The sequence below is a fragment of the Bactrocera neohumeralis genome, chromosome 3 (assembly GCF_024586455.1).
Source record: "Bactrocera neohumeralis isolate Rockhampton chromosome 3, APGP_CSIRO_Bneo_wtdbg2-racon-allhic-juicebox.fasta_v2, whole genome shotgun sequence".
In the NCBI taxonomy this organism is placed as follows: domain Eukaryota; kingdom Metazoa; phylum Arthropoda; class Insecta; order Diptera; family Tephritidae; genus Bactrocera; species Bactrocera neohumeralis.
In genome coordinates, this window is record NC_065920.1 from 6,852,562 (window position 1) to 7,122,094 (window position 269,533).

At 35.6% G+C, this 269,533-nt stretch overlaps 18 protein-coding genes across 34 annotated transcripts; 11 read left to right on the forward strand and 7 right to left on the reverse strand.

Moving 5' to 3' along the window:
* Positions 1 to 3,912: 3,912 nt before the first annotated feature.
* On the forward strand, positions 3,913 to 141,119 carry LOC126754154 (cGMP-dependent protein kinase, isozyme 2 forms cD4/T1/T3A/T3B). 6 transcript variants are annotated; one of them, XM_050466099.1, is made up of 10 exons: positions 3,913 to 4,618; positions 8,611 to 9,235; positions 65,415 to 67,278; positions 100,330 to 100,496; positions 129,696 to 129,915; positions 136,910 to 137,146; positions 137,222 to 137,371; positions 137,491 to 138,110; positions 138,176 to 138,365; positions 139,745 to 141,119. In XM_050466099.1, exons 3-10 carry the CDS (start codon positions 65,474 to 65,476, stop codon positions 139,908 to 139,910), a joined length of 3,555 nt encoding a protein of 1,184 aa, XP_050322056.1. In that variant the 5' UTR covers positions 3,913 to 4,618; positions 8,611 to 9,235; positions 65,415 to 65,473; the 3' UTR covers positions 139,911 to 141,119. The 6 variants fall into 6 exon arrangements, with proteins under 6 accessions (XP_050322056.1, XP_050322057.1, XP_050322058.1 ...); XM_050466100.1 differs by having other exon boundaries at positions 3,913 to 4,457; XM_050466101.1 differs by having other exon boundaries at positions 3,913 to 4,048.
* On the forward strand, positions 11,195 to 11,766 carry LOC126754155 (vitelline membrane protein Vm26Aa-like). The gene has a single exon (XM_050466105.1). The coding sequence runs from the start codon at positions 11,258 to 11,260 to the stop codon at positions 11,618 to 11,620; it is 363 nt and encodes a 120-aa protein (XP_050322062.1). The 5' UTR covers positions 11,195 to 11,257; the 3' UTR covers positions 11,621 to 11,766.
* Positions 141,120 to 142,371: 1,252 nt separating the features above from the next.
* Positions 142,372 to 144,777, forward strand: LOC126752117 (uncharacterized). Of its 2 annotated transcripts, XM_050462687.1 has the most exons (3): positions 142,372 to 142,778; positions 142,836 to 143,286; positions 144,516 to 144,777. In XM_050462687.1, exons 2-3 carry the CDS (start codon positions 143,166 to 143,168, stop codon positions 144,701 to 144,703), a joined length of 309 nt encoding a protein of 102 aa, XP_050318644.1. In that variant the 5' UTR covers positions 142,372 to 142,778; positions 142,836 to 143,165; the 3' UTR covers positions 144,704 to 144,777. The 2 variants fall into 2 exon arrangements, with proteins under 2 accessions (XP_050318644.1, XP_050318643.1); XM_050462686.1 differs by having other exon boundaries at positions 142,372 to 143,286.
* Positions 144,778 to 153,873: 9,096 nt separating this feature from the next.
* Positions 153,874 to 154,511, forward strand: LOC126753144 (protease inhibitor-like). Its single transcript, XM_050464347.1, has 2 exons — positions 153,874 to 154,046; positions 154,168 to 154,511. The coding sequence occupies exons 1-2, from the start codon at positions 153,971 to 153,973 to the stop codon at positions 154,326 to 154,328; spliced, it is 237 nt and encodes a 78-aa protein (XP_050320304.1). The 5' UTR covers positions 153,874 to 153,970; the 3' UTR covers positions 154,329 to 154,511.
* Positions 154,512 to 157,269: 2,758 nt separating this feature from the next.
* On the forward strand, positions 157,270 to 161,771 carry LOC126753176 (uncharacterized protein DDB_G0283357-like). Of its 2 annotated transcripts, XM_050464406.1 has the most exons (3): positions 157,270 to 157,422; positions 157,556 to 158,548; positions 160,884 to 161,771. In XM_050464406.1, the coding sequence occupies exons 2-3, from the start codon at positions 158,398 to 158,400 to the stop codon at positions 161,510 to 161,512; spliced, it is 780 nt and encodes a 259-aa protein (XP_050320363.1). In that variant the 5' UTR covers positions 157,270 to 157,422; positions 157,556 to 158,397; the 3' UTR covers positions 161,513 to 161,771. The 2 variants fall into 2 exon arrangements, with proteins under 2 accessions (XP_050320363.1, XP_050320364.1); XM_050464407.1 differs by lacking the exon at positions 157,270 to 157,422 and having other exon boundaries at positions 157,519 to 158,548.
* A 2,848-nt stretch (positions 161,772 to 164,619) lies between these two features.
* On the reverse strand, positions 164,620 to 167,102 carry LOC126753798 (UDP-glucosyltransferase 2-like). The gene is made up of 4 exons (XM_050465497.1): positions 166,294 to 167,102; positions 165,474 to 165,907; positions 165,169 to 165,385; positions 164,620 to 165,094 (listed from the first exon to the last, which is right to left on the reverse strand). The coding sequence occupies exons 1-4, from the start codon at positions 166,950 to 166,952 to the stop codon at positions 164,800 to 164,802; spliced, it is 1,605 nt and encodes a 534-aa protein (XP_050321454.1). The 5' UTR covers positions 166,953 to 167,102; the 3' UTR covers positions 164,620 to 164,799.
* A 1,803-nt stretch (positions 167,103 to 168,905) lies between these two features.
* LOC126753799 (UDP-glucosyltransferase 2-like) lies at positions 168,906 to 173,426 on the reverse strand. Its single transcript, XM_050465498.1, has 4 exons — positions 172,432 to 173,426; positions 169,797 to 170,230; positions 169,492 to 169,708; positions 168,906 to 169,419 (listed from the first exon to the last, which is right to left on the reverse strand). The coding sequence occupies exons 1-4, from the start codon at positions 173,076 to 173,078 to the stop codon at positions 169,125 to 169,127; spliced, it is 1,593 nt and encodes a 530-aa protein (XP_050321455.1). The 5' UTR covers positions 173,079 to 173,426; the 3' UTR covers positions 168,906 to 169,124.
* An 833-nt stretch (positions 173,427 to 174,259) lies between these two features.
* LOC126753808 (AN1-type zinc finger protein 2A) lies at positions 174,260 to 175,680 on the reverse strand. The gene is made up of 3 exons (XM_050465507.1): positions 175,090 to 175,680; positions 174,920 to 175,031; positions 174,260 to 174,843 (listed from the first exon to the last, which is right to left on the reverse strand). The coding sequence occupies exons 1-3, from the start codon at positions 175,521 to 175,523 to the stop codon at positions 174,661 to 174,663; spliced, it is 729 nt and encodes a 242-aa protein (XP_050321464.1). The 5' UTR covers positions 175,524 to 175,680; the 3' UTR covers positions 174,260 to 174,660.
* Positions 175,681 to 175,818: 138 nt separating this feature from the next.
* LOC126753802 (putative nuclease HARBI1) lies at positions 175,819 to 177,367 on the forward strand. 2 transcript variants are annotated; one of them, XM_050465500.1, is made up of 3 exons: positions 175,819 to 175,944; positions 176,001 to 176,235; positions 176,314 to 177,367. In XM_050465500.1, exons 1-3 carry the CDS (start codon positions 175,918 to 175,920, stop codon positions 177,231 to 177,233), a joined length of 1,182 nt encoding a protein of 393 aa, XP_050321457.1. In that variant the 5' UTR covers positions 175,819 to 175,917; the 3' UTR covers positions 177,234 to 177,367. The 2 variants fall into 2 exon arrangements, with proteins under 2 accessions (XP_050321457.1, XP_050321458.1); XM_050465501.1 differs by having other exon boundaries at positions 175,839 to 175,944; positions 176,021 to 176,235.
* On the reverse strand, positions 177,361 to 178,707 carry LOC126753807 (uncharacterized). The gene is made up of 3 exons (XM_050465506.1): positions 178,321 to 178,707; positions 178,121 to 178,262; positions 177,361 to 178,068 (listed from the first exon to the last, which is right to left on the reverse strand). The coding sequence occupies exons 1-3, from the start codon at positions 178,338 to 178,340 to the stop codon at positions 177,451 to 177,453; spliced, it is 780 nt and encodes a 259-aa protein (XP_050321463.1). The 5' UTR covers positions 178,341 to 178,707; the 3' UTR covers positions 177,361 to 177,450.
* An 85-nt stretch (positions 178,708 to 178,792) lies between these two features.
* On the forward strand, positions 178,793 to 179,966 carry LOC126753809 (uncharacterized). Of its 3 annotated transcripts, none has more exons than XM_050465510.1 (3): positions 178,793 to 179,026; positions 179,540 to 179,690; positions 179,868 to 179,966. In XM_050465510.1, the coding sequence occupies exons 1-2, from the start codon at positions 178,897 to 178,899 to the stop codon at positions 179,674 to 179,676; spliced, it is 267 nt and encodes an 88-aa protein (XP_050321467.1). In that variant the 5' UTR covers positions 178,793 to 178,896; the 3' UTR covers positions 179,677 to 179,690; positions 179,868 to 179,966. The 3 variants fall into 3 exon arrangements, with proteins under 3 accessions (XP_050321467.1, XP_050321466.1, XP_050321465.1); XM_050465509.1 differs by having other exon boundaries at positions 179,859 to 179,958; XM_050465508.1 differs by lacking the exon at positions 179,868 to 179,966 and having other exon boundaries at positions 179,540 to 179,729.
* LOC126753810 (uncharacterized) lies at positions 179,816 to 180,250 on the forward strand. The gene has a single exon (XM_050465511.1). It carries the CDS (start codon positions 179,819 to 179,821, stop codon positions 180,053 to 180,055), a length of 237 nt encoding a protein of 78 aa, XP_050321468.1. The 5' UTR covers positions 179,816 to 179,818; the 3' UTR covers positions 180,056 to 180,250.
* LOC126753805 (tubulin-specific chaperone C) lies at positions 180,109 to 181,626 on the forward strand. Its single transcript, XM_050465504.1, has one exon. It carries the CDS (start codon positions 180,109 to 180,111, stop codon positions 181,207 to 181,209), a length of 1,101 nt encoding a protein of 366 aa, XP_050321461.1. The 3' UTR covers positions 181,210 to 181,626.
* A 361-nt stretch (positions 181,627 to 181,987) lies between these two features.
* LOC126753803 (kelch domain-containing protein 3) lies at positions 181,988 to 184,739 on the reverse strand. The gene is made up of 7 exons (XM_050465502.1): positions 184,318 to 184,739; positions 184,129 to 184,186; positions 183,762 to 184,061; positions 183,202 to 183,701; positions 182,950 to 183,145; positions 182,725 to 182,862; positions 181,988 to 182,662 (listed from the first exon to the last, which is right to left on the reverse strand). Exons 3-7 carry the CDS (start codon positions 183,992 to 183,994, stop codon positions 182,599 to 182,601), a joined length of 1,131 nt encoding a protein of 376 aa, XP_050321459.1. The 5' UTR covers positions 183,995 to 184,061; positions 184,129 to 184,186; positions 184,318 to 184,739; the 3' UTR covers positions 181,988 to 182,598.
* Positions 184,740 to 184,999: 260 nt separating this feature from the next.
* Positions 185,000 to 186,415, forward strand: LOC126753806 (transforming growth factor beta regulator 1). The gene is made up of 2 exons (XM_050465505.1): positions 185,000 to 185,251; positions 185,306 to 186,415. The coding sequence occupies exons 1-2, from the start codon at positions 185,135 to 185,137 to the stop codon at positions 186,191 to 186,193; spliced, it is 1,005 nt and encodes a 334-aa protein (XP_050321462.1). The 5' UTR covers positions 185,000 to 185,134; the 3' UTR covers positions 186,194 to 186,415.
* LOC126753800 (etoposide-induced protein 2.4 homolog) lies at positions 186,209 to 188,554 on the reverse strand. Its single transcript, XM_050465499.1, has 4 exons — positions 188,305 to 188,554; positions 187,947 to 188,239; positions 187,208 to 187,882; positions 186,209 to 187,138 (listed from the first exon to the last, which is right to left on the reverse strand). Exons 1-4 carry the CDS (start codon positions 188,317 to 188,319, stop codon positions 186,661 to 186,663), a joined length of 1,461 nt encoding a protein of 486 aa, XP_050321456.1. The 5' UTR covers positions 188,320 to 188,554; the 3' UTR covers positions 186,209 to 186,660.
* Positions 188,555 to 189,066: 512 nt separating this feature from the next.
* Positions 189,067 to 200,761, forward strand: LOC126754176 (major facilitator superfamily domain-containing protein 1-like). Of its 3 annotated transcripts, XM_050466131.1 has the most exons (9): positions 189,067 to 189,209; positions 195,022 to 195,382; positions 195,596 to 196,218; positions 197,839 to 198,366; positions 198,459 to 198,624; positions 198,685 to 198,996; positions 199,061 to 199,179; positions 199,245 to 199,344; positions 199,460 to 200,761. In XM_050466131.1, the coding sequence occupies exons 3-9, from the start codon at positions 196,014 to 196,016 to the stop codon at positions 199,521 to 199,523; spliced, it is 1,494 nt and encodes a 497-aa protein (XP_050322088.1). In that variant the 5' UTR covers positions 189,067 to 189,209; positions 195,022 to 195,382; positions 195,596 to 196,013; the 3' UTR covers positions 199,524 to 200,761. The 3 variants fall into 3 exon arrangements, with proteins under 3 accessions (XP_050322088.1, XP_050322089.1, XP_050322087.1); XM_050466132.1 differs by having other exon boundaries at positions 195,022 to 196,218; positions 199,245 to 199,386; XM_050466130.1 differs by having other exon boundaries at positions 195,022 to 196,218.
* A 5,053-nt stretch (positions 200,762 to 205,814) lies between these two features.
* On the reverse strand, positions 205,815 to 250,911 carry LOC126754252 (serine-rich adhesin for platelets-like). 5 transcript variants are annotated; one of them, XM_050466259.1, is made up of 9 exons: positions 250,883 to 250,911; positions 227,829 to 227,853; positions 216,802 to 217,568; positions 215,508 to 216,619; positions 214,577 to 215,393; positions 213,681 to 214,447; positions 211,972 to 213,556; positions 208,785 to 209,678; positions 205,815 to 208,679 (listed from the first exon to the last, which is right to left on the reverse strand). In XM_050466259.1, the coding sequence occupies exons 3-9, from the start codon at positions 217,507 to 217,509 to the stop codon at positions 206,847 to 206,849; spliced, it is 7,716 nt and encodes a 2,571-aa protein (XP_050322216.1). In that variant the 5' UTR covers positions 217,510 to 217,568; positions 227,829 to 227,853; positions 250,883 to 250,911; the 3' UTR covers positions 205,815 to 206,846. The 5 variants fall into 5 exon arrangements, with proteins under 5 accessions (XP_050322216.1, XP_050322214.1, XP_050322215.1 ...); XM_050466257.1 differs by having other exon boundaries at positions 205,816 to 208,679; positions 213,681 to 214,459; XM_050466260.1 differs by having other exon boundaries at positions 205,817 to 208,679; positions 212,635 to 213,556; positions 213,681 to 214,459.
* Positions 250,912 to 269,533: the final 18,622 nt, after the last annotated feature.

The following is a 269,533-nucleotide window of genomic DNA, read 5'->3' on the forward strand; positions in this document are numbered from 1 at the left end:
TCATTGCTTTCGAGCTTAACATAAATTGACTTGCCATACATTTGACAAAAAGCTCGTTGAAACGGTCATAAAGGACTCCACAAAATATTTTGTGAAGACTTATGTAGTTTACTCTGCTGAGTTGAGATACCATCCTAATGGCATTTTGCCTTCTTTTTGACATTTTTAACACGCATATTCAAGAATTTCAGTATTACGTTGTTCAAAAACCCTCAAGATCTTCTGCAAGTATCAACAATCAGAATTTGAATTGACTCTCGCATTACCATTGGAGAACATAACCTACAATACCACCATACAGCCTATTTAAATTTAACTCAAATGCGAGAATTTTAATTTGTAACATTTCTCTCCCCCACACAGAAGCCATAAAATTCCTTTTCCGCTTTTAATTCAATTTCGCTAATTTATAAACAATTTCATTTGCCAACTTTGAGTTCTGGCAGCAAATTGCTTGTGACACTAAAGCCCAACAACAGCAAATACCGCAAAAGATAACTGTAAAGAAGAGAGTTCAGTTGGAATAATATAATAAAGAGTAAGAAAAAATACGAAAACAAAAAAAAAATAAAAATACGAAAAGCCGAAATTAAAAACGACAAAAACAAATCAAAAGCCAAAAACAAGTCTTTTACAAAAAGTAAACTAACTGAGCAACCAACAGGAAAGCAGGAGCAAACGAACAAAAAGACATCTTATATGCAAGCACCGACATGCACACATTTATTTACAACGTGCACGAAGAAGTGTTGGTATGAGACGCGACGAGCTGAGACGGCAGTACTGCTGCTGCTGCTGCTGCTGCTGCGTCGACTGCAGTTGGAGAAATGCTGATGCGAAGATTTAATAAATGAAATTGGTGTGTGATTAAAAACACAAAAACCAAACGAAATCCATCTAATCAACTTTGCTCGCCCCCACCCCCGCCAGCGTCACACAGTCGACTGTGCGCTCAGTTGTCCCTCACACACACACGCGCACGACTGCCGTAACAATTACAAGTAAGCGCAAAAACAAACACCCACTCAGCCATGTAGCAAGTGTATTTGTAGAAAAATAACAACAATAACAAGAGGAATTCAGCCATTTTGCAATGAATAAGCATGGCTCGCACGGCGCACAAAGCGACTGGGTGCTAACGCCGTCTTGCCGTCGGTAGACAGCAGCGAACAGCCATCTTCAGCACCATTCGCAAATATATAAGTGTGTGTGTATGTGTTCAGGCTGCTGCTGCCTGTATAACCCGAATTACACTGAATAAGAAGATAAAGCAGCTGAAAAGGAAGAAGTACAAAATCAATTCACAAAGCTACAAAAATACATATGTGTGTGTGGGTACTCATACACTTACAATTGGGGAATGTTCATTATGGGCGGAGCTACATAGAGCGCCTGTAGGGATGGCGAGTAAATATTGGGTTATTCTAAAGAGTTTTAATTCTTAAGAAACTGAGATATAGATGGCGCTCTAATATAGCAGAATGGTTTGTGTCAAGGTTTAATTGGAAATTGTGTAAACCTTCATTTCTATATGCCATTAATGGATTTGATGATTGAACCAGAAAATATACAAGATTTTTTATTGAATTGCTTGAAAGAAACATATATTTTAGAATTTTGGCTGAAATTTATATACAGTGAAATTCCCTATTACGGGCAGTACTTATGATGGGATACGTCCCTAACCAGACAAATTTTATGAACATAACCAATTTTGCACACAAAACCAACTGCTATAACCGGATATTAATAAGACCGGACACGGACACGGACACTATTTTGGTAATATTCCGTTGAAATTATTTAAACGGAGAAGATTTTATAAAATTTGTCAAGAAAATTATATACAATATATTTAAAAAAGTAAATTGGTATTAATGTACAATACGTAAAATGATCACAGCAAACAAATAGCCTTGCGCTGGTGTAGTCTGCATCGCGGTGGCGCAACGAAAGCTAATTAGATAATTGTCCTTCATTTACTCCTGGCTGACATTGGCTAGCATTTATTAGTTCATTAGAAATATATGTACATAGTTCTGAGTTGCAGTTTCTTACTCTATGAATACATTTTAAACACACGTTTTTACCACGCCCCCAGCTTTCTTAGCCGGACAAAGGCACTGCGAATATTGTTTTATTTCGAAGTATAATCACCAAATATCTTAAGAAATATCTCTGAGCATTAATTTCAATGGTTAAAAGTTTTTTCCCAGCACTTTTCAAAAAACAAAAACAAATATTTCAGCTGGAGCTCTTGTGCTCAACATTCGCCAATAATCAAAGTTTCATTGTCAGCTGATTACAAAATAAAATATCAGCAATATTCCGATTTATTTCCCCCAAAATATCACTTAAGTAACAAATTTCATCGAAATATCAGTCAGATACCAAATAACACCATCCTAAAGGCCTTTTTTTCGTATTGCTTGAAATAAAGGTAACTTTTAAGAAATATTGATGAAAATTCAAAAAAAATATGTAAATTTGAACAATCATTGTATTTAATACTTTAATGCATGCACACTTACCAATTGCGTATATTTTGATACATAACTATCCAAGTTTTGGTATTATTAGCAACGAAATATATATTGAATACGCTCCAAAATGTGTATATTTATTGATTGAGTAATGCTTAGAAATATTTCATCACACATTCTTTAACTCTTTCATTTTTATTTTTATGAATATATTCTATTAAACTAATTTGCTATGAATACCAAATATTTTACAGACATCAATATTCAGAACTTTTTTTATTTCTGAATAATATTAATTATGAAATCGAAATCACTTGCAAGCACTTTTCACACTATATAATAAATATAAACGCTAAAAAGACACACACAAGCACTTATAACACATTTTTCGTAGCACAACTGTAGCGGAGGAGACGCACCAACTTCAACAGCGGAAAAAACGCATTAAAATGAAACATTTCACGCCAAAAACACACACATTTTCGTTACCGACAATTATATTTAACTTTTTTATAATTTATTAAGCATTTAACAACATAATTATAACAATTTATTGAAATTAAAATGCAGCACAACGAATTGAAGACGCGATTGAATTTATTAACTGGCACGAACTGTCAAATTTACCGGTAGAAGAATAAAAGGAGGAAGAAGAAAAGCGCAACAAGTAAACTGGGTTGCATCCGCTCAGTTTAGTTTCACGTCAATTTTCTAACGGAAATGGAAGACATGATGTTGCCATATTAAATGTGGATAGTTTTAAATATTGTTGAAATTTTAGTCAAAATAATCAAAAGTATTAGTTATTGCAATAAATTTGATTTAAGCTAAGGTTTTAAAAATTATTAAGAGCTTTTTAAGAGACGCTTTTATCATTTTTAAACTAAATAAAAAATAGTCCATTGAACATACTATCGCTTATAAAGTACAAATCCAGTTAGATTCTCTTTTCCAACCGAATATCTCCATTTCAGGCTTGCCATTGCTTTATAGGGAAAGCATGTGGAGACCAACTGCCACGTTATAAAATTTATGTATAACCAAAAAAAAAATTGTTTTTGACATTTTTACATTATTGATATATCAAACAGTTTTTTATTTATTTTAATTCCATTCCTCAAATAAATATTCTTGATATATTTTATAAAAAATAACAGTTTTTAAAACTCAACAGGTAAATAATTTTGTTGAGAAACAATGCAACCCTGTTTGCCACTTGCGCTGATCTTTTCACACCAAAACGCGCATGTTTTTCTGCTATTTACGCCATTCCACGCTCATTCTGCTCACCTTTCTTCAGAGTATTTCTAATTAGATGTGCGCTCAGCTTATCTACTACAGGCAATTAGCTCTCGTGGGTAGCAGGTCGCACAAATGAAGTGCTGCTACTAGCTTCAAACGGGTAGTCAACAGATTTTAGTACGTTGCGATTTGATGTGAGGAACATTTGTATTTAGTTCGTACGCTCTCTCGTGCACTGCGCTAACATTTGTTGTTACTAGTGTTTTGTGTTTTTTTTTTATTTTTTTTTGCTTTCATACTCGCTGCGCTGTATTTGTACAAACGTACGTATGCGTATGTGTGTTTATGCACATGTGTGACGTGCTGCTGTTGTTTTTACGAATTCCCTTCGCCTGCGCCTTCGGTCAAACGCCATTTCTAGTTTTTTGTCGTGCGGTGAAGAAGGAAAATTCGTGTCTGATATTTCATATGTAGAATTCTACAAAATTATAATTTATTCTGCAAGTGAATTCGATCGAGAAAAGTGCTGTGATTAATGTTGTGAAGTGAAATACCTACAAACGTGCATAAGAAATACATATGTACATAATTATGTATATTTGATAGCGTGTAATTCATTCGTGCAAAGTCACATTACATATGTATGTATGTAGGTATTGAATTGCATTTTAATGTGAAATGTGAATAAAGTGAGCAAACAGTGAAATACGAAACAAATCGCCAGTTATTTTGGTGTGTGATCGAAAAGCAACACATCTATAACAAAAAAAGAAAAATTAAACCAGAAAAACGACGATAACCTAACCCCACTAACTAACAAATATTATTACGTGCATAGAAACTATAATTCGCTGGAAATTTTGTAAAAGTTATTAGTGTGTACACGTGTGTATGTAAGTATGTTTGGCCATGTCGCTTCTGCGTTTGCCCACCAACAACTGTGCAGTGGAAAAAACTTCTAACCACAATCTCGCTGCTGCTACGCCACACTACATATTTTATCGCCACATATAACTATTATTAAACGGTTTTATTATTTATGAGGTTATTTGTCGACAATTGCCTTCGAGTTTCGTGTTTTATTGTTGCTTGCGAAAAAAAAACAACAAAATAAAACAAATAGCAGTTAGTAATTCGTAAAAGTGCAAATAAGCGCTTGAGTTGCCATAAAGTCATCTTATTTTTTCTTGTTATTGTTGCAACAGCTGTGAGTGCCAAAGACGCGTTAAATTCTTTTTCTAGGCGACTAGTGCTTAATATACTATACATGTGTTCCAATTAGAAGCGCAACAAATGGCCCATATCGACAAACTTAGCTGAGGCTTGTCCAACCATCAGCTGTTGTTGTACCTGTGTGCATAAATGTGTTCATTGCCATATGTTGTTGTTGGAGGTGAACGGCTGACGTTGCTAACAGCTTTTGACAGTTTAACGATTACGTAGTTACCCTCTCACACCTGGTCATACATATGTATATATGTATGTCTGTAGCTTTAAAAATTCTAACTTTTTAATGAATTATTTTATAGCCACTCAAAATGTAGCATGCTTTGATTTTTGATTATGTCTGCGGTTTTTTTGTAAACAAATGACAAATTGACCAGCAGTTTGACGCACAGCCGGCGTGCTATGTGACGTGTCAAGCAGTGGTGCTGAAAACAAAAATAAATTTGATTTTGAACAGTGAGCGTATAAAATAATATTCATACATATACATGTACATATGTAAATGTATAAAAGTCATGTTTATGTGTCACAAATGTAAACACAAAAGTTTTTATCGAATTAAATTCCATTTGTCACCCTTTAGCCGCTTAATGGGTTAGCAAGCATACTCAGAATATGTAGGTGTTTTAACTAGAAATACTAGAGCGTATTCTGAATAAATTAGATCTTTTAAATTTATATTGTTTACATACATATGTATGTATGTATGTGTATGTAACTAGGTACGTATCTCTTAGCGTTGTTTATATTTTTACTTTAATATGCTTTGTGTGCATGTATGTATGTATATTTTCAAATATGAAATGTTTATGTATTTAAATTTAATTTATTTATTTTGTTCTAATTCTTAATAGTTATTTTAATGGATCATTTTATTTATGTAGTGTTCCCATTAGAAAATTGGGTATTTTGTTTTACTAAAAATATTTATGTATTTATATTTTATAATATAGTATAACTAATTTTTTGTGTCGTTATATTAATTTTTTTGTATTTTTTGATTATACTTATACAAATACATATGTATGTACTATTAAATTTCCTTCAACTAGGTTTTTATTTTTTAGTTTCTTTATTTGTTTTATTGTTTTTGAGATATCAGACCACTATAAAGAATACCTGCCCGAGGAACTGATCGATAAAAAGTCAAAGTTGTATGGAGGAGGGTGGTTGAGAACATAGCGCTTTGTCGATTTGTAAGGGTTTTATGATCCATTATATATGTACATACTTATGTATGTAGGTATTCACAAAATTTGGACATATTATTTTCCTAGACATCATTACAATCTTCGAGCATATTGTTCAGATCGAATCTCTGTATCATATATGTAAATTATGTACTTATGTATTTTTTTTTAACTGTTCAATGTTGTTCTAGCATTTTATATAAATAATTTATCTTATTTCAAAAATGTTTCCACATTAAATTTTTTTTTATTTCCTCTTAATTTCAGTAGTATTATTATATTTTTTAATTTTTTCTTTTTTCAATTTTTTTTTATTTTAATTTTTTTTTAGTTTTAAATGTTTTTAATTTTCATATAATTTTTTTAATTCTTTTTTTTTGCTATTTTTTATTATTTTTTTCCAAAAAATAAGATTCATTTTTTAAAGTAATATAATTGAAACTAATTCTTTTATGTAATAATTTCGTTTAAATTAAATTAAACACATATTTTTGAATTTCTACAAATTTCAATTATATTTGGAAATATAATAAATACATAAGTCATTCCTTTTGTGGAACAAGCATACATTTTTTTATTAATTATTATTTTTTTGTTTTAATTTTTTTTTTTTTTTAATTTAAAATTTTTTTTCATTTTCATTTATGTTTTTTTTGTAATTTTTTGTTTTAGTTTTAGTTATTTTATTTTTATTTATTTCATTTTATTAATTTTTATTTTTTCCTTAATTTTATTTACATTATTAAATTTAATTTACGAATGGGAGCCAAGTTCTCATCTTTAGCTTGTACATAGGACTATTTTATTTTTTAATTTCACGTTGCATTAAGTAATTACGCTTAATACATTTTCATTTCTACAATGTAATTTAATTAAATATTTTATTAATTATGCTTGTCTGTCTGTTCATATACGACTTTAACAACTGCCATTGTCTTTTACGGTTTCTCATTGCATGTACATATGTAAATTCAGTGGCCGCAAAACTATTGCGCACACGCTTGAGAATTCCTTTGTGAATAAGTACATTCGTTTGTAGTGTGTGTGTGTGTGTGACTGACGTCTGCGGCTGTGAATTAGATTATCAAATCAAAATACAAAGCTTAAGCTCCAGCAACATACACATCCACATACATACATACATACATACATAACTATGCAAACATATGTTTGCTGAGCAAACAACATCAGCACCATCTTCAACTAAAATAGCAACAACATTAACAAGAAAAATAAATTTTAAGCTAGACTTGTACAAATAAAAATCCATGCAATAAAAAGCTAAAAATAGCCAAATAGCAAACAAGCCAAGCGTTGGCGGGCGACAACGTAAATGAAATGTACTTTTGTGCTACCACACACTCCACCTCCTCCCTGGCAGTAGTGACGGCAACGTAAGCGCCGCAGCCGATCTTGTTATTCATTGAGTGGCGTGAGCGCGAACGCCGTTGAACAGCGAAAAGCAGCGACAAAGCAAAATATAAATAAATGCAAATAAAATAATAAAAATAACATAAAATAATAAAAAGAAAAGAAAATAATAAAAAACAAGAAAATAAAATAATAAAACGAAAATAAAATAAAATAATAAATGCGAAAGAATAAATGAAGTGTAAAGCAAATCATTAAAAAGTCGGCGTAGCTTAATGAGGCGCGGCTCAGCAGTGTTATTTCCAAGCGCAAGCAAATCAACATCCAAATATGCCCATATACCCACACATATACACGTGCACTCATACACACTCACACATGCGTGCGTGTGTGTGCGAAGGCGCAGACTTCGTAAAAAACGACCGCGCTGAAAGACAAGTGCATAAAGCAACAACAACTTAAGTGCATAAAAAATATTTTTATTTACAAAAATACAACAACAAAAACGAATAGCAAATTAACAATAACTCGAAAGTATAAATAACAAAATAATAAAATATAAAACAATTCTGCTGCATTCTTCTAATTTTGCATTTCCTGTTACTGCAGCACCGGCTGCGACGACTTGTGACTTTTGTTTTTGTAGCCGAGCGAGCATATGCGAATTGGTAACTGTTTTGCCGCAAAAGCGCACCCTCCTCACAAACACACACACCTTCATACATGCACTGAAAGTGTTGCGGCTGCTGCGGTGCATTCACCCACGCTGTGGCAGCGTCAGCGCCTTAACCACCCGACCGCCCAACTGCCTGAACGACCAGCCGACGTTGACAGCTCACTCGCCGGTCGTTGTTCGTCTCCACTCAATTGTGCATGTCAAGTGCAACAATGTAATCGCGGGTGTGTGTGTGTGTGTGCACTTCGTTGTTGTTGCTTCAGCCACAACAAGCACTCGGCAGCGTTCACCGGCTGACACAATCATATGTTTTCTCTCCACTTCTTGCACAGCAGCATTCTTTTGACTTAGTTTCTCTTATTTTTGACTTTTGCTTTTGTTGTTGTTATTTTTAATTCACCGACTTTTTATCTTTTGGCAGAACGTCCACATCATGCTTGATAAAAACTGAAAAAATTGCTTTTTTTCTTGTTTTGTGTTCGGTGAAGTGACCTCCCGCACATGTGTGACACCACGCCCCTGCAGCTTGGTTCGTCTCGCGCGCTAAAATCTATGCACGCTTTCACTTTCGGCAGCGCGCTGTCGCAACTGTGAGAAATTACCATAAAAAGAAAGGCGAAAATAGCTAGTGAACAACTTTGGCTGAAAAAATACTAAATCTACATATAGAGAAGTGTACAAAAACAGCAACAACAACCAAAAATTTACTGAATTTAAATTCAAATCAAAGTGTACATACATACATACGCATCTATTTTCGTGTGTTGTTGCAAGTTGTAGTGATCTCGCAGCGATCTCGTGCTAAATAAAAAGTGATTCATTCCGGTAACTTGCGGTTCTACCTTACTCACTTAACAATAATCGCTTTGTGTCTACGAAAAGTGCTTCGAAAAAAAATCGTGATTTAGTGTGTGTGCTCTTTGAATTACCCGCAACGCATTCACTTTCAACTCGGTGACTGTCTGTTTACTCACCACTCACCACTCAACACCTCTGGCTTTTCATTCTCCTGCTGTGACCTGTGGAATTTCAATTGTGTGCAAAATGTGAGTAGTAATCTCTAATGATTGACGTAATTTATATAAATTTATTTTATATTTTCGTGTGTACTGCTATTTTTATAACGGTATGTTTAGTTGTATGGTGGAAAAATTTTGTTGCAAAAATTCGGAGGTTAGAGTTGGTTTTTTCTTGCATAAATTAGACGAAATTGTTTTTACTTGGTCGTAACTATACTTATGTAATCAAATCTTCGTCACCAATATGTTTTGAATGAGAATTTTTGAAAATGCCAATTCTATTTCTCTTTCGTTCATATTAATAAACCGTCCGTTTCGAAGTTCCTTACTTAAAAAAAAAAAAAAAAAACAAAGAAATTTTAAATTAAATGGGAAGGAACATTCTTTGGCATTTGTTTTTGAAAATTATCTCTTTCATATTTTGCGTCCACGTTTCAGATGGTACATCCGTTGAGTCCAATTTTCGATGACTCGTTCGAGCATTCAGACTGTTAACTGGCGAATGACGCGCGTGTTGTTTTGTTTCAAAGCCTGAACCGAAGGGAGATTGTCCGCACAGACTTTAGACTTTATATATCCCCACAGGAAAAAGTACAACGGTGACCAATGGACTGGTCCAAAACGTGAAATTATCTACTCACCGAAGTATTATCTAAAAAAATCTATTGATTGATGTAATGTGTGTGAAGTGGGGACGTCTTGTTGAAGTCAAATGTCCCCGAGATCACGAGCTTCTATTTCAGGCATCAAATAGTCGGTTATCATGGCGCGATAACGGTCGCCATTGACGGTTACCTTCTCATCGGCATCATTTTTGAAGAAATATAGATCGATGATTCCACCGGCCCCAATACCTCACCAAACCGTTGTTTTTTCTGTATGAAATGGTAGCTCTTGAATCTCTTTAGGTTGCTCTCCGTCCCAAATGCGGCACTTTTGCTTGTTTACGAGCCAGAAATGCGCCTCATCGCTGAACAAAATTTGGCTTGAAAACGTGGGATCTTCTCATAACTGGAAAGCGTCTACAGGAGCAAGAGAATTCAAAAGTTTTCAAAGGCGAATATATTAAAGATTCCGAAAAACTTGTAGGTCTTCAGATTTGAATAGTTTTTTTAGAAGGGTCTGACTTTGTAGCTTTAGCGACTTATATCATCAATTTTAATATCGACACGAGGTCGTCGTCTCGCTATTGAACACTCCCTCAAAGTTTGGCTCGTCAAACTCACTTGGTTTGATTTCTATATATTCAATATATCTATAAAGCTTAGTGCTAAACCCTTCTATATCTTATTCTTTTATATCTTCTAACCTTCCAAATTCATTAAAACCTCACTAGATAAGCTCAAAATCACCTAACGTCACCTGAGAGAACAAATCCTTAAAGTTCACGCTCGCTAAATTAGATCTAATAACCTATTTTGAACCCCCAAGTTTTGCCAGAGGCATGAATCAAAATGTACTCCAGTCCTCTTGTGCAATAAAAATATTTCTCATATCGGCAACGCTTTACCGCCATTGTTCTACAATATTGTCGAAAAAACCGCAAATTCATTCATTCATTAATGTGAACGGTATAAAAAAAATTGCTCATTTCGCTAGCCAAAAATAATTATGCCAAAATAAATGTCAAGGCATTGACACCATAATAATGTTACCTAGAATAAAAGAAAAAGACTCTTCCGAATGTGAATGCACTCAGTGCATAAAAAATTGCGGAATCAGTTTTTTATGTGAACCGGATGAACCTTCGCTACGAACTCATATTCACGTCGCAGTTAACAACGCGGCAAAATGTATTGGAAGCAACAATTTTTAGCACAAGAAGTTATGCAAACTTCTTGGGTTTTCGCTAACACTAGCGAAAATAAGTAGAACTCAGCCGCAAACAAAATGAACGAGTTCCAGAACACCGAAAGCAGAGCCAATATAACCAATTGCATTTTTTGGGTATATAAGACCCATTGCTTGCTAACTGCAATCATCAGTTCACTTCGGTAGCTTCACAGTTCAAGTTATTACAAGAACCCAAAACAACTCAAATCATTCACAATGAAATCCTTCGTTTGCATTGCTCTCTTCGCCGCCATCTTCAGCGTTGCATTGGCTGGTACAGCCGTATCCGGTGTTCAGGAGGCCGAAGCCGAACAAGGTGTACAAGGTGCCTACGAATTGAGCCGTTTCCGTAAGTCGGCTTATGGTGGTGGCGCCGCCGCTAGCATTCCAGCACCTCCTTGCCCAAAGAACTACCTCTTCAGCTGTCAACCTAACTTGGCGCCAGTCGCTTGTGCTGCTCCAGCTGCTCCATCATACGGCTCAGCCGGTGCTTACTCAGCGCCCATCCCAACTTATGTGGCTCCTATTCCATCTGGCTACGCTGGTGTGGGCTACAACCCACAATTCTATCAATATTGAGGAAACGATGTGAATCTTGAATTGGCCATGGACTTGCGATAACTTGCGAATTGGAGGGAGTACAAGTGGAATTAGTCATTTAGTTGTATTTATAAATCATTTTAGGCGAAAAAATAATAAAAAAATTAAGATTTTTTAACGAAAAATTTCAGTTTTATCATTGTACATCTTTGGCTAAAGGTTCTAGTGTTCTAGAGTTAAGTTGGTGTTCTATTTGTCCTCTTAGCACAAGAAAGGTTTCATCTTCTTAATTTTGGATATAAGAAAGTCCTTGTACTGACTATAAAGCTATCGATCTTAAGAGAAACACTAGTTGCCAGGTACATTGATTTTAATAAGTGGACTAACCATTTTGCAAGTTTTGGATTTGAACCTTCGATTGCTAGCTGCCTTGAAAACCTTTGTAGCTTCTAACTGTTGAAAATATCGATTGAGGATCGTTCAAACAAAACGAATGCGAAACAGTGTAATGAATAAGATTAGTTGTGTTATAGACTATATAAAGGGTGATCCATTTCGAGGTCCCTTACTTTTTTAAAGAAAAAGTACAGAAACTGCGAATTTAATGAGGAATGTTTATTATCATTCGAAAGGACCTTCTTCGGCATTTGTTTTTTGAAGATCATCTCTTTCAAATGTTGGCCGTGGCTACGTCGCAGATGGTCCATCCGTCCGAGCATTTCGATTGGTAGCAGGCGAGTCACAGGCGTAATGTTTCGCTCCAAGGCCTGAATCAAAGCGGGATTATTCGCATAGACTTTAGACTTTGCATATCCCCACAGGCAAAAAGATCTAACGGTGTGATATCACGATTTTGATGCCCATTTTACCGGCCCAAAAAGTACAATTATCTGCTCCCCGAAGTGCTTTCTCAATAAATCATTTACTGATGTGTTGTGTGGGAAGTGGCGCCGTCTTGTTGGAACGAAATGTCGCCGAGATCACGAGCTTCAATTTCAGGCAATAAATAGTTGGTTATCATGGGGCGATAACGGGCGCCATTGATGGTTACGTTCTCACCGGCACAATTTTTATGTTATATTTTCTTCACTTTCAAAAAGAAAACTATTTAAAATTTTGCCGAAAATTCTCTTCTGTTTGGAAGACACATATCTTTAACAGAGGTTCCTACGAATTTTCGAGATTAAGAGAATTTGTCAAAAAGCCAGATTGTTGAAAACGAAGTGATTCAAATGGGTTAAAAAAAGGTTATACCATAAACATGCTCTCTGGCCCCAAAAATCAGAAATAATGCTGACTGATGTAGGGAAGTCTATATAGATTAGTAGATAAGAATGAAAAAAAAAAAATTCCGAAACGGTTTCAAATTAAAACAAACTTTTTCGAATCTAACCTAAAAATGTCACTTTTCCCGATTTCGAATATATCAGTCCATACAAATGACAGTGATCTCATAACAATCACTATCTGCCCAATAATTTATTAATTATTTTGTTTTTGCTCCACCTAAAGCATAACCGTTACCTTTTATCAATAAAACCAATAACCTTTATGGCAACAACAATTCAACCTTTATATAATAAAAAGCTTATTTACTTTAAATTTATAACTTCTGCTGACAGCAATAAAATTGAAATGACTTGAGCAAGTACTATTTAAAAATGAAAATTGCTAACGATAAGTATGTAGCGGTACGCGCTGTATATGAGTAACTGTAAATGTTTAATTTGTCATGAAAAATATATGTATGTACTATATGCCACAACAAAAAGTGACAGCTAAGTAGCGTTAAGAATTATGAAAAAAGTAAATAATTGCTTACTTGACAATTTAATACGGTGCTAGATCAAAACGTTTCAAAATCAGTGAACTGAAAAAAGAAGCGTGAAAGCACGAGGGAAATGAGTAAAATATACAAAAAAAACATAAGTATATGAAAGATGCAGCAATAAATATTATTTGGCATAACATGTGAACGGATGTCTGAATGAAAGTCTGAAGTTTATTTTGAGATATAAGATTTGTATGTTTGGCTTCATGAAGGCAATTGTTGAGTTTTATCATTTTTTATTTTTGGAACTTTTATTGGCAAAACCATTGTTATAAGTAAAAAGTCAATATGGTTAAAATAATTGTCATTTGGATCAATTTGTTAAAATTACAAATTAATTTAATTATAATATCAACTTAATGACAAAGGCTGATGACAAAAATGTCACTTTTTGTTAATCTCTCAACTTCGATTATTTATCGAAAATTTTGTGAGTTTTAATTTGATTATTTAAATATTAGACTTGCAAGTTCCCTATGCCTAAGCCCTATGGTTTTCTTAAAGTAACTTGAAACATTAAACCCACACCGATTTTAATGTAAAGCACTTATCATCAACCAATTTGGTATCGTCTGTTATCTCTTCTCTACTCACTGGTTAGCCTTAGGTTTCGTTAGGCATCTATTCCCTCGGCATAGCGAGAAAATCACACTTACCGTGCGATTCTGTAACTTGAGACAGTCTCAAGTCTCTAAATTTGAGATTTTAAGTTAGAGACAATTTTTGAGACTTGAGATGATATTGCTATTCTGTAAGTGACAGTCACAAAATCTATTACATTTCATTATTCAGAGATGTTTTTACACTTGAATGAAAATAAATATGTCGATAACAAATATTAAATTTTCTATAACATAGTCAAAAAACATAATTATCAATGAAAATAAAAATATATGTTGACTTTGTTTCATAATATTTACGAAATTTATGTAAGATTGATTTATTTTTAACCTTTTCGTGTTTGAGTTGCTTACAAAATATAAAGAAACGACAATCGATTAATATCTATGATGATCTCTATTCAGTATATTCAAAATGGCAGACAAGAGTTCTTTTTAGTTTTGTGACCTGCTAACTACCAGGTCTCAATATTTTGAGACTAACGCTAGAGACTGTTTAGTGAATAGTAACTAGTCTCAAATTGAGACTTTGCCTCAAAATGTCTCAAATAGAGACTAGAGACTGGTTACAGAATCCCGCTATTAGACTGTTATGTTCAGTCCTTTGTGAAGCCAAACGAAAAACTTCTGTAGTTCGATATTAGCTATCAGCAAGAGCCCTGAACCTATCACAAATCTGCTAAGATGTTTTATTCATTTCGGCTATTTCTGCTGAATGTCGTAAGGGTAGAAGATTCCATTGCCTTAATATGGCAAAAGTGAGACATTCGAAGAGGAAAATTTGAGATATGTTCTATTTCCTTCTCATTTTCTTCTAAACAGCTGACGCAGCTGGCATCCTATAAGTTGTTCAATCTTACTGCATGAATTCCTATGGGACAGTGTCCAGTTAGAACTCCTGCAACCTTTATAAGGTGAACTTTCTGAGAGTGATAGACATCTTCCGGCTTACCCATAGTCAAAAGGATCTCGCGACAGTCCAGTAGTGAACCACAGGAGCTACTACCCGTTCGCATTCCGCAGTTAGTGACACTGAAGTACCTGTCCTAGCAAGCTCATCAGCCTCACAATTTCCTGAAATAACTATGTGGCCAGGCTCCCAAACTAGTCTAATCGTAAAGTAATTCAATGCTAGAGATAAGAAGTCTAGGCATCCTTTCATTATTATTGAGCGCAGAGTCAGCGAACTCAAAGCAATTAGCGCTGCCCCACTATCGGCGTGTTACCAATCTCCAGGAGACTGCGGTCTGGAGCAGAAGATCTAATGCCACCTTTATGACAACTTCCGCCGCTTAGAAGACGCTGCAGTAGTCAGAATGTCTAAAACTGTAGTTGATGAAAAGTTCTCGACAGTGTACTTCTCCACCAATCCTCTCCGAATTTGTTCCATCCGTAAAAAAGGCTCACTGACCCCATATTCCCGCAAGTATTTTCCTCCCATGCCTCCCTGGAAGGTATAGGAGCAGGAAAACGACAGACAGGTCTAGGTTCAGCGACCTGGTAATCCATGTATTATGAAATGACATCAAAGTGATGAAGGATTTCAGAGTGCCTAGGCTCTAAGTGCTCTAAGTAATCAGACTCTCTGAGGCTGAGGGCATTTTTGGGGGACATACACGTTGCGGATTTGGCCATCGGTGCTCTATGCAGTAAGACAGATAACAGTTGGTGTGTCCACAAATACTGAGGATCCCATTAAACACTCGCCAATTCCAGCGCCTTCTATCATAGTTATGGGCTCTACTATTGTTTCATAGAGCCAAATAACCACTTTTGGTGACATACTGCATCTTTTACCAATGGCTCCCCTGCAGTAGTACAGGGCAACCGATGCCTGCCTTGCTTTCTTCTATGTGCCTAAGGTACTTAACACTGACAGCAGACCGAAGGCGCGTTCCCCTCTTTAGTGGTAGAGGAGCCCCCGAAGTTTGTACTACCCAGTGAATAGAACCAATACGGTCTTCGTTAACCTTAGACTAAGAACACACTGCAATCGAAGAAGCGATTCATGTAACCTTAAAAAGCATATACAAAGCAAAACGTACTAAAACATATAGCAGTAATTTGAAACGCTCTTCTCCGAACACATAAAGCTTTAAATGATTTCAGACTTATTATTAATTAGTATTCTCAGCACAGTATTAGGATGAGCTCATACTCAAGGATGATCAACGAGAGTGTATCTGTTTTGGCAATATATTACAGTCATAGCTAATTTTACTCTGATGGCTGAGAAATGTTTTTCGTTCCCCATTCTAAAGCTTTCCAATCTGAAAGTAATGGGTTACGAGGTGTATTTAATTTAAAAATCTGAATACTTATAATTTAATTTAAAAAACGTATATAAAGAAATTCTACCTCAGAAGTTGCCTTAAACAGAGTTGCCACCTATTTTAGATAAAATTTGTTAAAAAAAATTGTTCAAATTTAAAATTTTGAAAAACAGAGTTACGTGGAGATGTTTTCGACCGGTTTATTTTAAGTTTAAGCGTAGCAGGGTTGCCATATCAATTCAGTTTCAAAACATTAATTTGCAAAAACTAAAGTATATCGTATGGCTCATGCTCATATTATTTTTATTTATTTTTAATAAATTATATTGGCCTCGGCAAGAATGAGGTCTGAGATCAGTCTTGGACTTACATATGTATATGGCAATAGTCTTTAGACATTTGGAGCCAACTTTACAACTTGTATATCCCTAAATTTGTCGAATGATATTAAGGTAAGATATGTCCGATTACATATGTATCTATATATAAGTATGTATATTATATAATATATGTATGTATAATAAGTAGATACACATACAATTATTCATGGAGCCTGTAAAAGCATAAATGGACTCCATAAAAAATGTTCCACTTTTCTAACTAAGCTATAAATTAATTATAATGAATATTGTAGAATATTTGTCGATTACTTCTTTAATTCCAACACAATACCTTTATAGAAACCACAAAAAAGCACTTATATAATGCATAACTTGGTATCTACAGGGGATACAAACTTATCAAGTCTGCAGTGACCCGCATTAAGTGAAATTCTAATTGAATTCCTGCTAGTTTGTGTCATTAAACTACTGAAAGCTAAATTTAAACACGCTTCACATTCTTCTCATTCATTTTAATGCAATCTAAACCATACTTCCTCTAGTCTATATAGTCTATAGTATAGACTCTATAATTGTATATTTATGTATACCCTTATGTGTAGGTACTATTTATCTCGTGCTCTTTGTATGCTTTGCTAGCTCCTACCGACTCCTCATCTACCAACTCCTCTCAATTAGCATATTTGTAGGGTATTGCGCCGATCGTCGTCGCCAAGCGACGAGTGCTGGCGCGCATTCCGTATACATGGGCTTCCATTTATTCTTAACAATCAACCACTTGCTGCTAGGCTATTTTTGGAACTTGAACTGCTTGCATTTACTTCATACCGACGCCCACCTAGCTCCGCGCTGGAGCAGCAATGAAGTTCGTTTACGATAAAGTGTGCTATTTTAGCTGTCGTGCGATCGTATCGTTCAACGTACGAGTGTGTGTCTATATGTATATTGTTTGCTCTTGTATTTCTACCTAACTACATATATGCCATACATATCTGTATAGTATATTTATGAATGTAGGTAGGTGGGTATAATAGGTAGATATATCAAAGTTATTTTTTCCTCTATGTTACCTTATATACTTGTAGTTATATTTATCTTCGTAGAGATTGCAAGTATATAATGCGTTATTATTGTTGTTGCCTACATGTCGCATTGCATTCTACCAGTAGAATCGAGTTGTACAGACGCGAAACGAATCTGAAAAGTACTGTGGGTTGAGGTTTTGCGAAGTCGGACTTTATATTTTGCGGTATTTGGTAGCGCAGTGATTGAAAGGTCCATTTTGAATTGTGTCAATCCTTTAGGAAAAGTAATAAATTGCAGTCTCCGCAGCTTAGTTTTTCGCGAATGCGTATTCTGTGGCTGCATATTGCCTCTGTGATCGTGAATCCTGTAGTTTTAAGCCTCTCCTGCATAGTTCATAGCTCTTTGTGGTGAGCGCTTTCGTCTCAATCAAACCAGTTATGGTCCAAAGTCAAAAATAACTAATTGATTCTGAAAATTCGTACAAAGAGGCAACCCTAATGCAAGAAAGAAATGAAAATAACGGTAAATTTAATATTTTTCCAAATAAAAGTTGCCAAAACATTAGCAAATTGCATAATAAAATGTCATGGGATCTCCAAATAAATAAAAGTAAATAACCACTTTCACAGGCAGCAAGTTGTTTTTAAACTTTAACAAAAACTCGCTGACGTTATCTTTGAAGGTCGCTCTATAAACTATTTTTTAAGAGTTAAAAATACCTAACCTAACTTTTTTCTTCAAATTTTGGTGCGACCCATAGGGCACTATTTACCATGATAATATCTTAGAAATAGAAAATTAGAAAAGAAACTTTAAACGCTGCTTAGAATAGACCACTTTTTTGGCTAACGTCGACACACTGTTCGTTACGGAATGAAATATATTTTTTACAGCAAATTCTTTCTGTGAATAATCAATGCGAAACGAGAACGGAATGTAAAAAATGGCGAAAAACTGAAGCTCTTGTCAAGTTGTAGAAAGAAGTTTGCTCTCAAGCGCATTCTCAAAAGTCGCAGAGAACTTCGCAAAGTCGGAGAGCAACATGACAAACAAGTTGTTATAACAACTGAGATGTACAGCAGCTTTTAAGCAGAATATCAGGGCGGTTCATAAACAACTTTCGAGTCAGTGTTGCCAGGCTGCTTTGGCAACTAAACATGAGCCTGCAGACCATGAGTGAAAGACTTGCAATTTTTTTAAGACTTGTTAAGTCAAGCAACAAGAAACCATAATTGCACTGTTTCAGAAGATAAGTCAGCATGAACTAAAAAGAGTGAATAAAGTAGGGGGATCATCTGCCAAAAACAAAGGATCTTGTTGAGCTCAGTAGCGGTAGCTTAATTAGTACTAGAGGTTGACTTGGCTTTGTAAACAGTACTAAGCATTGTTCAAATGTCCACTGATTCTCTCAAAAAGTTAATTTTCTCGCGGCCTCTAAAATCGTATAGAATAAATTGATAGAAATCATTTCTTTAGTTTCCTAATTCTTTGGACATATGTACATACATATACTGTAGAACTAAATTCTGTTCAGAAGACAAGTCAGCATGAGCTTAAAAGAGTGAAGTAGGGGGATCGTCTGTCAAATACAGAGGATTTTATTGAAATCAGGATCGGTAGCTCAATTAGTACTTAAGTCTGCCTTGGCTTTGAAGACAGTACTAAGCACCTCAAATATCTACTGACTTCCACTCAACGTTCCTTTTCTCGCGGCCTCCCTACTCAGAATAATATAGACTAAAATTGATCAAAACCATTTCTATGGGTTCCTGATTCTTTGGACATTCACTGTACAATGCTGCCATTTCTTCATTGCACAATTGTTTGTTTGCACATTGCGATGTTTTCTTTTTCTTTGCATCTTCTGTGCGATTTATTGCCCGGTGTTTTGCGCTCTTCGCTTACTCAAGCCGGCAACGGGCAAGTTCGCAAATATTTTCGCGTGCACACAGACACAAACGTACATATGTACACAAATGTGCATGTCATCCTTGCAGTGTGGGTATTTTTAGCATCAATGAGTTGACTAAAAAATTTAGACCTTTTTTACAAACAAACAAACGCACAAGCGAAGGCACATGCATACATACATACGTGCTCTTAGTCAAACATTTTATTGCAGTTGCTAGTCGGAGAGTTGCAATTTTTGTGAAATTGCCTTCGCATGACAGACAATTAAGGATTCATTAGTGGTTCGGTGGGGAGCAGGAGGGGTGGCAATGCGTTGCATATGTGTATGTGTGTGTGCGTGTATATTAAGCGCTCATGTCGTCATTGCCCTATTTGTTTGCTCATATCATTTTGATAATCGTGTTAATAAATTGGCGATATGCCATCGCGTACATTGCGTATTCACCTAACCGTGGTGCTAACGAGGTAATTTACGCGCTCAAGTTGTTGCTTGTCAGAGTGACATGATTCACGAGACCCTCTCAAACATTGCAATACACATTAATAAAAACTGACAGTCACAATTGCTGGCTAATAATAGAAGTAGGCGTGCCATTGGTTGAAAAAAATTTATATTTTGGTGCCCTTTTCACAGAGAATGGCCGAAGGTTCCATCACTGTTTTGCGATTCTTCGTCTTTGAAAAGGTTTACAGTTCGAAGTCGTCATTGAAATTTGATTGACAACGATCATGCCAGCTTTGCATCACCAATTTATCCATCTTTCTGTGGTTTGGTCCCTGAAATTACAACTTTTAAGATACCTTGTCCAATCTAGAAACTTATTGGCCAATCTATGTCATTTGGCCGATCGACTTCCGAATAAATAAATTTTTGTATTCTCGAAGTTTGTAGTTCTTCTTATTTAATTCGTTGTCGTTGGCAAATGTGAAAGTTTAATCCCGACGGAAAAATACAGGCACTCGAATACAATGATCCTCTTTAGTTCGTTCTGTAATGCTTCTTCTTCTTTATTGGCGTCCACACCGCTTACGCGATACTTACCGAGTTTAGAGCAGCGCGCCAGTCGTTCTTCCTGTTCGCTCTTTGGCACCGAGTGGAGATTCCAAATGCAGTCAGGTCCTTCTCCACCTGGTCTTTCCAACGGAGTGCAGGACAGAATTTAGTCTTTGTTCGTCGAAGTAATGCCCCTACTTCTCAATTCCCTACTCGGTCCGAAGTCGCGCCTGTTGGCAAGAGTTATTCTGCGTTGGATTTCGAGGTTGACTTTGCTATTGTTATTACTGGTTTCAAGATAGACGAAATTATCTACGATTAATATTAATAAATTTAGACCGATAATTGAACAGATATTTACCGGAATGGTAAACGTGCTCTCTTAACAGTAGCTTTTCGGATTCGAAATTTACGGCTATTAAATGATTAATCGGAATCTTTGTTATTTTCTGAGCTAGAAATCTCGAAACGACCATACATTGGATAAATTTAGTCAGTATATATCAGTTTCCAGATCTTGTCCCAAACTTCGCAGTTTGTCATATTATTCTGAAAGTATTTCAAGATTTTGGAGTTTGATATTCATTCGAAAGGACTCCTACACTAGTTTTAGTTTCCAAAGACCTTGTCTAATTTCCATCAATAAGCAAAACATGATATCAATTTACGTTAGACTGGTAATGATAGACTGATTAGTGCAATCCAACCATTTGCTGTACTTTCTCTGTTAGTTTATTTGATATCTACCAGTTGCTTGTTCGATTCGCCACTCTCGAAGGTAGTGAAGGTATCGAATTGAATACAAGTAAACCAATCTGGTTCACTGGTTTCCCTATGTAGAGATATGTACGTACTCTTATGTACTCTGAACTACATCTTTACCCAGAAGACATTACTTTTATTTACATTTTGCCAACAATTTGTGTGTTGTGAATTGCTCGTACTTTTTCTAATAATGGCTAATGTCTCCTGACATGTGCTAATGGCCATTATAAATATTTACTAAATATTCTTAGTGAAATTCTCAAAGTTGTCAAATGTAAAGAACATAACATACTCAAATTTACAAGAGCATTAGTTTGAAAATTGATGTGAATTTCGTTAATACGAGTACAAATAATGCGAACTATTTTAACTTAAGGCGCACGAAGCTCTTAGTCTCCTCTTACGAATTTTCAAAAATATTATTGTAAATATATATATGTATGTATGTACATACATATATATGTATTTATGGGATCTAATATACTTTGAGGTAGTCTTAAGCGGCGCCTTCATGGCAGTGGCATTTGAAAAAAGCAATTTAATACTCAACGCATCAACACTTTTAGTGATCACACTGTGCAACAGGTGTGACGCGACCAAGTTTCCAATTTAATTTTATCAAGAATTTGAGAAGCTCCATAGTAGTTCTTGAAGTTTCCTTGTTTTCATTACTGCAGAGAAGTTCTGTAGTAGGTTAGGACATATTCTATGCTAAGTTCTTAAATTTAAAGGCCAGGGAGCAGTCTTTCCACATTTCTGTGAGTTATGAAGAATTTTTATTTCTGGAGTCCTTGGAGTTCACTTAAGGTATACTTGGAAAGTAGTAACGACTGTGATGACATATAACGCATTATGATTCGATTCTGCCTTTTGGAAAGCGAATCGCGCAGTCAAATCAAAGATCCTCTGGATGAGGTCTTCGTCTTCAGTGGCGAGCGCCGAAAAGTAGTTTAACGAGTTTCAAAGTAATCTCACGCCGGTCTTTGATGAACTGCGCACCGATGCCCAGATACAGCTACCACGGAGGACAACTTGACAAAATTCGTTCTCGTATTGGTACCCTCGGATTGAAGATGCGCCAGTGAGTTTAGATAGTACTTTCTTTATCATTTCGTGGTTGTCGACGAAACAGGAATCTATTTCTACACAACAAAGATCAAAACTCAGTCGAAACAGTCGATTTTATCTCGTGAACCTGCTAAAAGAAGGCGGGATTGCTCTGAAATTTGATTGGAATAATGAGGTTATAGAAAGAGCCTCGGAGACCTTCTTGTAAACCACTACACCACTTCTCGTATGGACTTCAAGTACCTCTTTCACTGCGAGGAGTCAATGTGAATGGCGTTCAGTGTCTATCAGAAGTTGGCCACGTTCGAAACTTGGTCGATATATGGTTCTATCGGCGTGTTGGAGGAATGTTCTCCTCATGCTCCTAGGAGGCACCTGAAGCAGGAAGCTGCAGGGGTGGTTTCGACGAAAACATCCGAGGAGAAACTGCTTGGAGAGAAGTGTGTTATGCTACTTTACAGTTAGCAGGCCTCACTATATACATGCTCAATGGGAAACATCAGGAGACATCCTGTTAAAGTCCAAAGTGTGCTGTTCTGCTTATCCATCTGCGTCCTGCTGCATCCAGGCGACCATATCAGGGTTACCAACAACATCTCTTTGTCTTTGCGCCAAGTACTGTCGGCAAGTGACTTGATGATTTTGTTCCGGCTCTGTATTTTTGTAACCATCGCGGTTGTGCGAGAAAGATGGAGTGCAGACTATGGAATGTGAATTTTAGGGTTATTTATCGTTGGAATTTTAAGGTCATCGACGGAAGTATTGTACTTCTTTATTTCTTGGTTTTGACAGGTTAGATTTTTGGATTATCATAGTAGTCGTTCCATGTGCGCACATAGTCTAAGAAAAGTGAATGCTATGCTCGATTTTCATCTACATATTTGCCTCACACCTGGGAATCAGATCTCAACGCCAGCGCCATCGCTTCTACGCTGTCGCACAGTGTCACTTTTCGCTACCGCATTGGCATTTACAACGCAATTTGTCCAATTACACACAAACACACGCACACTGGCGCACACGCCCTGACAAATGGCCACAAAACCATCGATCGCGTACGTGATTTTCTAACTGCAATGCCCGTATCTACATATGTGTATGCGTGTGTGTGTGTACATATGTAAATATAGTTTGTAAACAGAATTTCTGATTAAAATACTGTAATGCCGCCATAAAAGCGGCAATTTACAGCAATTGCGTTTGCAGCGCCCGCCTTAAATACAGTGCAAATAAAATTATATGAAAACAGTTGATATGAGAATTTATATAAAACATCAAATACAGTTGTAAATATTTACAGCTAGCACATCTTATCGCCGAACAAAGTAAATCTTTATTGAAAATATGTACATATGTATGTATGTATGTGCATTACAATGTTTACGTTTGCATCAATGCGCCTTACGTGATTACGTGAGCGACCCATAAATTTGCGAATGTTTGCTTACGCCAAATGGCCAGCGGCAGCACCAACGGACTAATAACAGTGCGGCATTTGTATAGTATTTGCACTGACGCCACTGTGGCATTTGGGAAGCGCTGACACATTTATAGACCTATTTCAAATGCATCTACATACATACATATATGCTATTGCTAATATCGTATGATATTATGGCTCCACACGTACAAACATATGTGCATTTCTAGAAAATCATTCAAATATTGCTTAAAGCATTTTAAGCTCTTTATTAGTGGCCTTAACGCCTTTGTTTCAATATCTACATACATATGTATGTGTGTATGTGTGTGCTGAAGTCAATAATTGCATTTCTTTTATTAGCAGCACGAACAGCTGTAAACTTAACCTTGTAATAAAAGTTTGCGAAAAAAGCTGATGTCAGCTGTTGTCAGATGATCGCATGCTGAGCTGTTTTTTTATTGCATTTATTCTCATTAAAATCGACTTGCGTTCTTTACATACTAATTCCAACAAGGAAATTTGTAAAAATATTTGTTATTTCGATATTTTGTCATTGCATTAGAGATATTGACCGGCCGTGGGTTAGATCACATATTGCTGTTTCTGCATATGTTAGCTATAACGGGTTATTAGTTAGCGTACGAGCGAGTGGCAAGCGAACGCTCCGCTTTGCTTAAAACCCTACATATATGTACATATGTATGTATATCAAATCCGACAACTTCTTTTAATGGAAAAATATAGAAACTTCAAATTGAATGAGGAGTATGTATTATAATTCGAAAGTGCATTCTTTGGCATTTATTTTTTAAAGATTATCTCTTTCATATGTTGGCCGCGGCTACGTCTCAGATGGTCCATCCGTTGAGTCCAATTTCCAATGACTCGTTCTAGCATTTCGACTAGTAACTGGCAAATGTCACGCGTGATGTTTTGCTCCAAGGTCCTTCCAAGGGATTGTCCGCATAGTCTTTAGACTTAACATATACCCACAAGAAAAAGTCTAACGGTGTGATAACACAGGATCTTGGTGACCAATCGACCGGCCCAAAACGTGAAATTATCTGCTCATCGAAATGTTCCCTAAACAAATGCATTGATTGATGCGGTTACGTTCTCACCGGTATCATTTTTGAATAAATATGGACCGATAATTCCACCACCCCACAAACCACATCAAAACGTTCTTTTTATCTGGATGTAAGGGCAGCTCTTGAATCTCTTCAGGTTGCTCTTCGTTCGAAATGAGGCAATTGTGCTTGTTTACATACCCATTTGAACCAGAAATGGATCTCCTCGCTGAACAAAATTTGGCTCGAAAACGTCAGCTCTTCTTGGAACTTTTCAAGAGCCCATAGCGATGTCGTTTGGAAAGGTCAAGCGGCTTCAATTCTTGCACAAACTGTATTTTGTACAGTTTCCATTTAAGATCTCGACGTAAAAATCGCCAAGTTGGTCCATACGTCAGTCGGAGTTGCTGCGAACGGCGCCGAATCGACTCTACGACCTACGTGTACACTCTCAGCTACGGCTTCACTGCTTGCTGGGTCGAATATTATCCAATAATGAATGCTGGGTCTTCAGATGGGTGATGGTGTTGCGCATAGTATGCTCAGTAGGCCGATTATGTTTATCATATGTTGGCAAAGCGTGAACGTGATTCAATTTGCTGTCCTCCAATGATATGCTTTTTGTAGATAGATACTCAAGGCTAAGTACCTGATGTACCTCAAGAGCTCTACGTAGGAGCTGTGATAAAGCTAGGCACTCGCAGAGCATGTATAGAACCGTTTCCTCACTCACATCGAGTTTGCAACTGCGATTATTGTTCTGGAGCATTCCCATTTTATACTCGTATTCTTCTAATCGCCAATGCCCGTTAAGGTATGTATGTACATACATTTCCCGAACCTATTCAACAAGTTCTTTATTCTTGTCCTGTCATATTTTGGACCTATCTGTTTCGCATTTTGTTAAAGATTTCCATCTGTGTTGAGTTATTTGTTCAAATTGCCCGTTTGCTTTTTCGTTTTCCCCTGGCCGAGAACCCCAAGTTAAGTATAACCATTAGCTTTCCTACTGGTTAGACTTTTTTGTGATTTTGCAGAGAGTCAAAAGTAATAAGCAACTGTTTATATATGCCTTTAAATGATCGCTTTATCTATAAAATTCATGAGAAGATTTGGCATGTGTTGCCCTTAAATATCTATGTAGGACAGATTGTTATAAATTTTCTAACAATTTTTTCCGACAAAGCTAATTTCGCCGTATATTTTACGAATTGCATGTTTTCGTGACACATCAATTGGAACACTTACAAATCAAATAAAAAGACAGATTCGCGGAACTAATTTAGTGACACACGCCATGCAATTTGCTGAAGGTGATTTCATGTAGCCACTAATTACTTAAATATACGAACTCAATAATAAAAATTTCTTTGAATATTTTGCTTTTGTAACGAAATTATTTCAAATGTTGCATGAGTTTCATAGGAAATCACTGGCATAAATTTGAATCTGTTTGATCATCTCCGATAATTTAATTCTCCGAAATGTGCACTTTCGTTGAAAGAAGAGTTCTGCCGTCAGAAACTATTTGTCGATCACATAATCTAAGTTCTATTAAGATGGACAGATTAATGATGCGTTTTTTACGAATTCCTTCGGGGCTTTAGTTTCTTTAGTATTAGTAATTCATTAGAATGATGCTCTTAAAAATTGGTAGCTAAACTAATCGAGAGGACAGTATTTTATAGCCTTGTTTACACGATACGACACGAAAAGGCCTTCGGTGATAATTGTTTGTCGCGAGCAAGTGTTTTCGATTGGTACAAATTATTCAAAATCAACTAATGATCAACATGTCAGTAAAATAAAGGAATTGGTGCTTGAGAAGCGACGTTCAACAGTCAGCGATCTTTCTAGCATCGTTGGAATATAGGAAGATCTGTGAAATACAGCCTTCCGAATACCAGGATGTCATGAAACGTATTCTTACTGGCGATGAGTCTTGGATCTTTGCTTACGATCTGTAAACAACCAACCAATCGGCCAAATATAGTGGAAAAGGTGAGAAGAAGCCGAAAACCACGTCAAAGTAGGTGAAAAATCAAAGTTATGTTGACAGTTTTCTTCAATCAAGTGTGGTGTACTTCGAATTCCTTCCGACCAACCAAACCATATATGTATATGTATTCTTGGGAACCCGTGGTCTACACCTATAAGGAAAAAAAATTAATCAAAAATAGGTATTCACAAATTCTTACTTTTATCGTTTGTATATACATATCTACATATGTAAGTATAAATATATATATTGATAGCCACATCTCGAGATAAAATATGTTCTCCAGACGCCTATATACGAATATAAATAAGTATGTATGTTGATATATACATAAATGTGAAGCATAAAGTACCCTCATCATAAAAATATCTATATGTTTGTATGTGTATATCAACAAAACTTATCATTATGCCGCACAGTCAGACAGTCAGTGACCTGACTGAAGGCATACTTAAATTTAACTCCAATGCAACCTTGGGAGAGCATTCCTCAGCGACCATAAGTCAACTACTAATGACTGAGATAAATTTGCATTGTTTTTCTAGCGGTTAGCTTGTAAACAGAACACTACAAAAACACACTCACATACACATATACATACATATAAAATATTTGCATACATACATATGTATGTACATACATCAATTTAAGCACAACTGTTTGTTTGTGTGCTTGTGCTCACATTTAATTAGTCGGCGAATTAATTTTTGGGCATCAAAAGATTTGATATACTTACATATGTTATGTGCTTACATACAGTCATACTAGCATATAACATTAAGTGTAGCGAAAACATATTTATCGTGAATAAACAACTGTATATGTATGTAAGTTTCATAGTCAATGTTTTACAAAATTTTCCGCTCTTCAATATATATTTTTGTTTTTATTAAATAACAATAATAACAATGGCACTATGCCATATAACTTAATCCATATTGAGATAGATACGCCATGGCGTAGCGTGCTCATAACTTTTAGCCGGTAAGCGACAACGGTGTGGCTATATACATACATACATACATACCACAGTACTTTGCAAAATTAATGGTACTCAATTTAAGGAAATTATAATTTTATTAGAAAAAATATGTGAAGTTGAGATATTTATATATTATAATACATACAGTACATTAAAATATTGGAAACCATACCTTTTAAACAGATTATGTTAAATTAGGTCCTAGGATTAATCCGAAAATCTTTGGATCTCACTTGGACAAATATTTGTCCTCTGTGTTCCCCAAAAACTCTTTTAAGTACATCAACTGTTAGATCGGCAAAGCGTTTTGAGCTCACCATAACTTTATTCAGACAGTAAATGTCAAGCTTAGCCACTTCGCTGGGTTCTCCAAAGGTTTGTCTATCTAGATATTTCAATCTTAGTATGGCAAAAGCCGGGCAATTGAAGATAAAGTTATAAGCTGATTCCACATTTTCTTCCTCTTACTTTAATTTTGACTGGGTAGTTGAAAAAGTCTTTTGTATTTTGTCAACAGATGCCGTTGCAGTCTTATATCTCCAGTGCTACCAATCACATTGTGTCATACCTGTTCAAAAATGAGTGAAAATAATGAAGAAATTCGCTATATTTTGAATTTTTTTTTTATAAATAAGGTAAGAATGCCACGCAAGGAACCAATGAAACGTGTGAAGTTTACGGAAGCGATGCTGTATTAGTTCATGTAGCACAACAATGGTTTACTCGCTTCCGTTCTGGAAATTTCATTATTCTGGTTGATTTATCGTTGAAAAAGCCCTCACATAAGCAGGCCTGATATCGTTAAGGAACTTAACATACAACAATAAGCTCAATATTTGGGTACCACATGAATTGTCTGTGAATAATTTAATGGACCGCATTAACATCTGTGATTCTTTGCTGGAATGAAATGAAATCGAACCATTTCTGAAACGAATGGCAACAGGAGACGAAAAGTGTATCAAAAACGACAATAATGTGCAAAAAAGATCATGGTCCAAGCGTGGTGAAGCTTAACAAATGGTCGCAAAGCCACGATTGACGACACGAAAGGTTATGCTGAGTGTTTGGTGGGATTGGAAAGGAATCATCCTCTATTAGCTGCTCCAGCCTGGTCGAACGATTGATTCTACATTTTACTGTCAGCAACTGATGAGATTGAAGCAACCAATCGAAAAAACCGGCCAGAACTGATCAACAGAAAGCGCTTCGTCTTCCATCAGGACAACGCTAGACCACACACATCTTTGATGGTTCGGCAAAAACTGGGAGAGCTTGGCTGGGAAGTTTTAATGCATCCACCATATAACACTGACCTCGGACCACCGTCGGACTACCATATGATTCGGTCAATGCAGAACTCCCTTAATGGAGTAAAGGTGGCTTCAAAAATTAATTTTCGCCGAGAAACCAGAAAAGTTTTGCGCTGATGGAATAATGTCTCTAGCGGAAAAATTGCAAAAAGTGGTCGACCAAAATAGTACATATTTGGTTCATTAAAGTTCAGTATAAATACAAAAAAACTAAGTTGAAGTTTGATTAGAAATACGAAAAGACTTTTTCGACTACCCAATATTTAGTTTACGGGTAAAAGCTAAATTTTATAAAAGTGAATTTTGTAAATTGGTCTACTTTTAATACTTATTTCTCTAAGAATTTTCTTCATGCTCGATACCTGGGGTTTAGCTTCAAATATGTTCCGCCAGCGATCGTTTTCAATGCTTTTCAATATCAAAAAAATTTTGTCGAACAATTATTGAAAATTTGTATATACATTAAGGTAGACCGAAATAAGTTTTTCATTACCAAAAAAGTTGACCAACGTTTCTCGAAAATTTTCATATATGTATGTACATTTGGGTGGACCAAAAAAAAAGCAAATATTGAATTTATGGGTTAAGATGAAATTATACACCGTGAAAAATATTCCTTCAGGGAAAAATATTTACTTCAATTTTAGAAGTTGTCACTTAGCATTCAAAATTTCCCAAAAAAAGCACCAAAAAATAAGTTTTACCAAAAATAAAATAGCTTTTGAAGCGTTTAAGCTAAAATTTCTCAAATCTCGGATTCTTGTAGATTATATAAAAATTTAAAAATTTCTTAAAAAACTACTAAAAAATCCATAAAAATAAATAAAAATATTTATTACAAAAAATAAATTAATTACTGCTGTACAATTACTTTTATGATCAACTGTTTTCGCTATAGTCCACTTATAAATACATACATACATATGTACCTACTGCTAAAGACTTGATTTGTGTATGTATTTGCATGTTTATTGCCTCACGAATGATTAGTAAAAGCCATGAAAATATTACTCAATAACAGCCGAGCGCGTTATCAGACACCAACGCGCCAACAACAACAGCAAAAATAATATTTTTTTGAAAATATAAATTTTTTTTGCTTCTTTTTTCCATCATTGCATTAATAAAGTGCACATTTGTTGTTGTTTTGATGCGACTGCATAACAGATTGTCACATAAAACAAATCAATAAAACAAAAGACACGGAAAATTTTCATTTAATTTGCATGCAACAATGAAAAAATGCCGCAACGATAAGAAAAAAGGTGAGAAATATGCGATAAGGGGAGCGACAAGCGAGAGCGGTGAGTGTGGCTGTGAGCGGCGCGGCAAGATTTTATAGAAATGCAAATGAGAATTGCACGAGGCCTCATCGGGCGATTGCATTCGGGTGGGGTGGCAGGCGCTGCCAACAGCCAAGCGGTTGAATTAATAACAAAGCAATGCGATCGGCGATCAAAAAAGCCGGTCGCCGGCGGTAGTCGCTCCGCCAGCAGCCAGTATGGTTAGTGGCCACACACATGTCAAGTGTTGTGATATGCCTGACAGATGAGTGACTGTGTGAGTGACGAACTGTTGGTTACTATGTGTGTAGGTGTGTGTTTATGACCGCGCGGAAGCTGTCACCTCGCTAGTGACAGCATTTGCAAAATCCAATAGCATTTCTATGCGCACACACTCTTGTCATACATGCACACATTCCAATTTAATAACATTTCAAATGCACAATTGAAAAAATTATTGAGTGATTTGGCCACATATTACACGGCTGCTTGACTGCCTGATTGACGGTCTGTCCGAATGACTGAATAGTTGGTGTTTTGAATGCTGCTCGCAATTACTCGGTGATCTTGGCCATTAATTGGCAAGCAAGCGTGCGACTAAAATGCTTGGCACAGCACTGGCATGGGTGCTTATGATTTTAAGTGCAGTGGCGTGCATAGAAATAGTAGTAATCGTAGTAGATATGTATTTTTTAAAGAAAATTTGAGTTTATGTAAATATATACAGAGGCGTGCATAAAAATAACAGCATTGAGGAAAAATAAATATTTTTTGAAGCAAAATTATCGCTGTAGAGTCTGTTATGTGTGTCGGTTATGCAGAGAGTTGTGGGTTCGAGTATCCATCACAGCAGAAACCAAAATTGCAGAGAGACTACTGTTTTGTTCTCCAAAAATTAGTATTTTATTTTATTGTTCGATTATTAATCGATTGTTTTAGTTAATATTTCGAATTATAATCTATCGATAAGTAATCTATCAATTATGGTATTTTCCTTTTTTTTCAGCTGACCAATCGCAAACTTGTCGTCAGATGTTTTATTTTATATTTCGCTATTTCGATTATTTAACGATTGTTTTAGTTAATATTTCGATTAATAATCTATCGATTATTTCGATAAGTAATCTATCAATTATGGTATTTTCCTTTTTTTGAGCTGACCAATCCCAAACTTGTCATAAGATGTTTTATTGTTCGCTATTTCGATTATTTATCGATTGTTTCAATTAATATTTCGATTAATAATTTATCTATTTCAATAAAGAATCTTAAGATATTTTATTTTTTTTTAGTTTTTCGATTAATAATCGGTTATTTTAATTAGTAGTCAATTATTTCAGTTTATATTTCGATTAATAATCGATAATAACAATTAATAATATTTCGATTAATAATTCTCGCTTGCGTTGTAAATCTCCTTAAAAGTATATTAGTTAAATATTCTGTGATTATTTATCGATTGTTTCAATTAAAATTTTGATTAATAGTCTATCGATTATGGTATACTCCTTATTTTCAGATGACCAATCTCAAATCTGTTGTCATCAGTTGATTTATTTTATTGTTCGCTATTTCGATTAATAATCGATTGTTTCAATTAATATTTCGATTAATAATTTATCGGATATTTCAATAAAGAATCTTCAGATATTTTATTTTTTTTTAGTTTTTCGATTAATAAGCGGTTATTTTAATTAATAGTCGATTAATTCGGGTTATATTTCCATAAATATTTCGATTAATAGTTGACGCATGTGTTGTAAAACTCCTTAAAAATATATTATTTAAATATTCTGTGATATGTCGTCATACAAAGGACTCAACTTCGAAAAAACCGACATGTTTCGTTAAATAATACTGTCAATCAGAATATCTATAGGCTAACCCACTAAAGGTTCATTGAGTACAAGATTACGCTACTCGCGATGTTGGGACGTTTGTAGACATATTGAGCTATTATCAGAATTTGCGAAAGTAGAAATATCAGAAATTTTGGGTAGTTTTTGTTGTTTGAATGATGGGACCTCTCTTCTATAGACGTCGACATAAAAAACGGAGTCTAAAACTACACTTAAGTAGATTATTAGTACTATAGACCTTCATTCTCAAGTTGTCTTATAGGGTTGAACGATTTTTATAGTTCGAAAACAACTAATGATGATCATGAAGAGGCTCTCGAAAATAGGTAATAACGTTTCTTGGTAAGATTGGTGAACTATCGCATGCCTGCTGAAACATTTTTCAACCTTTTCATAGTCATCAGTATCTGTAGAACTCTTTCCGACAGTCAAATGCATACTGACTCACTAACACACCGACAAAAAATAAGATTAGCCGGCATTATAAAATAAATGTGATGTTGATTTATTCATAACACGTTTCCCTAATATTTATACAAATCTAATTAACACACTAACTAATCTTAATTGGTCAAACGACTTTGCCATTTTATTGCACACAAGTGTACACCTGTGCAAAGTACACACACATACAGCCATACGTAGATTTCCAACTTGATTCCGTATTGTCTACACGTTATCGTGCGCCAAAACAACAACAACTACAACGAGGCCTATTTATTTCTAGCGTTTATCTCTCCTGTCTTCTCTTCGAATAATTGATATTGTTTTTGTTTTCTTTCAAATATTTACCAAAAAACAGCTGTGTGTAAATGTTGTTTCTATTTTTGGAGCTTATCACCTCAAATGTTCCAGCGACTGCCGATAAAGCAGGAAGATGATAAGAGAAAACATGTTTTGAGTAAAAAGTGAATGCTTGGCACAACAACCTGAAATGGCGAAATTAAAAGTGTAAACAGTTGTTCGCTGAGCGCTCGGCAAAATTCAAAGGCAAACAAACTAAATTATTGAGGTTTGCTTAAATAAAATTAATCAAATTACTAGTTGAATGTAAGGTGCAAAATTTTTAAAGTATTATGTGCACACAAATGACTTGGCAAATTTGTTGGGTCTATTGGTTGGGAGCTCACTTTTAAGCAAATAACTAGTTTATCAGGTGTTAAAGAAAGAATCATATAAATATTTTGTTGAGAAGAAAATTGTATATTTATGATCTAACAAAACACCCTGTATATTTCTTAGACATGCTATTGAAAGATGTCATTATGAATAGGCGATAACTTCATTATTAATAAACTTCCTTCCTATTGATACCGTCACCAAGTAAATACGCGTTTTACTCTGCCCACTCTAACAGGTTATGGGCCCAGCACGGTTCCACTGGATATTTTTTTGCTTGAAGGATACTAACCGATATGTCTAAATTGTGCTCTTGATGCTATAACTGAGTGCTTTTCGTGACATTATCTAAGCAACAACTCTTAGCTTAAGAATGGTACTTTTTTAGTATCATCATTGTAAACAGATTTCTAGAAATGTCTTTTGAGATTCTAGCTTACAACCGCAGAAAATAATATTCTAATAGAAAGCCCACCAATGAAAAACCTGCTCTCAGAACAAAATTTGTTGTAAATGGAGATTTGAGCATTGCCTTGGCGCGCAAACGATGGCTTTTAACCCTGAAAAATATTCTTTAAAGTTTATAAAGAGCCCATTATCATTGCCTCAAATATGTCCAACCACGTGTTTTGTTAGTTAAAGTTCAAGTTTGAGTTCTATGTATTAATTAAACCAGCACAAAACGCATCCTTATATTTTTTAATACCTTCATCAGTGGACTATTATATACAAAGGGTTTCCATCAGCAGAAATTTCCTGCTCATATTTAGCTTGTAATATTCAACACTGGCTATGTTTAATCTACGGCTGGCTTTTACTGCTTCCTCCTGCTTTCTTTGAGAAAGCTGTCATTCTTTCATGGTTGACAAGTTTATTCCACCTTCCGTTGATTAATGTTTGTTCCTTAATAATAAAAATGTATGATTGTAGCATACCTTCAGGCGGTAGATCGTCGTTTTGATAACAACTGGTGTACAATTGAATCGAAGTTCAAAATTCAAGTAGTTTTCCAAGCTATCTAAGTGGTTTTTAACTCATTTAATGCTTTTTCTAAGAACGTTTCAAAGATGGGCCGAAATTCTTCTGACGAGCCATAGAGTTATACCTAATAATCTCCGCCAGATGTTATGCCAACGATTTTTCCAGTCCTCGAAACACTTTTCAGAAGCACTTTTTTGAATGGCCTTCAGCTCCTTCAGTGAATTTTGTTTTATCTCTTCGATTGACTGAAAATTTGTTCCATTCCGATGATTGTTGACTTGTTTACATGTCAAACTCATAGACCCATGTGTCATTAGCAGTTATATTGCTATCTATGACTGTGGGATCAGAATTTGAAAAAGATTCAGATTTTTCGGGACGAGTCAAGCAGAAACGGGTTTCATACCCAAAATATCCACCAAAATCGTTCTAACGGACTTGCTAGAGATATCGAATTCTCTTGACATCTTTCTAACTCTTGCCTGACGATTTATAAGACCATATCCTTCACATTTTTATCATTTTCATCAGTGGTAGAGGTAGTAGTCTAGAACCAGGCATGTCTTCAACGATCTCTCGACCAATTTTGAAAACTTTATATCACTCGCAGACTTATATTTTTGATAAAACTGAATCCGTAAGCCTTTTCCAACATTTGCAATGATTCCGCACACGAAATTTGGTTAGAAATACAAAATTTGAGGCAAATTATTTTTTTGAATGCTCGTTTTCTGTAATATTTTAACATTGAAGTTATTATAATTATAATTGTTATACTATTTCTATTACATTTTTTCTACATTTTATTTATTGAAACCTTCAAGTAAATTTTATAAATAAATTCTTTTTTATATACAAATTCAAATTCCCACTTTGCTGCACAGTGCGATCAAAAAGCTTACGTACACATAGTATCTACAAATAGCTGAATAAAGAGAGCGCTTTACTGAATCAAATATATAAACACATTAAAACTTTAAGATCAACGAAAAGTGCTAAAGCTCTCGTTTTGGCAGCTTTCGCTGAATAAGCTTTTTGCCGAGCTTTTCATATTTGCTAGCTTTCTGTTTGTTGTTACGTTTGCTTGCTTGCATTTAACGCTTGGTATCGCTAGGTATTTGGCGTGGAAATACATATGCATATGTATTTATATATGAAAGCATAGCTTTAGAAGCATTGTATGTATGTGTGCATATCAGAAAAATGCATTTCGCGAATGCTCTTCAAATAATGCAGTAGAAAATGCAAAATTTTTTTTTTAATGCAACCGCCCATAAGGAGAGCAGTATGGAGAGTTGCCAGATATGGACTTTTCGCTGTCAGAATTTTATGTTTTTTTGTGAGATCGGCAGAAGGTTGTTTGCCGAAAAATAATCGACCGAGAAATAGACTTTAGCTTTGTTAAAAAAAGAATAAATAGTAGGGGTATACCATTTCCACACAGATTGGTATTATGAATTCTGTAGAGCTTATTGAGGAGAACTTATCATTCAGCCTCATTAGATATGATGTATTCCGTAATAATTTGTTGTTCAATTTCATTCATATTCGAAGCATGAAACAAAGTATAATGAAATCGGGCAAGTAGATCCCTAACTTAGACTTAGTTCGGCTTTCTTTAGGATTATTGGAATACAGTCAGTCAGTCAATCAACTTTAAAATATATTTTTGAATTGATGAAAGTGTTAAAAAGACCTTGAAAGCGCTTTGAAAAATCTATGCGGTGCTGTTTTAAAGCTTACCGCCAAATGGCGTACCACATAAACTACTGTGAAGTGCTCTAGTAAGACCAAAAAGCGCCGTCAAACTATCACTGTTAATTTCAAAAAATGCTTCATTAGAAAAAGCTACCGATTTACTTTCTTTTATTAGTTTTTGGATGAACTTATAAAATAAATAAACGGAATTGCTTACACCTACAAGTTCAAATAAATGCGATCTCTAATGAGATCTTTCTCCCTCTCTCTTTCTCTCTCTTTTCTCTTTTTTCACTCTCTCGTTTACAAGTTCAGCTGGATGCTAGTTGTAACTACATGTACCTCTCTCTCTCTCTCTCTCTTTTTCTATTACGTCAATATTGTAATGCCTCTCTCTCTCTTTTACGATTCCGTCATTATTGCAATTTAAAGACTCCTTCGAGAACTTTTTTGAATAGATGAGACTTGAAGATCAATAAAATAAAGCCAAAAAAAAAAAATATAGCCAAAAAAACTATATTAAATTTGTCTGTATTTTCCGATATTGTCAATTTTTAAACCAAGAAATTTCGAATGGCGACACTTCATTGAATTCAACTGTGGAGAGAAACGATGATGGAAAAGACAAGACATGCTACTTTCCTTTTACCATATGTTACCTCTTCACCATATATTTTACCACTTTCGCTTATTTTTAGCCAAGACATATCTAGTTAATCTATAAATATTCCATCCAACGAAGTTTAAGTTTAAAAACGTAACTGAAAATCACATTCATATTATAGAATACTCTCCTTCCTGGTATAAATATTTCCAATGCACACATTCAATAATTGGCGAAATCTTATCTAGAAGACACTTGCAAAAATACCGAATAAACAAGAATTCTCCTTCAGATAAGAACCGTCAAAGTACAAATACAATGTTTTGTGACGATAGTACCGCTATCACCGAGTGCCTAAGGTAATTACCAATGTCTTACATGTAAAACATCAACTAATCTGCAAGTACTTTGATTAAAAATCGATAATTTAGAAGCAAACGCATAAATCAGAGAGAGAGAAAAAAATACAGCAGAAAAAATTTCCACATGACAATAAAACACATAATGCAACTCTGTTCCCGGCTGCTTTCATATTAATATTTGAAATTATAACTAGCAAAGTAAAACAAACGGAAGGAAACAGAAAGCAGTGAGTGAGCTAGCGAGAAAGTGCGGCACCAGCTACAAACAGAGCTTTGCAAGCAGTGCCCGAGCTTAAGCTGGACTCTTTTGGAAAGAGCCACTGCTTATTGAGCATAAATGGCCGAGCGAAGAGCGCACCTTGCGAAATTGAGCAAGCGCGATGGAGTAATTGAAGCGGCTAATGGCTCCCGCCGTTCATGAACACGCGAATTCGCTCCCTGCTTTCGTTAACTTTCACAGCGCCACGAACAAATAGCTGTGCATGTGTGTGTTGTTGTGAGGCGCGCTGGCAATGTTCTTGCGCCTAGCTATGGGCTCTCCGTCCCCATCTCCAGCGCTGGCGCGAACAGTTCGCTTCCAGCACTCTTCAAGCGCGTATCGGTTTTTAAATATTTCACTCGAGCCATATACCATATTCATATTGATTTTCATAACGCGCCGTCGCAACGTTTACGGTCACGAGCGCAAAACAAAAATACTTATTACATATTTGTTTAAGTTGTTGAAGAGACAACAATCGATTTACTTAATTATTTGCTTACGTACTTATGTAATTAGTTGTGACTTACGTGCACCTAATGTACATAATGAGCAGGCATGCTTCTTGTGCTTTACTTATTTGCTTACAAGTGATTTGTTGATTTGGAAAATAAGAAGAAGCAGAAAATTTTCAAAGTGTCTGTTAAGTTTTTGCAAAAAAGTAAAATTTCATACTTTTAATGGAAACTCTATTAATATTAACTTAAAGCCGCATTGCCAATAGTTTTGCTTAACAAAGTTTACTTTAGGAAGTGCTAAACGCTCGTGGTAACACGCCTAAACCGTTAATTGTTGGCAACAGAACAAGTGTAAATGCAAATAAATAGAAAAATCTAAAAGCAAAAAGAAATAGAAAAAACTTAAAATTATTTACAAACCTACTAAATAGTTGAAGTGTTTCCTAGTTTGCCCATGCAAGGCGCGTAAACGCAGCAGTAGCGGGCACAGAGCGTTTAAATACAACAAAAAACAACAAACAAAAGCGTAAACAAACCAACTAAACAATCGGGCGTGACAAAAAGGGGCTCCACAACGCAAAGGTAATCACGTTTTGCTGCTAAAAATTAAAGAAACAAATATTTAAAAAGATTTGTATATTTTAAAATTTTAAATTAACAAACTAAAATTGAAAATTCATAAAAAATACATTTTCAGAATTTATATCCAAAAAATAAAAAATATATAATGAAATAATAAAAAAAAGCTCAAAATTTAAAAATTTATAAAATAATAAATTTCTAAAAATTTATATCAACAATAAAGTAAAAAATAATAATAAAGTATTAAAAAAATGAAAACTTTATAAAAAAATACATTTTTAAAAATTTTCTTCCAATAAAAAAAAGTAAGAAATTAATAATAAAATATTAAAAAAAAATTAAAAATGTATATCAGCAAAAAATTAATAATAAAATAATAAAAAAAAGTAAAAATTTAATATTAAAATATTTAAAAAAAACAAAAATTTAAAATTTACAAAAAAATACATTTTCAAAATTTTATATCAACCACCAACAATTAAAAATTAATAACAAAATATTTTAAAATTTTATATAATAAAATTAAATTTTTTTTACAAAACAAAAAAATTAAAGTATGACTATTTAAGTTAAATGTACAGTGACTACAAATATTAATCGCTCAAGTTGTTTTTGTATATAAAAAACTGCATTATTTTGGTGAAATTGTGAAAAAATCAGTTTTTCTATAAAATACGTTAATGCCGTATAAAAAAAATAGGATAATAAAAATAACATGCTTACTTGTCAAACCTGTCAAATCAGTCTAAAGATAATAATATTATGGAGAACAAATATGATAACCAGTTATATATATTTTTAATTCATATTGATCAAAAAAAAAATAAACAAATAAATCAGTTAAAAAATTGAAATAAATAAAAAAATAACAAAAAATAAATAAAAAAAAAAAAATAAATGAAAAAATAACAAAAAAATAAATAATATAACCATCAAATAAAAGTTGAACAACTGCTTTGAAAAATCCATAAAGTCTGTTAGGTTGAGAAGCACGACAATAAAATAATATTCCCGTGCTTGAAAATGAAGCTGTTCTCACTGGTTGTAAACTAAAAATTACAATTTTTTCCTTGCAATTTTCGCGCTTATTTGATACCATCACTTATATTCTTCTTCTTTATTTGTGTAAACACCGATTACGTGGTTATAGCCGGGATTCTTCTTTCCATTGGGGGTGCTTTATATGTGGCAGGTCCCAAACCCAGCGCACAAGGCCATCACTCTATGGACATAACATATTCAGGTTGCCTGTAAAATTTCCACAAACTTGCCCTGTGCAAGCTTAGTTTAGATTAGGTTTTCCAATTTGACAGATCTTTTATAACCCTTTATACAGATTCCTGGAGACAAGAACCCAATGGGGAAAAATTTCTATTTTTTTTTCTAACAACAAGAGCTGAAAGGAAACAACTTGTCATTAAGCCCTTTTATATGCCTTCTATTTCTATTCGATATCCGCCGATGATGTCAGCACTTTAATTGTTTCAATATTGACTCTTTGTGTCTTAGGATTTAGCGAAAAGGTACTCATATATTCTTAAGTTATCTACAGAATTTCAGTAAACTTGTTCAAGCACCCGATAAAAATATTGCATCCACAGGCTTATTTACTTTAACCTTAAATGACTTGCAAATATTTAGTGCTTCGATATATTCCACAAAGTGTTTATATCTCTTTTATTGCTCATTATTTCTTTGTTCGTATTTTTATATCGTTTTTGTACTTATCCGTTGTTGTAGTTGTTTTTGCCCTTTTACTCAATGTATTTGCACTGTACATTTCATAATGTTCACTTTATTGTCACCGCCATGCCGTCATGTGACCACATGCCACAAATACCCATGAAAGCAATGAGCCATTCCCGCCGCGCGCCACACCCCTTGGCGGGCTACACGCTTCACACCTCCCAAACGCTCCCAACACACATTTAAAGACTTATTTCATTTGCCATTTTGACGCTATCGCGCCTTAGCGGCTTAACTGATCAAACGTGTCGCGCTGTCAACACAGTTACCAACTAAATAAGTGACTACCCAATTTTTTATACAATATTTTAACTATTTTTAAATATACTTGAAAAGCGTAACAGCGCCCGAAAAGGCACAGAAATAATGACTAAATTAAGCAATCCACACGATGAAGGAAGGCGGCAGGTGGTGCGGTGTTGCGGTGTTGCAAAGCCATCGATCACGCGAAAAAGCGCTACTATTTGCAAGAAAAAAGTATTTAACAGTTAATAATGAATAAAAACTTTAAGCCAATAACAGGCGGCAGCCGACAGGCGTTAGGCGTTGGCTGCCTTTATGAAAGCGTCCAATAAAAACCTTTTAATTCACTTTAATCCCTTGTGAAAAGCAACATGCCACTGTCGGATTACGGCGGTTCCACGACGTTTGTGGCAGTCTCAGCGCCAGGCACACAGAGCTGTAGTGGGGTACTCCAGCGTTTGTGGGACTGGCGTGCGCATTGCACTCAACAGCAAGTGCCGCGGTTTTCATTTGCCTTGTTATTTTCGCCTTTTGTCCGTCCACCGACTGTCTTTTTAACGGCGGTGATTTATGTTTATCGCTCGTACGATCGCTGCAGCGTCTATCGCCCGCTAATTTCTTGATTTACTACCTTGTTCGCAGTTTGCTGCTTTCGATGTTTGTTTGGTTGCCACTTTGCTATTTTCAAATTGGTGGTTGCCAATTAACGCGTTGCTGCACTATATTTTATATTTATCTTTAATTGGCGTTGATTTTACTGTGTAATTTATTTGTAAAAATTTATTGTTGCCAATAAAATGCGACAATTAAAATAAGTACATACTTATGGCAATTGAAAAATAAAAAAAATCAGCTGTTCATATCTTCCTATTCTACATGCCTTATAGGATTCTTATTTACTCAGCACTTGTTAGGTTGGAACAATATTGGTATAGAACGGGAACCTTGTTTCAACCTCAAACAAGTTAAGATTTGCATAAACGCTTACAAAACATTGAGCTTGTAAGGCAAAGGCTTTATTTTATATTTATAATTTATATACTTTTATCGAAAGCAACCAATTGTGTATAGTAAAACTAGATATTTTCACGATTTTGGCCTTTCAGTGTACTTTGTTTTAATTATTACTTGATCTTCGTTTCACTATGACCTTAGCATTAACTTTTACTAAAATTGCAATTCTGCTCGGCATGAAATTTGTGATTGGATGATTTTTACAACCTTTCTTTATAGTTTGAAAGTAACGAATCGAACACCAACCACGCCTACTTCCTACTTATCTATACATACGATTTTAAATTTTTCCTCACTTTACAAAAGATAAATCGAACATCAGTTAGGATAGAGGAATAAAACTTGGCACATATATGTATGTATGTAGCTTGTCTAATCTCCTTTGTAAAAAAGGTCGAGATCGGGTCATATATTTTTTAAACCGTGAACCCGGGTGTATTAAGTTTGCGAGAAACATCTAGTAACAGTTAGTAGCACCCAGAAGCAGTCGTTGGGGACCTTAATATATATGTAAATGTTCACCAGGATTTAGTCGATTTATATTTCTATATTCTGTATATAAGCGACTTTGTCCCTCTGTTTTTGAGATAGGTTAGGTTAGATAACTGATTCCTCAGCAAGGCAGGGTACCACACTGAGACTGCTAAGTGAAACAATCCTTTATGAAGCCATACGAAAAACTCCTATAGGTGACTATCAGCTATCGGCAAAACGCCCTGAACCTAAAACGAATCTGCTTAGGTGTTTTATTTCTAAATCTGCCTTTTCACCTGAATGTCGAAAAATACGAGATCCAAGCTGTTTTTGCATTGAGATGGCAAAATCGGGACATTCGGGGAGGAAGTGTTGAGATGATTCTATCATATCCATTTCGAAATAGCTAAAGCAGCTAGAATACGGTTAGATGTTCAATCTTACTGCTTGAATTTTGATCCGACAGTGTCCAGTTAGAACTCCTACAACCATTGAAAGGACCTTGCCGAGAAATAAGAGTTCCTTACTCCTTTTACGATTAACCATGCGCCATTAAGATTTTAAGACAGTCCAGTAGTGAGCCTCAAGAAGCCAACGGAGCTTTTACCTGTTATTGAGGCTGAGGCACCCGTCCTCATCAGCCTTACAGTTTCCTGCAATACCGCTGTGGCCAGGCACCCAACCCAGTCTAATCGTAAAATAACTCAATAAGGAGATTCCAAGTGTAGCCAGGTCCTTTCCCACCTGGTCTTTCTCCCGACGGGTACTGCGTCGAATCAAAGCTGGAGTGCTTTTTGTCTTTATGCTATAAGAAATGCACCTGTGAAGGGTATTAAAGTTTCGGTGTTGTCGAATGTTAACGTTATTTCTTGTTTTTAATAGTTTTTAACACTTTTCTATTTCTTTTTTATTTATTTAATTTTAGTTTTTTTTATTTTAATTATGTTTTTTTTATTTAATTTTGCTTTAATTTTATTTTTATTTAATTTTGCTTTAACTTTATTTTTTTTTTATACATGTATATCTAAATTTTTTTCATATTTTTTTTTTTTAATTTTTACATCGACATTTTGAATTTTTAATTCGCAGTTTTTGTTTGATTTAATTTTTTTGAATTTTATTTTTTTTTTATTTTTATTTTATTTTTATTTTATTTTTTTATTTTATTTTTTTTCATTTTATTTTTTTATTTAACTTTAATTTTGGTATTTTCAAAAATGATTTTTTTGTATTTATTTCTTTTTTTATTAAGTTTCATTTTTTTTATATTTATATTATTTTTTCATATTTTTTAATTATATTTAAATAAACATTTTGAATTTTCATTTCGAAATTTTTAATTCCTTTCTCATTGACTCGCATTAACCTCACCCCAAAATCAATGAGTGTGGCAATAAGGCACACCACATTACAACATTCCTGCACAAAAGTGCATCTTCACCGAGACAATATGCAAATATGCGCTTTTGTATGTGTGCGCGTGTATGTTTAAAAATTTACGATTAAATAGGTGCTTAATAAATTTGCTTAATAAAAGCGCAACAAGTTGTTTATACAAATCGCGGCGTCTTCTCTCTCAAGGTCAATGCATTATTGTTTGCAATATTTTGTAAAACCAAAATTCCCTGCCGTCTTTATTTTATTTAATTCTTTTTTGCGATTTTACTTTGTAATGCCGTTATGGCTGTCGGGTCATTTAGTGGCGTGTTTCATAAAAAATCTTACCTTAATTATTCAGTCGCCGCGAATACGCGGCTTTAAGCGGTGCAGCAGCCGACCCAGTCCTACAGTGCTGTCCTAATTATCAACACATTTGCACATAAATATAATTATTTAATATTTATGCGCTGTTAAATTAATTGTTGAGTGTGTGTGAGTAAGTGAAATTTATGTGAAATTAATGCCAGTGCGCCAGCTGAACTTTCCTGCCGGTTAGGTGAAGCTTATAGTGGCTTTAAATGGAAGAGTATTGTTTAGATATTTTCGTGTGTGTGCATTAAGGATAAATTGCATTAAAAGTGAGCAAGTGTAAGCTAATTTTCCACGAAAGGAAATTTATGTAAATATATATATATGTATATATTTTTTTTTGGAAATTTTACAGAAAATAATTTTAGATGTGCATATGTATTTGATAAAATATAAATATTTTTGTATTTGCAATGAGCGACTAATGCGCATTTCACACCTGCAACCGCTGCCGTAGAGTAAATACATGTGTTTTGATAGGTAAATTTAAGCGCACATCTGTACATACTGATATATGGGATGTGTTGTGTAAATAGTCGATAAAATATTGCAGTTAAAATTTTTCTTTCAAATAGCAAACAACCATGAATTCCGCACAAATGTTCTTTCTTTGAATTATTTATATGCAGCGCTGTCTATTTCAATTATATATACACAATATATATATATATATATATATATATTTTAATATCTATATACCTGCGCATCCAACCAAACACTTGTGTGGTTCTAATTTTCTTGCGGAATTTATTGGCCTAACTTTATGACCGTCTTTCCATCAAGTACTAGCGCTTTCTCGTCAGCACTTGAGCATTGGCAGATAGCAAAGTAGATAAATAGTTTTGCAATGAAAGAAAAAATATAAATAAAAATAGTAATAAAAACTACAAAAAATGCTTTTAGAGGCTTTGTGGTGGGAACGCGGCCAAATGTTTACTTTGTTTTATTACCATAAATGAAAAAATATTAATTTTGGTATTATTAAGACAACTAAGCTTGAGTAGTTTAAAAAAAAACATTCTTTCGATTTCCAACTAAGAGTTTATTGACCATTTTAGTTTCTTATCAAATAAATATACTTAACGATATTCTGCATATAGCACCCGTAGACTTAGGCCGCGGCCACGCAGTAAACGACTGAGCGATGAGCGGCTGATCGGCTGAGCGACGATTTTGAGCGACGTATGGCTTTTTACTGAGCGATTAGTTGCTAAAATGCCGTTGTCAAGGGCTGTACAGCGTATATTACTGCTTGAAAAAAGATATCATGTTTATAGAATCTTGCTACGTATAAAAAAAAGAAAGTATGGGGTTCATCCTATAAACCAAACAAGATGGAGGTTCGGTGAATTTAATCATTTATATCAAAGTCTACCTAAATTTCCAGATAGATTCTTTCAATATCTACATATGTCTATACAATCTTTTGATATATTGCTTGATTTTCATGTTAATATGTTAACAATCAATTTTTTTTTATGAATAAAAAAACACTCCCCAGAACAACCACATATTTCTCCCAGTTTTTTCCATATGTTGTCAGTGATATTTTTATTTTTGAAGTCTTTGTGGCTATCCTGCCACAAAACTTGGTAGCTTTGCACCTCAGAAATAAGCATTTCAATGTTAAATTTGTCCATTCTTTCTGTTCGTCGCTCAGCAGTCAACTGAAAATTAGAACATGTTTTAATTGTTAAGCGACGTCGCTCAGTCGCAGAGAAATCGCTCAGTCGCTCAGTCGCTCATCGCTTACTGCGTGGCCACTTCAATGGCATTTCATATGTTTTAATTTCGTCGCTCATCGCTCAGCCGCTCATCGCTCAGTGTGTGGCCGCGCACTTAGACGACACGTCTGCGACGGTTGCTATCAGACTCCCAGATGCCAGACACATTAAGGGTCCCAGAGTGGAACATTTCGAAATTCTTTCGCATCCTCTGCATCTCTGATAACTTGGACCACTGCGCCGGGGAGAATATTTCTTGCGCCATCTTCTCAGCGTACATAACTCCGACGGATATGTGAGTGGGGTGGAGTCGCTGGAGAAAAGGTGCAGTGAGCTTTTTCGTGGATTGATCAAAGTTCAAGTGAAGAGTTGGAGGGTTAGTCTTTTGAAGGGAGCTCTCCATCAGCTCTAGTTTCAGATTGCCAAGTTTAAATAGAAAATGTAAAGCCGATGAACTCGTTAGAAACGACACACTTACTTAAATACTCTTCATTAGAATGGGAATGAGCAGGTGTTCCACTCTCTCTGACAGTCGGCCGCGGGATCTCAGCAAGCAAGAACAAGGATTTCTATAAAGATTTCTTTCAACATTTTTTAGAATGAATACTATAGATAGGATATAATGAAATAATACGAAGACAATTCTTCTTCTTTATTGGCGTAGACAGCGCTTACGCGATTATAGCCGAGTTGCCTACATCAGGGCCCTTAAATATAAAATTTTATCGACTAAGACGGTTCTATAATATAAAACGGAATTAAAAGTAATAATATATCAAATTATTACATGCGATATATATTTATTATATCCTGAACATAATATATTTATATTGCCACGAAGTTTGCAACACCCAGAATGGAACGTCGGGGACCTTTTAAAATATACTTATAATAAATGATCAGCATGATGAACTGAGTCGATTTAGCCATGCTCCTGCCTGTCCGTCTATAGTCTGTATATACGCGAACTAGCGCCTTAGGTTTTAAGAAATCGATCAGAAATTTTGCACACGTCCTTTTCTTCTTTCCCGGAATGGGCGATATGCAAACTTAACGATAGGAATCAAGTTTTTGTAAGGAAAACTTTTCCATTGGATGAGAAATTTTCAAGAAATTTGGAGTGAGTTATTCTGTAAGGCACTGGTGCAAACTCCGAAGAAATTGTTTCGATCGAATCACTATAGTATAGTATATGTAGCTGGCATGTAAGCGGAACGATCGAAATCAAGTTTTTGTAAGGAATCTCTTGTATAAGGAAAGGGTATCAACCACAAACTGAAATCTTTGAAAAGAACTAATTCATATATTCTCCTATTTTTTACCTTTTAAATTTTTTTTTTGAAATTTTTATTATTACTATCTATAAATAAATAATTTCCATTTTATTTCACATGAAATATTTTCACGCCTGAAAGCATGCTATAGATTATGAAAATTTTAGAAATAAATATTTAAGCGCATAAATAGAAACATTATTTTATAAACAATAATTTTGTTGTGTAAAATCTCAATTATAAATTCCGTTATCCGCCGATATACAAACCTAGCCATAGCAGCAATATGTATATAAAAATACCAAAACAAAAGTGAAGCGTCCACTAACCAGATGCCCACACTGATATATCGATATACAGCAGCACAATTTATTTGAATAATTCATGGTACCATTACTACAAATACTACTTTACAAAAACAAATATATTTTAATTCCGAAGCCAACGTCAATGAGTACAGCTCATGAAAGGCAAATAAGAAAGCAGACATGACTGATGAAGATAGCTATTTATAAAAAATTTGTCATTATTATAACTGCAAATACTTCTCATCGCTATCTATACAAACATATACATACATTTATTTATATATGTTAACCCTACGGGTGAGTTCTTTCAATAATTCCGTACAAATATAGCATAGGAAATTTTCTCTTCAAGGCAACAATGACCTAACAGACCAATCTAGAAAAATTGTCGCCATTTTTTTACACACATGTTCATATACACATACATATGCATAAATATACGAGTTTGCAATGAGTAATTGTGCTCGCCTAACTGTTTTGCGCTGTGTGAAGATTTTTTTAAGATCAACTGCCGCGAGCAATAATAATGAATCTATTAGAATGACAGTCACACGAATTAAACAAAAATTGTGAAGTCAGAATGTGTCAACGCCGACATTAGGGTGGCACATTTACAATTCGTTAAATATTTAACTCTGCAAATTTCTTTTGAATTGAGTTTGTTTGCCAAACCTTTCTAGAAAAATTTCATATAGAATTAGAAATATGTATTTATTTTCATAATTCAGGGTTCTCTCTTTGAAAGTAAGCGAGTAGAGAGTACTCTCTTGTGAGATACATGCAATAATTCATAATTTTCTTATTTTTGGAATTGAAAAAAATAAATTATGCTATCAATCTAGATTCTAGAAAGAAACCCTCACAGTAAAAGCGAGTGACAAAGAGAGTATACGAGAAAGAGATATGACTATTCTCTCGTCTTAAAAATGTCTTTTGCGAAGTACTTCTTGAAATCTAAGCTTTTAATTTTTTCTTAAATTAATTACTTATCAAAAAACAAAAGAAATTCTATGGCTCACCCTAATAATTATTAACTGCCGTCTTGGCACGCAACAGGAAAATGAGGGAATTTATTAAAAAATGGCATGAAGTGCAAAAAGCAAGCATTTGGTACTACGAAAGCGTACAGTATAAATAGCCAGTACACCAATAGCAGCACGCACACATTGAGAGACACACACACACACGCTCAAACAAACATACAAACAAAATATTTGCACGACTTCGGAATCAACTCAAATTAACTCAATGCAGTGCAGCAATGGCGGCAGTAACAGCAGCATAAATAGTTGGAAAACAAAAGCTGCACAACAACAACAACAACAACAATGTGTTTGGTAAAAACAATTTAGCTTAATAATCGCCAATAAAGTGTATATTTTGATTGTTATTGCTCTTTTCATGCAAGTATGTTGCTAGCTGCTTTTGTTGTTGTTGCCTATGCTGCTGTTGCTGAGCGTACACGTTGAGTGTTATGCGAAAACTGCTATTGACTGCTTTTGACTAGTGACACGCAGCGCTGATGTTTTCATTTCCTCACGCTCGGTGTTGCTTAAATAAAAAAAAAAATTAAAAAAACACAAAAACAATAAAAATGTTAACTTCGACTGCACCGAAGCTATAATACCTTTCAGTGGTGTATTTCTTATAGCATAAAGAGGTATAAAAGGATATTTAACCTGGTATAGATCGGTTAGTTTGTATGGCAGCTATATGTTATAGTGGTCCGATCTTAACAAAATCTTGGAAACTTGCTTAATTCTATTTTAAACAACAATAAATGCTAAATTTCGTGAAGATATTGCGTCAAATGAAAAAGTTTTCCATACAATCACTTTATTTGGGTTTTAGTGAACCGATGACAAATATAGAACACTTGATTTAGAAATCGTGTCTTTCACAAATAAGTTTGATTTGAAACGATCAGTTTGTATGGCAGCTATATGCTATAGTGATCAAATGATAACTATTTCTTCAGAGATTGCACTATTGTCTTTGGCAATAATCCATACCAAATTTCGTGAAGTTAACTTGCCAAATAAAAAAGTTTTCCATACAAGGACTTGACTCCGGTCATTCAATTTGTACGGCAGCTATATGATATAGGGATCCGATCTGAATAATTTCTTTGGAGGTTGGATTATTGTATTAGACAATAATTCATGCCAAACTTCGTTAAGATTCCTGGTCAAATAAAAAAGTTGTCCATACAAGCACTTTATTTCGATCGTTCAGTTTGTATGGCAGCAATATGCTATAGTGGTCCGATAACGGCCGTTCCGACAAATGAGCATCTTCTTAGTGAGAAAAAGACAGGTACAAAATTTTAGATCGATAACTCAAAAAATGAGAGACCACTAGTTCACTTATATACCGGCAGCCAAATGTAGTCGTCACGACTGAGCTCGTAATGCTGATCATTTATATGTATATAGATTTACATATAGATTTTTTAGAGTTCCCGAAGTTTCCTTCTGTGTGTTACAAAACTTCGTGGTACACTTATTATGCCCTGTTCGGGGTATAAAACCGTTGTAAAATAATAATAATAATAAGAACAATACTGGTAGGCAATTTTCGCAATGAAATGTCTAGTCATGGTGAATGTGTGAAATACCTATAATGTGTTGAAAACAAATATTAACGACATACATATGTACATAATTGCTTTATGTGTATACAAATAGTACATAGGTGCATTGTATATGGCTCATTTCACATTTTCATACATACATTTACTATACATATACAAGTATATGTATGTGTGCTTCATATGTACTAAACGCACTTGAGCAATAAAATTGTTGTACGTGTTGCACATAACGGTGCACATTAACAATTTTATTGTCATTTAATGTTAAATAAAATGACTAAAGTTATTTGTTTAACCAGCCAACGTAGCAGCAATTAAAATACTAATTACGCTATATACAGGCAAATTGTCACAAATAAATTTATACAAATATACACTAGCAATTTGTTAAATACATATTCATTTATATTTATTATCAAAATACCTCATTATTCATCAGTTAAATGTATTTTTAACCTTTTTAGCCGATTTTAAGTAATTGTTATTCCATTTATCATGCAGTGTGAAGGAGAGTTTTTTTTCATTTTTTTTTTCTTTTCAATTTTGTTTTAATCGTTTTTTTAATTTATTTTAAACATTCGCTTTTTTTCATTTTTAAATTTGTTTATTTGTTTATACCCGCATGACATGTTTACAAAGGGAGCAAGGCCGTACAATTGCAATTATACACTGCGAAAAATACTGCTTCACCTCGATCAAGGTAGAACAACCCAATTCATTATGACGTGCTTGTAGAGCCATATCGTTCTGCGTAGCCAGTTCTATGCTAATTTTCAAGATAGATAAGGTGCTACTAAGAGGTTAATAATTACCAGGAGAATACCAAAGTTGTACTTGAAGTCTAATTTAGTAGAGAACACGCCGTGAAAGCCGTTGAAGTTTCCTGAACTCATCAAAGTTCAGGTTTCTGTAAAACGGTGCTTTTAAAAAAATGTAGTTCCTTTAATGATCTTTACATCAAGTGACTTCGTGTCCATAAAATGAACATTTATTGCTTACTTCTGCGAGTTTCAATGAATTTGGTTAACTCACCTATATGTATATGTAGTGCATTTCAAACTCAAATTCTTAGAGCATCTACGTCTCACATATTTTTGACCTCTTACCCATTTTTCCTTAATCTACTTTCCCTTTTACACTTTTTTAGAGGCTCTTGGATCCCTTAGATTAATTTAGTCAACTTTTGGAAATCATTTTTTGGCGCTACAGCTGCTTGTGAGCTTTGACCTGCAGACATCTCGGTTATTTGTGGTTTCTGTATCATTTTGAATGCCAAACTTCTTCATGTCTTCTTCGTCCATCTTCCTCAATCCATCTTGTTCGTGGTGTTCCGCTTGGTGAATACTGCGATCTCTACAATTTTCTTCTGCACTTTCTTGTAGTCCATTTTCGTTAAATGGCGGGGTCGTCTTAATCAGTCAGTCAGTTTGCTTGATAAAGCATCTAACATTATTAACTTTTATAAACTGATCCAGCCCATCGTTCCACCTTATAGATCTCTCATCATTATCCTTTATTACTCCAAAGATTTTTTCTTCTTGTATTGTCCTTTTCGAGTTGCGTCCATGATTTTGGTATTGAATGATATAGGAGCGCTTTAGTTTAGTAATAGCTACATAATACTAATATACTAGAGTCATGTCAATTACCGTTAGTAATCTTCATAGTCTGTTTGCTCTCCTATCTTGCTTATATCTATCTCTGTTCTCTAATGTTCGCAGTGGTGACACATTCTGAGAGAATTCTCTTTTTTATACCAGTATAGTAAGCTGATTAATGCACATTCCTTCCATCATTTGACTGCAGGCTTCTAACTTGATTCATTGACATTCGTTATGTATCTCTAGTTCATGCTCATTGCCTCCAAATATACCTATACAACCGATTTATATATATTGAGTCAATATTTATGTCATAGTACTCGTATCTCCTTATTTATCTCTATATCTGATGGTAACTTCTATTCTTGTCTTATCTAGTAATATTATTACATAATCCTGTATTGTTAGCATCATCTTTTATTTGTCTTACTTTATACAGCCTTATATTTATATATAATTTATATTTATTGTCTTATATTATTTAGTTTTATTTTTCCTTAATTTTTCTGTTTATCTTATCTATTCCTTGTTTCTTTGTCTTATCCTTTTTTAGTTATTAGATAAGATAGATAATCTTGTCTTTTCTTATCTTCTTACATCAACATTTTATCTTATCAGTGTAGATATATTATTCACTTGTATTACATCGTATCTTATTATATCTTTTCATGTCCTTTGTTATGCAATAATATTTTATCTTTATTGTATTTATCTTCTATATTAGTCTAGATATTACTTGGCTTATCCCACTTTATACCCACATAGAACTATTTTATTCTACGTTAGGCCATCCTCGTCTATCTATTTATTTGTTTTATACATCTGTATCTTTATACTTGTATATCTAACTTCATTTTTTATTTACACAAAATCATCTAATTTTATCTTGTAATATTTTCCTGATTTTATCTCGCGCTATCTTATATTACCTAATCATTTGTTCTCAAATATTATTTTAAATTGTCTTTCTTATACTAATTTCTTATATTTCTATCTAATCCTCTCCGAATTATCTCCAATATAGTTCCGCTTGAATTTATTCCCTTTTCGAAAAACATTTTGTTATTACAAAAAGTGGCGCACATCTGTCAGATTTCGCATTTTTCGATTCCAATTCTAACTCTAACTGTTATTGTTTATTAGTTATGCCACTATTTACTTACATTCTTACATTCACTTCCATATTCCTTACAAGGCGGCCACTAACTTTTGGGCGTACACGGCGTATGAGTCATGCGCAACGTATCAGCGACGAAAAATTGTCATATGAACCGTATCGAAAGCGCCAAAATAAATCACAGCGTGCATATTGTGTAGTAAATAAGTGTTTTCTTAGCAATTAGCAAGCAAACACGATTTCATCGTGCCCTTTTTGTCAAGCCACGAACAAATAAAGTCGACTTAACTTGTGTACCGAGCACTATTTATATATTTAAATAAATAAATGCGTCTGTTATAAATAAGTAGACATGTTTTACTTGCTTGTAATGCCAACGGGAGCTTTGTAGCGCCCGAACCCGTCAACAGTGTTGACTTATTTCATTGAAAATATATTTTTAAAATTTATTTGCTTTGAGTATAAATATGGCGTTAGGCTTATGTTATGTGATTAAATGCGCGGGTATTTGTTGTAATTGATATTTCATGTCAGCAAATTTAAAATATAAATAACAGAATTAATATGTTTGAAAAATAGTTCTTTTTTTATTTTTTTAATTATGTATATTTATATAAAATTTTAAATTTTTTAATTTCATGCAATTTTATTTTTTTATATCTTTTTTGCAATTTTTTATTATTTCCTAAACTTTTTTCTCTTATTTAGTCTTATTTTTTCCGCTATAGTCCAATCGTTTGTCGTAAAAAATATGTATAAAATTTATTATAGAAAACTGGCACATTTCAATCGAATAGTTTATGTCTTATAAAATAATATTTTTTAATATACATATGTATTTTATGAGTTTTAAAAAATTCTTTTATATTTTTTAATAATTTTTTTATAATTTATTAAAATTTTTTTTAGTTTTTATGATTTTTCTTTAATATTATTTTTATATTCTATATAATTTTTTTACAATTTTTTAAATTTTAATATTTTATATTTTTTTAATTTTATAATCTTTTTCTATTTTTTTTCACTTTTAACATTTTTTTTATTTTTTTTTTAATTTTCTATGATTTTTCTTCAATATAACTTTTATATTGTATTATAATTTTTTTCTATTTTTGTAATATTTTTTTTTTTTTTTAATTTTTTCCATTTTAATTACAATTTTTTAAATTTTTTCTGATTTTGTCTTTAATATGCTATGATTTTTTTCCATTTTGTTTTCAATTTTTATATTTTCTTTATGATTTATTTATTTGTATTTAAAATTTTACACACTTGAGTAAACAGACAAGTTTTTAATTTCTTTTAATTTTATTTAATTTTTTTTATGTTTTTAATTTTTTAATAAAAACATAAAATTTAAATTTTTTTCTTCTTTATTTACCAAAAATATCGCTTTTTACGCTATACTTTTAATTTTTATCGTAAAAAAATTAAATAAAATTTATTATCAGAAATTTACCAATTTCAATCGAATTGTTTATTTCCATTATTGCCATATACGGGTATCTCTGATATTGTTGTTGTTTTAATTATATTATTACTCAACCTGTTCTTCGTCTAATGTCGTAAATTCACTGCTCCCCCACCTTGTTTGACAAGGCAATTGCCGTATCTTCACACCTTGCAAATAGAGAATGCGGTTTTGCCAAAAAACCAATGGGTAAATCGTACACACACACACACATACATACATACATATGCATTCATATCACTCATTTGCCGATATGTTTGGCCGCAAGCTTTTTATGAAGTGTTTACCTTTTGATATTATTGTTATTTTTGCGTGTATTTGCTCCCCGACTTTGATTTACTTTATTGCTCTTATCATTTACAGATTTGTGTGTGTGTATGTATATTTAAATGTTTTTATTGCGCTGCCCTGTGCACATGTGTGACGCATGCGCCGCGCTCATCTGAACGCTAACGAATGGTCGTTGTACTGAAGCGCGTGAAAATCAAAATCAAGAAATTATAAAAATACATTAAATGTTCAAATCAAATAACGAGTGCCGAAAGCGCTCGTTCACTTTATGATTGACGCTTGTAGCGACACGCGGCCGACAAATTAAGCGTGTCATCTACCTTCATGCAAATATTTGTAGATTTGTACATATATGTATGTATGTATGTTTGTTTCTGATTACCTGCGGCAGATCCGCTTTCCAAGAATGATATGCAAAATTTTGAGTTCTTGTAAACAAATGCTAATACTTGATCGAAGATACATATATACATATCAACATATGTATGTATCGGTTTAAAAATTAAGAACTCTCTTCGAACTAATTAATTTGCTTTTGATTTCCTTTATTCGCGCATCAATTATATTTTATCAGCAAATAATTTTTTCAAAAATATAGTAAAAATTTGTTTATCATTTTGCACCGGAAATCAATTAAGACGCGCTAATTTTATTTCCAACCAATTTTCGGTACTTTGTTTGGTGTTTCTTGTCCTTATGGATTCCCAAATTTATATTAAGAAACGAAGTTGTTTTCCATTCAGCTTCTAAAACACGTCTTTTCCTTATTTTGCGCCAGCCTCCAAGAAGCAAATGCTGTCTGAGCAAAGTAAATTAGCAAGAAATATGCAGTTAATTGATAAAAATAAAATAAACTACAATTCTACATATGGAAAAAAGCAAATGTCTTAAATTAAGCAACACTAAGGTTTGCAGACATACTTTCAGGCCTCTTATTGACGCTATAATTATCTTCGTCTTTCTTTAAAAGACATTTTAAGAGTTGTCCATGTGCGAAACGATCTATAATTATTTAGAAATGCAGAAAAAGACGAGACAACATTATTGTCTAGTGCACGACTAACATATGTTACTTTTCTTTTTCTCTGACCAAAATGAAGGATCGTCAAATTTGTTGCCATTATTACCATTTTAGGTACACTAAAATACTCTTGAGCACTTTATGTATAAATCTTCAACGTATCATGTCATTAGTACTTTGAGTATGAAATTGAATGTGATACATCCTTAATGATAATTATAAAAGGTGATCCGTTTCGAAGTTCCCTACTTCTTTAAAGAAACAGCCGGGGCTACGTCTCAACTGTCCGTTGAGTCCAATTTTCGATAACTGGTGCAAGCATTTCGAGTGGTAGCTGGCGAATGACACACGTGATGTTTTGCTCAAAGACCTGAATCGAAGCGGGATTGTTCGCATAGACTTAGGACTTTACATATCCTCACAGGAAAAAGTCTAACGGTGTGATATCACACGATCTTTGTGGGTAATCGAGCTGACCAAAATGTGAAGTTATCTGCTCAGTGAAGTGTTGTGTCAATAAATCCATTGATTGATGCGATGTGTGGAAAGTGGCGCCGTCTTTTTGAAACCAAATCTCGTCGAGATCACGAGCTTTAATTTCAGGCATCAAATAGTCGGTTATCATGGTGCTATAACGGTCGCCATTGCCCGTTACGTTCTCAGCGGCATCATTTTTGAAGAAATATGGACTTTTGATTCCACCAGCCCACAAACCACACCTAAGCGTTGTTTTTTTCAAGATGAAAGGTTTCTCTTCGTCCAAATACGGCAGTTAAGCTTGTTTACATACCCATTGAGCCAGAAATAGACCTCGTCGCTGAACAAAATTTGGCTCGAAAATGGCGGATTTTCTTGGATATCGAAAACTTTCTTCTTTAACAACATTTAGATCTGTTTTTTGGTCCAAAAAAATTCTAGTATTTGGTTTCAAAAAATAACCTTCTCGAAAAATAAATCGCTTTTATTTTTTTGGTATTTGTATATGTACTCAAAAACTGCATATTATCGTGAGTTTACACACTAACATACCTAAAGAGCATGCTAAAATGGCGATGGTTTGTGTAGAGAACAAGAACTACCTCAGAACTTGTTAGATAATTAAGCTGTCTATAAACTTTTTACCATTTCGGTAGAACCGTTTGTAAATTCAGGTACTTAAGTGTATTAGAATGTATGTATGTATATGTATATATATGTACAAAATACTCTTCAGTCTAACTGTCTAAATGCTAACTTAGTGTCGCTCCATATGTCAATTGCTGCGCACGTCGTGGTTTATTCAGATTTACCAGTTTGAGCAGCGTAAATTAACGCTTTTTTGCAAAACCGACCAAAAACAACTAAAAATAACTCAACAACCTACACAAATCCACAAATTGTTTCCACTTTTTTTGGGGGTTCAAATACCCCTATTTTTAGCAATTACTTGAAGCGCGCGTTTATTGTTTGTAGGCTAAAAATAGCCAAGTCAAGGCCAGTTAATTTTACCAGAACAATAAAGCAGCGTGTGAAGTGGCAAGCAAACAGCAAGAACAATAACAACAACAACAAAGTAATTGTCAATACCGGCAGCTGGCAAGATAGATGGCTGACTTGTTTTATGCCACCGATGCAGAACGAAGATGAGATAATAAAAACAAGAACAACAAACAACAACTATCAAGAATTGACAAGCAATAAACGGTGAAATGTATAAACGTAAAATTCGACGGCAATTAGTTCAAGCATCAATTGGCGCTGTTCGATTTACGTGCCTATACAACAACAACAGCAATAACACACAACACGCGCGCCTAAACAAACATTGTTGCGAATCTTTTATGGATCTTTCGACGTCATTCGCATTCGCTTCATTGGCGGTGGCGGCGGCGGCCTAAAAAAGCGCCAAACGCTCATAAAACGCTATCTCATGAACCATCAGCGAAGCGTAGCTTTCAAGTATGCCCGTTTTCGCCAACTTATTTCGATAATTAATTTCGTGTTTGCACGCTTTTAATTGCTATAAATAAGCTTTTGTGACTTTAATTTCCTTTCGGAAGCATTTCTCAAAGCAGCCGCCTATTTTACGAGCGGCCACTGACGACCGCTCCGTTTTATTGTTGTAAGCATGTCAGGCATACGCCATTTTATGCAAGCACCTGCATTCAAACACACACACAGACACATAGCTTACGTTTCACGCGCCGCTAGCTGTCTCCCATGCGGTCCGCCGCTCACTCACTCACCCAGCGCCGTCCGTCCGAAATATTTTCAAATCAATATGCCCACATTTCAATATATAAATTTCAATAGTTTTTTGTCTATTGCCCACATTTATGTCGGCAGTCTCCACCCATTTCACACTAAAAATTCATAGTTTTCGCCTTTACGCATGCGCAATGCGCACACCTCCCTCGGCCTAGTGACAACGTCAGCGTCAGCCACCTGGCTGCCTATGTTCTACTTGACGCTTGCCCCTTTACACTCCAGCTTTGTTATTTTGCCATTTTTTGTTTTTGTGTTTTGTGCGCATGCGTCGCCGTGCGCTTGTAAATGCAAATGGTTAAACACCTTTTTTGTGCGTCGCTGGCATATGTTTGCGCATTCAAACAGTTGTTTTGCGCGTGTGTGGCTGTATGCGCAGTGTTATGCTCGCTTAGTTGCCTACAATGCGCGTCACAAGGTCTACCAGGTGTCAGGCATTTGCTGTTGACGTGTGACTGCCGTCACAGTGGGGTGAATGTGAGATATTTGTATTCCCCCGTAGCTTTCAATTATTAGGTTATTTTTATAATAATGGACTGCAGTTGTTCTCTGAGTGGAACCTAACACCCTCCCCCATTAAATCTAAAGCGACCATATTTATAAACTGGACGAATGAGTACAGACCAGTGGAGCGCAGATGAAGAAGCTCAGACTTGTCAAAACACTACACTCCGGACTTCGACAAGGTGCCTCTTGATGTCTCCTATCGAACGCCTACATAATGAGACCCGCATGCTCCCAGTTAAGGATTTTGCTTACGCAAAAATCACCCCTGCAGTCACCTGCTTGGAGCGGAACCGCCTCCTAGGAACATCAAGAGGTCATTCTTCAATTACGTCGACGACATTAGACAGTACGCCGGCCAAACTTCCGACAAGTACTGACCAGCATTCCCAGTGGAGCCATGAACACCTTCACCGACTCCCTTCCAGTGACTGGCGTACTCGGAGTCAAATCACCACCCATCGCAGACGAAGAGCTCGAGTTACCGCGAGAAACGCGAGTGACCCTATCGCAGCTTCGTTCTGGATACTGTAGCAGGTTAAACTCCTACTTATCCAGAATAGACCCCGACATATCCAATATATGTCCTGCATGCAATGAGTCTCCGCATGACACGGAGCACCTCTTTGCATGCCCCACCAACCCCACTCATCTACCACCCCTCGCCCTTTGGTCCGACCCTGACGAAACGGCACGTTTCAGATGACGTCGACGACAACTTGGCTAACCCTTACCATTCTAACGGGGACTATGTACCTGTTAGAACAACGAACAACATGGTCTGCAGTTTTCGGTAAAAAGACATCATATCGTTAAACTGTGACCTAGTAATGATCTTCTTCAAAGTGTTGCGAATGGACTGTGTCGCTCGTGTCCACTTGTTTCTAACGCCGGACCTATGGACTAGTTACTGTGCGGCGGCGATCTCTTTCTAACTTGGAGAAAGACGCAGAATATCCACTGAACTACTTTCTCATAGCGGCACTTATCTTGCCGCAATCGTAGGAGTTCTTAGCGGTAACTAGGGTAGGGATTTCAGAAGAGAAGCTGTAGCGATGAGTGCGATCTCACTTTACTTAGTCATTATACCCTGAACAGGGTATATTAAGTTTGTCACGAAGTTTGTAACACCCAGAAGGAAGCGTCGAAGACCCTATAAAGTATATATATAAATGATCAGTATGTTGAGCTGAGTCGATTTAGCCATTTCCGTCCGTCCGTCCGTCCGTCTGTATATATACGAACTAGTCCCTCAGTTTTAAGATATCGTTTTGAAATTTTGCAAACGTCATTTTCTCTTCAAGAAGCTGAGCGGAAACGGCCGATATCGGACCACCATAACATATAGCTGCCATACAAACTTAACGTTCCGAATCAAGTTCTTGTATGGAAAACTTTGGCATTTGACAAGATATATTCACGAAATTTGGTACAGATTATTTTCTAAAGCAACAATGTAATCTCCGAAAAAATTGTTCAGATCGGATTATAGCATATAGCTTCCATATAACTGAACACATAGTTACTAAAAGAAATGCACCTGTGAAGGGTATATCAGGTGCAGCCGAAGTTAACGTTCCTCAAAAATTTCAACATATGCAATAAAAACAACTTTTGCAAATTTGTTTCTAAAAACCTCGCAAAAGTATATGTGGAGCATATATTATTTACCTGTATCAGGCCCACTGTGCCAACTAATCCATGCGTACGACTGGCGTAACCAATCAGCACGAGGAACAACTATATTAAATTTCATTGGTTGCAATCGCAAAAATTCAACAAATGCACACTGACATTAATATGTATGAATGCGCGCAAACGCACATATTTCACCTTACATACACATGTACATATGTTTTAAGTCATACATATTCATTAGTTACGCATAACAAAATGAAATACGCCAAAAGTGATAGTTGATAGCTAAAAAGCGACAAAAAAATGCACAAAAAGGTGCACGCCTAGCGGTTAGTATTGGTGAATTGGTGGATCGGGTGTAGTGTGACCATACCACATATACTATATGCTTACCGGCATATCCGGTGGCATGAATACATACTTAATTACTAGCAAAGCGCCTTTCGCGCGCTAAATAAATATGTTTGTAGATACGCATGCGCGTTGAAATGCGAATTTATCGCTGACACTTAAAGGCTCAAGCTCACAAGCGCATAACATAGATACACCCGTGTCGGTAACCGCAAGTAAGGCTTCTATTTATGTGACAATTGCTCCACTTCCGTGCTGCCATTCTGGCTTCTAAACCAGCTTAGTGACACATACACACACATTCTCAACTTTTTGTATGCTTTTATGTTGCTTATGGTAGCTACTTAGATAAGCAGTCAGTTAGTGTTTAGCGGTACTTAGGTGTATTTATGGCGTACCCGCCTAGCACGAGTCATATCATCAGTTCACTCATGCTCGGCGAAGGTGAATCGAAATCACAGGCAATTAATGTCTCATTGTCATTTAAGTAAATTGCGTGCGAAGTTTGTTGTTCTAGCGCCACTAAGCTTTGCGGAAATTAGGGACGACAGCTTTAAATAGAAATGCAACTTATTGTGTTGAATAAAGATTATATGAAGCCAAAGCATTTAATTTCATAAAATTTCTAAATATTTCTAAAAGCTGAGTTTTCTTTATTTCTTTTCCTAATTTTTTTTTAAATATATGTATGTATGTATGTATTTGAATGGGATATTTTTCCAATTTCATTTTAAAATAATATTATGTAATATATGTTGTATTAATTTCTAAACTCTTTGGAGCTTATTCCGCTTTTCCGAAATGGTATGTGAGACCTTAGAAGAGCTGAATTCAAGCCGGGTGAAATTTCGTATCTCGGGACCTGCTTGACCGATTTCAAGCAGATTCAGTAGATGGCATTATTTTAATATTCCTATTTCACAGTTTGCTGGAATCTTGTACTACAGATAACCATATTTCGGAACATCTTCTTTTCATAGGGGGAGTTTTTTACGTGGCGAGTCCCAAACTCAGCGCACAACCCTGGGGAGAGTTGTTTCACCTTCTCACTTTAACTCGCCTTCAAACATATGTTTTTTGGCTACCCAAAAAATACTTTGTCTAAGACCGGAAGTTGTGAACTACTTGAGCCATATGTAAGAGAATCGTTTCTGACCTCAAAAGTGAATGGCGCTCATAGAATTTTCTTCACTTGCGTGAACTTCCACGCTTGCTCTAAACTTGGAAAAGACCCGTGAAAAGAAAACCGGCACACTCCCCCTCTTCGTTGATTTCAAAGCTGCTTTTGACAACAAGAAAAGGAGTTGCTATGTCTGAATTTGGTATTCCCGCAAAATTAATACGGCTGTATAAGCTGACGTTGAACAATACCAAAAGCTTCATCAAAATCGGGAAGGACCTTTCCGAGCCGTTGGATACCAAACGAGGTTTCAGACAAAGCGACTCCCTTTCGTGTGACTTCTTGAACCTACTTTTGGAGAAAATAATTCGAGTTGAGATCTAAATAGATAAGGTACAATCTTCTGTCAGAGTGTACAGCTTATGGCGTACGCCAATGATATTAATACCATTGACCTCAACAATCGCGCCGTTAGTTCTGCTTTTTAAAGACTGGATAGGGAAGCGAAGCAAATGGGTCGGATAGTGAACGAGGGCAAGACGCAATATCTCATGTCATCAAACAAACAAACGTCGCACTCGCCTTCGACTTGGCTCCCACGACACTGTTGTCAGTCATAATTACGAAGTCTTAGATGATTTCGTCAAGGACCTGACAACACTCAGAATCTTCAATTGGCGTCAAACAGCGATAAGAAGAACAACTGGCGCGGTGTCTACACCAATAAAGAAGAAGAAGACACAGTGTGAAACTGAACGCCTATTTATCATATAACACACTTTTAAATACCCTTCGATTCTTTCACTTTCTGGTATAAAAATCAAGAAGCATTAATATAACGAGATAAAACTTTGCACGAACAGTGCGTTTGAACTATGCCACCTTATGGTCTCATCCAACCAAAACTGTTCAAGGCCTCATGAACCGAATATGTGGACCCCAGTGCCCATAGTTGAGGTTTGCAAAAAATATTTGTCAATGTGTGAGATATATAATTGAAATTTGGAAAGAATTCGTTACTGATAATAGTATGCCTGTGTGTTAAAAATGAGCTTAATCGGGTCAATACTACCCCTAGCCCCCTTATACCTAATTTAAAGACTTTCGAACTTCCAGGTGACTTTATGCTGGATATATGGGCAAAAATTTTAGTTATCTCAATGAAAATTACATATCATATTTTACTAAAAACAGTGTATCGTTGTGCCTAAAATTGATAAAATCGGGCCAAAATTTGACCTAGCCTCTATAAAACTAAATCAGGCTTTTTGATCATCCAGCTTACTGTACTCCATATGATTGGTGATTGTATGGGAGGAACACTGATGAAACTCTGGGAGCATTTTATTATCCTGTGGCATTTTAGTTGTATGTAGCATTGGTTGAAATACTTGTAGATAAAAGCGACTCAATACTACCCCCAACTCCCATATACAATATTCTAACGAATTTTATGTCGAATATGTGTGTCAGTGAGTATTATTTATATATAAAATTGCTCCAAAAAAAAATGATTTCCGTCTTTCTACCTGCATTTAAACCGTTCATGTTGGTGAGAATTTGTAAAATTTTAATCAAACTGAATAGAAAAGTTTTCTTAAAAAATATGTAAAAATATGTGGTGTGTGACCTTGATCTAAATCTCATATCTTTAATATAAAGAAACGTTTTCCACATAAACATAATATATTGAATTTAGCCTCTTTGGTCTATAAAATACCATATATCTCAATTTAAGGTGTTTTTAATATAATTTTGCTGATGCGAGCTAAAAATATAAATCTACAATTTAAAAACTTTAATTCTTTCGCAATATATTTTAATCTAAAGTTTTGCCAGCGCCTAAATAAGTTTCCCAGGCTTTAATTCTTGGAAGTTGCAATAGTATAAAATGTTGGGTTACATCCGAACTTAGCCCTTCCTCCTTACTTTTTTATATTTTTGTTTTAGTTTTTATGCATTTTTACATATTTTCCAGTAATGAATTATTATTTTTTTTTTGTATTATTAATTTTTTTCATTTGTTGCTTTTCGTTTTTATTAAATCTTATATATTTTTTTCTTAGTATTTTAACAACTTATTACTTTTATTTTCTTTTGAAGTTTATTTTTTATTTTTTTTATTGTTTTATCTATTTAATTTTCCTTGTTTACATTTGCATTTTCATTATGTTTCACGCCGCCACTAGGTGTGTCGCATTTGGCACTCTCTCTAAAAGCTAAAAATCGCTGCCAGCCGACAAACGCCCCATTGACAGGCGCACTATATTTGTCTACTCCTCCAGCATTTTGTTGTTGTTGCGTGTTTGACAATGTAAAACATGGCACTGGCATTGAAAAGTAGGAAGTTAGCATATAACAAACAGGCGACAGTTATAACAACAACATATTGAACGAAAAACAATGTACTATATAAAAGAAAAAGTTGCAAATGTTTTTTTTTTTTTTTGTTTTGTTTTGCTATTTTAGTTTTATGTTTTTGTACAATCATGCAGCCATCCAGTCAGTTAGGCAGTTAAAAGTGTATAAATTGGCGATAAACGTACTCACACATATATACGAGTATAATATGTGCTTACATACAGTAATTGGAGCGCGCAATTACTTCGTGGTGTCTGTGTCGTTTTACTCACTTGCGCCCACCAACAACATCGTGCATAATTATGTACAAGACGACGCGTTGGCCTACTCTGGAATTCACTTACTCACATACTTGAGTATAGTATTATTATCAGCCCGTTTGCGATCCTCCTTTGTCGGCTGTCTGTCTGCTGTGCCTCTGTGCCGAGACAAACAATGTTCGCATACGAAGCGTAGGCATTTTAATTGGATCGGAGTAACATTTGCCGCACTATTTTTAATTTCCATAACAATGCTGATTAATCGCTGTAATTTTTCGTTGAAAATTTTCCATTAATGTGCGATTTATACACTTTATACCGGTGTCTTCATACATATGTGCGATAGAAATGCCCATATTTATAACTGTGTTTTAATGTTCTTCGTTTACACATACATACATAAATATGTTTAACGATTTTTGTCATTCTTAAAATATCATTTTCCTAATTTTCTCTATTTTTTACTAACGTAATTGCGGTCTACAACCTAAAAATTGTTTTTAGATATCCAAAAAGTCCACAAAAATATAGTTATTCTGTCGTGAAGAAATGATCTTGGATGAAGGTTATGTCAGCAAAAGAAAAACGCATTTTTTTTGCATAACCTATTGCTTTTGTAGAGGTGGTGATAATGGCCGGAGAGATAAAAGAATGTTCATATCTTACATATTGTGACAAAAAAGTACCCAGAAATAGTAAATAAAACGTAATTTTATCGACTAATAATCCCCACCATATGTAATACACTTATGCCAACGATTTTTCAGTCCTCAAAACATTTTTCATAAGCACTTTTTGAGATGGCCTTCAGAGAATTTTGTTTTATCTCCTCGATCGACTAAAAACGGGTTCCATTCCGATGATTGTTGACTTTTTTGCATGTCAAACTCGTAAACCCATGTCTCATCGGCAGTTATAATGATCTCTATGAATGTGGGATCGGGATTCGCACGATCAAGCGTATCCAAACAGACCTTTTTACGGTACTTTCTTTGGAAAAAAAATCAGCTTTATCGAGACGAGTCGAGCAAGAACGTGTTTCATACCCAAAATATCCACCAAAATCATTCGTACGGACGCGCGAAAAATGCCGAGCTCCCTTGTCATCTATTTAACACTTGTCTGACGATTTTCAAGCACTATACATATCCTTAAATTTGTTAACATTTCATCGTCTTTCCGGCCTTTGTACCACTCGTAGGCTTGTGTTTTTGATACAGCTGAATCACCTTTTCTAAATTCTTCCTTTGATATTTTTAACCATTGTAAAAATCGCAACGGACAATGAGGTGTATTAACCTTTACCAACCTGAGAATTCTCCCCAATTTGAGGTATGTGTCCTTACTAAAAAGCGAAATCTGAGCGCGGAAATATAGGCAATACTTTCTCGTGCGTTTGCATTTATAGGTCAAAGCGCCCAAATGTAGGCAGTATTTTCATTTAGGTAATTTCATATGTCGGGGAAAAAACGAATGTACCAATTTCCAACTATTTGAAAATCTATGCTTCCAAACGTTTCTTCACACTCATCTCAGACGTAACAGAAACACCACGTGAAAGCTGTTAATATAAAATATTCTCTTTTATTTACTTATTATTTTTAACTATATATTTTTTTCCTTTTTCGCTTCAAGAAAAATTGCGCTAATTGAGCGCAAACTCTTTCCACTCGTCACAATGAAAATATCAACGCCAGCGCGACAAAAGGCTTCCGCATCAATTTGCGGACTATCAGCTGATGATTAGTTCATATTCTTTTGCATTAATACTCATTGGAATATTATATTTTGTCATAGCACAATTGTTTATTTTCTTTCCGTACATATTTATTTGTTTTACTTATATTTTTCTAATATTTATTTTTCTTTTTATTTTTTCTTTTCTTCCTTTTGTTATGATTTCCGCAGGGCTGCTGTCGTCACGTCCATTTTGCTTTCACTCGAAGCGTGTCAAAAAAATCGCTTGAATGCGCATTTGTTTTGACCGGCTGTGCTTCGCTACCAAGAGGCCAGCCAATACAGAGCAAAGCAGTGATAGTGATTCACCTCACTCACTACCGCCACCCGATCGGTTACAGAATAATAATGAACAGTTCAAGAGGAATGTCATAACGACCAAACCGCCAACTAGCAGTAATCGCAAACCCGCCCCGCCACAATTGACTAATTCGTGGTTAGTTAGCCATAGCAATAGCTCAAATAACGGTAATAGTAGTCAGAAGTATACCAATGCACCATTTGGTCCCGGCACCACACTCAACACACTAGATCCACCGGCAGCAAAACACAACGGCGCACAAACCACAGTTGCGTCAACAACACCACCCACCACTAACGGTCTGAACGCACTGAACACAACCGCAACCACTACAACAACACTAGCAGCAGCGGAGAGTGTAGCAACCGCAGATTCTTTGGCGGCAACCAAAGCCACGGACGAACGGCAATCGTTCCGCCAAAAGTCAACAATCGTTGTTGGAAGAAAATCAACAACAACAAATTGTAGTGAGAACGAGGAATATAATCGATTTAATAATAGCACAGACAGCGGCATTGGCAGCAGTTTAAGAGGCAGCGGCCGTCGAAATTGTCTAGCGAAAACAAACGCGTACAACGCGGTCAGTGCCAACGAGGTGCGAGAAAGTAGCGTCTCCGCTGCGCATCCCGACCCGAACGCCTCCGCAATCAACGACAAAAACAGCACCGCTACCGAACCGAACGCGTGTATAACAGTTCTGCGTACGAACGCCGCCAACGTCACGGCCAACGGCGTTATCGCTTCTGAAGAGACCGACAACGCGAACGCAACCGTAGCTGGGCAAGGGGCAGAAGAGTGTAACGTTGACGCTGAGCAAATAAGCGAAAACGCCGCCACCATGCAGCAGGAGCCGAACGCCAATTTTCAGTTCCAACCCGATCTGGGACTGGTGAACAACAATAGTTTGCCCGCGCTCACCGGACTCGGCAGCAATACGGCTGCTATACGTACGCTTACGTTACCCTTACAGCAAGACGTGATCACGCAAACTTTCATTTACGGCGCCGTACCGCCATCCGCCGCGCAACACATTAATTCATTGCAACAACAAGAGCTACAATTGCAACATCGCTACCATCAACTGCAACAGCTGCAGGCGCAAACACAGGGTTTATTCCTGAATACGAACGCACCCGGCACCGTAGCTGCTGCTGCTGCAGCCGCAGCTGTTGCACAAGGCGGCAGCACATCCTTTGTGGTGGGTTCACCGCCACAACTCTACGCGACTGCCACCCAAGCGGCCGATTTTTGTGCAGCACAACAGCAACAGCAAAAGTTGTTGACCGAACAAATGCAAGGACTGTGTATAACGGGCGGCAATGCCGCGCCTGCCAATGCAGCGCCAACGGCTGCGCCCACCATAAACTCACTACTCGATTCCTCACAGACCATGAATATTCTCAATAACAGTTATGTGCCCACATCGGCGCAGGAGGAGCGCTTCATGCAGGTTATCCAGGCGAAAGAGTTGAAAATTCAGGAGATGCAACGTGCGCTGGTGCAAAAGGATACCGAGATCGCCGAACTGAAATCACATCTGGATAAGTTTCAAAGTGTGTTTCCGTTTAGTCGACACGCCAGTACGGCCACTACGCCGGGCGCTGGTGTGCAGCAGCGTAAAAGTGGTCAGGCTTATCAGCGACAGCGCGCGCAAGGCATTTCTGCGGAGCCGCAAAGTGAATCCTCAGTGTTGCTGGAGCCGGGCGCATTGCCGAAATACGATAAGGATGAGAGGTGAGTGAAAGTGATAAATGTATGAAGAAAGTGTTATGAAAAGTATCGAATTTATAACTCGTAAAGAGCTACGTTTCTATTATTTAATTCCTTTCTGAATATCAATTCTCCATATACATTTTTGCTTCGCTCGTGTTAAAAAATAGAAACAAAATCTTATCTATCTTAGGGGAAAAAATCACTCAAATAAGGCTAAATTTACCGCAAGGCAGCAGTCCAGAGCAGTATGGAAACGCAACTGTTAGTAGTTTCGGCTACTAGATCTGACCGGAGACTTAAGTCTGGTACTCCGGGGACCAGAGGACCTTGGAGTTCGCTCCAACCTCTTGGCACGGCCTTTTGGAGAATATCGTGTTTGTTGTAGTTTTTTAACCGAATGTGTGGTTGTATTGCAAGCGGGTGCCTGACCCAAGGTACGGCCGAGGTTTTAGATGGGCCTCGAACCTTACCAAGGTGGTAGAGTGTCCATTCCACACTGTTGCTACTGAAAAATGCCTGTCAAAATCTAAATCCTTAACGTTTCAGAGTTGCATTCTTCGTAGTCGACTTATTTATTAGAAATTCTGAATAGTCTAAGTTAGTTCATTGAAAAGGAGCGTTTCACTAAGGCTATCATATTTAGGTTTTGTCCCGTTTTCTAAAGGATATCAATAACTCTTGCTATGTTTGACAGCTCTTAGGTAGGATCGTTCATACCTACCAAAAACAAAAGGCAATGAATGCTCACTTTAAGTGCTTTTGTAACTCTGGAGTATGTTCGAAATGAAACAATGAAATCTTATCGTTTCTTGTCGTCTTTCAATTATTTCATAAAACATAACAACATAAAGGGTGAACCATTTCCATGTTTCCCACGGCTATGTCTCAAAAGGTCCATCCATTGAGTCCAATTTTCGATGACTCGTTCGAGCATTTCGACTGGTAACTGGCGAATGATACCTGTGATGTTTTGCTTCAAAGCCTGAATGGAACCGGAATTATCCGCATATACTTTAGACTTTACATATAACCACAGGAATAAGTCTAGCGGTGCAATAACCACGAACTTGGTGGCCAAAACGTCAAATTATCTTCTCACCGAAGTGTTCTTTCAATAAATCCTTTGATTGATGCGATGTTTGGGAAGTGGCTCCGTCTTGGTGAAACTAAATGTGGCCGAGATCATAAGGTTCCATTTCAGGCATAAAATAGTCGGTTATCATGGCGCGATAGCAGCCGCCATTGTCGGTTACGTTCTCACCGGCATCATTGTTGAAGTAATATGGACCGATGATTTCACCGGCCCGCTAACCTCACTAAACCGTTGTTTTTTCTGAATAAAATGACAGCTCTAGCATCTCTTCAGGTTGCTCTCGGTCCCAAATGCGTCAATTTTGCTTGTTTACATACCCATTGAGTCAGAAATAGGCCTCATCGCTGAACAAAAATTTGGCTCGAAAACGTCGGATCTTTTTCAAAATTTTCAATTTTTTTTTGTGGGCTTGTATATTCTCTACTCGGCATGCACATTTTCACGCACAAATTTCCACAGAGAAATTGAAACATATTGTTGTTCACTTGTCTTGTTTTTTTTTATTGTTTTCTCTGCTCTTCTGTCATTTGGAAATTTTTAATCAAATATTTTAATTTTAAACATTTGAAAAGCTTGTGATCCGCAGATTAATTATGCGCACATTTAGTGTGCGATTATTACGTTTATGCTATTTTTATGGCAGTTTTAGTATTTTTTTCTAATTTCCAGCTGTCACTTCATTATTTTTGAACAAATCAAGCGGTTAGTTAGTTGGTCAGCTTAGTTGTTGTAGGCTAATGCGCCACGTGTAGGCGACTATTCTTAAAAACAAAAATAGTTTTAACCGCGTGTTTAAAATATACAAACAGAATATATATTTATAAGTTTCTTTTTGTTTAGAACTTTTTTGCGTTTATTTTTAAACGTTTTCTTCACACAGACGCATGAAAGTTTCGCAACAAAGGCGATTCATGAATAGATATGCTGAAATACTGTATACAACTATATTATATATATACATAAATAGGATATTGTATGAATATGCATAACTATATGCATTTGTGTGTATATTAGGGTGGGTCAAAAAAGCCAATATATGTTTTATGCAACACTTGTTTGTTTTATGGCTTCACAAAGGATTGCTTATAGCAGTCCACGTGTTATCTCTCTAGATCAGCCATCTATTTTAACCTAACCTATTTGTAGAGCAACAAATTTCCTACAAAACTATAAGTCTTGCAATTTAAAATGATTTCTTTCATTGAACTATTAAATTCATAAGAAAAAAATACTTCTTTTCATTGAGTCATAAAATGCATAAGAAAAAAAAATAATTATTTTCAAAATATCAAAGTTAATAGTCGTTAAACAACTAGGTTTACGAAAAAGTAGTAAGAGACGATTTTGTAGAGCATTAAATTTCCTACAAAATCTTTGAAATGAAATATTTTTTTAAGTATTTGGCAGCGAGATATGAATTTTTCTAAATGATAATAAGAATAATTAAGAAACTGTAGGCCGGAAACCTTCCCGTTGCAATTAAAAGCGCACACACTTGCAGAGATTTTCGTAGAGGGGTCTAAGCACCTATTTTACAGCGTACCAAATGAAAAAAAAATATTTCGTGAGTTTTAAGATTTTTTTTTACCCACCCTAGTGCATAAATATCTATTTGTGATTTGATCTCACGCTTCCTGTACGCCAATTGAAGGCTAACACCTAGCTAGCCATTAAACACTGTTAATTACAAAGTATCTTTATGTGTTTGAGTGCGTTTTCGCTAACTTAATTTCTGCCGCTGCCAGTTTTTATTTGCAACATTGTTTAACAATAATATTTATTCGCCAGGCTTTGGTGGGAGTTTATTTTTTCATCAACTCGTATTTATTTATTTTTTGTGCGTGCTGCTGCTCTCCCGCTCTTCTCTACAAACACACATACCTATATATGTATGCAAATATGTGTATGTAGACCAATAATGCTAATTTCCTTTTTAATTGCTATCGATACGAATATTAATTCTGCGGTGGCTGACACATCGACAGGTTGTTGAAAGCACTTGGCTTGCCACTTTGTAGCGCCTCACACACAATTTAATCTAAAACCATATTTATGCTCTCATGCCACATGCGTGCGCCTTTTATATGAACTCATTTTGCTCTTAAAAAGTTAAATTAGCTAAAAATAGTTTATATATTGCCATAAATATTTAGACTTCACCCACTCGGGAAGCTTCTTCTGCAGAATTAGCAATTAAATTTGGGCTTAATGGCGCGTTGCTGGTTATTCTCATTAGCGTTTTTAATTACGCCAGATACAAACTGTCTAATAAAATGTGTGTGCAACAACAAAAACAATAGACTCAAATAAATAGTTGGTTAATGAGATTTTCCAATTCTAAGGAAAATGTGCTATATATTTTAGCACTAAGAAAGAATAAGAAAAGTAAGGTACTAAGAAAGAATAAGAAAAGTAAGGTATGTGCTATGACACCTTTTCCAGATGTAAATCTTATAGCGGCTATATGCAAAACTAAACCTGAAGACTCAGGAGACACTTGGAGAAAAAAGAACTTGTGGAAAATTTCAGATCAATATCTTAACAACTGACCAACAAACTCAGTACCTTCAGTAAAGTATCGCTATTCGAAATGTTCTTATTTTTCAATCTCATTAGGTGCAACTTAGTTATCGAATGGCGGATATTGCTTTTGAGTTCACAAACCATATGTGAGAACACCTTTGAAGTACTTCGAACATTTTAAGAGAAGTGATATTGCTTTGTAAGGCTAATAAATATCTTTTATAACGATATGATAGAAATATTAGCGATATTTTTTAAGGTTGGTTAGTTATAGTGCTGTAGTTTGCAAGTATTGGTTCCTTGGTTGAAAAGAGAGGCGCACGAGCGCTAGACAGCAAGCGGTCGCACTTAGGCTATCATTAGACCCATTGGTCTCAGTGGATTTGGTAAAGAAAAAATGTTTCTAAAGTTGAAGCATTGGGAACCGTGGAATATATGCCGTATCATTCGACTGAAGACTAGGCATTCGTATAGATAATGTTCCAGCGTATCATCGTCCTCCGCGCATGCCCTGCATTTTGCCGACTCCACTTTTCTCATTTTCTAAAGATGAGATCTTACGAGTAGATACCCTGTGATGATCCTCACAATCCCCCAGTTTCTTTTTTGCTTTGTCGTATGTCCACCATCAATGCCGCCCCAAAGTAACTTTGTATTATATTATGTGTTGCTCAAGTTCTAAGACTTCAGTGGTTGCTCTAGGCTCCAAACAACTCTTGAAGGAGCTGAATGGTCAGAGGCAGCTTAGGGAATTTGGGTCCCAACACCCCTGAGCGGGACAACTCGTCTGTCTTTTCATTTCCTTCTTATTCCAATATGATGTTAACTAAGTTACTTACAGAAAGTGTGAGTTATTGCCTGCTAGCATAACCTAACGAAGTAAGACGTAGTAATATCGCCACGGATAGTTTTTATTGACGCTGTGCACTAGATGGTTTTGAACTTTCTAGTTAGAGCAGAAGCCCACTGGCAACCTTCTGTTGTGCCCACAATTTCGCTCTGAAAGACGGAAGTATAGTCGTTTAGTTTGAAGCTATTTTCTGTGTATAGATTACCATAGAAGAAGCCCGCTCCTGTTCCTATTTGAGCCCTTGGTTCCTCGTTCCTAATGATGCCACGATTAGGAAGACAAGAAAAAGGAAAGTTATTAAAGGATCTAACTCTTTATGGTCTGAAAAGCTCTAACAACGTGTTTCAACGTAATAAAAAGATCTTCAGGGATATCTTGAACAAGATTGTGTAAACAATTATTAGACTATGTAGCAGATAGACCTATAATTTCTGTAGCTTCGATGTTTTGCTCTATGTTTTGAAGTTTTTCGCGCAAAACGCTCCCCTAGTCTTGCTACGCCTCACCTAGGGTGTCTCTATCTAATAAAAGCGACTATGAAATTCTACGAAAACTAGACGCTGCTACATCCTTTATAAGTAATTACCTCATCGCCGCTGGAACATTTCACATTATGCCGCCTGCAACTGGCGCATCGCCATTTCAAACAAAAATCACACACACACACACCCATACACACATGACTATAATGTCGATTTACCCATCAATTATGTAGATGCATCAATTTTCCAATAAAACCAATCGATATTGCAACAAACGGACAGGCGGCAATTACAATGGCAATTGTAAATGGAACAACAACAATACAAAAAATACAAAAACATAATATTTGTTCCACTTTCCGTTAATTGTATAACGATTTGGGCCTTTCAGTGAGCACTTCAAAAACAATGTGGCCACAAAAAAAGTTATGATAAATGAATTTGAAAATTGTGCGCGAATTTTTCAACGAAAAAATAATAATAAATTAGATAAAAAATACATTTAATATATGCATAAACAATTTAGAGCAAAATTATATTTGAAATGGCAAAAATTTATGCGCGCGAAAAACCGAAAATAATTTTTGGCGTCCAAATCGATTATTGCCGTAAAATTGCCCGAACGGCCTGACGTGAGTGGCTGCTGCCTGCCACATATGTAGTTGTTGTAAAAATCGGCGGTTGTGGCATGGAAAGTTGGCACATGGTGACTGTGGTCCTGCTAAGCTTGTTAGTGGGTGAGTCGCTGCATTGCCTAGTACGCGTTTGTCTATGCGTGTGCTATGCCACACCGCGTTGTACGTCGTGTAGCATGTTGCATGCGCCTATGCACTGCTGCGCTCATAAATCACGCAGCTGGCCGACATAAATACGCACTCGCTCGCGCGTTTGCTGTTCGCTTATCGAGCGAATGCTTATTTATTATTAATAATCGTAATAAAATACACAATCGTGCGGCGGGATAACGACCGCCGTAAATGCTGTAATTGCTGCAAAGCTTGGCTGTTGGCGACAACTTAAAGCACCTCTAATACGCGTATGGATATACTTTTCCATTGTTGTTGTTGTGCTTCAAATAGATAGCTGCGATATGCTTTACAAGCGCCCGCGCTTTTGCGTTTGACCGTGATTTACACGATCGCAACTGCGGACAGGCAGCCACACACCCACAAATTGAACATGTGATAACGGTTTTGGCAAATTTACACTTCTTATATTCGTAAAATGTGCCTATAAATCTACAAGGGCTTACACAGGCGGCCACAAAATCTATGATATGCAGATTTTTTTTTTGGAAAATTCAAAATTTTTTCAGATATTGAAAAAAATCAAATTTTAGTTGATGAACAGACCTATTAATTAGTAATTCCTTTTGCCCTTTCAATGTCCAATCCGTCGGCACCTCCGATTATTTCCTTATTTTCTTTGCCATTTACTACAACAGCAAAAAATAATATTGGGAATTATTTATTCCTTCTGTGTTAAGTTTATGAGCTCTTGAAACCGTATACTTCCCAATGAGGACTTTCACTTTTTTAGCAACTCCTTATCCTAAGTCACGACGTTCCAAACAACGTAAGTACAAATTCTAACCTCAAAAAATTACTGAAATTTTGTAGGATTTTGGAGGTTTACTGTCAGGAGCTATCCATCAACTCCATCTTCAGACTTCCTGACTATTGCAGACTTTTCCAAGACGACGTTGCAGCCACTATGGTAGCAGTAGATCTACTGCTCCGTAGAGCAGCTTTCTACAGAGAAGTAACCATCCATTCAGATAGCAGGGCGGCGATACTAGCCCTAAACCCATTAATAGTGCGTTCAGGGTTGATCAAGGAGTGCTTAACCTCACTATCAATAGCATCGAGTCTCTTTGTGGTAAGACTGGTATAGGTGTCAGGCTAGAGCGAAATCGTAGGAAATTATAAAGCTAATAAGCTAGCAGAAAAAGGCACCCTAGAATCGCTGTCAGTAGAATGGCTGAGGAGGTCTTCGCGGGAGCTTAGTCAGCGCTGAGCCACCTTCGGTACATGCGTTGTCGCAAAATCCCTTGTGGGGAACCTTACGCTTGGAAACACATACCTTCAGACATCCCACTAAACTGGCGGGAATGCAAATTAAGCGCCTGTGCGAATTTTTATTGGCTACTAAGCGTTTTGCTAATTTATACATAAGTTCGAACACAGGAGTTCTTCTTTTCTGTGGCTTCACAAAACTACATACTACATACTTCATAGCAGTCCACGTGGGATCTTTCTAGATCAGCCATCTAACCAAACCTAACCCAGAACACATTTTAGAAAAGTTGTTTGAGACTAAGACTTTGGAGGTTATATAGTTACTAGTCCAAAGAGGTTGAAAGGACAGAGTAGTCCCAATTGAGAAGCACAGCTCCCAGTTTTTTCTGGGAATTTTCCGCATAAATCATCATTGCAGCCATCTGCCTGGAGCGAAGCAGACTTCTAGGAACACCAAGAGATCTTCCCTACAATTCGTCGAAGAAAAACACAACTTACTATACCGAATAAATTTGGGTCTAAACACACTTCTGACAAGTAATAAGCCCAATTCACAATGGTGCTATTAACACCTTCATTGAATCTCTGCTAGCATACGTCCTTGGTGTTCAAATACCGCATATTTCAGAGCTCCAGTTGTCACGTGAAACTAAATTTATATTAACTACTTGCTATCTAGAATTGAGAATAGCATACTAAGCATATGTCCCTCTTTGTATACTCCACCAAAACAACTCACCTAACACCCCTTTCTTAATGGTCCAACCCCGTCGGAACTACCGTTTTCTGGACCTAATGCTCAGTGACTTCGACTTGCCTTTTATTCTAAAACGGATCACCAAAAGAACTACATCCGTCTTCGAAATTCTTCTAAATCAAAAATGTCCGATTTTAGATGAACTTATGACCGAGCCAGTGGTAGTTATAGATAGGTACTTTTTAAGCTACACTACTTCTACTCCTCTGATGTATATTTATTGTGCACTCCAAACTTTTAGACAATGTCGAAAAAATTGTGGTATAAACTTATTTTAAGCCGGTGTCAGATATAATTCAAATCAAAACTCTCTGCCGAGCTCTTCAAACCTCTTTCACCATAAAGAGTAAATCATAAAACGGTCAATAATGAAGTATCAGTCAATTAAATTCAATTCTTTGGTATTTTCCTTCTTAACCAATTTTAATCTATTTCATCCACAGCAAAAAAAAAAAACAGTTCCTTCCCTAAAAAGAACTTCGCTCATATTTGTACCTTCTCTCTAAGGAACCTTATAAAGTAATTGAAATGTGACTAACTTTAAATAACAGCAAATAAATAAAATAACAAAAGGTAGTCTAAACCACAGCAAAAGTCTCAGCGGACCACCGCCAAGCTACGTTTTACACATAATAGAGATTTATTTACATTTCAACAAAGCGATTTGGTAAATAGTCGTCGCAGCAACGAGCACATTCGGACCACTAAGATAATGATATCTACATAATAGCATCTTTTCAGCTACACCTTTAGCACACCATTTCCATCAACGCAGTTACATTTTATCGTGCTCACAAACATTTTAAGAACTTGATTATCAGCATTCATTGCGATCGATGGTAATCAATTCCCAACGCGATCACCACGCCGATTACCGACCGCGATCTCCACGACTGTCGCACAGCCGCCGCAAATCCAGCTATACAATTATAGTATACTTACATGAAAAAGGAGCGAAAAAGCGCAAGAAGCAGGCAACACAGAATTCTCGCAACCCATCATTTGGTTCACCACTCCGCTGCGCTCGGCTCAATGTTTAACCATCGTTGTACGCTTCAATTTACCAAAAGTCCGTTCAACAGCAGCCATGACTAAGCTTCCTAATTGAAATTATAAATTTATGCGCTCGTTTGTCGTCGCTGGTTGGCTGGCTAGTTGGCCGGTCGAGCTGCCTCACTGCATCATTGCCTTGTTTATGCTCCCCGTAGCATTGCTGTTGTTCGCTGCTGTTGCTACCGTCATTATTGCTGCAGCTGCACATGCGCATGTGTCCAAGTCAAGTCAAGTCGAGTCATTTCAACATTGACAGCAGTCAATTGGCCGACCGGGCATTCAACTTGGCTTGCTGCGCTCTTGGAACTTGTTGCACATTCATTGCTTGCAACATTGCGCGCTTAAACAGCATCTTCGTCGCAGCATGGTAGCTGACATAATGGGAGGGTTGTGTTGGGCGGCACTGTGGGGAGGTTTTGGTAAGCGCAGAGGAAAATATTAAATACATATTTTATAAAAAGGGTAAGGGTTAAAGTGTTTTACTTTTTTTCAATTTATGATTTCGATGATTTTTTTTATATAAATGTAATGTAAATAATGCAACCCTGTTGAATTCTTTTTGTGGGCGGCGCAGTTGCAACTCTGTAAATGTTGCTAACAGCTGTTTTGGAAACAACTACTTGCAAAAATTTTTTTTTTTTTTGATTTTTCACATAATTTTCTACGCTCCAACCCCACTGTGCCCATGAAGCAACGGTACTTGCAAATACAACACTGTTTTTTTACTAACTATTTTAGTAATTTTATACATACCCATATGTATAGTATATTAAAATAAGTATAAACTACCGCCGGTGGGGGGTACATCACTCTATGTTAGGCCCGACTTAAGTTACCAAATTGAATATCATTTGGAAAATTGAGTGTTCGCGTTGACGCTGCAACGTAATATTTAGCGACAATTTACACAAAATGTCATGCGTGTTGACAGCTATGACGGACACATCACAAGCCATGGCGTAAATAGACAGACGCATACACTTACACACATGTTGTGAGCATGTATATGTTTCTATGTATGTGTATTGATAGTTATTCGCGCTCGATATCAGCGACAAGCGTTGTTGACATTTATTTGCCAGCGATTACCATTTTTTCCTGTTTTTTCCATGGATTTTATTATTATACCCTGAACAGAAGCCATGTCCCTCCGCCTGTCCGCCTGCCTATACCCACAGTTTTTGAGATATCGATCTGAAATTTCGCACACGTGCTTTTCTCTCCAAGCAGCTGCTCATTTGTAGGCACCGCCGATTTAAGACCTTTATAACACTTAGCTGTCATACGAACTGAACGATCAGAATCAAGTTCTTGTATGGAATACTTTTTCATTTCATCTTCACGAAATTTATCATGAGTTATCATTTATCATGTCTAAGGCAATAACGCAATCTCCGAAGAAATTGTTCATATCGGACCACCATAGCATATACATAGCTGCCATAATCAAGTCCTTGTATGGAAAACTTTTGTGTTTGAAAAGGTTTCTTGACGAAATTCAGCACAGATTATTATCTCAGGCATCGCTATAAACTCCGCATATATTCTTCAGTTGGGACTACCATAGCATATAGCTGTCATATAAACTGACCTGTCAAAATCAATAAAAATATTTTTTTTACCCTTTTGTGCTATAAGAAAGGCACCTGTGAAGGGTATTTTGGCTACGTGGCAGCCGCTTTTCTCGTTTAGTTTTTTTTTATTTATTAATTTATGTTTTTTTGTTGCTTCTTTCATTGGTTATGCCTTTGCCATCCAACTTTTTTTGCTGCAGTGATTTTAGTTTTTGTTGTTGTTGCATGTTGTTAATAAAAATTTATAAGCCTTACTTTGTCATTGTGCGCATTTTTATGGGCATTTATGCGTTCGATTTATGTACCAGAAGTTAGTTAACGATATATTTAGCATCTGCGTGTACTTTTGTGTGTGTGTGTAACTCTATGTGTAAAAATAAAAGTTGCCGTGGTTAGTAGCGTAAATACATTAAAAAGTTGATTAAAAGTGCTATTTATATAATCGTGCTGACACACATTGATGGAAATAATTATATTTGGGACCCGCCTGCTTGTAAATATTCAAATTAATTGATCGTAAAAAATGCACTTCCTTGTAAATATACATACATATACATATATACATAGTATGGTTTATATAAATCTAGACATGATTCGTCAAGACGCTTGTTGACAAGCTTTTCACAACAACGTGACCTTGATAGTTTTGTCCTTTTCATATTCTGTCATCAGACCCTTTTCTTAGATATACTGATCAGTATTGATTAGCGCATAAATCGGCCGGTAATGCTGCAGTTTCGCAGCCAATTGACTGGGTCATTTCGTGAGATAACACCTTCACTATACTTGGTTTGAATTGAATCGATTGTGACATTCGTTTTGTGGCTTTTGGTGCCGTCCTGTTGGAACCACATATTGTCTAAGTTCATATTATGCCATTCGCCCCAAAAATATTCGGTTATCTAATGAGCGTTAGCGATTCCCATTCACATTAACGTGCTGGTCTTGATCATCACTGAAGAAGTACGTCCCAATGACGCAGCCGACCCTTAAAACGAACCAAGCCGTAATTTTTTCGGTAGTTGCACAGCCCAATTCACAAACATACGACGATTCTGGTGGTCAAGCGGCTTCAGTTCTTGCGTCAATTTGAACTTGTAAGTAATTTTACCAAAATTCACCACAACGACGTCACAGAGATGCTCAACGCTTGAGAACGACGTGTGGGAGACTGATTTGGGTCTTCCTCAATTAATGCGCCAGCGGCACCAATATTCTCGACACTACGGGCTCTTCACTGGCAAGGGAGCTTTTTTGTATTGTGCCTATGGACTCAAATTTTTCCACTAGACGCTCAATCGTTGATCTGACAGGACGATTATGGCACCATTAATTGGACGTAGCGCTCTTAAAGCTGAGGCCACTGACACCGAATTTTGGTAGTAAATTTTAATAATTTCGACTCGTAGCTGGATAGTATATCTTTCCATGATGAAATGGAAAGAGAAATGTCAAAAGAGCTGGTAAAAATATATCATCGTTTGCTGACCCTATCGGTCTACTTTTGTAGCGTCCGTATGAAAAACCCATTTACTATGTTCCTGACCGAGCTTATTGATGGCCCGTTCACCAACGCAACCATTCGCTTGGAAGAGCTTTGTGCGCGAACAGCTTTTGTTGGATTCGGCTCATTTTGAATCACCCATACAGTCGATTGCTGCTTACTTTCGGACTCATACGCGTAAATTCACGATTCAAGATCTGTCACGATAGGTCACATACCATCTTTCAATATCAGTTTACGCACAGCATCAATAGTTTCCGGAACAACAACTGATTTTGAACGATCTTCACGAAGTTCGTCTTGAAGTTATCGATCTATAAATACAGGTCTTTGATGGAGCTTCATCCCCAAAATATTAACTAAGTTCATTGATGCGCTATTGGTGCGTTAATACACGTTGAAAGTAGTCAAAAATAATCCGCCGAGATGACCGAGATGAATATTTTAAGTTACTGTAAACAGCACAAATAGTGCTCGTAAGTCCAAACGTTATGAGTATGCATAGCGTCAAAAACATCAAACTTTACGATATAATTGTGAGTTGCCAGATTGCCATCACTCGAGTGTCACAATCCTGACATATAGAAGACATCATACATAGATTTCCTAAAGCAGCTTTACCTTTAGCCATGTTCTAAGCTGGGTAACATCTAAAAACTTCTAACATTCCAAGAAATGAAGTATAATCGTAAACTCATAAATTTTTAAGACTGCTAACTGTAACTTATTGCCCAGAAGTGAAAATACACCTCAAGGCAATCATACCAGGACTCAGTAGCTACTCAGTTTCACCACGTTGCAAGCTTGTTAGATATCAGTTTCGCTATAAATTTTTGAATGCATATGTATGTATAGAGAATATACAGCAGTGATTGTAAATTTTTCACACAGAAAGCAGATGTTCATAATTTCAGCTAAAGTCAAGAAAACAGGTCTACAGCTGTAACTATGAACATCTGCTTGCTGCGTGAAAAATTTACAATGGCATCCAGCAAATGTCGCCCTCTAATTAATTTAATAACACAATTCCTGCGAAATATTTTATGTTTTTCCTTATCGATTCCTCTACCTCCAATATTTTCTTCTTTGCCGCTTTCAGTGAATCGTTGGCTTCTATGCCACATCCAGTGGCTTGTATGACCAAATGCAGTTGCTTGTTTTGCCGCAACTCATAAAATAGCATATCTCAGCCTAACCGCCACTTTGCTATCTATGAACATAGTATGTAGCTGCGCATGCGTCGCTGCCAACTTCAACATCCCACCATCCTTTAAGTGCCGCTGATTGGCCGTTTGGCGTGTGCATTTACATGTAAGATTAATAATGATGTTGCTTTAGTTTTATGTCAGCGCTTCGGGCGTTGCGCTGTTCTGCGACAAAGCGCGGCAATTTTTCCTACAAATATGCTGTAATGTCGCTGATAAATATGCTGCATGTTGCACATGCAAGTGTGGCATTGTTGCAACACCACTGCCGCGCTGAGCTGTCACATGCTGGTTGCACTATAAATTATTACAGGTACATGTGTGTACACTTCAAATTATGTCATAAAGCCGCCAATGGATTTGTGTTAGTATGTGTTTATGTGTCAATGTAGTGGTATTCTGTGACATGGTATTTTCTAGTTGGACATATTTTTTAGCTTAATAAAGATTATCTGTTAAGAATGCAGCACAATATTACAAATACCATAACCTACAGTGATGGTTACGTAATAAGGAACGGGGATTTTCTGCGGAAAGCTATACTATACGATATAAAAAAGCATATTATTTTTTATAAAAATTTATACACTCTCAAATAGTTTTTAGAGGTCCAGAGAAGTCGTCGTAAAAACCCTAATTCCATAACCATTAATCAATGATGTCTTGGTTTGTTGTATTCCATTATATTTTCTTATTTCTGTTTTAGTTTTTCGCATAAATTCACTTTCTTATTGACCTCTCATCTTTTGTCATATTCTAAAATATCTTTCTATTTATATTTACCATTTCGTCACTTCCGCTTTTTACTTAAAACAAAAATTCTATTAGTTTATTTGCTCATATAAAGCTGTTTGAGATTTTTAGCCCGAACAGATACTTCTAAGTTATATACAGATTTTACTCATATAGAAAGAAAATCGGAACCCTATAAAATATGGTTTTTCAGTAGGGCACTGCAAAAGTAGACCGATAGGGACAGCAAACGACAGCCATATTTTTTCTGTCTTCAGTAAGGTGTGCCTTTAATATATAACAATTCGAACCGCAATCTTAAGAGAGCTTCAGTTTTTGAGATATCAATGAAATTCTGAAATCCTACACACTTTTCTTTGAGATATGGCTTCCAAAGTTGTATTCATCTAAAAGGGACTTTTGTTATGATGTTTTTCTTACCTATAGAATAGCGGATAATTCCATTTATTCGGAATTTTGCTACTATCAGGCTCTGTCCAACTCTTATATATTGTACAACAAACGCCTGTATATAATTTATTGAAATAGATTTATTTATATGCCTACCACTGTGTATTGACAAAGGAATACGAAATAAGTACATAAGTATTACCCTGTAGGAAACTTTGATATGGAAATTTTAACTGAATTCCTTCACTAAGCTGCAAACATAGTATGCCAGAAGTTCCTGTAAAGAAATACTTGTGGGCAAAAAATAGTAAGACTTTTTAATTTAAATTTTAGTGATGTTTGCCAAATGTTAAGGCACTGGTGCACTCCTTTGAATTCCTTCCGAACGACCAATCTGTCAACAAAAAATACTATGCTTAAGTGTAATGCGGTCGTTTACGAGGCTGGTACCCTTCGGGACATTTTCTAACTTTCGTTTTCCCATCTTGCGATAATGCGACGTCGCTTTACTGCATTGAATCTCTTCTATCGTGAATTTTTTACCAATTTCGTGCTGTAAGCACCGCATTCGCCTGATTTAATTCCGCATTGAAGGCTATTCCGGTAATTAACTTTAACAACTTAGACTAGATTACTTTGTGGGGACAACATAGATTTTGAAGAATAACACACAGTGGTATTTTAAAAGATTACTCCCAACTTTATCTAACTGCGCCGTTACTTGTATATATCAGTGTATTTTTCCTGCAGACGGTGTATTTTTCCTTTCAAACTCGGTATTTGTAAGTAATATTAGTAGCTTTAAAAGCCTAAACTCGAGTTTGTGGTCCAACGTAGGCAAATTAGAAGGGCGGCAACTCTGATAAATATTATTTTTAGTCTACCCCTACTTTTAGCTGCTAACTTTTCCTACTTCATTGGTATGTCACTTACACATCTCTTGTATTATTTTCCTACAGTGTGCACCATCTGTAAAAAGCTACAGATATGTTTTCCATATACATACGTATATACACCTAACTGAATGCCCACTTATAATTATTTTTATTTTTTCCCCACTTTCTTGCATTGCATTCCATTTTAATTTCTTTCGCTCCAGTCGAAAAAGGGAATTTTATTAAATTCCATTCGGCGTTGTTGGTGTTTAGCTAATTGCTTTCAAGTGAAAACATTTCTTGCTACATGATGCAACCATAACGTAGCGTCTTGTTATGGTTGGCAATTGTTTAATTATGGTTGTGTCAATAAAACAATTAACGAATCATTAGTAATGGTCAGAAGTGTCGAATATTTCAATTGAGTTAGAAACACCAATAAGGAGACAAAGACGGCAGAGCTATTGTTGTTGGTTTTCTTGTTGTATTTTATATCTTTTTTATGAGTCCATGCAGTTGAATAAGTGGTGAAATTTCTGTGCTGATGATTCGGGCAAGTTGTTGGAAAGAATGAAGAAAGAAAGAGATGCGGTTCTGTGCGATTATATTATGGATTATTTTCAACTTACATTTTTTTATTGTTGGCTTTCTGCACAATTTCTATTCGCTTCTTCCTGATTAGAACCAAAACTGTTTCCTTACTGAACTAGTTTTTGTGGACCCCATTTTTTCGATGTAGTGATCGACTGTAGAAAGAGCAAATAAATTGTCAAACTTCTATCAAAGACGCGTCACAGCTTCTGGCCGGAATATAAATATGTCGCGGGACAGTCAAGAAGGAAATGTTGAGTTGTTTCCACCTCATCCTCTTCCATACAGCGTCTGCAGAAGGCGTTTGTTAAGATTCCCAACCTTACTGCATGGACGCCAATAGGGCCATGGCCTGTTAAAAGCCCCACAACAAGTTGGAAGCTAGCCTTACGCACTAGATCTCTTACAATCGATCTTGGGCCAAAAGGTTTTTGCGACCGCGCATGTACCGATGGCGGCCCAGCACTGGCCGAACTCCCGCGAATCCCAGCTATTTAGGCAGAACAGGAGAGGATACGGGGACACCAACCCACCGTTCTACCGATAGCGGCTCTAGGGTGCCTTTCCTTGCCAGCTCATCAGCTTTACAATTTCCTGCGATTCCGCTGTGGCCTGGCACCCATACAAGTCTTATCACAAAGACACTCGATGCTATTGATAGCGAGGTTAGGACCAAACCGGAACGCGCTGTTGAAAAGTTCAAGGCTGGTATCGCCACTCTGCTATCTGAGTGGTTGGTCATTTCTCTGAAGGAGGCCTCACTACGGCTGCAACCTCAACTTGGAAAACACTGCAATAGTCAGGAAGTCTGAAGCTGGAGTTGATAGAGAGCTCCTGACACTAAACTCCTCCACCAATCTTCTCCCCAAGCTTTGACCCATCCGTGAAAAAGTTCACTGGTCCTCTCCTCCAACCGTTTCTTTCCATCCACAACTTCCTCACCGGTATATGGACTGAGAAGGAGTCGCCAGAGTTCTTTTTGGTGATATCAAAATATTCATGACTAATTGCTTTGTGCTAATTTAGGTACGAGACGCATTTCACCGTCTTTACTCCCATCCATGCCACAAAAGTGATATTGCAATTTTGGAAAGCAAAAATTCGCATTTGCAATCATTTTTGCGCACTTACACTAATTACATTCAAATATTTTCTTCCCTGCCATTTCGAGCATTTTTAATTGCTTGACAGCCCACAAACTACTAATTCATCAAAATACAAGTCGGCGATGCCGATCATACCACTGGCCAACGACACGATTTCTCCATTATTGGCTTTACCGCTTTGGAGCTGGCTGGATAAGCTACAGCCACCACCACCACATTGGCGCATGCGCAATCATTCGATCAAGCTGCTGGAGATTACAAGCGTTCCTGGGAGTTGCCACACTGGAATTCCGCATATGTCAGGGGAATTTCGGTATTTTGTTACGCCTCCAACACTGCCGCCACGCACACTGCTGTCACTGATATCAGCACTGCGTGGTCGCTGTAATGAATTCATTTTGGTACAGCTTCAATGCGCATGCGCGTTCATGCTGCGCTGCAACAAATTGCATTTGGCCCGTAATGGGAGCAGCATGCTGTGTAGCACACTGCAAAACGGCCATTATTGGTTACATTATCAGGTAACTGTTGGCCACTGTTGTACTTCACTGCAACTGTTGTTGTTGTAGCTGTTTTGAGATGTATAAGGTTAGGTTAATGCGAATTTCGTGCCACACGATCAAGTGGTGTTTTTCAATTCTTACGTGGTTTGTGTTAATAAAAAATTGCTGCGAACACATGCCGTTGGTAATAGGTGTTTCGAGAAGGGTGGGTCGATGATAGAAAAAATGGGGGGGAGTCGAAATTTTCGGTTTCTGAAGCTAGTAAAAAAAATCGAATATCACTTGAGATGGTTTTTATTTGTAGTAGCGGTTGATATGGGCAAGTTCTTTAGGCTTACTGACTGTTTTGCTTAGTTATTTAACCTTACGACTACAAAATACTTTGAGAAATGCCGATTATAATCAATTTATGTCTCATATTTCCAGAAAGATCAACATTACATCGGTCTCCGAGTTCATCGGACTCAAAACGAAAAGTGGTGCTGAAGAATAATTTAATTTTATCGTTCTTCATTCTTTTTTGACGGCCAAACTAATATCGAATAACGTCTAATATTTGGTTACAGAAGCGGGATCTTTCCCAAAAATATTTTTGGTACACTTCTGAATATTCCGAAATTTTGACATTAAGCTTGTGTCTCCAGAGCTTTTTGTATCTCATCGAAGTCCCGCTGTAAAACCCAACAGGCTGACTCTTTGGAGAAAACATGACTTCTTTGGGTTACTCTCTGTATTTTTGCAAGACTCGCCAAAACTTTTGTTGTTGTTATTGTTATAGCGGCAGAATTCTGCCGAGTAGACAGTCCTTGACCGTTTAAAAAATCCGGGTTCGTTCCAGTTACGTAGCGGGTCTACTATCGTAGGAATGGACTCGCTAAACTCTCAGCCGATGGTATCATTCCACGATCATATTGTCATATCGTAAAACTTGTCAGCTGCAACTGGAGACCACTGACTCAACCGGACGGAAAACCCTGTATAAGATTTTTTTACTGTGTTGCAAGTTCATGCATATGTGGCACGGTGAGTTTTTTCGCTTTGCAACACGCGGCTTGGCTCAAAAGTGTAATTGGAATTGCTAATGCTACAGCGGGAGATTGGTAATTTGTCTGTGAGAGAGCCACTTTTGTGTGTCCACCGCTGTGCCACACTGCCACTTGAGTCACACTGCCACCATTTTTTGCCATCTTTTTTACAGTTTTTCTGCGATCGCTTCTTTTTACAGCTGATTTTGCTTTTCTTTTTATTTTTCTAAATTTAATTAAGCACAAGCGTGCAACTTGTCATTTGCCACCGGCGGATAAAAACCGTTTTGACAGTTGACAGTTACAATTAGATACATGCACGTTGGCAACAACGATTTGTCATTTTCATGTTGATTGGCTTGACACAGGCAAGTCAATAAACAGAATAACGCCGTCAACAACAACAACAACACCTCGATTTCCAATTCAAATCTCAAACGGCGGCTTAAGCTCCAATTAATTGGCTTCACATCTGCAGCGCAGCGCCTTTGCATTCGGCTTCTGCCTGCTAGCTGCCACAAATGCTACTGTTGCATGCAACATATGGAAAAAAAATTTTGATCGTTCAGTCTCTTTGTGACAGCCAACAACATACATGTCGTTATTAATAGTTGCCCATGCCGCAACAACAACCACAAGCAGCATCTTTAAGCCAATAAACTGGTAGCTTTTTGCATATTACATGCTTCTCCCTTCTTTCCCCCTCTCCATTACTTCTGCATTTCGCTTGCAAATTTCATCCAATGATTTTGATCTTTATCCATTTTGATTAACTCGCTGCCACCACTGCTGTGGGCTGCCAGCAAATGTTGCAACAAGTGTGTGTTCGTGTTTTATTTTTGTTGTATTTTTCCAACTGCAAATTAGTGTTTTACAAATATGTAATTGCCTACTGGTTGGTTGCTGTTTTAATTTGTTTTTTTTTTTTTTTTGTAATTTTTGTTGTTGTTAAGTTTCTTCGTTATTGATCGTTCATTGCAATTTGCTTCAGATTTCGCTTGAATTCATGTATCCGGTTGCAGTCGCCGCTGTGTCTCTACGGTTTCTCTCTTGCTCTCTCGTCCTCTCTTCACTTGCCGCTGTCGGCGTGTCTTATTTAATTACAAAAAAGCCTGTGATTAAAAATAATGTTAGTTATTTGCATTTTAAAGCTTTTTAAGCATTTCAATGAACTTTTAAACGAACGCTTTGAGAAAGTATATAATTAACAGCTCGAGGGCCATTTAGATATGTACTATATGAAAGTATGTGTATTTACATACATTTAAAAAAACTCATGTTTTTCTTAAAAAATCTGAAAAGTTCGTGTCACTGAAAAGTTCGTGTCACTGAAAAGCTCAAAATTGGCAAAATTTTATTTTTTTATTCAACTTAGTTGTCAATTTGGGCAATACACCGATACCTATGTATATCGATTTCACAAGTTTTCGATATAATTTTTGTAGTACGATTGTCCTCTTGCTTCAAAATAAGCATCAGTTTTGGTACCTTCTTTAAATCGACTATTTTCTTCTATTTTGACAACAGTTAAATGTCGCTTGAGGCCAGGTCAGTAGTATGTATATGATGTTTGCGGAAGGTCTTGGAAGCCAAATCCGTACACTTTTGCCATATGTTTAATTGATAAGTGACACGTTGATCGGTTATGAGATCCCGCTTTATTCACATTGTATACATACTTACACACATTTTCATGAACAGCAGTTCCATTACGTTCCTTAAACATATTAAAAGGTCGGCTAACTTATGAAGCTTATTTTATCAAGAATCATTTAGCGAAGTTTTTTGATGTTTTTTTTTTCATAAAAGCCTCTTTGGACGTCCGCTGCGGTCCTCATATGGTCTCTACGGAATTCAGTAGTTTACTGACGAATAGCAGCTTCGCCTGGCACAGAGATCGGAAAACACTCATCGAATGTCCTTCGGCATAATTTCTTTTTCATGAAAAAATATATTTAAATAATCGTGTATTCTTATTTACCTATCCGGTATCGTAAATCTCTAGATTTTATACTCTTGCAACATGTTGCTACAGATTGTTCACCCAACAGTTGTACGTATCACTTAAAACTAAGCGAAATAGCTATAGGGTTATATAAATATACATAAGTGATCAGGATGAAGAGACGAGCTGAAATCTGGTTGACTGTCTGTCTGTCCATCTGTACGTCTGTCCGTCCGTGCAAGCTGTCAGTTGAGTTAAAATTGAGATATCTCAATGAAACCTCGTATTACCGTTCGTTGGCAAAAAAATACGAGTTCGTAGACGGACGCAATCGGATCACTGCCACGACTACAAAACCCCGTTAACCTATAAAGTGACATAACTAAGCACTAATCTAATTCGGCGATACCGGCCGGTTCCACCGAAATACACCACTTCGCGGTGGAAGAAAATCAGTCCTATTACTTCCGGACAAACCCTGTATTTGTGCTTAGAATATCGGGTGAAAACTCGCCCAAGATCCCATATAAATAACAGGCCTTCTGTCCCTCAACTCTATTTCGCTTGCTTTAATCCTTGCAAGTGGTGAAAGTATGAAATGTCCGAACTAAGCTCTTCCTTGCTTGTTATGATTATTCTAATACATATAGCTAGAAATGTTTTTTCTCGTCATCAAGGGGCATAATAGTGTAAAAAAGTTGTATGATTAGGTAGAATGAAATGTTCTTCTCCATATATTATTCTTTGAAATTGGAACTGGTAATTTTCAGTCACCATTTTAAACAGAAAATATTCAGAGAAGAGCCGTTTCCTTAATAATTTAAGTATTTTTGTACATATTTGTTGAGAAGTGTCTAAAAATCGACAAGCCGAAATCTTAACTTTGTATTTATTGTCTTCCTCGAGCAATTTGCCAGCTCTGCTATGAGCCAAGCATTGATTGCAGTATGGTGTGATCATTTCGAAAGTTCTCATGATCCCAAAGAATCCAGTTGGTTTATTAGATATTTATTTATTTAGTAGACTTTGAAAAAAATCGACAAATTTTCTCAGTGTAGATTTTTTAAATTTAAAGCTATTAAATTAATCCCTCTTAACACTTCATAAAGCACAAGTTGTAACGACTGCTGCAAAATCGAGTTAACATGCCACAAGCGTATTTCGTGACTTCCCTCGTTCATGCAACATGTAACAATTGCAACAGCAAACGCCAGCAACACTATGCACAAACACACATTCAAATACGTATGTGTGCGTTTGGTGGCGGCGTTGGTTTGCGGCCAGTTCGTAAGTAAATGATTGAGATTTTTTAGAAATCAATTCTACAGCAATGCAATTGACCTCAATCGCTTGTAGAAAAATTATTTGAATAAAATTGAGGATTTTGTGTGAAAAAAATTTTAATTGAAATTGTGTTGCATTTAAATACAAACAAATTGTATACATTTAAATGTTTGTATGTAAATGGGCATTTGCATAGCATGAAAGCTGAACTAATGTCTAGGCGCTGAACTCGCACTTGGAGAACTAATACATTTTCAAAATGAATAGTGACAAAGCGACACTTTATTGGTGGGAAATTGTTTGCTATGTTTTACACAAGTGAATGTAACAGTAAATTTGTACTTGCCTCTGAAGTAGTTTGTTGTATATTAGCGACCGATTTATGCACGTCATTTGTGTTGGTGCAGTTTTCACACATCTGGTGAAATATTATGTGTCGTTTTGTTTTCAAATGAAAAAAAAAAAAAAATAAAAATAAATTAATTAAAGATTACAATTTTTTTTTAAATTACATATTTTAATGTTAACATACGTATACGAGGGTTGTCTTTTATATTTCGGTATCGCTTCAATGTTTTCCAAAATATTTTCAATTAAGATCTATAAACGTATCAACCGCCCCTTCAGTTGTCGAAAATCGTTGACCTCTTAGTTTTTTTTTACATACTTACGTACCAAGTGAAGACTATACGGTGGTTGACTCATCAAATCTATGTTTTGAGTGCTCAAAAATGCCGTTGTTTCAGTCGAAGTGTGAGAGTTCGCATTGGCGTGGTGAAAAGCCATGTGTCTTCGCCGAAGGTTCAACTGGCAAACAAATGATTGTGTAGCACACAGAATTTACTGTTATTCGTTGTTCCAGTGATATGGTTGCGCCATGTTCAGTATTTTCAAAAAGCAGGCAACCATTTGCTTGAAACAGCTTCGTTCGCGAACAGCTTTTGTTGGGTTCGACTCATCTTGAAACATCCTTACAATCGACTGCTGTATACTTTCGGACTTATACACGTAAATCCACATTTCATAATCTTATCACGATGTGTTTCGAAGGACCGCTATTGTATTTTTTACCATTTCTCTCGGCAACGTGAACACATTTTTTCATAATGTTGAACAATATTGAATGTATACTGGCCCCACCAATGCCTATAATTGTCTCAATCTCACGATGGGTAATCTCAATCATTTACTTACGAACTCAGGATCTTACTATATCAATTTGCGTACAATATCAATAGTTTCTGGAACAATAACTGATTTTGGACGACTTTCACGAAATTCGTCTTGAAGTGATCTACGTCCTTGATTGGTTGGTTTACACATCGGTTCTTGATGGAGCACAATCTGATATTATTGGCTTCAACAATCGCGCCGTTAGTTCGGCTTTCTCCAGACTGAATAAGGATTCAAAGCAAATGGGTCTGGTAGTGAATGAGGGCAAGATGAAATATGTCGCACTCGCGACTTGTTTCCACGTCACTGTTGACAGTCATAACTTCGAAGTCGTAGATAATTTCGTCTATCTTGGAACCAGTATTAACACAAACAACAATGTCAGCCTCGAAATCCAACGCAGAATATCTCTTGCCAACAGGTGCTACCTCAGACTGCTACTTCGTCTCCCGACGAACACGAACCAAACTCATTATTCCCGTCCTACTATTTGGTGCAGAGACATGGACGATGACAACATCTGATGAGTCGACGTTACGAGTTTTCGAGAGAAATATCGCATTCGATGGAACGATGAACTGTTCGAGTTATACGACGACATTGACATAGTTCAGCGAAATACAAGACAGCGGCTACGCTGGCCATTTCATGTCGTCCGTATGGATGAAAAGTATTCGACGCCTTACCCGCCAGAGAAAGCAAAGGAAGAGGAAGATCTCTACTCCGTAGGAGAGATCAGGTGGAGACGGACCTGGCTGCGCTTATGTATTATAGTATCTCGAATTGGCGCCAAATTGCGAAAGAAACGACTGGTGCGCTGTCTAGCTTCTGTGCTGCCTTCAATAAAAGTGCTTCATTATGATTTTAATTTTTCTGCAACCATTAATTACTAAATTTGCAACAAGTGGCAAGCTATAATACAACTTTCCAGCTAAAATTTGCATCTAATTTTTTATAGCTTTTATTGGCATTATAAATTAAACAACATTTCAGGCAGACAATTTTTTAAAATCTTGTCATGACATTTTTGGACAATAATTTATGCAATTTTCTTTTGTGGCATGAAATAAATGTCCAGCTATTTTTAATTCATAAAGCAGCTTTTAGATATTTGATTTATAAATGCGCTTTGGAAGAACAAAAGCTGAAATGAGTTTGCCACCATTTTGATTTATGTTCACTTAAAATGCAATCCATTGCAAGCCTAGATTAAAAAAATAATAATAATGACATACGAAACAACTTTTACACCAAAATTGACAACTAAATTAACTGTTAATTTGGTGAGTACTCATAACGAAGCTGGGCAGACAGCACGCTGGTGGTCTCGGTCTGATTGCTTGCAGGGTGTTGCTGATTGCTTGTGGGGGTATAAACAGCGTATATATATGTACATATATACCTATATACATTTGTATATATACACTATATATTTCTGATGTTTTGTGTACATATTTATGGCCGATATTCGACAGCTATATGACACGCAACACTTCGATTTGTGCCCACTCATTGCCACACACTCGAAAGTTGCAACACACAATGACATGACATGTGCCTAGGGTACACTAGCAACCAACCAGCCGGCCGGCGGTCAGCATGGTGCAGCATGTATTTGTCGCACGTTGCTCGTAAATATTCTCCTTAAAAATGTGACATGTCGCAACTGAGCGACCACAGCGACCGGACAAGCAATTGGTTGGTAATGCCACAAACGCAAACACGCAGCCAAAGGCAATACGCGCAAACGTCTTGTGGCACGCACGTGGCGATTAGTTGCTAAGCGCGCAATCGACATCGCTGACGTGAAAATAAAAAAAGATTTCGGAATGCAATTTTTCTCAGGAGACCAACCGCCGCTATGGCCTTTTGCTTGCTGTTTGCCGTTTAGGTCGTGTTCCATTTGCAGTGTTGCATGCGTTACGTTTTTTGACAGCAACCGTTACACACGAACGAGATACTGTTCGAATTCAATTTAGTTTTCAATATATTCGCTTGTCCTCGGCTAATTATAAGCAGATAATTTGTTAAATTTGCTTTTGTCGAATTTAGATTAGATTATTGCACACATTTTCTGTGCATAGTTTCCTCTGATTATATTTATTTAATTTTTTTTTTTAATGAATTGTTTTTTTTTCGCTCCTCAAAGAAGAAAATAACGAGTTCAGTTCAGGTGTTTCGTGTAAGTACTTGCAGAAATCGATTTTCTTATTTTTTATTAGTCCTGTATAACTTGTCGCCTTCGGTTTTCATTTTGACTACCTTTCCTAGCCAACTATCCACTATTGCTATGTTATGGTAGTGCTAGTACTTTGTGTCTGTCCACATAGTTCGGTGTGAAAAGATTTACTTCATGGCCCAGCATTATATGGTGGCATTTACCGTCCTCTCTCTAATATCTCCATTCAGTATATTAGACGCTACGTTTGGCGCCAATTAGAGATTTTAAGTGTAGCCAGGTCCTTCCCCACCTGGTCTTTTCAACGAAGTGGAAGTCCCTCCGGCGAGTACTGCGCCGAATACTTTCAGAGCTGAAGTGTTTCCATCCATTCGGACGACATGACCTAGCCAGCGAACCGGTTGATAGTAGATTAGGCTCTATAAATCTATAATCTATTTTCAGTAGATTAGTCTCTTTTTTATGAAAACATTTCTATACTCACAAAACATTGTTCAAAAATTCCTCAGCCCGAAAAGATAATGAAGCAATTCGATATAAGTTTGATGTAAGACGCTCTGTCAATATTAGCTTTAGCCTACCGGACCGCTGTAGAGCTTTTCAGACAGAAGTGGCTGCTGTAAAGATGGTGGTATATGTACTGCTATGAAGTGCTGCTTTTTTAAGAAGGACAGCAGCTCGTCAATACAAGCTCTGATCTCGCTAGCTGTTCACTCAAAGCTAGTAAAGGAGTGTTTGTCCTCACTATAACAAGCTACAAGCTACTTTATCATCAGAGTCGTTTGGTTTTGGGTTCATAGTGGACAACTGCCAAGCTGATGAGCTAGACAGAGGATCAATCTTGTTCCGCTCACATCGGAATGGAACCGAGTGGGATCTCCATTAGCGTCTTGCGTTTTAGCACTGAACTAATGAATTTCGCGTAAGGGTTCTAACTGGATACTGTCCAATAGGCATTAATGCTAGTTATCAAAGTTGTAAGGAGGAGGCTGAGATGGAAACATGCAGGCACTTTGCTTTCCATTGCACAGCCTTTGCTAGATTGACCCTAAAAAATATCGGAAGTCTTACCTTCGCGAAACTTAAAACTTAGCCGAAACTGACATTACCTGTCCCAACGAATTTATGTTAGGCTCACAGAGCTTTGTCGATTTTATATAAGAGTTTTAGGTACCATAACGGACTGGCATTCTAAGCTGTCCAAGGACAGGGACGTTCCTAGATCGACCCCATTAACCTAACCTAACCTACTTGGGTTTGAGGTCGTTTAGCTCGTAAAGTTTATGCAAATAATTGGCCCATATATGTATACCGAAGAATACTCGTTCGTAAAACTCTGAATTATAGAGCTGGAAAGCTCATCTTGCGACAGTTTAATGGTTCATAAATAGTTTATAATAGGAAGTCCGGTACTGTAGATAGTTCTAAGTATATATAGTATAGTATACTTTCATATATTTCGGCTTTCAGAAAATATTGAAAAGTGTTTAAGTGAAGAACTAGAAATTATTACAAAAAAGTCAATTGCCGTGCTTTTACGACAACTAAGCTTTGTTAATAGCATTTCACGGCATTAGCAGTACTACTTTTATGTGTAATTATACCTACATAAATATGCTTGTTACTAGTATTATTCCTTATCTACCAGATAATCTCCTTCTTGGCTTATAAATTTCAAATTTGACATCTGAAATATTTAACCTCAATTTACAACAACTTTTACCAAATAGTTTCGGCAAATTCGTTACAATTTACATATATGTATGTATGTATGTATGTTGCGTTAAGGCGGACATAAATATTTGCCGAACTGGTATACACATGTCCTCACTCATGCAATTGCTTTTATCAGCGGATCATCAGCATCACACGCTATCGCATGTAGAAATCGGATACAGTGATTTCCTTCAGTTTCCTTGTTGTTATTGTTGGTGTTTCAATCAGCTATTGGCTCAGCCAAGCATGGCAGGCGACAGACAACCAGTTTGCAATTGAGCCTGTGGCTTTAATTTCGTAAATTACCGCAAAATTTATTTTTATAGGCGAAGTGCTAAATTTAACTTAATCAACGGCTGTTTGCCTGTATGTGTGTATGTTCATTTGCTATCCACCAGCTCCAGGAAGAGTGCAGCTCACATTTTTTATTTTAATAAAAGCAAAATAAATTGCAGAAAAAATTCTTGCGTGATATAAATTCACTCAGCTGCGATATGCACAAAATGCGGATATTATTGCGTCAATAAAATGTCAAAAATTAAATGCAAATTTGTTGTAAAAAATTAAAAAAAAAAATACATAATTGTATTATGCGTAATAAAAGCTGCCTACAACACAATTACATACATGCAAATTGCATAGCGGTACTGTCATACGCATGCGCGCGCCGCTTCATTGGATGCAACCGACCGCCAACAGCTACCTGAACGGCTGTGACATGCCGCGCCACCGCTACGCCCAACCCATTTATGCAGCCGTTCATTCCGCGCACTAAATTGTCGTTGCGCATGCGCAGAAGGCATGCGCATACACGTATCTTAACGTGTATTTGTGACTGCATGTCAAGCATGGCGCACAAGACGCAGGCGTTCGACATTGAACGCACCTGGCTGCGGGGAGCGGTGCGCAATTTATGAAATATTTATATATTTTTATTGAAAAAATTATAAAAAGATAATAAAATTTACTAAAAGGAAATAATAAACATATTCGCGCTATCGTCCAACGCTCAGCAGTGGGCCGTCAGCTGCCGCTGGCACTTTAGCACTTATCGGCGCATTTAAGTGGAGCAGCGCCACAGCTGTGACCAACGCACAGCGCCAGCTAAAGCAATGCGCTCAATGCCTGGAAGGGTTTTATGCGTTTATATAGATATTTACGCATTGCGCAATTGACGTACGCCCCGCCTGTGTAACGCCAGCCACCGCGCGACTGCTCAAACAAAGTCGGCAAACCGCGCGCCTGCCTCATATACGAAACCTCTCCATGTTTGTGTAAATTGGTGGTTTGTTTGTCAGTATAATCGCGAATGGGGTGAGCACCGATCATTTGCTGGAATTAGTAGTTATTTGTTTTACATAAATATTTTTACTGGAGGCCAATTTTTAGCTATCACTTAATTATACTAGTACTGTCACGTCATTTTATGGACTACTACTGACCCAAAAAAAAATGTATTCAAACAATTTTGAAGCTGCTGGAATATGTAATTACTAATTAAAAACTAGAAGCTTTGCAGCAAGCTCTGCTTCTGGAGAGTGGTCAAATGAAATTTTAGAAATTGTATTACATTATAATAATTTTTTACAACCGTGTTCGATTCATCACTTCGCTGCTTGCTATGTTTCTCTTCACAATAAAGTACATTCAACTCAAGAGAGTTTGTGGAGGCAATTAAGAGATATAGTTTTAGTCTATATTGATTTTAATTTTGTTTCATTTATACCAGTTGACCGTTCGAATCTCCACTTTTCAAGTTTTTCCACGTTGCATCGTTAAATTCAACCGCAGAGAGTGTGTGGAGGCAATAAAGTGGTTTACTTTCAGTCTACACTTGTTAATTTAATTTATACCAGTTGGTATAATATGAGTATATAGTATCAATATCTTATTATACCAGATTTCTTCATTTATAACAATAGATATAATTTCAGTATCTATCATCCATATGTGATTATATCAATTTATTTTATTTATACCAGTTGCCTCTTCGATTCTCCTTTTTCCAAATTTTTCGGTTTAATTAAATTTAAGAGTGTGTACATAGGCAATAAAATGGCATAATTTCAGTCTATATTGTTTATATTTTATTATACCAATTAATTTCATTTATACCAGTTTGGTATAATTTGAGTATATTTCACCCATATTTGGATATTCCAATTTATTTTCTTTATATCGGTTGCTAGTTTCCAGCCTATATTTTTTATATTTCATTATACCAGATTTCTTCTTTTATATAAATTGATATAATTTCAGTATATATCATCCATATTTGATTATAACATTTATTTTCTTTATACCAGTCGATTCTCCACTTCCCAAGTTTTTCCAACTGGCAAGTAGCTAATGTAATCCAGACACTATATTGGTGGCAAATGAATAACTAGATGCTTGATTTTACTATGTATATAATTCTGGTATAACACATACTTAAAATACATAAATTCTATATATTCTTTGAGTACCTTAAAGGACCTATTAGTTGGTTTTAATCATGCCAATTTCGTTGCTTCTAATAAGTATTAGAAATACACATATTAAACTGGCATTCCTTGAAAACTGGTATTGAACACAAACTCGAGTTTATTCGTCACTTTTGCGTTTAGTAAGAAAAGCTATTCTCAACCTTGAAACACCATTTTTGTTATCTTTGTTGGCATCTAAAATACAAAAAAATCGATGTAAGTCTAGAATCTATATCTCCTTACTTTCAATTTAAAAAATGAATCCTTAATTGTTTATTCGACAGCTATTTGTAAACATCAGTTCACAAGTCAAAAACAACTGATTCAAGCGTTGATTATACTCAGAACCAAAATACCTATATACATATATTGTATACGTATAATATTATAATGATAAGAAAGTACAAAAATTCACCGAGATTAAATGATAGCTATACCCAACTATATACCATATACGTATATACATTAATAATTCTTCGGAAGTAAGTGAGCAAACAGCTGATACGTTCTAAAAGGTTGAATCATTAAAGACATATTAACCATTCCACAAAAAGCATGTGCTTCGTTTGGCGCCTTCGATTCACCACAGTTGTGATTGTTTTGTTTGAACTCTGCCTTCTTTGTAAAAAAAAAAACATATTTTTGAAAACAACAACAAATTTTTGCACTTGAATTCAATAATCAGAGTCCATATGCATACCTCATTATAGTGGCTTTAACCGCTTGCTATTTTTTAGTGGTCCGTATACCAGTTTCATTGATTTATACCAGTTGCTTGCTCGATTCGCCATTTTTGAAACTTGTTGGGTCGTTTATTAAACTAGTATTTTTAATTTATACAAGCTGCTTGTTCTATTCGCCGTTCTTCGAACCTAGTGGCTCGGTTATTATACCAGTATATTTCATTTATACCAGTTGATTGTTCGATTTGCCCTTATTGAAACTTGACAGGTCGCTTATTACACTCATCTATTTCACTTATACCAGTTGATTGTTCGATTTGCCGCTCTTGAAATTTTACGGTTGGTTTATTATGCGAATTTTTTACATTTATACCAATTGATTATTTGACTTTCCGTTCTTTAAGCCTTGTGGTTCGTTTATTATACCAGTCTAATACATTTATACCAGCTGCATGTTCGATTCGCCCTTACTGAAATTTGACGGGTCGCTTACTACACCTACCTACTTCATTTATAGCAGATAATTTTTAGATTCGACGGTCTTGAAACCTGGCGGGTCATTTATTATACGGGTCTATATCATCTATACCATTTATTAGTTCGATTGCCCGTTTTCGAAAATTAGCGGCTCATTTATTATACCAGTATATTACATTTATACCAGTTGCATGTTCAATACGCCCTTATTTGAACTTAGCGGGTCGTAGACATTTATCACATATCCCAGAAAGAATACAATTTAGTTACTTTACTTTCTTTCCAATACCTCTCTACCATTCATCTCTTAGCATCGCTATCTGACGTTACCAAAGTTGACTCTCAAGGTTTCAATACCAACAACATAATACAAACACATTCAAACTGCTTTTAAAAAATACTTTATAAGTCGACTTCGGTCACCACAAATTTAACCCCCTTATTCTAGTACGCCTATGACTATCAACTACAACTGTGATGCTGCACATGAGAGTTCTGTCAGAGACAAAATTGGCTGCCATTCAAAATATTTTTCGCAAACACCACAAACAATTGCACTTAGTATAGGTATATATGTATATACATAGAAATAAAAATGAAAGAAAGTATTCTGTGTCAACTACTTGAAAGAGGAAATCCATTGCAATGACGGTACTTCGAATGCGCGGGAACTTTGGGGGGATTTTATGAAAATTACGAAAATAAAATTCTCTTTCTCGACCTCCGTTATATAAATCAGTAGCAAAGTGCTTGCGAGAAGTGTTAGGCGCTTTTTTCAACGCTTGGTCTTCGGCCACTTCTCTACACACTGCTGGCGCTGGCTCCGCGCTCGGGTTATTACTATTAAATATTATCATTTAACAAAGTGTTGTTATTGCGCGTACTGTTGCTGTTGTTGTTGGTGCTGCAGCAGCGTTAATGTGGCAAGCAAACAGCATCATACCGGCAGGCGAACGGCAACGTCAGACTCATTTTAATTGCTTTTAATTGAAAAACACAACAACAATTGCAAACAAACTAAAAAACAAGAGCAGCAAAGTCAATGAAATAAAAAGCAATAACAAAAATAATTTCAGCTGCAGCAGCGAGAACAACAGCAAGCCGTAGCAATGGCTGTCCGTAGCTGCCACCGCTGCGTACAATAGTCCATGCCAGTGCGCGCTCGAACGCGGCAACGAAGCAAATACACTGAAATCATGAAACAAAAAAAAATTAAATAAAAAGTAAAAACTTACTAGAAAAGCAACAACAGCGGGCGCATCGTTTGGCAATGAGCCACCCAACTAATTGAGAGTGTCAGCTGTGTAGCGCCGCGACGCGCGCTCTTTACAGTCGCCTGGCAGTGCGCTGTGCGGTGGAATGAAGCGCAGTGAATTGGTTTTTAGCGCGTGACATTTCGAAAACGACCGAAGCGACAACCGCGACAACGAACAGCGACATAAACAAACCCAAATTTTTTAATTATCGCACGAACAACATATTGATCAGCTGTGTAACGCGAAAGTGACAAACAAAAAAACGAAAACGAAAACAAATTTAAGTACCAACGCGGAGAATAAAACGGCGGCGAAAGGCCCAGCGCGCGCGGCGACCTTAGGGCGCGCATTCACGTACGCAAGCGCGCGCGGCCGCCGTTCCTTGCAGCGGTCGGTGTGACAGCGCGGTTGTGACGCCCAGCAGCGATAAATAGTAGAGAAGAAGCGCTACGTAGCAGTCGCACAGCGTGAAGTGCTTTAACGCCGGGCGCGCGTAGTTAGCATAGCCGAATTTTTTTCCATAAACAGTCGCCGCAAGACAACAGCGCGCGTTGGTTCGATATCACAAAGTGTACTTAGTTTGAATAAATTGTAGTGAATTAAAGTTTTTTCTGTCTGCCGTGCTCCGTCAAATCGCCAATCATGAATATGTTTCGCATCAATAACAAGAACAACAACACAAGCGATGTTGGGCAACGCGATACGCGTCACTTGGAAGATCAACTGGTGGAATTGCGCCGCGAACTGCAATTAGTGCGTGAGGCGTTGCATCGCAAATCACTCAAATGCGCCATATTGCAGCAGGAGCTCGAGAAGAGTCAGTGCACGACATGCCATCAATTGCTGAGCATCGTCTCGACCGGCAGCGATACAACACAACCCGATGGTGAGCCTGAGGAGGACGATGATGCGTGCGCCTCGAGTAACGGTCACACAGATGTCATAACTAAGCTGCAAGCCGAACTGCAGTTAAAGGACGCGCGCCTCGTAAAGAATCGTGATAAAATACGTTTTCTCTGCAGCAGCATAGCGCGCTTGCAACAGGAGTGCGCGAATAAAGATCAAACAGTGACGGAACTGCAAAATGAATTGGATAAATTTCGGCAGGTGGTGCGTCCGCTGACGCAAGTATTCCTGCAACACACCGCGGAGGGTATTGAAGCGGCAGCAGCAGTCGCGGCGCATGGCGGCATGGAATCGACGCGCATGATTGCAACGGGCAGTGAGCCGCGCATAAAGCGGCAGGGCTACAGCGCGGAGCCGCTCTCCGATCTGGTGGATGCGGATAGTGAGCTGATCAAGATACCCAAATCAGAGCTGTAAGCGCGGGGACGGGTGGCACGGCATACAAGCATGCACAAATCATATTTTGTATTTTTAAATATTCTTGTATATATACTTATGTATAGTGTCTTTGCGCGTGCAAAGAATTCTTCCAACGCATCATTTGCTTTTATTAATATTTTTATTATTGTAAATTGTTATTTTTGCCTGCTTTGTTTACCACTTAAGCAGCATTTTTATTTATTTTTTTATGCTCCGTATATTTATGAATTTTTTCTCTCTCTCTCTCTCTTGATTTCTTGTAGATCACGTGAACTCATCAAATCAGCCATATTGGACAATGATTTCATGAAGAATTTAGATATAACCCAAATACGCGAAATTGTCGACTGCATGTATCCCGTTAAGTATGCGGCAAAGAGTCTCATCATCAAGGAAGGCGATGTCGGCAGCATTGTTTATGTCATGGAAGGTGAGTAAACCCTCAAGAGTGAATAATTGTTTAAAGCAAAATACATGAAGTGAAGCCAAAATAGCATTGTTGAATGACAAAAGTCACCAAGTGTAGCGCCGACAGTTTTTAAAACAATAAACACAACAAAAGTTGCTGCTCAATGCTAAGCGCTGCCTTAAAAAAATACTAGCCAAAAATTGAAATAAAAACAAGCGTTGCATGTTAAACACTGACTGCTTGTAGCTGCTCGTCGCGCACTCATAAAGTCGATCAGTGAGGCGCTTTGCTGCGCGCCGCCTAAATGTAGGCAAGATTTTTTGTGATGTGTGTTATATTCCACGATCGCACCGGGTGTATGGATGGCTAAAAGTTTTACAATTTAATTTGCTAGTGCTGTCTTTCTAATTTAGGGTTGTTATGGTTAAGGAAATTGTCGTTTTCTCCATTCAATTTTTATAAAATGGATAGAAATTGATACAAACCGATAACCCAATTAACGTTTTAGAAAAATTTCTGAATACATAAAATATTATATACATATACATAAATTAAATATACATACATATGTATATGTTGGTATATATGAATTCATATGCTATTAGAAGCAGGCTTAAGATATGTATTTACATATAAGAATACAGTTGTGTTCATGAAAATAGTAGTGCTCAGGTCTTATACATATTTTTAAAATATTTTCTAAATACTTGCTAACCAAGTCAACAAGCGTGTTTTATTGGATAAAATAGACACCTAAAATTATAAAAACAAAAAAATACCGTTACTTTGGATTTCACTACTTTTCTATAAAGTTAATAGGTGTTTTTAAGTTTTGTTTTCTTATAAATTTTATTAGTGTGTAGCCGACAAATAGTGAATCTCAAATTGGCCTTTAAAACTGATGATACTTCTTAACCAGATTTTTCTTGTCGAAATTTGACTATTAAATTCTCCTAGAAAGAGCAAATGCACTTAAGTTTCGTCTTTCTTTTATACACATAAATCATAGCAACAATTCCGCTGAAAACGTTCCATTCAATTTAGTTTGGTTTAAACTTACCAAAGTTACAAACTTTTGTTGTTTACCACTGAAATGGAACAGAACGTGGGAATGTTAGATTAACAATATCTCTACTAATTGCAAATATTTCCGAATTAAGTGATAAAGCACTCTCACTGCCTCATTGCAACATTTGTTGCACGAACTCAGCCCCCGTTTTTCCATCCAAGCTAAAGTGATCTACATATATTAATTGCCGCTTTGATAGTCAATGCTGTAAAGATCATCAGTTATATGTAATTGCCTTTTCGCACAGCCAAATTGAGTACATTAAGATTACAATTGAGAAAGCAGTTTTTGCTTTTCGCACAGCCGGCTACTCGATTAACTATAGACACGATAAAGATCAGCTGTTCTTCATTCATTCTTCATTTTGTATTGATTACATTTTCTAATGATTATATTTCTTCAGCTGATTGCTATTTTATCAATGCACACAACCAAATTTACAGCCTAAACAACAACCCACGGAGTTAAACACGGCCAGATTTACATCCTGGACAACAACCCGCAGACTTGCAATGCAGTTTCAACTTGATCCGAATTCCATTAAGAATAAATGTACTATTATAAAATATTTTTTTGTGTGTGCTAAATTGATCTAAATTAGCGCTTTAAACGAGCAAAAGCAGATTAGTAGATCAATTAACTCCGGTGCGAAAAGGCTGTAAACTTGCTCCTTTTCCGGAAAACCTAGTTGATTTTAAACTGTGCCAGAGCCATTGTGTCAATTAAGTCAGTATATTCAATAACTTTCTTCTGTTTCCATAGACATCGAAGTGATTTTATTAATATTTGCCGGAGAAAGAATCATTTTATTCTGAGAAGTTTTCATATGAAGTATTTTGTTTATAATCTAATTCATCCTCTCGACGGCTGCATCTATACCCCTCATTATATTCCTAACATGACTTTTTCGAAGGTTAGGTATATTGTTTATAATATAATCCCTCCTCTTTTTCTTTTTATTCTATTCTTAACATGGCTTTCTCCGAGGTTAAGTATGGTGCTCGATTGTCAGGCAGGCAACATTGTTTTAATTTTCAGACCTTTAGAAATTCAATCAATATTAAAATTTTAGTGTTATTTTGCTATAAGGCGACGAAGAAATTTTTCCAAAATCTTATTCCTCATTTCATTTGATTTTGATTTCTTAAGATTTCTCAAAAATTATAAAAATCCCAAAAATGCGTAATTCCCAAAATCATCAGTCGAATTTTATTGTTTTCGTTGATTTATTAATAGAATAAACTTACAAACAAATACTACAAAGATTTTGATCAGCACAATCATTTACTTAAAGATCACGTCTGAACTCAGGTTCGATGAAACACTGTCTAAAGTAATTGTTGATTAGCACTTTGAGATAAGAATATTGTCCCAATTTATTTATTGTCAATAGCGATTTATTCAACAAACAGTAAGAACATACAGATGTTTATGTGCATATATGTATGTATATTGTATACATAAGTATATACATATATATATTTTTGTTGACACCGGCGATTTTTTTCTAATAAATAAGTGACAATAGGAACGCGTCCGCTTGATAAAACCAAATTTTTCCAAAGTTATTTTTCTTTGCTTATCTGGAGATAAGAGTAGCATTATTCTCTGTAGCTATCTCAGTATATTCTTGCTATGTTATGAGAGCGTCATTTCCTAAGCACAGGAGTCTATTGAAGGGTTTGGAATCGTTGTTTCCTTTTTACTCTTAATTTTACGTGATTAATACAGCCCTGTTCTATGGATCTAGTTAAAAATTTAGGTTATGAATCGCAATTTATAATGATGCGACGGTCTTTTGCTATTTTTAAGGTGAGAAATGTTGTAAATTTTTACCTGGCTTTTTTTTCACGATCAAGGAATATTATTTAGAAAACTTTTTCAATTTCCGTTTTCTGTGTTTTGTCATTTTATGTATGGACTAAAGATTTAGCCAAAAACTTCTTTCTAACAATCTATATTTTTTAAAATCTCGCTGCAATACCAAAACTCAAGAGGGGATCGCAGTAACCTGAAAGAGTGTTTGTCTTGTCTTTTCCGAATGCCCAACGTAATTTTTTACCTTAAATTTTTATCTGTTAAAAAAATGCTTCCATAATTTTTGACCGTACTTCGACCTCATTAGGAAACACTAAAACAAATGGTGACCTTCTCAGGCAACAGTTTCATTTCATTTGCTAGAGTTTAATAAGAAGTCAATGCTTTGAAATGTGGAGTAATGCTGGCCACTCTACTTCCACTCCATATGCTCTCGAACAGGTTTTTGAAGCGCTCCGCGCCGCTCTTGCAATGCACAGCAGCTGTTCCGTTGCCGACTACACCTTTTCTGCGCGGCGTACTCGCTCCATTGTTTGCAAACAGTTTACCTGCAGAGCGTTTGGTCATAAGCAGAGAGCGAGCGTTATACTTTTTTGTTTACACGCCATCTCCGCTTTGTTTTGTGTACGTCGTTGCCATGTGCAATGTGCGGCGTCGGCGGTGATCGCTGGAGCACGTTAGCATTTATTGAGCGCTCAATTGTTTAGTTCGAAAATTTTTCGAAGTCATTATTATTACAGCTGAGTGAGTAGTCGAGGAGGTCCACAAGCAAAAAACATGCACATACGCGCTCACGTACATAGCATGATAGGAGCGGTGCACGGCTGGTTAAGTGATACAGCGCCGAGAGTGAGCGCGTCTGGACAGCCAAGCGTCTGTTTGCCGCCGTTCGGTTATCTGCCATAATATGTGCGCGGCACTAAACATTCGATTAGTGAACGCGAAGCGATTTTAAAGCGCGCGCGCTTCAAGTAACGCGCGTATAAGATCGCGAAGTTCGTTGATTTTTCTTCTTAATTTGTGCTCGAAATACTATACTATATATTGAGATAATATATATTATATATTTAATAGAATTAATTGGTTTTCATTACTTGCTGTGTGCGCAATGTGCGGTTTGTTTGTGATTTTATATATTTTTAATGTGAAATAAAATTTGTTTATTTGTTTGTGTGGGTTTGGCCGCATGTGCTGTGTATCGGCGGCGTATGGCTTTCTTGTTTTATAATATTTAATACAAACAGTGTGTACGAAAACACTGAAATTCGCAGAAGTCAACGAACAAAAGGCAAAATATTATAAATACATATATGAGTTGAAAAAAATATTAAAAATTAAACTATTAAAAGTGGCTGTGGAGTAGTAATGTGAAAGAAGCATAAAAATATAGTACCAAAGAAAAGACAAAAATATTAAAAAAAAAAATATTAACAAAAAAAATATTAAAAATGAAAAGACAGTGTGGATAAAGATTTCATCAAACTAATAAAAGCGATTTCGAAAAGAAACAGAAATCAAGAGAGAGTTGCTAAATTGAATTTACTTTACTTATGCATATTTCTGCGTAAAGTTTGTAAAGTTAAAATGAAGACGCTATGTTACTTGTCAATTTGCAAAAACAAATAGTGCAAATAAAGTTTTTTTCTCAGTGAAATTTTTTCCCAAAATATTTATTATACGTCGGGTTTATGACTCAACCGACGCTGCATAAATTATTTTCGTCAACATTGCAAACAAATTGTTAATGCAAATTATTAAGAAATCGAGTTGTTAATCATGCTTTTTGACACCAAATTCAACCATTAAATTGCTAATTTCATTGTTACTCAACTCTAATTGAAGTTGCAGTTGTTATTTATAGAAAGGAGATTCATAATAAATATTTATTCAGAGGGGCTACTAATTTATCCACCAATCTCTCTATTATAAATTAATGTAAACTTCTTAATTTTATTACATGGGTATGCTTATATCAGTGTGTCGATCTCCTGATTCTGCACAGTACAGCAATCGAAAGACGCATGATGCCCTTGGATCTATATATCCAAATATAGACATGTCCTAGCATTTATCAGAAAGAGGAGAAGGTACAATAGATCTTAGGTCGCCGTGCTAGTCTGTCTACCAGTAGCATCTAATGGCTCTAAACAGGGTGAAAATTATACCACAATAGAATATAGCTGCCTGACAAACTGACCGGTAACAATCAAGTTCTTGTATTGAAAACTTTTTTATTTGACAAGGTATTGTGTGTGCGTGGGGAGAGGTCGCTGGAGAAGAGGCGCAGTGAACTTTTTCAACGTTGGGTCGAAGCTAGCTGAGAACTTTTTAGGGGGAGCATTCTCTAAGGAGCTCTCTGTCAATCTTAGTTTTAGGTTACTGGCATATTGTAGTGTTTTCATTCAAAAGTGGCTACTATTAGGCGATAGATGTACTGATACGAAGAGCAGCGTCTTTCAGGTTGGTGAGCGTTCATTCCGACAGCAGAATGGCAATACTAGCGCTGAGCTCGCTAACTGTACGTTCAAAGATAGTCATAAAGTGTCTGTCCTTAATCGTTTGGGTGCTTGGTCACAGCGGAATCGTTGGAGACTGCAAAACCTATGAGCTAGATAGGGAGGGTACCCTTGAACTACTCACAACAGAATGGGAACGAGTTGGATCCCGATTGGCGACTTGAGTTCCAGCAGTAAACTAATGAAGCCCGCATGCGCTTAGCAGGCAGTTGACAACCAACCCCTGTGCGACTGCAAGATCCTTTTGTCCTACTTCGCCACAATCGTTCGAGTTCTTACTGGACTCTGTCAAATAGACAACTCTTTCGGTAAAGCTAAATATCTTGTCGGACGCTAGTAGTCAAAGTTGTAAGGAGGAGGGTGAGTTAGAAACATCCAGGCACTTTTTCTTCAACAATCTAGTTTTTGCAAGACTGAGGCTGAAACATCTCGGAGGTCTTACCTTTAGCGAAACAGAAGACATAACCCAAACTGAGATTAGCCGTCTTAACAAATTTGTGATGGGCTCAAAGTACTTTGTCGACTTGTAAGGGTCTTATGATCCATTCTATGGAACTCAGCGCGAAATACGTCATAGATTGTTTTCCAAGCCACCGCTTCAACCTCCAAGCCAACTGTTCAGATCGAACCACTATATAGCATATAGCTGCCATACAAACTGACCGATCAAATTTAAGTTAAGATATATTTATAGCCTTATATGCTTTAAAAATACACCTGTGATTGGTATCTTCATTGCTTTTTTCTTTTTGTAATTTATTGCCTACCATTAGGTCAACATCGTGTCGATCCCACCTTATTTGAGTTTTACGAGTACTGCTGATGATTTTTTATGGCTCAATGTTTATATTCAAATATGTATGTCTTTATAAATATAAAAATGTATATACATATATATATGTATGTGTCCAATTATGTATGTATGTGAGTAAATGTGCATTTATATATAGCTATAACTTCTCATATTCGTTACGCCTGCTGATTCATCTCATTTTTGTGTGTAGCATGTTTCCCGGAATTCGAAAAAAATGCTAAATAAAGGCGAACAAGTTAAACTACACCCATGAATAAATACAAATTTGTATGAGTGCACATAATTGCAGTTGCATGCTGTTAGCGCAAGCGCCTAGCGCCCTGCCAAGCAATAAACGAGGGTAGCAACAAAACTGGAGCGCGATTGAAAATGCAAGTGCAATACAGTCCACACACACATCTCGAAAGCAGCTAGTTTAAATGTTTGTAGGCATACAAGTATATATTATGTATAACCCCACTTATGCATGTAGCTAACTGTAAATATTTTATATGGAGCAGGTCGCGTGCATTCGATGCGCTTTTCCGGCCATATGTTTCTTGTCATCTCATCGCGTCGCCTCCCTGTTTGCGGCGCCTTCTTTTTATTGCATCTTTTGCTTGTTATTATTTTCATTGTTGTTGTTGCGCCATGTAAATGATTCTTGGGAACAAGCCTCATGCGCACACCGGCAAAACGTACACATACCAGCTGCAGCTGCAAGGAGAAAAGTGAAAGTGCTCGTATAAGTAATCCCAAAAGCCGCACGAAGCAGCCGAACGGCCGGCTAGTCAACCAGAAGTAGTAGAAATTGACGTTGGCGGCTAGCGACTAGCGACTGGCACAAAATGCACTCCAATTTTCGTCCGCTATTTTTTCCAGCGCTGCTGCTTCTTCCCGCACTTAGTCATCATGCCGTCGAAATGCTTCGCGGCATGTTTCGTGCAACGATTCGCTTGCTCGTTCGATTCATCGAATCGCTTAGCTTCTCCGTGTTTTGCTTTATTGTTGGGTTGCGGTTTTTATAATCATTCAAGCATTTCGCATGTACTTACATACGTCCATACAAATATAAGCAAATATACGAGTCTCCATGGTCCATGTGGTAATCTTGGCAAGAATTCCGGTTTCTTCAGCGCTCAGCACACGCTTTTCGGTTTTTGCTACACACCACCGTATACATATGCATTCGTGCTGTTGATTTCTATCAATTTCGGTTTTATTTTGCCTTTTCTTCCCCACACTTTCTGTATACGCTCTACGCCTCGTCATCTTTTCGTTGGCAGCAGCTGGTCGAATACCGATGACTGCCGCAGGCTGTTGCCGCTGTCAATCTTGCGGTCATTGGTCTGGATTCTTTGTTTTCATCTCATGTGGCAAGCAAGCGTACAAAAAAAAAACACAAAACTCCAATGCGTCGACTGCGCACTGAGAAAGCATTTGAAAAGTGATTAAATCAATCACCTTTTTCCTCTGAATTTACAATTAAAATGTGAAAAACAAAAATGCTTCGATATGTGGCGAAAGACAAAGAGAAATGTGATTTCTATAATGTAGACTTAAATGCGCTATATAACCCAGCAAAGATTTGTCAGCTGTCATTTGTCATTTTTATGGTCATAAATCTAGTTGAAAAGCAAAGAAACTTACTGATTTTATCTATCACCTGTTACTACCAGGGTTGTTAGCGGGCTCAGAACTGTTACTCGACAAAATATAAAACAAAAAGTCCGATACAGCTTGCAATAAAAGGTTGACTATGGTCCTTATACTCACGGAGCTGGTGTATTAGAGCGTCATCCTGTTTCTATCCTGACAACTACTCCAGTGCGACGTATTTTATGAGCGCCCGAATGCCTTCTAGCTATGTTACCAGCTCTCCTCTCTCCCATTTCTTTGTATTTCCCTCTTTATTTTGCTTTAAACATTGCTGAGAGTATGCTCTCCTTTGTTTAGATAACTTTGTAATCGTTTTTATTCGGCTTAACTTCTATGATCCATATTATTTCATATTTTTCTAATACAAAACCTCTAGGTATGTCGAATGAGATATGAAACGTTTGACTGCTTCTATTTCAATATTTCGACCTGAATACCATATTTCAGTAAAATATTTATAAAAATACCCTATATAATAGAGAATCGTTTCTTCAAGGCACTATAGTTTCTACGCTTCTCAGCATTTACTTTAGCTATTTCCTAACTTTAACTATCACGAGATCTAAAACTACAAAAAATAAAATATGGTCTATTTTATTCTTTGTAACCACAATAGATTATCCGTCGAAATTATCTCTTTCTGATAAGCAATTTTTCATATTTCTTGTTGCTTCTGTAGTATTTAGACTAACTTTAATGCTTTTCAAATCTTATAATTTGCAAATCTTCCAGCCTTTCGATTGCAGCACTTTTTTCATTTACTTTCCAATTTCATTGAAATTGATTTAATTTTGCATATTATTTAATTTCTCTACATACATACGAGTATAATTGCTCTTTATTACATTTCTTTCCCTCTCAGCCGTAGTATAATCTTCACATCGATTGTGTGTAACGGCTTGCTGTAAACAACCTCCATTTACACCCGCTCTCTCTTCCCCCAACCAAATAGATTTTAACGAGGTCATCATCACGTAATCGTTAACAAAATTTTTCCGTTTTTCTTCTCCATTTGGTATTTCGTAAACACCGTGATTCGTCTTTGGTTTAGCCTCCTTTCCTTGAACTAATGATTCGTTTTATTATTTGTTGTTTTCCTTTCCATCTTTACTTCAACTTTTGATTTGTGGTTGATAAAGTATGTTGGAAGGTTTCGTAGTTGTGAGAAATTGGTGAAGTTGTTCCTCTTAATTGTTGGTGTATGTACATATTGAGTTGTTGTATCGCAATAAACTTAGAATTAATGGTATTTTAAACTTTAGTGTGGAGTTTTGGCAGTAGCTGTGTCTTGTCTTGCGCAAGCTTTAAGAGATCTATGTGTATGTACTTCGGTTGGCTTCTGTTGTGGATTTCATAATACTTGTTTTGTAGTATCGTAAAATCTTAATTGCTAGGCGATCAGCTGAAGCAACGTTCGAGATGAGAAGAAGATGCAATTGATAATTAGAGGTGGTTAGGGTTAGATCTGCTTGAAGGTTCAGGCTTTTTGCGTGAGAATTTTCTGCTAATATTTTTTTAGTAGGGTTTGAGAGCTATGATAGTAAAAAATTTGGGTTCTTCGTCTGAAAATTTTAAGGAATCCGAACGGAACGAGCAAAATTGTAGAGGTAGATTGATATTGGTTTATATTGTGAAATAAGGTATTTATGTATTTTTAGTTTTTTTATTAAAAAAAAAAATTAACCGAGTTGTTTGTTCTTTTGCACTATATCCACATATGTTCATACTATAGCTATTAATATGATAAATATGCTTCTTCAGTTTTCTAAATCAGCAAATAATATAACAAATATGCTTGGCGTGCCAAAACTCCTTGCTATTTATTTTTAACTCTCAAACGATTACCCTTTCAATGACCATACTAGCAAATATTAGTATTCTCTACTCGCTCTAATACGCTACAGTGTCGAATGCGAAACACGTTACCCAAATTATTGTCTTAGATCCGCATTATACCCTCATTCATTGCTAAGTTTAAATACCGTTATTATTGCTTTCCGGCATTGCATGAGCCGTACAATTCTTCAATAAGCCAACCGAATGCTGTCAGTTCGGTTACCAGCGAAATTCTTGATGGTTTATGTTGTTGCTTGTGAAGTTGTTATTGTGAAGACTCGCTGCTTGGCCACCTACTTGCCAACAACAACGTATACGATGCAAAACCCATCGAGCAAATCTCCACCTCAGTGGTATGTAAAGTAATTTAAATGTTTGTATGTATGTATGTATATATATATATATATATATATATATATATATACATATATATATATGTATGTATACATATTGTATATGAGGGTGTATGTATTTGCTGTTAGCGCAAATTCTTTAAAATTACAATACCCTGAACCATGGTTTGCCACGGAGACGGACACCAAGATGGAAACATCGTGGACCCTAAAAAGCATATATACATCATCAGCGAGACGAGCTAAATCACGCAGTATTTCTTCAGTTTTTGAGATATCGATCTGTTGCTCATTTGTCAGAACCGCCGATATTCGATATTCGAAAACTTTTTTATTTGATAAATTATCTTCCTGAAATTCAGTACAGATTATGGTCCGAGACAACGCTACAATTTCCAAACAAACCGTTCAGATCGGACTATTATTGTTTATAGCTGCCATATAAGCTGAGCGATTGAAATCAAGTCCTAGTATGGAAAACTTTTTTTATTTAACGAGATATCTTCACGAAATTTAGCACGGATTATTATCCAAAGAAATTGAGTAATCTCCGAAGAAACTGTTCAGATCGGACTAATATAGCATATAGCTGTCATACAAGCCTATCGATCAAAATCAAGTGCTTGTATGGACCACTTTTTTATTTGACAAGATATGTTCACGATATTTGACATAGATTATTGTCCAAAGTAACGGTACAATATCCGAAGAAATTTTTCAGATCGGATTACTATAGCCTATAGCTGTCATACACTCTGAACCATCAGAATCTAGTTCTTGTAAGGAAAACTTTTTTATTCGACGAGATATCTTCACGAAATTTGGAAATTATCCAAAGCAATGGAGTTTTATTTGATCGCACTACTATATCACGCTACACAAACTTATCGATCACAATCAAGTCCTTGTGTGGAAGACTTTTTTATTTAACAAGATATCGTCCCAAAAATTTTCATAAATGATTTCCCCATCTGCGAACAAATTAGGATATATCTGCCATATCAATTTATCGATCAAAAGTAAGATAAAGATCTTGTTCTATCATTTTATGCTATAAGAAATGTAGCTATGAAAGGTATTATAGTATAGCGGCAGCTGAAGTTAACGTTTTTGTCTTTGTTTTTCTTTTCTTTGCATTTTTTGCGCTTATAACTCTTTGTATTTACATATGTGCAAATGTGGGTATGTTTGACTGACTTGTTGACCTTGCGCTGCGTCGCTCAACTTTACTGAGCGTGGCTTAAAGAAAAAAAAAAAACTTCCATACAAAAAAATGGAAATAAAAAAATGGCAAAAAGCGGTTATACGAAAATAACTAAACGTAATCTTAAGCTTATACGCATACATATACACAGATATGTATGTATGTGTGCATTGCATACAAAGTAACGACAGCAAAACTGTAATTGGCAACAACCACAATTACTGCTCGTAAATATCGTATGAACATATGTTTGTATGTATTTGTGTGGCAGAGTCGACGATTTGGCGATTGATCGCGATTGAATGTACGTAAGCAAGTACATATACATATACATGTGTACGTGTATTGCTGGCATATGTCGTGCACGGTGTTGATTTTTGGTGTTGTTGCCGCCGCGGTTATGGCTAAATGGCGTAACGACTAACCCACCAAAATGCAAGAAAAATTACGCACACACATGCATACACGCACAAATACCGGCACACCAACTATTGCATATTCGCCGCTTGCGATGGCCGACGACGCGCCTGCCAAGTCAAATGCCACAGCTGGGAAAAACCAACATTCGTGGCAAACAGTATTTGTCTTGCCACTAAAAAGCGGCTCAAAGTCAACGTAAATTACTTAAAAGTGCATAAAAATGCGAAGTTTTTCATTTTCTTTTCTTTTCCTTCGTGGCTTGTGTTGATTTTTAATTTATCTGTATCTATCTATGCTTTTTTATTGTTGTTATTATTGCCATCTTAGTTGTGTCTTGCAAAACCGCACGCGTGACAAAACCGAAATGCTATGTCACCAAGCCCGGTTTGGACACTTCACCACAGAAATGCTATATATGTATGTACATATGTATATATCTGTGTCTCAAACAACAAAATAATGATTTGTTGTATACCTATATCGAAATACGTGCGGAAAAGTACCGTAAAAATTATCCGTTGTTAAAATATCGCATATTTTATTAAAAGATTCGTGCGTAGCCTTTTAAGTGAAGCATCTTTCAAACCCCAAGAAGCGTAGGCTATGACAAGCATGTTTATAATATCGAAAAACGTTAACTTCGGCTGCACAGAAATTCAAATACCCTTCACAGATGCAAAGCAGTCTATATCGGACCACTGTAGCATATAGCTGCCATACAAACTTATCGATAAAGAGCAAGTCTTTGTATGGAAAACTTTTTTATTTGACTAGATATCTTCACGAAATTTGACATGGACAATTTTCCAACACAAAAGTACATTTTACGAACAATTTGTTCAAAACAGACCACTATAGCATATAGCTGCCATACAAACTTATCGATAAAAACTAGTAAATGTATGAAAAACTCTTTTATATGACAAGCCATCGTCACAAAATTTTGCACAAAATGTTGTCCAAAGCAACCGTACAATATCCTAACAAATTGTTGAGATCGGTCTACTATAGCATATAGCTGCCATATAAACGTATCGATCAAAGTTAAGTCCTTGCATAGAAAACTTTTTTATTTGAAAAGATATCTTCACGAAATTTGGCATGGATTATTATGCAAAGTAACGGTACAATATCCGAAGAAATTCTTCAGATCGGATCAACATAACTTGTAGCTGTCATACAAATTTATCGATCAAAACCAAGTTCTTGTGCGGAAACATTTTTATTTCTGAAGAATATTATAGCTGCGATGCAACTGAAGTTAACGGGTTTTCTTGCTTTTATTTTTATAAATCTTTTTTGTTTTACAATGCACATATTTAGGTCTGCTATTTACCTGCTTAGCAACTCGTAACTTTTGCCTCCTATTACAACATTATAAGCAAATAAACAAAAGCACGAACAACATTTGCAACAAAACGAGAGCACTTATCTATTGACCAAGTGTCACACGCTGCCAATAGAAAATCGAAATCGTTATTTATTGTTAATTGTTTCTTACCAATTGCCAAGATAGCCTAGGCACAAACGAACACAGTTGTGCATACATATGTATTATACAATATGCCTAAAAGCATACATATGTATACATATCTAAACATGCCAAGCATGTCTCCACTGATGGGTTTTGATAAACACACGAACACATTCACACAAACAAACGCATTGTGGGCCAAGCACAGCGCCAGCCCGCCCGTCAACCAGTTATCATCGTCCAGCCATCTATTGACAAACCAATAATTTCCTCGGCTGCTTCGTTAGCAAAGTGCTTTCCTTGATTTCGTTGCTTTTTTTATTTTTTCTATACTATTTTTAATTTTTTTTTACGTTTTGCTATCTTTCACCATTATCAGTGGTAGATATCGTCTATTGTGTTAACAAATTTCGCGTTGTTGTGTTTTGGTTTTCTTACTCCACAATTTAGTTGTTATTACTGCTATTTAGTTGCTGGTTGTTGTGTGCAAACATCCTTTTTCATAGATAAATATTCATAAATATATATGTATATACTCGTATTTGTCTTGTGCAACTGTATACGCGGTAAGAGCGACTCAAAGCAAATATTTTAACCGACTTGTAGTGAAACTTGTCGTGAAATTTTTCACAGTTGTCACATTAAATTGTAAATATACTAAATACATGCATAGATATGTACGTATTTACAAATGAGTGAATGCCTTGTCGAGAGTTATATAGATATACATACATACATCTATATCAATAAATCATACTTGTTTCCTTTATTGAAATGTTTCCAAAATTTTGTAGAGTTGTTGTCTGAAAATATCCGACAAGCTCTCAAAAACAATTATTCACGAGCACTACGCTAGATATAATAATATTTGAGTTCAATGCTCAATCCCTTGATCTACTAGATTTTAAACATGAACGCGAGTACAAATGCCACGCCAAGAATTTTCATTTACCAAGACGCAGTTTGGAATGGACACACTAAACAACTTAGAAGGGTTCGAGGCCCATCTAAAACCTCTGCCGTACTTTGGGTCGGACCCCTGCTTGAAATGCAACTCATTATTCAATTGACAAAGTGTCAGTTCTTCCCGTATTCGAGTTTTAAACACAATGCATGAGTAGGTAGGAGCGAACTAAAAGAGCTCCTACTCTCACTGGAACCAGAATTAAGTCTCCGGCTTCCTTCCTGTTCTGGACTTATGGCCAGGGGTTGGACCCCATACGCACATTATATGCACACACCATTCACACAAGAAGCTAATCTTAAGTCCCAGTTAAACGCCTTCGCCACCTAAACAATTCAAGCACAAACAACCCCAACTGTTCGGCATTCCGACTAGTGGAGATTACACTCTAGCATCTAAAAGTGCAACAGTTCAGCTAATCCTCATACCACCCAGATCTCTATTGTCCGAGTAAATCGGGACCTTGACCTATCTGATAGGTACCACTGATGCAAAAATTCATTCAAAAGCCCATTCCCCGTAAGCAGAAAACCCAGACTCAGACATAATCTAAAGTCCCCCTCAACAAACATAACGTCCCAAATGTACTCATAAGTCACTCGACCGTTAGGAGTCCCAACGGTGCTGCCATCAACATCTGACCATATCATCTAGAAGACTCCTGCTACTTAGATATCCCTACTCTCCACATCATAGTCGGAAATCCAGTCATTCCGCAGCAATGACACACTCAAGCCCCTTCTTAACCTGAATACAACAGCAGGCTGTATGACAATCAGGTCAAGAAGGGGTCGTTGAAATGTACAGCCCCAAAAAGCAAGATGTCCAAATCAATTTATGTGATGTTTTTGACTCCGTTTTTAACAAACATTGGACGTCAGTGTGTTCTTACCTGCCTATTTAGCCACCTAACCTTCTACAGCAAGTGAGCTACTAATTTTCAAGTAATACATAGAATATTCTATCATTCAACCAAATTATCCTATAACGGAAACTTATCATGCATATGTATACGCCTTGGCTAAGCGTCAAGCTAACCTCATATTACCATCAAACCTAAAAAGTATTTATTATTATCTTCCTTTAGATAGTGAAGAAAGAGAAGAGCGAATATATTGTCGGCTGATGAACAAACTCATCTCGCATTGATTTATCAAGCTTCCTCTCAATGTGTATGATTTGAGCTAATCTTCAAAATGTATGATTAATTAAGACTATTCCAATCAGTAGACGATAATATTTTCTTAAAGTGAACGTCTGTTTCAATCTTGAATGTGAATGATATGCGTCTATTTTAATCTAATTTGTTCTATGCGGCCATAGAAAATAACTCAAAATTGTATCAAACCGTTTTTTTTTATTGTTTAGGCTTTTGTTATTAATAATTAATCAATGCAATCAGTAACGCTAAGGCAAACAAACCAAGAAATCTCTACTTTTGTTTACTCCAATCAGCAAAGCTTAATTATTTAATACCCACCCAGTAAACTACGGTTCATTTATGAGAAATTTCCTGCAACAGCCGATAAGATCTCTTCACTTTAAGTTTTGTGCCTAAGTTAGTTCGATGAGTTAGGCGCTGGATACACGTGCCAGAGCACGGCTTAATTAAATCGTGATTTATTTATAAAACAAATTGCATTTTTTGTTTTGATTGGCTTATAATTAACTTTCCTGTTATACGATTTCAAATTGGTATATAATTTTTTAATAAAAGCTTATATATTAATTTATATAAGGCTGTATGTAAGCACGTGGTATTTTTGGTTCAATCGGTTGATTTGTTCATCCATGTTTTGATTTATTTCTAAGCTACAGTGATATGTGATTATAAGCTTACTCAAGTAGTTTTTGGCGAAATTGTAGGAGTTTATGTTACGCCCCTTGGTTTGGGAAATCTTATAAAGTTTATTTTTAATTTTTGTTTTAGTTTATTTTTCAGTTTCTTTGGTAGTTATGATTTGTGCAGTAATCAAAGCGTAGAAAAAGAGTAGCCTAATTTACTGATTCCTTTACTTCCTTTCACTTTTGCTTTTGAATTTTTTTCTTGTGGGATCAGTTTTGAAATGTTGATTGCCATTTTTTTAGGAGTTTGTTGTAATGAGATGATACCCAGCTATGAACTGTAGCCTTTCTTTGTTATTCAAACGAATTTTAAAATGCCTATAGATCATACTGCCTACAGGCAAACATCATCCTTAGAAACTAATTTATTCGAGGCTGTGTTGACCTTTTCATTGGGGGTTGTTGGGGGTGTTTGTTTACGTGGTTGGTACCAAATCCAGCGCACAATGCTGGGGTGGTAGGATTCGCCTTCTCGCTTCAGCTCGCCTTCAAACAGATATTTTTTAACCACCCAGAGGCTACTTTGTCTAAGACCGTAAGTCGTGAGCTGCTTGAGTTATATATAAAGTATTCGTTTCTGGTCACTACCAAGTGAATGGCTTTCCTCACTTGCGAGAACTTCTACTCATAGCTCCATGCTCCGACTATGATCCTCCGTATAGACTATGATCTTAGCCAAAAACGCTTTTATAACCATCTAAAATTGATCAGTCTTATAGCACCAACCTTTGGATATTTACACTAAAAATAGAAACATCTAGCACCTCTGTCAACACTAATTATATATGCATATGCATAAATTAGCTGATTAATATTTACTCCACAAATTTGTTACTAATTTAAAATGCATATGGCAGTAAAAGTAACATGCAATCCCATTAAAGTAGTTGCGCAGCTTTTCCCTGTCATTACCAACAAGATCACACACACACTCGTGCATATTTAAGCCGGTATGCTAATTTTATGGCGTCAGTGAGTTTACTTGCAAATTCAACGAACTTGCTAATGTTAATGTTAAAGAAGTCTTGCATGTCTGTCTCATATTTTATTTTTATGCTCGTGCATTTTATGACCTAACCGTAACTGCATACTTGTTTGAATACGAAAATGCTAGTCGTAATATGCAGACATCGTTACTTGCGCTTTTCATTTCCGAATGCAAATTAATGACCATGACACTAATGACATCCATGCATAGCAACAAATGCAATAAGCTAATGTGCAGTGAAAAAGGTTGCATTTCGTACATAACCACACATTATTTGCAAAAGGGTGCTTTTTATTATTTTATATGCAAAGTCTATAGTTTCACGTTCATAAATTCCGTTAATGCTTACATTTCTTCATGAGTCGTCCAAGTAGACATATTTGTATATGTGTTCTTCCATCTCTGTTGACGCACATTGATGAATTATGTATATGAGAAATATCTGAGAAATCCATATCCTTGGATTATGGCTGATCTTGAAAATTTATTAAAAATCCCTCGTCCATATGAATCCTTAAGTTTATTACATTATTATATGGTATCATACAAGTATACACTACAAGTAGTAACCCGCCCAGGACCCTGTCCGATTTTAAGGTGGGTTCCGACACGGTAGTATATTTTTTTGTTATTCCCGTTTATTGGGTCCCTACTCAGAGCCGCCCGCTATCCAACTCCTGGAAGGTAGTCGCCTATAATGGTCCCACGGTTCTCTCTATTAAGACGTCAAGGCGAGGGTTGACGCACGCTCTAATAGGGCAATGCGTTCAGAACCGACCTAACCTAAAAACCTACCAACTTACACCTACCACATCAACTTAATGTTGACGGGAGAGAAACGAACTATGAGGCCTGCCAGGATTTTAACGGGACGGAGGTTGTCTCAGTATTAACCCGCCAGCCATTTCTGCAGGGTGCCACTCCCACATATTCATATACCTTGACCACCAGCCCAGGATTCAAACAAATCCAAAATTTCAGTCCTGAAATCATCGTTATCCGCGATCAGGTCTGTTAGGAGTTCACACAAGCTATCACGGCCGCAGGTCTCTTAGCGTTTGCCACGTTGCACCTGCCCGAAGGCGATCTACCTTACATCTCAAGATGGCGTTATGACTAGAGGCACATATTTACATACATACGTATCATAAGAAAAATACACTACATTTTACGTAAGGCATGCATATCTAAAACTCTGCACTCTCTTGCTATCATCACTTAAATATCTCTTTAAATTTATGATAAACCAACTTAATCGTTTAATTTATTATCTGTCAAAGGTATGAAGCTGCTGATTTTGATAGCTGTCAGCAGCGCTCGGTTACTTCTTTCATATCTGTCAAGGTCCCTCACAAGCAATTAAAGCACACAAAATAATATTATAATAACAGATTATTATTAGTTTTTGCAAATATTTGCATGAAAGAATTTTTCAATCAAACTTTGATTTGCTCTTTTGATCTTTTCTACCAAAAAAGTTGACACAAACGACATTGACAGCTGTCATTAGCCCGCCAGGTGAAGGCTGTTACGTGTTATTTAACAAGTAAACTAAGGCAGAATTAAGAAAAGCGAAAATGAAAAAGAAATATAATAGTGTTGTGCGTAAACAGCTAGTATTTGCTAACAATCTGGCATGTAACTGTATTTTGATACATACATTTATGTAATTATTTATGTTTTTTTTGTATGAATATTAGTTTTCTTGCACGAAATTCTCGTGCTCATAACCTTGATAAACGGTGTCTGCGATTTTTATCATTCAAAGAAGAGATTCTTCGTTGATACATTGTATGTTGGTACATATGTATGTATATATGCGTATCAGGGTGGCTGTTATTTACCAAGATGTTTTTTTTTTTTTAATTTTTGCCCTAAACAAATTATCCAACGTAAGCAAGCTCTGGCTTTTTGATCTCTTGCCTAACATTTTTTGTATCTCCAAAGCAATTAAAGCTACAATTTTGAAAACGATTTATTTTAATACAAAATTTAACGCTCTACAAAAAATGGCTTAGTAGTTTTTTTCATAAAAATATTCCTTTAAAAGTTATACGCAGTTAAAGTTATGCAAGTGCCTTATAAATCCTGTGTTGCTCATACGCACTGTGGGCTAAGTGCTCAATACAACGATATTCCGACAAATTAGGAGCCTTTTGAGGAGAAAAGCATGTTTGAAAATGTCAGGCCGATATCACAAAAACTGAGGCACTAGTTCGTGTATATACAGACGGACGGACGGACGGATGGGCATGGCTAATTGAACTCAGCTCGTCAGGCTGATCATTTATACATATATTTTATAGGGTTTTACGACGCTTCCTTCTGGGTGTTACAAACTTCGTATCAATCTTAATAAACCCTGTTCGGGATATAGCAATCAACTTGGGGGAAATAACGCACACCCTAATGTGTATATATGCTTGTATAAACATATGTTTGTATATGCAAATTATGAAAATTACTGAATTACTTGTATCTGGCAGATGTGGCAACAAAGCATTTTCTAAAATGCCATAAATTTAATTGTATTTATTTACAATTTCGTTGTCACACGACGAGTAACGGCAAACAGCCAGTAGCAACAACAACAACAAACGAAAAAAGTGAAAACACGCGCATTAACCAAATAGAAGTGGAGAAAAGCGAAACCGTAAAACGCGTCGGTGACAATTGCCAAACAAAGGCACCCTGTAAATAGCGAATTACGTTGAACAACAACAACAGCAGCGGCAAACAGAAAAATAAATAAACCGATTGCCATAATTGCATGTCGAGCGCTTTGATTTATACGCATACATATGTACGTGTGTGTGTGTGCGAATAAGCCACTGCGCTGAACGGTCTCGCTCGTATTTTGAACGCGTTGGCACGTCTGCGCGCTGTTAATGGCCAGCGTAAATAGTGGGCTGTCCAGTTATCACACCCATTTGGTCATTCCAAGTGCAAAATTTCATTACAAGCATTGTAAACATGCGTGTATTGCGCAAAGGCAAAGGAAAGGTCTGCGCATGCGTCTCTCACTTTGTGTGTCCGTGTGTTTGTATGTGGAAGTTGACATGTTTGCTTTTAGCTCAGCTGAATGCGGCAGTGAAATTGCGCTTGCGAGCATGGGATTTTTTGTAAGCCTTAATGTAATCATGCGTGCTCAGCTGCGCATGCGTGTATGTTTGTGTTTGTGTTATGTGTGTGTGTGCGACAGGAAGGTTGCAACCGTAAAAAATAGTTTTATTTGGCTTAAAAAGCGCATGTACCATAATAATTAAATTATCATCAAGTTTTCTTGTTGCGGAAGTGTGAAAGGTTGACGAGTGACTGCGCTATTTGTTGAATTGTGTGATGCTTTATTGCTAAAGCTTAAAATTTTAGGCAAAAAATTTGTTTTATATAAGTTAAAAATATCGATATTTGTCAGGAGCACAGATTCTAGATGTGTCTGTGGTATACAAAAATATTGTCATCTTGATATTATCTTTTTTTCCAATAGTTTTTGGGGTTCTGAAATATTTGTAAAGATTTGAAATTCAATCATAAATACAATTTAACTTTATAACCCCAAAATATTTTAATATTTAATTTTATTTACTGTGTTGTATGCAAAGTTTCCAAAAAGTCTCAATTCGGATTCAGAGGAATATGTTTTTTACGATTTCTCTAGATTAGTTTTTCTGTCCTTTGCGAATACTAAAATTTGCCTCTATCCAATATCGCAGTATCTGGATACTTGGAGATTTGTAGCACTGACTAACTAAAACTAAAAAAAATTGTTCTCTGAAGTAATGCTGTTTCCTTAATTACAATTTTTTTTGCTGCATATGAGTTGTTCCCGCTATATTTTCCTTTAAAACTTTCCAATACAATGGCTTTCATTTTTATTCTTCTTCATTTTGCGCGCAAAACAGCTGTTTGCTTTCATCGCTGCCAAAAAAAAAATAAAATAAAATGAACTGGTGTTTCCTTGAGAGCTGTTCTTGAGATAAAGCTAAATTACCCAACGAAATATATTTGATTCCTTGAAGCGACGGTGTCCTAAGCCTTTTCTATCCGAAGCTTCAAAGCTTTGAAATCTACCTCACTTTAAGGCATCAAAAATGCTTCGAGTAAATCGGTCAGCATTTTACTTTATCCCTTGTATTTACGAGTTGGACGCACTTCTTTCCTCTTTAATTGAAATAATTGATTTTAGTATTTACACCATATTCATATTACTTTTTCTTTTGTGATCTAATATGACTTATACCAGCATATCATCTATGTATATTATTTTTGAAATTGAAAATAACTCCTATAAATTTATTCGACTGATATTTATCCGAAAATGAGCAAAAAAAAATTAACGAGAACACAAAAAAACCTCTGATCTTGAACTAAGTGCATTGTTACCAGATTTTGGAGTCAGTGTATTAATTATAAAGACTTTCCTATATATTGAAAGAAAGCCAGTAAACAATGCCGAAAAGTTTTTGTTAAGCGTTCACGCAACTTAAGCCTTTATTCAAGCAGGGTCTTGCTGAGGTTCCGAAGCTAACTTTTGAAAATCGTTTACTATTATTATCAAATATTGCATACTTGCTTAGTTCAGCCTCAGGTCTCGCACTCACTTTCATTATTTGTTATTGTATGGTAATTTTATGGATGTTATCGACAACTTTCAGGCTTGAATATTTACAATATTAGCTCCTACAAAGATGAAAACATGGTTTGAGCTGTTTTCGATTCGCCATTTCGCTAATCGCTATCCTTGGGGACTGATTTCTTGTAAAAATGTACCTGTAAAAGCTGGCATTCTTCCCTTTTTCATACAAACATTTCAAAATATAGCGAATTTCTTCATTATTTTCATTCATTTTTGACCAGCTGTAACTTTTTTTCAACTTCCCCGACTTCAATTTAAATGAAGCTTTGAATCTCACTTTTCCAACACTATATGGTATGACACAATGCGATTGGTAGCACTGGAAATATACGAATGCAACGACATCTATAGACAAAATACGAAACGACTTTTTCAACTACCCAATATATAGATACTTATATGCACATATACAAATATTTAACGGATTTTTGAAGTCAAATGCATTTTGACGTTTGCCGAAGCATTTTCTGATATTATCTGCATTGAAATTTATATAGAAGCGCGTCGCTTATCGAATACCTTTCGCCAGTATCTGCATAAACACACACATCTATTACGTACTCCAAGCCACTGGCGCGTCACGTGTTATGTTATGTGTGACGTGTAGATCGCTATTGTCCATATGATACCGTTGTTGCTGTTTTTTATTGTTGAAATTATTTTTATTTTTCATTTATTATGCATATGTGCCATACAGGCTGCCATAAATTGCATACATACCGTTATGCGCGAATGCGCAACCGACTAAACGGCAACCAAGCAGTGAGCTGGAACAGTAATTAATATGCATAAATACAAATTTACACATAAAGATAATACTCAATACGTGTTCTTGTAGACTGTCGTAATCGCAAAAAATCGAAAAGCAAATAAAAAAGTGCATTCAAAAAGAAAACACACACAAAAGTGAAATAAAAAAATCAAAAGAAAAAGTGCAACAAGCAAACCGACGATCACTCGAGCCAACGCTTGGCGCACGAGCATGAAAATCAAACGCTACCCCGGCAAGGCGGTCGACGCCAGCCTTTCACTGGACGGCCACAATGCGATGGGTGTGTTGTACGAGGCCAACTGGCTGCAGGCGCACGAAAGCTTCAACGCGCGCAGTGATCCTCACACGTCGCAGCGCATGTCTCCCAGCAGTGACGAAACGAATGACGCCACCAACACCAGTCACAACAGCAACAATAGCAACAGCGCTGCATATACAACGGCGCGCCACCCACACACTGGTGGCAGCTACCTCGTCGACGGCATTTCCACGCTCTGCAAGTACCAGATGAGCCTGGAACAGATCAGCGCCTTAGAGCAGCAGAGTCGCGATGAGCGTATCGTGAAAGCGATCAAAGGTTTGAATGGCTATAAGCCGTCAACGTTACGCCGCAAGCCACAGCAGCTGCATGGCGAGTGGGACACACACGTGTTGAAAGGCGAAGCAGACAATGGCGAAACCGCCACGAAGGCGCAGCAGCAAAATCACTATGTTATCGATCCGACAATGGAGCGCCAACAACGTCCGCGTCAACAGATCTCTGCGCAACCGCCAGCGTTGCAGCTAAAACGCTCACAAACAATGCTGTATGCGCCCAGCAAATCGAAGCAGTCTACGCCGTCCTCCTCGCCTGCCTCGGCCGTGTCCAATTCCTCCACGTCTTCATCCTCCACGCTGGATATCAAAGATTTGCGTCGCATTTGGAAAATGGAACAGGGTTTGAAAAAATCCAAATCAAGCACAACGCTGGCGTCGCACAACGGAATGAGTGTAGCTGCAGCCGCTGCAACAACAGAACCACAACTGCCAAACGTCATATCGACACAACCGCAACGTCAACGCACGCCACTGCTGCCCGCACCCAGTAACTGTGATAGCAATTTGAATGGCGGCAGTGAAGCGCCAAAGCCCAAACCACGTGTAGCGACCATAAATCGCGCCAAGTCCATGCGTCTACCCGTTGCCGAAGACATGGCGCTCAAATCTGCGAAGCACACAATGACTGTGCGCCGACGCACGCCACCAAAACCACCACCGCGGCGCATAGCACCACCGCTTCCAATTGGCACAAATGCTTATAGCAATTCATCTCAAAAACACTCTCCCACACCCGTACTCGTCACTGTTGATGTACCCATAGACGATAATAACTTAAATATCGGCGAACTGCCGCTTGTGAGTAAACCCTCACGGCCACGCAGCACAGACAGTTTAACAGATGCCTTAGCTGGTATGACTTTGGGTGTCGGCCATCGGCAGCAGCAACGTGGTAGCGCTTCGTCTACGAATAGTGCTTCGCAGTGCTCCGACGATCAGTTCAGCATTCCACGTCCGCGTTTGCTCGTTCCGATACATACATATGCACGCAAACGGCGCACCGGTAATTTGCGCGACCCCAGCGTTAGTGGTGTACAGCCGGAGATCGAAGAGATCCCTAGAGATGGTAAGACTAATATTTAAAAATTGGGTGTTACAATGACTGGGTAGAGGGTTCGCATCTTTATAGGTTAATTTTTCTATTGCTAAAAGCAAAATTATAGATATTTTCAGTATAAAAGAATTGGGCAATCTATTTTTAGATATTAGTCGTATATAGTGTTTGAGTTCAGTTCAAAACGGAACAAAGTGACACTAAAACGACTTCGGCCACATTTTCGGCACATAGTAACTTCACTTTTCGTGGAACGGTCTATCCGAAAATGCAGGGTTGTTGGGTTTTTCTAGCGACAGAAAACATTCCTGAAGGAATTTCGAGGAATCAAACCTTATGCACCTTATCTGGGTGCCCTGTCACAAAGGTATAGCCGGCAACGAACTAATGAGCTCACGGGCTCCGCAGCATCCACTAACATGGAACGACCTCAACCCTTCACTGAGGTGGGTCCCCATACTTCTCCGCAAAGAAGATGAAGTAGGCAGAGAGAGGTATCGGCAACAACCACAAAGCATGCGGCATTGCAAGTTGCTAATGAGAGGTTAGAACCTCATCAGGTTTAAATATGCAATCAGCCTCTCTAGGGACAAACTCAGACTACTGGTCGCATTCTACACTTGCCACTGCAAGCTGAAGAAGCACTTAAGCAACATAGCCGGTTCTGCGACGGGGAGCCTGAAACACCAGAACACCTACTAATTGACATAACAGTCTGTAGGCGCAGGTTAAAAGCCTTTGGATACATGTTTCCAAATAGAAATCACATCGCCTCGCTAGCCCTCAGCATATATTGGACCTTTTCAATATGCTGTGGCTAGGTGAGCATTTGTGATTTAGGGATGGGACAATAGAACTAAGGTTGTTATGCATTCCTCGTCTATTAATCAATTTCAAGGAATGGTGCTGAGTTGATAGACCTTGGCCGTATAAAGATCCGGCTCCGCTTAGACCTTAGTTTACGGAACCAGTTTGTTTAGACTTCTCTGGAATTTTCTTTGTATAATCGCCAATGTCAATTTCCAACCCTGTCATTATCAAACCGCGACGTGATCTACTCCTTCTAAGACCCTTCCATGAAGCCTTTGCTACCAAGTAACTAATATAGAACACTGGTAGATTAATGCTTTCATTTTATTTCGTGCCGATTTCCTTTCTCTTTCAAACTGTACACACCCTTTCACATTCCTTTTCTTCTGACGATCAAAATTATTTTTATAGGTCACCGGTGAATATTCTAGCTATTCATAACCATTTCATTTGTTATTCATATAATCTAAGCCATCTGCACAATACAAATTGCCAATAAGAGTTAGCACATGCAAATCTTATTAAGAAGTAGGTTAACGAGTGACCCATAATGGCTATAAAGAAGATTTAAATAAGGTAAAAGTAGCAGAAAGCTTCTTCTGGTGTCACGCTCACACGCGTTCCAAGAAAGTGACAAATTTATACACTCTAAAATTATATTTGGTTTTTTATGGGTATTAGGGAGGTTCCTAAATGAATACAAGGAGTTTTTAAAGCAAACTTCGTCGTTTGATTCGACGGTAGATACAAGTATAAGAGTCACATACAATTTTGTAGTCCATCAGAGATGTATACCTTAAACAGAGTAGATTAAATTTGCCAGGAAGTTTGTAATAGATGGAGGGAAACGTAGAGACGCTTTAAAGTACATACTACATAAGTGATTAGCGTGGCGATCTGAGTCGATTTACAGGGTTTATCCGGAAAGTAATAGGGCTGAGTTGATTTAAAAAATAGTTATTGAACCAATCATTACAATTCTTTAAAAAATATCAAAATAGGCTCCTACTACGTCGATGCAGCGCTGCCAGCGCGATTTCCAAGCATTGAAGGCGTCACGGAAGGCATTCTCCAGAATAGCCTTGAGAGCCGAGGGGCATGCTGCTTAGATCCCCACTGACGTCTTAAAATACTTGCCTTTCATCGGCCTTTTCAGACAAGCAAACAAACAAAAGTCCCACATCTGTAGAGCGCATGTGTTGAGATGCCGGCCTTGGTTAGGTAGCACAAGAAAGGCGGTGTAAGCCGGGGCGTTGTCGTGGTGCTACTTCCAATCGGCTGCGATGTCTTGTCGTACCCGATTGACCTTTCGTTTGAGTCTCTTGAGGACTTTCACGTAAAACTTGTTTGTCCTTACTCTCCAGGTGCTCGGAGACAGCGCTTGTGTTGCCCTAATGTTCATATGTAATGTCTCTGAGGGTGGCATTGCCCGTTGAGAGAGTGATAGTTATAAAATCGTCAATTTCATATATTTAATGATCACCCTAATATATGTACTTTTTAAATTTGTCATCTAATACTTAATCTTTTTCTTCGTTACATTTTATTTTTAGAAATTCTTAATTCCATTATTCACAAAACTTTCTTTTGAAACGCATATCACTTTAAGCATTTCCATAAATCTTAATTTAACTGGGTAATTTATCAACCCCCCACCGCGCTAACGCCGCACCCACCATCAAATCACAGCAAAGTGAAAAAAACACTAACAAAATGATGTCATTTCCATTTCGATACTAACAACAAACCCTGAACCACAATCCAGCGCTGACCGGCCAGACGAGAAACCGCTCTAACCGGCAGCAAAAACAAGAAAGTAAAACACCAGCAACAACACCACAACACAAATTATACAATGAGAACGCAAAAAATGGGCATTAAAATTTTAAAATTTCATTTGTCTCCATGCGAATCAAGCGAATCAAAGCTTCTAGCACAAATTGCCTTCAACTTCTTAAGCCCGGCTTGGCGCTGCACCTAAGACTAAAACAGCAGCAGCCGCGCAGCAACAAAGACACAAAGCCAAATACAAAGGCTAAACACAAGACTGGTAGATTTGAAACGGACCGGTTCGCCAGCTAACGGCTTTAGCAGTGAGACTACTTTGCATTTTTTGAAAGTGAAACCGGAATCGGGGTTTTCTTACCACTTTGGGCGACTCGCATGCAGTTGTTATGCTTTTTATTACCTTTTGGTTTTTGTTGTTTGTAGTCGATTACTCGTATTTTCATTTGAGATTATACTTGTTTCGTTTCATGTTCATTTGGCGACCAAACAAATCGAACTTTAATACAATTTCAAAGTTGTGCCATTCGGATACGAGTTTAAACTCCCAGGACACACTCATACACACACGCACACACAAATATATGCAAAGTAATATATAAGAGTGTTCATATGATTACCATGCAACACATAGGGGCCAACTGCCCGCACCCAGCGGCTCCATGACAATTGACAAATCGCCGCTGGCGAGTCAGAGTCAGAGTCCAACTGCAGTCGGCTAGTTTCTTGCTAGGTTGGGCTCGTAATTGACATTTGGACCGGTTGCTTTTTGCTTTGCAGTTTTTTGTTTTCTTTTCTTTTTGTGTGGTAAGTTGACTCAACTTTTTGGCGGCATGCACTGTTGCAAATCTCCTGCCTTTATGTATCTGTGTTTGTGGTTGTAAATGTCGCTTTGCAGCCCAAAGCTGAATTGTTAGCCCGTTTTAATTTCAGTTTCATTTTGCAATATTTCCTTCGTTGACTCGTTGTTGGGATTACTTCATTGCTTGCCAGCATTAAGTCATATTACTCAATTCGAATTGAACTGCAATTGTATGGTACTTGGTGCATAAATATGTATAGGTGCTTAGGTGGACTTAGTGAACCAAGACGACAGGATTTTTTATTGTGTACTTAACAGAAATACATTTTCATAGATTTTTTTTTTGTTATTTTACATGAAACTATTTTCTTCTGCTAAAAAAATTATATAAAAGCATATATAGGAATTCGGATCGACGCGATCGCTTATCCCAACGTCACTTCATTTAGTAATGATAGCCTACAAGTTATTCTGAAAAAAAATTGGATCCCCTCGATCGTCTATCTAACCTCACATTATTTAGTAATGTGAGTCTCCATGTTAATCTGAAAAAAAGGATAAGTCGGGAATGTATTTGCTGAAGATTTTACTCACGTTGTGCCCTCGCTGTTTGTTGTTGATCGCAGCATATGCTCGCGTTCGTTCGGCATGATCGAGTATAATTGTACGAATGTGTGTGCCTAGTTTATGGGTAATTGCATTCAACTAGGCTGCAGTCTTGTTTCCCATTTAATATATTGTTTTAACTCGCACCCTTGGCCATTCACATCGGAATGGGACCTAGTTCGATTTCCATTGGCGTATTGCGTTCTAGCACTGAATCAATGGACCTCGAGTGCGCCGAACACGTGCTGGTCGAAGAGCAGCTCCTGTGCGTTTGCTATACTACGACTTTTGATCCAGATTTGAACGTATTAGATCTACTGAACCACTTGCCTTGAGCAAAGTTCATCCTGCCGCATCGTAGAAGTTCTTCTCTTACTTTCGGCAAACCAGAAGACATAGCCGAAAATATCATCAGTCGTTCAATTTCAAAATTTGATTTTTGGTGCCAATTGGATAATCCAAGTGTAGCGAGGTACTTCTCCATCAGATCTTTCCAACGGAGTGGAGGTCTTCCTCTACTTCTCCCGGCGAGTACTGCGTCGAATACTCTCAAAACCGGAGTGTTTTCATCCATTCGGACGACATCTTATTATATTATCACCGTTCCATGCATTCTATTATTACTTGACAAATATATGTGTCTAAGAAGGCCGTCTATGTGCAACCCTAGTAATAATGAGGTTACTTTATGATTTTCACTTTTCAAAGCTTTAAATATACGAAATTTTGTTTTAGAAAATGTTTTAGAGAATTTTTCGTTGTACGAGAACCCACAATGTAAAAATTTTGTCATAAACGATTAAAAAGTAATGGTATTTTTAAAGAACAAATATTATTTTACATGTTAATTAAGTATTTGGAAAAGCTTGCATGCTCGCCAAAACCTTTCGAAAATAAATTACAAATTTCCTCCTAAAGCGATATTTTATCCCTGTATATAACTTAGATTCACTTTAACCCATGAACTCAATATGTTGCTTTTTGGCTCACCCTAATGCAATGAGCTACATATTTACATACCTTATTTACCGTTACATTCACGTAAATGCCGAAATCGTGCCACACCTTTGCTTTAAAAATGCATTAATGCAAAATTTTTACTGTTATTTTTTATATTCCAGTTCTCGCCTTTGCAGTATGTTTTTATTTATACTTTATTTTGTGCTTAATTTAACTTTTTATTGACTCGTTTTTATTTTTGTTGTTTATTTCATTGCAGAGGGTCGTGTTGAGGTCTCACGTGAGGGTAAATACCTTTCGACACTCTCCGGCGCCAAAGTGTTGGGTGAATTGGCCATATTATATAACTGCCAGCGTACAGCGACCATAACCGCTATAACGGAATGTAAATTATGGGCCATCGAACGGCAATGCTTCCAAACGATAATGATGCGTACTGGCCTCATACGGCAGGCGCAATATACCGATTTTCTCAAGAGGTAAGTGACAAACACACACTTGTTAATTATATTTTCCAATTAAATGTACTTTTTATTGCATTTTTTTGCCATTTAAAAATGGCTCTCTAACATATGTTTGCTTTGCGGAAGCCAGTACGCATGAAAAATGGTTCCTTAATTGTTAACCAAAACTAGCACCAGTGTTGAGCAGAAATGGGTATTTTTGAGGCAATTTGATGGAGAATTCATCTCAGATTTGTCTGATGTAGTGTTTTGGATATTATTTTCGAAGTCGGCGAATAACAGATCCTGGAAAAGAGAATTATAAATTTAAGGGGAGTGACTTCAAGCATCTTTTAGAGGTTTTGACTCGCAGGTCCGTTGGATAAATTGTAGCTGGCTCTACTATATAGATAGATATATTAAAATTTGAGGAATACATTGAGGTCCATGATCTATTGCATTCTTTTCTGTTATGGCAACATTTCGTTTAAACCAGACAAATCAGAGAGGCTTAGTAAAGCTCTAGCGTTAGTGATTATAATATTGTATGTTTTCTCTCTTATTACATGATGGCCTTACACCTTCTTCTTGCGATTGTGGGGCAATCTAGGAATATGTGATCTGTTGTCACTGCTCTTTGATCGCAAAGCGACACTGATCTGTGGAACAGTAATAAAATATATGCAAACAACACTTTGTGTATAGACACAGGGAACAATCTGTGAGCTTCTCGTAAGCTTTTGAATATAAGAAAATCAACCCTATTAATTAATTTCTTATGACCTCATGTGCTTCCAATGTCTTCGCCAAATCAAAATTCACAATTCACAATTTTCTTGTAGCTGTTTATATATAGTATATACATATATATTCATATGTTTGTATATCTGCTCAAATCTACACAAGTTAAGCAATAATCCAAGCGTTCACTTTCAATTTTAATCTAAGCAAAGAGTTACAACATCGTCACCACAACTCAGGTACCCTTTAACATACACACGCACATACATATTTACATTTACATTCACACATCATTCTTTTGAAAAGCTTTATTTTTACCTTGAGCACTCACGTGGAACGTCTTTTGTTTGAAAATCTTCTACCGAGCGGAGTGAATGGTCAAGTGATTGACCTCACACGCATGCGCACAATGCTCAAGCCAACAGCATGGTGCATTCAATATATATATTTCATACTTATGCTGCATACAAACTTACATTTGCAATGAAATATGAGAATATCTATTACAAGCAGCGACATATTTAGCTTTTTCACCACTGATCCGCTGTCGCTGCAGCTTCTGCTACGGCCTCTGGTCATTGGCCATTTTGAATATTTATGCAAGCGGTTTGGGCTCTCTGTAATTAATACCTTCAGCATTTGCAAAATCTTCGAATAAAAAACGTGTATACTTTTTTTGAATACAGAGTCACTCTCTAAATTTATCGGGTGTCATGTTTTGAATACATTAATAATATTGTACAATATATACTCGTAAAAAATTGTGATCAGGTATCATACCCTCAAACCATTGAGTGCTAATCACCCTTTCACAGATACTTATAAAGTATGTTAGCTTGCTTGTAGACTCGCTTCTGTGCTCTTGTAAAGATCAAATTAAATTATTAATGGCGCTTCTTGTTGTAAAAGGGATAGGTCAGCCCAGGGAACGCGCAACTCGCTTAACTGTTTCGAGCTTTTGGTTAAAATTTGTTTATGGACATTTATGACAGTAATCTAATTCAAAGTTTCAGAAATTTCAAGTATAAATGGGAAATGTTTATTATCATTCAAAAGAAGAATCTTTGGCATTTATTTTTTGAAGATTATCTCTTTCAAATGTTGGCCGCGGCTGCATCTTAGATGGTCCATTCGATGGGACCAATTTTCGATGAATCGTTCGAATATTTCTGGTAACTGGCGAATGGCACGCGTAATGTTTTGCTCCAAGGCCTGTATCGAAGCGGGATTTTCCGCTTAGACTTTAGAGTTTACATATCCCCACAGGAAAAAGTCTAACGGTGTAATATCCACGATGTTGGTGGCCAATCGACTGGCCCAAAACGGGGAATTATCTGCTCTCTAAACTGTTCTCTCAATAAATCCATAGATTGATGCGATCTGTGGGAAGATTCTAAAATCGCTATTAAAGAACAATAAATTAATATATTCCCAAAATTTTGGAAAGGAATTAAAGTCGAAGAAATTTTTTTTTTTTTTTTTAATATTATTAGTTACATCTACTTAAAACAAGGCCCCATCGGGATCGGGAAAATCTCCTTCTTCGTGTTTCTCAACTACCCCAAACGTACTCAATTTTGACATTGACTTTATGTACACCCACATAAGTAGCATATACCATATATACAAACATATATGTATATATGTTTCTGTAGAAAAAGTGAAAATGCCTGCAGCTGCTTGACTACAGGCACAACATTGCGCCACAGCAAGCCGATGCGTGTGGCATGTTGCATTAACGCTAAAAATTGATCACTAATTTGTTTGTTTTTATGGTAACTGTTAATAAAAGTTAATGTTTCTCTATTGCTATCCATCAAAGGTAGGCAAGCAGGCAGGCAGACATGCGGTCAGTCCAAAACAAAGCAAATAGCAAAGCATGACAAACACTTCCCTCCTCGCACATTTATGGTTGCAACACGCATTGCAAGTGCAACATAACCAGCAAAATGTGCATATTCATGGCTATATATTATATATATGGATGTGTATGTGTGTGTGTGTAGGAGTTGGCATGCTGGCATCCATCATATGTGGCATTCAGCCTGCTTTCCGACACGACACTGACATTGATGTGAGTGTTGGCTGTCCAATGTGTCTAAGGATAGCGTCAATGTCTGCCAAGCTGCCATTCGTAGCAATAAGACCATTCGATCGGTGATCGATGCCAATCGTCAAATGTCTTTTTTTATTTCATTTCTACACTTTTAGCGAATTTTCATAAGTTGTAGCAACTTTCTCTAATGCAACACGCTGTTGCATGGCAATAACGCTTACATGCTAAGCAAGCTGCCACGCGGCTCACTATTAGCGGCGGTGGGCTAAGTAGCAAATGTCTACTCATTTGTGCATTATACAAGTATGTGCAGATACCCTTCAGCGTTGCTTAAGTGCCGAAAGGCAATTTTTATGCTAGAAGCTAAGCTCAATGGCCACAATAGTAAAGCGTGTTCGGAGTCTTGAAGACTCTATTCGATCCATGTTCGTTGAACTCAAAAGACTCATTAAAGGATAGATTTTTCAATAAATATTAAGAAATTTTACTTCGGAAATGCTTCTAGATTTTAAAAGTGAATTACTCATCTTGATCCAACTTTTCCTTGTTTTGTGTATTGAGTTTTCCCGACAAAAATCAACTCATTGCGTTTTTTATGGGAAGTCTTTTAACATTTGTGTGTGAAGAACTTTTCCTTTACCTATTTTTAATTTCAATTTTTTTCGGATAATTTCAATATATGACCTTTACCTAATTTTTTCTTGGTCTCATTTGACCCACCTTCCTTTAAATCTAAATATTATTTTTATTTATTAAATCAGTTTAACAGAAACTGACGTAAAATTCTTTTTAAAATTAATCCAAAGAATTGTGGACTTCTTCTCGTTGGCAGTCATGTTTGTTTATAGTCTTTTGTCAAATTTTGTCAGCTCGTGTATGTTACCACAATCACAAAGGGGTAATTATGGACTTTGAAGTTTGACGTGCCGAAGCTGAGTGACCCGAACTGGATGTAGTGGTACGCAGATGAACAAAAATTATGGCTTGAGTCAAATTTCCGACCTGCCAGAACACTGGACTTGCTTACCACGACAGCATGCCTTGGTCGATCGTCTATGGCACATCACACCTTTCATAGTGAGACAGGATATGTTTAAGGAGATACCATCTCCTCTTAAATCAAGTTTCTGCTAGGATGTTTTTTCACCCTTGCAGCCACCTGACGACCTCAATTTACTCATGAACCACGTCTAGGAATATAAAGAGGTCTTTCCTTAACTACGTCGACGACGTCGAACAGTACGCCGACCGGACTTCGGACGCAACTAACTTCCGACAGGTACTGACCGCCATTCACAGTGGAGCTATCAACACCTTCACCAACTCCCTTCCAGTGAATGGCGTTCTTGGAGCCAAATCACCACCCATCGCAGACGAAGAGCTCGAGTTACCGCGAGAAACGCGAGTGACCTTAGCGCAGCTTCGTTCTGGATATTGTAGCAGGTTAAACTCCTACTTATTCAGAATAGACCCCGACATATCCAATATATGCCCTGCATGCAATGAGTCTCCGCATTAAACTGGCCACCTCTTTGCATGCCCTGCCAACGTCGACGACAACCTGGATAACCCTTACCATCCTAACGGAGATTGATAACCGTTATAACAACAACAACAAACGGATTGACACTGCACCGGATTGGACGAGAAACATATAAAAACTTATATTTTTTCACTATTCTACTAATTGAGTAATATTGTTGAGACCCTAAGCCAAAAGTAATCGATTTTGGAAGATTCTAGTCTGTTCCTAACCTCTTTAGTAAAATAAAGGGCTCTCTTTTCTATTGTTCTTTTATAAAAAAACGTATATATAGCTACTTATTTAAGATTTAAGATTTTTTCCTAAAATTTTTACTAAATCTTTAAAGTGTCTCTATCAGTTTGATGACGTAAGCTTCTTTCAAATCAGAATATATTCAAAATTCAAATTCCCTTAGAAAATAAGATCCTCGATAAAAAAATACATCTCTTATGTATATATTATGGTTTTTATTTCAACGCTTGCTAAGCAAACACTTGTCCAATAACCTCGTTCAAAATGCATGTAAATGGATCTGCATGTGTGGAACTAAGCGGCGCATGCTTGTAATGTACACAGCAGCGTCCCGGTTAATGACCGTGAAAAAATTTCAAATTTCTTTTCATTTTTATTGGCAATAAAAATTACAACAACACAAAAAAAATTAAAAACACACCAAAAAGCGTTAAATAACGTTGCAAATTGGCGCAGCGTTAAAACGACAAGTTTTACACGCTTGCCAGTCACGGGCAGCCGGTAGCCGTTGTTGCTGTGCAACCCTGCATGCGCAGAAAATGACAGCCGAGCGCGCTTCCCCTATAGACAAGTTCATCAATTAGCTTATATAGTGTTGTTGTGGCTTAGAGCAGTGCCTTAGCTGGATTTGAATGCCTAGATCGCTTTAACGCCAAGCAGCATTTTGCGCTTACCTTTGACTCTTGACACCTGGTGCAATCGTTCGGAAAGCTATTAAGCCAAAATGCAACAAAAAACTATATTCCTTATTTTATTGCAAGCAATTAAGTTGTAAGATTTCGTATCAATATTTTTAGGGGCACTTTATATTAATATGGAAACCGTTACGAAAGAAGTAATTGTTTGTAAATTTGAATTTACCTATTTACTAATTATATTGTCGTGTAGTGCCAGCTCCATTGCTGCATTAAATTAGCGAAAACTTAATTAGCAACTGTTGAGAAAATTGAGCAATTAGTTACACTGCTACTACTTTTGTTTTTTTTTTTTCTTTAATATATATTCAATTTTACTTAATTGTTGCCTGACTTTACGAGTATAATAATAATGACCAATTTTTCATATTATATATTATTATAACTTCTTGCATGTAATAAGCATGGATCATGAAAAGTCGTTGGCCTAACTTTGTTCCGACATCCAATCGATCTTCTTCTTTATTGGCGTAGACACCGCTTACGCGGTTATAGCCGAGTTTTCAACAGCGCGCCAGTCGTTCTTCCTTTCCGCTGTTTGGCGCCAATTAGGAGATTCCAAGTGTAGCCAAGTCCTTCTCCACCTGGTCTTTTCAACAGAGTGGAGGTCTTCCTCTGTTTCCGCCGGCGGGTACTGTGTCGAATCCATTCGGGCGACATGACCTAGGCAGCATAGCCGCTGTCCTTAATTTTCTGAACGATATAAGTATTTGCCGTTGTCTATGCCCACAGGACCATAAATCTTCCGCAGAATCTTTCCAATCCATCTATGTTGACTCTATTTGTAGCAATCTTTTGATCAAAGTTAAGGCCAGAGGCCCTGAAAACTGCTACAGCGGAAGATATCATGGCAAAAGTCCACGATATCAAGAAATCATGCATTTACAGAAAGTTTATTGAATATGAGCGATCTAGCTGACACTATAGGCATATCAAAAGATTATCTGAGTGATGTTCTGCATGAAGTATTGGATATGAGAAATTTGCCGGCGAGATGAGTGGGGCGTTTGCTAACTCTGGACAACAAGCGCAACCGTGATACCACTTCAGAGTGGTGTTTGACGTTGTTAAGCGCGATCTGCATCTCTTCGCAATCGTTTTTGAAACATGGATCCATTGGTACACACCAGAAACTAAAAAATATTTAATACTTTAGTCGGATTTCTGAAGACTTCGGACTGCTCCGAAGAGTGCAGGGATTATCCTTTATACCGAAAAGACGATTGCCACATTGACTACCTGAAGAGGGGACCTAATCGGATCTACGACGCCGACTTTTGATCGGATTCGACGTCGAATTGCGCGAAATATGACATCATCGACCTCGACTACCCACCGTCCGACACCTCCGATATTGCTACGGCCAATTGCTCGAATGAGGTCGCGAATGGGTCTCTCATCCATCGGTTTTCAAGACTTTTCTTTGTGTGACTTTTTTTTTGTTTCCAAGTTTGAATCAATCGCCAGCAGAAATGTTATTTGCAGTAAAAGGTTATCACGGAACGGAACGGAGGCACGTATTTTTTAGACGGATTGAAGAAGTTGGAACAGCACAGGATCCAACTGACCCAGTTAATTTTTTTAGTTTTTCTATTATTGGCTTATTAGGGCTAACGGCCCTGCCTCGCGTGTTAAAACCTTTTCGAATTATATTTGAAGTACATATATCTTAATATACTCGTACATATGTACATACTTATAGTAAAGATATATTATGTTAAAAGATTTTGTATCATTATATTTTCCGTGTTCTATTTATAGTGTTCCAATCTTCAAAAATCTGCCCGAAGATACACTCATCAAAATCTCAGATGTGCTCGAAGAGACCCACTACCAGATGGGTGATTACATTGTACGTCAAGGCGCACGTGGTGATACCTTCTTCATCATATCGAAGGGACAAGTGCGCGTGACAATCAAACAGCCGGATACGCAGGAAGAGAAATTCATACGCACACTCGTCAAAGGTGATTTCTTCGGCGAGAAAGCATTGCAAGGGTGAGTGCCACAAATAAATCCACTAACTAACAAAAGAAATAATAATTTATACTTGCCATTTCTACACTTTTGCAGCGATGACTTGCGCACAGCGAATATTATATGTGATTCCGCCGATGGCGTTACTTGCCTGGTGATCGATCGCGAGACGTTCAACCAACTCATATCGAATTTAGATGAAATTAAGCATCGCTACGATGACGAATGCATAGGAGAGCGTAAAAAGTAAGTCAACGAAGCGAAAACACGCTAATGTTCTGCACGCAACCGCGGCTTAACACCATTCTTCACAACATTTTCATGCTAAATGCATTAATTTGCTTTCTTTTCTTTGTTCTGCGCAGAATCAATGAGGAATTCGACAACGTGCAACTGACCGACTTGCGCATAATCGCCACGCTCGGTGTTGGCGGTTTCGGTCGTGTTGAGCTGGTGCAAATTAACGGCGACAATAGCCGTTCGTTTGCGCTGAAACAGATGAAGAAGTCACAAATTGTCGAAACGCGCCAACAACAGCATATTATGTCCGAAAAGGAGATTATGGGCGAGGCCAATTGTCAATTTATTGTGAAGCTCTTTAAAACATTTAAGGATCGCAAATATTTGTACATGCTAATGGAAAGCTGTTTGGGCGGCGAATTGTGGACGATCTTGCGCGATCGTTGTAAATTCGATGATGCCACTACACGCTTCTACACCGCCTGTGTGGTGGAGGCGTTCCAATACCTGCACTCGCGCAATATAATATACCGCGATTTGAAACCGGAAAATCTGTTGCTCGACGAGAAGGGCTATGTGAAGCTGGTGGATTTCGGTTTTGCCAAGAAACTACAATCCGGTCGCAAGACGTGGACCTTCTGCGGCACACCGGAGTACGTAGCGCCTGAGGTGATATTGAATCGGGGACACGACATTAGCGCCGACTACTGGTCACTTGGTGTGCTGATGTTCGAGCTGTTGACGGGTAATTATACAATTGGAAAAAGCATAATTATATTATATTAAATGTAATCTCTGATTTCCTCGCAGGCACGCCACCATTCACTGGCTCGGATCCCATGCGTACCTACAATATTATATTGAAGGGTATTGATGCCATCGAATTTCCGCGCGATATTACACGCAATGCCAGCAATCTAATCAAGAAACTGTGTCGTGATAATCCTGCTGAACGTTTAGGCTATCAACGCGGTGGTATTAGTGAAATACAAAAGCATCGGTAAGTGGCTTACAATTATTTATCATGTTACCATGTGGCTGTCATATCATTTTCAAGCAAATTATATACATACATATATACAGAATAGTCAATATTTTTTTTTTAAATTACTATATTTAACCACTTAAACCACACTTCGAAATTTTTGACAGCCAGACAACTTATTTTTCTTCTGAAAATTATATGTATACATACATACATACATATATGATTCTTCGCCATTAATCCTTTGAGCACAAAAAAAAATATTTTAATAAGCTTTTTTGTGTCACAACTGCTTATTTATTCTTTACACCGCCAGTTTTGTCAGACTGAGCTTAGAAAAAGCTTTTGACAGAAATTGATTTCAAGCATGTATTGAAGTTAAAAATTAAAATTAATTAGAGATTTGAAGCTAATCTTCTCAAAATCTCCCTGTGCTGCTCTGATTTCTGTTTGTTTCTGCCATCGTTTGTCTATAGAGAAATTTATCAAATTATCACAGCTGATTTAGACACTACAATGGGAAAAATTTAAATAAACAAATAAATTAAATGTAGTACATCTGAATTCAACTGGCAATCGACTTCTCAAATCAAAAAATTAATCAATTTTTTCCATTAAATGTGAAATGTTTAAAGCAAGGCGATATTGTTACAAAATATACGACATTACAATGTTTTCTTTTAAATAATGAATGTGATTTTGTCAATGTCAAAAACACCTTTTTTTATAAACCTCCAACGGCAGTGAGGAAAGTCTAGATTAGTGAACATTTTAAATGTAAGCTATTCATTTCAAATTTTTGGTTTTAACATGATATTAGTTGACTTTCTGTAAAAGGAAGATGAAGTCAAGCAGAAAGTTCGTACCTCAAACGATTTGCTTTTCTACTGGCCGGTCATCATAAGTTAGAATGACTATAGTAAATATGGACTTTATTTTTTTCTAATAAAACCTGAGTTAAAAGCTCTGATTTTAATTGTACAAGGCTAAAACAGAGCAGATCATAAAGCATTGAATCATATTAAGGTTTTAGAAAATATTGATGAATGTCAATTATTCTTAATAATTTCGATAAAATATAAAATACACATACATATGTATTTATTCATTAAGTTTTTTCAAAAAAAGAATGCATCAGAAAATTTTATGTAATTTTTAAAAATATGTTTTCGCTTTTTCAAAATGCTTTCACTTTTAAAAAATGCTTTCAAAAAAACAAAATTTATTCACTAAGGATGAGCAACTATTTAAAGTAGTGTTCTAAGGATAAAAGGTACGTATGCAACACATCATATCATCACATTCGTTAGGTATAAGTAATTTCGCTTGCTTATCAATAAAATAGTTTCAAAATTTTGAGTTTTCTAAATAATCAATATGTTCCATGCTTACAGATGGTTCGACGGCTTCTACTGGTTGGGTTTGCAGAATCGTACACTTGAGCCGCCAATCAAGCCGACCGTTAAGAGCGTCATAGACACCACCAATTTCGATGCCTATCCACCAGATCCAGAGGGCCCACCGCCAGATGACTTAACCGGTTGGGATAAAGACTTCTAAGTGGAGGTCTATAAATGGGAGTATAAAAAAATGTAATAATAATTAATACTGAACTAAGCTTAAAAAACTAAGGTCAAAATGCAACACTGTAAAAATGCACATACACATACACGTACATAATTCTTTTGGCTGTTATATTAAAAAGAGAAAGGGGAAAGATTTGTAAAAAAATATTTTGCTATTTTCTATAATTATGTAACTGCATAATTTTGCATATACACATACATATAGTACTACATGTATTTCTATAATAATTAATTTACGTAAACTTATTAATATAATACATATATTTTTAGTGTGTACTGGCAAAGAATTTATATTAATTTTAATTAATTATTTTTTATTGAAATTATATTTAAACATTTTTATGGCATACAAAAACATACATATGTATGTATTTCTTCAAGCTATAAGAAGCGCATACATACTGATTTGTTTCATTTTCTATTAACTTTCTTAAAATTATTTGTACATTGGCTTCATGTCTGTAATATTTATATAATAGCTTACATACATACATACTTTGGTATACATAACTGTATATAAATGTCAACGAAGTCTTTGCTTTATTATTAGTTATATAAAATTTGTGGGGAAAAATAAATTTTATTGTAATACTATTTGAAAAAAAATATATATGTATAAACAAGCGTGAGAAAATCTATGCCGCTTTGTACCATATACATATGTATGTTTGCATCGAAAATTATATTAACATATGAATGTATGTACATGGTAAATTTTTATACAAGCTCATACATTAATTAAAATTTATAATTATACGTACATGAGAAGGTACATACATATATACATTTGGTCATATATATATACATATATTCTTGCAAATTTGTGGGGTTTATAGCGTAATAAAAACTAATATAAACATTACATACATACCTACTACTTAGCTTTAGTTTTATAACCTTTAACTTGTTGATTGTGAGTGAAGCGATTGTTTGCCACACAAGTGTAGATGCAAATGCAAACATATAGAAATTAATAGAATACAACAATTAAGTGCCTTTTGTTATTTTTTATTGTATGCCATTGCATGAATTGTAAAGCAAAAATATTTAAATATCTACAACAACCATAATTGTTAGTTACTAACTTTAAAATTTACATCTAAATACCTAAATTGTATATCTATTATATATATTGTAAATTTATGTATGTATGTATATGAATAAAATGATGAACAATTATGAATGCGGCGATTTTCTTTAAGCGATAGGGCAGACGATTTTTCAAATTAAAATAAAAAAAAAATATGTATAAAGTGAAAATATAATTATTTTTAATTACTTTTATTTTTTACTTCTTTTTACTTTATTTATTTTCCATATGAATAATAACATACAAAATATAAGGTTATTTCAATAAACTTTTAAACATAAATATACCTTAAAGCTTATTCGTTTTAAAGCAAGAATTTTAACTAACAAAATATATGTATATGCATATACATTAGGGTGGGCAAAAAAAAATCGAATATTTTTTTCGGTTGATACTCTAAAAAATATGTTCTTAGACACTTCTAAGAAAATCTGTCCAAGTGCGAGCTCTTCATTTTTACGGTAAGGCACTCCGTCTTTCTTTTTTACTTTTTTATTTTAAATGAAACACCCTAATTTATATATAACCTCAAGATTTTAACTACCTTAGAAATTAAAATATATCGTATATTCATTTACATAACTTAGTTTTAATATTTTCTAAATAATTTAGCAATGAAAAAGTCTTCGAAAACTTTTCGGAACTGAAAAAGTAAATCCTAACCTAAAAAATTTATACATATAAATTTTTGGAATATTTTTTTTTTCAAAAGTAGACATAATTTAGAAAAGTATCAAAAATATACATATTCCATTTCGAATTGAATATTGATATATTGTGTAGTAACAAAAAGTATTCGAAAATTTTCCTGAACTGAAAACATTAATTCTAACCTAAAAAATATAAAAATTACGAAAATATAGTGAGATTGCACAAATATAATTTTTTTTAATTATTCATAATTTTTGTTATTTTTTATTTTTACATATCATAACCTCAAAATTTTTAAAATTATGTGAGTTTTCAATTTTATTAAAAAATATTTTTTTTTTGAAGAAAATGTGCTGTTTTTATGTTTTAAAAGTGAAAAAATTACACAATAATCTTCACCTTTATTTATTTTTATTAGAAGAAAGAAAAAATAGTATATGAAAGAAAATATAAATGAATTTAAAAAATATATGAAATAATAAAAAAATTATAAATTATATTTCTATCGAAAAATATAATTAATTTTATTTATTTAATTAAATTAACGATTTTTTATTTATTTATTTTGGCAACTTTTTGCAAAATAACCCACTGTGCGTCGCATGCTGACAACAACAGCGCGTGGTTAAAGTGCTTTCTACAGTTTCAACCAACACAGATACGTGGCCAATGTGTAGTTCCGCAAAGCGAAAAAATAACTTCTTGAAAACAAATGCCTACTGAGTTATCACCGCCACGCTTCCTCCCCATTTGCCGTACGTGCGATCGCAGTAAACAACTCGAAACGAAAAAATGTACTTTTTGAAGTTTTCGCAGCGTTCTTTCGTTTGTCGTGCGCCGCTTGTCACTCAACATAATTAAATATATTGTAAAAACAAAGCGTAACAAAAAACCGCAACAACAACAAAAACATACATAGCTATGTCGCAGAAAATGCAGAATCTGCATTACTCATTGCTCAATTAGAATAATTCATTTGCTGACGCTTGTCTAACTCGCCGAAGGTGCGCGTGTTAAAAGTTAAAAAGAAAGAACGTCAACAGAAACATAAAAATAAAATACGATTTCAAAGAGAACATACAAAAAGAAATTGCCTGAAAAGTTGGTCTAAAACTAAAGAATTATTTTAATAAATATAATTGCAATTTATTGTCACAGCTGCTGCACAACACGAGAAAAAACGCGAATGCAATCGTTTGCCGGTGCGGGACGTCAGTGGGCGTGAGTTTTCTTCTGATGTGTTCTGCGCTAGAAAGTGTTAAAAGCCCTAGAAACTCCGGCTAGTCTTCAGCCTCTGCAGCTGCGAAGAAGCTTTAAAAGTATGTTTCAAATACAAAACCCGAATTAGTAGTCGAACGCGCACCGTGCCCGATCAGTCCCATTCTTAAAGTGTCCTTAATTAGTGATCTTGGAGTTAACTCCCTTGTGATTTATGTGATATATTTGCAAAAGCAACAAAATACAAAAGCCAAAACTTCATTACAAAACATGCTGCGTTTTGAACGATTTGACTTTTTACCGTTACGTAGAGTAATTGCCATACTGCTTTTACTTGTCTGCGCAACACAAAAGATCTGCGCTGATAATAGTCTGGCCGTCAACCGATCAGGTATGTGATAATGTTTATAAATATAATATGCCTATTCATTTACTTATATATTGTATTTTATATTGTTCTTGTCGATTTTTTTTTTATTTTTTGTTTTTTTTATCACTTTTGTGGGTCAAAAGTTAATACAGTAAGTTATTAAACTATAAGAAGCCTATTTAAAACACTGTTTAATGGCAAAATTAAGAATATAAATAAATTGAGGCATAAGGTGGTCCATATGGTGGTTATATTAAAAGCAAGATTAAAAAACAAAAAAAAAAAAAAAGTATGATAGTTGTTGTCAGCATATTATCGGTTTATAGGGGGTAGCAAAGCAAAAAAAAAACATAAGAAATAAAGACAAAAAAACAAAGTGAGGGCCTTACAGTAGTGCGTTTCTTAACCCCTATCCTCATAACTTGGTGACGGCTTCTGACATTGTCACACCAATTTATCCAAAATCACACAAAAAATTAGTCAGACAATATCAAATCGGCCACGTCATTTTTACCTTGAAGTTAGCTGAAATTAAATTTATTTTTGACCTTCTGAGTATAAATATGTAGTTAGAAAGATAAAAATTCTAAGAAACTCTTATTTCAATATTATTTCCAAAGGACGGGGTACACATCAAGGAAAAACAAAAGGAAACGAGCATTTCCCTATTTATTCACCTTTTAAACCCTCTCTGGTCTTTCACAAATAATTCAAGACCAAAATTAGCCAAATCGGTCTAGCCGTTCTCGAGCTTTAGCGAGACTAACCAAAATCAATTAATTTTTATATATAAAGGCGAAAAAACGCTACATAAGGTGGTCCATGTATAGTATACTCAGTATTACTTACAGAGATAGAATCGAGGTATTTTTTAAGTCTACAGATATTTTGATAATTTTGTTATTAATATTTTTATATTTTTTATATATTTTATTATGTCTTCAACTAATTAGTATTAGAAATATAGGTTATTAATATCAGAAAGTTGTGATTGCTTGTTTGTTTTTTACCTTTAATAGATATCTAACCAAACCCTGGTAGTAATATATCGATTTTGATAACCAAAATCTGTAAATATACGTAAATACATATGTATATACTAACATACTTGATTATAGATATAATAGAATAGAAATTAATTACATAATTATTACAACATTTAAACTTCAATTAGCATAACACCGCCCACATTTCAAAACTGCCGAACCAAATCTGACAAAACTTTTATATTTAATCCTCTCGAATTACAGTTCCCGCCTGTAAATTACCGCCGATGCCATTGCTCTGCGACAATAAGCTGCACCGTTATGCCTACAATGCCGCCACCGGAAATTGTGTGAGCCTCTATACCAGCAGCTGTGCTACAAATACAATGACGAAATATTTTCTCACCTTCGAGGAATGTCGACGCGATAATATGCCAATACTGCGCTATTAAAAATGATGGCGCATACCAAAAGTCCATTTTAAATATCTGTGAATTAATAAAGCAATCATTCCGATTTGAAAAAATCCTTTTAATTTCATACGCACATAAATATATACATATTTATATTTTAATTTTATTTTAAATATTACGTATATAAATAATAAAAATATTAAGTAAATTGTGTTTTTTATTATGCCTGGTAAGTACTTGCTAAAAATCAAAAACTTTTCACTTAACATCACACTTGCGTTCTGTCTACCAATAGCACGATCACAAATATGTGTGCGTACTGTACCGATTTTCTCTGCGTACTGTACCTGTGTGCACATGGTTGGTGTCTGTGGTTTTCGCATTTACTATTTATACTGTACATGCGATCGTGGTGGTTTGCGCCTCGACTAAACGTGGCTGCTTGCTTGTTTGGTGGCGTTTCTGGGCGCCTGGTGCAAATCGTGAAATTGTAACATTCGCGGCGATCGCTTTCAGCCACTCAGGGGTGACCAGAACAAATTTTAATTTTATTTTGCAATTAATGCAAATAAACTGAATAATCTGTATGTAGCTGCTCAAAAATATTATAAAAAATAAAACAAAAGTTAATTATGCGTAATTAATACTTTATGCATTTATTGTTAGTATACATTTTTAAATAAATACGTTTTAAATAAAATACAAGAATTTATTGCTTTTTAATCGTAGCAATCAACATACAGGTAAGCAGATGTTATCTATATCTTCAGATTACTTTCTTCACATTTAAAGCCGCTTCTAAGCAGTTACATCTAGTGCCACACAAATCAGCAAACATTTACTCTTATTTATTCGGACTTCACGCTTGATCGTCCAAATTTAAAATGATTATTAAGAATATGGTCATCAAAATCATTTATTCAAGCCATCTTTGATTCTTTTTCAACGCCGGATAAACTAAATAAATATTTAATAAAAGAAAAAAAGTTAAAACTACTTTACGATACAAAAAATAATAATTTCGAAGTATGTATGTAAGTATATTTAGGTAGGTTTATAAATATAAGTTTATGCTATTATTCACACTACCATGTAGATGTTTTATTAAAAACCACAGGTATCTTTTGGATGAACATGCACTACGGAAGTGGAAAATTGATCAGTCTACGTCAATGAGGAAATGCAGCCATATTACGGGATGAAAACTTTGACTTTCGATTACCTTAGAAGATACTTTGAAGCCATTATAGTTACATACATACAAGTACATACATACATATATGCACTATATGTATACATACAAGTATGTGGAATAATATCATCAATGTGTTTACAGAATTTGATTAGTGGTTTACCGAAGAAGAGACCACTAAAACCAGCGAATAATTTTCTGATTTATTATTTAGAATAATTATAACAATTAAATCAAAGACCGAATAAAATCTCCTAAAAAAATTAGTTTCCAATGAATCGCTTGATATCTTGACCTTTATATTATGTGAAGCGATTTCATATCATTACTTATTGATATACATATTTTCGCGGTGATTATAAGCATAGTTTTTTATACAAAGTTTGTAACGTTCAGAAGGAAACCTCGAAGACGTTACATAAATGATCAACGTGACGAGCTGAGTTTTTTTGTTTTAGCCGTGTCCGTCAGTATATATACGAACTAGCCTTTCAAATTTTGAGATATCGATCTGATCGCACACGTCTTTTTCTTCCCAAGAGGCCCGGAATCGCAAATTTCGGATCAGTATCAAATTCTTGAATGGAAGCTCTGCTATTTATCAAGATATCTTCATGAAATTTAGCATAGATTATTGTCTAAGACAACACGAAGTTGGTGCAGGGGTATACGAGTACAGTGGTATTACGGAAAGTAATAGAACTGAGTCGATTTAAAAAAATTGCAGCGCGATTTCCAACCATTGAAGGCGTCACGGAAGACATTCTCCGGAATAGCCTTGAGAGCCGAGGTGCATGCTGCTTAGATCTCCTTTGTCGTCTCAAAATGCTTGCCTTTCATCGGCTTCTTCAGGCAAGGAAACAAAAAAAAGTCCGGCGGGCCGCATTTGAGCTGTTAGGATGCCGACCATGGTTATGTAGCTGTTCACAAGAAAGGCGGTGTGAGCCGGGGACTTGTCGAAGTGCAACTTCTATTCGGCCGCGATGAATTGTCGGACCCGATTGACCCTTCGTTTGAGTCTCTTGAGGACCTCCTCGTAAAACTTGGCGTGGACGGTTTGTCCACACACACAAGAGACACATTGTCGGTGTTTGTCGAAGTCGCAGGTCTCTCAGCACGATCTTCCTCATCGACCTCTACCCGGCTCTCCAAAAAGGCCATATAAAAAACGTCTCTGTCGCAGATTTAACGATTTTCACACAGAATTTAATCGCGTACCTCTGCTCTAACGAACGCTGCATTTTTTGCTTGCACCACACACAGAAATACCTCGCGCGAAAATGTTTGTCCTGACTCTCCAGGTGCTCGGAGACAACTGGCCAACCACTTGTTCGTTAACTAGGAACACCCTCTACCGAATCCAGTTGGTGTGCGCACGCTCCGAAATACAGTCGCGGCAGAAGAAAATCAGTCCTATTACTTTCTGGTAACCCCTGTACCGTCTAGAATTAGACATAAGGCTGCTTTTTAAGTTGTCGGAACACGGGAAAGCCGTAGAGCTAGCCTATAATGCATCAGCAGATAACTATACGGTTAATATCTAGACCTAAACAGTAATCAAGGCAGTAATCTTGGTTCGCATATTGGCAGAAGTATCTTGGGAAGTAGGACAGCAGTGGAGAACTTCGCCAGGAACAAGCGGCTTGACTTCAACTGAGTGCCAAATCACAAAGGCATCGATGGCAATGAGTTAGTGGGCGAGATTGCCGCGAGTGGTATACGGTTGTCATCGGATAACGTGGTCGACATTGGTAAACCCATGCATTGCCTCTACGATGATCTGGCATGGCAAGTAAGGTTAAAATTCGATGGAATGATCTATTGGAATGTAAAACTGCAAAAGTCATGTTTCAATCGGTAGATTAAAAATACACTTAAGTTCCTAATTATTCTTAAAAGAAGAGACTGTAGAAACATGATTGGAATACTCACTGGTCACAGTTTGGTGGCGACACACGGGGCTGATAGATCGATATAACTGCAGGAAATGTTGTGATGTCGCAGAACCTATTGAAATTCACCTCAAGCGCTTGCGTTCTGAAGTATTAATTCGCATGAACAACGTAACGGTACTCCATCTGACATTGCTAAGGACCAACACTAGTTATCATGGCTCACGAGCCGTGTCGGGTCCACAACGCGTGGTATGGTTGGTTACCTTCACTTTGGGCACCAATAGAATGCTGCCGTGGTCTACAACCTCCAGCTTCGCTCCCAATAGCTTCATGTCCACTATTTTCCACCGTTTCTGTGACATTTGTCACCGCCGCCGCTGCCTTGGACGTTGTCGGTTTGTCGTCCGCGTGCTTGACATCTAGCATCCAGGCTACGTCTTTGCACTTCCCCTTTTTCGAGGGCACCTTAATTTCACTCAATGCGATTAGCATACGCTGGGTCCGAGGCATTACGAGTGGCGAAGTATGCCCGGCCGTTCTTCACCTCCTCTCTAGCTTAAGCCAGCCGCTTCACCTCTTCTTCCTTCAGGCTGGACTTGCCCTCGAGGCGGTTACATATTCCGACCGCCGCCTTGTATCTCGCTTTTGCCTTCAACCCCTCCTTACTTGGCTTCTTAAGGGGCTCTGTCTTGTTACCAGCATGGAGCATGGGAACCCGCGGGTTGCACAGGCGAGAGAAGAAGTTATTTTTCCCTTTCTGCATTTATGTTAACAGCGCTTTCATGGTCCGAGTCTTCATGGACAGCGGCACCCGTGCGCTGTAAAGCACTACAACCACCGCAATTTGCTTCCGTTGCAGTGGAGATGTGGCCGCAGGCGACACAGCTTGTACGATCGCTGTGTCCGCCTTTGGTAGCACCCTCGCCTCCCACCGATGTTTGGACCGATATCCCGGTCTGCTTCGTTCCTTCATCTTCCTCCATTGCGAGTTTTAGAATCGGGGGTCTCTACCCCTAGCGTTTTATACCTACCGCTAGGTACCTCATTAGCAAAGGCCGTTGGATTATCCATTCACCTACTTCTGAGGATGCATATAAAGCAGTCTAACATAAGGGGATGATTGGGAAGATACGTCAGCCTTCGCTAGAAGCCGCCTGGCTACAATGACTCTGTCAGAAGCCAACTTGAGATCATGACATTGTAAGCAGCGACACCCATTGCCCAGTCGGAGGATACAGCTAAGTGGATTTTTGCCGACTACAATCACTATAACTCAGGTGAAGTGGTTCTCAGAAGTGGAATGTGAATTGTGGGTGAAGTTTCCTTAAGGAGTAAAATAGTTTCAATTTCTCATAGGAACCACTGTTGCTTAACACTTTTGTTTAATTAGGGATTAATTAGTTGTAGTCAATTACAATGTATTCGATAAATCTACAACTGCATATATCCAACTATAGATCATTGCAACTCTGTTCAAATTGCATATTAAGAACGCATTTACAGTTACAATTAACACAAATGTTAGAATTGGGTATTTCCATAACTATTAACTTCTGCTAATTTTTGCTGATAATTTTCACATTTTATCTAACAAGCTACTGAGTCATTTGGCATATAGAAAATCGCACATATGATATAAGAATGAATGTATGCCGCATATGTCACATACAACAATTTATACCCCATAGGTCAATTTAGAGAATGAGTTAACCCTGCATTTGGAAATAACGATTCAGAGTATAAATTGATCCTTGAGCAAATAACTAAGTAGAAGCAGTGGAAAATCGAGCTATTTCGATTTACGCGATTTTAACAAAAGATATTTCGCCGCAAATACTCTTTTAACCTCACCTATTCTCGTCTAATTATACGACAATGAGTGAAAGCCATCATTGATATAGTAGTATAGGCTTTAATTGTCTCTATTTACATCGCACGAAGCAGTACCTGAACCTAACCCAACTTAATTTATTAAAATATTCACTAATTACCATCAAAAATTATACTTCGTTTAGCTCGGCTGCTCCCATAACTATAACTACAATTAGTTCAAATTGACTTTGTAATATGTTAATAACTCATTAAGTACTTCTGATTACTGTCCGTCCCAAACGTTTCACTTGTTGATCCATCAATTTGTTTAAATGTGTTTATCAAAATCTAGCAGGGCAATAAACATTTGCTTGTAATTAGTAAACTGTTAATTATTCTGTTTATGTATAGTTTACACTTTTCAGCAAAACTTCATAGCAGGCTAGTCGAACAGGCATTTTTTTATACAGTTAATACCCATTTCTCGTAAATTTTTCAAAGGTGATCATATTTTATAGTACTCTAACTCCAAACTCCGGAACCACGTGGAACTTCACAGTCCTATTGATACTAATGCGGAAAAGACGAAGCTTTTGGAGAACTTTAAACGCGTTTTTCTCAAAACTGTGTCTTGAAGTCGGTTGGCAAGATTTCCCGAGGACTATTCAACCGATCTTAATGAAATATTACACAGGTTTTTGAGATACAATTCTTAAAGACTGGAACCCAGGATTTTTTTTCGATTATAACTATTTGAAAAAAAAAATTCAGGATATTTTCCCTTTTTTTGTTAAAATGTCTGCAAAAAAAACCAATTTTCAGTTTTCAGCCTTCATCCAAGTTCTAAGCTAAGGTTTTAACTAAAATACCCATGTAATCTCTTATGGCACTTTATCGATAAACGGCGGTATTTTTTTTATCTATAAATAGGATTTTGACATTAAAAGGAACATGGTTTTCCAACTGTTCAAGTGAGATCATTCCTGCCTTCACGTTTATGAGCCTGATTAACTAACCTAATCTATTTCAAGTTTCAAATATCAATCAGCTAAAAAATGTGATCAAGAAATAAAAAAGGGTTTACTTTCAACCGATTTGGAATGCACTAGTTAGTAGTTCTAGGCATCACAAGGCACCGTCGTTTTTAGTATTCAGGTGGGATCATTCGTGACTTCACGAATAACAGCCTTACCCATTCTTACGAAAGCTAACCTATCCCAACTTTTAAATAGCAATCAATTAATTAGATTTAAAAGGGTAATCAAGTAATAAAAAAGGGCTATTAAATGGTTTGCAACCAACCGGTTTCTAATGCATTACTTAGTTTACTACATAGAAAATTCGAAATAGAACAAATGAGTATCGTTAAGTAAGGCATTGTATGCTACCCTTCCGCAATTTGTTTTACTGTCAGTTAAATTACCATTTAAATTAACAAAATAATTAAAATAGCAAAGTAACAAAATTATTTCTATTTACACTGATAATTTTTGCAATAGAAGTGTACTCGGGGCGTGTGAAAAAGTAAGAACGCCGAGGTTTACGCCGAAAACTTTTCAATAAATTTTTAAGCAGTTTAAGAGTGGTTATGATAGTTTTCAAATAGTTGCTATATCAATATATTTTTATAAATATGCTTCATTCTATACTGATATATAGTATAGTACTAAAAATATGAAATATATATATGCGAGTATAATAATACAGTAATAAACGCCTTAGAAACATATGGGTGGTTTTAATATTCCTGTTCAACATTGACGAACAAGTAGTACGACAATTGCACTATTAACTAACTATTATCTGATCATCTCTTTAATGAATGTCTAGAACGAATAAATCAAAATAATATGTGTTATTTATGATTATGTGAGGCATAAATTATGGTATTCCCAATATTGAAGCATTATTTACAAAAATAGATCAGCACCAATGAAGAGTTCAAACTGATATTTCCTACCTAAGAATAATTTCTTTAATAAATATTTAAGTTAAAGCCCCTAACATTTTAGAGTATGTTCCAGATAGACACAAGAATTTAGCATTATTATCTTATTGACTCTCGTTCTATATGATTTTGTTTCTATTATTCAAACCTAGAGCGATGTTCTGGATCTGCTTTCTCTAGACTGGATAAGTAGCGAGTAAATGGATCTGGCAGTGCACGAGCACAAGACGAAATATCTTCTGTTATCAAACAAGCAGTCGTGGCACACGCGACGAGGCTCCCACGTCGTTGTTGACAGTCATAACTTCGAAGTCGTAGATAATATCGTCTACCTATACCCGCCGGGGCTTGCAGAAGAAGAAGAAGACCTCCACTTAGTTGGAGAGATCAGGTGACGAAGGACCTGGCTGCACTTGGTATCTCGAATCGACCGGCGCGCTGTTGTAAACTCGGTTATAACCGCGTAAGCGCTGTCTACTCCAGTAAGGAAGAAGCACAGAAACTTTTAGACGATTTTAAAGTTTAGTAACCCAAATTATAATGTGTCTCAATATTAAAAATTGTAAAAGTCTGAAAAAAGTCAGTATTAAGAGAGGTCACTAACGATTCCTACCATAAAAAAGTGTCCTAGCTATTGATCATTGCGGATTGGCCATAAATCCTAATAAAACTGAGCTAGTTTTATTTACTAGAAGATACAAAATCCCTGAGGTTACTCTGCTTTCGTTGGGGTGGTCTTTTCTTCCAACGGTGAACTGGGGCTTATCCTTTATAGGAAGCTCTCATGGAAACCAAACATCGAGGAGAGAGTGAGGAAGGCATCAGTCGCTTTGTATTGCTGCAGGAGAGCCATTGGAAAAAGTTGGGGTCTTTCACCAAAAGTTGTATAGCGTAGTGGTGGCTCTATGAAACCGTGGTTAAGCACATAATGTTTTATTCAGTCGTTGTCTGATGGAAGGCGTTCGAAAAAATCATTCTAGCTAACTCCTGTCAAATTGAGAGAAGATATAACAAAAGTTGTACATACAAGAACATCATTCTAATCATTAGATTGTATTACAGCTATATGCTATATTGGTGCGATATCGGCGGGTCCGAAAAATGAGCAGTCTCTTGGGGTGATATGTATGTACGTGTGCGATCTCAGAATGATATCGCAACCACTGGGAGACTAGTTCGTATATATGTATGTATGTATACAGACAGACGGCAGACGACTAAATCGACTCAGTTCGTCATGCTGATCATTTATATAAACATATTAAAGGGTCTCCCACGTTTCCTTATTGGTATTACAAACTTCTTAGCAAACTTCATATAACCTGTTTAGGGTATAAAAACGCGCATGCGTTAATGGCACGCATGTTTGCTTGAGAGCAGCGAAAATTAAATTCATAAAAAGGGAATACGGCAATTTGAAGTTACTCTTCCACTTAGTATATTATGCAATATACCAAAACACCTACGCCTACATACATATGCATATGTACATACATACATACATATGGAGGATGCACTTATCCTTTACGCAACGATGAAATTACGAAAGCCCACAAAGCGAAGCGGCAAACTGAAGTTGTGTGCAAAAGCTTCACCGAAACAAGTTTGATTTTTTTGTTCGTGATCTTTGTTGTTGTAAAACTAAGAAAAAAAATAAAGAAAACATTGCATATAGTTTTTGGGTTTATTGTGAATTCTACCAACAAAAACAAACACTTTTAAAGAGTGTAGTAAAACAAAGCGTGTGACTAAATGTTTTTTGTATTTTTTTTTTTTATTTTTTTCTGTTTTTTTTTAATTTACTTATATTTCTTCTTTCGCTTCTGCCCGATTTGCTTTAATTTATGTGTTAATTAATCTTGGAGTTGCCTTATCAAAGTCTGCTCCGCAAGTTCTCATATTTATTATTCTAATTTGGGCATCAATTATGAACACATATACACTCATACACACACATATACATATTTATATTATTGTTTATTATTTCCTTTCTGTTTAGCATATGCCGGACCGGTGTTGACCGTAGGTCAAGTTTTCGAATCACACAAACCAACTCAGAAGCGCCGAGCGCGGTGTGCTTCGCGGTATATATACATGTGTGTGTGTGTGTGCAGTGACAAACAGGCGTTAATTGCAAAATCAGCTGAAGGCTGGGATTCACTTATCAATCAACGACAACAACAATACACGGCGAGTATTTGCACATTGCAGCGTTGACTTTACATTGCCTTGCTTCACACTTATAGAATTTTTTACACACACTCACACATATACATATAAGTACATTAGGCCTTAATACAGGTAACTCGGTCGAGTATTGTGGCTCAACAGCGCCCTCAGCTTGTATATAAGCATTGATTTCGAGGGCTTGCTGGCATTCAGTAGCAAAGCGTCTGTCAACGCATTAACAACAACTAATTAACTCCAGACTCAAGTCAAATCAAATAAACAGCAGCAAGATGAAATGCACACTATTTGTATTCGCTATAATCGCTTTGTTGTTGTGCGCCAGCGTACAGGCCGCAGACAAGTCGGGTGAGTAGATAGAAGAGGCGAATTGGCAACTAATTTGAATTAACATTTCACTTTTCAATACCTTTCACTTTCAAACGAAACATGCCTCTATATACATATGTGTTATGTTCTTCGTGCACAGCTTGCTCGCAGCCCAAAGAAGTGGGTCCATGCCGCAAATCCGATCCGAAGGTCTTCTACAATAGCGAGTCGAAGGCCTGTGAGGACTTCATCTATGGCGGCTGCCAGGGTAACGACAATCGCTTCGACACCAAAGAGGAATGTGAGAAGCTTTGCCTTTAAGCGTTGCAACCGATGTATATCGACAAATTACACAATCGATTGTGTTGTACCATTTGAGGCGTTTAATTGTCGTTAATGCAAATGAGCATGAATATAAGTATGAGTATGAGTATTTGTTAAATAATTATTATTTCACTTTTGTTAATAAACAGTTAAGTTGCGCAACATTTGTTTAGAAATAAACACAGTGTATTATTTACATACAAAAAAAAAACAAAAAAGGCAGTGGAATGTGATTGCGCTTAATTGCTCGGTATTAAATTGATTTTATGCGCAATTAAAAAAAATTATATCTAAAATTATGAACGAGTGGTGGTTATTAGCAACCTGTTGCAGATCATGTGAAATCGATAAGTACATATGTACATATGTATAACACGTGGTAACACTTTGCAGTATAACTTTAGTGAAGCAGTCATGATTTTCGTGAGGGGGCGTGAATGAAGGGAAATAAGAAAAACCTTTAACGGTCAGTTTGCATGGCAACTATATGCTATAGTGTGCAGATCTGTACAATATGTTTCGAGATTAGAGCCTTGATATATAACCTGAGACAGATTTCGTAAAGATAATTTATCAATTGGAACATTTTTCCATACAAAAACTTGATTATGATCGGGCAGTTTGCATAGCAGCTATATGTTATGGTATTCCGATCTAAAAAATTTGTTCCGAGATTTTAGCATCGCCCAAGAAAATGGACTTCGCAAAATTTCGTGAAGATATCTTCTTAAATTAAAAAGATTTCCTTACAAGAACTTGATTTTGATCCATGAGTTTGTATGGCAGTTATGTTCTATAGTCGTCCGATAACGGTGAAAAAAATATTCAGTGAAAGAAAATTCAAAATAATTATGCTTTGTAGCATAGTGTCTCTTTGAATTGTTTATTAACTTGTTACTTGTAATTATTTTTATAAAATCACTGTCGCTCCCATGCACAAATGAAGTGGAGGTGTTCGCTTGAGTGTGCATATGTACACATACATACTTAAGTGTGTACTATAATAATTCGAACTATTATATGTGTTTGTATATGCGTTTGTTAATGGGGATTTTTTTTGGCTTAGTTAAGGCACCAACTACAATTAAAAACCACTTTAAACAGTTAAAAAGTACACAGGAAGTGTGAATGAAATGATGAGATGATGTGACGGTAGATCAAACTATGATATTGTGATGATATAATAAAAGAAGAATGCGATAACGGTTCTACACTTGAACGTACATTGATATTGTCAGTGGAACAGTTTTTACTTTAAGTAATATAAATATGATTATAAGCTAGCATAGTGTGACTGTAGCTCATTAAGTTGATGTGATGACGTTTTGGTGATGTGTAGGAGTCAACGGCACAGTTACCATCTTGAATTATATTTGCTGATGATAATATTATGCGAGTCGTTAAGATATATAAAGGTGATTTTCAAAAGATTGGTGAGATATCGCATCATGTCATCTGATGTAAATCAAGTGATGTGATGTACAATCATGTGATTTGATGTAAGATCAACTGATTTAATGTAAAAACATGTTATGTGAAGTTATATCATTTATTAAGTGATATTTCGATGAAATGTCATATGATGTGGTGTGATATTATTTAATGACATTTAACAACGTCTGATACGATGTGATATCATATAAATCATTTGATGGTATTTAACATCATAGTGTCATGTGATGTAGTATATTCCTACTTAGTCGATCAGAATTAAATTGTTATGGTATATGGATAAATTAAATAATTTTATGTAAGGAAAAAAGTTTTAGTTTTATATACGAGGCTTCTCTTTAGAAAATCATAACCACCACACTGTTGATTATAATAATATTAAAAATCGGGGGTCTAACAGCTGTTGAAGACAAATCTGTAAAATTATAATTTACTATGATAATTTGTTGTCATTTAATTGCATGTTCTTCAAAATTACTCTTCAAATTGTGGGGACTCAAGAGAAAATATGGGTAGAGGCAATAAACGCTATAAACCCTTTATACAGGTGCCACAGACATGATGTAAAAGCCTGTCAAACTTTATGTATAGACGCAAAAAAAATTTTCCTAACCGAAAATAATTGTAAATTAATTTATCACATTTAATAATTTTCATCAACAAAAGTATGACGAACATTTCTCCGTGTGGTTTCGAAACTCGTTCACGCATGCGTGCACGCACACCTATTTCGCTGCAGCATAACACTCACCACTTCCACTGTCACTGGCAATAAGCCAAATCGATTGGTGGGGACATTGTGGGCTCAGAAGTGAGTAAAATAAACTTGTTCGACAAACAACTGGGGATATGAGTAACTAGAATGTGAGCTATATATGTATGTACTCGTTTGTAAGTGAATTTATGATATGAAGTTGAATGCAAAAAAAATAAAGGGTGAAGCCATCTGAGTAGAGGTTAAAATATTGCAAATTTTCGTAGAGCTTGCTTAGTGAGTGGCAAAGGAAAAATCAGTAGTGTCGGACATCCGCTAAAGTCATGCCAGAAGGATTTATAAGCTACAGATTATAATTTTCACGAGCCCTCTAACCTCTTAAGTTAACACAATTTGTTTTTTTTTTATTGCCTAAAGTTTCTTATGAAACCTGAAAAAGGTTTATTCATTACTCATCCAATATAAGATATATTTAACGGCGGTTTTTTCTACAACTGGTGTGTGGCTTGGATAAAAGATGGTATGGTTTGTGTCTTGACTACAAGTGGAGCTTCCTATCTTTCTCTTATCGAAAATAATTTGTATGCTCCACCGCTGTTTAGAAAAAATAGTTCTATAAACTTTCCTCCTCCCAGACTTGATGTCACATTAAACCGTGTAAGCTATACTATATTTCAGCACGGTGAAGTGTCCGCTTAGCGGCGATGTTGATGACGCAGCATCGATTATTACTGTTTAAGAATATTTACTTTCAGTGCAATGACAGAACAGCGAACAGGTGGACGGACAAACGGATGACTGACGAGGTGGACTGGTTTTAATACGCAGCAAATTGTTAAGCTGTTTACAAAAGTTTCGAAATGTATTTTGATTTAATTTGAATTCAACAGTATAGAACTATGTATATATGTGGTATATGCACAGGTATATATGAAAGCATTTGTAAGTGTAGTATATATGTAATTATATATTATTTTCCTTTTGTATTATTGTTATGATTTTTTACGACTGCGTTTGCTGGAATAATCGGAATTCTTTGGCGGTGTGTTGTTGGAAGTTTTTATAGCGCGGCGCACAGCTGCCGTGGGCACAGTATATTCTAAGCAGCAAACGCGTATACACGCATGCGCGGACAAAGTATGAAAAACATTTACAAAACCAACCTATAAAAGACACCTACGTGCAAAAAAGCGCTTGCAAATACAAACGTACATACATATGTAAATACGTGCAGCCGACAGCCTACAGGCAACTTGTGTGCACCTGAGACAATATTTAAAAATAATCCAAATAAAAATCAGCACATTGGCACGCGATTTTGGGTGCGAGACTTCAGCTGTCATGCTTGAATTTCTATTAAACACCGCTAAGTGATTGTGGCTAATGAATAAATGAAAAATTTGAACGTTTAAAGGCGAAAAAAGAGAAAAACACCGAAAATATTCGAAAAACGTATACAATTTCATAGACGAACGTTTGTGAATTTTCCACTTGAGCGCCTCACACAGCCAGCCATACACACATATACATATGTGCATACATACGCGCGCGCATTCGCCAGCCAAACAAGACAACGCGCCGCTGCAACTTGTGCCACAGTGATCAATCAGCAGCAGCCGCAACAGCAGTCGTCGTCGATAAGCGGCAATCGCAAACGCGTCCAGTGAAAACTCAGTTGCGCATTTTCCACATAAATTTTTTACCGTTGTTTTAGCAAGTTTTGCTTTTTAATTGCCAGCGCTTTGTTGGGCGCGCAAACGTGTGAGTAAGCGTGAGAAAGCGCGTAGTGTTTTAGTTTCCAACGGCAGCCAGTCGCTAGTCACTGACATAGATTCGGTGTTGCCGGTAAAGCAAACATTCACAAGATCATTGTCGAACGCAACAAATAACAGTTAGTGTATGAATTTAGCTAAACGCACACGAGCAGTAGAAAGTGAAATGAAGATGCACCTATTCGTGTCCTGTCTAGTGTTGATCAGTGTGGTGTTGCATTGTGGGCTGGCGGCAAGTGCTTCCACTGTGGGGCTCTATGCACCAGATCGCTATGATGGTGAGTGAACAAAATAAAACGTTTATGAATTGTTTTTCACAAAAAAATGTAGGTAAACAAGAAACAAGTGCCATTGCTTCATTGGATATGCAGAAATGAGTTGATTGCTAGTGGAATATGTTGTTTTCGAATGCAACCGATATGTGAACCAGTTTTATATTGGGTAAATTAACATTTTATATATCGAAAAAATACAAAAAACATGAGTTGAGGCACAGCTAAGAGGTGCTATTAAAAGCAATTTTCGAAATCCTGTTTGTAAAGCAGTTTTCCAAAAAGTAAACAAGAAAAATAGAACTTTTTTTCAAAATACTCTTTGAAAGGTTGGCTGCAAAGTCTAAAAAGAAACTAATAGAAGCTTAAAAAATATTAAAAACCTGGAAGTTTTTTCCCAATCTGGCCTTTGGTTTAACTAGACTTGTGAAAATTTGCTCCTCCACACCTAAAAAATGCGGTGATCTATAGAACTCTAAAAAAGTAAATGCGCAGTTCTTCTAAGCATGTCACATGCATATCTCTCTCTTCCCATCTTTAGTTTCATCATCCGAGATGATCTGTTACTTCCGCCAGTATTCTAGTCTAGAAGCCAGAATTTCGAACATTAACTTTAAAAATAATTTGAATTTTGAAAAGTACTTTACAGGAGATATTTAAAATATTATCCAAACTATCGAAATATGATAAAATATAGACCCTTTTCCACAGAACAGTTTTGTTTTTAATGTCCAGAGAAAAACTTAGAGTTTCTGAAATTCACAATCCATTTCAACTTAGATGTCTTTAAGGTTTCCAATTCGTAAAGGCATATGTACGAAGTCTATATCCTGCTAGTATTATGAACTCGTTAATATTTTTTTAAGCCCGTTGGTTAGTAGGTGGTATTTCAGCTTTTCGAAAGGACCTCGTCTATCAAGGGAGCCATGCTGTAAGGTGTGTCGTAGTATTCACGTCAAAAGACTGACTCCAGCTACACATTTTTAACTCTTCTTTAAATATGTTCATTGCCGAACATTTCACAATCGGCTTAAACGAGCTCGATTTCACAATTTTTGTTATAATCGTAGGGCTGAAGTATTCTAAATATACTTTAGAATAAAAATCTGTGAAATGGAGATATCAATTCTCACAAAGACCGAGAGGTGGAAGTTTAATAAGAGTGATTGCCGAGTAAAGCCTATTTTTTATACTTCCGACATAAAATGTTATAAAGAAAAGTATAGAAGATCCATGCGACCTACAATTACATTTGTTATACATTGAATTTAAGTCAAACAAAATGTGTGAATATGACCCTACAGAGCAAGTCAGTTATTCGAAAACAATATGGTCCCAAATGAAGAAACACTCGATAGAAGAGACTGTAGGAACATGATCGGAATACTAACTGGTCACTGTCTGGTGGCGGCACACACCCGCAGAATGGGGGAAAGAATGGAGCATCTCTTGTGCAATTGTCCCGCTTTGGCAAGACTACGCTGTAAGCATCTAGGGTCCCCACTGGAGGAGGTATGGATAGTGAGGCCGCAGAGTTTGTTAAGATTCGCGTCAAGCGCAGGCATCCTAAAGGAAGACTTCTCTGGGATGACTATTTTCCATCTGGTAGCGCAAAGGACCAAAACTGATCTATGTGTGGCTTATTGGCCTACCAGTTTTTCGGATAGGATTAGCGTCATTGTAATTTAGCATAGTGGCCGAACTATATATAACAAATTTGATGAGCAGACTCCAATATCTTCTATAACTAAAGGTTTTTAATTTGAAAACCTGAACTCGTCTGTGGAGATGCCACAGTTTTTTCCTTGCCCAAAAATTTCATACGAACAAATAACTGCTTGTTGTTGTTTCGAGGGTACTAAGCTGAAACCGGACACAGTTTGAGAGCAAACGAACCGCATATCGCAAAGAAGTGTTAAAATGTCTGACAAGTCGCTGACTCCTTTCAACACGCAAGCACAATTTGCTTACTTCACAATCCATATATTATAAATGAACAGGCATGTTCTTTTCAGCACAGTGCATGTCACTTCATTTACAGCAATTAATCATAATTAATCTCCTGTGTATCTGCAACAGCAGAACGAGCTTTGCTTCAAGTACCTGTGGCTCGGTGTTCTTATAATTACATTCCAACTAAGTAAGTCAGCGCAACGGTGATGACATCAAGCAACAATAATTCGGCTTGCAATCCATATATATACATATATAGTATAGTAGTATATGTTTTTATGTATATACAGGCATTTCTATGCATGTATTCATACATTTATATGTATGTCTGCTTGTGTGTGTAGTGTTTTTCCAATTTACTATATATGCTTTTGCATTCTGATTGCAGGCATACCGGAAACATGTCTCTTGCCCATGGACTTTGGCTACTGTCGGGCCAAAGTGAAGCGCTACTATTTCGATATGCGTCGCATGAAGTGCGCCATGTTCTACTTTGGCGGCTGTGCGGGCAACGTCAACAACTTCAAATCGTTGGAGGAATGCAATCGCGTATGCCTGGACGGTTATGGTGATTATGACAGCCCGAATGATGTGGTAGCCGTCAACAAGGCAAGCGGACGTGATTACCGCGGTCGCGGCACTGTGAACAGCAACAGCAACAGCAACAGCAATAACAAAAACAACAATTCTGGCAGTGGCATTAGCAGCAGCAGCAGCAGCAGCAGTCGTGGCGTCATCAGCAATGTCGGTGGCATTAAGAACAACACGTCCGCAACCAGTTATGGTGGCAGTGTTGGCGCTCTTGATGCCAGCTATAAGAACAGCTACAACAAGTACAACAGCAACACATACAACACCAACACCAACATCGGCAGCAATGTTAATGGCAATAACAGTGGCATTAGCAGCAGCAGCAGCAGCGGCAGCGCCGCCGGCAGCGTTGTGAACAATAACACAAAAATCATACGCAACCGAAGTGATGACAATCTCGATGAATATGATTACGAGGAGAATTAAGTGTATTACCATATTCGTTTGTGTTCATAATGGAAATGAAATACAAAGTATGTAACTTCCTTCATGCGCTACTGCCAAATACTCGTAACCTACCTATAACTATTACTATTACTATTTTTTCTTTGTATACAAATTATGTTATTTATGTTATGCATATGAAATACTTATTTAAATTAACTTCAGTATCTCTTTTATTTGCACTGCGCAAAAAAATTTGAAATATTACCTAATTTTGCGCGCCAAACAAAATAAGAATAGTAAACGAAATAAAAAAGTATTGAAAATAAATCACTTTAGACTTTAACTTCAAAAGTTTCAAGCATACAACATAAAAAATAGAATATATGTAAAACATTTACTGAAAGGTGTAGGCATTTCAAGGTCTCTCTAGTAAAGCAGTAAAAATTTTGATATTTTTTGTCATTTATGTTTTTGCATTTTTTTAGTAAAGTTTATTATTTAGAATGAGTATAGTAATTTTTAAAATAAAATTTGCATCACAAAGGAATTTAAGCAACCAGAGATCGGTTTTGTTAGGTAATTCATATACATGGAAAATTTTTGAACTCCCATACCCCACAGACCACACAGTCGCAAATTTTTCCTTCAGATTTCTTAAGTAGTGTCCTTTCTTTTGCATACATATTCACCCTTTCTGAAAATATGTCCACTTCAACCCTATTCTTAAGTAAATATTTTGTGGTAGGAAAATCCCAACATGTTGTCCCATTGAAAATTGCATTTTTTTGGATTCTCCTGATGCAATAGCCAGGCTCCACAAAGGCTTTCCAAAAAAGATGCCTGGTGAGGAAGTTTTTTTGTTTTAAAATATATCGAATGTGAAAACTAATAAAATATATTACTGGACTATGTAGACAAGTTTGTTCTGAAAAAATTTACGCTAAAAATATTATTAAAAATCGTATTCTATCTGAAAAATGTAAATAAGACGCAAACTGTTTAATTATTCATCAATATTTATTTTGTCGCCTTCGAAATAATGCTCACCAGATGTAATACACTTATGCCAATGATTTTGCCAGTCCTCGAAACACTTTTCATAAGCACTTTTTGGGATGGCCTTCAGTTCCTTCAGCGAATTTTGTTTTATTTCTTCAATCGACTGAAAACGGGTTCTACGGAGCGGCAATTTCAGGTTGAGGAACAAGAAAAAATCACTCGGAGCCAAATCTGGTGAATATGGTGGTTAATCATTGCGTTTTGGCTTTAAATACGGTCACAATCGTACTCTTTTTGAAAAAACAAAAATCAGCTTTATCGGGACGAGTCGAGTAAGAACTCGTTTCTTACCCAAAATATCAACCAAAATCATTGGAACGGACTCGCGAGAGATGTCGAGCTCTCTTGTAATCTATGTGACACTTGCCAGACGATTTTCAAGCACCATATCCTTACATTTTTAATATTTTCATCAGTTGGAGTGTTCCAAGGTCGTCCAGAACGAGGCATGTCTTAACGATCTCTCGACCGTCTTTGAAGGCTTTGTAACACACGTTTTTGATAAAACTGAGTCATAAATACAAAATGTGAAACAAATTCTTTGTCGATATTTTTATTCATTGTGAAAATCGCAACGCACTACCGAGGTGCACCGATTTAGGCAACTGCTGTAAATAAACTGGTTGACAGATCGCGCTCATATTTGGCATAGTAATTAAGGACAGTCCTACCACTTTAGGCAAATTTTTTTTACCCGGGGAATTTAATTATAATTTCCGAGTGCGTTTTTGTCATAATGTATAGTATGTATGTATGTATATGAACTTAGGAAGGTCGTGTTAAAAATTCTAATCGTTCGGCCCAGTCGTTTTGGAGAAATTTTCCTCGCTGACTCCAAAAACAGAATTCGAGAAAAATACCTTTAAAGTTTTAGGAGTTGGTTACACTAAGTTTAAATTAATTTAAATTACAAAATACACCAATATCTCTATAGCTATTAGCCGATTCAACTTAAAATTTTCGGAGAATATTTTCAAATACATATACATATGTATGTAGAATGATGACATAAAAAATTAAAAAAAAAATTGTTTGATAATATTCAATATCAATCCATATGGTGTGTTTGGAGCGCCAAGAACCATTTCGTCATTTATTATTTTGAGCTATTAGAGAGACTTATCTGTTAGCTGAAGCTATAACGATGACATAAAAGCCGCTTACTTTTAATGTTGAAGAAAAAAATTCTATTTAAGTAATAATAAACCGATTTGTTTTGGAGCATGCTAAGAATACGTGGTTTACACTTTTTTTAACGAACTGTGCTTTGTCACTGTGATTGTCATTGTCAAGGCCTTTTTTAAAACACACTTGTTGCTCTAGAAATTGTTTTTACTTATACATATACATACAACATATACACACATACATATAACGAGAATATGACCTTGCATTTTTTAATTGATTGCCTCCCATCTTTCGTCCAACTACAATATAATACGATTAGAGGTATTTAGAAGGGATTTGATGGCGGCGATGCTGTCATTCGCTCCATGCGTGACGTCAGTTGTGAGTGCTCACTCACCTTCTCGCTGCGACGCTGCGCATGTGCGTATACATATGTATATATGAGTAAATAGATTTGCATTGGCTATTTTGATTGCCAATTGCATGTGCGCCACCTTCAACTACTTTCACATTAGCACAGATTTACTTTTGTGCGTATTTGCAATGAAATTTATCACACTTGCTTAACACCTCATATTCAAATAACAATTTATATTCAATTATAATTCATATACACTTCGATTGCTCATGGAAAACCACAAATGCGTGATTTAATGAACTTGTCCAAGTTCTCCTCGACGCATGCCTGTGTCATCAGCTAGCAGATCTTAGCAGAAATGTGGGTGAGTATATATTAATAAAGATAATTTTTAATATGTTGGGATTTAAAATTTTTGGATTCTGTTCAAATAGTTGGTTGACTATAAATATTATTATAAAATACAACCTATGTATGTGTAGGATTGATTTGAGAAAGATTGCCAAATTTTATTTATTTTTTTTTTCAAAGTTATTGAAACTACCGATACTTAAATGAAACAGGGCACAGCTCCAAAATAAAAATAGATTTTGTTTGAAAATACTTTGAAACTTACATTTTATATTTATAAAAAGTCTGAAAATGAAATTGTTTACATAATTAATTTTGCATTTAAAAATCACATCAAAGGGAAACTAAAGATCAATAAAATAAAAGATAATTAAATGTCTACAATTATTTAAAATAGTTATTGGTACACATGGTGTATATTTGTATAAAATCATTTCGTTTTCACTTTGCCACTTTGTTTGCCGCCTTTGAAAAGGCCGCTCAAACGTCGCAAAATCGCGCGCGCAATGAAGATGAACAACGCCAAGCCGATCAAAATAATTGACACACTGTCCAGTGAGTAATAGACGAACCAATTTAGCTTTACCGCCTTTGTCTGCAGCAATTTATGCGCCGTTTTGCCGTTCTCTTGCAACAAATGTTCCACCCACCACACGGCTCTGTCCAGCGGTTTCATGTCTTGATTGCGGAATAAGTGCGACAGCACGACAGCATTCTCAGCATAACTGTGAAGAAAAATATTAAAGAATATTACAAAAAATAATACCTAAATATGCACACAAACAAGCACTGAGCTCACCTATTGCGGCGCATCTCTTTAAGCGTCGCTATTAAGTTCTTTTCATTAATATCGTCGAAGAATAGTATGGAGCCCACGCCGCGGTTTTGGACCGCGTATGCGTTAACGCTTTGATCGCCGTAGAGCGGTGTGACAATTAACGGTTTGCCACAATATATATTCTCAGTGGTGCCGAGTAGACCACCATGCCCCCAAAATAGTTTCACCTTGGGATGGCCTGTAGGAAAATACAAGTATAGCAATATTTATGTAATTATATTTTTAATGTCATCAAACATTAATTCTTGCGTGTTCTTCATACTCACAGATCAGACTTAACTGTGGCGCCCATTTGACGAAGAGGAACTTCTTACTTTTCGTTGGCACTTCGTCGGTCTCCCATTTCCAAATTACATTGAAAGGCTGTTGTTCGAGTACTTTGACTATCGTTTGCACTTTCTCACTGGGCATGCTAGACGAACGTACCATAGAACCCCAGCTAAAGAATAGCACACCTTCGGCAGGTGAATTTTTTAAGAATTTCTCAATTTCGTCTGGTAATTTTGCATTTAATGCTGTCTCATCAATATGTATGCCACCAATTTCGATTAATTGCGAAGTTAACGGTTTATTACCGTGTAGGGTGTAATGTTGATTGACCAAAATTATGCTGGTGCTACGCTTGGCATAATCATCAACATCGAAATCCACATTTAGATATTTGTTGATCACTTTGCGATCATCAGAATGTGTGCGATAACTGTAAAATATCATATCTTAGGTGGTTAAAAGTAATTTCAACTAAGTTTCGATAAACAAAAAATTAAATCGATCAGGTTTCCTACTTTGCCTAGGATCACTATACAAATGGTCTGAAATAATTTGCATTTCGCCAGTTTTCCTCTAGTTTTCTATAAAACTCAATGCAAGTTATATAATATTGCACAATTATAATAAAATTATCAGTTCAATTAGTGATCACACATTTCTTAACCTTTCTGTCATAATCTCTACTTCTTCAAGCCTATCATAATATCTTCACTTTATACCAAAAGTATGCCTTGCTGACGCCTCCTCCATTTTCAATTATTGCTCTAAAAAAATTATCCAACATAAACGAGCTTTTTCAAGTCTCAAATATCTCACCGATATATATAATTCACCAGTTTCGTTTGTAGAAAATTTAACAGTCGTTCATAACAATTCAGTTCCTCCGGAAATCCGACTAATTTCGACTGTATATACGACGGAAAATCCGGCAATGCAATACGATCAAAGTGGTAGGGCATTAACACACAACTACTCAAACCCACCACAGGTACTTGCAACAAGTATGGTATACCCAATTGGCAATCCGAATTCATATATTCAGTGATGACTAAATCGAACGGTTGCTGTTCGTGACCTTTTAAAATCGTATCAACATGTCCACTTTTATACAAGAGTTCACAGTGTGACAGTCCTTCATGATGCATATAGTCGGCATCTTTGAATATATTAAACAAGCTTCGTCGTGGAAATATATCTTTAAATGTAACTACATTGGTTGTCAAACCACCAGTCAATAGCAGCTCGGTATAGTTATGTGGCTTTATCTTGTCCAGCGCTTTTATATGAGTCACCACGGTGACCTGGTGGCCTTGTTCAGCCAGTCTGCGCAAAAGTGGATAGAAAACTTTAAAGTGACTGTAGGCGTAATAGTTAAATATTCCAAGTATGCGACTGCACTCAGTAATTAATATTGGGTTCACTAAAATGGTCAGAACTATTGTAAAAGCCAATATTTTCTTGGGGTTCTTAAACATGGCTGTTGATGTGTTCTGACCAAAATATTATTAAAAAAATTATATATTATTTATTTCACTAGCACAAGCACTTTTTACAATTTCTTTATGCAATTTTATTCTAACAAAATTTTGAGTTTAGACAACTTATGTGTGTCTCCCCGTGACACTTGAATTCACTAAACTTTAGAACTATTATTGTTCAAATATAAACATCCGGCTTGGTGCTAAGAGGTACCATTCAGTGATGCGCCGCAGCATAGATAAGCAGCACTATCAGGTGACGTATCGTACCAAAACTACGAATACGAATGTCCGCCACGAATATGCATAATTTGCTATCACTGAATTCATATGTATTCGAAACTTTTGTTACTAGACTTGGTTTTGAACTTTGACATTTCGAAATCGGTTGGGTAAAAGCAAAAAAAAAAAATGAAAAAAAGAACGAAAAAATATAAATTTTAATAAGTAAAACTGAAATCGTTTATATTCAAATTGAATTTACGAACAAAATATGAATCCACTAAAGTGTGTATTCATGTTGATTGAGGAAGATTATTTTTCTAAAACAAATTTATAAAAAACTAGCGCTTAAATAAGGCGAATGCAAGTTCTTTAAGATCGCCATCTATACATACACATGTATATTTACTTCATCCATTGTTTTCGGTTTTACGTTTTCTACCGAAATTCTTGGCTTTTGGGTATTATACTTGTACATATGTACGTATGTATACAATGTATGTTACAAAAATTTCCAGCAAGCCTTACAAATTTTTCAAAATCATTTTATATTCCGTACCGCTCTCTCAGGAAGCCCAGAAAAGAAGTATAATAAAATACATACAAAAGCGAGAATTATTGTAGAAAGAACAATGAGTATTTTTAAAAATCAATTTAGATATCTTCTGAGTGCTCGTGAGCTTCATTACGAGCCATGGAAAGCATCTCAAATCGTTAATGTTGCGGCAGAGTTACACAACGTTTGTATATACTATCGCGTAAATGATGAAATTTTAGAAAATATTTCAGAACCACATATTTTTACAGAAAGTAATTAAATTGTTTCATCAACTTATAGCTTATGCAGCTTCACAGATCAGAGAAGCCATATGTGAAACACTTACGCGAATATATTATCCTAAATAAGTATTAACACAACATATTAATTTTTTTTTAATTAAGTATTTATTTAATTAATTATTTTTTGATATTGCTGCAATTTTTTTCTTCCACTTCCAACATTCTTAGAAGTACGTCTTAACAGTGCTGGACTGCAGGTCCTTGATGGCCTTCCAATCTAGCCATACCTAATAAAAAATAAGTCCAACATGCTTCAAATTATCCTGTTACAACAATAAAAACTACAACCTTAATATATTACGGTATTCCAGCTGTGAATAATCTTCTTCTTTAGGACACTTGGTAAAACCCTGCTCCATCTCAGGTATTTGCTGTAACAGCTCAATCATTAGTGCATATTGCTGTTTGGTGGTAATTACTTTAATGATTAGTTTACTCGTAACATATAAGTTTTAGTTTGAATTCAATAAAAACTTCATTTTTTTCTTTTTTTAATTTATTTCCCCGCTTGCAAAAACTTGTCGTTTAAAAATTCCGATAAAATTCAAAATTAAAAAAACGCAAGTTTCATGGAAAAATCAGGTTTAGAGGCTGGTACTACCTCGCCGGTGTGAGTTACGACTTGGTCGCAATGGTCACTTTGCAGAGTGCTTAATTCTGAGCAAAACGTGTCTAAAGTCAAAGCGATGCCATAAAATGCCTCTGAGCTATAGAAATTTAATGATAAAAAATTTCGATTTTCGTGTATTTTCAGTAGAAAATCTTTACGTGCCTTGGTCGAGTACTTAATATTAATATTAAGGGTTAAATTTTCTGGAATTTTTTTAAGGTATTTCCAAGGAAATTTCATGAAGGGATTGAAAAAAATAGTTAATAAAAACACCCTAATACACACATAAAAATTTATTTAATTATAGCGTTTTCTTTTCTCCCAAAAATGTTGCATTACTACAGAGCATTATTACCTGTTGCTACAGAGTATAATAAATAATTTTACTCACCTAACCATTGTACGTAACTATTACAACTTTTAAATTATAATATAACTAATTCTACATTAATATAAAACAAAAATTTTATTTTCAGCAATATCTATATTTAGTGCAATTATTTCGTTTTCACTTTGCCACTTTGTTTGCCAGCTTTGAAAAGGCCACACAAGCGTCGCAAAATCGCGCGCGCAATGAAGATGAACAACGCAAAACCGATCAAAATAATTGACACACTGTCCAGTGAGTAATAGACGAACCAATTTAGCTTTACCGCCTTTGTCTGCAGCAATTTATGCGCCGTTTTGCCGTTCTCCTGCAATAAATGTTCCACCCACCACACGGCTCTGTCCAGCGGTTTCATGTCTCGATTGCGGAATAAGTGCGACAGCACAGCAGCATTCTCAGCATAACTTGAAGAAAAATATTAAAGAATATTACAAAAATATTATCTAAATATACACACAAACAAGCACTGAACTCACCTCTTGCGGCGCATCTCCTTAAGCGTCGCTATTAAGTTCTTTTCATTAATATCGTCGAAGAATAGTATGGAGCCCACGCCGCGGTTTTGGACCGCGTATGCGTTGACGCTTTGATCGCCGTAGAGCGGTGTGACAATTAACGGTTTGCCACAATATATATTCTCAGTGGTGCCGAGTAGACCACCATGCCCCCAAAATAGTTTCACCTTGGGATGGCCTGTAGGAAAATACAAGTATAGCAATATTTATGTAATTATATTTTTAATGTCATCAAACATTAATTCTTGCGTGTTCTTCATACTCACAGATCAGACTTAACTGCGGCGCCCATTTGACGAAGAGGAACTTCTTACTTTTCGTTGGCACTTCGTCGGTCTCCCATTTCCAAATTACATTGAAAGGCTGTTGTTCGAGTACTTTGACTATCGTTTGCACTTTCTCACTGGGCATGCTAGACGAACGTACCAAAGAACCCCAGCTAAAGAATAGCACACCTTCGGCAGGTGAATTTTTTAAGAATTTCTCAATTTCATCTGGTAATTTCGCTTTTAGTGCTGTCTCATCAATATGTATGCCACCCATTTCGATTAATTGCGAAGTTAACGGTTTATTACCGTGTAGGGTGTAATGTTGATTGACCAAAATTAAGCTGGTGCTACGCTTGGCATAATCATCAACATCGAAATCCACATTTAGATATTTGTTGATCACTTTGCGATCGTAATAATTTGTGCGGTAACTGTAAAATATAACATAGATTTTAACATTAACATAACATAGTTTTCAGCTAAGTCTCGACAAAAATAAAAACGTACGGATTTCTTGTTTTGAGTATAATTATTTTGTATAAGACAAACTTAAAAACGATTTTTTTTTTTCATAAAGGCTGAATACTAACTTTTATGATCTTTGTGTCATTACTAAGTATCATTAGTAAAACACCAGCTAAACTCCCCCGCATTCGGTAATCATTTGATGACATTTCTCAAACATATCTATCATGATCTCTCATATGTTCAAAACTATCGAAACAGGCTCATTATTTATGTAAATTTTTAAATCTTATAATGCCAGCAAAGATATATTCAGTTGTAGGAGTTATTCTAAAAATATCTTGCCAAACAATTATAGAAATATATAATAAGGAAGCCAAAGTGGATACAGAGAAATGGTGGTTAAATGGAGCATTATTCATAAATTCACATTTTGGGTTAATTGACTGGCAATTGGTTAGAATTTATGAAAATTAAAAGGAAGTAGTACAGTATTATTTTTTTCACTTTCATGTTGATTTTGGGAGTTTTGAAAAAAGGGTTTGTTACATAACTCTTTAGTTCTCAATCAATTTATTAGCATTAAATATATTACTTTCTGAATTGTTATTTTATTTGATACAAATAAAGATTATTGATCATATTGGCGTGTGAAAAATTAAGCAGATGTTCTCGCACTCCGCTCCACTTAATATTTCCGATCCCTCTAATATACATGCATTCATATATACAGATAGCACATCGTTCGTATATATTTATTAAGCATGAGCTTACCAATTTACATATGCATATGTTGTATTTGCTTTGCCATGTTATTTGTATGTCTTCGTAGATGTCAATAATCAAATGTTTTTTCATGCTCATAGTTATTAAATTGAAATTATAATGGAATTCACAAAAAATGTTCCATACAAGAACTTCATTTCGGTCTGAACAATGTGTTGGAAGATTGTAGATGGTCTTGGATAATAATTTCTATCAAATTTCGTGAAGATAATTCTCAAATGAGAAAGGTTGCCATACAAAAACTTGATTATGGTCGTTCAGTTCGTATGCCAGCTATAAGCTATAGTAGCCTGATGTCGATTTCGACAAATAAATGACAGCTTTTTGAGGAGAAACGAACATGGCCAAAATTTCAAAGTCATCTCTCAAAAACTAAGGGACAGACAGATAAAATGACTAAATCGATTCAGCTCGTCGCTGTGATCTTTTATACATACTAGTATGTACATACAATAAACTGTATAAGGTATCCTATATTTTCTCCTGAAAACTATAAACTTGGTGGCAAACTTAGTATTGCCTGTTCGGGGTTTAATAATACTGACATCTACAAATACACTCGTGGCCGCGCAAACCTTACCACTCAAAATTTTCAAGTATTATGCATATTTGACTACATTTTATAGCGGTACTTTTTGCGGTATAGAAATTTTTTATTTAGAAATAAATTATGTATGTTATTAATGAAAAATATTAAAAATTAAAAACAAAACTTCAGCTATAGATAAATCAATTGAAAGATACTGAGCTTTACAAAATTAGCTCGAAATGTAAGAGACTGACATACGATGAAAAAATTATATTTTTTTATTTTTTTAATTTAATTTCATTTACACAATATTTAAAATTAATATTTTATTTTAATTTTTTTTTTTTGAAACACGAAGTTTAGTAGGTGTATCACTTAAAAACAATAAAATAGGCCGCTTTTGTATAAGAACAGAAAAGCTAATTTGTGTTTTACTCATTAAACGTAATAAATGAAGAACTATAATTATAATTAGATAATATAATTTAGTTTACTTATGCTTACTAAAAACATAAAAAAAATTGAAGAAAATCCCGAACGAACGAAAAAGTTCGAAAAAAATTTAAGAAAGTATAGTGGTAAGGTTTGCGTGGCCACGAGTGTAAGTTTACGCTCTTAATTTTTACGGTTTTTAAAAGTACGGCTACAATATACTTAGTATTTCCTTCCTCCTGAACATATCCCTTTTATTAAATAAATTAATTTCATCACATATCTTCCGATTTCATGTAATAATTGATAACAATACTAATCTAAGGTGATCCCCACGTCTAAGTTTATAAGCGTATGTGATTACAATGTTAACATTTGCAGTTATATTGTGTCGCTTAACGGCACTTGATAATTTCTTACCGATAAAGCTTCTTGATTACATTCGCTTGCACGAAATTCAGTAGACGTTCATGCCAGTTCAACTCTTCCGGGAAGCCGACAAATTCAGATTGTACGTGAGAGGGGAAATCAGGCAAGGCAATACGATCGTAGAAATAAGGCATTAGTAAACAACTACTTAAACCCACTATCGGCACTTCCAGCAGATATGGTATACCCAACTGGCAGTCCGAATTGAAGTACTCGGTGATAACCAAATCGAATGGTTCCTGTTCGTGTTTTTTCAGTATCGTTTCGATATGACCGCTCTTATAGAAAAGTTCACAGGTTTTCTGTCCCTCTTTATGCAAAATCTCTGCTTCCAATATAAGATAGTGTAACGGACGTCGCGGTAGTACATGATCGAAAGTCAGGATATTTGTGGATTTTTGACCTCCTAACAATAATTCTTCATAGTTGGTGGTGGTATTAGCGGGCGCTTGAATATGTGTGACCACGGTGACATGATGACCATGCTCCGCCAATGTGCGCAATAGGGGGAAAAATACCTTAAAATGACTGTAGCCAAAGTGGGGAAATATGCCGAGTATGCGAGCGCCAGCAACGATTTTTGTCGGAGACCCCGCTAGAGCCAGCAAAAAATAAATCAATAACATCGATTTGGCCATATTTGTACTACGGTTTGCGGTTTTCACGTATTCACACACTATATTATCACTATATCATCGATGTTATATAACTTTTGTTGACTTTTAAAGAATTTTCCGAAAGAATTTACACCGAGTAACTGTATATTATGTATGTATATGTATATGTATATCTAATGAAAATCAATTTATTTCAACCAGAATATGGTAACACGTGTAAAAAAGAATGCCGGCAAGAGAGCTTTTGGTGAAGCCAAATAAGTCAAATTGCCTTAGCTGTCGTCTTCTGGGATGCGTTGGCCCCGCTGTCTACTCAATCACTGACTACAAAACACACTGAATTGCTCTTCCCTCAAAATTATACAAAATATGCATTCGTAATCTAAATTTGTATTGGTTTTATGTAAATAAATACATACATATGTATGTATGTTAGAGCGATCTTCACAAACGTTTGTCGGGCACTTAAGTAGTTATGTATGTATGTATGTATGATTTGTTTTCATTAACCTATTTAATATTATTTATTGTTCCCGAGAGAGCAGAGTTTCTATTATGCTCCGCACTGATAGCAAAAGTCACACGAGCGTTCATTCAAATGTATGCATGTATGTATGTAAGCTCTTGTTTACAGATTTACATGTTTTGGGTATACAAATTTGTGTCCCGAACTATTTAAAAAAAAACAGAATTTTTCTTTTTTTAAATTAGAGTTAGATATTTCAACGAATTTATTTAATTGCTAATTAATGATCATGTTTCAAGTGACAGCAGTCACTAGCAAAAACAAATTACCTAAAAGATAATGGCTAACTTGCAACAACAAAAAATAAATACAAGATTGATTGTGCGAAATGCGATTTCATGACTAGACAAAAGCTGTAAAGAATATATGAGACCTAACGGAAGCAGCTACGCTCGAAATTTGAAAGATCCCGTATTTTGGATTAGAAATTTGAGAATTATTTTTAATTTATATGGTCGGGATTACAAATTAAAAAAATTTTAAATCAAATATTAAGGCATGACATGAGAAAACGGAAAGACCCAGGACTCAAGAGGCAACTTATAATAGAAGATACATATCTCTATCAGTTAAACACGAAAAGTCTAGATCCGGAGGGTGGTGCTCTGCTCTGTCTTACTAAATAATGAAGGCGCGAACACATGTGTACTAAATTCTCAGCAATTATTAAAACGAGTTTTTATGGATTTATTTTAATATATAAGCGTTTATATTATTTAAAACGAACAACTACAATTTGTAAATCAAGTACAACAATGAACCGCTACAATGGGCAATGCGACGTCGATATTAAAGTCTTCTAAATTGAACTCCGCTACTATTAACTTAATTACCAAATATGTATAAGAAAATAGGCATTTTTACTAACTGAATACAAATACCTATTATTTATACATTAAGTATGTATATGCCGATGCACCACACAAGCATTCAAAAAGTGTTTTAAATTCTTAAACATTTTTATATTAAATGCATATGCGTGTATAATATAATATTCATTCATTAAATTAGATATCGTAAATTAAATCTTATACAGCCTATAAAACATCTAAATCCTAATAATTCAGTGAACCCATACTACGAGAGTAAACATTTGTCCTTGACATTTGTGGTTTGTCCATCACGACCGCCTACACGTACTGTAGCATTGGCTTGTACTGAAGAATTCGAAGCAGCTTGATTACGACGTTCTCGATCCGCATTTTCGTCTAATTCCATAATTGATAATGCGAGTGCCCGCGCCAGCGCTTCATCCTCTGTCTAAAGGGGGAAAAAATAAATAAAATGAATGTGTTAGGCATTTAGCAAGTAATTCTTATTGGAATTTATCAATTACCATATTTCCTTGAATATTTTGCACTTGTGTGCCAGTCGGTACTGCATTTCGTTTTGGCTGAGCGTTGAACAGTGAAGTTGGCTTGTTTGTGCGACGATATTCAGCAGCATTACTAAAATGGAAACGGATGTTTATTTCAAAAAATATAATCATTTAAAGTACCAACTTACGCTGCTAAAGCACGCTGATCTACATTTCCACTTGTTACACTGTTACATTCATGATCTGCAGTGTGCCGATGACGCAAACAATAATTTTTTCTACATTCTCTACAAGTAACTGGAATAAGCTCCTTCTTTTTGCAGTTTTTATAGCTGCAACGGTTTGTATAAATTTTCTTTGTGTCGGATTTGCACTGTTGATCAATATGACGACCCACTGTTATATCAGGTTCGACACCTGGCGCTGTGGGTACTGGCTCACCACACAATGGACAAATGGGAACTTGCATATCTTTACGACGTGGACCGGTACACGAGTGGTTATCATAATTGAAGTGCGTCGAACAAAATACCTTAGTACACGAATCACATTTAAATGGCAGGAAATCTAAGCGATTACAGGTGGATTCGTTGCAGTGTTGACCGAGATGTGGAAACTCCATTTTGAAACTAAATGCCCACTAGGTTGAATGCTGCTATTTAAAGTATGTAACAATTGTGACCAAATATTCTAGACAAATCAGGAAATTTCCGTAAGATAATATGATGACTAAACAATAAAAGTGAAATTGTTTAAAACTCTAATGTCAAAGTGTTACTGTCAAAAATATATTTATTTTTCTCCTTCTTCTTGAGCTTAAGAAAATTACCATTCACTGTAAGCGACCACCTGTACAAATCGTTATTTTATATTTTTGGCGCTTTTGCTTGTATTTATAAGGGTTAATGACAAAATATATAGCAAAAAATTTGTATACCCTATTGTGTACTTGTCCTTTAATAATTGTTTAAAATATTTATGTTAAAAAGTTTAGATATTAAGTAGATTTATAAGGAATGGATAATAACAACATATCGAACTTGGTAAATAATCTAGTTTACTTTTAGAGTTTTGTGTTTTAACTAATTATTCCCTTTAGATAACAAATTTCTTTTCAAGGGAAGAGCTTCTCATGAGTGGAATGGTCAGAATAGAAGATATTTTAGACAGTGTGCAATCAAGTTCTAGTTCCGAGTCCTCATCCAGTTCCGATGACTCCGAACGAGAGGAAACCGTCAAGGGTGACAATTTTTGTGATGTCATCGACAATTACAGCAGTAGTGAATTCAGGACCCACATGAGACTTCGACGTTCAACTGTAGAATTTTTAATTGGTATAGTGCCATAGTTAAAGTATATGTTAAATGAAATGTTGTTATATTTACTAACATAGTATATATTTTTTTTCATAGAGAAATATTCCGCTACTATAGCCAAAAGCACAAATCCTGGTGGAAGAGCAAGGGTGACGCCCAGAACTAAGGTGTATTTATATATTTGGTATATAGGCCATACGGTAACTTTTCGAGACCTCAGCAGATTATTTGGTATTTCAAATTCAACAGCTTGGCATATTATAAACACTTTGTCGTCTTGGATTATTTCAAGTGGGCATAATTTTATAAAGTGGCCACAAGGTGCCGTCGCAAAAGAGGTAGAAAAGAAATTTAAGAACAAAAACGATATACCAGGAATAATTGGAGTCATCGGCTGTACTCACATACAAATAAAAGCGCCAAACAATAATAAAGAAAATTATTTGAATCGAGCAAATACCTACAGCTTAGTGCTGCAAGCAGTAGTTGATCCAGACAAAAGATTTACCGACTTATCATGTGGCGAACCTGGATCGATGAATTCAAGCAAAGTTCTACGGAGATCCAATCTATTTATCAAAGCACAGTTGGAGGGGCAAGAATTATTTCCGAAGGACTACTTCTTATTAGGTGATTCAACTTATCCCTCTACTAGTTGGTTGGTATCACAATTTAAAGACAACAAACTGACTATGAGTCAAAGACTGTTCAATAAATTACATTCATCTACCCATCTCGTGGTTGTAAATGCCTTTAGTTTACTGAAGGCACGCTTCAGAAGGTTGCAGCATTTTTCAGAACAAATGAATTTATGTTTCATGGTGAACATTATTGTTAGTGCTTGTGTTCTTCATAATATATGTATAGACTTAGATGACATACTTATAGATGACTTTAAAGATGGTAACTTTCAAAAATTAGACAACAATATAAAAGCAGGACTCATTGAAGACGATATTTATTTGGACAGACGCGATCTACTTTTTAAATATTTACAAGAATACAAAGTAATATGAGGATATAAAATAAATTATTTCAGAAAATCAACAATTCACAGAGATAGAATAAGTATGTATATAGTGAGTCAAGGAAATATTTTTAAATAGGAAGCATTACAAAGTACTGAATAAATAGCACACAAAATAATGTATATCATTTGTTTCACAATTTATTAAATTTTCAAAACAATTTAACCCCTTTAGGAAAACATTCACCTAACGTTTAATAAAAAGACTACTTTAAATACGCCTTCAGCATCTCTAATTTTTTCATTTCAACATCCTTAAGTACCTCAAGAATAGATTGATTTAGCCTTCTTCTCTCCTCAATTTTATTTTCCGCTAACTTTTGTTTGATCTTTAATTTCTGCTCATAATAAATTTCCCGAGCGGTTTTTCTACGACGACGTCGATTTGAAACTTGCGGTAATGATGCAGATGCAGACTGTGTTTGAGGTAATGCAGTTGGTAGCGTTGGTGATTTCACAGGTGTATATGAAGAAGGAGAAGATGGTGGTGACGATTTAAGTTCGAGTTGTGGCGAAGGGGAAGAAGGTGGTGATGATTTTATATGTAATTCCGGATAAGATAGATCTGGTATTAATACATTATGCGCTGTAAAAACGGTATCTGTTGGTGACATTGTAAAGGCATTTCCACTGTTTATGCCCATTTGAAGCCGGTGATCATTTGAACCGGAATCCATATCTCCAAAAATTTCTTCCATTTCTGCCATACATAGGGTATTGTTTGGCGATACGCCGGTTTTGGCTTCATTTTCTTTCGCAGTTTTATATGTGGAATGTAAACTCCGTATTTTGTTTTCCAATGTAATTACCGTTGCCGATGGATCCTATATCAATTTTTTATTATTTATATAAAGCATATATATGCTATTTCCTTACCGAGAAGCCATCTGCTATCATGTCTTCCAAAACATGTGTATATGCCAACCTCTTTTTTCCGTGGTGAACAAACTCATCTTTATGAGCCAAATAACATTTTAGTAAGCTTTTTGTTTCGCGCACACTCCACCGTTTACGTTTTCTACAATTTTTTTTATTTATTTTTTTATGTAGGTAATATATAACAAAATGATTCTTACTGCTTTTCATCGGAGGACATATTGTTTCTAGGTTGTTGAAGATGATTAAAATAAATCACTATGCAAGCTGCATAACTTTGTGTTCAAAAAACTTGAACGCGTAAATTGGCGTAAATAATAAAACATGTAAACATCAACTTGGATTTATATCAGACTAGCGACAACTCGCCAAGTTACCCGACTTGATGCGTAGTGCTACCAAGTAACATAATTACACTATTGCGACTGATATTATTAAACAATTTGAAACTAAAAAATAATTTGACAACTGAACATTCTCCCAAAAAAGAAGCCCATTGCAATATACAAAACTAATTAAAAATTAAAAATAATCAAATTTAGGAAAATCGTTTAAAATTTTAGAGATTCTAATCAAAAGCCATCAATGTCCTGCGTGTTTGCAAAGGTTAATAAATTGGTATTATTTTTTAACAACATTGCCATATTTTTAATAGAACACCTCAATAATGACAAGCATCTGTCAAGCTAATGGTAATAAAAGCGTGTAGTTAAAGAAATGATTAAATCTTTTTTCAAAGTGCTAAAAAACTATTAATATATTTTTATTTTGCTGTAATGTTGCCGAAATCTCCCAAACCAGCATTCTGGAAATTCATAAAAGGAAGTGCTAAAGTAATATTCATTGCAGAAGCTGTTTGCTTTGCAGCCTCTTACGGAGTTTATTATCGTATGAACACAAATCGTGGTAAGCGAAAAAAACTTCTTACACAACATTAAATAAATGTTGAAGAATCACTAATTAAAGTTTTGAACGAAATATGAAAAAAAAACAACACATAAATTGTTAAAAATTGTTACACAATACGGGTTTGTTATTAAATTTGTTATTGTAAAAACTTGTAATAAAAATGACGACAGTTTACGTCAAAGTTATGTACAAAAGTTAGCACAATAAGAAATATGGTGTATAGTGGATGAATCATGACGGGTGCGCACAGTGTGGGTGACAATCGTTTGATGTGTGTTTCTAGACGCAAAAGAGTGTTGGTTGCTTAACAATATGTTTTTTCTTTGTTTTGAAATGCAATTATTTTCGGTTGAACTTTCTTCATATTCAATAGAATGAATTGCTTGTGAACAAAATCTAAATACAATATTTAAAAAAAATTTTGTAATATACTTCAGAACATTTTGTTGTAAACGTTAATTCATATCCTTATTATTTATTCTAAATCAAATTATATATCCATACTTTCAGAGTTTCGCCACTATATCAACGATAACTTCCCATTTGCTCTAGATTACTACTATAAAGTGGGCGAGGTTTTGGGTAATAGCAACTTGAGGCAAATCGATTCCGCAGTCTGGCGAGCTGAGAGCGAAAAACGAGAATAATCAAAACAATTTTGGTACATTAACGTTTTTAAAAAATCTATACTTCCACAAAACTATCACCAAGTCTAAAATTAGAGCTGGTGTAAAAGTTATATATAATTATTTATATTTAATCACCACTATAATTCAATTAAATTTCTAAATGGCAAGCAATCCGTATGTTAAATCTCTAATCTGGTTAGTTTGTTCAGGCGGCGTTGGCTACGGGCTTATGTTGCTTACCGAACCATCTGAGGAGAAACTAGAGCGCATAAAAGCCACGGGAGGTCCAGCACATCTAACCAACGAAGAACTTAAAAAGTTACAGTTTATGCAACGTATGCGCGAGGCGGCCACTGGTGAAGCACCGCCAATTTACATGCAGAAAAAGGAAAAGTAAACACAAAATCAGCACCAATTTGAAAGTGATTCTACGTTAACACATACAGCAAAATGAGCGCAAATTTACAAAACAGCGGCACTACCTTGAACAGTGGCGAGAATTCCGATTCTAAGAAGGAAAACATATTGGAGCGTTTAAATAAGCGCAATAAAGAACGTCAAAATTATTTGGACGTAAAAATAGAGCAACGTAATAAGGAAAATGTCGAACTGGAAGGTACTGATTATTTTGCTCAAACATTTACTGAACGTACGAGAGCAATAGAGGAACAAATTCAAAATATTTCGCAAATATCCGCTGCTACAGATAGAAAAACATCTAATAATGCGGATTTAACACGCATATTTGCCGATCTAACAATACAAATCCAAGAATTGCAACGTTATCTTACCACATCAACAATGTTTCTGACAGACTTCAAAATTAAAGCCTGTCAGAATACGCTTAATGACTTAAGTAGTAGCTGCGAAGAATGTCGATTACGGCTGATACCGAAAAAGAAGTTTGGATTCAGTGGAAAAAAAGTAGCACCGAAGGTATTAGTCAATCCAAAAGTTGTGAACCTTTCTACCGATAAAGTTGATATGCCAGAAAAATCAAAAACTGACAGCACTTCATTCACCTGGACGTTATCGAATAGAGAAAATGAATATATTTGCCTTGAAGGGGATGAACTAAGTAATAAAGATATAACAATTTCTAATCTAAAAAATTGTTTTGTTGAGCTTCGTGGTCATGCAGGATCAGTACAAATATCACAAGCCATCGGCTGTACATTCCTTTGTGGGCCAATTTCACGTTCGCTATTCGCTGAAAATTGCGAGCGTACAACGCTAGCTTTAGCTTGCCAACAATTACGATTACATTCTTCAAACAATTGTCGCATATATTTACACGTCACATGTCGAGCTATTATTGAAGACTGTACGCAAATTGAAATAGCAGACTATAATTATAATTACGCTACAATCGATGAAGACTTTCAATTGGCAGGCTTAGACAAAGCTCAAAACAATTATACAGATATCGCAGATTTTAATTGGTTGTCACCAGATGTACCGTCACCTAACTGGACGCTACTCAAAGATACACCCTTGCCTTCCTGGAGTGAGCTGCGTAGCCAAAAGCAACAAAAAGCGAAATTTTTATAGTGTATAATAAAGCACAAACGTCAACAAATGTCAGTAAATTGGCGTCGGACTTTTATATGGTTAACTCTAGCTTTGTTGCTACTACTGTTGCTTATTGAGTATTTACCTTTGTTTACAACTGCCGTTAAAGAAAGGTTTTGTCTCTTGCAATTAACACCAGCAGCAACTCCAGTTAATAAGGTGGCATAATTATATATATAATATACACAACTGTACATTTAAATGGCAATGTTTTTTAATTCATATGTGGTATGCGTTGGAAAGATATTTTGTATGAGAATTATTTGTATGTAAATTGTTATATTATAAGTGCAGGTTGGTTTTTTGGAAATGTCCTTGCTGTAAAAATTTAGACTGTAGAAACACTTTCCTTTTATTTACTAAATAAATGATCAATAAAATACTAATTAGTTAAAATGGAAATGTTTTTAACTGGGAAGTCGAAAAAAAGTTTACATAGGATAACACATTAATAATAAATGTTTAGAAATTGAAACACTTGGTAATTATTCTTAATATCATCTTATCGGACATCCAACAACCCTCAACTTATGCACATAAAACCCTTATTTATTCAAATTCCAATTTTGAAACAAATTCGGAAAAATATCAGGAAAGTAAGAAGAAGTCATTCACAATTAATGTATGTATATATAATATTGAAGAATGAAGCAGGTACGGTACGTTTTGGATGATTCTAAAAAAATAATATTGTACGGAAATCGCTTACAATAGTAATATTAAATTATTTAAAAATAGTAATTAAACATTTTTGTGATTTTTAATTGTTACATATTTATTTTTCAAATGTATATGATACATATTACTGCCTTATAAACATTTTAATTTTATTACTGTTTTTACTTGTAGGTAGTTTTTACGTATTCAGTTTGTCGTTGTAAAGTATTTTGATTTCCTTTTCATTCTTATGTTATATTCTATAGGGATAATATCTACATATACTACTAAACCAAGTCAATACGAAAACATGTGACTCATACAAGCACTGGGCAATTAAGAAAAAGGCTAGTAACATTTAAAACTCGATGAACTTGAGGATAAACGTAGAAAAAAACACTACAAAACTAAACACTTCATTGTATGCTTTGTTAAATTTTAGATGAACATTGTGCGAAAAACAATAATTAACGAAAAAATTAAAATTTGTGCAAAACAAAAATAAATGCGGAACAGTGCGAATGATTTATAGCTAAGCTATTTTTCATGTTCTTTGCTCTATAAAATGCTGCTTTCCTTCTCTCTCCATTATTTTGGTTTCCTATTAATTCTTGTTGGTGTGTAGGTATGTATGTAAATGAGAATTTGCACGCTTGGTTTCTAGGACAGTTTTGTATTTAATGTCAGGAATATTACTTATTGCATTTTCAGCTAACCAGCATGGTTGAGTGGCCGAGTTAAGGAGTTCGGCTGCGTCATTAAGCGTATTTCTTCTCTGAAAAGTATAATACTATTAAATTAAAAACGTAATTCGCAATATACTTTGGAATTATTTACTTGAGCTTTTTAGGCAGCCACGTCGTATCCAAACGATGATTTATTACAGCTAAAATTGCCAATGTACGTAGAGTAGGCTCAAAGTCTAAGAGATGTGTGTCGTTATTGTCTATTAATAGGCTGTCATGAGGATGTGGACTGAAAAGTGTGATGATTCAAAGAAAATTATTTAGGATGACTAATTTTAAAGGAAACAGTTTGAATATTAAAATTTTTATCACTCACCTGGTGCCACCGAAAAGAAACATCCTTTTATCTTTCACTATACAAACTTGTCGTCGTCGCGCAGTTGGTGGTTGTCCAAAAGGTTTTATAAGATTCCAACAATTGGATTTTGGATCAAATGTGTAAAAATCATTAAAATGCTGTTCCAAAATACCGTTATAGCCACCAAATATATGAATGAGACCATTGTAGATAACTGTAAAAAGTGTAAATTAATGACGTTCACATGGTTTGAAAAAAAATATATCGTACACATTGAATGACTCCGCCTACCCACCGGCACTTTACCAGTGGTGGATGGTCTATGCCACATTTTAGTTTTCATATCTAAAAACACTATCTCTGGGCAGTACATTTCCTCTTGACTATGATACGGACTATGCTTATCGCCACGGCCACCAAAAATGTACATCCTGCCATATATGGAGGCTGCGGAGTGAAAATCGCGAAAGGACGGTGGTGCACCAAATGTTTGTATATATCGCCACTCCATTGTCCGAAAATCAAGGCAGTGTACATCGCATGAAAATTCATTTATTTCCTCAACAAATCCTCCAAAAATATACATACAATCGTCAATTACACATGCTGAATGACCATCACGTGCGCCTGGTATAGCACCTTTCACATCAGGGCGAGACCAGCTTATAGTTTGTGGATCAAAGCAATATAAAATATTGCATAATTGATCATCGTTACGACCACCCCACATAAAAATTTTATCTCCGTAGGAAACAGCTGTGTGACCATATCTGAAAGAAAAAATTATATATTTTTTTGTTATATTATATGTATTATTGTACTTTACTTACCGTTGAAACGGCACTTCAGGATACTTTAACGGCAAACCATTTTCGTCACGCATTTGAGGCACAAGCGCCCAGCGCAACGTATTGGTGTTAAGCGCATGAACATCTATACATTCGTTTAAACGATAATCATCTCCAGTGCAGTAACCGCCAAAGGAGTAAATTCTATCACCAACACAAGCACCTGCATGATTCACTCGACGTGGTCCCCCATCTAAGTGAGTTATCCATTGCATTTTGAATATAATTAGCTTTGAAAATTAATGAACTTGTGTCCAAGACGATAACAGTAAACAGCTATCTCTGATTTGATTAGATAGATGTCGCAGAATGAATAAATTATCATACAGTTAAATGTAGTTAATACTACCTTCACTTTTTGATATGAGCAAAAGCTTGAAATCCCGTAATATACAAGAAGTGTTAAACTATAAATAAATAAAAGCGACATGAAGGTCAGCGGCAAACAGCGAAACTTCAATTAAGTTGTTTATACAATAATTAAGTAAACTTGGGTTGCGAAAATGGATAAGCAACCTCGATTTAATTGCCCACTTACCTATTTATGAATAAACTTCAGAAATACAATTATAATCTCCAGTGTTTAGTAAATTATCACAGCCAGTAACAACAAATCAAAATACAATAGACTTGCTCCTTTACAGCTGATTTGCTTCCTTTATGTATTTCTTTGCGTATCTTCCGTTATGTATTTAATGCCCTTGTAATTAGTTTTCACTTTCTGTGTTCAAAAGCTGCAACAACAAATCTATACCTTTGGAATATCCGACAATCGATCAAATAATTCTCTTTTGTTCACTTATTCTTGAAAATTTTTAAATATACCAATATAAAGCAACGACTTTAGCAATAAAACCCCTTTCTTAATCAAACATCAGTCTTTCTTGGGGTTTGTAATTATTTTACACTGTTTCCACTTTTATCTTTTTCTTCTTGCTTGACTTTTAACATTAATTTGTCACTTTTGGTTTTGTTTATTGAAAGTGCATTGTTGCTTTTGTAAAGCTCAAAATTTGTTATAGATTATTATTACAGCACATATTTTATTTTATAATATATATTAATAAGTTTTAAAATTAAAATATGGATTTATTAAGAATAACTTTGAAGTGCGTGATAACTTTTATTAGAATATAATTTTCATATCCCAGATAATAAAGGGGGAATTTTTCATAAGTTTAACAACATTGTATTTATTAGAAAATTCGTGTTTGTATGTCATCAACAAACTTTGAATTGTCAAAAATAAATTCTAAACAAATGGACTAAAAATAATTTATCGCTAGTTTCTTTTACAAAAGTATTATAGCAAAGAAATTTATAAAAAAGGAAATTATCGCTTCTACTGATACAATATGTCGAAACCTCAAACAATGCTACATTATCAAAACAGTCAATATACGCGTGTAATGAATTTAAAGTATAAATCAAAGTATAAACGCCTAAAACGTCAAATTAAAAATTTTGTATTTGTAAGTAATCCGTATTTGGTTGTCTTATAAATTATTAAATATGCATACATTTAGGAAAATGCTGCACTGTGTGATGAGGTTGCACAGGTCCAAGCTGATTTGGCAACTGCCCGCGAAGAGCGTCGTTATTTGATTAAACGACTTATGCGTCATGAGGGTATTGATAGTTTAGAACAACAGCAAATGGAACAGCACGATGTTCCCAACTCGCAACAAAAAGGATCAGGAAAAGCAGTTAATTCGGTGCCCAAAAAGCGTGGTCCCAAGAAACGTTTACCAACGCTGCAGGGGCAGGAAAAAGTCGATAGACGTTATAAACCGCGCGATAAAGTAATTTTAGACGCCAGTGGAAAACCTATGTATCCAATCAATCTATGTAATATACTTATACACTCACCTGGTGAGATTATACCCATAAATCCAAATTTCCACACAAGTAACTGGATATATCCAGTTGGTTATGTTGCCACCCGTATATATGCCCACCCAAAGGATCCACAACGAAAATGTGTTTACACCTGTAAAATACTTAACAATGCTGGAATGCCACAATTCCAAATAATACCAGACAATGATTTGGACAGTGTTTTCTTTGGCGAAACAGCTAACATCTGCCATAAGGGTTTATTGGAAACACTTCAGCGTACATTAGCCGATGTGGTGCAGTTGCCGCTGCAGGTTCAAGGCGAAAAGTTTTTCGGACTCGCTAATCCGACTGTAAAATCTCTGCTTCAAATGGATTCTGGTTATGCACAATGTTCGAATTTTCGAGGATTTCTAGACGAAGGAGATACAAATGGTAACGGAAACTTATCTCTTCTTGAAGATAAGGACCCAACAATGAGTTTTGATGCATTGCAAACACTGATCGCCGTATCAACGTATCACAATATGCCTGAAGTCAAAGATGAACCACCAGATGAATTATTAGACTTGAAATAAATGCAAGCGTATGTATAAAAGTTACTTTGAAAGAAATTTATTTAAATCGTTTATCTCACGTGTATATTTATGTATATTTATACGTATATGTACATATAAAACGTACAACAGTAAAAAAAATTGTCCGATTCATTACATTACTACATATATTGAGAATTTTATACCTAATATGCGATATGCTTACTAAATATGTAAATAAAAATCAGCTTCTAAAAATACAAATGTATGTAATTGTCATAAGTGTTATAAGGGAAAATTACTTGTATTAGCGAAACAAGCACATAAAGCGTTTCTTATCTTAAGCTTATGTATGAATATACATAAAACGAAACTAAAAGATATTGATCACACTTTAAAGTCCATTTGGATATAATTCAGTTGTTTGTCTTCAGCAGCCGATACTTTCAAGTCAGTTTCGTTTTGTAGTCGACAGCTGTGTGGTTTAATTTTTCGATTTTCATTTTCGTCTACCTGCGACGAACTGTTTGTGTTGAATGTTGAGATGAGCTGGTAGTCGATGCGGCTCTCGGCAAAATATGTGTAGGTGTAATTGTTGGAACTGTATTCGCGAACGGAGCGCGTTCAGGAAAAGCATTTATGGTGCGCATTGCTGATGGTACCCGAGGTTGGTTTGGTGGCTGTTGGTAACGATATTGGCTTGAGCTTGCCGACGGTGAATGAGAGTTGCGTGATGAATGTTGGCGTTGTAAATTGTAAGATTCATCTGGCATTTCATCAGTTTGGCGACTGCGACTACGTCCTAAATATTCATTTTCTATATGCTGCTGAATCAAATTGTGCTCTTCTAATTGTTTCCCTTGCTGTATTAGTAGTTGCTTTTTCTGCTGAACTAATTTATCTGCATTCAACTTGGGGGGACCTCCACGTGTGAATATCAAATTAGATGTAAATATCACGGGCGAAAAAAGGCGCATTGAAAAATTACTGAAAGAAAGAGAAAATATACATTTATTAAATACATAAAACATTAACAAAAACACATTTTATACTTACGCGGCATCGACAATGGGTATTGCTTCATTGCCACTCAAGATGAATAGTGGAAAAAATATAGAAAATATACAGCTGCTCACAATAATTGAATTGGTCATGTTGGTTAGTACGGTTAAGGGTATTCCAAAACCAAGGAAATATGGCCAGTTATTTTCGATATAATTCAATCGACGGTGTAGTTCCCAACCCATGTTGAACCATTTGTATTCGAAACAATATAATGAATAGAGTAAACTCAAATGTATAAAACATAGAATTTCACCTATATACGGTACGGGTAATAAATTGACGAGCATACTTTGTATAAGAAACAAAACTTGTACCAAGAAATTAAATAGAAAATCTGCTAATAATTTGCTGAAATTTGGTATTAGCTGTGGCTTTCCCTTCCGTATACGATAGGCGGAATTTGCGATCTCCGCAAACCACAAGGAGCTTACAAACTTACTAAGTAAAAATATGGGTAATAACCACGTCATACCAAAAATTACAGATAAAACGGGTTGTAAGTAACTCCATAAATATTTAAAATTGGATGGATCGTCGCTGAAAAACAAACTTATTGCGAACTTGACAATTGGCAAAACAAATTGATCGAATAAAACGATACTAAGCCAAGCGAAACCACCATTCAATAGGCAACATTTTAGCACTTGTTTAGCGATCCGCTTTTCTCTGTTTGGAAAAAGTATATGATTTAGTCGAATGTTTTCAAAAAACATACACAATTTATACTCACGGTTTTTTAGAAGTCAATTCATTGTTATCTGAACGTTTAAATATACTATTTATGCTGCGTTCGTCCGGAATATCCCTTTGTTGGATTAACTCCTTCAGCTCCTCTCGAGCCATTGCAGCTGCTGACGACGGGGTCGGTGATGGGTTACGACGCTGTTCCCTTTCTCGTTTCCGCCGCCGCCTTTCAGCTTCTTTTTCCTCATTTATTCTATTTATCTCTGCATCTATATGCCATAGCAACCCAATGCCTCTTATACTATCCCAAAGGCCGTAAATTATTCCAAGCGAAATGTTCTGTTATCAAAGAAAATATTTTACATATTTAAGAAAAAAATTTTTTTTTAAGATATTCCACTTGCCTTTATCGCTTCCATCTTTTATTAATTTAATGACAGCGACGAACTCAATGGCAATTTTCAGGTGAGCCCGTGCGAAATTAAGTTTTCAATTATTTCCGCATTTAGAAAAATGTACTAACAACTGCACAACGATTATTTAATATTGAGTTAATTATGCAGTAAGTAAATGATCCAACGAAATGTATTCTTATATTGGCTTAGAGCTCCTTCAGGTCAATCTGGGCGAACTGACATAGGAAAATAAAATGACAGCTGTTTTTGTTTTGCTAATATACTTCAGAGTTGCCACTGTTAACAGACACAGGATTGGTTTTAAGTGGTTGATTTTCTTAACCCGTAAATAGACCCGTAAATACGTATACCGATAAACAATTGGTTAAAGTTTATAAAATTTACTAATTATGTGAAATAATTAAGTAATAGTATTGTAACCAAACTTCTTTACACATATCCAAAACTACTTTCTTATATTATAGAGGAAGTATAAAGAAGAGAGGAGCTTGTGAAACTTATCTGAATATACTAAAAAGTGTGCATATCCACGCTGATTATAACAATATAAATTTGAGTAAGTTAATACTCGTAGATCCTATTTGACCTTCCCAACATGAAACAAAATATATATATATATATATGGATATATAATAATTTTCGCTATATAATTTATAAATACTTCGAAATGCAACTCTATGTATGTATAAATATGAAAAGCAAAACAAAATTAAATTCGAGCCAAAGTCAACGAAGATGGTAAATGATAAATTAAAAGAGAGGCAATAAAAACTGGTTATAGTAGACAATTTTAGCTGCATCATAATTAATATTATATTTTTAAATATATGTATATTACTGGTTGGAATATTTTTAAACTATTTTATTTCCCAAAAACCCCATCTCATTATTAGGTGAGTAGTGATTTTACACATTTTCAATTTATTACGACAGCAATAATATTTGTGCAAACATATGTATGTATATAACATTTTACTATTCAATGGCTTATTGCGTTCTTTGTGTTTTTAATCAGTTGAATAACTAATTAAGCATGTCTCCTTATGTGTATATAAGTAAATTTGCTTAAAAATGGTATTTCGTAAAACGAATTACAAACAAAAAACAAGTAATCTTAAAGCAAAATATTTTCTGCACTTAATGTTGCTGAAATCAATAATTTGCATTTTCAAATGCCTCGTTACGTACCTACACTTTTATATATGTGCATACATGCAAACAAAAAGATGTTCATATGAGAATAAGAGAAATTGCCATCCCCCAGTCCATCTGTTATATTAGAATAACTAGGAAATACTCGAATCTATGGATTTTTGTACAAGAGGAAAAAGTTTCTTTATAGTATTCCAGGTATCCCTTTTCACACACATATATATGTATATGCAAATATAAATATATATGTATATGTAAATATAAATATATGTATATGCCATATTTACGTACATATGTATGTATATTCAGTTGTAAGGACATTACTTCATGCCCTTGTCAAATTTTGTACCTACTTGTTGCGTTTTTGTTTGTACACTTTTTCTTTTTGTTACCTACTTCTTGGTGCTATCAGTACTATTTCTGCTGTACTTTTATTGACCTGACACCTTCATCATTTTGTCGCTAGCATTTATGAGCTAGTAAGTTCACACTAATGAGTGCAGGTACTTACTTACATACATACATATGTACATATTAGTTTCCACCATTTTGGTTGGGACCTACATACATATACTTACATACCGCATTGTCTCTTGGTGGCAAATATTTAGTTTATACTTAAATCTGTCTATTTGGTTTAGAAATCGAAAAAAAAAAAAATTATTGCGCACTCAACTGAAATCTTCCTTGGAACAGAGTTGGACTCCATGATAGAAAGTATTAGAAAGATATGAAACAACATTCCTGTTAATTGTAATACGTTTAATGACCAATTTAACTTAAGTCCCTATCCCGATTTCAACTCCACTCTATTTTGGTTGAAGTTTTGAAATTCGGTTTTATCGATATCAAAATGAAAAAAGTTTCGGTTGAAGTAACTAAAATTTAAAAAAATTGTTTGGGAGCAGTTGTAGTTGAACATTACTGCGTTTATTTAGTAAAAATATTAATAGAAAATGTTGTACGGATAAATACACAAATTGTATACCCTGAACAGGATATATTAGGTTTACTACGTACTTTGTAACACCCAGAAGGAAACGTTGGAACGTCGGCCGATAACTCTCCTCTCCCCAGTAGTGAAGACACTTGAGGCCTTGTTACTCTCGACCTTCACTCACCACCTGAGCCTAGCCAGCCACCAGCATGGTTTCCGAAAAGTGCACAGCACCACCACAGCACTTAGCGTCATAAATGCTCAGATAGTTCGTGGCCTCAACCAGAAACCACCCTGCGAAAGAACGATCCTCGTAGCGTTGGACCTGTCAAAAGCTTTTGACACGGTCAACCACACAACGCTACTGCAGGACATCGAAAAAACTACGCTCCCTCCAGGGCTAAAGAGGTGGACCATGAACTTTCTGAACGGTCGTCAGTCATCCGTACTATTTCGTGGCGAAACATCTAAATTGAGAAGAATTAAACAGGGGGTTCCTCAGGGTGGTGTCCTCTCCCCGCTACTGTTTAACTTCTGCATCTCGAAACTACCACAACCACCAGAGGGGGTTTCCATAACCTCGTACGCTGATGACTGCACGATATTGGCGCCGGGCAATGGAATCGACGGCATGTATTCGAAGGTAAACAGCTACCTCTCCGACCTTTCTCGATTCCTCACTGCACGGAACCTCACACTTTCCCCCACCAAATCCACAGCGACCATATTTACAAACTGGATGAAGGAGTATAGACTTGAGCTTAATATTGCAGTCGACGGCGTCAAAATTTCGACTGTCAATAATCCTGAGATTTTAGGTGTAACTTTCCACAGTCTATGCTCCTTCTCTCCCCATACGACCGCGATTATCGCCAAGGTACAGATCCGCAACAAAATCCTCAAGTCGCTAGCCGGCCGCACATGGGGAAAAGACACAGAAACGTTGTTGGCGACATACAAGGCAATCGTCTGGCCGGTACTTAGTTACGCAGCACCTATATGGTCGCCTGGATGCAGTGGCACGCAGATGAGGAAACTTCAGACCTGCCAGAACACTGCACTCCGGACCACGACGGGATGCCTTTTGATGTCTCCCATTGAACACCTCCACAGCGAGACGCTTATGCTCCCAGTTAAGGAGCATAATGAACTCCTCTCCAAGCAGTTCCTGCTGGGATGCTTTCGTAGAAATCACCCCTGCAGCCATCTGCTTGGAGCGGAACCGCCTCCCAGGAGCATCAAAAGGTCTTTCCTCGACTAAGTCGACGACGTCGTACAGTACGCCGACCGGACTTCGGACGCAACTAACTTTTGACAGGTACTGACCGCCATTCACAGTGGCGCCATCAATACCTTCACCGACTCCCTTCCCGTGAATGGCGTTCTTGGAGAGCCGCTGCCGCGAGAAACGCGAGTGACCCTAGCGCAACTTCGTTCTGGATATTGTAGCAGGTTAAACTCCTACTTATCCAGAATAGACCCTGACTTACCAAATGTAGGTCCTGCGTGCAACGAGTCTCCGCATGATACTGACCACCTCTTTGCATGCCCTACGAACCCTACTCATCTAACACCCTCCTCCCTCTGCTCCGACCCCGTCGAAATAGCTCGTTTCTTGGGCCTCCCTTTAGATGACGTCGACGACAACACAAGTGACCCTTGCCATCCTAACGAGGATTAGTAACTCCGTTAAAACAACAACAAAAACAAACGTTGGAGATCCTATAAATGATCAGAGGGATGAGCTGAGTTGATTTAGCCATATTCTCCGTATCCTAATAAAATTTTGCACACTTCCTTTTCGAAGTTACCATTTTTTCTTGTTTTACATATGTATAATATTTAACTATTTTTAGATAGTTATTTATTCAACTAATTTGAAATATTTATTTTGTAGAAATACATATGTACATATTAAGGTAAAACATTTTTTGGATTGCGAAACTGGAAAAAATGAGTTTGGTTGATATTAAATTAAATTACTTTCACTTAAATTCAACTGAGTGGAGTTGAAAACCGTAAAATGGGTTTAATATAACTTGTGGCTCTAAGAAGCCACCGCCAAAAGAACTGCTCTTGCGGTAACGAATAACGGTTTTGCAGTGGAACTGGGTAATAAGCCGTGACAATGCATAATATTTTGCATTTTTGTGGTGAAGTGTATACTATAAATATAAAAGTTATGGAAATAAGTGTTATGAAAACAAATTCTTTTGCCTATCCACACAAACAATAACGTTAGATATAGCGTAGGTATTTAATGCATATGTATAGGTTAGTAATTTGTTATGAATTTGTATGATTAATTTTTGAACATGTCTACGCAAATTCTATTTATTTAATATTAATTCACTGATAACTTTATTATTTATATTATATATATGTACACCATTGAAAGTGTATATAAGTCGTTACAGAGGTAGAGGAAAATTTTAGTATTTTCGTAAGGGTAGTGATTTTCAAGTCATAAAACTTAGCCGCAACCTTTTACAAATAATACAGAAAAGTTGCTATATAAAAATTTTAATTTTGGCATTGTGTTCATCACGACGCTCTCATGGAATATGGAATTTTAGTGATAATGCCTTTACTGGCGCGAGCTAGACGGACGAAAGCAACTACCCTAGTTTATATTTTATGTGTTTTTAACAAACAAATTTCCACCGAAAAGATACTTTTGTAATCAATATTAGCTATGAAGTGTTGTGCTGTGTGTAAATAGTAACTAACTATAAAGGAAACGTCAAACACCTATAATTGCATCTGTTTTTCATGTGTTGTATGTATGTAAGTGGCTGGAGAATTTTATGTACCCAACCACCATTCATATATATACATACATACATACATATGTATGTATGTATTTTCAAGTGCTCGTTACTTATGAATATGGTTTGAATGGAATCAATCTAATTGTTCTAAAAGATTTAAATTTTTTTATTTAACATTTTACTTTGTTTTGAAGGTTTGTAAAAATTCTAAATTACAGAAATAAAGTTTTAAAAATGTTTCTTTCCTTAATTATATTGATATTGACATAACATCGATAAAGAAAAATATAAAAAATTGTCAAAATTACGACGTTTTAAAAAGTTTAATTTTAGGTCGTTTTTAGCTTGCCAAACAACAAAACTGGAACTGGAGCACTATATACAGAACATACAGAAAAAAATGATACCGATTTGTTTCTGAGCAATCACTCACACTCGTATAGTGTTTAGGGATAAACTGAGGCAAGCTGATAGAACTGATTGGGTTCATTTTAGCTGTAACTCAAAAACTATTTTAGATATTGATTTAAAATTTCAGTATGATATTTTTAAAGCCTATCAAAATATTAAAAAAAATAGTTTTTACTAAGAGTGCACATTATTCCTCGAAAAAAAATTACAAAAAATGTATTGCCCTCGATGAATATTATTATCGATGAAGCCACATTTTCATTCAAACCAAAAGATGGGGTTTTAAGCCCATGAAGGGCATACATACATATGTATGTATCTATATAACTTTTGGCTAACTTAAATTACATTTCTGCAACACTTTTTGGTCATGCAATGGTTTAAAATTTTAGCAGAAAAATAGACAAAAATAAAGCTCTTAATGTTGAAAGATTGCTTCTGTTAAATCATGCTCCCCTTCTATGGACATAATTATGATTAGTATTTCTAAATTATCTCTTTGCATGGAATAATATTCTATAATTCTACAACTATAAAGTCGAAACGAACAAATATTCATAACTAAGTATAACATATCCGTAACATTCCGCCAATTTATTTTGGAAAAAGTTGTATATTGCAAAAATAGAAACAAAAACGAAATTATGCAGGATATTCCTAAAATCAATTTTATTTAATTTTTAGGTAGCGGTAAACTACAAGTAAATAAATATAGGAAAATAATGCTTGGAATAACAAATTACTTTTTGATACTTTTATCAGTTTTTGTTCGCTTGTCAATAACTCACAAATTATTAGAAGGTGTCTTAGCAAAATTGTGTACGTTTAAGTTTTTGTTTTCGAAGAATAACTGCAGTCAAAGAACTTTTATAATATCTTTCACGGACGCAGGAATTTACATTTATGAATATACATATGTTAATATAAGTTATTTATATTGGATAAAATGTATACATATGTATTTATATGTTTACAAATATTATGTTTATCTACAAATTTGTACGTGCAACCTGTTCAACGCCAACCTCGTCGACGTCAGCAAGAAATTAGAAGCTTTTTCATAAATCACATGTCCTAGTAAACCGATACATACGCTCTCTAATACCGTAAACAGTGACGCGCATCCGAGTGCATGTAAATATGTACATAGATACATACCTACGGGTGTGTGAATCATAAGTGAAGTTTTATATTTTATTAAATTTCTTTTGCATTTGTCTATATATTTGCTTTTATTTTTGCTGAGTACTACTTGATTTTGTAGGGCATATCACTAAACATATGCATATTTGTAATTGTAAGCAAACAATGGTTACATGACTACAATATGATCAAATTCTCATTAACATTGCATTATACAAATTATGAACATTGTCTTTTAATAAAATGTCAATATATTTAATTAATATAGAATATTATTTCTTCTCTTTGCAGTTAACAACGAGGTTTCGTCGCGCATAGTATAAAATATAATACACCAAAGTAGTTGTGCTCGCTTGTTTTTTTTATAGTGCGCGTTGTTGTTCCTTTGTTCGTGTCCCACATATGTAAACGCGTGTGTATACAAATTTCTAAGTGTTAGCGCGCTGCCTTTGACTCGATCATCCAGCAAAGTCTGTATTGTATTATCGAAAGGAAATAATGCGGGTCTAAGTCCGCTAAGTGTACAATTGTGCCGATTAGAAGTGGAAAGCATATTGTGAAGCGTAAACAAACCTATTCGTATGCATGCTCCCAAGCGTAGTTCGACTTAACATACACAAGTAGCCCGTCTCCAGAGCGGTCAAAGTTTCAAGTGCGTGACATTAACAACTTCTCCATAGATATATTAAAATTTATTCACAAGGAATGGTTATATCTTTCTTTTTCGTATGATTTTCTAATTATTGATTTGTGCTGGCTTTATTGTTTGTGTGTTAATGTTGGTGAATCACAATCACAAAACAATAACGCCCCTCATCACACTCTAAATCAACGAATATAAATGAATAATTAATATAATAATCAGTTGTTAAAATAAGTAAACGCATAGAAGTCGGCCATAGAGGCATTGATAAGAATTAACAAATCGGCATAAACACCAGAAGCGAATATAAAACAACGAAACAACCCTCTTCCCTCTAGGAAGTAGTAGTAGTTTGGAAGAAAAACTTTGCAAGCGTTAATTGATTGCAGCATCCATACGCTCTACTGTCGACACAGTCGAGATAAGTGCTTACAGCTGTGCACATCACAGCTGGAAATATTGCAATCGAACAGTTGCATTAAATTAGCGCGCTGTCGCAATTACACGAACGTCTCACCATTTGTGCAAAGATAATCTAAAAATAAATCTATTGTGAAAATTTGTATAATCCAAAAATAAAAAAAAATTAATTTAATACAAAAGCGCGCAATTAATTAGAAGAACGTAAATTCGCGTAAAAATGCCTACTTCGACAGATGATGCCCTGCCAATAGTGGAGAATGAGGAGGCGCGTCCACCATCGCCTGCCTCAGTGGCACGGCGCAGTCCTCAGGACAACGAGTTGGATCTGCAACCCAGCGGTTGTGGTTCGTCGATGTGCTGCAACCCTACCAGCGGCGTGCATCGTTTCATTGCCTTGATTTTTATGTGCCTGCTTGGATTTGGTGAGTGGAACAATTATTATTATACATATTTCTTAAATGATAAAAAAAATAAATACATATACATACATACATATATATTTATACATATATACATCAATCAAAAGTCTACTCTAAAACACAAAACAATCCTTTAGTCGGTCAACTGAGTCGTATTTTAAATGTTCTGTTTGTGACTAATAAATTCATTCCCTTCATTTTTGCTTTGACGAATATTGATAAGAAATTAATATACCATATTATATGCCTTCCTACTTGTTAGGTTTGCCAACAATCACATTTTTCCATTTCGCGACTTAATTAATCTCGTTTCGTTTTTTGGGTCAACATGGATCAGTTACACTATCGTTGGCTTAATCGGCGTTTTCCAATTGATACTCACAGTAGTTATAATACTTCTTTTTTGCAATTAAATATTAAAGAAAAATATACGAAGCTTTGCTTAAAAATTTTCCATAAAATCTGGAGTCAACACAGTAAATAGTGAGCGAATTTCTTACTTTCTCGAAATCACATCAGGATTAACAACCATATTAATATATACATACGTATTACGTATATATACATACATATATGATGTAAGTTCAGCTTGACCCAGAGGTTGTCATGCCTTTGGTTATGACAACTGATAACTGTCCGTCATAGCAATCTCCATTTAATTCAAATGGACCGCATAATGCTTGGCGAATGAAATGATAAAATAAAAATGTTTGACTTGATTGTGCTCGTCTGCGTCGAAAGGGAATTTTAATTAAAATACGAGTTAAAATATGACAAACATATACATATGTACATAGATAAGTACATTGATAATGTCTGTGAATTGTAAAGATTTATGGGATTTTAAGTATCTCTCGGCGCGAGCTCGTTCAATAATCGTAAACATACATACATGCATATGTTTTAATGCAAGTTCTTTTAATCGCAATTATTCGCGCCAGCTATCTTATGTCTCTCGTGAAGATTGGACAATATCCAGACAAACTTTGTATAGAGATAAAAAAATATATTTTAAGCAGATAAGGAAAATATAAGGAATAAGGGTTTTTTTAACAATAGGAAGACCTTCAAGATCACTTTATTTGTTGTTGTAACGGCAGAAAATATTCCTGATGTAATTTGAAGGAATGCTGCCGGTTTGACAGTTTTAAGCCGGATGAAAATCCTGGTCCGTTGTGATTAAGTAGCGGGAACAATCACTTGATTTTGAACAAATTTGGTTAAGGTTTTGAGAATGCGTCGCCGCTCGATTTAAATTTAATCTTGAGAGTGTGCTTACTAACGAAAAATTGACAAAAGTCACCCATCTGCTACCATATTCGCCAGACGTGGCTTTCTGCGGCATTTTACTTTTCCCAAAACTCAAAAATGTGCGCTCCGTTGAACGCAGCATGAGACGATTAGTCAGACGTTGACTTTCTTCTACTAGTACGTAAAAGAGCAGAGGTTGCATACAAAATTCATAAGTCTATTGAAAATGTGTGATCAGTGTTAATATTAAGCAAAAATAGTTCCATAGTGCAGCCCGCAAAGGCAAATCAAATCAACTTTAAAAACATAAGTATACGCATATAAGACATTTTCAACGCATACTTTTACTAATCTTCCTCCCCTAACTTCTAGGTTCCTATTTTTGCTACGACAACCCCGGCGCACTACAGGAGGTCTTCAAACATGATCTCAACATCACCACCACCGAATTCACGCTCATCTATTCCATCTACTCGTGGCCGAATGTGGTGCTCTGTTTCATTGGCGGTTTTCTAATTGATCGCGTCTTCGGCATACGTCTCGGCACAATCATCTATCTATTCATTTTACTTATTGGTCAATTGATATTCGCCTCGGGTGGCCTTTTGGGCACATTTTGGATAATGATTGTGGGACGTTTCATATTCGGTATCGGTGCTGAGTCGTTGGCTGTGGCACAAAACAATTACGCTGTGCTCTGGTTCAAGGGGAAGGAATTGAATATGGTGTTCGGTTTGCAATTGTCCGTGGCGCGTTTTGGTAGCACTGTGAATTTCTGGGTCATGCAACCGATATATGACTATGTATCGAAATTCTATACGGATCATAGAGCAATTGGTGTGGTGTTGTTGCTGGCGGCTGGCACATGTGTCTTGTCACTTTTGTGCGCTCTGATTTTGGGTGAGTAGAATTACCATGCATGTGTACCATATGCTTTTGGTATAGTACAAGGTAAAAGTTACGATGCACTGTTGTTGTTTTGTGATTTGTAGGCTGGATGGACAAACGTGCCGAACGCATTTTGCAACGTAACACCAATCCTTCCGGTGAGATTGCCAAGCTCAGTGATGTCACTACATTCAAGGTCAGCTTTTGGATGGTCTCAATTATCTGCGTGGCCTATTATGTTGCCATCTTTCCTTTCATCGCTTTGGGCAAGTAAGTAGCTGCACTCTTACTTTTGTTTATCTTTTTAAAAAAATTTGTTTTATTTTTCAGAACCTTCTTCATGCATCGTTTCCACTTCACACCGGATCAAGCTAATAACGTCAATTCGATTGTGTATTTAATCTCGGCTATTGCTTCGCCCGTTTTCGGCTTTGTTATCGACAAAACCGGTCGCAATGTCAGCTGGGTATTTTGCGCAACATTCACCACAATTGGCGCACATGCGCTGCTTGCATTTACACTTCTTAACCCATACATTGGTATGATCATTATGGGTCTGTCGTATTCCATGTTGGCCGCTAGCCTTTGGCCACTAGTTGCTTTGATCATTCCCGAGTATCAATTGGGCACAGCTTATGGCTTGTAAGTAACGATACATAAGTTATTCAACACATGCTTTAAGGCATATTTTTTTACTTTTCAACAGCTGTCAGTCTGTGCAAAATCTTGGTCTGGCCGTAATCACCATTGTTGCTGGCATGATTGTCGATCGCAGCGACGGCAATTACGTTTGGGTTGAACTCTTCTTTATGGGTTGGCTGACAGGTGAGTTTTAGTTATATTTTTTAATTATGTATATGTTTAATATAATTATTTCCTTTGCCTTGCAGTTGCTTTAATTTCCACCTGCGTAATCTGGGGCTATGACAAGAAGGTGAAAGGTAACCTGAATATGACGCCAGCACAACGTGTCCAATATGCTAGCGCAATGTATGTGAAATTCTAATGAAATGAAAATGCAAACGCAAACAAGTACATATTCAAATAAAATTTTTGTTAATCAAATACTCTGAACTCCTACATTAATGTGGCCAAATTTTTACAGGCGTGCTGCAAATCAGGATAATGGTGTGTACTCCAGTGATCAGGAGCCGCTGCTGGATGATTAAAAAGTATGCGAAAACAGTAGTTTCGGCAAACAACATCGTGAGCGTGAGAGCTAGAGAGATCGAGAGAGGGAGAGAGTATTAGAACACACGGATTACAGGGCGTGCGTGGCTGGTGGAGGCTGTAATTTGCAGTAGGCCAAACAAAAAACACTAATCATAATAATCCTTGTAGTTATTGTAATTGTAACAAAATTGATTTTCGACGGTACCACCAAATAGCCTATTGGCGCATATCACTACTAACCTATATTCATCTGCATATTTAACGCGATCCCTCAAATGCACTTATAGTGTTGTTCTTTATGCTATACCTATTGGTGATTTTTTTGATTTTTACATTTTACGAAAATATTTTTTTTATCGATACATTTACAATTTAGTTAAAAACCACATTTTACAACATAACCAATTTATTTTTTAAGCGCAAATCAAACAATTTAACACATGCAATATATATTCTTTATTTAAAAACTCGTAACGGCGTTCGCAACAAAATACAACATGTTAGATCAAAGCTGAACCTGTTGTAATGTTTTCAACATTTGTAAACACTAGTATTTTACAAGCATTTGGCATTTCTTTAGCAAATAATTTTTAGGCAGCAAAATTATGTAAATTTCCAACAAATAAAAATAAAATTTAAAATAAAGACAACAAACTATTTAGATAGTAACATAAAGCAAAATTTTGTGAGCGCGTTAAGTGTTTGTCGTCCCTGTTGACGCAAATTTTAAATATATAGCTTTTAGTGGCAAAATTAATGTTGTAACATAATGTTAACTATTTCTCTATATTAGCAATGGAATCGCTTCGAAATGTGTATTTATTGTTGACTTTTAAATGTATATGTGTGTATTATGCGCATTAGAGAAAAATAAAATTAAATATATACAAGCAAACATAAAATAAATGATAATACAATAAATCTCTCACAAATATCATAACTACATTTTAGATATAAAATATATGCAACTAATCAATTATCATATTTACAAATATACATACAAACATATATCATAGAAATATTTATATTTAAATGCTATAAGTGAATGTTGAATTTGGCTGCGTGCAGACGGTTGTGCGCGGCTGCGGATGAGTTGTTATGTGATTTAGCAAAAGACCAAGAATAAAGAACAAAAAAAAAATACATAAATATATACATACATATTTAAAATAACGATGTATAAAGAACTAATGTTTACAACCGTATAAATAAAAGAAATTAAGCTTACACAAGACATTTTTGTTTGAATTTAACACTATAAGCGTAAAAATTTTCAACGCTTTTGTGGTACATATTTTCACTAAAACTATTTTTTGTTTTCTTTTGTAATATTTAAGGTTTAATTTATATATATATAACACTCTTCACGCGTTTTTTGATTTTCCTATATCCCAAATAAATTAACTTTGCCACGAACTTTGTAGCACACGTAAGTCGGAGACTCTATAAAGTATATGCATATATAAATGGTCGTCGAGACGAGCTATATCGTGATCATGACAAGCTCGTGTCTATATATATGAGAACCAATCACATAGTTTTTGAGATATCGATCTCAAGCTAGGGTATGTCATTTTCTCTTCAAGAAGCATAGCACATACCTGCCCCACTAAATGAACGAACACAATGAAGTTCTTGTGCTTTTAATTTGACAAGATATCTTTACAAAATTTGTCATGGAATACTATATATAAATGTATAAACTCCGAGCAAATTGTTCACATCAATCTTTTTTTTCATAATTTTTTTTTTTTAATTCACAAGCCGAAACATAATTAATTCCGTGCAATTCTTTTTCTATATTATTTATTTACTTATTCATTGGGCTTAAATTAATGTAATTTATGTTAATTCTTTAATATTTTTTAACATTTTCAGTTACATCTCATTAATAACAAAATCGTGAAAGTTTTACACCATTCGTAGCATAAAAAAATTGTGGCGCAAAAGCTGTACGCATAACTTTATTTAGTTTAAAATCTTGAGAAAACATTATAAGCATTTATTTACATCGATATTAAAGTCACCGCAACATTATTTATATTTATTTTTATGAACTTTGTGATTTTTTAACTTTTTTACTTTTTATTATCCACTTATATTTATTACTTGCGTATTCGCAACATTAGTTTCTTTCTATGTATGTGTTTGCAGCTAAATAAGAATAACAACAATTAGTTTGCGATCGTACTACACAAAATTTTATTTCGTACTGTATACACACTGGTGGCATAAATAATATTCATTTAAATATTTTTATACAAAGTGATTAATTATGTGGAAAAGTATATAATATATTACTTAATTTCTTTTATTTACAAAATTTTAATTAAAAATTATTTTAAAAAATACGCTTGTAAGATTTAATTTTTTTTACCTTAAAAGCAATTTTCCGAATAGTACCAAAATTTCGCGACTGCACTGTACTAAATTTCATTGCGTACTGTACTACTATTAACAACTTTTATTACGTACTGTACTACCATGTCAAACTTTTACTGCGTACTGTACATATTACGAATGGTTTGCGTCCGGGCTAAGCAAAATGCTGGTTGCTTGCTGCGATTTCTGCATTTCTGGGCGCCTGGTGCAAATCGTCCAATTTGAGTTGCGGACAAATTGCAGCGACACGGCCGAGGGTGGCCAGAAAAAATAAATGCGAAAAACTTTGAAATGGCGCGTTTTTCAGTTTGCGCTGCACCTAACGCAATTTAATTAATTTTAATTTAATAAATTAAACTAATTTAATTAATTAAAGTAATTAATAAAAAAATTAATGGAAAAAACTCTATTTTTGTGTAAATTGCTTTTTATTGAAGATTCTCTTAATTTTGCATATGAAGATTTTGTACATTTTCATTATTTTTTTTTAATAATATATATTTTTGTTTAGCTTAATGTTTGTCTTCTCTATTAATAATATTTGTTTTCTTATTTTTATTAAATTTTATTTCATTTTTGTATAATAGATGCATTTATAAGTATATGCATGTGTATGTTCGACACGTATGATAATACACATTCTTGGTATATGCTCCGTTTGAATTTCAACATTATTTAATTAAGTGTTCTATATAGAATTTACATGTTTACCGCAATATAACTAGGTAAATATTTAGTAAGTGCATTTACAAGTACATAAATCGTATTTCTTAATATACTATCATATATATGTATGTACATATGCATATGCGTTTGTATATGTATAAACGCGTTTATGTACATTTATAAACACGTACATATGTACATATTTATAATCTACATGTAGATCCAACTAAACTACTTATATGGCCCCGCTATTCCACAAGTGTTGCTACATAATTGTTACTTTAAGTTAAATCGTAAGTTTTACAAAATAATAACTATTTAAGGTTTTGCTTTCAATTTTTTTTAGCAAATAAGAAATAAAGTGTTATTAGACTAAAATGTAATTCATAATTTTATATTTATTTGGGCAAAATATTTTTTTTTTAATTTTTGGCAAAGATTTTATTTTTTTAATTTGTTTTAACTTCCAGATATTTCACTTTTCAACCGTCAGAAAATCTGTGGTCAATAATTTTTCATTGAAAATAGTACATTAAAATTTTCAAAAATATTAGAAAAAAAAACATATTTTTTAAATATCATCAAACATTTTTTAGTGGTTTTCAAAAATAATTTATCAATTAAAATGTAATTAAAATTTAAATATTTTTTGAAAAAAAATTTTACTCTTTTAAAGAAAAAAAAAAACACTTTTTGAATTAAAAAAAATACATTTTTAATTAAATATTATTATTAAATATAATTTCTTTAAATAATTTGAAAAAAAGTGATTTTTTAAAAAAATTAAAAAAAAAAAAATTAATTAAAAACCACATTTTTAATTTAATTAAAAATAAAATTGTTTAAATTAAAAAAAAATTTACCTTTTACTGTTTTTATTTTTTGGCATAGATTTTTTATTAACTTTTGACTATCACAACATCTTGTTTTTTTGAAATTGGTATAAAAAATTTTCCAAAAATATTAAAAAATATGTTTTGTAATGAAGATATTATTAAAAACTGTATAGTTGTGTTTTAGATTAATTGAATAATTAAAATTCACAACTTAATACATATATTTTTGAAAATAAGGACTTTTTAGTAATTTTTTTCATATTCTATTTTAACTTTTTTGGCATAAGCTTTTTTCAACAAATTTTCCGCCAAAAATTTTTTATTAAACAAAAAAATTCAAAAAATAAAAAAATATAAAATATAAACAAATATTTTTAAATTTTACAATTTTTTTAAACAAATAAATTAAAATCCTTTCATACATGCCAAAAAATAAAAAAAGGAAAATTTCATAAATCTGAAAAAAATAATAAATTTTCAGCTCTGAAAAATGCTTGTCGAAAAGTTACATATCAATACGTGCCGCGCTTGTTAAATGGGATGCTCTTTTTTTACAAAGTTCATACTTTCTTTCAAATATTTATAAAGTTATTATATTGGCAATTGTATGCGCCAACTACTTCAAGTGATAAATGCAAAATGGAAACATTTATGCCTATAAAGTTAAGTGCAGTTTGTGCTGAGCATTAAAAAAACTACAACAACAAAATTATTTAACAAAACATTTGCAAGTGATAAACATACAAGTACGCAGGCATATACAGTTGATTTTTGCACACCAGTTCATTCGCTGATTTTCATTAAAAGTCGCCTTAGGCGATTCTCATATTTTGTCACAAATACACACAAAACATATGCATTAGTTTAGCGGTTATAGCTTTTGGTTTTAAAACATATTATCTTCAGCTCCTTCGATTTCATATTTCATTTTTCACTTTAACAAAAATGTGCAATGTGCAGTTTCATAATTTTTGTAAATTAACTAATGCTATTTTATCTTTCATTTATGACACTTCGGCCATTGAAAGTTTGTTACTTATTCGTTTTTTTAGAAATAAATGACTATATAACTACTCATTTTCCATTTGGGTGACATTCGCTAATTGCAAATGCACTGTACATAAAATATATACATAAAAATACATACATATGTATGTATGTATGTGTGCAAGCTTATGCTAAGCTAATGTGTATAAAGATCGGTTTGCTGCAAGTAAATTTCAGTTGCAAGTGGTTTAAAGTAGTGAATTATATAACATTAACTAACGTAACATAAGTGTAGTAATTAAATTAAATTAATTAATTAAGAAATAAAATTAAAAAAAATAAAATTAAAAAAATAAAAAAAAAAAATTAAAATAAATACATTTTAAATTATTATCGTCATTAATTATAGTTAAATATAATAATTATAACAACACAAATTAATATTAAATTGACAATAATTTTAAAATAATAAAGTGTATAATAATTAACAATTAATGTTATTTAATAATAAGCACGTGTTTTCTAAATTTAATTTAAATTTATAACATCTTACTTCTGCGCATGTTGCTTGGATTTATTTACCGCCAGCTGCTTGCACTGTGCAACTAAATATTATTTTAATCATATTTTACAAACATACATATGTATGTACATATATATGTACATACTTATGTCTATAATTTTTGCAGTTAACATATTCCAATTCAATTTTGAAAATCACAGTTTATTTTATAACTATTTGAAAAGCGCAAACAAACCGTTAGCAGTTTTCATTTTGACTTTAGGAAACAGCCAATTTTTAATGTATTTAATTACAATTAATTTTTAATATTTTTTTTTTAAGTTAGAAAGTTGCACACACATTTGCACCAATGGACAAATATATTAAAAAATATTCTAAAAAAATTATTAAAAAAAAAATTATTAAAAAAAAAAATTATTAAAAAAAATTATTAAAAAAATATTTTAAAACTTAATTAAAATTAAAAAAAAAATATTAATCATTTCAAAATTAAAAAAAATAAGTAAAATAAAAAAATTATGGTAGTTAAAATTAAAAAAAAATAATTATTTAAAAAATTAATATTTTATAAATATCAATATTTTAATAATTAATATTTTATAAATAATTATTATTTTTCAATTAATTTTTTTTTTTAATTTTAAAATGATTAATATTTTTTTTATTTTCATAAACTAAACAAAAAAAATTAATTATTTTAAGTATAATTTAAACTAAAAAAATATATATATATTTTAAAAATTATTAATATTTTAAAAATAATTTTTTTAATTTTTTTGTTTTCAATTTAAATTAGTTTTAAATAATTAATTTTTTTTAAGTTTTGTTTTAATTTTAAATGTGTTGTTAAAATAATCTTAATATTTTTTTAATAAACTTTTTAAAACAATTTTTAAAACTAACTTTTTTCTGTAAAGTATAAGCGCTATACTAGTTATTTTAATTTTTTAACACAAACAAATTAACATTTTATGCGCGCAGACAACTTAATATTGCCTATAATTAATTTAAAAAACATTTTTTGATTTAATTCAAATTAAATTATTGTTTAATTACGCAACAAACTTAAATATACATTGTTATTAATTAAAAACAATTCATTTAATTAAAATAATTAAGCATGAAAAACCTTAATAAAGACATTTGCTTTAGCAACATTATATTTATATTTTTATTTGCAACAAATAATTAGTTTTATATTGAAACAAAAAATGCGCTTGTGTGTGTGTGTTTCTAGGTATTGGTGTTCCCGAAACCCATTAGCATATGTATGTGTGCTTTTAACATTAATTTGATTAATTTTTATTAAAAAACTAATAACTAGAAAATATTTATAATTATTATATGCGTTGTGTGTCACAAATCAGAAAACCAAAAATAAAACAAAAATTATTTTGCAGAAATTAACATAAACGAACTCAAGCGCTTTGGAAGACAGCGACTTTTGATGCGGTAGATTCAACAAATTTTAATTAAAACGGACTTAAAACTAATTAACTATGAAATAACATTTTTTTCTGTTTGTAATTAACACTTATTTGGTTTTCTTACAAAAAAACAATACAAATACGTACAATAACAACAAGAACCGAATACACACAAATTATAGCGGAATCCATTTAAATCGCGGGAAGTTAAACGGATAACCTCTAATGGTTAAGAAAATCGCAACGAGAATTGCACATAATTAAAAATAAGCAAATAACTTCCATATACACCACGGCTAGCGCTTGCAGATTCCAATTTTCATTATTCAAAACATATAAAATTCAGAAGACTTTCTATAATTTTGTAGAAAACTGCCTGACGCCACTCAAAATGCGACTCAATCCACGAACAATTCACTTTTCCTGCTTCCATTCATCAAATGATGATGGCTGCAGCCACTATCGAACTACATAAACACAAAACTACACACATAAGTATTAATTCCGACTAATAACCTGACCTGTTTTGGCATTTACTAATATGGTTTTATGGCTTGGCGGCTGTGCGCCGCTGCCACAGCCAGCAGCAGCAACGGTTTGTTCATCACTAATATTGTTGTTGTTGTTATTATTCGTATTGCCATTTAAATGATTGGCATTGTTGCTATTGTTACGCGATATGCGGCGACGCAAACGATCACTGATATTCTCACAATTGGCGCTAGCATTGTTGTTGTTGTTGCTGCTGTTGCAGGCGCCTTCGCGCTTTATGCTCAGGCAGCCATCATTTTTGTAGAGTATAATTTTGTTGCAAGGCTTTTTCATGTTCTCCGCCACTGTTGTTGTTGTTTTCTCCATTGCCTTGTCATCGCTGTCCAGCTTTATTTTGATACCGCTAGTGCTGCTGCTGCCACCTTTTGGCGCACTTGCCGCCGACAATTGCTGCTCTTTCAGCACATTTTCATTGATGACATGCTCTTCATTATTGTTGTTGTGTTCTTGTTTGATATTTAATAGCAGCATTGCCGAAACATCAGCGACGTTTTCATTTTGTAGGTTGTCCTGCGCTTCGCAGGAGCTGCTCGTCGCCTTTGAGGTTTCTGCTTGCCGCTCATTCTGACTCTCTAATTCTTGCTCGGTCGACGTTGTTGCCGCTGTCGCACTCTCATCTGCGCCGCCCTCTTGTTCCACACTCAACTCCAAGTTGTCGTAGGAGGTGAAAAAGGCGACAGATTTCAGTTTTTCCACCGCATTGAAGTGCACGCGTGTGTGCTCTTCAATGTGTTCTTGTTTGGCATCCGTGTAGTCGCAATGTTCGCAGGTGAAAGCCTCCTTCTGATTGCTAATGCAGATGTGATGTTGCAGGTGCGCCTTGTAGAGCGTGGTATGCTTCGTCTCGTAGGGACAGTAGAGACACTTTTCCATTGGCGCCGGCGATGCAATGCTCGAGGTGAAATCGCTGCCGCCATCCACTGCCAAATCGCTGGTGGCCACCGAGGCGCTGGTCGATGGCATGTTCGATGAATCATCCGCATCGGCTGTGTTCAGCTCTTTTGGCGTGTGCGTCGGTGAAGGTGTGTGGCGTAATGCGGTACTACCACCCCCACCACTGCTACCGCCCATGCCAGACTCCAACTGTTTCTTCAGCAGCGAATTGGCGGTATCGAAATGCGCTGTTGCTGTCATTGTTGTCGCAGCTAATGTGCTCATTGTGGCTGGCGCGACGGATGAGGAGGATATGCTGGCATGTTGTTGTTGGTGTTCCTTGCATTGCTCATTCAAGTCATTGTCGACAATCCAGATGGTTTCGGGCGCTTGTTGCAAGCTCTTGGCTAGGGTGATTTGCATAAGTTTTGGCGGCGCATATTCGGCATCCTCGTGCACTTGCTTGTACAGTTCGGCATACTTTTCCTGATAGTTTTGTGTGTGCACATAACGGTGCTTCTGTATATAGGCTTCGTGTGCGGCGGCATAATCGCAGAATTCACATTTGAAGGCGGGTGCGGCGGTTTGCTTGCTGTTGCCCATTCGTGTCATTGTATCGCTGCCGCTGTGGTACTTCAGGTGATCCTCCAATTCCGCTTTGGCATTCGAGGTGTCAGTGTATTTTTGCATGTAGCGCGCAGGACATTTGGGGCAGTAAAGGATGCACTTAATTTGGTTTTCGGCAGCAGATTGTGCATTTATATGGAGGTGTTGTTGTTGTTGGGTGTTTAGTGCAGCTGCTTGCTGGGATTGGCGTTGCTGTTGTTGTTGCTGTTGAACGGCAGAAATTTTCTGCTTCAAAGCTGTAAGATCTATAGCTAGAGGCGAGTTCAATGATGAGGGGTCCTGAAAAAAATAGGGAGGGTGTAATTATAGCATAAAAAAGATCTATGTCTTGATTTCAATGACAAGTGTTTGAATAAGGTGTTAGATTACAACAAATCGCTTTACCTGTTGCGCCTGTGCGACGGCCGCTAGTTGAAGGGCCATGCTGAAGTCCATGGAATTGATGGCGGCGCTTATGCTGTTGCTCATTTGATTGGACGCGCCCAAATTGTGTTGTTGATGTACGGTGCGCATGTGGCTGCTCAAATGTTGTTTCTTGGCGCAGACGAAGGTGCACAACGAACACTCGTACTGCGTCGGCTTATGCAACGAGATGTGATAATTCATTTGCGACTTACTCTCCGAGATGTAAGGACACATTGGACATTTTTGCTGCTTGCATTTGGAATTCAATTGCTGTTGTTGTTGTTGCTGCGGCTGTTGTGCCTGCGACGATTGCGATGACTGCCCGGCAGCTGAGTTGCCAACACCTGGCGGCAAGCGCGTTATTTCAATTTGATCATTTTGCTGCAATTGTTGGTGCAACAACAAATCCTCGCTGCTGAGGCCGAGCGCAGCTGCTGCAGCCACGGCTGCTGCCGCTGAACCATTGCCAGCTGAATTGGCCGCTGCTGCAGCAGCCTTATATGTGGCGGCTATGTAAGCAGCGGCAGCTTGTTGCAATTCTTGCGGTGTGGTCGCGGCATTGGCGGCAGCGGTGCCAGCCAGTGGTGAATGCAATAGGTGCTGTTCGTTTTTGTTGTTGCTCATAAGTACAGAGTTGCCCGGCGGAACCGACATGTTGTTCAAATGTGGTGATTGTTGCTGTTGATGTTGCTGCTGCAGGTGCTGTTGTTGTTGCTGTTGTAAAGCTTTGAGTGTTTGCCCATAATTGGACTCATTCGTGGCGCCGTTGCCGAGCGGCCGATAGACGGGCGGCGCATTGCGTTCGTTGCTGTTGACGCTGCGATCAAGGGTTTCGATGCGTATGTCGCCAGCGTGTTTCAAGCGACAATGCCGCTGCAGGTGCAAAAAAATAGAGAAAAATCGCGGGTAAGACAAATATGCTTGCAATTAATTATAAATACAGTTTACTATTAAAATACAAAAATTTTTGAAAAATATTATAAGAAAGTCATAATCAAAAAAATATGTAGATATGTATGAAAAATAAATAAGAAACGAAATACTACAAAGCAAATGTTTGGCCTGAATACATAGTTTGTATAAATATGCTATTATATAGTAAATATGTATTTTTTTTGAGACATTTGCTAAATTTATATTTTTACAGACAAATATAACCCAGCAAAAAATACTTCTCTAATAAAAATGAAAAAAAAAAAAAAATATTTTTCAGGACATAGTATTTAAGCTTATGACTGTGGAACAAAAATACTTCCTCGGCGTAAACACTTAAGAACCTTATTGGACGGGCACTTTACGAAATGTATACGATGAAATGAGTGTTTAATTTTAATGCGCACCAGACACCTGCACTAATACATACAATTAAATTACTATACACATATATTTTTGATGAATGTTGTGTTAAATGAAATTAAAAATATATATAATGGATAAAAAAATACCCAAACCCAAAATGTATGCGAATATTTTATTACTAACTTATCTTATTTTTTAATGCTGAATTTTTTCTAGTTGATGAGGAAAGGCATGAGTTTTTTTAGCTTAAATATAATGCATATATTTACTAGCGACCGAAAACCAAATGTTTCAAGATATTTATGGAAATATGATACTAGCGCCGTAACCCTCGTATCACTGTGTTATTTGTATGCGATTATTATTGTACACAAAAGACAAAAATTATATAAATCCAGCGTATATTTACCAGTAGGACGATAACAATTCTCTATACAAACACAATAGTTGCCATGATTGGGTGGTTGGTGTTATTGTAATATATATAATATATTTTTTTTTGTACTACTGCGACGTGCAACAAGCGGACGAAATAAAATACGAAATTTTTGAGGCTTTCTAAAAAATTAGCATAATAAAAAATTGGGAGTAGATAAAAAGCAATGATAAAGAGTACGTAGATCCAAAAATTCTCGTACTGTAGTAGCTCACATAAACTCGCGCTTAATACTGAGAAATGTTTTTGAACTATTTTAATTTTCTTCTATTTTTTTAATTTCTTGGTTCAAACTATTATCAACACATAATTTTTGCGTTTTGGATAAATGATTGATGTAATTTTTGCCTCAAATTTTAAGGTTAAACTTCCAAAAGGCCGTTTAAAATTTAATACTAGGGAGCGAGAGAAAGCAGTGAAAACTTTTGTGTTTTTGTACCATTCATTCAAAGTTGATATTACTCTTTTTTTCAATGTTTCTTTTCTTTTTTTAATTTATATCCGTACTACTAGACATATCGGCTAACAATGAGTTGAAAATTAAACTCTTCACTGACACTTCAAGATCAAATTTGATTCGGACTAGTAACTGGTATAAACTGCATTTGTATGGCGAATTTTACCAAGAAAAAAATTGAAGAAGTTTGTTTGAAATTTTCTGCTTCCAATAGAATCACATCTATGGGCGTGGTTGTCATGAAAACTTGCGTCGTCCACCTATGTTTATGATCTCGTCATAGTCAATATCATCGAAAAAGTTAATATCAGAGATTTCTTATCTCTCAACACTACTCACAAAAGGAGAGAAGTTATGGTTGACAACGTAGCTTAGGACCCCGCATTCATCAAATGCATCAGTACAGATGAAGAGACGTGAGTTTATGAATAAGAAGTCGGAACTTCAACAAAATAGCGAATGGTCCTCTAAAATGCACCGAAACCGAAATTCGCGGAAGGCTCCGACAGTCATCCAAGACGAGACTTATAACAAGTCTATGAGTAATTGGAAAAACGTGTTGGTTTGCTTTTATTGGCTCGAAAACTATTTTCATAATAAAGATGTGTATTAAACTACGTTGAAATGTTTTTGTTTTTCGTCAATCCGGGTCAAATTTGATCATATGCCAATTGGCATAACAGCTAAGAACGAGTTGAAAATTGATATTGGAAATCGTATGCAGATCAGCTGTTTCGCCTTATTAGAACATTTAATTCTAAATACAATCTAAGTAAAAATATAAGCCGCACGATATTTGCGTTTAACTAACACAGCTACGTTGTTGTTGTTAAACAAAATAGTTAAAGTATATAGCACTAAAAGAAAGTAAAATGTATGTAAAATGAAAGTGAATGGCAAAAATATTCGGATTGTTTTTGTTTGTTTGTTTTTGTTTTAGGATTAGTACATATACCGAGTAAGTATAAAAATACCTGAATGACATGCTTCCAATTCGATACTTGATGACAATGACCGCAACGATACGGCGACGGTTCACGTCGCTCGCTGTCGTTTACTAATAAATTACTACAATTGTTATTTTGACTTTGATTGAGATTTTGTGTGAGATTATTGAAATTGTTTGCTGTTGCATTTGCCGAAATACACGACGATGCCGATGGCGGTGACAATGTGATCGCATTGGAAGCATAAAGAGCTGCTGCCGCCGCTGCCGCCGCCGCCGCTGTTGCCGACTGAGCCGAACTTAATAACAAATTACATGAAGTTGATGATGATGCACCACCACTAGAATGGCCAGCAGTTGTGGGACTGCTAGCTAATGTTGTTGTTGAATTTGTAGTAGTAGGTATGGAAGTATTGCGAATTAAACTAGTAGAAGTAGTAGTAGTAGTAGGATTATTAGAACCAAATATAATACCACCAATACATAGACTATTCTTATTATCACTATGAGTCATTTGACTAGCAATGACACCACCACCACCACCAACAACACTACCACTACCACCATTATGATTGTTGGACATAGATGTAGCACCGATGAGACCCATTTGCAAATGATATGGATTGTTGTTAGCGCTTTTTACACCAATGGCTGCTGTAGAATTGGAAGGAGTAGTTGAAAGTGTAGTTACTGTTGTGCCACTGGGTGTATTGTGTTGTGCTACACCAGCATTTGGTGATGCTAGCACCGATGATGATGATGTGGAATTTGCATCTGTTGTTGCGTTTGCGCTCGTCGGTGAACCAAAGACACTGTCATTTGTATTCGTTGCGGCGCTGTTGTGTTTCATAACTGCAAAAGCACCCATAACCAAATTTTTACTGTTATTATTGTTATTAGTAACACCACCAACACTACCACCATTGTTGTTGTTGCTGTTGATTGTTGTAGGCGAATGCACGGGATTGCGTAATGATGAATTGGATGATGATGTGTAAGTGCCGCGCGGTGAGGTCAACAAGTGCTGCAACGATGATGCTGATGTGGGCGTACCGACCATACCAACACCACCGTTCGCATTATTGCTGCCAGAGGACTTGGGAGAAGGCGATGTCGCTGATGACGACGCCAAATTCGCTATGCTTATATTATTTTGATTGTTGCTGTGTTGTTGTTGTTGTTTGGGCGACGTAGGCCTTGTGGCACTTGCCTCGTTTTGTGTCGCTTTCTGCTCACCGTGCTCTAAAATAGAAGCAGTTGCTTTTGCTGGACTCTTGCCGGCGAGTGTTAGCGCTAAACAGCCGAGTGGTGAATTGGGTGAGGCACCCTGTATAGCTTGTTGTAGTAGGCCGGCAGATATTATGGAATGCTGTTGATCATTATTGTTGTTGTTGGTTGGTGTACTCGAATTAGGTTGCTGGGAAAGGCACATTGCGGCGAGAACTTTGTTCATATAAATATTTGGATTCACAGCCACTTGAAGTGGTGTGTTGTGTTGTTGTTGCGAATTCGCAGATTTCGGCGAAGTTGTTGCTGTTGCTGTTACAATCGGGTAATTGGCATCCTGATAGTGTATTTTGACGTGGGCGAGTACCGCATCGCGATTGGTATGCCTGAAGATGGGAGAAAAATGAGAAATAAATAATTTGTTTATGAAAATTAATGTTAAAAACTACAAAAAAAAATCAAAAATAAAAATAATTCAAAAAAAGGTAATAAGTTGAATATTTTACTTACCGAAAACTGCATTTACGGCAACGATAGAAAGTTTTCTTTTCATTCCCCTCCTGTCGTACGTCCGTGACGAGATCATCACTTGGCTTCATGAGCGGCGGTGGCGAACGTTTCACCGCCGAAATCGTAACTGAAGGCGTAATCATGGTTGCTTGACCTTGATCCGAATCCTTTTGCTGTTGATGCTGTTGTTGCGCCATAGCAGCATTCATCATCGTAGCAAGGAAAGGTATACGTATGAAACTCTCGTTTAATTGATCACCACTATTATTGCCACTACCGCCATTGCTTGATTTGGATGGTATTGGTTCGAGGGTTATGTCCTCCTTTATGCCATTCAAATGTGTGGATGTCAATGCATTCGGCACCACACCTTTGTTAAAATCATTGATGAAGGAAAGCGAAGCGACCTGATTGGGTGTCATCTCGCCCGATTTCATTAATTTTGGATCACCATCTTCTTCGGTTACTTTCATCAAGGTTATATATTTATTGTATTTGGTATAGTTGCGACGACCGGTCTCATCATTCATCAAGACACGTGCATTCTTGTGACTCGGATCGCGTATGGTCTTTAGGCGTATGTGCTTTGTTATATCCCAACGCCAATTGGAACGGTACGAGCAGAGCGAGCATTCAAACGGTTTCTTATTCAAATGACCCACGATGTGTACGTGAAAGCGGGAAGCTGTGGAAGCCCAAAAGGAACAGTGTGGACATTTGTATACCTTTTTCAATGAAGAATTAGCTGCTTCCTCTTCGGGTGTCATCTTTTTCGTTACCTGCAGATAGTGAAAGTTTCAATTTTCATTTTATACAAATACTCTAACCAATAGCTAAAGATGGTTAAGAGCATGAGAGTGCTTTTATAGCAACGATAAGATAGCATACAAACTCACCTCGCCATAACCTGGTGCCGTTTCAACACCATAATAGCTATTCTCCTCACATGTGGCACTACTGGCGCCATGTCCACTGCTGCCCGAAGACTCCATCGTGTTGTTGGCTTGTCCGCGGCTATCTGAGCACTGGCTGCCTTCACGTTGTCGCGGCTCACCGCCCGGAATTTTATTCCAAATAAATACACGATTCTCCATAGGATGTTGTTCAGTATTGGAATCAGCGCAACCAACACGCCCACCATTGCTCTCACCAGAGAGTGAATCAAATGAATCATTACCACAACGACTCGCTTCTGTGCATTGTTTGAGATGATTCAATAGATCGGCCGACGATTTGCAACGGTGGCGACAATGCTGACATCGTGTTGAACCGGTGACACTCAAATTCAGTGCCGAATGTGACTGCCGATCATCGTCATCGGCAAAATCAATTTCCAAACGATCATCAGCATCATCTTGCTCCTCTTCGATGTCATCTTCGGCGATTGCGGCGAAATTGCAACTTTTACGATGTATTATCGATTCAGATAAGCATTTTGCCATATGACCGCAAGGGCAGATCAGATTTTCATTGGGTCCTGTCAGGGCAGAGGACTTTAGTTTGTCGAAAAAGCTGCCACCAGGTGTGGACTTCTTCAGCAATAAACTGCGTGAGGCGTGGCTTGAAGTGGACGCGACCGTGGGGGTAGGTGACAATTGGGCGGCATCCGTTTTCTCAAGTATTTCGGAAATATGTTTGTCATTGAGGAAAATGGAAGCAATATCGGTAAGAGAGCTGCGCGGTGTGGCAAACTCTTTTGAAAGGTTCATAATGCTGAGAAAATACAAATGAAAAGAAAGTTTTATTTAGTAAATTATTTTCGACATATTTAGATTATCTTTTAATTTTTTTCACCAAAAATTTTGTATATGAAAATTTTATACTCACTTAGATCCGCTATTTTTCGGTATCGGAATGAGATTCGGTATTGGTCGCTTTGCTTTTGGCGTTTGTGCTAAACTTACACTTTGATTATGCACGGAAGACGTGTCGGAGGAGCCGCCTTTCGCCGACAAGTCGGTGGGTTCGTCGTCATCGTATTTACTACGTTTACTATATGGTTCTGCGGTCATTAAAGCTTCATCGTACTCGTCGAGATTATTATTATTGTAATGATCTTCTATTAAATCTACAGAATCGCTAAGGAAGTCATCGCATAAGTCCGTACCACCGACTTTGTTGCGTCGACGCGCCAATGACATGCCCGCTGCATGTCCCACTGGTGGCACATGATGGTTCATTTCGTGCACAGTCAGCGATTGCTTGATGTCGGCTGTGAAATCACAGGCGGCACACTTGAATGGACCAGCACCACCATGATTTTTCATATGTCGATCGAGATTCCATTTGTAGGGTGTGCGAAAATCGCAAGTGACGCACTTAATCATAGGCATTGAGTGATATTTAACATGTTTGCTAAAGCGAGCCTTTATATGTGTTACATACGAACACTTCTCACAGCGGAAGAATTTCGTTTTACAATGCTCATCCATTTCATGGTCTAACAATTGAGCGCGGAATAAGGTTGTGAAATCGCAGAGGCTGCACTTCAAGAGCCTATTCTGTGAGGGTTCATCGCCCACATATGACAATGAAACGCCACTGGAATGCAATGCTGCAGAGGTAGCAGCATCAGTACCTTGTCCCGATGAAACCGAATCGGTGGGTGATGAAGACAACTCGATGCTGTGGGTGTTGATATTAAGCGACTGCTGATGCGCGGGTGGCAATTGAAATTCCTTTTGGCTATTAATGACGCTATTGCTACTGCCATTTGTAATGACATTGGCATTGTTGCTATTATTGTTTATTGCATTTATTGGCGATTGACGGCGTTGTGTTTCCGTAGCTGCAGCAGCGTTTGCTGCCTGCATTTCTTGTTCGTAGGCGTTTTGTGCTTGTTGACGGACTTCAAGCTCACGTTCACGCTGTGCTTGCAATTCCCGTTCATAGACAACGGCCATGAGAGATTCGCGTTGCAGTTCCAGTTCGCGTTTCACCTAATGTGTTAGATAAAAATATAATTTATATTTAATTCTTTTACGTAAATAAATTCGTTTTTGCAATATATTGATATTTAGAATGCAAGAAGCCGGTTACCGGTTTCATTGCGGAAAACTTTTTTCACCGACTTTTTAAATATACACTTATATAATTTTCTTTATTATATTTTTTGGCTCACCTGCTCATAAGTTGGCATGCCTTCCGTCATTCCCATATTACTACCGCCGCTGTTCATTTCCAAAGGCGCACTTCCCAGACCAACACTTTGCTCTAGTTTTCGTTTGCGTGCCTCCCGACTCATACCACGTTTGCCACGCGGCTGTCCATGACCACCGGTCACACCATCGGTGCAGCCGTGCACCATTTTCATGTGTCGCACCAACTTTTGGAAATGTCGCGACGCGTACAAACACAATTTGCACTTATTGATGACAATCTTTTCACCATGTACATCGCGCAGATGGGTTAGATGATAACGCGGATTCTGTGTGAAATATGTGCAGTAACTACAGCTGTAATTTCGCTTGATTTTACATTGTGGAAGCCCCTCATCCTTTAGTTCCATCGCCTGTTGTTGTGCTACCGCCGAAGCAGCCGCAGCATTTTGTTGCTGTTGTGCGGCATTATGGTGTTGTTGCTGTTGTAGATGATATTGCGCCGCTGCAGCCCGATAACGTTCGAATTGTTCCAACGTGCTATTTGATAAGTTCGCAGCGTTTATCGACTGTTGCTGTTGTTGCTGGGATGGCGAAGGACTACTGTGTTTGTTGTTGTTTAGATTATTTGTGGAAGCGGCACCCTGATCCAAGTACAATTGATTGCCACTGACGACACTACGCACTATAAGCGTGTCGCCGGAGCGTTGCACCATCGAGGGCAGTTCCATAACTTGATTTTCTAACCAAGCCTATCGGGTTGTAAGTAGCTTTCGTTGTTGCTTTGCAACTGCAATTAAAAGAAAAAAAAAACAAAGAAAATAATATTAATTATTTTAAATTCACGCAAAAGAAATGCACTGCCAGCATATTGTAAATTGAATATTTTTTCGCAAATCTATTAACCTCAATTAAATTCGAAATAAATGGATAATTTCCACGCTTGCTGGCGCAATTTTATATAATTTTCTTGACTTCTTCACTAGTGCGTAATAAAAATTTCTTTGGCCCAAATCTTGGCTCATACGATCGGTTCGAGTTTCTTCGGGGCAAGTAAATTCCATACCAAGGTGAATCCAGCTGAGTAGGCGCGCATAAACAACGGCTAATTAGATTCTGATTCGATTTGCCAGCTGTTGAATGGCGGCAAAGTTGGCCGGCACAAGTGTTTATTTGTTCGATTTACGTATGAACAAGTGTTGCGTGCGCTAGACAGCTGATTGAGTGTGTTTATTGTTGATTGTCGCTTTTCGAATGACAGTGGGGCAACAAATTTTGGGTACATATTTAAATACATTGAAGTTTGTATGGATGTGTTAAATGTAATGAACTGAATCTATTTTTTATTTATGTCGAGGATTAGCATTTGCTTTATATGATGATGTGAAAAAATATTTTTTCCAATAATATATTGAAATTTCACTCAAAACAATTGAAGGCAATTGCTGCGAAAACAGAAAGAAACGTTATTTTCGACTGCACCAAAGAACAAGTGCATTTTATTTAGTCTGAAAAGTTATAAAAAGATCTTTATCTTGATTGACATACTGATATAAACTTCTAACTACGCCTTTTTTGGGTTTTAAATATATGACCTTTCATCTCAGCAGTGCTTCGTACGCAGAGCGTTAAAAATCCGTTAATAATATGTGTATATGTATAAAAAGCTTTAAGGATACACCTAGCCAAGTAGTAGACGGACAAAGGACATACAGAAAAAGCGACAAAAATCAAATAAAATCAAAATGGAAATGAAAATGATGACAAAAGCACGAAACAATAATGAAACTTGAGTGAAATTAGTATATACTATAACTGACTAACTAACTAGCTGGAGGCACGTCCTCATGCAGATGAGCAAAATAACGTCGAGGTCGAGCAAGTATACTCATAAGCACACACAAAAGAATATAGCAGCGAAATGATGCATTTGGGATGACGCGAAAGGACATTAAAGCAGGCAAGCGAACAGGCCAAAGCATTAAGAAGACAACAGCGGCGACAAAGGGACATAAATGACATTAAACCGATAGTTTTTCCAGCAACGAATTGGGGCAAGTGAAAGAGTAATCATATAAATATGTATATACATATGTATATATCCTCAATTTACATTAGTGCATATATACGTTGACCAATTTTAAAACTCATTTTACAAGTACATAACCATATTTACATATTTATACGTACATACACACAAATAGTAGTTGCAAATGTGTTGGCAATAAGGGCGAATGGCCTACTAAAATGCACTGCAGGGACACTCTCGCTGCCAATTACGTCGGCACAGTCACATGCTGTACATATATGTACATATGCATGTACATACATACACACATATGTATTTATAAACAAGCAATAATGGCATCATAGATGTTGAGAGAGGCATAAGGTCTTGAAGGAAAGCAGGAAACGTGACGGTTGTCTGCTTTCTGGGTCAATGCTGAGTTGACATCGACACCATTCGATGCCAGCAACAACAACAATACCACTTATTGTCAAAAAAAATAATCGAGTCAAGTTAATTTGTTTTATCAGCGACAATAAATTCAGACATTTCAGAATGCCAATAGGCATGTTTTTGTTAAAAACACTTTGTAAAATATTCTTTGTCTTATTATTTGTAATAGAAAAAGCTTAGAGGAGCTGAAGTGGGTAGTTTTTAAGGAAATATATATCTCTGCATCGGATCCGACAAATGAGTAGTTTCTTGCCGAGAAAAAGACGTGTACAAAATTTCAGACCAGTATCTCAAAAAATTAGAGATTTTTTCGCGTAGAGACGGACATACTGTTTTCTGGTTGATACTAGCTATAGTTCGTATGTTGCGTTAATTATACAAAACAAACTATGTCAGTATATATTATTATAGGCTATTAGAAAGTCTTAAAAGCAGCTGCCTACAAAAGTAACCACAGTAATTCTAAATGTCTATGTAATTAAGAAATCGGATTGAAAATTTAGTCTTTGTGGTATAAACACACAACACAATTGTTGTGCAACACAATGCCGTTAAAACCACAAAACTTGCATATGTATGTATGTATTTGGTACATACTTTTTTGTATGCATTTATAAATGTGTGTAAATTGCTTTCCATTCAGCATTTCTGTTGAGCAGTCCTTTGGGTGCCATTTTGCGGAATAGCGTCTGTAAATGCTATTATTAATTGTCGGCTGCTTCCAACAGAAGTATTCGTAATTTAAGGTTACAGTATACATATATGTATGTATATACATATGTACAAATATATTTGTATGTATAGATACCTACAAGTATGTATAAATGAAGGAATGTTTAAATAATCACTTTTCTAAATGCTCTGCAAAACAATAAACGGTTATAGTTTACATACATAAAAACAAGGCCCAGACACATCACATCGCGGCGCGAGAGTCGCCTAAGCACTGAACAGGCACGGTGCCTGCTTCACTTATATAGAGCCAGCTGCAGCCAGTTTCCCGCGAAGTCTTCTTCACATCACATCGCGGCGCGAGAGTCGCCTAAGCACTGAACAGGCACGGTGCCTGCTTCTCTTATATAGAGCCAGCTGCAGCCAGTTTCCCGCGAAGTCTTCTTCACATCACATCGCGGCGCGACAGTTGCCTAAGCACTGAACAGGCACGGTGCCTGCTTCACTTATATAGAGCCAGCTGCAGCCAGTTTCCCGCGAAGTCTTCTTCACATCACATCGCGGCGCGACAGTTGCCTAAGCACTGAACAGGCACGGTGCCTGCTTCTCTTATATAGAGCCAGCTGCAGCCAGTTTCCCGCGAAGTCTTCTTCACATCACATCGCGGCGCGAGAGTCGCCTAAGCACAGGCCAGGCACGGTGCCTGCTTTTCTTATATAGTGCCAGCTGCAGCTAGTTTTCCCGCGAAGTCTTCTTCACATCACATCGCGGCGCGACAGTCGCCTAAGCACTGAACAGGCACGGTGCCTGCTTCACTTATATAGAGCCAGCTGCAGCCAGTTTCCCGCGAAGTCTTCTTCACATCACATCGCGGCGCGACAGTCGCCCAAGCTCTGAACAGGCACGGTGCGTGCTTCTCTTATATAGAGCCAGCTGCTGCCAGTTTCCCGCGAAGTCATATCACATCGTGGCGGGAGATTCGCCTAAGGACTGAACAGGCACGGTGCCTGCTTCTCTTATATAGAGCCAGCTGCAGCTAGTTTCCCGCGAAGTCTTCTTCACATCACATCGCGGCGCGAGAGTCGCCTAAGCACTGAACAGGCACGGTGCCTGCTTCACTTATATAGAGCCAGCTGCAGCTAGTTTCCCGCGAAGTCTTCTTCACATCACATCGCGGCGCGACAGTTGCCTAAGCACTGAACAGGCACGGTGCCTGCTTCACTTATATAGAGCCAGCTGCAGCCAGTTTCCCGCGAAGTCTTCTTCACATCACATCGCGGCGCGAGAGTCGCCTAAGCACTGAACAGGCACGGCGCCTGCTTCACTTATATAGAGCCAGCTGCAGCTAGTTTCCCGCGAAGTCTTCTTCACATCACATCGCGGCGCGACAGTTGCCTAAGCACTGAACAGGCACGGTGCCTGCTTCTCTTATATAGAGCCAGCTGCAGCTAGTTTCCCGCGAAGTCTTCTTCACATCACATCGCGGCGCGAGAGTCGCCTAAGCACTGAACAGGCACGGTGCCTGCTTCACTTATATAGAGCCAGCTGCAGCCAGTTTCCACATCGCGCGAAGTCAGGCACGGCCTTCATATCACATCGCGACGGCGCCTCGCTTCACTTATATAGAGCCAGCTGAGGCGAGATTCACATCGCTAAGCACTGAACAGGCACGGTGCCTGCTTCTCTTATATAGAGCCAGCTGCAGCTAGCTTCCCGCGAAGTCTTCTTCACATCACATCGCGGCGCGACAGTCGCCTAAGCACTGAACAGGCACGGTGCCTGCTTCTCTTATATAGAGCCAGCTGCAGCCAGTTTCCCGCGAAGTCTTCTTCACATCACATCGCGGCGCGACAGTTGCCTAAGCACTGAACAGGCACGGTGCCTGCTTCACTTATATAGAGCCAGCTGCAGCTAGTTTCCCGCGAAGTCTTCTTCACATCACATCGCGGCGCGACAGTCGCCTAAGCACTGAACAGGCACGGTGCCTGCTTCTCTTATATAGAGCCAGCTGCAGCCAGTTTCCCGCGAAGTCTTCTTCACATCACATCGCGGCGCGACAGTCGCCTAAGCACTGAACAGGCACGGTGCGTGCTTCTCTTATATAGAGCTAGTTGCAGCTAGTTTCCCGCGAAGTCTTCTTCACATCACATCGCGGCGCGACAGTTGCCTAAGCACTGAACAGGCACGGTGCCTGCTTCACTTATATAGAGCCAGCTGCAGCCAGTTTCCCACTAAGTCTTCTTCAAATCACAAGGCGCCACGACAGTCGCCTAAGCACTGAACAGGCACGGTGCGTGCTTCTCTTATATAGAGCCAGTTGCAGCCAGCCGAAGTCTATCACATCGTGGAGGGAGATTCGCCTAAGGACTCCCAGCTGCAGCTAGCTTCCCGCGAAGGCACGGTGCGTGCTTCTCTTATATAGAGCCAGTTGCAGCCAGTTTCCCGCGAAGTCATATCACATCGTGGCGGGAGATTCGCCTAAGCACTGAACAGGCACGGTGCGTGCTTCTCTTATATAGAGCCAGTTGCAGCCAGTTTCCCGCGAAGTCTTCTTCACATCACATCGCGGCGCCACAGCGCCTAAGCACTGAACAGGCATGGTGCCTGCTTCACTTATATAGAGCCAGCTGCAGCCAGTTTCCCGCGAAGTCTTCTTCACATCACATCGCGGCGCCACAGCTGCCTAAGCACTGAACAGGCACGTTGCGTGCTTCTCTTATATAGAGCCAGCTGCAGCCAGTTTCCCGCGAAGTCTTCTTCACATCACATCGCGGCGCGACAGTTGCCTAAGCACTGAACAGGCACGGTGCCTGCTTCACTTATATAGAGCCAGCTGCAGCCAGTTTCCCGCGAAGTCATATCACATCGTGGCGGGAGATTCGCCTAAGCACTGAACAGGCACGGTGCCTGCTTCACTTATATAGAGCCAGCTGCAGCCAGTTTCCCGCGAAGTCTTCTTCACATCACATCGCGGCGCCACAGCTGCCTAAGCACTGAACAGGCACGGTGCCTGCTTCACTTATATAGAGCCAGTTGCAGCCAGTTTCCCGCGAAGTCTTCTTCACATCACATCGCGGCGCCATAGCTGCCTAAGCACTGAACAGGCACGTTGCGTGCTTCTCTTATATAGAGCCAGCTGCAGCCAGTTTCCCGCGAAGTCTTCTTCACATCACATCGCGGCGCCACATCGCGGCGCGACACTGTTGCAGCCAGTTTCCCGCGAAGTCTTCTTCACATCACATCGCGGCGCGACAGTCGCCTAAGCATTGAACAGGTGCAGTGCGTGCTTCACTTATATAGAGTTGGGTACAACGTGGTCTGACCCCAGTATGAGTATAAACTTTTTTGTCAATACCTCTACTCAAGTTATACGAAACTTTTTTTCAGAAATCATATAGTATAATTGAGTAAATTTATATCCGACATAGAAATATGGACCAAGCTATATATATTAAATAATATTTTCTGCACTTGAAATGTAAAAAAAAATATGTGTTTTGAAATTTCAACCGAAAACGGGTATTATAAAAAAACATATGGATAAAATATATGCACATAGTATGTACATCAGAAATGTTTGATATACATATATATTTTATATTTCACATTTTAATAACATGTGATTATTTATATTTCAAAAATGCTTGACTTTAGTATAAATGTAAAAAAAAATAATATTTTATCCAATTCTCATAAACATAAAAATTAGTTCATTTCGAAAATGAAATTAAAGTATTAAAAAAATATTACTTTTTGCTGTGCATATACATACATATGTATATGTACGTTGAATGTTAAGTGTTTATGCTTCTTGAACCACTGTTGAATTAAACACGCGTGAAAAATGGCAGAAACAACAATGCTTAACGCCTTCATCGCAATAAAGCATAAAAATTGTTTGCATAGCACCCAACAAGCGTTTAAGAATTGTAAATGTAATAACTGAAGCAAATGCCTGCTTGATGGGTAGACGGTGGCGTATACGTAACATTCATTTATACGCACAAAAAGATTTTGCGAATTTGCTTCGTGTACATATTTCATGGGCAGTCACACCTTGAGCTTAATACAGTAACGCCGACATACCACGAAATCCATTTAATACAATAAACTTGTTGCTTTTGCATTATTAATGCCATATTTTTAATCTGTGGCATTTGGTAAAATTTTTTACCTTAATGAAATATTCGTTACATTGTTATTTTACCGCCTTTTTGGCTTTTATGATTTTTTCTATACACAAATACATGTTTTTTTGCTTGCACGCAATTTCCTTGTCGTTTAAGCAACCTAAAGCATTTCGTAGGCAAGGGAACGTAAAAGTTCGACGTTGGCGACAGTTTCTAAATTGTGATAAATTGATATGTGCGGCAAGTGCTACAATTGTGGTGGCTTCTATCTTGAAGTAATTGTGCATGTGGTAATGAAATTTTTTAGATGTTACGTTTGAGCGAAATAACCGAGAGGAAGTGTGAAAATTAAAGCAACAATGAAATTTTATCTCATTATTTATTGTTAACTTCATAATCAATGTTGTTGTTATAGTCGAGTGCTAAATATATAGAAGAATTATAAAAATGTTGCCTACAATTAGGAGCGTCACTCTTATTTAAGCTAAGTTACACACCTCAATTAATACTGTAAGTATTTATGCTTAAGCCAAATATCTAAAAATCGGAGAATTTGCTGATGTGTCGTTTTATTTTTAATAGAAATTATATCTTTCTTTATAGAAAATATTTTTTACTTCCAAATTTAGATGAAAACTAGAATAAAATGGCGTGCCAATAGTCAAATTATTGATTATTTCAAGTAAAACAAGGAGCTACTATTTTATTGTGTCTTTTTTTTATTTTTTTTCCAAATTATAAAAGTAATGGGGTCATTTTGATAAAAAAGAGAATCTAGCTGCAGATCACATATAGAGATTTTAGAAAATAAGACGCAATGCCACTAAAATATTACACATAAGGTATACATATATAGGTATTAAGGTTGAGCATGTAACTTCACATATTTTTTTTATTTATTTTTTTTTTTAATTTGTAGCTAAATGCAGTTTTTTCACGCTTAATATGCTCCATTCATTCGCTCACAGCAATAAGTGCCAGAGCAGCAGTTGAATGCTTTAAATGTGTCAAGGCAAATTGGCAAAAGGCGGGGAGTTGATGAGCGTGCTTCAGCTTATTTAGTTGATAGTGAAATCAAGGCGCTGACTATTCAACGGCTCAGGCTCGGCTATTCGAAGCTGATGAACAGAGAAGCGTGCGCGTTAATGACATTTAATGAAATGTAAAGAAATTGATGATGAATAAACAGTTACATTTTGAAAAATAAAATAAAATAAATAAATAAACATGAAATAAAACATGTAAAGTGGCTATTGGGGCGTAAGAGACATAAAAAGTGTGTGCTTTGAGGGGAAATGAAAGGTTTAAGCTGCGAAAAAGTGTAACCAATCAGCTGTATGTGCAAAGTGGGGTGGAGGGGGATGTAAGGTAAAGTAAAAGCAAATAACAAGATTGCATAATTTGATATGTGTGTTGGTTTGACAGCTGCCCGAAGTATAGGTATGTAATTTGAAGAAGCAGAAATTACGTGTAAAACACTTGTCATTATGGATAACTGTGCGAGAGGTATGTGATAGCTGTCGCTTAATGTGGCAGCAAGGAATTAATAACGACTTCATTTAGAAAAAATAATTAATTTAACCAAGATTTTTTGTTTGTTAACAAAAATTTTAACAAAAAGTAGAAATTAAAGCAAAAAGTTCGTTATATTGTAGGTAAGCGTTGAAGTAATCTGAATATATTGTAGACATTAATTCAGCTTTAAAAAAATATTAGAATTTTCTAAAAAAAAAATTGACACCTAAAACGGACGCCTCAAAAAGGGAAGTGTAAAGCAACAAGAAACTACTTTTTAGCAATTTTACCAATAATTTTCAAAAATTTTTGCTGCATGGAATTTGAATACGATTTCTCTATGTATGTACATCGATAAATGTTTGGATCCATGTAATTACCAGTAGCAAAAGCCGCCAGCATCATATTGCTGACCAGTAGTTAATTTTGCAAACTAATTATAACAATTTTCAGACACACACATGTGCTCACATACTAATTCATGATGTATTGACTTAAATTAGTTTGCCAGCGTGAAATTGCTGTTATATATGGGTGTCATATCCTTGTGTTGAGTTGTTGCAAATGCGCTTGAAATTATATTGCTACTTGTTTTTGTTGTTGTTGTTGTTATTATACGCCTATCACTATTGCTACTTGTTGTTGTTGTTATAATACGCCTATCGCTATTGCTACTTGTTGTTGTTGTTGTTATTATATGCCTATCGCTGTTGGCGCTGATTTGTTGCTACTAAATTTTTAATTGGCCTAATAAAATTTGCCACCGAAGCGCATAATGCGTAAGCAAGTGGCTGCAGGCGAAGTACAAATACAAGCAGTAATGCAGTTGGATAATAGATATGTAGGTAGATACAACTGTATTAAAGTAATCACACATATTTATATATCCTGATGCAAGGGTAAATAAAGATATACACGATACATACAAATAAATCACGAAAACACAAAATCAGAAGGAAAGGGGGAGAGAATATAAATAATTTTAAAGAAAAACATTAATTTCGGAGATTCACAGATTCATTTCTTATAACATAAAAGGGCTTAAAAGGACCTTTATCTTGACTTTGATCGATCAGTTTGTATGGCAGCTATATGCTATAGTGGTCCGATATGAAAAATTTTTCGGAAGATTATAGCATTGTCTTGGGTAATAACCTCTGCCAAATTTCGTGACGATATCCGGTCAAATAAAAAAGTTTTTCATACAAGCACACAATTTTGGTCGTTCAGTTTTTATGACAGCTATATGCTATAGTGATTCAATCTACGCCATTTGTTTGAAGATTGAAGCATTACCTTCGACAATAGTCTATACTCAATTTCGTGAGGATACATGCTCAAATAAGAAAGTTCTCCATACAAGAGCTTGCTTTTGATCGATCAATTTGTTAAGAGAAAAGGCTAATTTCAAACTACAACATTTTGTATGTGGAAATAAAACTTCAAGAATCGAAAAGGTAATATTTTAACCATTTATATAAAAACTGAAAAAATTGCATAATCTGCAACATACGACACACATAATAAATATATCCATATATGTATGTATATTCTGTCGATCTCACGGTCTCGATTAAAACGCATGCAATTGTATGCGTGTATGTCATTTTGCCATTGTCACAGCATGAATTATTAAGTTCATTAACATCGATATTTGGCAAGGCATGCGCGGCCATAATTAACAGTTTCTCATTTGCCAGTTCCGAACAGCGGTTTCAGATTGCATAGCAACCAACACAAACAAATATGAAAACGTACACTTGCACATATTTTTTTATATGCAGAGAAATGTGTATAAGCACATACATTTACATATGTACCAAATAATTACATTCACCCAAAAAAAACACATACATATGTAAGTGGTTTTGTAGGCTACACTTTGCTTCCATAATTCCTTCGCTGTTTACTCTGCCATGTTGTTGTTTAAATAATTTATTGTGTAATTGTTTAAGTTGAGAACGTTAATTTAGCGTCAGTTTAGTGTATAAACTCAAATATTCTATTTACACTAATCGCTTGTTGTGCAAATGTAAGCAAATAACTTGCGCCTGCCGTGGCGTATACGTAACATTTCAGTGCTCACGCAACTAATTACTAATTTATGCGCGTGATATTTGTGGAAAAAATATACTTAACACATTAATTATGTAAAAGTGGCGTTGCAAATTATGCATTTTCAAATAATAATTTTTTTTGTATATTCAAATTCGATAATTTAAATGCGTTTTGTGTTGCACTCGTGCTTAATTGCTGAGTTTTTGTAACTTACCACACTATTGGCGCTGGTTTAAAGGCTGCAAGAGAAAAAAGATAGAAAGGAAATTAGTATGGGATTTAAAATATTTACGTTTTACGTATAAAAACTATTTGTTTGCTCAAATATGCTAATTATAAATAACCATTGTGGTATTAACTGCTGGCAAACAGATGTTGTGTAACGCTAAATTAAAGTGAAAACCAAATTTATACAAAAAAATTTATAGAAAAAAACTGAGAGATTTATTATTTATGTATTTGACAGTTATTTTCTGCTTGTTTGAACTTATAGAAGTATATGGTAACTCTGTAATACATATTTGTTAATTGGAAATTTTCTGGAAGGTACTTTCCATATGGTAACCCTAATTTTTTTAAATAATTTTTTGTATAATAATTAGTTAATTTACTGGAAAAACGCGGTTGAAATATATGAGAATTTTTTTAAATATGGCAACCCTATTTTTTACTGGAAATACGCGGTTGAAATAAACGATTTTTGTTCAATATGGTAATCCAAATTTTTTAAAACAATTTTTTTGTATGCTAAATATAATTACTAGAAATACGCGGTTGAAATATTTGAAAAATTTTTCAATACGGCAACCCTAATTCTTAAAAAAATTGTTTCTGATTCAAAACTCTGTCGAAATTTGTGAAAAAAATATATTTCATAAAACTTTAAGTACAAATATTATTTTAGGTAGAGAATTGTATATAAATTTCTATTATTTTTCATGTTTGGCAACCATAAAAATATATTATAAAAATATCTCTTTTATAAAATTATGCGAAATGACTTTAGTACTTAATTTTTATTGAGATGTAAAAGTTTATATATAAAGCAATATAGTTTTAGTTCAATAATTCAGTCTTTAGGGTTGCCAACCTACACAATTATTTTGTATAATACCAAAAATTTAGTAAAATAAAATGTTTTTAAGTTGGTTATTTTTTTTATGTAATATGACTTTTATTAAGTTTTTTTTTGTAGCATTGGCCACACTGTCAATTTTTATTATAGCGAAAAATGCTTAAAAATTGTCAGACTCGACAAAACTCGAAGTAAAGGAGTAAAAGGAGTATACATTTTTAAGTTTAGATTTTGAAATGGCATAGAGATCTCAAATAATTTTAAAACTATTCGAATTACTTTTAGTGTATTTTTAAACATTTGGTTATTTTTTACATTTATAAGTTTTGAATATATTTTTTTTATTCAAATTTAAATAAATTTAATTTTTTTCTGTATTCAATTTCGACATTTTTTTTTGAAAGTATATATAATTTAATTAAAAAATAACTAAATTCTTTAAACTCAAACTCCTTCCACCGCCTGTCATACCCCGTTTGAGCCCATTTGAGAAATTACGAAAAGTTCGGCACTTTGAAGTTTCAACGCCTCGCAGCTAAACAGCGGAAAATAGCTGAACTTATCAAAAACCGAACGAACGGAAAACTTTCCAAATTTAGTGTCGCACAACACTTTGAACTTTTGCCGATTTCTAAATTAAGTTGTTGATGCGTCAGCAGCGAGCAAGCGGGAAGCAAGCCAACATCACTCGCCAACAGTTTGGTGGGTTGGAGTTGTCAGCAATGCAGGTAAGCAAATAAGAAAGCAAAGAGTAGTGAGAAAAACACATCTAAATGGATAAACAAATGGAAAATCAAAGTAAACAAAGAAAGTTTCTTGTTTGCTGTGTAAATAAAAGTATTGGAAATAGCAGCGGCGGAAATCGAAAATTAGACACCGGAAATACGAAAACCCAAATGTGGCAGCAGCAGATGGCAAATTAGCGAATAATAACAAAGCGACGAAGTTCAAAACAAAGTACAAAAGTTGAAGTGTTTGGAACGTGAGATAATCTCAAAACACTTTGAAGGAAATGAAAAATGAGAGCAACTCAGAAAGAGCGTTTCAATTGAAAAGTTAAACTGAAAGTAAATCCATGACAAAATGCGGATAAAGCGTCGTTCCTGGCGATTGAATCGAAAACTTTGTGCATGTAGGAATTAATACAACAACAACAAAACAAGTCAAAACTTTGGTTTTCAAGTGAAAGTGCAGCTCAGTGTTTTCCAATTGAACGCCTTCGGTCACAAACACTGTTCCTTTGGGCCGTAGTTGCGAGCAAACTACTGAGGCTGAGAAGTCAGTTTAGAGACAGCGAACAAAATTGAGCATACGCACTCAAACTAACAGATAACAGTGGTGTTGGTGTCGTCGATTGGCGATTCTTACTCAAGAGTTGTCGGTTGTTGATTTGGGCAGTGTTATTTGGTTGTGTTTTGTATCTTAGTAATACTCGAAACCCGAAATAGCGACACAGAAGACATGGTGGGAATATAGTAACTACACAACTTTAGCGACAAACAGTTATCATTGTTGGAGCTCTAAACGGTAATATTTTTTATATTTGTATGCTTTCAATAGAATTCGAGAAAGTTTGGGATACTCATACAATATATTAGTGTAAAAAAAATCGTCAATTAGTCCGTACAATATATTGGCGAAAAAATAGTAAGTCCCGAATTGGTCCCGAAAGGTCCTGTGTTCAAATCCCGAATTTACGGGATTCTCAAAACTGATTAGAATGCCTTCTGAGTTCATTTGTGAAAAAAATAGTGAATACCGGATTAGTCCCGAAAAGTCTAGTGCTTAAATCCCGAAATTACGGAATTCTAAAAATTAATTATAATACCTTCGGAGTTTATTTATGAAAAAATAGTGAAATTACGGGGTTCTCAAAATTAATTGTAATGCCTTCAGAGTTCATTTATGAAAAAATAGGGATTTTTTTGTACAAATTTTCGTTAGTTCTAACATACCGAAAACACATAAAATTTGATTTTTTTCTTTGAAAAGTTTTGAGAAAAAATACTTAAATGGAATTAAAAAAAGGTGTTTTTTTTATATATATATTTGTGAAATAAAATTTTTGTTGGGCTTTCACAGGCATATAGAAATAATATAAAATATTTAAAAATATATTTGTGAACTCCTCGTGCTTTTCAAGTTCGTGATCTTATAACGGAAATTTCTGCAAATACATATAGCACATGCAAACAACCTCCAACATTCACTTCACATGCAACACATTTTCCGTTCAATTAAAACCAAAAGTAAAAAATAAGAAAAACAAGGAAAAAAGTGTTCAAGAAAAATTCCACAACAGGCCGTGTCACTCACTTGTTTGCTGACACTGTAAAAAATTGCCACGCACGCTATGCTACGAAAAGCTGAACGCACTTATGCAAAAATACGAATTTCACAAAATCTCACAACACATACAAATGTATACACGCTAGTCATGCGTTGTAGATACAGTAAAAAAAAAACGAAAAAAGAACTTGCAACACTTGCCTGCATATGTTCGCTTTTATTTCCGTTCTTTCGGCAAATATATCGTTTTTTTTGTTTGCTCTCTTTTTGGCGCTCACATAATATTATCGCTCTTTGAATGCAGGCGCTCGCTTCTACGCGGCTTCTTCGTCATAAGATTGGATACACACATACACAAATTCCAAATTCTAAAACTCTTACATTTAGTATTTTTTTTGTAATTTTGCTTAAATGTTTATTTTGTTGCCCGAAATTGGTCCTTCAGCGTTCTAAGTTACCACAACACGACACTTCTGCAGTCCAACAACAACTGAGCGCGGTTAACAATTGCTGATGCTGATGGACTCTTCTTTTAAGCGGACTGCTGTTGATAATGTTGGCCGCAGCTGTTGCTGCTGCTGCTGCTCTTGCTTTTGCTGTGTCCTGCTTCTTGCGCTGTGGCTCCTGTTGGCTTAACACTGTTGTTGCAGCAGCGCCTGCTGGCTCGCTTTTGTGTTTTCTGCTTTTGATGAGTATAATTGGTGCGCATTTCTCTTGAATTGCGCGCTCTCCATCGCTCTCTTGTGGACGTGCTGTTGCTGAGTTGATCCAGGAGCATTTCTTACAGCAACTGCTTTCTTCGTGCTGTTTTGGTCCACTGAAGTTTTCCTTCGGTATTTGGATTCTTTATGTTTTATATCTTCGGCTTCGCTCTTCATTAGTGTTGTTTGCGTTGGTGAAATGTGCTTAACATCCCTTGCGGCTGATGGTAAGTACTCCGAATACTGCTTCTAAATAAGCAGCATGCAAGAATGCTAAGTAACAGTTTCACTGTTAAGCAAATGTTAAAGCCATATAAGTGTTCGGAAGGCAACTGTTAGTTTTTGCTTATCACTGATGCTGACAGAAATTGTTGTACTTTTTGTGAAAATTATAAAATATTACTTGTTATGTAATTTTATTATAATTTTAATAAAAAATATTCACCAATTTTAATAAAAATTAAATATCAACGCTACTATGAGAGTAATAAGGTTAAATAAAGCAAGAGTTAAGAGATGTCTAAAGTCATCACCATGATAGTTGGGTTTCAGTAATAGGAACGGACACGGAATTTATTCGGACAGGATTATCACCTTACAGAAGATATATATACTTTACGCTCAATTATGGACCCCGAAAATTATTTAAGAATTATTTGTTTGCAAATTTCACAACTTAATAACAAAAATCAACTCAATTCCAGTCCTACTCCAAAATGACCTCGACAAACAGAGTTGTAAACTACAAGTAGCCACTGTGACAGTAAAACCTAAATAAATAAAGATAAGAATATTGAAAAACGAGCAAAAAAGAAAACAAGTATCATAGAAAAAACCAAGAAGCTGACTAAAGTAAACTCGTCTTATACACAAAAACACTCTTATATATTTTCTATACTATTTACACAAAGATAGTCAAAGCAATTCTTCAAAGCAACCGCTGAAAGCAAAAAGGTTGAAAAAGCAGAAAGTGAATGAAGTTATAAGTATAAAAAAATGCCAAGCAGCGGCCAAGCATTCGAAGAAAGTAAGAATAAAAAAAATGGTATAAAAACAACAACAACAAATTAAACAAAAATACTACAGCAAAGTACGCAAAAAATGTGAGCATACTTCACGGCGCACACGCAATGAAATTGATATTAATGGAAAAGAAAATAATACCAATCATATTTACTTACTGGGACAACGGGAGTCAATGTATTTGCCATAAAGACCCTATCAGTTTACGCACACTATTTATTGTTGCACAAGCCGTTATCCTTTGAGCGGTCGCCCGCTAGCAAACACATGAGTAAAACAACAAAATGTCAAAGCTTTTCGGTAGGATATACATATGTATGTAAGTATAAATGGTTATATAAATAGAAGAAAATTGTTTAGTCAAACCAAATGCTTTTTCTCTTATGACTCACACATACGCATAAGAAATTTCAATAAAAAAATTTGAAAAGAAAAATACTTTGAAACTTTTGCTTTCCTGAATAAGATTTGCTTTTGCTTTATAGTCAACCAGTTGAGCTGCTAAGTGTTTTGTATGCTTAGATCGTATTTGCAATAATCATATATAATATATATAGCATATACTTAAGTACATTTATGCAAATGTGTAGGTTTGTTTGCTTGTGCGTTGAGTGTTTCGCAGTATTTTAGAATGTGTTAAGAAATATTTCCTGCCACTTGGCTAAGGAAGTTGCTGCTAAAAGCGGGATAAAGCTGTCAATATGTAGACAGCTATAGCCATTTCTTTGCTTCTTCAATTCTTTCGCCACTGAAAATATATTTGCTCTCTATCAACAGATTGGTTGACAGCAGCGACTGTCAACTGCAGTCAACATTTATTTATGAATCAATTATGAAAATTTATAGAAATATATAAAGATATGGGATATTTGAAGAAAACTTGCCACTTGAGTCACATAGGAAAAAATGTAAAAATTATACTTAATAAATCCCTCACAAGTATTCGAAAAGAAAACAAATACATTTCACCCGTAAAAGCCTGCACAGCGGCTTTTCCTATAGCATGAAAGGGTATAAGAAGAACTTTATATTCATTTTGATAGTCGATTTTGAATGACAGCTAAATGTTATAGTTGTTCGATCTCCGAGCATAGAGATTGTAGCGATTCCTTGGAAAATATTCTATGCCAGATTCTGTGAAGATATCTTGTCAAACAAACAAAAAAGCTTTATATAAAAGAACTTAGTTTGTATCGGTTAGTTTGTAGGTTAGCTATATGCTATAGTTGTTCGATCTGAACAATTTGTTCGGAGATTGTAGCAAGAGATTGGATAATATTCTATGCCGAATTCTGTGAAGATAACTTGTGAAATAAAAAAGTTTTACTTGTAAGGACTTGATCGGGATTGGTTAGTTTTTATGGCAGCTACATGCGATACGAGTCTGGCATCGGTGATTACGATTTTTTCTCATTATTTGAAGAAAAAGAAATGCTTTCAAAATTTCAGATCGATATTTTAAAAAACTGGGACAAGTTCGCGATCATACAGACAGGCGCACGAAAATTTGAAATATAAAAAATGTTTGTGTTGACAGTTGCGAAACCAAAAGGTTATAGAGTTGTTCAGCAGCAGCAAACACAAAAGTACATGGAACAACATACTAGAAATTAACAAGTTAATGAACTGAGCAAAAGCGTAGACCCAAAGGCAATAAACTTACACCAAAGGCGTCGGAATTCCCATGGCTGTTGAACTCATTCTACTCGTGTTTGTTAACAACTGCCCTCAAAAACTTCAACACACAATTTATTTTTGTGTTTTTTTTTCAGAATTTCTTCTTAAGCTCTCTCCCAATAACAATTTCCATTTCATCCACATTCATCACTTTTTGTAAAGCTCATTCAGTTGAACGCCGTCGGCCGTTTGAGAATTAAAATTTTCCCTTTTTTGCTGACCTTGCAGCCACACTGCATGGCAAGTCACGGCACGCTGGGCCACCGCAGTGCGTAAACACAACCCGTGTTTTTTAGAAGTGCCCTCAAGCCAGAATGGTCGCCGAGTGGACATGTAGCGGGTCTGGGGTTGCATTGACATTCATTCAGCCGTATATACATGTATGTACATATGTAGTAGTAGGTGAATGCAGGTGTGCAGTGCATGTTTGTTGAGGGTATTAGCTGCTAGCAAAAAGGGTTGATTTAATTGCTTGGAAAAGAGTTTTGTGGCTTAAGCGCAAATATATGAAAGAATACAGCATACGAGTATTTATGTCTGTATGAGAAAACGTGTAAGCTTTGTGGCATACTTTTACGCAAAAATAAAAATGTTATTTATTGCTAATTTGCTTGTGAATGAATTTCGTTTATAAAAGGAGCTTTCACTAAAGTGAGAAGAGCTTTCACAGAATTTGTTTAAAAGTTTTCTAAATGTTTTGTTTTTGTTATTGCAGAAAGCTTTCGTAGAGTTTATTTGAAAGCTTTATAAATGTTTTGAGAAGCTTTCCAAGAGCTTTTTGAGTTTTGTTTGGAAATTTTTAATATTTTAATATGTTAGCTTATTTTTACATCTCTTCATTCTAAGAAAGCTTTAACAAGTTTTGTTTTAAAGCTCTCGAAATATCTTGGTTGTCTGAAAGCTTTCATAGAATTCATGTCAAAGCTTTATAATAATTAAAATATGGAGTTAATTAAAGAGCTTTTCGAGTGGTTTAAAGCTTTTTAATATTTATTTGCTATTTCTACATCTCTTGATTGTGTGAAAGATTTTACATAGTTGGTTTTTGATGTCTCCAAATGTCTTGGTTATCTGAAAGCTTTCACAGAGCTTTTCGAGACCTGTTTAAAGATTTTTAATAATTTTTTTTTTAATTATTGCTTTTGAACGCAATTTTAAAGTAGCTTTTGCACTAAGAAAAAGCTTTTAAGGTAAGGAGTGGAGATAGTCATTAGTTTAAAGAAAAAGAAGTGTCGAAGAGATACATTTTAAATAATTTTTTTTTACTTTTTTTTTAAATTACGAAAGCACATAAGTCCTCATATACAATATAATATATTCGAATGTGAAAGTTCTTAGTTCCATAAGAATATAAAGGACTTTGAATAAATATCTGACAAAAGTTGATTTTCATGATAAACTTTTTGTCGTTTTCTATTCAACCAAAACTGGAAAATTCAGACTCAGATTGTACGCTGAACTGTAAATAAACAAGCGGAAAGCAAGCAGAAAAACATCGCAAAGTACTCACTTGTACAAGTAGTGAAATTAATTAATTTATGTGAATAGACCGGTTACACTAACGGTATATATACGGGTGCGTGTGCGCTCATATGTGATCCTGTTGCGGTACTTGTGTGCTGCCATTGTTTTAGGGCGTGTGTATTAGCGTACTTCAGTGAGCCAACAAGCTGTTACACATGTACATATATCAATGTATGTATGTACATGTACATACACATGACACTTACAGAGCCACTCACACACTCACAAACACTCATAGACACGAACTCGCACGCGTAGTACTTGTTTCATTTCAACACTCAGTCTTATGTTTTTCCGCACTTTTTAGCAAATATCATGTTAGAGTGCTGAGTTTGAGTACACTAACAACAGCAACAACTGTGCAACGTACAACATGTGGTAGAGGCACTCGAAAAAAAAAAAAATTAAAAAAAAAATTAAAAAAAAAGAATGAAATTGCAGAGCAGAGAGTAAGAACAAATTGCTGTAGGGATTGCATGATTCATTATTGTTGTTGTTGTTTTTGCTGTTGCAGTAACAGTTGGCCAACACATTTTGCAGCAAGCGCAGTTTGCTCAATTTGCTGCAACAATGTTGCAATTTCGGAACGACACAAGTGTGTATACACCTACATGTATGTATGTAAGAAACTCACGCACGCATGGCCGAGTGCAACAATTACAATGAGACATATGTTTGTATGTGCGTAGCTGTTGTCGCATGCCGCAAAAGCGGATGCATGCAGCAAGTATGAAAATGAAAGGGATTTCTAAGTACTCGGTGTTGCACATATACATACATACATATATACAAATTTATATAAATATATGCTGCTTAATATACTACCAAGCTTGTGGCACAAAATTTACTGCATGTAAGAAATTTATAAGATTTTAAGTAAAGTTAAGCTGCTTTTCATGTAAACGGTTTAAAACGTTATGCGGCAGAAGGGTTTACATTTCATATACTATCTCATATATGAAGTAATGAAAAATTTACACAATTTCGTTGCTGAATAAAATTTACCAGTAAATGCAATTTTGTGTAGCATACCTTTGGGCTTTGAATATAATTAGGACAGTATTACACTTTTATCGGATGGTTTGGAGTTGATTTGTGGGCTATCAAGAGATGTATTAAGTGAGTACACGAAATTAAAATATTAAATTTATTTTGAAAAATATATACAAATTTTGAAAATTTCTATAAATTTGGCGCAAGCTGTTATATTGAAAATAAATCAAAGAAAAGCGAAATTGTGTACAGCTAAGCAAAACGCTAACCGAAATTGTAATAAATATATTAACTGAAATATAAAAAAAAAAAATTAAAAATGTCTAAAAAAATGTTGCATACTTCCTGGGGCAAGGTTGATATACATACATATATGAGCCAGAATAATGTGCTAAATTATTGATTTTTTTACATACTAGAGTAATTGGTAGACTTCTTTGATAACATTTTCACAATTCGATTTATCAAAAATTAGTTAAGCATACTTTTGGGCGCATATTATTTTTAAATTAGTTTTAAAAACAAATTGTACATTAATTGATGTTGATCTCCGAATTAATATATGTTAGCTAAATATTTTAAATAAATTTATGTTTAGAAAATATCTACTAAAAAAATTTGCTTTAAAGTTTTCAATTTCTTTATTGTATGGAAAACTTTTTTATTTGACCAGATATTCTCAAGAAATTTGGCACAGATTATTGTCCATGACAACACTACAATCTCCAAACATATGACTCAGATCGGACTACTATAATACATAGCTGCCATACAAACTGAACAATCAAAATACAATTCTTGTGTGGAAAACTGTTTTATTTGTGAAGGGTATACGAACATCGGTGCCACCGGAGTTAACGTGTTTTCTTTATTTTAATTTTCATTAATGAAATACTATATATGTAAGTTACAAATTTAGTCAATCTAGATCCTTTTTTACTTCTTTCTTTCTCTAAATGTTGCATACATTTAGGGGTACAGTTCAATCAAACCAAAATTTTGACATTTTTTCTAACTTATACAGAAAAACACCATACATCATACAAAAAATACAATAGCAATATATTTGTATGTGTTTTTCTGTCAAAAATTCGTTTATAAATATTCTGTTGCGTCACTATGCCGTAATCTGATAGGTGCCTTTTCACACACTTATATACACACTCATGCACGTCAACACGTATTTCACAAAAGTCTATGCAATGTGAGCGAGCGTGATAAAGAAAACAATAAAATATTTATTTAACAAAATAAAAATGTCAGCCAACTCGACTTATGCGCGCTGTCAAGTGCAAGCACGCAACAAACACATACACAAGTATAGGATGTGGAATGGTAAAAGTGTATATATATACAATGCAAGAAAAACGATAAAAAACAACGACGGAAATAATTGAGGAAGTGGCTGTGGCTGTGTCACCGACATTTATTTATTATGTGTGTGTATACTATACATACACATGTGTTAGTGTATACTTATGTTAGGTAGAGTGTTTGCTTTGTGTGATATAGATATGTTTCATAAGGATACAACTGACGTGGCTTATAAAATTTTCTACTTAACATCCGGCTATTATAAACAACTGACTGCAGCAGCTATGTATATATTACGCTTATATACATATAAACATCTATTAATATACATATATATATATATATATAATAGCTTTCACTGTACGTGTGAAATTTTGCAACTTCTGCATTTATGCATGCAGCCATTGAAAAGTGATAAAGTATATTGCAAAAAATAAATAAAATATAATATATGACAAACAGAGGCTACAGAGCGCAATATTAGTAGTCAAGAAGTTAAATAAAAAGGAAATAGCGAACTATAAAATTATGCGCTTGCAATCTAAATGGAAAAAGATGATTATGATCAGATACACGCAGAAATATTTAATTTTAAATTTTTTATATCAAAATACATATGTATCTACAGGGAACTAAGTGTATAGAGTCAGTAATTACTTTAAAACTGCAAGCATGGACTTTTATGGAATTCACCTATTGATCATTCTATATATTCATTTCATGTTTAAAGACTGCAACATTTTTTGGTCACGTTAACTATGGACTTTTATGCACACGATTCTAAATGAAACATTTTTTGGCAAACTACATTTATTAAATACATTTATGTTATTGAACTAAAAATTTCAGATAATGGAGCTCAAAAAAAACTAAATATTATTATTTTTTCATTTTAAGCAACAAATTAGTTCATAAAAATCTTTTGTTTAAATTGAGAGAGAAAAATTTAATTTGTTTTGCATGCAGCGGAAATATTTATCTTTAAATTGAGAGAGAAAAAAATTTAATTTGCTAACGCGATTATAGCCGAGTTAACAATAGCACGCCAGTCGTTTCTTCTACGCCATGTATATCCTTCTCCACTTGGTCCTTCGCTTCCTTTCTGCTTCCCCGGCGGGTTCTGGGTCGAATACCGATTGTATTCCGACAACATGACCTAGCAAACGCAAATGTCGTGAAGTTAGTTTTATAAAAAAATCGCACACAATTAAAGCTATAAGTGGTATATATGTATATACAATATGTAGTATATATTATACATATATACATATATATTATATATCATGTCTATACTCTTTTTAGATGAAAACTTTATGCGATATCAATATCTGTGCTAAGTATGTATAAAGTCACTCATAAAAAAGCTGTTTAAATGCATAGAAAAATAATAAAAAAAAACATATGTATATACAATAAGTGTAGAATCTGCTTGAGGCACTCAACTCACTCGCTTGAACTGAACTTTTTCAAATGGAAAATTTTTACTGCCAGAAAAAAGAAAAGCTAGAACATTTAAGCTTCTTCTTTCACTGCCACTTTCAGGGGTGTTTTTATGACTGCATTTACGCTTACTACATGCCGTTGCAAAATAATATCGCTTAGGATTAGTGTTCACGCGCTCTGGCTTAGCATTTAGCTGAAGTGTTTTTATGAGTTTCATCAGCAAAAGATGGCGTTATAAGTAGGTTTGCAGTTGCTGCATATACACGTGCGTATGTAGAAGTTTATAGAAATATGTAAGTATGTTGAAATATGAAAATATGTAAGACGGGGTGGGGAACAATGCTGGCACGAGCCAAGAAGTTGTATGGCTTGATATTTTAATAAATTTTTAAACCGCAAACGATATCTTTTTTTAATTTTCTATCTTAAATTTTCATTAATGCGTTTTTAGTTGCTTTTTTATTGAAATGGACACTTTTCATCCATAAATAACATTTCGAATTTTGTGTGCGCGCCGAAATGTAGGCAACATTTATTATACTAGTGCTTGAAATACTGAAAATTTTGTAATTAAAATATTATATTGCCTTTATATTGAAAGTAAAAAAAAGCAGTTTTGAAGTTTCTTAAAAAATGAATTTTAAGATTTGATATTTTTTAATTTTTTCTTCAAAACTTTTTTAACGCGAAAATCAAGTTTAATTTTCAAATTTTCTATTATATCATTGTATATCTTGACATATTGCCTAATAAATTTTGATAAAAAAAATAAAGCAATTTACGATTATGGCAACACAGTTTAAAGCCGCAGGCAAGTGTGCTTTTCAACACCTCTTCTGGTTAATTTTTAACCAAAATCGGTCAATATTCGAAAAAAAATCAATAGCGACCATAGCGATATCACATATAATATAATTTAATTCGATTAAATCGTTATAATTTATTAAAGATTTATGGACTTATCAATTTTTTGTGCACACATTATACATATGTATGTATATATCGCTACTGATATAAAAACCAAAAAATTATTTTAAACCCAAAATGTATGCTATTTCTTTCAACAACACTCTGATTATATCTGAGGCCAAAAAATATTGCCTTTTTTATCTTTTGTTTAATTTAATATTTTTATCTTAGCCATGAAAGGCCTCAAGTCAAGAGTGTGACACACTTTTCCAGGCAGACAGACAGCCGACAACGCTGGCAGAAATGTACCATAATTGCTTGTCAAGCGAGTAGCAAACGCTGAGAGAGCGAGAGAACTGCTTGCAGGCGATAATAAATGCTGAAAGTTGCATATAAAGAATATGAATTATATATTAACTATATGTTATATATATATATATATATATGGATTTACTAGTCTCAGCTGTGACTAAGCCAGCATTTATCTGTCGCGACGCGCAGCTTATCTTGTGGCGCTTAGGATCAGCTACAAAGCAGCGGACAGCATAATAAATATTCAAAAGGAAACAAACAATAAATTTTCTATTTTTTATGAACGGCTCATTACAGTCATTGATAACAGCAGGCGTTAACAGCTATAGCTTGAAATTACTAAAATAATGTTGCAGCAATGAAATAATATAATTTTTAATTTTTTTGGATTTTTTTTTGGTTACATATTTTTGTTGCTGTTTTCAGTAAGTATTGTTATTTTAAAATTGGGTTATTTGTTCTTATTGGCAATTTAGGGAGCTTTGATAGGCCAGTTAGGTGGCATATATGTCTATGTACATATATGTAGCATATACTAAATTAGCTTAGGTATTAAATGCCAACGACGTTATTTTTGTTTTTATAGCCTGAATAAGGTATATTAAGTTTGCTTTGCAGTTCGCAAGAACCAGAAGAAACTTCGATGACACTCTATATACACATACATACATATAAATGATTAGTAGATGAGCTGAGTCGATTTAGTAATTTTTGCAATTTGCACCCGAGCTTTTCACAGCAGCCCGATATTGGACCATTATTGCAGAGAGCTGGCATACAAACTGAACGATTGGAATCAAGTTCTTGTATGGAAAGCTTTTTCATTTGACGAGACATCTTCTAGAAATTTGGCATGGATTATTCTCTAAGTTGATGATACAATATCCTAAGAAATGGCACAGATCGGATCACTATAGCTATAGCTGCCATGCAAACAGAACGATCGGAATAAGAAGCTAGTATGGAAAGCCTTTTCATTTGATGAGATATCTTCAAAAAATTTGGCGTGGATTATTCCCTAAGACAATAATGCAATCTCCTAAGAAACGGTTCAGATCGTTTCACTATAGCATATAGCTGCCATACAAACTGACCGATCAATATTCTTGTAAAGAATCTTTTGTATTTGCGAAGCTTCGGTGCAATCTAAAAAAGTCAGTTATTTTATACCCCGAAAATAAATATTTGATATGATACTAAATATGATCCATATAATATTCTTTCAAATAAATTCATATACGTACACATATATTTATGTTTGAAGTGTATATGCTATGACCGTAGTATGTAATAATACCTAACATAACAGATTTTGGCATCAGCAATACAAAGTGTATCACAATCTATCATTGCCCGCTATCGCACACAACTCATAATGCCATATTTTAATAATTGATTAGACTTGGAAGGCAGAACAAATGGAGGCGAGCAGCGCTCGAGGCGCATCGATCAGCGATCACTGAGCGCGGCTGCTGCAACTGAGGCACACACATGGTAATCAGATACACACACACATGTATGTATGTAATATAATTACGCACAGCATGAGGTCATTTCGTTAGTTGCTGCATTGCGTTGCATTGAAAGGCGCGAAATAAAGCAAAATGGCAAAGGAAGCCAGCGCGCTGCCGCCAGCCAGCAAACAGCAACCCAGCAGAGGACAAAGCAATGCAGGCAGAGCAGCGTGGAGCGGTGAGAGTGGGGCGAGCGTCGCGCAATAATAAAGGCTACAAAAAGGCGAGCAACATTGCGACAGCTATTTAACCTATTTTAGCGCGACGAAGGCCAAGCTGCGTGCTGGCACATAGAATATAGCCTTATTTCTTCAATTCACATACTGTTGTTGTGCTCTGTGTATGTCTCGCAATTGTTTTTCGCCACAATTTCATTGCGTTTTATTTTGCTTTGTGAAATTAATCGCACTTTTCATAAGCGCAGCAGCGCCACATATGGCGTTATTGTCGCTGCTTGGACAGACGTTTGCGTCATAATGGCGCGTTTGGCTGCTGTGTCTACAGAAGACATCGATTTACAGCAAACAGCAAGAAATAAAAAAAGAGTGCGCACTGCAGTCATAAATTAGTCAGTCAATTCTTGCCAAAAAAAGCTAAACTTTTGTTCTTCAAAACCGATTTTTTCTTATAACCTCACCAAAAATAGTCAATGATTGGCTGGCGCTGGTGGTGATGGTTGCTGACGTGGTGACTGCCGACACGTTTCACCTCTAATGTTTATGAGTATTTCCTATTATGCCTTCTGGTACACGTAATTATCCAATCATTGGAGAACACTTGTGGTCTTTGTTCTGTTCTGTATACTGGATTTCAGTTTTATTTTTTGTTTGTGCTTTGCTCACTAAATTTGTCATTCATTTGTCGATTTTGTGTGTACTTTTATGTGGTCCAGTGGATCAGGTGCCCCACATTTGTCGGGTGACTCATGTGGTTTATTATTATTATGGAATATAAGTAAATGTCCATATATTTTGTTGTTGTTGCATGGTGAAACCACAATTAGTCAATTAACGCTTTACTAACGACACACTTCGCAATACAATTGCGGTTACGTAACGTTTTTCAAGAAAGCTATAATTAGCATTTCAGTCTTAGTACTGAAGAACTTATAATTATTGAAACTGTAAGTGCGTCTTAGTTTTCTGAATGGGTCTAGACTGTATGCCAAAAAACATTGAGTACAATACATTTTAGTAATAAAATAATGCATAAAAACCAGTTATTATGTCGAATACATTTTAGTAATAAAATAATGCATAAAAACCAGTTACTATGTCGGTAACTAGTTATGGACTAGTTAAAAATGAACTAGTTCTGAACTACTCGCACCAAGGTGGGCTTAAAATGATGAGTTTTAGCAAAAAAATAAAGTTTGAAACTAATAAAGGAATACATTTTATAAAATAAAGCATAAAAATCAGTTACTTTTAACGCATGTAACTAGTTATGGACTAGTGCTGAACTACTATCACCAAGGTGGGCTTAAAATGATGATTTTGAGCAAAAAAATAAAATTATAGTTCGAAACTAGCCAATAAGTAACTAGTACAAAATGAACTAGTTTCAGACCAAACTTTCATAGAGCACTGAAGAATTAAACAAAATTAAAAATAGTGAAATTAGGTGAAATAGTTTAACAATAAGTACAACAATACTATAAAATGACAAATACTGCAATAAAATCAAATACTTTTGCCATATACATTTTATATATTATATTTTCAAGAAAATTCTTCTGATTAGCATAGCTGCCTCGAACAACCAAATTGCTTTCGCTATCATTATAATTATTATAAATTGTTCATTTTATTGACGCTGTGGCAGCAAAAAGCCACATGCTTCAAAATATAAATTATGCTCAACTTGCAACAGCGGCAGAATTGTGTGCCACAGCCGTTGCCTTGTCTGCAATTAATGCGTAAATAAATGTACTTGAAGTCCAGTTTGTTTACTGAGGCTATAAAACTTTATCGAAAATGCTAATGCTGCGTCCAGTCAAAATATTTATGATTTGTGGAGTGTCGGCAATAAATAATAATTTAATTACAAACACATTTGCATATGCAGATATATGCGTGATTGAGGTGTTGAGAGACAGGAGTTGCAACAGTGAGTCGATAGAGGGAATTGATATTAGTTCCAAGTTTTATAATGAAAAAAAAAAAATAAAAATATCAAACAAAAATTTATAATCGTATCAGAAATATATATAAAAAAGTACCACACAATTCTCAAGAATTCAGAAAAAATAATAAAAAATATCAAGCAAGAAAAGACGTCATAATTCACCATTTGCAATGGATTTATGGGGTACACTTAGTTTAACAGCCAAAAAGGAGATTTTTGTCAATTAAAAAAAATAAAAATGCTGTAAAAAGATTTTTAAAATTATCCCTAGAAGATATTATGCCTTCAATGGTCCACAGTCGAAATTTGAGAAAATGACGGCGTTAAAAAAAGTTGTATGGAAACCTAGTACAGCATATCGTCACCTAAAATGCAAAACAACGTATCATCAAAAAATTAAGTTTAATATTTTTACGATTTACTACATCATATAAAATTTTCAGCCTTCGCTGTCAGACATAACCAATATATAACCATTTTATAACCAAAACTCAACTTTTGTTTCAATATTCAGTGGTTTCTATTACTTGTATATCGTTTTTCCTTCGCCTGTAAACTTATGAGAACTGATGTTATGTTGTTCTGCATTTTAGGTGAGAATATTGTTAGTGTTTGATTGAGCTGAGCGGCTACATTTTAGATGGCTGTAATTCAAAAACTATTTCAGATTTCGATTTAAAATTTCAGTATTTTATTTTGAAAGGTATAATCTATCGAAATAAAAATAAAAAAATAAATATATTGTTTTTTTAATTATACACTAGGTGTGCGCTCTATTTTGGTTAGTAGTTACTCATATGAACCAGTTAACTAACCAACTAATTAACCAGTTATCAAACAGAGTTGAAAATTTAGCTAAAATGACCAGTTTTAAACACTAATTTCTAATTTTCTGCTCTTAAAACATTTCAAAACCAAAAATTACCATATTAAACTAATTTTTTAACTCATAAAACACTTAAATATAATCCTTAATTAGGAGCAGTATGTAAGTAAGAGCATGTATGTACTAACACTTTTCCACAAAAGCAAAACAAAAACCATATTTCTATTTGCAAAGCTGATTTCTACTTCTGTTCCAATTCTGGAGAGAGAGACGCAAAAGCGGTTGTAAGCACTGAAGCATGCATTCCAAAAATTATAGATGTGGCGCGAATATGGCAACTGTGGCGGCCACATTTGGCAAACACCAACTGTGTACGGCACTAAGCTAGCAAACTGCTGAATAATAAACACTGGGCATGTGCTGCTGCTGCTGCAGCTGCAACCAAAATCGAAGGTGATTCACATAACCGAAAGAGAAATAAAATCACAGCGCACGCACTTGGAATGAAACTAAGCAGCGCTGCATAGCGAGTGAGCAAACAGAAATGCATTAGCAGATATGCCTACAAAAAACACATAAATACACACACACATATGTATGCATGTGTGGCTGAGTATGAGTAGCTTCATAATGTCAAACTGACAGTAAGCGCACATATTGTAGCGCTTTGAAATGCAAAAACGCCTCAGGGACAAGGTTGACATGCATCGATTTGCGGCGATTGTTGGTTTTGACAACAAACATGCGCTACACTGGCTGTTGTTGTAATGAATGATTCTTGCTTTGCAGTGCATTTAGTTGAGTGCAAGCGGCGCAAAACTCCAAAGAATTTCACACAGCCTCACAATGGTGGCAGTGGCGGCAGTGGTGGCGCAGCGGCTGATCTTGAACTAATTTTCGCGAAATAGATGTCGCAGCGGCGGCGGCGGTGACGGCGTCGTCATGTGCGCAGCAATTTATTAGAGCAACAAGAACAACAACAATGAACGCATCGCACAGTAGCAAAAGTGCAAACGTTTTGGTTACATGTTCCATTTGAGTGTGTGCGAGTGCGCTATTTAGCGCCAAACGCCCAAGGAGGACAAGCATGAATGCCGCCATTGAATGTGCGATGGCAGCGCCTCCAGTGGCATTTAATTACAAATGTATACTCTTTTGACTGCATTTATGTTTGCATTTATTTATTTTTATTTTTTTTTTACTTTTATTTTTTTTCGTCCGTCTTACGCTGACACTGATCGTAATTGTTTGTGATTTCTGCTATTTATTTATTATTGCTTAGGCGCTGAGCATTTGCGCGCTAATCACTCGACATTAACAGCGCACAGTCGCCGGACGCTGTTGGTTACTCATACGCCCCGTGCGCCGCTCGTAAAACTGCAGCTGCGTACGCACGCTAAAGTGAATGCTGCTGGAATAGAATGCAGCTATTGATTTGAATTTGAATTTTTAATAAACAATGCATAAATTCATAATTCTCAGCGCATATACATACAATTGTGCGTGTGTGTGTGTGCTGGTGCGTATGCGTGCGCTTTGAACTCGTATTAATTTGCTTTGCCTATGGCAAGCAATGCGTTCAATTATTGCTATGCTCACAGCCATCACCTTCACAGCGCGCAAAGGTCACGTGGCAATGTTAAGAAGCAGCAGCAACGAGTAAGCGGCAGATGCTTGCATGTAAATTAATATTCCACAAATTTGTAAGAGGATAGTAAATAAAAGAGTGCAATATTTATAGAAAAAAATGATTTTATACAATGCAGTTGCATTTAGTAGTATTTAGAGGCTTTTTGCGTTGCATTTTAAGGCCAAGGTGTCGTGGCGATTTCCCAGCCTTCTATAATTCACCGCTGCTGTATGTGTGCCTGTGTGTGTGTGTGTATTCTAACTGGTTGTGGCTGATTTGCGGTTGGCGAGGCCTATAGCAAGTGAGTTTCAGTGCAAGGAAAGTTTAGAAAAAAATTGCACAAGTGCAATGAATCATTAAAGAGGCGCTTATAGACAAAAAATATATTAAATTAGATGTTGTATGTGAGAAAATGAGTCACAGCTGAGTGTCAAGTGTGAGTCAATGCCAAGGGAAGAGTGGATTGTAGAATGCAGATAAGCCTTTGTCAGAAGATAATTTTTTAAAATACTAAAGTTTTGTTAAACATGCTTATTTATACTAAAAAAAAATATAAAAAATCTATTTTAATAAAAGATTTTAACAAATACTAGTGATACGGGCGTATACATATAATAGTAGTTTTATTAAAAAATTGAGTTTTTATACAATAAGAAGTTTCTTGTATTTATAAATTCTATAATTTTATTTTTAAATTAAGCAAGATTAAATAAAATTATATTAACTTTAATTTTTTTTTAAATATTGGGTAGGCGAAAAAGTCCTTTCGTATTCTATCAATAGATGTTGTTGCAGTCGTATATCTCCAGTGCTACCAATTACATTATGTCAAATCATATAGTGTTGGAAAGGTAAGATTTTAAGCTTCTTTGACTAAAAAAAATTAAATTCGGGAAAGTTGAAAAAAAAAGTTACAGTTGTTCAAAAATGAGTGAAAAAATGAAGAATTTTGAAATTTTTGTATAAAAAAGAGAAGAATGCCACGCAAGTCACCAAGGAAATTTGTGAAGTTTATGGAGACGCTGCTGTAGCACTGTCGAGTAGCACAACTATGGTTCGATCGCTTCCGTTCTGGAAATTTCGACTTACACTGATGAAAGTTTTAAAGTTAATGTCTCTAGCGGAAAAGTGACAAAAAGTGGTCGAACAAAATGGCTCATATTTGTTTACTTATTTATTAGTATGGATATAAAAAATAAGTTGAAGTTTGAATAGAAATACGAAAAGACTTTTTCGACTTCCTATGTAAGGTTGGGTTTGTAGGAAAATTATTTTTTTTAATGGAGAAATGATGATTCTTTTTGTTGTTATTATTATTGCTATACCAATATAATTCAAGTCTCACAATTTCCTTTCATATACCCGCGTGTTTTTCCATTTTTTTCCACGCTTCCTGCAAACCAAAATAAAAAGTTACTTATACGTCCTGTTGCCTACCTTGAAAATGGCCACCGCAAAGCGCGTACTTGACAAAGACCACAAGAAGTACCCACTCAACCACGACTTCTTGCATGCACAGCAATGTCACAGTGAAGGCTGCATGCAATCACACCTTAGCGAATGCAAAGACAAACAAAAACAACAGCAAAATAAAAGCAAAAATATGCAGAAAAATAATAATTTATTGTTTAACTGCAGAAGCTGCGGGCAAACGCGTGCCCGACTGCTTTTAACCACAAATTCAAGCTGATGGCAAGCAGCAAATAATTGTTTTTCAAGAAACGCCAAGCCAAAGAATGATGAATGAATGAAAAGCAGCAACAACAAACAAACAACAAACACATTTGCATACAAAGGAAGCAGAGAAGGCGTGTGACAGATAAGCGCATGGGCAGACAGTTGCTGCTTGCAAAGTTGACATTGCGGCGCAACGAACAATTTGTACGTCATTTGTTGTTATTGTTGCTGTTAGCTGGTTTTTTCTTCTATTTTGCCGTTTTTTCGAAAACTAACTTTGTCATTGTGACAGCTGCAACTTTGTTGGCGGCCAACTGTGGTTGACGCGCTCGGCTGACTGTCACAGCCGCCAGCGGCAGACGGCTGATGTTTTGATTTGGAGAACCGCATAGCAGCACATGGCATCGCATCGCATTGCACAGCACAGCATAGCATAGCCTAAATGACATTGTAAGAATATGTGGTTGCACTTGATGCGGCCATCTACGGTGGCAAGGCGGCGGCGGCGACAATGGTGGCGGCTTGCCATTAGCAGAGTGTTGCATTTCATGGTTAGAAGCGGGTTTTTGCGCCGTTGCGCGTTTTTGTTTTCTGCGGCGAGCGCCTAGAATCGCCGTTGACTTTGAAATCTGCTTGAATGACAGGCGAACACGTCACCAGCGGCGCATTAGTGCTTGCGCGCGTGCGTTTGGCAGTGGAAAATGTTTAGCACAAAAAAGCAGAAAATTTGCAAAAACCTGTTGCCGCTTGTCGCTAGTTTTTTCTTACGCGCGCGCTTTGCTTAGCAATTGCCAATTTGATTTATCCATTTTTTTGCTTACTAATTTTGTTCGCCCAATGTAACTCGATTTTCAATTTCATTGCTAAAATGATTGGCCATTATTTTATGGTCATGAACATTGCCGTTCGGTTTGGCGCTCGCAAGTGTGTGTACATGCTTACATGGTGCTGCAGCTTGCTTGCATGTCCTTAAACAATTTGCACGCTGTGGCAAGTTAAAGCGAAATCTTTGACATTGCTGTTGTTCTTGCTTTGCTTGCTTCTTGGAAATTCTTATAATTCTAAAGAATCTATATTTGTTTTTCATTATCTTTTTCATTTGCTTGCCACTTTATTCTAGAATTTCTTGTGTTGTTGCTAGCAAATTACAAGAAACATTGAGTTGTTAACGTAAAAGGTAACTAAACGGCGCTGTATTAGGTGTGTACAAAATTCCAAGGTGCTGCCGAAATAAGCATTCAACTCATGGAAAATTTTGTGATAAAAAGAATTCGCTTCCAAAATTGTTTGCTTGTTTTGAAATGAATAAAAAAATTCGATAGATGACGCGCTTGACTGCAGACTTGACTAACTTTTTAAGGTATACATTTAGGGTTGGTAGCTAGTCAAGGTACAAAGCTAGTTGAATGGATGGCGCTGTGGTCGAAATAAATTTCAAAATAATGATTATAGACAAATTTGCATTTTATTCCACATAGTTGTGGTTCAAAGTCAATAAATGGTGTCAAATTTATAGCAATTTGAACTTAATTGGTGCCAGTGGTATCCAAATACTTCGAAAACTTGAATGAACTAGTAGTTTTGATAGTATTTTCGGATATAAACATTTAAAAAGTAAGCAATTTGTGTGTTAAGATTAGGTTCGATAGCTGGACCGGAGATCGCTCTTGAACTACTATATGCCTTACTTTGTGAAGCAATAAAGTCATAACTCCTGCATTCGAGCCTGTAAGTCAGCAAGTGACCTTGTGGCCAATACAAATTTGCTCAGGCGTTTAATAGCTATTCCTGCCAGCTCGGTTGGATGCCCCCAGGTGTGAGCTCCTACGTGTTTAAGTGTTGTATTCGCATGCGCGGGACAATCAAGAAGGAAATGTTGAAATTTCTCCACCTCGACTTCTTCCATACAGCTCCTATAGCTGGCGTCCGGCTTGGTAGTTAGCTCTGGCGTGAAATCCTTTTTAATATTCTAATAACCGTTTTCTGCATTTTTGGTTTAATTTAGTGACTTGAAAAAATGTCTCTAAACTATTTTGAGAATAGAAAATTAAAAAAATTTTCTATAAATTATTAGCTGAGGCACTTATAAGACATTTTTTTTTTAATTTATAATTACTATATAAGCATTTAAAAATTCGAAGCTCTTTTTATTATATTGTCGTCCTTTCTATACTTTTATAAGATACCTATTTGTATATTAAAGATATTTAAATATTAAATAAATGTTGACTTACCAGATTAGTTTGCATCATTTAGTTGTCTGCAAGAAAAATAATTTTCTTTAGTAATATTTACAAATATTTAATTGTAGTAAAATAAATTTCGAAATCTGCCTTTAAGGAATTCTTTATCCAAATATTATAGTAAAATAAAAATAAATACAAGACTGTAGGGCAAGTGAGTAGCTAATCTATAACATAAATACAATATTTTGATTTTTTAATGTGTAGCTATACTACATACATACATATACATATGTATGTGGTATATCAGTAATCTATAAAATATCACATAACATATCATGGCAAGTAAGTACATACGCAGTACAGTAATAAATAACAGTACATGAAAATAAATCATAAAATCAGTTATTCAAAGCGCTTAACCGCAGCTATGGTGCACTCACATACAGCTGGCGTTGCCATAATTTATGAGCGGTTAACGCGCAGAGAAGGACTGCAAATGACAGATGATCGCTAGGTTGGCTTGAAAGCGAATGAAAGATGATTTTTTTGTTGTAATGAATGCGTATTCTCATGTCAATAATAACCGTTATTTAACTAAAATTATTATCTTATTAAAACATAGTAAAGTATTGTTTTGTTAGGCTAACTTAAAGTTACAAAAAAAATATAAGAAAATAATGTACTATATTTCAATAAGTAAGGAAGAGCTAAGTTTGGATGTAACCAAACAGTTTATACGCTTGCAACTTGCAAGAATGAAAGGCAGGGACTTACTCTCAGGTTTTCAGGCAAACCTTTATATTAATACTAAGGGGGCTGGAGAAAGTACAGATCCGCTTCTACCCCAGTTTGACATACGGGCATAACATGTATTATCAGGAAAGTATTTTTTCCGATATTTTCGATAAAATGTTTGCTGTAAGAACTGGTGCACACATATTCTGTATTTGTGGCTCGAACAGTTGTTGGCCGATTTTGACAATTTTTACACAAATTCATTGGTAATTTTCAGCCACAAGTATGCATACATTGATGTTTATTTTGCAAACTGGGAAGTGTAAGAATCATACGGAATTTTAAATTATGTTATATGAGAAGTAGGCGTGGTTGTAGTCAGATTTCGTACATTTTTACACTGGAATATAAGCATGCCAAAATTATATTACCTACCGAATTCGTTTGATATCGGTGGAGTTGGCCATGAGATATGGGGTTTCAACTAAATGTGAACGGTGCCACGCCCGTCGTTTTATTTTGTCCCCGGCTCGAATAAAATTTCTCTTACCATCTCGGATGAAAAATTTAATCTCTTTACTACCTTTAGTATTTTGAATAAAACCATTTCATACATTTGCACTCTTTCGGTAGGAGGTCTTATAGTATTTCCGCTGCCTCTTAAGTAGTTGTGGAGATATTCGCATTAAATCTCTAAGAGGACGGACCAAGACCCATTTTTTAACTTTATCCCACAGGAGCTACTGTGTTCCCTCATGGAAAATTACAGTTTTGTATAGATTTTCGATCATTGTCGTACCAGTGGTCCGATTACGCCCAGTTTATTACGATATTTAAATTTTTACTCAAGTTACAGCTTGCAAAAGTTTGGAATTAAATTTAAATGTTGGGTTTACTTTGGGACACCCGGTACTTTTTTTTCAAAGGATAGTAATATTTTTTTTAGTTAAGAGGATATTTTGCACCTTGATAGGAAGCACAAAGGGATCAGAATCAAGAAATTAGCCATACTGAAATCGAAAGTAGGTGGCCCCGATGAGGCAAAAAAGTTGTGTGTCTAGATATAAAAGAGCAAAGAATTTTTTAGTCTCCATATTTTTGATTGTATTATAAAAAGACTTATTAAAGACCAATTTTCAAAATTAAGTGCAGCATTTTTAATTTTTTTTTTTTTTCAAATATGACTATGTATAATACATATATAATAAGTATTTTTCTTCTCACTGTTTTTATTCTAAAAATTTTATGTCAACACTACACTATTTGAAACAATTTCTCGTCTTTTCATCAAGTATGCAATTCTATTTTTTGCTTATATTATATAATTAATTAAAAAAATTTAATATTTTTTTAGCAAACTGTACTTATTGCTTTTTTTCTGTCACACTCTGCACATTATTCATTATTCATTACACATTTTATATTTTATAATTTTCGAAAACGTGTTTCTCGATCAAGATCATCACTTTTAATTGCGCGAATTAAAGATCACTTTGAAAGATCACAATCGACAGTAAAGCAATTTATTATTTCACACGCCAAAGTGCAATTGCAAGGCGCATCCTTGAGGCCACACACACATATATACACACATTTATATATGGTGAATTATATGTATGTATAAATATATTTAATAAAATATATAATATATTTTAATACAAATCTATCTTTTCCAGCGCACACACAGACTCACCCTTGCAACAACCAAACAAAAATAAAAACAAAAAACTTGTTCGCTTTGAAGGTCAGCGGTTGTGCAACATTGCCCTTCAAAATATGCGCGCATAAAAACAAGAATTAATGCAACGAAAAATGCAACAAACAAGCGCACAACGCGTCAACTCACCGGCAACACAACAACAACAACGGTAAACTAAACGAAACTGATGTTGATGCTGTAACTAGCTGAAGCTGAGAGTGCGTCGCAGACACAAGCCAGAGCGTCGCACGCCGACGAGAGGAGCACGCAAAGTCACCGTTGGCTGAGCGCAAGCGAACGACTGAAAGGCGGCGAAGCACTCCGGTGAGTAGTTGGTCAGCAAAGCAAACAAGAAAACTGTTTGTTGCAGCAACCGTTAACAGGCTGTAAAGCGAGCGATCAGAGACAACAACATGCTGGCCAACAACATGCAGAGATAATGGCACTCAACAGATAGCAGACGGCCGAAACCAGAGCTTGGCTCAAACGCAAGCGCAGCGAGAAAGAGGCGGCGCAGTCAGCGCGCATGCGCGTGGTGAGTTTTATAAAAAGCAGCAGCAGCAGCTTCGTACGTCCGGCGGCGTAACCTTGACCTGGTTCTTGAAATTGACAGGCTGCTGTAACAGCAATAGCAACAACAACAACGGCAATTAGTGGTGGCGGCAACGACAAGTGACGTTGGCGCATGCGTCCATTACGTAGTCAGCGCACACACATACCTATGTGTAGTTATGTATTAAGCGTGCTTGTATGTTTGTGTGGCGTTGTGTATTTGCAAATGCCGAAGACTGGTTTTTGCTGCAGCGTCGACTGGTTTGTGCGCAACATGTTGGAGGAGACACTTGATTTTACATACATATATACACACACACACACACGTACTATTTGCCGGCGATGACGATGCCGTAGTACGCGTGGTTTGTATTTATTGTTGTTGTAGCCATTATTACATTGCCAATGACGACGCGCGCTCGCTATGCGCATGCGCGACACGCCAATAACTCAACTATGCTTAGTGCCAGCTGTTGTGCCGACTAGTTGGTGTTGTTGTCATTGGCGCTATTCTTTTTAATAGCCATTCGCATTTATCATGTGAGCGCATTATTGTTGCCGTGCATTTAACGACACTTAATTAAGTCGCGCCAAAGCGGAGGCGTGTGCGTTTTTAGAATAAACGATTAACAGCAATTTATGCATAAATATATTTTATTGTCATTTTGCATATGCACACATACATATACATATATTTTTGATTTTTAATGCCATTTTTACTTGCGCTTGCCTTTTTGTGATTTTTTCTTTTTGCGGCTTTTAGTCGCGCTTGCCTTTTTCGGCGTGCGCTTCATGTGCGTTTTGGCATTGCTGATGGCCAACTGGTCAGCAGAACTCGTGAATTATTGATTGCCTATTGCATGCGAATGGGTAGAATTATGCACACACACACGCGCGCCTATGTGTATGTGAAGCGCAAAGCGGCGGGTGTTTGCCTATTAAAATATTTTTATAACTTTTTTGTAGCAAACCGAATTTTTCTTTAATTTTTATTAGGTTTTTGATTAATTGTTTTTGTTTTTATATTATTATTACTAGTTTTTATGTTTTATTTACTGTTTGCGCTTGGTTAGGCGGCGCTGCTGCTCAAGGGAGGGCGGTGAAAAATGTGCATTATTGGTGCGTGTGCGTGGCGGCACGTTCGCTTTCAATGTCGCCGACGACGGGTGACAATTATGGTTAAGGTAGCGTGAGCAGCGTTTGCCGATCGCTGCCAGTTCGATTTGCTGGTGACAATAGCAATGAAATTGAAAATATTAAAGGTTGGCAATGTTGACCTTGACAGAGTGTTTTTTCATTGTTGTTTGTATCGTCAGGTGTTCAAGCTCTAAAGCTCAGATATACGTCTACATACAGATATGTAGGTAATATAACATTTGTAAAAATATATACATACTTGTATGTAAATATAGGCACACATACATATATATGAGCATATACATATATGTATTGTATTTCTATTTAAGAATTTTTTCGATTTAGACTAATGCAGAAGCCTGTGAAAATTATAAACAAAATAAACAAATTGAGAGTTTTTTGAGTGAAAATCTGGGTTTTTCCCGATATTATGTCAATATAAGAAGAAAAATATTTTAAACAAAAAAATAATATTAATGCAGTGTGTTAGTCATATAAGAAAAATTTCTTGAAAAAAGAAACATTGTGTTCGTGATCTTTCCATTATCTCCAACCTTGTCATAAAACTTTTTTCTTTAAGAGTCATAGTTTCGCCTGAAATCGAGATAAACCGTTTTTAACACTTAAACATTCAACCACGCCACTCCCCTTTCCTTTCCCATCCTCAGATTATCCGTAAATTTTTTTTCCTTAACATTTGTTATTTTATCTTTCGTTTCCTATGGATTTTATCCTATGTTCAAAAATTAATATTTTATATATGTAGTATAATAATATTTTCTTTAATTTACCTCGTTTTATACATTTCAAAAATGTTTTTAAAAATATTTTTTATTTTCAAAAATCACGTTTTTTAATTTTAATAATATTTTTCTTAATTCCCTTGCTTTATAATTTATGTTTTTTAAAATATATTTTTGAACCATGGTTTAAAAAATTTTTTGTTTGAACATAGTTTTTTTGTACTTTTTTCAAAAATTAATATTTTCTATATTTCAATTTATTTTTCTCTTTATAACTTTTTTTTTTTCAAAAATGTTTTTTTTTTAATATTTTTTTTTAATTTATATTTTTTGAATTTTAATAATATTTTCTTCAATATCAATCAATTTATAATCTGTTTGTTCAAAAATTTTTCCGAAATGTTTTTTTATTCTTAAAAATTAATGTTTTCTATTTTTTGCTAATAATTTCTATAATTTCCCTTGCTTTATTTTAGTTTTTCGAAAACGTTTTTTAAAATATTTTTTATTTCCAAAAACTAATTTTTTTTTAATTTTAATAATATTTTCCTTAATTCCCCTCGTTTTGTAATTAAAAATTTTTTTAAATACATTTTTCGAAAATGGATTTTAATTTCTTTTTCCAAAAATACATATGTTTGTCCATAATTTTTTTCAAAAATTAATATTTTCTACGTTTCAAAAGTACTTCTTTTTACTTCTCCTCGCTTTACAACTTTTTTTCAAAACTATTTTTTTTAATCAAAAACATTTAAAAAAAACTATATTTTTTGAATTTCAATAAGATTTTCTTAAATTTCCCCCAATTTAAAACCTTTTTGTTCGAAAAATGTTTTTCAAAATATTTTTTTTTTTTCAAAAATTAATATTTTCTATTTTTTACTAATAATTCTTTAATTCCCTTCGCTTTATTTTTTTTCCAACATGTTTTTTAAAATATTTTTTATTTTCAAAAATAAATATTTTTTATATATTAATAATATTATCATTAATTTCTTTCACTTTAGAGTTTATAAAACAAAAAAATGTTTTCAAAATATTTTTTATTTTCATAAATATATGTTTTAATATGTTGAAACAGTTTTCAACATATTTTCCAGTATAGAACCGAAATGATTATGAAAAAAACTTCAATAAATTTAATTTAAAAAATCTTTTATATGCCCATCCTGTTTTGTTTTTGCATAATAAATAATTTATCTAAATTCAAAATTTCTAATAGGTGGCAACACCATGAGAAAATCGAAGAAAAACTAAAGTTTCCTTTTAAACGCGATGTGTTGACTTGAAATTTTATATTTATGCAAATCAATACTTTTATTTCTCGTTCTTCTCTCTCTTTTTCTCTAACGCATTTTCTAGCTTCAACTGCAGCTCTTATAAAAACAAAAAATAGCACAATTGAAGCCGCTGCCAATTTGGTTGACGTCATTTGAACATAATACTTGGCCGCCTGTTATTTCAATATTAATATTGCCAACGCTACTGTTGTTGCATACATAAGTATAAAAATAGTTGTTTGTAATTTGTTCAATGTGCTTGTTGTTGTAGTTGTTGTCACTGTCAACGACGCATTGCAACCGTCACAGCGTAACGAAGGTTGAGGTTAATTGAGTTGTTTGCCACCGCCTTGACTCACACAAACGCACCAAAACACACACACATATGTGGCAACAACAACAGCGACAGTAGTGGCAGAAGAGCAACTAACTAGCGGGCATATCATATTTAAAAAGTTGCTGCAACACATGCGCAAAAGTGCAAAAGTTGTTTACCACAGGGAGGTATCTTCATGTAAGCGAGCGGTGGAAGCGCTGTGGGCGCCACTCACTTATGTGGAATATGGCAGCGAGAGCTCATCAACAGCCGCTGATGATGCCAGTTGTATTATTCATGAGAAGCCAGTTAATTAATTGCAGTTGTCTGCGTGCGATTGTGTGTGTGTGCTGATGATGTGCATTTATCTATACTAACTGTGCGTAATTGCCACCATCGCAGCACACCTGTTGCAGCCGCAAATCGTTTCTTTGCCACTTTCGGCACTCATTGGTTGCACTGGCCGGCCGACAAGTGGCCACTGGTTAATCTTTGTGTGGTAAGCAAACCAATATGAATGTGCGTATGTATGCTTGCATTTAAGTTTTTATATATTTATATATAGTGGATATTTTTGTTTTTTTATACTCATGTGTAGAAGAATGGTGTGTTGCATATTGCATGCAAGTACTAGCTTCACTCTGCTATAAATGCAATGTTAGTCCTCAATGGTTTTGTTAGCTAATGAAATGCATATCTTTTCACTTACATATACATACATGGATATGATTGTGTATGTGAATAGCAGTGGGCGTGTGGCGCTAAAACGCGCTGTTCCCACACAAATGAGTGCAACTGCGTTGGTTACCGCTGTGGTTACCACAAGCTTGTGTAACATATTACCAGAAACGAAAGTGAGAGGCGGGAATTTGTATGAATTTTGAGAACTATTTTTTGTTTTTTTCAGATTTTTATATAGCAATAGTATGAAGTAGCAAAGACAAAAACAAAATGGTACCATCAAATTCAACAAACAATCTTTATCATAACGGATCCAGCGATATGTAGTTTGTCCTAGCAGGTAGCATATCCTACTGGATTTATTTCAATGCAAATACTATCTCTTCAGTCATATTCATAGCAAAATCTTTGGAATTTCTGCTATTCTTACAAAAAAATCAATGAAAAGTAAATACTGCAAATAAAAAGTTGTATTTATATTTCAATTAAGCTTTCCGTATTTCCCTTCCTTTCTAATCATTTTTATATGAATTTTTTAAACAATAATTAAAAAAAATATTTTATATAAAAAAAATTGAGAAATTAAAAAAAAATAGTTTATTAAAAAAATTGAAGTTAATTAGTAAACATTAGTAAAGATTTTTTTCTGTTAATTTCAAAAAAATAAATTTTTCAAAATATTAAAAATATAGATTAGAAAAAATTTATATAAAGTTAAAAAAAAAGTTTTTATTTAAATTTATTTTATTTAAATTGTATTTAAAGTTTAAAAAAAAATATTTTATTTAAACAAATTAATTTCAAAAACATACATTTTTATAAAATATTTAGATTTTTTTAAATTTAAAATTTACGTTTTTTGTATTTAAAGTTTAAAAATTAAAAAATATATTTTATTAAAAAAATCGATTTTTTTTAATTTTGAAAAAGTAATTTTTTTGAAATTAATTTTCCAAATCGAAAACGAAATTTCAAGAAGAAAATCTTTACTGATCTTTCATAATTAATTTTGAAACTCTTAAATGTAAGCATTATTTTGCATAATGTTCCCAGAACATCAATACAAATGGTTGAGCAAAAACTGTTGCCTACATTTAGGTGTAAAGCATATTTAGCGAACTTTCACTCAAAGCATTATGTTCTTTATTTAGAATTATTTCCACATAAAAACTGCAACACTGCTGCTGATCTATTGTGACCGAGCCTTTTTTATAGACAACAAATCTTATAAATTATTTTTTAGAAAATTCTGTGAAAGAAAATTTTAGTTTTTTTTTAGAAATATATCAAAATAATAAAAATAATTGGAAAATTAAAAAAAAATAAATTTAAAAATATTTTAAATTAATTTTTGAATATACAGCATAGCTTTAAAGACTTCAAAAACACTTTATTAAATTAAAAAAAAAAAATAAATTTATTTTTCCATCTCATATTTCCCCATTATTTTGCACCTATTATTCTCTTAGACGCATGCTTAAAACTTGCAATTAATTTAATTGCAATTATCACTTAACACAACAAGCATTTAATGACGTGGCTTACATAAATGCGCACACAGTAAATATCACTTTTAATTGGTATTAGCAATTTTGCTAAATTAAATAATTGATTTGGAAATTATGCTTTCAAAAGCAGGCAAATATTAGAACAAGGTGCTAATGGAATTAATTAAGGGAATATTAAATGCGGAAATATGCTTTGTAAATTGAAATAAAAAAATTTTTGTAAACAAACAATTTTAATTAACAAACCATGAAATTGTAATGTTGGCTGGGGACTAGTTACAGAAATTATTACAAACGGTCCATTAAAAAAAAGTATATGTATATATGTGTATAGAATTTTGGATTTTTCTGAAATTAATGAACATTTTTAACGATTTTTCTCGTTTTATTTTTTTATTTTTTCTGTATTATGAATCACTGCTCAAAGTAGTGGTTTTAAGCGAAGGTAAATTTAAATTTCCTTTAAAGCTGCAACACAATCCAATTTTCTTTGTAATAAAAGCAAAGATATCCGTTAGACCTATATGCAAACATATGTATATCTGTATAAACGCAGCAGCTCTTTAGTATTGTATTAGTATGTGTGTTAGATTAATGGTAAGTCATATTGGCGCTGAGTTCAAAGAGGTGATGAGATATACACTGGAAACAGCAGCAATAAAATCGAAGGATATGAAGAAAGGAGCAACGACACATCTATTGATGCCCGTAAATGCAGTGCATGCCAAACTATTTTGCAAAGCTTCCGCAATAAGTTCAACAGGAAAGCCACCGGCGCCACAGGAACACTTCGCCCTCCACAGTATATGGGGTTAAGGCGTAGAAGCAAGCAGCTATCGGTAGGTTGTGCAGCTTGTCAATATTGTACATATATTTTAATGACAATTCACTGTTGGTGACAGCCTGCTTTGTGTTACTCCTGCCTTGCTGTTGTTGGTGGCTGCCAACTTAGCGCAGATAAAGTCTTTTATGGTAAGCTTATCAAATCGGAAAATCGATTTGTGATCAAAAGTTATTGGTAAAGTATTGAGTGTCGAGCGAAAATTTGCTGCTTACTAAAGTATTAACTACTTCGACTTTCAACTAGTTTGTATATAACTGGTTACTGAAGTTGTTACATGTCATCTTGTTTGTATTCACCGTTTACTAAGTTAGTTAAAGGTCGGTTAGTTTGCATTAACTGGTTACTAAAGTGATTATAGTTGGAACCACAGCTATTAGAGTTGAACTATTTTGTAATAACTAGTTACTTAAGCTGTTACAGTTGGACTAGTTTGTTTAAACTGGTTACTGCAATGGTTACCGATCGGGTAGTTTGTATTAACGGGATACCAAAGTGGTTACAGTTAGCATAGCTGTTTACTACAGCTGTTATAATTCTACTAGTTTTGTATTAACTGGTTACTAAGGCTGTTAAAGTTGGACTAGTCTGTATTAACTAACTAAAGTGGCTCCAGGTCGTCTAGTTTATATTAACTGGTTACTAAAGTAATTACATGGCACCTAGCTTGTATGTAGTTTGAATGTAGTCACTCAGAAAAGTTGCGTGATGAGTTTGCCTAACATTTTGATTCAAATTTTTTAGTTTTTTATATCAATTAGGATTGATTTGGTTCAATAACTTGGTACAAAAAATTAAACTGGTGTCGAAACAAGTTCAATATGAAGTAGTCTTCAAAAGCGTGTATGAAAAAATTTTGTGGTACAGCGCTTTGCAAAAAGCTGAGAAAACTTTTCTTACTTAGAAACTACTTAAGCAGAATTTTATATTTTTCTTATTAGTATTAGTTTAGTTAGGAATATTAATTTCTTAACAGTTTCAAGAAACCTTGCCTACATTTAATTTATCTTTATATGTATATATGTATGTAGCACCAACACAAGCTCACATATTAGCAGCAATGGCAACGCTGAACTACTGAGCAGCGCAAGCGATTGCGTCTTAGTGCCATGTTGACGCGAAAGTCAATGTTATATCCTTATCAAGGACGAGAATATTGCAAGGATATCGCTGCTCATACTATATGTATGTATCTAGCATCTATATAGAAAAGTGAATTGCTTTTGTTATTGGTATTTGCTGAAAGCAGTGTCTTGCAATTGCTGTTGATGTCACCGTGTCAACCTTCACAGCCAACAACAAATACCAGTGAGGATATTGAGAAACAAGCAGATGCCTACATCAATGATTGCTGATACTTAGACGCTTACGTTATTAACCAGCAGCGTTGTATTTGTAGCGCTATTCGCTGCTAATGTTTGTATGTATTTTCGCTATGCGTGTAATGTGATTTTGTTTAGTTTCGCGGTGCGACGACTTCCTTTCGTGTTATTTCCGTTTTACACTATTTCTCATTTTGCCAAGATTTACAGTCGGCAATGAAAGTGTGTGTACGCCGGATTTAATATAGCATTTACAAAGTACTTAAAGTTGTTACAATTTTTTGTTTTTGTTTTTGTATTTTATTTTATAAAATACAATTTGTTGTTGTGACATTGATGACAAAATGGCTTTTAGCTATAAACTAAGGTAAGTTAGTTGAGCAGAAATTTCTTCGAGCTCCTTGAGTTGTTGGCTGTGGTGTTACAGGTGGTTGTTGTTGGAGTGAAAGGTTGCTGTTATTGGTCTTCGCTGCTGGCTAACTTGGCAACTGATTAGTTTTCTAACTGACTTTGACTTTGATACAGTCACTCAGGCGCCAAGTATTTCACTTAATTAAATGTGAAATTGAGTTTTTAAGTGTCTTAAGTCGCAAATATTTTAGGTGTTAGACTGGCAGTTTAGTTCGCTCTTGTAAAATGTGGTTGGGCGTTGAGTCGAGTTGAAAAAAAGAGAACAAACGCTCGAAATATCATAGACAGTACGCTACACGAGAACCGCTATAGCAACCATAACAACTTTAGAGACCAAGAATAAGGCAGATGAACAAAATAATTAAGAAACACGTGCACATCTAACCCTGGAGATATAGTGGAGCGAGGCGATGCGTATAGAAATTCGAAAAAATAAGTAAAAATGGTAAAAGTTGCATAAAACGTGGTAGTAGAAAACAAAAATAATGTTAAAGATACTTCACAATAATATTAGAAAAACGTTGAAAGCTAAAAAATGCTTGAAAGTTAAGTATACACCCTGTCACGAAAGTATCGGGAATTCTTCATTCCCCCTCTCATCTTCCGCTTATATGGAAGACAGGTAAACTTTTTCCTAGGTTGGTACAACTGTCCTCAATTATGATGCCAAAAATTAGCGTGATCTGTCAACCTGTGTGTTTACAACAGCTGTTTATGTTCGTCGACTTCAGCTCTCGCGTCGCTCTCCTTATATGCTACCTCTCGAACAAGTCTTCCAAGAAACATAAACTGAAAATTTCGCTTTTTGCTCTAATTAATACTATTCTTAATGAGTATACTCAGTGGGTTCCAATACAATTAACAACCGTCTGCAAATGAGTTTGAGTCATATTTCCTGCTCATGCCGTACCTTAGTCATACAACTTCCACCATAATTTCAGTAAGCGCACGTTTTTCTTGTAACACCTCCATCACAATTTTTCTGAGAAAACTCATTTTAGCAATCACCTGCCACATATGAGCAGAAATATATATGAGACACATAAAACGTAAGAATAAAAAGAAAATCGCTGAATTCGTAAAGCCAGCAAGTAGAAGCGACACGAACGAATGGCGAGACGAGCTTGCTGCAAAAACTGTGCATATTTTCTTACAAAGTTGCTAGACGCACAAAACCAAAGAGTAATAACGCGCTTCAGGAGCATAAATCGGGAAATTACAGAACATTACTCAAACTCAGAAAAGTAGCAGTAAAATGAACTGAAGCTGTCGTGTGTTAGACGCGCCTGGGTATGAACTAGCAAAGGATATTATGTGGGGGTATGAAGGTAAACCTTCAACTGCTGATGGGAAATTATTGCAGAAGTAAGAAACTTCGAAAGGTAAATGGTAGTGCGAACTACATTTCAAACTTCGAACATTCCTCGAAACTACATCAGTTAGCAGGCGTTGCAAACGTGTGTGTTTTATCGAAACCTCTCACCAACTACTCGCTTCATTGATGCGGAAACGAAGTAAATTCAAGTAGAAAATGCCGAGTGCTTTAACACACATACTTTATTGAAGTGAAGTATGCTCTGGTTTTGTACTTCGTTTCAGAGTTGCACACTCGTTTCCCGTCTTTTGCAATTTCCAGGTGCTGCGGCCTTCCTGTGCCGCCATAGTTTGTAGTCATCAGTTTGCTGTCAGTTCATTTTACGGTTGCGCTAATATGAAAACGCAGACGGCAGCAAGGACAACGGTGGTACAGATGGTAGTACAGATTGTAGAGGTAAAGTGGACCAGCCGAAAAAAGGAAGCTGCTGCCGCAATATGGAGAGGCTGATAAATATGAGTGTGCGGCATGAAATGGAATAAGTGCCGGCAAGTGCAGGCAGTTAAGTAAAGCGGCTGATGGCTAAGGCTGGGCACACATTGAAACGAAGACACAAATACGATTGTAAGTAGCAATGATACAACGTTCACGTCTGCAAAGTGTTCTCTATGTTTTCAAGACTGCATTGCTTTTGTTTGCGCTGCAGACATTCGTTTTTTCATACGGACCGCATCACTATGTGCTTAGCCTTAGGTTTGCAACCGTTATTGAACGCATAAAGCATTACAAAACACTGAATGAGCAAACAAACGAATTGGTTAGGTTAGCTTATGAGCTGCTGTTGCTTGTGGCAGGTGAAAATTGGCTACTAAATGCATTGCGAAGAGGATGTATGGATCATATGGAGGTACAGAAACAATTTGGAGGCAAATCACATTATTTATCAACTTGCAACTTTTGCATGCCTCTTTTTGTCCGCACTCTTTCATGTCTTCACTTATAACTTCTTGTCCCCATTTTCCTTCGGCCTACCTAAGTGCTACCAGCTGAAGCTGTAACCTGATCAGCCGCAGTATTGGTTGACCTTTGTGACTGGAAGGCCAGCAGACAAGATGGCAATGCCACTTCAAGGAGTTTGGAACTTAACAATGAAAAGCCGCAAACTTGTGGCAACAACTGCAACTAAGGTGGGGAGTAGATAAGCGGTTAAGCTACGGTATATGTTAACTTTCAACAGTGGCACATGAAGACGTTTGTTAATTAATACCGGTATTTATGTGCAAACTTCGCTGGAGCTCAAAGTAGCCGACAACTGGTTTAGTTGTAGTAGTATATGAGACAGAGAGAGGTTGCGCATATAAAAATACATATGTATGTATATGTGTGTATACTTACATTTATATGTGATATATTTATATCTGCCACTCTCCTTGCCCACTAACCACATTCTGCTGAATTTGTTGTACCCATCATTACACCTACATACCGTTAACGCCAACTACCGCCAATTATTAGTGTTTATGTATGTATGTATTTGTGTGTACATGTTGCATGTGTGGCAAGTTAATTAATTGTATCTCGTTGCTTTAATAAAGTTTCGTGTACAAATTGACTTGCGAGGCGAGTTTGAGTGTGTCCGCCCTTACAAGTGGGTAAATGATCCCAATTAATAAATTATATTAGCAAGCACGTAATACATATGTATGTATATGAAATTTATTCGGTTACAAAAAGTTTTAAATAGGAAGTTATGGTATATTTAAGGCAAAAATGTTAAGAAAATAAATAAAACACAAAAGAAAATCATAATTTTTTGAAGAAATTTTGTAGTTGATAACAAAGGGAGATTTTATGATTATTCATTAGAAATATTGCAAAAAACATTTTTGTAAAAAAATTAACAAAAAAAAACTATAAAACAAAAAATTTATAAAAAATAAGAAAATTAAATCAACGACATTTTTGCTAAAATATGTATAATTTTATAAGAAATCTTGCAAAATAGATATTAAAATAAAAAAAATGTAATGTTTGATACAAAAAATTGTTTTAATAAAAAAAATTTGAAAAAAAAAATTCATAAAAAAAATATTTTTTAAAAAAAAAATTTCATAAAAAAATATTTTTTTAATGAAAAAAAGTTATACAAAAAGTTTAAAAAAATTTCTATTCAATAAACACCTTTATTTTTAGCAATTGCTGCAGATTAATAATTATTTTTTACATAATTCGAAACTATTATTCAATTAAAACTTTTTAAGAAACCTTATTTTTTAATGAAAAAATTGTATTAACAATTCTAAGTATTTTTTAATTTTTCATATTGTTTGAATAAGAATTTGAGTATTTTTAAAAATATTTTTTTTTTACATTGAGCGGTTCTTTAACAAATAAAATTAAATAAAAAATTTCCATTAAAACTGCTTCAGAAAACAAATCTGAGCAAACCAAAAAAATGTATATTTGTGTTCTTGTTATAAAGTATAATGAAATTTGTTCAAAGTTCATATATAAATACATTTTTGTTTTTTAATTTCATGAGCAATTGTTGTTACTTTGAGTTATTTTGTATTTTGTGCTAACTTTCGTATATTTTTTCTCTGTTAAAGAGAGCCACATCGTATATGTGCTATACATATATATATATATATACTTGTATATCATATAACTTCTATTAATAAGATTATATAAATATTCTCATTTGCTTTGCCTTTCTTAATGATATCGTTGCAGTTCAAACTTTTGCCATGCTCCCAAACTTATTTTGTTAGGCTTTAACCACTTAACTATGGTCATTAAAACTGTAACAAATGACACGATTACACAGCAAAAACTTTCACAATGAAGAAACAACTATATAAAGGCAAAGAAAAAAGAAAGTAATGCTACCGGCAAGTTGCTATAGCAAAGAAGAGTTTGAAGAGCAATAGCAAATGAGAGCAAAGAGAAAAATCCACAGGAAAATGGTGAGGAGGGTGGTGACAGAGGAAGGGGAGAGGGTGACAAATTATTTGCAAATAAGTCTCATAATTTTCTATGTACATGCGGTCCGTTGTAACTAAAAACAAAAAAAAACAATCAAAAGTCACTGTAAAGTAAAATTTCAACAGTAATCCTTACAACAACAACCACTAGCGTCCAACTAACAAGATTCAATAAAAAAAATACATGAGCACTGCAGCCAAGCGCACACCCGCATGAATACGAATGAATTTTATGTGTGAACACCGGAGCGTATGAGTGATGTACAGAATAAACGAACAACACTAACATTTACTATACATACATATGTATGTATATAGAATTACACATATATATATAAATATACCGTTATCCAAACTCACACTGGCAGCTTGTAGAACAACACACTTAATGTAAAAACAGTTAAAGTTGTTGTTGTGCAATGACAGATCAGCGGTCATATAAATGGGGAAAGTGGCGAGTATAATGAACAACGAAAAACAATAACAAAGTTCATTGTTCTATGGCACTTTACTACAATTACAATCACTCAATACACTTTGTTATTGCTGACCATACACAGGCACACACACACCATCGCCCAACCACACACGTGTATATACTCATATACACCTGTATGTGTTCACTAATGTGTAGATGATTTATTTCGCAACATTTGCGGGCGTTCGTTGTTGTTCGTCCTTTCGTATAGTATAAACAAGCATGTATTACATTTATGGCTTTAGTGTGTATTAGGGTGAGCCAAAAGCAAAAAAGAATATGGTTTTACTTGCTTCTCTGAAAAATTGGCTTGTAGACAAAAAAATTTCAAATTTAATTTTTTAAAAAATTTTAGCGCTTAAATTTAGGCAGCATCGTCCACGTTTCCGTTTTCTATGTTTGTTAATTAATGACAAAAATTGCATGGCTCAGTATCTACTATTTGAAAAAAATCTCTTTTTTTATATTGTAAAAACTATTTAGAGAGACAAAAAAATAATAAATTTTTGTTGACCCACCCTAGTGAGTGTATATACATACATATGTATGTAGTAACATGTGTGGGCCTTTACATGTCAATGGCATGCGATTTCGATTAATGACAAGTTTCGTTTTATATAATAGTAGTGCATTGCTCATACCCACATAAACGTGTACAACGGTACATGAATATGCAGTGATGGCTGCTGCGGTTGACAGTTAACTGCGTGTGTTTTATTGTTTGGTGAACGTTTATTGAATTCATTTGTGCGCAATTTGAGATAAGTTACCTTCGAGGTATGAGGTTAGGTTAATCGTATAAATAAATAATATAAATAGTATAAGAATTTTGAGTTTGTGAGCATATTTAATTAATGTTCAATTTAATATTTGTTAAACCAACTTTCGTAAATATACATATGTATCTATGTATGTATGTACTAAAAAATTTATATTGTTTTAATGCCCTGTAGGAAATTTTACACATTTTGGTTTTTAATTACTAACATACGCGCATATAATGGATTTTAATGGATATTAGACATGTATAATTTGTTACAAAAACAAGAAAAAACGTTAACTTCGGCTAATATACCCTTCACAGGTGCATTTCTTTTAGTAACTATGTGTTCAGTTTGCATGGAAGCTACATATATGCTATAGCAATCCGATATGAATAATTTTTTCGGAGATTGTGTTATTACCTTAAGCAGTAATCCGTGTCAAATTTCGTGAAGATACCACGTCAAATGCGAAAGTTTTCCATACAAGCCCTTGATTCCGATCGTTCGGTTTGTATGGCAGATATATGCTGTAGCGAGCCGATCTGAACAATTTCTTCCGATATTACATTATTTCTATGAACAATAACTTATACCAAATTTCGTGAAGATATATCGTCAAATAAGGAAGTCTCTCATGCAAGCATTTGATTCCGATCATTCTGTTTGTATGACAGCTATGTAAGCCGATCTGAACAATTTCTTCACATTTTACATTATTATCTTAGAAAATAACTTATGCCAACTTTTGTGAAGATATATTGTCAAATGTGAAAGTTTTCCATACAAGAACTTGATTCCGATCGTTCAGTTCGTATGGCAGCTATATGTTATAGTGGCCCGATATCGGCCGTTCCGACAAATGAGCAGCTTCTTGAAGAAGAGAAAATGACGTTTGCAAAATTTTAAAACGATATCTTAAAAACTGAGGGACTAGTTCGTATATATACAGAAAGACGAACAGACAGATAGGTATGGCTAAAACGACTCAGCTCAACATACTGATTATTTATATATGTGTATACTTTATAGGGTCTCCGACGCTTCCTTCTGGGTGTTACAAGCATCGTGACAAACTTAATATACTACCTTGTTCAGGGTATAAAAAAAAAACACATTCATAAAATAATATGCCGAAAATTTCCTACTGACAATTTACAATTTTCTTATATAAGTTGCAAATAAATATGTTTAATATAATATTAGTCAAAAATTTCCTACTGGTCATTTAAATGTTTCTATATATGTATGTATGTATGGTAAGTTATTTTTAAATAAAAAAATTCAATAATAACTACATATAAAATAAACAATTTTACAAAAAAATTTTCTGTATAATTTTTCAACGTGCCTACTCATTGCATATTTATGAAAAAATTTTCTATATATTACCATAATTTTGCCTTTATGTCTAAGCGCTGACTGCAAGTGGCTGAAATGTGCCGAGAAAACTTTTTAAATATTCAAAATACTGCAGATCATTACTTTCAGGCTATATGGCAATGCTCTTCTGTACGTGAGTGTACTTCAGCCTAACAAAAATTTGTTGAAACACTAAACATAAGAAAATATGTGCCTTTGCGAACATTCAATTATATATTTGGGGTATGCCATGCTTACATTACCATATGGCTACTACATAAACGCTCAGGTGAATGTATATGTGTGTGTGTGTGAGAATGACTGCGTCGAATTGCTAAGGGTATTGTCGTTTGGTAGCAGTGATTGTTGTGTTTTGTTTCCTGCAAGCCAAAACAACAAAAGACCTGGCAGTCAATGATTATTGGTAAAGTGTGCAGTGATAGCCGAGTTGTCGGTGTGATTGTATTTGTAGAAAAGTAAATGCATGTGAGCGCTTTCATGAACATCATTTCCGACTTCATTTATGTATGTATATGTGTTTTTATTAATATGCAAATAGAAGCATTGGTTTAAT

Bases quoted from the DNA above. Each gene is read 5' to 3' on its own strand.
- LOC126754155 (XM_050466105.1), top strand. From the start codon at position 11,258: ATGAAATCCTTCGTTTGCATTGCTCTCTTCGCCGCCATCTTCAGCGTT.
- LOC126754154 (XM_050466099.1), top strand. From the start codon at position 65,474: ATGCGCATTTGTTTTGACCGGCTGTGCTTCGCTACCAAGAGGCCAGCC. The intron at 137,147-137,221 runs GTGAGTGCCACA...ACACTTTTGCAG, and splicing joins GGCGAGAAAGCATTGCAAGG to CGATGACTTGCGCACAGCGA. The intron at 138,111-138,175 runs GTAATTATACAA...ATTTCCTCGCAG, and splicing joins GATGTTCGAGCTGTTGACGG to GCACGCCACCATTCACTGGC.
- LOC126752117 (XM_050462686.1), top strand. From the start codon at position 143,166: ATGCTGCGTTTTGAACGATTTGACTTTTTACCGTTACGTAGAGTAATT. The intron at 143,287-144,515 runs GTATGTGATAAT...CTCGAATTACAG, and splicing joins TCTGGCCGTCAACCGATCAG to TTCCCGCCTGTAAATTACCG.
- LOC126753144 (XM_050464347.1), top strand. From the start codon at position 153,971: ATGAAATGCACACTATTTGTATTCGCTATAATCGCTTTGTTGTTGTGC. The intron at 154,047-154,167 runs GTGAGTAGATAG...CTTCGTGCACAG, and splicing joins ACAGGCCGCAGACAAGTCGG to CTTGCTCGCAGCCCAAAGAA.
- LOC126753176 (XM_050464406.1), top strand. From the start codon at position 158,398: ATGAATTTAGCTAAACGCACACGAGCAGTAGAAAGTGAAATGAAGATG. The intron at 158,549-160,883 runs GTGAGTGAACAA...TTCTGATTGCAG, and splicing joins TGCACCAGATCGCTATGATG to GCATACCGGAAACATGTCTC.
- LOC126753798 (XM_050465497.1), bottom strand. From the start codon at position 166,952: ATGTTTAAGAACCCCAAGAAAATATTGGCTTTTACAATAGTTCTGACC. The intron at 165,386-165,473 runs GTGAGTATGAAG...ATTTTCCTACAG, and splicing joins GCCACAGTTAAGTCTGATCT to GCCATCCCAAGGTGAAACTA. The intron at 165,095-165,168 runs GTGAGCTCAGTG...TTTTCTTCACAG, and splicing joins AAAGAGATGCGCCGCAATAG to TTATGCTGAGAATGCTGTCG.
- LOC126753799 (XM_050465498.1), bottom strand. From the start codon at position 173,078: ATGGCCAAATCGATGTTATTGATTTATTTTTTGCTGGCTCTAGCGGGG. The intron at 170,231-172,431 runs GTAAGAAATTAT...TATATTTTACAG, and splicing joins GTAATCAAGAAGCTTTATCG to TTACCGCACAAATTATTACG. The intron at 169,709-169,796 runs GTGAGTATGAAG...ATTTTCCTACAG, and splicing joins GCCGCAGTTAAGTCTGATCT to GCCATCCCAAGGTGAAACTA.
- LOC126753808 (XM_050465507.1), bottom strand. From the start codon at position 175,523: ATGGAGTTTCCACATCTCGGTCAACACTGCAACGAATCCACCTGTAAT. The intron at 175,032-175,089 runs GTAAGTTGGTAC...TTTCCATTTTAG, and splicing joins GATCAGCGTGCTTTAGCAGC to TAATGCTGCTGAATATCGTC. The intron at 174,844-174,919 runs GTAATTGATAAA...TTCCCCCTTTAG, and splicing joins AAAATATTCAAGGAAATATG to ACAGAGGATGAAGCGCTGGC.
- LOC126753802 (XM_050465500.1), top strand. From the start codon at position 175,918: ATGGATAATAACAACATATCGAACTTG. The intron at 175,945-176,000 runs GTAAATAATCTA...TATTCCCTTTAG, and splicing joins ATAACAACATATCGAACTTG to ATAACAAATTTCTTTTCAAG. The intron at 176,236-176,313 runs GTATAGTGCCAT...TTTTTTTCATAG, and splicing joins AACTGTAGAATTTTTAATTG to AGAAATATTCCGCTACTATA.
- LOC126753807 (XM_050465506.1), bottom strand. From the start codon at position 178,340: ATGTCCTCCGATGAAAAGCA. The intron at 178,263-178,320 runs GTAAGAATCATT...AAAAAATTGTAG, and splicing joins ATGTCCTCCGATGAAAAGCA to AAAACGTAAACGGTGGAGTG. The intron at 178,069-178,120 runs GTAAGGAAATAG...AAATTGATATAG, and splicing joins TGATAGCAGATGGCTTCTCG to GATCCATCGGCAACGGTAAT.
- LOC126753809 (XM_050465510.1), top strand. From the start codon at position 178,897: ATGTTGCCGAAATCTCCCAAACCAGCATTCTGGAAATTCATAAAAGGA. The intron at 179,027-179,539 runs GTAAGCGAAAAA...CCATACTTTCAG, and splicing joins TCGTATGAACACAAATCGTG to AGTTTCGCCACTATATCAAC.
- LOC126753810 (XM_050465511.1), top strand. From the start codon at position 179,819: ATGGCAAGCAATCCGTATGTTAAATCTCTAATCTGGTTAGTTTGTTCA.
- LOC126753805 (XM_050465504.1), top strand. From the start codon at position 180,109: ATGAGCGCAAATTTACAAAACAGCGGCACTACCTTGAACAGTGGCGAG.
- LOC126753803 (XM_050465502.1), bottom strand. From the start codon at position 183,994: ATGCAATGGATAACTCACTTAGATGGGGGACCACGTCGAGTGAATCAT. The intron at 183,702-183,761 runs GTAAGTAAAGTA...TTTTTCTTTCAG, and splicing joins CCTGAAGTGCCGTTTCAACG to ATATGGTCACACAGCTGTTT. The intron at 182,863-182,949 runs GTGAGTGATAAA...CACACTTTTCAG, and splicing joins TTTCTTTTCGGTGGCACCAG to TCCACATCCTCATGACAGCC.
- LOC126753806 (XM_050465505.1), top strand. From the start codon at position 185,135: ATGTCGAAACCTCAAACAATGCTACATTATCAAAACAGTCAATATACG. The intron at 185,252-185,305 runs GTAAGTAATCCG...GCATACATTTAG, and splicing joins AAATTAAAAATTTTGTATTT to GAAAATGCTGCACTGTGTGA.
- LOC126753800 (XM_050465499.1), bottom strand. The intron at 187,883-187,946 runs GTGAGTATAAAT...TTTTCCAAACAG, and splicing joins GAATTGACTTCTAAAAAACC to AGAAAAGCGGATCGCTAAAC. The intron at 187,139-187,207 runs GTAAGTATAAAA...TCTTTCTTTCAG, and splicing joins ATACCCATTGTCGATGCCGC to TAATTTTTCAATGCGCCTTT.
- LOC126754176 (XM_050466130.1), top strand. From the start codon at position 196,014: ATGCCTACTTCGACAGATGATGCCCTGCCAATAGTGGAGAATGAGGAG. The intron at 196,219-197,838 runs GTGAGTGGAACA...CCTAACTTCTAG, and splicing joins TATGTGCCTGCTTGGATTTG to GTTCCTATTTTTGCTACGAC. The intron at 198,625-198,684 runs GTAAGTAGCTGC...TTTATTTTTCAG, and splicing joins CCTTTCATCGCTTTGGGCAA to AACCTTCTTCATGCATCGTT.
- LOC126754252 (XM_050466257.1), bottom strand. From the start codon at position 217,509: ATGGAACTGCCCTCGATGGTGCAACGCTCCGGCGACACGCTTATAGTG. The intron at 213,557-213,680 runs GTAAGTAAAATA...TCCCATCTTCAG, and splicing joins TGCCGTAAATGCAGTTTTCG to GCATACCAATCGCGATGCGG. The intron at 208,680-208,784 runs GTAAAGCGATTT...TATTTTTTTCAG, and splicing joins CCGTCGCACAGGCGCAACAG to GACCCCTCATCATTGAACTC.